Source organism: Struthio camelus, chromosome 3 (assembly GCF_040807025.1).
Source record: "Struthio camelus isolate bStrCam1 chromosome 3, bStrCam1.hap1, whole genome shotgun sequence".
Taxonomy (NCBI): domain Eukaryota; kingdom Metazoa; phylum Chordata; class Aves; order Struthioniformes; family Struthionidae; genus Struthio; species Struthio camelus.
In genome coordinates this window covers 58802308-59034570 of record NC_090944.1, presented here as the reverse complement: position 1 = coordinate 59034570, position 232263 = coordinate 58802308, and the positions used below count along the sequence as shown (strand labels likewise).

At 40.7% G+C, this 232263-nt stretch overlaps 3 protein-coding genes and 1 long non-coding RNA gene across 18 annotated transcripts; 2 read left to right on the top strand and 2 right to left on the bottom strand.

Moving 5' to 3' along the window:
- Positions 1–18357: 18357 nt before the first annotated feature.
- Positions 18358–142810, top strand: PDSS2 (decaprenyl diphosphate synthase subunit 2). 4 transcript variants are annotated; one of them, XM_068937956.1, is made up of 9 exons: positions 18358–18593; positions 71314–71445; positions 98316–98514; positions 114661–114735; positions 122945–123118; positions 124793–124924; positions 130460–130495; positions 140512–140645; positions 141548–142810. In XM_068937956.1, exons 1-9 carry the CDS (start codon positions 18358–18360, stop codon positions 141741–141743), a joined length of 1314 nt encoding a protein of 437 aa, XP_068794057.1. In that variant the 3' UTR covers positions 141744–142810. The 4 variants fall into 4 exon arrangements, with proteins under 4 accessions (XP_068794057.1, XP_068794058.1, XP_068794059.1 ...); XM_068937959.1 differs by having other exon boundaries at positions 18410–18546; XM_068937957.1 differs by lacking the exon at positions 124793–124924.
- A 10789-nt stretch (positions 142811–153599) lies between these two features.
- BEND3 (BEN domain containing 3) lies at positions 153600–174292 on the top strand. 10 transcript variants are annotated; one of them, XM_068937947.1, is made up of 7 exons: positions 153673–153872; positions 156593–156741; positions 159387–159450; positions 163911–163959; positions 165069–165113; positions 165574–165797; positions 170763–174292. In XM_068937947.1, the coding sequence occupies exons 5-7, from the start codon at positions 165080–165082 to the stop codon at positions 173013–173015; spliced, it is 2511 nt and encodes an 836-aa protein (XP_068794048.1). In that variant the 5' UTR covers positions 153673–153872; positions 156593–156741; positions 159387–159450; positions 163911–163959; positions 165069–165079; the 3' UTR covers positions 173016–174292. The 10 variants fall into 10 exon arrangements, with proteins under 10 accessions (XP_068794053.1, XP_068794046.1, XP_068794051.1 ...); XM_068937945.1 differs by lacking the exon at positions 163911–163959 and having other exon boundaries at positions 153606–153872; XM_068937948.1 differs by lacking the exon at positions 156593–156741 and having other exon boundaries at positions 153736–153872.
- An 8270-nt stretch (positions 174293–182562) lies between these two features.
- On the bottom strand, positions 182563–187677 carry MTRES1 (mitochondrial transcription rescue factor 1). Of its 3 annotated transcripts, none has more exons than XM_068937953.1 (4): positions 187593–187677; positions 185127–185565; positions 184213–184285; positions 182563–183033 (listed from the first exon to the last, which is right to left on the bottom strand). In XM_068937953.1, exons 2-4 carry the CDS (start codon positions 185555–185557, stop codon positions 182857–182859), a joined length of 681 nt encoding a protein of 226 aa, XP_068794054.1. In that variant the 5' UTR covers positions 185558–185565; positions 187593–187677; the 3' UTR covers positions 182563–182856. The 3 variants fall into 3 exon arrangements, with proteins under 3 accessions (XP_068794054.1, XP_068794056.1, XP_009675222.1); XM_068937955.1 differs by lacking the exon at positions 187593–187677 and adding an exon at positions 186930–187309; XM_009676927.2 differs by lacking the exon at positions 187593–187677 and adding an exon at positions 186855–187307.
- Positions 187678–191480: 3803 nt separating this feature from the next.
- LOC138066727 (uncharacterized) lies at positions 191481–197654 on the bottom strand. Its single transcript, XR_011140157.1, has 3 exons — positions 197465–197654; positions 197160–197227; positions 191481–195488 (listed from the first exon to the last, which is right to left on the bottom strand). It is a non-coding gene; the product is annotated as an uncharacterized lncRNA (long non-coding RNA).
- Between the last annotated feature and the right edge of the window lie 34609 nt (positions 197655–232263).

Here is a 232263-nt window from a genome sequence, read left to right as displayed (position 1 = left end):
TCTGTCTGGGAAGTGAGAATGAATGGTCTGATAGGACGTACTGGAGAAACGTGGTGCTGAATTACAGTACGCGCTGTGGGGGGTACGTGGATTATTCCTGGGTTGTGCTTTCCTGCTCCCCGGCAGTTCATAATTACCTGATACAACACAATATGGGGGTGTCCATTGTTCCATTAGTCAAAATTGTGATTGTGCCGGATTTTTCATTATGACTGCGGCAAGGCTTAAAATTATACCGTTTTAAGAAATATATACTTGAAAGATAAAATGTGTTCCGTGTGGGTATGAGTAGGATCTCCATAAAATCTCTGTTTAGCCTGTCAAAGATAAGTTGGTTTTGCATGCAACAATGTCTAATTTACATTCTGTGTTTCTTAAGCTTAAATCACTGACATTTCTGAGCATAAAAAGTTGAGCAGAACCCCTTTGCTCATTTTGTGACTAAAATGAGCCTTGCTTGCTTTCTTCAGATGGCAGAGTGATTAGCGACATGGAGCACATTTTCCCCCTGTGGCACTGAAAATAGGAAGAAATTGGGATTTTGCATAGTTTTAGCTTGTTAGAAAGAGCAGTGAGCATCAGAAGGTGAGAAAGGAAACAGATCTCTGGCTGAAAAATCCTGGAGCACATCTGCAGCAGTAAGGTCGCCACTATTGTGAAACAAAGGTGCTCTCACTTTCCTGACAGCCCAGAAGAAAAAGACAGAAGTTGGAAAAACACAGAACTGATGATACTTTTTAGCAGAACAACAGGACCTTGCAGGGACCCCTGAGAAGTCTTTGCCAGCAGCAAGAAGAGCAGCAGGAGTCAAACTGCACAGAAGGGATGTGCTGTGGGCTCAGTCTGCGCTTCAGAGGAGATCTGCATGCCCCAGGAATGCAAGGTCTGACCACAGACTCACCAGCAGTAACCATAATAAGACCCCAAATCTTTTGGGATTTTTTGCCTGCAGTATTTTAAAACACAGTGAATTCTAAAGCTTTTGAAACTAACTTCTGACTCCACAGGTAACCTCCAAAGCATGGTGCTTGATAGGGAGGTTTCCCTCCTGTGTTCCTCACCTTCATCTTCTATTCACAAGTATTCTATTGCAGATGAATCCGTATGGTTTAACTCTTACCCAGTACAAGAGAGATTCCCAGAATCTCAATATATTCTCTCGTACAGTAGGGATAAGACAGGCAGCACAAGGGAAAGTTTTCTATAAACACAGTCTCCTGTAGCATCAGAGCTTTTGCTTTAAAAAAGAAAGCCAGCCTCGGAAAACTCTTCTGCTTTGAATCTCCACTGCCTTTCTGATGCATGAAGTTGTCCTAATGAAGAAGACAAAATGAATTGTTATGTAGGGGACCTATCACTGACTTCTCCAAAGAGCTGATGATGCAGCTTTAATGGAAACGTTAGAACTTTTCCCAAACAGAGTAATCATGTAAAAGTTATGCTTAAATTGGAGACATGTATAAATACTTAAACAGATATTATAGTGTAAATTTCAAAGGGACCTTTCCTACTACACTTTTGCCTTAAATGGTTATTCTGTTTTGAAAACATATAACAGAATACTTCTCAACACTTACTATGCATATTATAACAAAGCAGTACTTCTCTGGACAAATTTCACAAATTGAGTTGATAATCTGACAAGAAGATTAATCCTGAACTCCTGATATTTTAGGATCAAATCCTTCCAGTTTTCCTGACTAACAATTGAAGGTTTAGTTGTAAACTGAGCACCTCTCGCACCTCTCGCTTCTAATTCTGAATCCTGATCCTCAGTTCTTGATCACTGAACAGTGGCTTTCACCTTCTTTTTCTACTTGCAGACTCCAAAGACCTTTAGAATGGAGTTTATGCCTCCTGACAATAGGCTGTTTTCTCAGCTACTTCTGACAAGCTCCTTAAAAACAGCCTACAGTCCCCCAGTACCTCATCAACCACGGGCTGAAAAGCATGGTCTTAGAGCATATCCTATTTTCTTGGTATTTAGGATAGACTTTGGATGGATCTGGAAATTCTCCTTCTCTATATCTTAATAATAAGGTCTCTTCATGTGACAGCAGATTATCTCTGCAATTGTCACGACTCCTACCATTTTAGAACTGTTATTGTTACCTTTTCCATATGATTTCATGTTATTATAATATATTTTCTTGGGAAATTGTTAGCGATAGCATATGGAAGACTATCAAAACTGTTCACATAGAAGTTAATGTATTTAAAATGCTCAGGCACTATCTGACACACATCTTAGATACGGAAATAAGTTCTGAAAACCATTTAATTGTTCCATTTGTTATTTGGGAGGCAAAGATTAACAAAAAGGAATGCGTTCAGGTTTTTAATGGCAGCTCATGAACTCGTAAGGAAAGACAGAATATCAGAACCTAGGGAAGCCGTAAATTTGTCAGTCACATAACGGCATTGATCTGAACATCTCCATCAAGTTATGAGAAAATAAATCTAGTATTGACATTACAGAGACCCTAATGTTAAACACATTTACTGAAATGTGACAGCACATATTTCTTGTGTGAAAACCTGCATTTTTGGTAAAGAAACCTGGCTGAGCAGTGCTCAACATGGATTCTGCAAAATAAACAGGTGAATGACTTTGGCAGATCAGATCAATAGGATTACTCACATTTGTTTTACCAAGACAGAAGTACAGAGTCCATAATATCAATAAATAGTTATCAGCCAAAGACGAAATCCTGATCCTACTGAAATCAGTGAGGATTTTGCCCCTGAGTTTAATGTGGTCAAATTCCATGGGAAATTTTGAAGAGGATTTTAAATCAGTCTGTTATATAGTGTGGATTGGAAGACAAGAATCGCAGTCCTTGGGTTTTCAGAATACATCTTCATTCTAATTCAAAGGAAAAATAATATTATTCAATGTGACAAAAAGAGGTTCATACTCCCTGTTATAACTCATTTGGAGGGGAAGCAGAGACTTCTTATGGGCTTCCATGATGAGTACCCACACTCATCATTAATAGTGAGAATAGAGTTTCTCACTATCTTGCCTCCTGAAGGCTGGTTTTTGGTGGGTTTTTTTTTTTTGTTAGATATCTAGCTGTTTGCAAAACTGGGACGAGAAAAGCCGTGTGATTCTGTCTTTCGTGGTTACTAAGTCACATGCAAGACTCAGGTTTAGGTCACTGCTGTATCTGAGTCACAGCAAGAACCTGGATTTTTTTCTTCTGTTCCATAAGGGAATGCTTCATGCACAAGGCAGTTTGCTAAGCTCAGTATTTTTGTTGTAACCAGGCTTTGCATTTCCAGCTTTAAATTTGTAGTTGAATTTTTGCAAGCACAGTAATTTGGACTTCTGAAAAACAAATATTGTGCATAAAATGACAGGTGCAAATGAATTGCCTAAAATAAATTGCTCCAGGTTTAATTTATATTCTATTATTCATATTCCTATTTAATACTTTTTACGTGTTTTAAAAGGGCCCCTATCCATTTACTGGAGTTGATTTTTAGATAACACAGAAGCAACACTTCTCTATAAATTCTTCAATTTGTTCTTTATTAATGCATAACGCTCTTTAGGATTATTATTGAGATATTTCTTCTCATTATTGGCTGCCACAGAGGATAAGATAAACAAGCAGGCGTGATTTTCCAGTTGGTAAATATGTAAGCAGCAGGACAGCTTAAAAGAGAAAGACAACAGCATCAAACAAATGGCACAAATGGCAGTCTCCGGGCAAACTAGGAATGATACGATAGTTTGCTCAGGCCCTGTTGTAAAACTGGGAAAATTAGAGTAATTACTGTAGCAATTCTGCTGTCACATGAAAAGACTGAGAGTAAGAAGGGAAGGAGTACAGCTTCTCGCCTGCTAATGGCAGACCGAGTTCCCCCACATCTCCCTAGCTTGGGTGAATAGCACTCCCCAACGGATCGCTTTCTGCCGTGGCTGGTGCAGTGAGAGCTCCCCCTCCTGTTTTTGTCTTTTTAAACACTGTAGAAAATGCATCATGGAACCTCGCATGTGTAAATATATGTGAGCAAATGTGTGTGTGTATTTATACATATAAATATACACGCACACAAATAGGGACATGCTAGGGAGAAAGCAGAAGGAATAAAGGTAGAGCTGCTGTATTTTTCCAAGTAATAACCACAGACTTTGCACTCCAAAATAAACATGTGGTTCTTGCTATTTTTTCACTTAAAATTACTGTTAATTTACCTTATTGTTCCCTACCTGCCAAGAAGTTTTCAGCCCTCCATCATGTTGCTTAGTAATGCCAATCATTGTGGCAAACAAATGTTATGCAATCTTTCGTAAGCTAATCTGTTCTTATTTCACCTGTATTTCAGGTGAAGCCATACTAAATAGCTATTTAAAATCAGGTATTCTGTTTGCTGAAGTGTTTAATTAAACAAAGAAATTCATTATATGTAGTCATAGAAGAATACCTTTATGTTGGGTTTTTTCTTCAATTGATTTGAAGTGGAAATGTTTTCAGTTCTGACTGTTCATAAGACATGCTAAGGTGATAGATTATTTATGCCATTAGAAGCAAATAAATGCACTAATTAATTAAAATATCTGCTCCCAATCTTTTTTTAATGCAGTCAGCCATTTTCATACACATGGAAAACACACATGGGAACTTCTCCCTTGCTTCAGTTCCATCAGATCTCCACTTCCACTTCAGTAATGTTATTTCACCCATACCTTTTAGAACTAGTACATTCCATTCATTCCTGTACTTGGATGAATGCCCATAGCATTACTCACACAGTAGTGTCTGTAGATTCCTTTCTGCTGTGTGGATACTAATCTCAATCCAGAGTTTCCTTAGACAATTAGAGGCTGTTCTGCAAAATGTCAAAATGTAGCCTCTCCAAAGCAGACACAGTAAGGCAGTTGAAGTGAGAGTAGTGGCGGCTTTCCAAATATGAATGTCTGGAAATGTTTGGAGATGTTTTACTCTTGATGAACATTTCAGTTTTTATGTTGCTTTAGAGTATCAGTGTCGAATCTGTGCAGATTAATGGCAAGAGAGAGTCCTAATACTGTTAATGTTTTTAAAGGTCTGGCAAACACAGAGAAACTCTATTTAACTTGTTGCCATTAATGATTGCTCTTCTTACCTGAAACTTCATATAATTTGATAAATGGAAAGAAATGTTAATTTGTTTCTTTGGTGCTCTGTTAAATACTTCTGAGTCTTCTATTAAAATGCCTTGTTTGTTTGTTTAATTTCTAATGTTTCCTACAGCAAAAGTAGGAGAAGTCTTTTCCATCTTCAATATTAGGGAACACCAATGTAGACCAATGTCTTTAAAAGCCAGTTGAGATTAGACCTTTAAAAAGGTATCAGCAATGCATGTAAAACCAAATTAGTAAAAGCTACCCTGGCCACCAGAATTGCCTTGAGGCAAAAATCTCTACCATCTGTGTACTGTGGTTATTCAGTAACTCTGGATGTAATGCCAAAGATCAGGTATAGGAATAGGAAGAACCTATGGCTGAGCAAAAAAATTAGACACATCATACTAGTCTTGAACTTGGATGTTCTACACATTTAAAACCTCCAGACTTCATTATTGCTAAGGTCTATACCTCAGAATGAAACTTGTGAGTCTTTTTAAAAAGCTTTGCTTGGTTCAAAACAGTGGTCTACTTGCTCAGTAATGCAGGTTGTTAAGAGTACATACCAAAGCCCTCCTCTCCTGAGGGTCTCTTTTTTCCTAATAGTTGAAACCTAAAATTTTGACATCTATTTTAAAAGGCCACTTCAGGGCAGGTCTGAGATACCTCAGAGACCCTCCTACTCCTTATCCTTCCATCTCCTGTTTCTTACATACCTTGAAACCAGGGAACTGTCCAACTCAGAAGTGACACTAGTGAGGGGTGAAGATACACTCTTTCTGCAGCTGGCCTGCAGCTGTAAAGCTCCCTCCTAGATGAACTGAGAGTATATGCAGCCGAGTCAAACTCATTCATTCACCTGTTATTTCTCAACAATAACATATTTCACCCCTCCCCATTCTTTCCCTTCTCCATGCAGAAGAAGGCAAGATAGAGAAGTCTTCTTTTTTTCACTTTAATATATGGGTGAGTCTCCCAGATGCTACTATGATATATGTACCTCAAGAACTTAAGCAGACAGGTGGACAATGCAGAAAAGATGTGCAGGACAGAAAGGAGGAGAAGAGGAGAGGCTGCATGGGTTTGGGAGACAGCAGAAAGTTCTCCCTTCCTTTTAACTTGATTCTTCTTTTTAATAGATCAGTTGTGCTAATATTCTCCTTAAAACGTTATTACAGTAATCTACATCAAGCTCTTCCTAAAAGGAATCACTCCTCTCCTTGTCTTTCTGAGACAAATAAAAGAAATCTTTACAATACAGATAGTGGCTTATACATTTTCTAATAATCCTGTATTTCCCCAGTGAGCTTTGTTGCATGATATAGTATGTCAGTTTAAGTAACATCTGTCAAGGGATGGAAAACAATTATAGGTTCTTTTCATTCATAAAAGTCATTCTGGAGTTTTTTATCCTTAATTTTCTTGTCAGGCTTTCAAAAACATTACATCATTTTGTCCAAATTACCCCCTGCATTGCATATACAAGATACAGTAGGTTATTCATTTCTTTCCTGGACCTAAAGAAACATGCCAAGATATTTAAAGTGACACATGCTAAATGATTTAGACTTTGGTAAAGTTGGGCTTTGACATGTCATTATCTGACAATTACTCTTCTACTGCAATGCTTGCTTTCCTGGCAGCATCTCACCAGAATCTTACATGACATGTGATTCAATCTCTTGATCTTCTCAGTTATATTTACATGAATTTTACACATCCTAATATATAATGGCAATGCGTTCACGTCACTGTGCCTAAAGGTCTGTCAAAAAAACCCCAAACATATTTTGGGAATACGTAACAGAATTATATTCAGGACTAGGATGTATCACATATTTCCAGTGTAGGAAAATGTTTATTCATAGAATCACTGAGGTTGGAAGGGAGCTCTGGAGCTCATCTAGTCTAACCTGCCTGCTCCGAGCACAGTCAAATAGAGTAGGTTGCTCAGGGCTGTGTCCAGTTGGTTTTGACTGTGTCCAAGGAAGCAGACTCCACAACCTCTCAGGGCAACCTATCCCACTGTTTGACCAACCTCACAGTAAAAATGTTTTTTCTTTTTTCTTATGTTTAAATTGAATTTCCTGTATTTCAATTTGTGCCCCTTGCCTGTCCGGTCACTGGGCACCACTGAGAAGAGTCTGGATCCCACTATCAGATATTTATACACATTGATCAGATCCCCGCTGAGCCTTCTCTTCTCCAGGCGAAACAGTCACAGCTCAGCCTTTCCTCATATGAGACATGCTCCAGTCTGTTAATTATCTTAGTAGCCCTTTGCTGGACTCGCTCCAGCAGCTCTGTGTCTCTCTTGTATTGGGAAGCACAGACCTGGATCCAGCACTCCAGATGCGGCCTCATCAGCGCTAAGCAAAGGGGAAGGATTGCCTCCCTCGACCTACTGGCAACGTTCGTCCTGATGCTACTCAGAAGGCTGTTGGCCTTCTTTGCTGCAAGGGTACCTTGCTGGCTCATAGTCAACTTGTTGTCCACCAGGTCCCCCAGGTCCTTTTCTGCAACACTGCTTTCCAGTCAGTTGGTCGCCCTCCTGTCCTGGTGCATGGGCTTATTCTTCACCAGAGAGAGGACTTTGCATTTTCCTTTGTTGAATTTAATGAGATTCTTGTCAATACATTTCTTCAGTAATTTATTCAATTTGTTCAATAATTCTTTTTTAAAAAATAGTATAACTATTATCAGAAAGATTTTATTTTCCTAAACTGTATTGCTTTTCCTAATTAAATCAGTTCTGTAACATTAATGATAGCAATCTATATCTCTTACTGCCATAGGCGAAAGTAGCATTTTGCTCAAAGAGAATCCTTCTCTACACAGATAGATTTTTTTCCTTTGAACAGGACCCATATATGTATCCATCTCCATCTTCTTGAAGTCACATGTGCTCACAATACAATTACGTAAAGCAGAATTAACTTGTCCTCACTACTCCCTTTCAGATCACAGGAGAATGCTAATGGGAAATGGTTACAACATACAAATTCCATCCCCTGCTAGCCTGGAGAGTGACTTCAGCTTTGGTGAATTCCTGGGAGTAAAGGGTCAGGAACTCCATGTATATCTTGATTAGCATGGATCAAAATCCTGCTTCTACCACAGCTGTTCATGCCAACCCCCCTGCCATGCTGTGGTTTGAACTTTGTTTAGAACATCACTAGAGGTCCCCAGATGCACCATCATTCCGGAAAGCTCAAGCAGTAAGTCAACTGCCAAGAATCTGTATGACTGCCTCCCACCTCTCAGGCAACCTGAGAAATTGCCTCTTGCATATCACAATTGTGTGACAGTTAAAGGGGGGCAACCCCTTTAGCCCCGGTGCGAGAAGCTGGAGACTGAGGCTTGTTGGCTTAACCTGTAGTGCCAACACCAAAACCAGATCCAAGACCAACTTCAAAACTTAGCTGCCCACATGATTAATTGGAGCCTCCATGTTTGGACCTGTGTTGTTAACTAATAGTGCAACTATCAGCTCATTTTGCAGGTAACGAATTACAGGCCCAGAGAGATAAAGTGCAAAAAGCTCATGTACTTGAAAGGTCTCACAGCTTGAACTAGAACCCAGCTCTGGTACTTTACGGAATAGTGCTATCACTATTAGAACATACACTGTGACCTTCTTGGAAGAAAGTGGCATGTGAGCCTCCCTTTGAATCAGCTTGACTTTGAGCTCACCCATGAAACACCAGTGACCTTTAAAAGCATATAGGGATGGCACCACTGATAGATTTTGCCTCAGCTGGCTGCAAATAAGGTTATCTGAAATAACTGCCAAAGCTGTAATTTATCAGATTTTTTCACAGATTCCACAACGGCAAGGAAATTCAAAGTTGAAAGACTTTCTCCAGGCAGCACATGCCTGGCATTTGTGCATGAATTGCAGGAGGGGAAATGATATGTTTCTTTTAGAGCTGTTGTTGCCATCATGGAAAGTGAGCAAGCATCTGTGCTTCGGGAATAAGTGGAAGGAAGGTGTTCCGTGAAAGGGAGCATGTGGGAAAGCGGCTTAAAATGTTGAGAGTGTATGAAAGTGGCAGGAGTTCTGAATGCCATTGGGGAGAAGAAATGGAACAAGGCTGACACATAGAAAGGTGGTGAGAAAGCAAAAAGACATATAAAGTGGAGTATATTGAAAGAAAAAAAAGAAATTTGGCTAGAGAATAGGTCTGAGCAAATTCCAAAAGTGAGAGAGGAACAAAGAAAGAAAGAAAAATTATAGGGCAGATGAAAAGTTTATTGGATGATTGTGGAGGTGAAAGTGTAAGTAAAAGTTTTAGGTGTGTTTTGTTGTGAAAACAGATATAAAATGAGGTGTCCAAGAAGGACTCCTGATGCAGCATACATTTATGCTACCCAAAGTCTGTAAGATGATTTTCCTCGCTAGCATTTACCATTGATCCTGAAGAAATAACGAGAAGACTGATCTTTACTCACATTTTGACACTGGCTTTTGACAGTGTCTCCCATCACATCCTCGTAGGTAAACTCAGGAAGTGTGGGTTGGATGAGTGGACGGTGAGGAGGATTGAGAACTAGCTGGATGGCCGAGCTCAGAGGGTTGTGGTCAGTGGTGCAGTCTAGTTGGAGGCCTGTGGCTAGCGGTGTCCCCCAGGGGTCAGTCCTGGGTCCAGTCTTGTTCAATGTATTCATCGATGACCTGGAGGAAGGGACAGAGTGCGCCCTCAGCAAGTTTGCGGATGATACTAAACTGGGGGGAGTGGCTGACGCACCAGAAGACTGTGCTGCCATTCAGAGGGACCTGGACAGGCTGGAGAGTTGGGCGGAGAGGAACCTCTTGAAGTTCACCAAAGGCAAGGGCAGGGTCCCGCACCTAGGGAGGAATAACCCCATGCACCATGCCAGGCTGGGGGTGGACCTGCTGGAAAGCAGTTCTGCAGAGAAGGGCCTGGGTGTCGTGGTGAACAGCCAGTTAAGCATGAGGCAGCAGTGTGCCCTTGCGGCCAAGAAGGCCAATGGGATCCTGGGCTGCGTTAGGCAGAACGTTACCAGCAGGTGGAGGGAGGTGATCCTCTGCCTCTCCTCAGCCCTGATGAGGCCACCTCTGGAGTACTGTGTCCAGTTCTGGGCTCCCCAGGACAAGAGAGACACGGCACTCCTGGAGAGAGTCCAGCGGAGGGCTACCAAGATGATGAGGGGACTGGAGCATCTCTGCTGTGAAGAAAGGCTGCGAGAGCTGGGCCTGTTCAGTCTGGAGAAGAGAAGACTGAGAGGGGATCTCATCAACGTGTACAAGTATCTGGGAGGGGGGGGTGTCGAGAGGATGGGGCCAGACTCTTCTCCGTGGTGCCCAGCAACAGGACGAGAGGCAACAGGCACAAACTGCAACACAGGCAGTTCCATCTGAACATGAGGAAAAACTTCTTTCCTGTGAGGGTGACAGAGCACTGGCACAGGTTGCCCAGAGAGGTGGTGGAGTCTCCTTCCCTGGAGATATTCAAAACCCACCTGGACGCGATCCTGGGAAATATGCTGTAGAGGACCCTGCTTGAGCAGGGAGGTTGGACTAGATGATCTCTAGAGGTCCCTTCCAACCTCAACCATTCTGTGATTCTGTGATTTAGTAATATTTAATTCAAGAGCACTACCTACCTTAAATCACTGCAAGTAAAGGTTGCACAGCCAGTCTTAAGGTCCTTAATTTCGGTCCAGGGCTGACTATTTCCTGTGTTGCTACTCTGTAAAGTTGATTCCAGAATAACAATTTAATACTTCAGTGCTCAGAGTCAGGCACACTTTGTATAAAAGCGATCTCTTGTGTGTGCTGAGTGCCTGCAGCTCCTCCCAGGGAAGTGCTGCTAAGCACCTCGGAAAACCAGGTCACTATCATTCAGGAACTCAGAAAAAAACAAAGTTTAAGATTAAGCTTACAAATTGGTGGCATCATTCTACAACAGTGCTTCTCTGTTGAAGGATTGCCACATGTTCAGTTGTTTAAATTTTGGAATGTAACAGGTATACGTTTTTAATTTGGGTGTAATTATAAAGCCCTCCAGAGCTAATATGAGGGTATAAGAAGAGGGAATGAGAGATAGAAAAAGTGAGCAAGAAAGATGGGCACAGCGGCGGGGGGATTAAAAAAGAAAGAGATGGAAAGAGATATTGTTCAAACCTTCTTTTAGACTAGCTTGGGCATGTCTCATTGACTTTGAATGAAAACTATTAGTCAGCAGGCTTAAATAAACATAATGAAGTATTTTCTTCCACATAATGCATAATAAAACTATGGAACGCATGTCCGCAGGATGTTTGGGGGACCAAAAGTGTAAACAGATTCGAAGAAGAACTTACAAAAAGCTCTGGAAACTACATCCAGTTTGGTTTATTAAACACAGTAGACTTGATGGAACATCTGGCTCAACAAGTCTCTAAAGTGCCGTCAGCTGGAATCTGGGAGGGCATGCCATAGGAAATACTTCTCTGCACTTGCTTGATTTCTCATTTTCTTCCCTTAAATATTTCATTCCGGGTGTTATCACAGACAGGAGATACTGTCTTAGACGCTCCTCTCATCTGATCCAATATTATTTTATTCTATTTTGCATTAGTAGCTTATGATTTATTTCCCTTCTATAGCTTACTTAACTGTTCTGGCCTAGATCAATTGTTCTTTCTCTTGTACAGCAGGAATAGCAATGGTTGCTACATGGTTATTATTCTAATCATTTTAGAGCATGTACTGAAGTGGCAACCAGGCATTTCAGTTACAGGGGTTAAAACAAGAATGGATGCAGTGAATCAAGCCTAAGTAAAGATAAATGTGTCTCCCATTGTTAGCTGAGGGTCATCATTCTTTGTCTCTGATGCCACTTGACAAAGGGGCGAATTCAAAAGCAGAGGGAATCCTACTGAAAAACACCTATTATTGAACAGAAGGGTTGCCCTGTATCAGGGGAAAAATGTATAGGTCATACAGTATGGATGAGTATAGTATAGATAAATGTTATCTTAATTTATGTTGTTTTAATTCCTGAAAGCCATTCAGTTTGTGCTGTTAAAATATATTACTTTGTTCAGACACAGAATTACAAGGACTGATTCAAATGATTTTGTTTAACTTGGGTTATCTAACTCGATTTTTAAAACCATCTTCTTTATCATCTAGGCTGACTTTCATATATGCAGGCTTGGTTCCCTGAAAGACATTACTATACAGCTGATTTTATGCAGTGAGTGGGCACAGTGTGAGAGGATCCTCTTAGAGAACCATTTCCTTGAGCATTCAGGGCTTTAAAGTTCATAAGTAAACAGACAGCTAGTGCCGTGTCTCTGTTGAGTGTTCATGCTGTTCTGCACTGTTCAGGAAGTGGACAGTGGGTTTTTCAAGAACTGGATCTTTCAGGCAGACTTCAAGGAGGAGTCATAAATAGTAAGGCACAGACACCAAGGTGGAGATAACAAAAGCACCAGTGACTTCTGCAAAGTTTACTGCAGAGGAAATGTCCAGCCAAGCCTTAGTGGAGCATATATAGCTTCCCCTGTAATTTTAAAAATTGAGAAAGACAGAAGAAGGTGTACAGATTTCCCCCCCTCAAACTGATCATTACTAGTAAAAAGAACATTTAATATTCTATTTATGATTTGGTTATGCATGTGAATAGCAAGGAGCAAAATGTAAATAACACTTCATAAATTACATGTTTAGTCCATGAGAAATAAGCATTTTAAGTGAGAAATGCTTACATTAACTTAAATCCATAGAAAATTCGTATGTTCTGTATGTTTTCCTTTTTTCCTACTGTACTAGGACCTTAATTATTCAGTTGTATCGCATCCTAATAATTGTGGGATGATTTAGGGAGAGTTTTTCAATCTATTTTTAACCTAAGATCAAAAATCCTATTTTTTCTGCTGGACTCTCACAAATCTCTCTGTCGTCTGTGATTTTAAAGGATGCTGGGATGGAACTCACTGAAAAAAAATCTATATAAAATCTACAGATTTGTGGGAAAAGAGGTAAATAGAGGGCATGTGAGTAAGCCTCTGTTCAGTTTGGCCATCATTTATTGTTTGCTGCATTTCACCCTTGTCTAGACCATGAACTGTTTAAGGGATCATCTCCTTTGTCACAGTTTTGAAATGTGTCTGAATGGAGCTTCCAACTACTACTAGAACGCAACTAAATACAAGTAGCTAATAGTTTGCTAAGTTGCAGCGGTGGGGCTAAGCAGCTGAGGCCTCATGAGGAGGTTAATGAGGGAGTAGGTATGGGGGAAACTGGAAAAGTAGAATGTTTAAAGGCTGGTATTTTACTGGATGATGGATCCCATGTCAGCTTTGATTGCCTATGACCACAACCAGCACAGCACTTGTCTTCCTCCTCCTCCTTCTGTAGATTACTCAGCTCTACAACATTGCTGTTTTAAGGGACCCTCGAAACCTCTCCAAATTCACCCAGGGGAATCACTGCCAGTCAGAGGAGACAGCCTAAGAAGCTGTCTTACAATTGAAATTGGGTTGGGAGGTGAAAAAATAGTGACTCTAGGAGGGAGGGGAGTTATCCGCTGCACATTCATCTGTTTCTGTTCCTACTCAGCTTGCTGAAATTGAGGGATTTCAATTGATTTTGTTTTCTTGGAAGCGCTATCCGGTAAGCTGGTGAGAATGGAGCTGCATTCTGTGAGCATGCAGCGCAGGAGGGGCACGTCCCAATGCCTGAGCAGTGCTGGGGTGAGCTACCAGCAGCTCCAGCTTCTGATCTGTGCTATGCACTGGTTAGATATTATAGCACCATGTTCTGTGTGCAAGGTAAAAATGATAATATACACCTATCCAGGATCTTAATATCTCTGCTTTATTTATGTATTTGTTGAATACAATTGAAATAATTATGAAATGATTATGAATTATGAATTGAAACGATTATCATCATTTATTAACCAGGAACAAATCATGTTTTGATATTGGTATCTCCATACATACATTTAGGCTTAAAAGTTAATACCTTTTAGTGCTAAGTTCTGTCCAGGGGACATGACTCGCAGTACAATCAACTGAAGATTAATGAGCACCATCTAAACAGAATCTGATCCAAAGCTGATAATAACGGAACTTCACTACTGCTGTGATGCTGTTGTTTCAGCATCCAGCTCTAGAATCAATACGGCCTTCATCCCATGCTGTTGTCTGTAGGCTAGTAGGAAGACAGGCAGCCTTGTAGACAAGGAACGGAACTGGAGGTCAAGAGAAGTGAATTGTTTCCTCAGTTTGCCTTAGGGGTTTTGCGAAACCTTGGACAAATCACATAACCTCTGTTAAACCTCCTGACTTGCAAAATGGAAATGATCACAACTGTGTACTTCCCCAGGATGTTACAAACTTAATCAATTCTCTGCACGTATGTGTGCATGTGAACTACGTGGATAGCTCCAGAAGGAATATATTTCTATATTTCTTTCATCTTTCATTGTTGTAAGCAGCCTTAGCATACAGCCAAAGATTTAATTTATTTAAAAAGCAATATCTAGGTAAGGCTATATTAACTATGAACGATTGAAAGGTCAAACGTTCCTCAGTCAAATGAAAGTGCCTTGCAAAAGTTTTATTTGAGGTGGAAGTCAGTAAAATATTTCCGCATTCCATTTGTTAGAAAAGATACGCAGACCTGGCATTAGTGGTGGCTTTGATGTATTCTCTGGTATATTAGTCCAGAGCATGCTGCTGTAAACAGAAGTGTCTCTTCACCTTTCATCTTTGTTCTTCAACTTTGATACTGGCCCCCCGCGGTGTCTTCTTTCTCCTCCTGGGAGGCTTAACAAAGTCAATTGATAGAGAAAAAAAAGCTTCGTTTTTCTTCTCTACTTAAGACTCAAAAGAAATAGACACATCCATTGTATCGTCACTGGAGCTCCTGAAATAGTGTGGGTTTTTCTGTTGAATCTGAGGGGAAATGAGCCAAGAAGAAAAAAAAATGCAGGCTGTTTTGTCCACAACTTAAAATACAGTGAGCACATCACGCTTTTGCTCCTGATGTTTTTTTGGAGAGAAGTAGTGAGTAACTCTAAATTATAGGCAGTGCAAGTAGCAAAAAGCAGTAAGTTTGTCCATCATTACCCGGGATAATACTCTGGTTTTTGATGCTTATGACCTTGTCAAATTTTAACTAATTTGTGGTTTATTTTTATGATTGGTATCTCAGCCTGAAGATGATTTTTAAAATAGTCGAGTCAATTTGCAGAATGCAACTGGGAAAAAATACATTATCTTGCTTGTGTTAAAAAATATTGTTGGACAGCATGACTGAGAAACCCTAGTATCTCCATATTCTAAAATTCAAATTTGGCCAAGAATTTGCACTGAGAGCAGGGAGCCGTGGTGAATGTCTCAGACTTGTTTCCTTTAAAAAATGTAAACACCCGCCTCTGGCCAGAATGGTGTTTTCATATTCTACTGTCTGAAAAATACAACTGTAATGAGCATCTGCTGTAAGTTTACTGGGGATGGGCCAGACTTTCCTGCAATGACTTTTCGTAGCAGCAGTGGCCTTTATGGAATTGAGCACAAGAACTGAGAGAGGGTGCTTCTGCTGCTCCCCACAGTCCCGCCCATAAATGTGTATAAAAAGAAGAGTCCATGATTAGGAGGCGGAGTGTAAGGACAGGAAGTTTGCAGGAACTTAAAAGGATGAGAGGATTCTGTCTAGAATGAAAAAAAGCAATAGCTTGTAGGGAGGGTGTGTGGGACTGGAGCAAAGAAGTGAAGAGGCTAGGGGAGAGAAACTATGAAGCTAGATCAGTAGTAAAAATAGCCTAGACACTTAGGTTGTTAAGCCAAGGGGAAGGGAAAAAAGAGTTGGGGTAAGACTGAGAGACAGAGGGTCCTTAAGCATTACAGTGTAATCTTCTCAAAACCCAGAGTCTCCACATTATTCTGCTGTCTAAAAAGAAGAAAAAAAAAAGAAATTAGCTATTAAACTCACTGACAAAAAATGTTTTATTTCTCTCATGATTGCCGTTTTTAAAGGATGCCAGCCTACTGCTGCTACTGGTGAATCCTGAGAAAGCTCTAGCGGCAGATTGTGCTGCATGTGGCGACCGAGGTTCTTGCCCTACTTCTAAACCATTTGGACTGACTTAGTAGAATTCTGCATAAAGGAATTTTGAAAGGAGGCAGAGGTGTTCAGCTTCTTAGAAAACAACAAGAACTTAAAAAGAACAGTGGTTTTTGAAAAGCTGAAGTTTCACACATTAGGAAATGGTAGGTTTGCTGACCATAGAACCTTGATCCTCCTCACTCTGCTTATATGTCTTATTATTTTAAGCAGATTTTAATCGCATAATCGCGTTAGTTTTTCTCACAGAACACTTACCACATTAAGTGCAAGAATGGATATGGCTCAAGAAATGAATCATGGAACTTGTCACCATTGCAGGAAGAGGTACCTTGGTAATTTCTCTTAAGCGCATCCCTCCAGCAATTTTCATTAACTTAGTTTCTCTTCACAGAAATATGCCATCGCATTCTATCATTGTTAGACTGCGTTTCTAAGCTGAAACTCCCTGTTTACCAACAGTTTGTTCTGTGACAGTAGCTGACTAAAATGATTCAGTGGCAGCTCCCTCAAAGCAAAACTTTACTTATACTCTGTGCCATAGATACATGGCACAGAAAGCAAAGCGATCACAGCAGGACCTTAACTGTTTTATAATCTTTTCAGTTTTTTGCAGATTCCCTTCATCCTAGTTTTTTCCCTCTCTAGTTTGGGAAAGGCTGCTGACTAGATGCCACTGGCACGTTGAGCTGTTGACTGCACACTCAAACCGCCTTGCTTAGGACAACAACTTTTATGGTTTTGGTGTCCATTTTGAGTCTTACTTCATGTTCAGGAACAATAAACACCTTCTTATTTTCACTAGAGACAGGTAGGCTCCAGCTTCCCTCCATATTTTCTTCTTCCTCCATAATCCCTTGCGCTGCATTTCATCTTTTTGATTGAACTGCTTTCTGTTTGCACCTTCTTTGACAGTATCCTTCAGTGTAACTCTTTTTAATCAGGTGGAATAATGCAAACAAAATAAAGTGAGATATGTCTTGTATTTATAAAGATAAGAAACGCAATGCCCTCATTTTTCATGTCAATGTAGTCACTGAGACTGTTTTTTTATTAGAACCCTGCCTCATTTGTTGCAGCGAAGCTTGGAAGTTTTAGGGGGAATAAGTGATTGTAAAGACGGAATGACCATAGTCTTGCTAAGGTAGTTGAACAAAATTCTGATGGGAAATTGAGCGAATCACTTAAATCAAATTTCTGAAGATGGCCAGTGAAAGTTCCTGTTCTACTGGGTACAGAAAATCTGTTCTCTGAATTCACAAAAGCTTTGGGCACATGCAACTGCAGAGAGGAGACAGCGATGGCTGTGCTCAAAGTAAGTAAGAGACTACATGAAATACAGTAGACTGCACTATGGAGTGGCAGGATACTGACAGATTGGGCACTCAGAATGAGCTGTCACTTTTAACATCATTATTCCGCTGGAAGTACCTCTTCAGCTCGCAGGCAGGCCGTTCTTAAAGCCTGTAGGTGCGTGGCGGAGGAGCGCCGCAGGACAAGCCTGCAAGGAAAGGAGAGCCGGCAGCAAACGGGGCCTGGTGGCCCCATATCCCAAACGACTATGGTAGAAGAAAAAAACTGCCCACAGCACCGTGACTCGGCAAACAGACGACGTGCCTGCGCAGAGCAAGACTACGCGCGCCCTGTACCTGACGGGGGAACCCCACCTCCCGGGCCGGTGGGCGCCTCCGGCAGCCGGGGGCGGCCGGCTCCCCTTCCCGCCGGCGCCCCCTCCCTCCAGCTGGCCGCCGACGGCCGGAGCAAGCCGGGCGGACTGGCCCTGCAGATGCGAGCCTCCCCTAGCAGAGCGGGGGCCCCTTCCCCGAGGCCGAGCTCCGCCGCCCCGGGGCTGACAACCGCCGCAGCCGCCCGGCGACCGGGGGAGGGGGGAGAGGGAAAACCCTGCCGCCCTCGCTTTACGGCTCGCCGTGGTTTTACGGCAGCCTAAGATGGCTGCCCCCAGGGCACAATGAGCCCGTCCCGCCCGCCGCCGCGCCGCTCGGGGGCACCGGCACGGGCAGCGCGGCCGCCGCGCGCATCCGCCGCCCGCTGACGGCGGCCGGGGCGGGGGAAGGCGGGGGGGGGCGGCTCGGCAGGCCCCAGCCGCTGCGAGGGGCGGGGGGCTCGTCCGCAGCCGCGGGGGCCGGGCGGGAGCATGTGGGGCGCCGTGTGGCGGCGCGTGGGGCGCGGCGGCCGGCGGGGGCTGGCGGCGGGCCGCCCCCCGGCGGCGGCGGCGGCCTGGAGCCAGGTGGTGTCGGAGGCCGAGAAGATCGTGGGGTACCCGACGTCCTTCATGAGCCTGCGGTGCCTGCTGAGCGACGAGCTGAGCAACATCGCCATGCAGGTGCGCAAGCTGGTGGGCACCAAGCACCCGCTGCTCGACACCGCCCGGTAAGCGCCGCGGGCGGCGGCCGGGGCGTTGGGCGTGTGCGGGGTTGGCGGCAGCCGCGGCCCGGCCCGGCCGGGCTGGCGGCGGGGAGGCCAGGGAGGCGGCCTCCTCCCTGGAGACGCCGGCGGCGGGGGAGGCCCGGGGGTTTCCACGCGCGACCTGGCTCCTGCCGGCGTGGACGGTTGGGGCCCTCTCACCGACGGGCCTGGCTCGTCTTCTAACGCCGAGGGCCGCGTTGCGAGCAAACCGCGCCGTGGAGGAAACGGGCGAGGAAACGGGCGCTCCTCGAAACGCTCCTGCCGCAAAACGGGCGTTTTTCTCAGGAAGAGCTTCAGAGCACCACTTCCTGTTCTGGAGCATGCGGCTGGGTAGCTGCGAGTGAGTTGTTGTGTACTGTCGAGGTTTTTTTTTAGGTTGGTAAGCAGACGGATAACCCGCCCTCTTCCTTTCCAAGGCAAACCGATGGACAATTTGCCTTCCTGCCAACAAGCAGAAGTTGGGATTCTCAGTCAGTGTTTTCCTTGATTGTAAAACAAGAACTCATTGGCAGCATTTTTTTTTTAACAATACAGTGCTAAAGGCTTAACCGAAATTTAAAACAAAAAAAAGGTGAGAATTTCCAAAGGCGTTAGGTTGTGTATTTGGGGTTTTTTGATAGCGCAGTATTTGCTATAACTGAAAATATAAGAGAACGAATAGAACTCAAGTGTAATATGCACAGTGTTTCTGGACAGGTGTAAAACAAAACCTAACGTTTGTTCAAAACAAATGCTGTGCTTTTTTTTTTTTAAAGGAATAGAATTGTCGCTGTGTAGTGCTCCTTGGCAACTCTACAGTGGTATCAAAGTAAGATTTGTTTTTCAAGCTCTATGTAAATCTGGTAGGCTTGATTTGAACAAATGGAGACAACTATAGCTTTTTAAAGAAATGTTCTTTTGAGGAGGAGGAGCGGTTAAAATGTTGGATTTTGGTAGACTTTTCTGGAAGAAACAAGTCAGTGTGTTAAGAAAAGTGGGAAATAACTGACTTTAAAAAAGGCTGGTGGAGGGGGTTTTTTGAATTGTTTATAAATATAGGTTGCAGTATTTTGATAAGCTTAAAGAAGTTTTTAAAAACAACTGTTTCTGACTTTGGATCCATTTTTAGGATTGGTAGATGGAACACAGTGAGAAGGAGAACTCAAGTGCAATATATTGAGGCTCTTAAGCTTCCATTACAGTTATAGAAGTTTTATGATGGAGACCCACAACGTTAGCACTGGACTTCACTGTTAGTTTTAAGGAGCCTGTTAAAGGTATAGCAGTTGCGAGTTTATTTGTGAATTAGGTTTAAAAACGTATTTTGGGTGACGGATGGAGGTTCCAGGATACAGCTGTGATGCTCTTCTGAAAGTGATGCACATGGGCTGCTTTGAGACTTAATTCCATAAGCATGCTGCTTGTGGAGCACCAGTAGGAGTGGAAAGGTGCACAGGAGCAGCGGGATTGAGTCTTTTTTTTTTTTTTATTTTTTTCTTCATATAAATTTCAAAGCATTGTACTAACCTGATATATCATGGTGGAAACAAAAGTATTTACTCAGATAGAAACTGAATCCTGTGCCTTTGTTTCTAATATTCTTGTTTGGCTTCACTGCTACTTCCAAAGGCTTTGCTGCAGATGCGTTTCCGATGGCCTTGGCCTTTTTATTATATGAAGAGTTCGTTTCCTGTAGACAGGTTTCCGTAAACCTGTATCAATGCACAAATTGTACCTTAGCATGTTTCATGCTATGATTTTTACAATGATGTCAATTTTGGGTCTGTTGTTTCTTAATTTCCTGAAATTTGACTGCTGCATGTTTGACTGTAAGTGTGATTAATCTTTAGTTGTGGTCTTGAGATCTATGTTCTGAGTTAGCATAGCTGTTTAGGAAACAGTCTTGCTTCTTCAGTACTAGATACGTGTTTTAAATCTCTGTATTTTTACCCATGCTAATAAACTAACATACGTTTTCTATTATGTGTTCAGGCAAAGGTTTTAAAGCAAGGGTGATTGATCAATTAAGTATTGCAACTCTTAGATTTTGCTGTTTGGGGGAGCATTTGAAAACTTTCTGCTGTAAAATTGGTTAATTGCATGTGTTACATTTCTCAGGTTTCTACTCATTTATTTTTGAGGTTGTACTTTGTAAGTGCTCACAATCAAGTTATGATTGCTTGCTGTCATGTCCAGTCTATGTCTGTTTTCCTTAACCTTTTTGACTGGTGGCACTTTGTCGCCAGTGTTGTCCTTTGATTCCGGTCTACCTACTTTGCTAGCCCTTGAAATCTTCTTTAGGTCGTTAAAGAGTTTCTTCAAAGTAGAGATTTTTCTATCAATGTTTATCTGTGCAAAATAGATTTTTGAGTTGAGACAGCACAGGGCATAGTTGCCGCCATACTGAAAGCCTTTAGCGTTACAGAAATCCTGATCTGCGTTTTTAACCTTTTGCCGAGTTTTGGGTCAGTAGGCTGTTTCAGCTCCTAGCCTGTGTGGAGAGCCTTAGAGAAGGCTTAAAGATGAATGCCTGTGTGAGACAGGACGTGTGGAGGAACAGCTGCTGGGGCAGTATACATTTCTGTAATCCTGCTTTGGGATGGTGTGCTACCCTAATACGTCCTACCTCGTCTGTATCTGGCCAGCAGCTTTAAATCTGTGAGCTATTGCTGTCTTTGCGCAGCTCCTGGGAAGGCTGAGGCTAGTAGCTGACCCTTAAAGCTACAGCTTTTTTTTTTTTTTTAGGTATGTATTTATTTTTTTTTTTTTTAGTTTTTGTTTTCTCCAGAGAGTCAGCCACATGAGGTGAACATCCTCAGTACTAGCTTTGCCAGACTTCTTTAGAAAGAGGGTGACATGTGAGAAAAGGTTAAATCTCACTTTAGGAAGGCTAATGTGTAGTGGTAAAGAGTTCACTGGAAGCTGGGGTGTCTGGATTGTGTTCACAGCTGTGCTTTTGGCTCTGTGACCAGGGGCAAGTCACTTGAATTTTTCACATTTGCATTTACTTATCTGTAAAATGAATAAAGTAGCATTTCTAGAGGTATTGCACTTGGTTCGTTACGGCCTGTATTGCTCATTGTGATCTTTGATTAGAAAGTGCTTTATAAGCAATAATAATAAAGAATACTTTAAAACAAACACTACCATTAAATATTCGTCTTTAATGCATGCTCAGGAAACAAAACTGTGATCTGACCACTGCTGGATCTGTCTATTTGTAGTCCTATGAGTCACTGTGTGATTCTTCAGAGCTTTCCTTTTTCTTTCTCTGAAGTGGAGTGTTTTCAGCACATGCTCAAAGCAAACATTTACATTTTCTTCCACTCCTCAGGCTTTGGACTAAAGGAAATGTCTTCAACAAATGAACATATAACCTTCTCTTCAGTTGGGAAGAAAATAAATCTCCAATCTTTTCTCTTCTCTTTTCCTCTCCTTTCTAGGCTAATGACCATCCTTTATAACATAGGAAAGAATCAGTAATTGGCACACCAGTCTACTTTTTCAAATACGTAGTGTGAATAACATTTTTTTGATTATTTAATATCCCTTGAGAAGGGTATAGCTACTGCAGATCGTAAACAGTAAATGTTATGGCCAATGCATCACTTTTATAATACCACTAAAAAAAAAACAGAACACTTCATATAGGTAAAATTATTATGGGATACCGTTTATTTCTAGTCATTTTATCATTAGTATGTAGGGGGAATTATTGTGTTTTCATTCCATCAGAATTGTTTGTTTGGTGATAAATCCTTAAATAGGCATAGGTACAGTTTTCCTGGATTATTACAGAAATAAAAAAGCCTCATAGACCAGAGTTATGTGGTTTTTTTTTTTCCTGTTGCAGCCTGCTGCATAGATCTTTTGCCTTTTTAAGCACTGAACGTAAAGTGGAATGTAGAGTAGCTTGAAAATTTGTATGCTTTTTGGTTAAAATTTTTTAAAGAGTAAAAAGAAGGAATTAGCAAGGCCAAATTGCCTCAAAATTAATGGTCTACTTTGAAGAATTTGTCATCCCAAAGTTTATGGGACAGTAAACAAAGTTTATATTCAGTAAAAAAACAAACCACCTCCCCCCCCCCCAACCTAGTTGTGTCCCAATTTCTGTCCCATAACGTGAGAAATTTTTTTCCAGTCTCTCAATATGTATGAATGTAGACTGGCTCACAAGCCAGTATAATCTGTTTACTTAGTCAAAATAGTGAAAAGTGATTTATATTTTGGAGTAGTGTTGAATTTTTGCATTGTACCCAAGGCAGATTTGTAAACCATGTTACAAGTACTTGTTTATTGCACTAATTGAGGCGAGAAAACTCTTTAGGCTTTTTAAGAGTGTTGTGCAGATTTCAGTAAAGGTAACACAACTGTGTTTACATGTACAATCTTAAACTTTACTGCTAAGAGAATACATGAAATGGAAGGGGTTGGTTTGCCTCTAAGCCAAGTGTGAGCAGTTGTTGATTGTGAATCAGTTAAAACTTACAGGAAAAGTAGTAGTGCTATGCATGCAACTTTTTCATAATTTCTTAAAAAAAAAAGAAAATTTCTTAAAATAATTAAATAAAAAGAAAATTTCTTAAAATAATTTCTTAAAAAAAAGTCACTTTTCAGATTTTTCATGTCTTTGTTTCTGACTTTAGGCTGCTTCTTTTTTTTGTTGTTGTAATTTTGGTTTGCCATACTCCTTGAGTTTTTTGTTTGTGTTAGAAAATCACTAGGCAACTAAACTTGTGAAGCTGTCGGTGGTCTAGCTGAACTCGTAGGGTGAAACTAGCTGTATTCGCAGCTGACTAGGTGCTGCTCTGTTCCCTTTCAACTGTATGTTCTCACTAAACGTATCTTCCAGTTCTTCCCTTTGCATGTAAGATCAGATCAGCATTGAATCGCTTGCCCTGGTGGGTGTGAGGATTTAAATAAAGACCAGGTTTTTAGTGTTTCTGAAGCATTTATCCTGCTCTTCCAGACTGTGGGTTAAATGTAATACGAATAGTAGTACTGCTAACTCCTTTTAATGCTTCTGGAGGGGAGGGGTGGTATTCACAAAGGCTGTGTGCGGTCTGGTGAGATGGCTTTCCTTAGGGTAAGGGCTGCTTGGGGAGAGGGGGAGCAGAGCTGGCCAGCGCATCATCTGTTTGGGAAATTCAGAGTTGCTTCTGACAAAGTTTCATGCTCAGATTAAGGGGACTTAAAGCAGTGTTACTGCTTTAAAAGGGGTGTTCCATTCTCTGTACAGTGACAGTAACGCTGTAAAACTTTGATGGTGGTTCGATCAGGGACTTGATCTGGCTGGAGTCTGAGACTACCACTTAGAGATCAGCCTTATTTTATGCCTGCTGAAAAGCAACGTGAAACTGCCACCTTTTAAGTGCATTTCCATGGCAGCTTAAGTCTAATTGCAGAGACATCCACGTTCTCACTTTCTCCCCTCCTCCTCTCTGCCCAAGGCATTCATTGAACCCTTATTTGAAAGCACTTCAACACACTGAATTGGTAGAAAAATATTTCCCTTCTTTGGTGTGTTAATTTGTATGACTTTTGTTTTTAACATAGCTGGGGCTGTTCTTGTTTTCCTTGTGGAAGGATGAGGTGACATAACAGAAATTCTGAATTTTTTTATCACTGCCTTCTAGCTCATCTAGCTCATCTTGTGTCCTACAGTCATGTGGGTTTGCAGAGCAAATAATTAATGCTGTTTTGGGCTCTTCCCCCCACTCCCAAGTTCACGTTGTTTTATATAGTAGGTAGAAAAAAATTACAGTGCTGCTTTGTACTAAAAAAAAGATAATTACTTGGGATATAGGAAAGCTAACGGCAACCTAGAAAACAATTGTAGGGCAAGGGGTAACTTCTGCAAGGAACTAGTTATGTAATGTACTTATTTTAAGTTTATAAATATTATATTAGGGGCTGATACTGAGACTGAATTGCACCCAATTAGACTTTTATTAAAGAGTTTTAGGGAGTATTGAGCAAGATGATGGTTTCAGGATTTAAAGATGCTTGTTAAGGCAAATGGACACTATGCATTTAAATCAGATTAATTAAAAGTGCGTGTTCCATCTATCTGTGTTCCTCAAGGAGAAATAGAAAACGCGTCATTTATATTGAAGAATACTGCTGTCTGCAGGGTAGTATATTCTTGTGTAATAAACTTCAGTTATGTATTATTTTATGATCATGTTGTCCTAGTATCTGGAAATACCTCAGATAATTTGATATCCTTCTGATGACATTGGATTCCTGATAGTTCTGTCTTTCTGTCAATTTGAAACAGCTTGGTTTGGTAACAGGTATCTCTGAGACACAGCAGTTGTGTGTCCCCCCCGACTGGCTGACTTAGTGTAGATGTGGGGATTTGTTCAATCCCTGTGTTGGTAGAATTGCTATGGCCAATTTATATTTTATGTTAATAGGAAGATGACCTTAACGCTGCCTTTTTTATAATTGAAATTGCTATGATTGGCTATGAGTAGCTTTTTAGCAACTTATTTTATAGGTTAATTTATCATTTTCTGGGCTACAAGAATGAAGGTGTCCGTTTACTTGACAGTGGCTAATGAGGTAACTTATCTGAAAATAGCCAGCAGCTGGATCCTACAAGTGACAAGCAAAGTGTCTGGTCAGTTTATAGCTTCTCCCTGTAGCCTTCTCACTAGCAGTAAAACTGATTTTAATCTTGTATGCTTTACTGAATTGCTGAATCTGTAAGCGACCTTGGAGGCCTGGAGTCAGTTTCCTGCTGTTGCTGGATCAGAAGTTAAAACGAGTTTGTGTTCACTGTGTTTTATTATTTTGCAACCTGTTGTAACACTTTCTAGAAATATTTTTATAGTATGAGGATGCCTGTGATGTTAGCTATGAGGTAACAGTTGTGCAATTTCCTGTGCTTATTGATGAGATCTGTTGGAGTTCCTGGAAGTACTTTCTCCAAGGTTAATGTGCAGGACTCCTATGTGGAAAGTCTTAGTGATTGCAATACCACAGAAAAAAATTTCCTGCTTGATATGTTTGATACTAATTGCAAAATTACTGAAATACTGATGATAGTAACTAGGTTAACTTTAGCCTGGGAAGGCTAATTTCCCCAAGCACTCTATAGCTGATGGAAACAGGCTCCCAGGAGAGCTCAAGTTGAAACACTGGAGTTAGATTCTTGCTCTGACTCACGCCATCAAGAAGCTTCTGTCTTTCAGGAGAGGCCAGTCTCTCTAAGCTAGATTATTTTTTTGTGAATATCTTTCAGTCTGTTTTGATAGACTTGAGTAGCATCTTCAAAACTTTTCATTATTTTAGGTATCTTCTAATGCTAGTACTCCTGGGGGTGGGGGGTTATTGCAGTCACTGTCAAAGGAACAGTTTTAAGACACCAAAAAACTAGTTTCTTATGTATTTTGGCTGAGTGAACTATCAAAGAGGTTTCATGCAAAAACTAATCTTGACTGGTTGGTGATGTGGAAGAAATAAAACCATTTTTAGGATTACATAGAAAGAAGCTTCAGTCCATATATCTGGTTTCTTCCGTGTTTTTCCTCATATCTGTGGTCTTCACTATGCTGTTCAGTTAGCCGTTTAGTATTGTGTTGTAGAGTTAAGGGCAAGAGAATCGCTTTCTGTACGTAACACTCATCCCTTGTACTCTAGTAAGGCGGAATGGGCTGTTTGTTCTGTCCCCCAGATTCCAGTTTTTGTTTCTCTTTCCACAAAGGTTTTACCAATGTATGCTTTCATTAGTTCTCTCTAATAGCAACCTGAAATTCATGCAATTCTTGAGTATGAGCATCTGTGTATTTCTGCTCTTTGGAAGAGCTGTCACTAGACTCGTGTATTGTCATGCATGAGTTTATAATTCACATTTAGGGGGTCTTTGCACAATAACAGTAGAAACATTTTGTTTTAATAAAACATTAAATTTGTGCTGGGGCTGGTAATGGGAATCTCGCTTGTTGAAGGTAAAGGGCAAACAAAATCCAACACATCTACAATTGTATTCTGAGCAAGACTGAGTTAAGAGTTGAAGCTGTATTGGCCACATCTAGCATATGCGAATGCTGAGCGTGTTGGAGTATTGTGTTTTAGCATAAGAATGCTATTGCTTGCATCTTCTGATACTTGTATTTTGGTTTCATCTGTGAAGGTATGTGGATGATGAAGACATCCCCAAAGGAATAAGTAAGTAGGACTGACTCTTACGTTTGGTACATTCACTCTCAAAGATTCGCTCCTTATTTTGTATTGTATTAGTAAACCAGAGCTCCGGAAACAAAGGCAATCATCATGATGATCATGAGCTTACTACAAATGTTGAAAGAGGTTGAACTGATGAATAAACAGCTAGTTTTCAGCTGCACCGGTACTGTATTCTCGTCTTGTCATTCACTGATAGTATTTGTGTGGAAGAATTTATGCAAAGTGTGTTTAATTGTATGGTACAATACCCAATTTTGCTGGATATTTTGCCACCGTAAGCAAAGTATGATAGAGTAGCAAGTCTGCAACATAGAAGTACAAAAGCTAGACTGTAAATTAAATGCTCTTACATTTGAATAACTTTTCTTTTTTGCTATGGTTTTCATTTAAATGTTATGTTGAATCCAGGTTTTTGAGCTTATGGGGAATGTGTCATTTCAGCATGCAGGGTAGTTTTGGTAAGTGAAATGTATTCAGCAGATGATGCTGCTGTTTGGGATAGTCTAGTAGAATTACTTACAAAGAAAACTGATATGCTGTCCTGATACTGACAATCTCTAAATTTTTTTGTGGAGAACGTGGGTTTTTGTGAGTGTCTTCCTTGTGCTGATTTATCACGCGGTAATTCATTTCTTGCAAGTCTGAAGATTTCAGCAGCATTTCATGTACAACTCATTCTGATGATATGAAGAACCTTGGAATTTCTTAAGCTTGGGTTGCATGTGTGTGAAAAAAACTGCATATATAATGAACAGATCCAAGTGCCAATTGTTTTTTTTAAAATACATCGTATAAGTAATAGCCAGTTTCTTTGGTTGCAATTAATATTTTCCTAAAATTAAAAAAAAAAAAAAAAGAATATCTGAGAAATCAGTGTGGACTGACTGTGATCTTGTGAACACACCTACAGCTTACTCAGTTTTACTTTATGTACACAGTAGCTTAAGCTTCTTTTTGAAATGAAGATAATTATTTGAGTTCACATCTGTTCTTTTCTGTTTTCATGTGCAACTGATTTGTAACGCATGTGAATATTGAATAACAAGTTTAATGTACCAGTGGATGTTTGCTCTGAGTGGGAAAAGAGTACTGAATAAATGGAAGTAGTTTCAAAATAATTCTTTCTGTAACCCAGAAGAGAACAAGTTACCTTTATATAAAAGCGGAAATGAGAACTGGTGTCAGAGAGTAAGCAGAATGCACGTTTGGATCACTGAAATTGTTTTTGCACTCAGTGAATCTTTTTGCTGGCTATGATAACTTCACTTCCTGGTCTTACATGGATAATGGGAAAAGTAATTTTTCCCAGGGTTTTCATTGTTTCTGAGGTCTCTTACCTTGTAGCTTGCACTAAGTGTTCTCTCCTATCTGAGATATTCCCTCCCCCCTTTTTTCGTTCAGGCCGCCTGCATCAAATTGACTTTTCTCCTTGTTTCGGAGGCACTTAACAGCGACCGGAGGCCCTGTTGACAAATACTGGGGATCATTTTCAGAACTCTCTTGAGAGCTATATATAGTGCTGTATCCTCCACAGTAATTTGTATTTTCATGAATAGTTTTACAAAGTTCACAAAGGACAAATATAAGCTAGGGAGTTAGATGTCTCTATACTTAAACTACTGCTTTCTCCTAGAGGTGGCAGACCATTGTCTTAAATTATTGATACCTTTTCTTTACTCCCACTTCTGAGTGTCTTAGTTTCCCTCAGGGTAGGCAGACTGTCTACAGTGCTTGCCCTAAAGGAACTACTGCTAGAGACAAACCTGACAGACTTTAAAGGAATACCATGAATTTAAAAATCGGGTCAATTTCAGAAATTAAGTTTAAAAGTTGTAGCAGAGGCTTTGCTGTCCTTGAATTGTCCCTGCCAATTCTTCTGGCGCTGACCATTACTTTAGCTTAATTTTTTTTCCCCCCTCCCCTCCTGCTGTGTGAAACTTTTATCAGATACATGTGATGAACTAGCTAGATTTTACTTCTATAGATAGATAGGGCTTAGAAATTTGCCTCGATACCTGACTTGGCTGAGAAACTCTGGAACCTGTTCAGGCTGCTGGAAGCTCTTCAGGTGAGCTACTGTTGTCTTTTTCTTAAATCAAGCATCAGGGGCTCAAGCCTTCATATTCATCTTTCTCACTTCTTTTCCACTTAAATTACAAGTGGCCATTGTTCTTTTTTTTTGTTTTCCTGCTCCTGTATTTCCTTTCTTCAGAATAGCGGTAGTTGATTCTTCTCCGTGGCTCTTCTCTGTCTTGGAAGGAGGGATGGGGGGTGGGGGGGGGGGGGGGGGGAGAAGGCTCAGAGATAATCCTGTGCTTACTACCTACTTTCATTCTATCAAGAAACAATCTAGTTCTGCTCTCCGTTTTGCCTTTGTATCCAGAGAAAGAGGTCATGCCTACAGATTCAGCTTTATTTTCATAATTAAAAAAAAAACAAACAAACAACCGCTGCAGCTTCCCTGCCTAATTCCTGTCAAAAAATACTTCCTTTAAAGGAGGTGTCTTTAAAATCAAGTAGAAATTATTTTCCTTATTTGCTAATTAATCTTTTTTTATAAACATAGTTTGACTGGTTTGATAGCTGTCACTAAACTTACTCAAAATCCATTCGTCTCATAAATTTTGAACATAAATTTTTGAACATAAATTTTGAAGATAATTCCCTCTAACAACTTTCATTATGCTCGTCTAGGTCCTGACACTCATACCACAAACTTGATGGGGTGACAGCTATCTTTTCCATTAACTATTGGTGCGGGACACAGTGCAAAATAATTGTTATCAAAGGATTAATACATCTATATACTATCACTGGTCCCTTTAATCTCTTACATATTGCACCTTTTTATTAAAAAAAAAAAAAAAAAGGCCATATTTAAATCACCAGATAACATAGGTCTGGGTCTGTAACAGGGTGCGCTTGTGTAGACCCATCCTGCAAATGCATCTTCCTGATTAAGGCAATTTGAGGGTAATGGTCCATGGCAAAAAGCTTTCTGTCTAGTATCTGACTGATGAGCCAGCAGCTAGTTGATTTGCTAAGACTGCTCTTAATCAAACTTAGCTTTTAACAACTTGAACTTTCTCTTAAATGGAACCTAATAGTTGTTAGGTCAAGCACATAAGGGAAAACCTTTGTGATGACAAGTGGACAGTCATCTCTTCTATATGTTTTAAATGTGATGGTGATAAAGTGTGTGTTTGTGGTTGCCAGGGGTTGGTTGGTTTGTTTTCCAAATTGCAGGTGAGCATGATAAGTTAGTGTTGAGCTTTGAGACTGAATTTGACACAACTACCATGTTTTCATATTTTAGCCATAGGTTACAAAATAGCAGTTCCCTGGATATACCAGTGCAGGTTGGATGCTTGTTTGGTATTCAGGAAGAAATTTTGAACCCAGTAACTTTCCTGCCTCTGATTCTGAACTGCTTTTGGTTTAGTGTGGTTTGCGTATACGAAGGTGCGCTCTGTGTTTATTTTAAAAGCAATTTCAGTAATTTTAATGCTATATCATGAAGTTCATATCTGAATCATTCTTTTAAATTCAAATTTAGAAGTCTACTTCTATGTGATATGACATATTTCCATTATGAAAAATCAACTTACAGAAAAACACATCTTTCCCCAAACCTGTGTCGTATTATAAAGGTGAAGCTGAAACCTATAGGGATGAGAGCTCAATTCATAATTTGTTCTCGGTCCCCAGCTACTGGAGACAGAAGTGCTGGGGAGGATATGTACTCCATGTTTTATCGTCTGCGGAAAGATTTTGATGCTTTCTGGTTCTTTGTAAGCTTAGATGGGAAGTCGGTGACGGGATCTGCAGGAAATCGTGTTCGTATATATTCATATATCACCTGACAGCAGGAGAACAATGTGAAAAAAACCCCAAACATTTTCAGAAATAAGGCTCAGAGGAATCCAGGAGGCTGCAAGTATAGAGGCATTTAAGGTAATGGTGGGGGAAGCCCTTGTTCCAGTATGCATATATTCAAGGAATGGAACGTATTAAAGGAGTTTCTAGTATTGGAATTTACAGTATATTTTATGTATCTTTTGTCCATAATATGAACTTCATAAAACAGAAACAAATAGTCTTGCCAGTAGGAAAGAAAGAAATGAATCCATATAATGGCTATAATGTGTCATAGCAACCAAGTTTTAAAATAGTTGAATTCCAAAGTAATGTTATAAAAAATGACATCAGAGGAAAAAAGGATATTAGGTGCTACGTTACAGTAACAGAAACAGACTTGGTTTTTGTTTGTGAATCAGTGGGGATCATATTGCTGCCTGTGGATTTATTTATGTGTGTGTTTGTTTATTAGACAAGGTTTATGACCTAACAGAACGTATGCTCCCAGGTGGGGGAGGAAGGGGGATGTTTTGTGGCCTTCCTTGTTCCTTTTGACTCTCTGGAAGAATTGACGTTCTGTTGGGTTTTTTTGTTTTGAATTTGCCTTCCAATATTAACTGAATATTCACCTTCTCATTTGCGTTCTACTACTTAGACTTCAGGAGTTCACTTCAGTGTTTTGCTTCTTTTGCCAGGGCTTGTCAGAGAAGATGATTAAGCTTTAGTAGCAGAATGTTATGAATGAAACTTCAAGAGGTATTTCTTTTACTGACGCGAGCATGGCATTATTGACAGATACCAGCCTGCAGTGTGAAGCTTCAGGACTTCACAGGACAGCTGTGGGATTCACAGCGGACGTACACAAGTCCGTGCGCTCCCTAGTCCGTGCACCGAATCCTGGCTTTGAGGAGTTACGTTGGTGGATGAAGCAGGCTCACTGTCTGCACCTTCTTACTCTAGTATCAGCTAAGGCCGCTAAAGAGCATTGTAAAAAGTCCGGTTGAGACCATAAGGTATGTTTAATAACTGGGTGAATGTGAACTGTTGGCAACATAGCTTTAGGTCAGGTTCAAAATGTGGACCTAGAAATGAGAGCTCTGTCTTGCTTTGCTTGCACAAATCTCCTGCTTTGTAAGGTTAGTGTGTGCAGGCAGCTCCTCTGAATATGTTTTCATTTAAGGTCTTTCTGATTTTGACAGGTCTTGTTCTCACTCCAATATTCTTTCAGATATACTGTCTTCCTGATCGTGAATTAATCCAAGATTTTTTTTCAGATAAGTGCTAAGAATTTAACGTGAATTGCAGCCAGAAGGTGAGACAGTCTTCACACTTAGAATCATCCCTTGGTTTTGTTGTTTTTTTTTGTTGTTTTGTTGTTTTTTTTTTTTCTTCACTGCTGTAATTGCTAGGTGATTTACTTCCTAGAAATACCAATTCTGGACCAATATATTGTCCCTGGCTGGTAGCAGAGCTTCAGACTGTGTTGGTGTGCTTGCAGGTATTAAATATTGAAAGCTGTTTTTGTGTTCTTATATGGTGGAATGGTGTGTAACTAAATGCTTTAAGAAGCATGTAGGTGCTAGTATGTCTTTGGAAATTTGCTATTAAAACCTTTGTGGTCCTGATTTTCTCTGGCCACAATAAATGAAGAGGTAGGCAAGGAACCACACGGGGCATCTTGTGAGCTGACTTGAAGGGGACAGAAAATTGAGAGTGATACTGAGAGGAAGAAAAGCTGTCTTGTGAATGTGAAGAAATTCTTCGTGAGCTCACAAATAATTTAAAACTTAAATGCTTACCAACTACTGTCACTAAAGCTTATGAAACATTTTTCAAGCTGTTTTCCCCAAGGAATTTGAAAGCAAAAGTTTATGGAATGTTGTATAAAATAGTATCTTTGTACTTTAAGGATTTGTAAGCAGCATATATTACGGTCTTTTATTTGTTTGTCTCCAGACTTCTTATGAATATATTTATTAGGAAAGCAAGAAAATACATTGAAGAAAATTGAAGACATCTCTTAGTACTTTAAACCTACGTGGAATGACTGTTGCCATATTATAGAAGATAATGCAAACATGAAACCTGTGAATGGTGGTGCTAATTGTTGAAAGAATGGACTTTTTATCTTTTTTTTTAGTGTAAAAACCACACACTTTGGGAAGTGCTAATGTGCAAGTTAATTTTCTTAGTTTTCTGCTTCTGAAATTGTATCATTAAACAAAGCAGATGATAAAATGTTACACACTTTTTAACCCTTGCCTTGATTATTGTAAGTAAATTGGAGATATTTTTGCAGCTTGTATCAAGAATAGGAAAACCTTTCCTTTATTGAGGGCTAAATAAACTAATAAACTGAATTTGGACTTTGAACTTTATTATTGAGAAGCGAAGGGCAGAAACCTGCAGGCTGGTTATGGTAAGTAGAAGAGTTGCTGTTGCGAGCCTGTTGTGTTTCCATCCCTGATGTGGTGATGTTTCTTTCAAAACGGACTTTTGCAGTCGGTTACCTCAAAGTGTTTATCAGAATAACTTTAAATTCTCCCCTCCCCTGTGAATGATAAATGATCACTTCATGAGAGATCTAGATTATTTGAATTCATTACTTGGGGTTTAAATCTTTAAATTTTAAAGTAAGTTACAGGTGAGCTCAGCTCTCCCCTGAGGAGCGTTTTACTATGTTAGCAGTAGAGGAAGGTATTTGCCGTAAAAATCGCGAATGGGCTGTTGTATGCTGCTCTATTGAGCAAGACTGCTGTTTTGCTTTGATATCTGGTTTGTGTCCAGCAATTCAGGTAGCAGCTTGGACAATTAGTTACTGTCGCCAGAAACATCTTTTCCTGTCAGCTGTGGAAGAAAAAGGTTAAGACCCATTGACACAAATTACTTTGGGAAGTTGTTGAGGATTGCAGAAATGTAAAGTAAAAGTAAATGAGGCACTGATAATCACATATGAAATTTTTATAGAAGGTGGGCAAAATATAGGGAGAGTATTTGTGTTGATTTCATATCCTTATTTCAACATATATTCCCCTTGTTTAAATATTTCTCATATATGGATGTAATTACATACGATTATCAAATGGTAACTTTATCAGTTCCTTATGACTGTGAGGATTGAATCTACGGTTATTTCCCTATTCTTGACTATGATTACTTGTGGAAGATAAGACAAATTTAGATCATATTTGACATGCATTTAAACTGAGCTTGGGACTGATTTGTGAAAAAGAGGCAGTGACAAATCTAAATGGTGATTTCCCTTGTGTGGATGTTGCAGCCAAACTGTAATTTATTTTGTAGTGTGTTATTTTATGAATGCATCTTTTATCATAACTTAAAGTAGGGTAAAGAACTTAGTCAATAAACCTTTTAAAGAAAAAAAAGTCAGCTTTCATCTTTATACCTTTAATTGGGTTGATTACTTCAAAAACTGATCTCAAACAGTAGCTGAACAGCAAAATCAAGGGAGAGGGCAAATTGCCTTAAGAAAAGACTTTTAACAGTGATTTGTGAGGAAAGGCTTCACTAAAACAGTCACTTTCAAAATCTTCCTTCCCGCATACTTTTTTTTTCCCTAATCTTTCTGTTTCTGGTTTCCTGATAATCTTCCAGAATACCATATTTCAATGCCTCTGCAGCCCGTGGTGGGGAAGAAAGTACTCATCCTGTAGTTCTAATCTTCTGCATTTACTCCTTGTTGGTAACTATCGAGGACAGGCTGCTAAGCTAGATGAATATTGCTCTGGTACGCTCTGTGCAGGTTTTTTGTTTGTTTTTCATGTTCCATAATCAATGTTATGATGCTAGCCTCCCACTCAAGAGGCCTGGGTTGGGTTCCTTGTTCTGCCTGCGTGACTGTCAGCAAGTCTCTTTTTCTGGGCAAATTAGGACAACTTTCCATGTGCAGCACCCTTTAAACATACAGGCTCAGAAACCGTGGAGGTAGTATGTCTGCATCAGTACAGTGTCTCTCCCAGTCTACAAACCCTGTGTTAGCTCTTTCTTGTCCAGAGTTAACTTGGTTATCCCTGCAGGCAGAGCTCCAGAAAGACAGTGTGAGCTGTCGTTCCATTGCCCTGTGTAGGCACACCCCTACGGGGCCAAAAAAGCGTCCTAGTCTGTGGCCGCTGGATCCCGTGATGCAAGAGCTAGAATGCTAATGTAGATTTTCATGAAAAATTTCAGTATGGGTAGTTGCATTTCGTGAAGGCCAGTTCTTGTGTGGTTGGTTGCCTTCGGAATCGGGTGGTTGGCACTAACTCATGAGGTAGAGTAACAGATTTCTCCAACAATTCTTTTACGTTTTTGTCATAAAGTATTGTGAAGTTCTCCATTCAAACGTTACTTGCAGTTAATCTGGAAAATACACCATCTGTAGCAAAAAATAAGTAGGATTGCTTTGGTTGCTGTAAACTTGCTATCAACTGTAAATTATTACTCTTGAAATGTAGTAATGTTTGGGATGTCAAATAGCTAAATCTTTGTTTACAGAAAATGTTGGAATTCATAATGCTAAATAAATTGAAACTTTTTATTGACATCCAGTGTTATTTGAGAGTTGTTCTTCTGGTGGTTATTTCATATCTAAAGAAGGCTGCTACCAACCTGATTGATTTACTTTTTTGCTTTGTGCACAAACGGTCCTAACACATTTTTGGACTGAGGCAGAAAGTAATCTCCAGGTAATAATATTCTATGCTATTTTAAGGGTGTATGCCCTAGTGATGATTTTTAAAGCACAAAATAATGATGACATACCATGCAGAGGTCTTACTTGCCTGGGGCTAGTGGTCTGAATGCTCTGGATGCAGACTTCTCTTTGCTGATTAAAGTGTTGAAAAGGAGCTGAGTTTCCTTGCCTTTTTTTTTTTTTTTAATGACATTTGTCTTTTTTATTTGTTTCTAATTATATTGCACAATTAGCAGCTGAAACAGAAGGTAAGAGAAGAAGTATAAGGGCTCCTGGGAATTAAGTTTGAAGCTCAGTTTTGGCAAAAACTAAGGTTTGGTTGATTGCTTGATAATGGGGGGAAAAAAAATCCAGTTTGGATGAAGTGTGGCAAGCCAGAGGCAAGGTAGTTTTTCAGGCAAAGAGTAAGGATCCTGACAGATTCCCCAGCAAGTGAGGAAGAGGAGTGTGACCAATAAATCACTAGAGAAACATCTAATGAGAGAAAAGATTCAAAAAGGCTAAGAAATCCACAGCTTTCAAGAAGGAAAAGTGGAAGTTAGCAGTATGATGATACACCCTTCCAGTTAAAGAGGAGGCAGGTGGAGCGTGTGTGTGTGCTGAAGTCTGATCACAGTGAGGTTGTTACGGACAAGCCAGTCAGTGGTTTCAAGAAGTTTTTTGACTGTGTAGTACTTTTTAAAAAAAAAAAAAACCCTATATATAGCCTTTTCATCACTTTAAATTGAAAACAATAGAACGATATGGTTCACTGGACTAGCAGCTCCATATAGACCTCATATTGCTTATGGACTGCACTGCATGAACTACTGATCTACTCGAAGGTCTTTTGCAATGGAAGCCCTTACTGCAAAGGGAAAATTGTTTCTCTTGCTGTGCATGTCTATGTGGTACAGTCTTGACAGCCTTTTTCACACTTAGTGAATATGAATTGGAAATACTTAGCATTTTTCATATTAATCTTCTGAGAACATTTGATACTTAAAAGAATATTGTGTGACTTTTGTGGGCAATACAGTAGAAGAACTGTAAGGAAGGAGTACTCTTACTAATTAAAATTTTGGCACAATGCAGAAGTGATAGTGATGTCTGGACATGCAAATGACTGGGCGCTAGTTTACTGCAAATGTATTTGGACACTGAGGGATAGGAAGTTCTTTCCTATTCTGTTGAGCCTTACAAATATGAAATGTAATAGCTTTCTATTAGATAGTGAAGTAACTTTAATTTTAGTTTCATCATTTGTTGAAGGACTAATAATCCCTCAAAAATCTTTTATTGACTATTGTAACAACTCTTTACTGTTTTGAATCTATTGCATGATTGGGGCAGAGGTATTGCAACTCTGCTAAGCTTCCTCTTTGTTAAGGGAAATCTTCAGGTACAGTGGATTGTGAAAAGCTTTAATCCTGTTGTTGTTGTTGCATTCTTGCTTCTCAGTCTTTGGAAAGTGCTAGAAAGGAAGTAGAATTGGCCAGAGAGACCTCCGGCTGTGGGTTTCACAAGCTGAGTAGGTCTGGTGGCTACTGCTGCGGGAGGGGAGGGATCATGCCCTTCTCTGCCCCTCCGTTGTGCAGGTCCACCCCTCCCTCGCATTGGGTTTGGTGCTGGCCTGCTTTCTAGGAGCTGATTTAATTTGCTGATCCAGGAAGAAAGAACAGGTAGGTTTTTTTCATTTTAGGTTAGTTTTCTCTAGGGCTGATCTGATTTGCTGATGGAAGTGGTTTAATGTTCACTCCCAAGGGTGGGAGCATCAGAGGCAGCACAGGGTAAGCAGTGGGAGCAAGTGTCTGGAGAGGAGGATGATGTGCAGTGCTTCCCTCTTGGGTAGCTGCATTCTCATGAGGTTTGCTGGAGGAAGTGATGTACGGGATTTTTTTAATGCACAGTGACCTCAACTCTGAGGTATTCTTGCCGGCAGAAGCTACTTTGTGAAGTAACACATGGGAGCGTGTGATTGTTGACGTAGGATTTAGTTTGCTGTGTTGGGAGGTAGATCAAGGACTTGAACTAAAACAGAACGGATAAAGGATATGAAGCTGAAGCAGAGGAAAAGATTGAGCTGCAGTTTGTGTGGCAAGGATAGTGTTTAAAATGTCTGATATTTAGGTTCCTTGGTGAAGCTTTTTTGTTATGGAGAAGATACCACTTCTCTTTTTGTATCGGCACTCTTTAAGGACGCTCTCTTGCCCCTTGTGTCTGAAGTTTTTTTTTTTTTTTTAAACTGGATAGGATAAAACATAGCAAATACGTTTTGAATTCTTCTTGGATTGTAAGTAGCAGCTGAACTTCTGAACACTTTGGCATCTCATGCTCCTCTAAACCTATACCAGTTTCTCCTTTAGTTCAAATGAAAGAAAGCTTTAACAGTTCTCCGTTTCTCTTCTTGATTCCAAAATACAGATGAGCGGCCTTGAATACTGTAGTTGTCCTCCTCTGCTGTTATCGTGTGGTAGTTTCATTTACTAATTTAGTTCATCTACAGGTTGGCAGCAAAGGCTGGTATCAGGCCACTAGTTCAGGAATCTTTCTAGATTTTCTATGTTTACCCCTGGCAGTTATGGATCTAGTTAGTAGGGAAGCATATCTGTTGGTAATCTTATACGTGTCTGGCAGAAGTGATCCTTCCCTCTTTCTTGATGATTTCATCTTATCTTAACACGGAGCTCAGTGTGGGAAAGGATATATTTGTCTTTCAGAAACTCTCTAGCCTTGCAAGGTGGACAGATGTCAAATACGCTTTGAATATCTTAACAACTAGTTTTATCTGGGCTGTAAAAATAAAAGATTACGGGTCTGTTTTCCTCTTAAGGATAGCCAGGGTTGTGCCCAGTTGCCTCAACGTGTTTTCTGAGATTTAATTTGCCTGAGGAACAAAACATATTTCAACACTATTTTTTAAAAACTCTATCTGAAGAATCCCAGATAAGCTGAGATCAGAATGGCTGCCCTCCTAGGCACAGAAAGTGGGACGCTTAAAATCTTCCAGCTGTTTTTGTCAGATACTTAACTCTCTGCTCTGAAACTGCTGTACCATCTGTCTAGCTAAAAAAGGTGCACTGAGCAAGAAGAAAAGCATGTTTCCAATTCTGATGAGTCTATTCCATCCTGTGAGATAATAAAGTCACAGATGATTATGGGAACAGTGAATTTTAAATAGCGTAAGAATAGCTTCATAAAAGACTTGGAAAGATGAAGTCTGAATGAATTCAGCTTCTGGGTATCTCAAAGGAGCGACATCATTCCATCCTAAGTTTAAAAACTACACTTTTGTCAGCCATGTGAGTTTGTTATTCAGCCTTGCATGTGGGTAATCCATTTTATTTTCATCTGTAAAATGTCTCATTTTATTTGACTTAACAATTCTTCCTATTATCTATTACAAAGGCCTTAAATTTGACAAATAAAGATTATTTTAGTTCAGAAATTTCTGAAGGGATATGAAAAAGGTGTGGCAGGAGGACATAGCTGTCGTTGAAAGGAGTAAGAGCATAAATTTTTGTAAATTTGAAATAACCAAGTTGCTTAAAAGGTGAGTTCAGCTACAGTGTGATTCAGTGAATGTGGAATGAATAAAATGTAAAAGGCCTCCGACAAGAAAAACATTAAAGAAAATTGTTATCCATCAGTGCCATCTGCAGGATACCATTGGAACAGGCAGAGAAAACTGGGGAGCAGAAATTTGGATGGCAGTTTGCAGTGTCCAGTAAGGAAACAAAGTGCCAACAAAACCTGATGAAACAAGATTTTGTCATGCTGAGCTTTATAACGCTATGTATGTAAATTAGTTTTCAGCTTGTGCACGTTTGGTTTGTTAGTTAGGGAATACAGTACCTCATAAAGTTTCTCCAGACTTTTTTTTTTCATAATTCTACAATAGCCAGTGGCTTAACCCAAGCCTGCCTTCCTTTTGGCTTCTTGAGAGAAGTATCAGGTACTTAAAAATATAAAATGAACATAGCTCCAGCATGAGTTTTATTGGAGATGCCTGGCCCTTTGGCTCTGCTTCCTTTTTGAAAGGTGTTTCCTCTGAGAGAAGTAATGGATCATAAATATTGTCCTAATATTATTTCTGTCAGCAGTCCTGCAAAGGTGCATCTCAGAAATAATGATGTGAAAACTGCGACTCTCCCCTGCTAGGTCTATTCTTTGTGGTATTACAAAGGAATTACATGTCTCTACAGACCCTAGGCAGCCAGTTGGCAAACCGAGGGTGGATGCAAGTGGGAACAGTAGGCGGTTGACGTATACATAATAAGAGATAAATAATAACCAGGTACAACCAAAGCTGGGATTTTGAAAAGGAGGGAGTGTAAACTGAAATCAAATGTGAGTAAGGTGGAGGTGATAATGATGACAGTCTGTTGAATTTGTTAATTTGTTTTTTTTTTTTTTTTTTTAAGCCCTTATGAAGTGCCATTGGTCAAAAGTACATAGACACTGCTTGGCGGGTAGCTTCAGCAAGAAGTCTAGGAGTATTCTCATCTGCTCTGCCAGAGCTTAGCATTTGCAAAGAACATTTTCTCTTGCATATCACTGACAAGCAACTCTCCCATGTCAGAAGCTGACCTGACTTCAATTTTTTACCTATCCATCATTTTTATTCTGACTGTTGTAATGTGATACTCCTGGGCATGATGCCTACGGTATTTCGGAAGCTCCAGCTGGTTTAGGGTTTGTTGTGTGTCATCTTGGTGGTACAGGCTACCACAAGTTGAATCTGACCTTCCTTTCTATGTTGACATTCCGCAGAATAGCAAGTCAGGGTGTTGGCGCTTAATCTTCATGGCACTCTTTAGCTGGTGTATAGGATGCATAAAAAGTTGCTGGAAGTTCTGAGATGAAAGCTGCAGCTGTTCATTGCGTCTTTCTGAGGAGATGCAGAAGGGCGGTGAACAATCCATGCTGAAGTGTTTCAGGTCTGCAGATACCACTACTTCAACTAAAACTTCTTTAAATCTCTAAAACGAATTGCTTTATTTGAAGGAATCCTCGGATCGGTGTAGGGAAATGCATATGGGAGGGACAGATTACTGAGTAAGATCAAAGATCCCCTGAGGGCTTTCGAAGGTTACTGCAGAGGCAGAGATTAGACATATAACGGTTGTAAGTCAGGCATACAGGATTGATCCTGTACTTCTGTCTTGTGAAATGCTGAATCAGGGGAGATGCTCTTAATCACGGCAAAGCAAATTGTTTCCCCTGGATGCATGCACTACCCGTAGAAGGAGCATCAAGAGTTGCATAGCAGAAGCTGGATGAGTAAAGTGGCTTCAGTGCCCAAGACTTCACTCATGAAGCCGTTGTTACGATCTTAACATATGAAAGTGATAACAAAGCACTCCAGTGTTCCTCCCTGTTACAGGAGCACGAATAGGAAGAGGCAAAGCTCTTTGTAGAGACTTCTGCTTGTAAGTAAGCCTTTGCTTGTAAACATAGTAACTATATAGAAAAAAGAGCTGTAGTAAAACTATTTGTGCATATGATTGAAAAGATTGTGGCTTTCTGGCCTGATTAACCTGGCATTATGTTTCAGAATTTTAAGCTGGCAGTTTCAAGAGCAAGCAGTCCTTCATTTGGACCAGACCAGTTTTTAAAACTTTGTATGAGGTAATACTTGTATGAAGTGAATTATATTGCTCTTACAGGTCCCCCAAGGAAAGACAGCAAATAGAAAAACTTAGTTGCACTGTTAAGTGCCTAGTGCGCGTTAAATCATGCATTAAACAAGTAGACTCCTGGCTTTGAGTTCTCCTAGGAATGCTTAAGTGAGAGTGTTTAAGACTAGGTGCAATTTGAATGCTCAGTATTCTCCATGCTGGAAGGTGGGCTTAACCAATGTATGATTCTGACTTCACTTTTAAGTTCATCAGTTCTGTAATATTTCAGAAGGACTTGAAAAGCTGGCTTTGAATCACGTTACAGAGGGCCTCACATTTTATGTTTGCCCCCTTTTTTAAGTGAAAAACAGAATATGAAAGTGAACCTCTGATGTAGATCAGGCATTATCAAAAGCAAGGTTGTATGGAAGTGCTGCTGGTGGCAAATGAACAAATTATTGGAAAATTGCCATTGGGCATTTACTCATTCTTGTTTTTCCTTAGGTCTACCCATTAGAGAGACAAGTATCTGCTTTTAAGAGAGCATCTGGAACGAGATGTTTGCACCCAGAAGCATCAGTCCATTTCTTGTGACAGTAATATTTTTATCTGCAGGATAACACTAAGCTTTTCACTGTAGACTATTTCTTTTGGTTGCATATTGGGCTATAATACTATTTGTGTTTAGAAAGCATGCAGGGATAAAGAGAACTCTCAAACAGTAGTTTGTAGTATGTGACATCAGTTCTGCTTCATTACAAAAATTTTGTCCCTTATGATCTTTTTAAGGTCTTACATAAATCAGTACTTAAATTCTGTTGCTTATTAAGAACTAAGTAGGAAGCATGAGCAGTTTGAGATCAGTGGAGCAGTTTGGGCAGAGCAGATGATGTTTCATTGTTTCAAGGTGGATGCTAAAACAGGTGTTGTGTACCCTGCATAGCTGAATGTATTTTCATATAAGCTATCTCTGTAAGTGATTTCCAGGGGCCTGTGGGTAAGTGAATAATTCCATTAGGCAATTTCTTGAAAGGAAAATGTACTTACTTTTTGGCCCAAATTCTGCTCTAATTTGGGATTTGAATGATTTTCTTCAAAAAGAATTTGCCTATGAATGCATGCGCACTCAAAAGCAAAGGTTAGCATTAGCATGAAAGAGTAAAAGCAGATGCCAAAAGTTGATCCTTGATTAGAAGAGATTTCCTCTTGGTTTTAGGTGACATGATTAGTCCTTCACAATGACACAGTAGGGAAGGCTTTCTGAGCTGCGAGCAAGAATGTAACAATGAGTTCCTGTTAACAATGGGAATTGCATAGTTAAATCCTCATGCATTGGGCTGAATGTCTGTCACATCATGTCAGTTATTAAGATATGAGCCTACTGGGCAAACCAAAGAGCGAAACTTAATACTTTTCAGCGTAGTATTTTTACAGCTATTGCAAACTTTTATGTTATCAAGGCACCAAATTTATGCTGAAGTATTTGTATGAATATGTTTTTCTTTCTATGTCCCTTTGTATGAAAGAACCTCAGAGGGTCACTGTAGAGGTTATTAGGACTAATAATTAATTTTGTATGTTAATTATGCATGTACAGTGATTTTTTTTTTTTTGTTCTGCACTGTGCCTTGATTGCAATGAATAAAGTGACATTTAAAAAAATCCATGAAGTAAGGTGCTTATCTCCTTGCAGCTTGAGTAGTGAACATTTCGATATTTCTATTCAAAAGGAAGAGCACAGGGGGAAGGAAACAGAAGATTTTTCTCTCTAACACTTGTGACATTATTGCACGAAAACAATTGTTCTTCTGCTTTTCATGACGGCCTGTCTGGACCATGAAAACTTTGGGTTCCAAGTTCTGTCTTCCTCCCCCAGCTTCTTTGAGGCTTTTCTCCCTCTCTTTATCCTTTCTTGTTCAAGAAAGAAGTAACTAGCTGAAGCTTTTATTTCCTTATTTTACTTTTGACTCATGACCTCAGGAATCCTGGCAGTGCTGAATGTGCTCAAAGTGAGTTCAATTTTCCGGTGTAGAGCTGCTCTCTTGACATAAGGTTAACACTCAGCTAAAGACCGAGCATGAGCAGGTGAGAAGTGGAAGATTGCTCTGTGACTGGGCGTGAGGAAAAGCCCTGGAGCCAGAGGGGAACAGTGAGGTTTCACTCTGTGGATTCTCTGTTAAAATGTAAATAAAGGCACTCCTGTTCCTTTTCACTTTTTCTGGAGAGGCTACGCTTTGGAGCTGTAGCCTGATGGGAGGATGTTTTGCTGTGCTTTTGAGAAAAGTGAAGAGAGTTTCCATCTGATACCGTAAGTGCCTTCTGGAGAGGAAAGAATGATCCTGTTCAGAGACCACCTCTTCTTCCTCTTCTCCCCACCTTTGGTTCACCTTCCTTTTTTTTTTTTTCTTTTTCTTTTTCTTTTTCTTTTTTTTTTTTGGCGCAGCATCTTCCACCATCCGACAGGCAGGTGTTGCTCAAAGGATTTGTGCAGCAGCTTTCCAGAAGGAAAAAAGGGAGAGCTCTGACCAGGAGCAGAGGAGATTTTCCTGATTACAGACTACTGTTTCTCCTGAGAATTCAGAAGATATGATCTGATCCATACAGTACTGATCCATATAAATGAAAATGCTAAAAACATTTGGATCTTGTAGAATTAAAGTATGCTTTTATGGAAAAAAATTCTGCTCTCTGTAAGTAACGGGGATCTTTCTGAGCTTTGATGAAAGAAATGTGGGTATTCATTTGGGTGCAGGTTGTAAGAATATCTCACTTTAAGTGGTAATTAGCACTTACAAAAATGGTGTAATGTTTATATACCACCTTAAAAAAATACGTTTTCAAAATCTCATGCAAGGAGAGGTGAGTAGTACATGCAAACCTTCAGTGGCCCTTACAAGAAAAATTGTGAAAAAATCCTTCTGTTGGTTTGTCTTGTATTCAGCTGCACAATAGTGTTGTTTGGGTTTGGGGGTTTTTAATTGGGTTTTTTTTTTTTACTTTGTTTTGTTTTTGTGAGACCAAAAAAGCAAAACCATCTACTAAATTTTCAGGATCTGTCTTTTGTGTTGCTAGCGGTAGCAGAGTGTACGTTTTCTCAGCACATATGATTGAGTCTTTTCAAGAGAATTGTTTGTAATGGGTATGCAGTCAGGTGACTGCTTCTAAGATGAGCTGTGAGAACTGAATAGTTTGCACTCAGCCCAAAGCAGATGCAAAATAATGCGATGTAGCTTGACCTTTTTTCATTGCAGGTTAACCTGAGTCTAATTATCTTGGATTTGCCTCAGGCTAAGAGTGAACAGGAATCACAGCTTGGCTGAGTAGTAACTTGTTAACTCTTAGCAACTTGCTTTTGTGTTTACATCCTGTGCTACTAGGAAGGAGCAAAGGAATTGGGAGTGGAACAAAGGACAAACCAAAATGCTGGTAGCAGCAATTGTGGTAGTTCCTCAGAGATCTTAATTGAAATTTGGGCCCTGCCTAGTGGGCATTGTGCCAAGTTATAGCTGCTTCAGTAACTTACAGTCCAAAAGGCATTATGACTAGTTCCCAAAACAAAAAAAGGTGTCACTGGTTTTATATCAGCAGCACCATTATTTTTTTCGTTACATCCTTCTTTTCCTTTTTGACACTGCAGAAAATGAAACTGAATTGTAAATTTGCGATATTGAAACTAATATATATGTCTCTAAAACAGCGTTCTTAGATTTTAATTTTTGTTCAGCTTTGTAGTGCTGGAGGAGCTGCATCTTAAGTACCATCTTTATATAATTAAAATTGTGTATTTTTTAACAGTTATGAGGATAATTTCGTTTCATAGAAGTCTGTTTCCTTCGCAGACTCCAAATGTAGCCACTGATTTGGGGTGAGTTAGTCATCTCTTGTGCTTCAGGTTTAACTTTAAAGCTAGTTATTTCTTTGCTCTAAGGAGAGGCTTGTTTTTTTTTTTCCTGTATTTTGACTAATCAAATGCCCAGTGAATTCATGCGTTTGTTACTTTGCTGTGAAAGTATCCTAGATAGGGATAACCAAGTAAGCTCTTAGTTGTGTGCCGAGTTTGCGGTATTGCCATAACAAGTATCAGAATTTTCACTTAAAAAATGTCAGTAGCAACCTCTTTCTTTCTTTCTTTCTTTCTTTCTTTTGTTTTTGAATGGTAAGTGCTTTTGTTGCTTTGTGTTCTCCAGTAAGCTCTTGATCATCATCGCTTGAGATACAGCTTGAAAATTTCGTAGCTTATACCATCAAGTCACTTGCAAAAGTGTGCATACATTTTGAAAGTTCACATTGATGCCAGTATATCGGAAAAGCAGGAAATCCTCTGCCTCATTACAATTAATGAATACAGTTATGAACCTGAGAGTGTAGAGCTGTATTCTAAACTTGCTCAGTGCCGTATAGCTCAGCATAAAGCTCCATTCCACAAGGTACTGAAAAAAGAATTCCACTGTGCAAAGTTTAAAGAAAACACACTTACAATAACTTAGTTAAGCTAATATTGGTATGTGCTAGATATTTTCAGTATATTTATGCCTTTATTTTGAGTGTAGTTCAAACTCTGCAACACTTCAGTCTGTTTTTTATAACTAGGAATAAATTTACCAAATAAGCAGCTTCCAAATAGGAATGGATTTATGCTATAGCTTTTAATGTAGCGATAGCAAAATGAGAAGTGAGTCTTGACTGATGGATTTCAAAACTACATAAGCAAGTGTGCCACAAATCATTTGAAAACTGCTGTGCATCTCTGGACATATGAGATTCTTCCTAATATTATGCAAACAATTTAATGCTATACTTGATACGCAGGCAGCAACTATACTATCCCTTGAGGAACTGTTGAGAAGATACAGAAAAACATTCTGACTTTATTTTGAAGAAACAGTGGTCTTTTTTTCTTGTTAAGATTATGGCTAGCATGGACGTTATCCTGTTTCTTGACTTTCTTTTGAAAAAGCAGTTTTGGTGTGGAAGATGACGTTTTACCCTGAAGAAAAAAAGTTTCTGTAAAACTGTACGAAAACGATGAAGTCTGAATGATGGCTGCAATTTGGTTGCATTTTTTATGTTTTTTTTAACTCAAAAACCCAGCCCTTTGTGTTCATCTGAAACAGTTTTTTTTGACATCACTAAAAATTGATATTTTTCAATTGACCTAGCAATGTACAGTACATCTAGTAATGTACAATATTTTTCTATTGAGCTATGAGAAAGAAGGGTCAGCCAGCTATTGGTCACTTAAACTAATGAGTAACCTCTGCCTAACCACCTGCCCCCCACTTGCTTTTAAAAAAGAAATATCTGTGTTGAGCGGGAAAGGAAAGTTTCTTTTTAGGCCATAAATCTAACATGTTAGACCAAGCTCTGCACGTGTTTTATTAGCAGTGGGGTTTTTGTTTTCAATAGCAACCTACATACAATTGATGCTTTGTCTATGCAAAGAAACTGCCTGGCACAACTGTAGTACAGCAAGCTATTCTGGAACAGCTCCCCATGTAGACTCTTCTGCAGAACAGAAGTGGCTTTATTCCAGAACAATTATGGCACTTTCTGAACAATATAATTATTTAAAACCACTTAATAAAGTGATGTTCAGCTGTAGTTACTGACAACAGTAGTTTAAAGAACTGTAAGAGTGGTCCCCAAGCAGTGTCTTGTGAACAACGTATTGCTTGTGTGACTCTCTTGCCCTAGGAAAGAAAAAGATAAAAGTGAGGCTGCTGCTGCCATTTTGACATGGAGCGATTTCCTAAGACATTGCAGGCCAGCTTGCTGAACGTTGTCTCTGGGTCAGCATTGCTTTGTGTCACTGCTCTATGACTACTACTGACAAATTTCCTTCTTAAATTTGCGTTATTTTATCTGTAAGAGAGGAAACAGTTGTCATCTTTCCAGCTGATACTCAGTGATGTTCACGATGTGTCGTATAGATCCCCGCACCTGACTCAATTTATCCCTATTGCATATGCTAGAGTATAAGAAGCCTCGGTCGATGTTAGAAGCACAGCCTATGAAAAAGGTTCAGGCCTGTTCTTGAGGAGGGAAGCAAGGAAAGCCAGTGAGCGTCAGCAGTGTCCTCTGGTAATGGATGTCTAGTTTGCTCCTCAAAGAAATCCGTTTGCCTGATTCCGTGAACAGTGCAGAAGATCACCTTGTTCCACATGTCATCAGTGGAGCTTAAAGACATATTTAGCTGCTGCCTAGTCTCTAAAATTGTAATTATTTTGCACAGAAGTGGGGCTGCTGATCACGAACGTACAGTAGCATGTAACATTAGCCAGCATCACTGGATACTTCATAACCGCCAGGTTTAGACCAGAACACGTTTCTGGAAGCATTCAAAATGATTAAACGGCTATGAAAGCACGAGAGAGCTTAATGCCTGTAGTACTTGTATCTGTCCATAACTGAATGATTATTCAGCTTGACTGTGCGATATAGCAGGAGTGAGTGACCCAGCACTGCAATGGCTTGAATCCGCCTCCTTCAGCAGGACACAGCATGAGGAAATAAGAATTGTTAATGGGCACATTAAGAGTGGATTCTGAGCTCTTCTAGGATGATGCTTGGAGAAAGAGAGAGAGAGATGAAAATGGAAACCAAATATTGGTAGCTGAAGTGCTTTTGCTTTGGGTCTTTTGGGTCTTTAATTCCAAAAGAGATTTAGACAAATTTTAAAGTACTGTTGTCTTAGGTAGTAGAGAATACCTTCTTTGAAAGGTCCTTCTGCTGAAGGTATATTAATAACCATCATCTTTCACTAACTTTCACAGCCAAAGGGAAAAAACTTGCCCCTAAACCAGGTGAAAGCGAAGTATATTAAAGGGAAAATGAAAATAAAGCTTTGTTCAAGCTGAGTTTTACCCTAAAGTAAAACAGAAGCCAGAGACCAAAGGTACTCTGGTATGGAATATTCTGCTGATTTCATGTGACAGGTACAAGAAGTAGTGATGGACAGCAGTAGACTCAGGGTTACTTATAAAACAGAACCAAAATCAAAGGACCGTTTTAAGACTTAACGGAGTATTTTTCCCTTTCAATTTTTTCCATTGTCCATTGTTTTTTCTTTCCCTACGTGCTTGTGGGAATCACTTAGACCTTAAAGCTTCATTGGATTAGTGCAGTTTGGTGTGACTGCCACCTTTTCCTAGGTGAGATGGGAGACTAGTTCTTCAGTGCTGCTTTAAAAGCCAGCCGCCTTCTCCTCCTCCGTTCCCAGTTCATGCAGGGTCAGACTTTTCTAGGGCAGGAGTTGGTTGTCGTTAATCCACCTACCTGTCTCCTCTGCCACAGCAGGAGCCGCTTGGCTCGGTGCTCTGACCTGGGGCTCGGCAGCCAGCCTCTACTCTGTGCTCTCCGTCCCTTCTTTTTGCTTTCCTATCCCCGTTCCTTGGGCAGTAAGAGCAAGGGCAGGGGCTTTAGTAGTGTGTGTGTGGCAGTTACTGCAGCAGTAAGGAGGAGTAAAGCTAATACTAGCATGGGGTGCAGGGGCAAAAAAGGGGAGGTAGGGAGCCGGCGTTGGTGCAAGATGTGGAGGAGAAAGGCCGAGCAGGGAGTAGCCCAGGGCTCTTGTCCAGCCAGGGAAACGACCAAGATTGGGCCCCGACAAGCTGCGGTTTTGCAAGGGCCTCTTCTAGCTAGGATTAACCAGTTGTTAACTGTAAACTTTATTATATTCTTTCTGAGAATAGTGGATAGACTGAGGATAGTGATGATTCAAATTTCCTTTAAAAAACAAAAAATGCAGTTAGACACCGACTTGCATTTCCCAGAACAGTACCTTTGTGGTATCAATGACGTGTGCTGGTCCTCCGTCCTTCTTTATCTTTTATCACATAGAGACTTATGTGTTTCACAACCTCTTTTCAGTAATGCTGCTTTATATATACACAGTTTTGTTAATTATGTTTTCTTAAAAAAAAATCTGATTTGGGGTGCTGTGCTTTACTGCACAGCACTTAAGGGGACAATATCCTGGGGGTGTCTAGTTTAATAGCAATTTCTTCTCTCTCCCTTCCACCTGTCCCTTTAAGAAAGCTCCCTAAGAAAATTATTTGTTTAAAAAAAACGCACAAAAACTAAAACCGTGTAAATAATAAGATGCATTCTTAAGGACATTCAAAATTCAAGAAAGAGTGATATTAAAGTTGTGTTTACAGTTGTGTATATATATACTTGAATTAGTTATAATGCACAAGATGAAAGAATAAAAATAGCAGATATGGGGTTTATTTGTTTATTTTTTTAACCTCTAATCTGATAGTAGGTTTGTAGCATGTCCGAAGAATGAGAGTGTACCAAACAGTATGCTAAGGCCATACTATTTGAGATAAAAGCCTGCTTTTTATATATGTTACTTCAACTGTTAGTTAAATCAATCCTGCAGAGAAGTACAATCGTGTAAGCTTCATCATCACACCGTTAGTTACACAATGCAGCTACTCTGCCCGCAAAACTGGAAGCGAGAGAATGTTTGTTCCAGTCTCTACTCATCTCGTAAGTTGCATTGAAGAAAGGCTTCCCTAAAAAGAGAGGATAATCTAACCTTTGGATTATATCAGAAGAACTTTAAGAGCACAGTCTTGAAACTGAGAAGTGAGTATTCACTGCAAACCATTTTTTTCACATGAAACCTTTGGAAGATCATGACTCTAAGGAGGGATTAATGCCCCAAGACAAGATCTTTTTGCATTGGCACGTTAGGTATTTCCTACAAGGAGTTTAAGAAGCGAATATAATGCAAGGGTAAAACTCTGAGCGTTCATGTTCATAGTTACTATTACATCTGATTGTAACAAGCATAATCTATGTGATGAAAAAATCTGTATAATGAGAAAAGTGAAATTATTTGACAAGAAATGCTTTGTGCAGTTTTATAAATTGTTGGCTGAAGTAATTTAACTCATTTTAATAACTTTGGATAACCTGGAATTATACATAATGTATGTTTCATGTCATTTATGGTAGCTGACTTGGGTTTCCCTGCTTCATATAGTGTCTCAAATGCTCTTCTACTTCAGAGCTAGGTTAAAATGTTTATCAATTCTTCAGTTCCAGTTTTTGTGGATTTTGAATCAGGAAGAGGATTTTGTAGCAATTGTAGCAAACGTGTTTGGTAAATTTGATGCAGCATTGTTGACTAACAAAGAAAAAGTTGGATATTCTGTGGTTTTAGGTGTTATATTGTATAAATACTGGCATACGATTCTAATACGTTGTTTTACAGAAAGAGGCTTTAAAAGTCTATATTTTAATTTTTTGGCAATCATAATGGGTCTAATAAGACTAGAACTAGAACATCAGTACTACAAAATCGTTGGCACACATGGCAGTAGAAACTTGTAAATATAAGCTGAAGTCAGTAGGAGAGTGGGATTATTCCAGTACAGAAGTTTTAAGAGTTCAAAGATGATGGTCTTTGGGAGAGGGATTGTCCTAATATATTAATATGCAGTGGCTAACACAGTGGAACCCCGATCAAGGATCGTATATTCTAATAACTTTAATATTAAAGTTATTAAGTTAGCAGATGAGGCACGCCAAGAATTAGCATGTCTGTTATCCCTTTCATTACCTGAAGGAAACACTTGCATTAAATCGTGACGTTGTCATTCAAATCTCTAGATGATATTGCCAATGTCCTCTGACAAACAATCACCAAATTTCTCTCTAATAAGAAGACTGAATACACTGTTTTTATTCTTTTATCAAAATAGGCTCCGTGGAATCTTTTCTAAAAAGGTCAATAAGGGGAGCTAATTAAACTGTACTTGTTGAGAGTTTGCACCAGGATTGACATTTTCTATATACAGTCTATTAACATTTACAAGTTGTTATTTTTAGATTTCTGACTTATCTATAACTTTCACATGCACCCTTGACAATTGAATTATTATTTTCAGTCATTAAATGTAGAGAACAAGAATCTGATTATTTAAAGACTAAGAACTTTGATTAGGTTTCAAGTTCTGTTCAGTGAGTATAACTAATAATTACTGCTGTTTTTAAATTTAGTTAGCATATATAATTCTAGATCATCCTACAGGCTAGAAGTGCCTTCAGAAGTTGCTGTGTTTTCAAAGTGATTTCAACTGGATGAGGAGAAATGACTTCTGTCATTTCAGATGAATAACTGTTTGCATAGGTTGTTGAGGATTTGCTGAGGATGTGACATATTTCTGTTAATAAGCATTGTTCTCTATTTGCTCTGTTTGATGAGTTCATGAAATTATGTAATTTTTCCTGCTAGATGATAGGCTCTCAGTAATTTGAAGTTCATTCTCTGTCCAAGTCGGGCAAAACTTTGGCTGTATCCACAGATGTCATCTTTGGGAGTTGTCCTATTTGCTGAGAACTGTCTGTCATTGTGACACAACTATTCTGTTTTGTAGGATTAGTCAGTAGAACTGGTATTTCTGCCAAGGGGACAGCGATCTTCCAAAAGCATTCAAATCCCAAACTGGATCTGAAGGATCACATTTAACTTTTCATCTGCTTCACTCTTTTGCTTCTAATCCTGAAGTATTAGGAATTACGACTCATAACTGATTTTTTTTTTAATTTTTTTTTTTTTCCCCCCCTGCCTCCTTGTGGCTTACTGAAAAGAGCCTGCTCCTCCCTGGTTTATAACATGGTGAAAGAGGAAGCAAGTTGAGGAGGTTGTCATGGCCCAAGAAGTACGCTGCCTGGTGAACCAACATGGCAGAGATCTTGCAAGTTGGCTTTTGGAATGGAACCCCTCTTGTAAGCATGTGTGCTTATTACTTGAATTTCTAAAATTTGGAAGAGCTAGGAAGGATAGTCAGCATAAAATCTAGAAGAAAGTTTGGTGATTGTGTAGAGTTATAAGTCTGTAATTGAAGTTGTATTTCAGTACTTTTTAGTATTGTTGAGCTTGAGCTGGAAGCTTGGCCAGTAGATTGGACAGAAAAGTCAGGCTGAGTCTCAGCGGATATTGATGGCCTTTTTTCATTACTGGCTTTTTCAGGTTTATCCGGAAAAGTATCCAAGTTATGAAATAGCGATCTCCTCTTTGCTCCCTCTTGCCCCCCTCTAGCTCCTTCTCTCCCAAGAGACTGAAGGTTTGTAGCAGGAGGAGGTGGAGCCAGAAATCTGTGTCCTTATGTACACACCTCCCTGAGGTTTGACTGTTAATGAAAAGTGTAGATGTACAGGAGTGCATATACAGACATTTTTTCTATTCTAATTATCTATTATATCTTGCCTCCGAGTCAGACTGTTGCATTCGAGTTTATTGTACAGTTTCTACTTTCTCTTTTCTGGTAGAGTAGCTATTTTCAGTTCGCTCACAGCAGGGTTGCGTGCCTCTTCAGAAATTTGTCATGGGAGGGAAGACCTTTATGATTTTTTTCATCTTAAGTAGTGAGTAGCGAAAATAGAATAAAACACAGAAACAGATACGGGCGTTTAGGAGGGGGAGCCAAGTTCTTTGTTTTATGCCATTTCTTTGTTTCTGATCACTGATGCTTCACCACGAAATGCTAATCACATTTCATTTTAAAAAAAACTCAGGATCCACTGTGGCTGATCTTGCAGACCAAAGAGAGACATCTGAGCCCAAACCCGGAGGCACCAACAAGTTCTAGCACTCTAACTGGCCACTTTGTAGTTACCAAAGAGAGAAAATGAAATTGCTGAAGTCTTGGAACGGCATCTAACAACTCAAAAAGCAATGTTTGCCAACTGGCAAGAGCAAACTTGATAGGTAAAGAAGATTGTTGAGAACACTGTGTATTATAATCTTAGTGGCACGATTTTTTAAAAAGCTCTAATATATAATTCCAGTGACATGCTTTTTAGATATATGTACATTTTTCATTTACATTTTGACATTTAAAACTTACATCATTTTATGATCCTGTAATTTTACAGCTCATCTTACATACACTTTTTTCAATGGCAAATTGAAATCGCAGATGAAGTGAGCTTAACTTCAGTAAAGGAGAAAAATGTTTAGTGGGATGGAAAAAAAAATTCATCGCACACAAACATATTCCTTGGCTGCGAGCTTGTATGTGCAAATTAGGCCCGCTTATGAGAGCGACCTTTTTCTTTTTTCTTGTGCTAACAAATCCTAAGGAAAGTGCATATGGTTCCTCAAAGTATTAAAACGTGTCCCGCTGTTGGCATTGTAGGGAGCACAGTTTGTAATACTCAAGAACTTGCCGGTACACTGCAGTAAAAATATAACTGGACTACTGGATTTTTGGTGAAACTATAGCAAGTTTGCCAAAAGTACCTTGACTGTGATCCAAAGTTAGGTTCTGTCCTTCAGGTGTAAGATAATATAGGAAGGGGAAAAAAATTCTTTAAACTGTCTATTTCTTTGTATTGCTGTATCTCTCTTTTAATTTGTTAGCTTATTTTTTTAATAAGTCATATATCTTAAAGCATTTTTGCTAGAGGGTTTGCCCTACTAATTTGTCTTCTGGAAGAAGCTGAATTACACATCTCAATATTAGAGGTAATAAATAGCACCATTATGCAGTGTAATAATATGAAAATTTTATTTGAAAGCGCGGTACTATTTAACCAATGATAGCAGTATGGAAGAAAGACGAGCGCTGATCCCAAATTTCTAATCTTGAGCATTCCATCTTTATTTTTTCCCGCTTGACATGAAATTGCATAGAGAACAAGTTTCGTTAATGGTTCCAAGTGCAAAATTCTCATTTCATTAAATGATTTTATATACGGGCAGTACAAAACAATATAAAATCTTAGTACAATTCTAAAATTTTACAGAATGATCAACCAACTGTAGTGAGAGTTTTGAAGCTGCTATTCAATTCTATTTAGATGGTACATGTCTGCTCGCATTCATTCAGTTTTACTTGCAGAAAAGTTTGTGTAGGCATTTAGTTGTAAGCCATAAGCCGAATGTGCTTAGCGTAGTTGCAATTAATGAAGTCGTGTCACATCGAGCAATGCGTATGCTGGATTTTGTCTTTTTCTCTTTTCCATTGTCTCTCATGGAATAAGTTTGGTCAGACTTAGTTGCTGTTTAGCTGAAGTAACTTCTGGAGAATGGTTGCAGGGGAACCAATGGTAACAGTTGAGTAGAACTTTACCCTCTGCAAGTTGGTGCTCTACTAATGTTGACAAGGTAGCATTTGTGGACAGCTGTTTCATAGAAGCTGCTAAATTTTGGATGAAAGTTTAAAAAGATCCTGAAATCGAGGAATTGATTTCCATATAACTATTTGTACAAGCAAAGATGTAGCACTGCCAGTTCTGTGAGATAGTTATTACAGGTTTTCTGGAGCGTTTTGGGTTTTTTTTTTTGTTTGTTTTTGTTTTTAAAGAAGGTTCTATCTGGTGATTTATAGATAGGTGATCTATCAGGTGATTTGTTTGAATGATGATTTGTTTTAATTCTTATCTTAACCTTTTGAGTATATATTGCTAGAGGTCATCCTGAAATGGTGTTTGTATTTCATTCCAGAAGTGACTTGAAAACTGTTAAACTGTAAGATAATACAGTATCAGAATACTTGAAATCATTCTTTTTCTATAATTGTATTTACTGATTTATTTTTTTCTTAATATGTATTGACAGTCAAGAGACTACAAAGCCTGGAAGTTGTAGTAGTTTTCAGTGAGCTATAGTTCTACATGGATCCCTTTTGCTATTACAACAATAACAATTTGCGGTTGATAATAGTAAAGAATATTTGATATTAATATAGACTTTGAGAAACATTTGCCATCGTTTGTCAGTTTGGTGTTGCTGGTTTGGATAATGTTACTTGTATGGTATGGCTATAAGCACTGTTTTGCTGATCTTCATTGCAGACAAATTGGAAGTCATGTTTTCTAGATAAGAGTTCAGATATTTTTGCCATAAAATTTAAATTGCAGTTTGTGTAAATAAAACCGTTAAGCAGAAACATTCTCTCAGACCTTTTAAAACTAGGTGATCTTCAAAATAAGCTGAACTTCCCCTAACATCTGAGTTCATGTTTTTTTCCTGTATCTCAAAAATGCTCTCATAATTTGTCCAAGATAGGCTATTGTTGAAAAATGTAGATTTTAACCAGAGTTGAAACTTTTAGTGTAGTTGTGATCTAGACTGCAAACTAGCAGTCTAGTTAGATTAAAATAGTTAGATGCACAAAACAAGTATTTAAATCTAGATAATCTACATGTAAATAATCTATATATAAATCTACATTTATAAATCATGTAAAAATGTCAGTCATCTTCCAGCCTATCCCAGCCACGTTTTCTCTCTTCTCATTGCTACCCCATCTTTTGCCTCAGCAAGGGTTTAATATCAGTGCTGTATTCCTTTGTCAGGATCCGGCTTGTCATTTTTATTTGCCTCTGCAGCTCTTGGAGGCAGGATCAAATCAGTGACTTCAGTTTCCTCCCTTGTGACTGTTACTCCGGGGTTATTTTTCTTTTGGCAACCTCAGCTTGAACTCGCTCGATCTTCTGTTTCCCCAAGTGGTGGACCTTGGAAAATCTTTGTTCTCGGATTGACTGAAGATTCTTCTGTTTTAGCCTTTCCTGTTATGACATTTGTCTTGGAAGTGTCATCGTGTACTTCCTCCCCCACCCCGGTCCTGGTTGCCTGACTCTGTGGTGAACTACAATTTTGCTTGTACTGTAGGCATCTGAAGTGGCTTTTTTAAAATAAAGTGGCAAGTCTTGCATATAGCATTCATTTTTCTTCTTCTTCTTGCTTCTACTCCAAGAATGACGTTTTAGTGAAGTGCCCTTCTTTTAGGCAGTTTTGGAGTAGCTCTTTTTTCACTCTTGTTTGCAGTGCTCTTTTCCGCCTGTTTGCCATGCAGTCAAAGCCACTGCAGTGGGGAGAAGGGACGTTCCCGCTTCACTTGCTGGTCTTGCTTCCTCTTGCCAGGTTTTTCTTGTGGATTCCAGTCGTTTCTCCAGACTAAGTTCCATAACTTAGTCCTCCAGACTCTGTCACCAGGCATCTCTGCTACAAGCAACTCCAGGAAAAACGGAGTTGGTCAGTACCACCAATCCCTTTCCTGAATAACTATGCAGCTTTACTACTAGAATCTCCATCTCTTCTTTATTCCCGTTGGTATATTGTTCTGAAATTGTGGTTCATCTTTTCATATTACTTTGTATGTAAATAAAGCAGTTGGTGTGAAGGCCAGGTTTGTTCTGTTCCATGTGAAACCCAGAATCCTTCTGAATGACATAAAATACATACCACCCTTCACTCCTTACATTATGCCAAATTTGACGCTGCTCTGTATAATCATCAAACTGAAGTTCAGGTCTTTCACAAAATGATTGTTCTGATCTGCCACCTCTTTTAAAAGGAGGACTCTGTTAAATTGAAGTCTAATCAGTTTGGCCTGGTAGGTAAATAAATAGATTTGGCTTTACCCCTGCCCTTGTATCTCCAGCAGTCTTTGTAGCTTCTCGTACATTTTCTGATTTTTTGTTTTTTTTAAACGTAGTTTGTTTTCCTGCTGTCATTTGAAACACCTGTGCAAAAAAGAGACTATACTTAATGTAGCCTTGTGAATATTAAAGTCAAAATAATTTTTTTCTTTTTAAGTCTCCTTCAGCTGTGGGAATTCTAGATTTTTCAGAAATAAGCTTTTAAACAAATATAAAAAAATTTTATGTTTAATTTAATGACTTTGCAGTACTCTTTCTCAAGGTGAACAAAAGGGGGTGAAATAGAGGATGAAAGAAACTCGAGGAAACTTAATTCTTGAACTTAATAGTCCTTCCATTCAGGATCTGTTTCCTGATTCACCACGAAACTGCTGTTCACTTTCAGTTTAATGCAAATGCCTCTATGTGTTCATTCAAGGAAGAGTGAGATGAAAAATTCCTTATTTTAGTTATTTCTTCATAAAATAGCACTAATTTAAAAAACAAAAAAGGAAAGACGGCTACTGGGATGAAAGTTAGAAAGTAGTGAAGCATTAATCTCATATTTCCTAGTCACACCGTTTAAAAATTTCATCTTATTCCCTTACAATGCTTCCATGCTTACTTCTGCACTCCCACTAGAGTTTCAAAGCATATATTCCCTTATTTTTTACCTTTGTCATACGTGCACATAAGTGAGTCAAATGTTAAATGCTTTAATTTAACAGTATAAATAGAACCACAGAATCACTGATGTAGGAAGGGACCTCTGGAGATCATCTAGTCCATTCTCCTGCATAAGCAGGGTCACCTAGAGCAGGTTACCCAGGACTATGTCCGGTAGTCTTTTGAATATCCCCAAGCTTGGAGACTCCACAACCTCTCTGGGCAGCCTGTTCCAGTGATCGATTACCCTCACACTAAAATATTTTTTTCTTTTATTTAAATGGAATTTACTGTATTTCAATTTGTGCCCATTGCTTCTTGTCCTTTCACTGGATACTACTGAGAAAAGTCTAACCGTGTCTTCTTTACACCCTCCCAGCAGATATCTATAAACATAGATCAAATCCCCCGAGCCCTCTCTTCTCCAGGCTGAGCAGTCCCAGCTCTCTCAGCCTCTCCTCGTATAAGAGAAGCTTCAGTTCCTTCATCGTTTTTGTGGCCCTTTGTTGCGCTTGCTGTAGTATGTTCCTGTCTCTCTTGTTCTGGAGAGCCTAGAGCTGGACCTGGCACCCCGGATGTGGCCTCACCAGGGCTGAACAGAGGGAAAGGATCACCTCCCTTGACCTGTGGCAACACTCTTCCTGATGCAGCACAGGAAGCTGTTGGCCCCCTTTACCATAAGGATGAACTGCTGGCTCATGCTCAACTTGTTGTCCACCAGGACACCCTGAACTTTTTCTGCAAAGCTAGTTTCCAGCCAGTTGGTCCCCCTCCTGTCCTGGTACGTGGGCTTTTTCCTTCCCATGCGCAGGACTCTGCGTTTCCCTTTGCTGAACTTTGTGATGTCCCTGTTAGCCCATTTCTCCAGCCTGTTGAGGTGCCTCTGAATGGCAGCACAACCATCTGGTGTATCAGCCACTTCTTCCAGTTTTACATCATCTGCAAAAGTGTTAAGAGTGAAGGGTGCACTCTGTGCCATTGTCCAGGTCATTAATGAAGAGCTTATGCAGTATTGGCTTCAGTATTTGCCATTGGGGTATGTTTGAGGCCACGTGACTGGCCTCCGGCTGAGCTTTGTGCCACTGATAACAACTGTCCAGCAGTTGAGCCAGTTTTCAGTCCACCTCACTGTCCACTTACCTAGTGCATACTACATCAGTTTGCCTTTGAGGATATTATGGGAGACAGCTTTGAAAGTTTTACTGAAGTCAAGATGTTTTTAAAAAAAAAAAAAATCCACTGTTTTCCACTCATCCACCAAGCAAGTCATTTCATTGCAGAAGGCTATCAGGTTGGTCAGGCGTGATTTCCCCTTCATAAATACACGCTGTGTACCCCCAATCACCTTATCCTTCGTATATTTCAAAATCCTTTCCAGGATTTTCTCCATCACCTTCCCAGGGACTGAGGTGGGGCTGTCCAGCTGACCAATCTCCCAGATCCTCCTCCTTGCCCTTTTTGAAGATAGGGGTGACATTTGCTTTCTTCCAGTCCTCGGGAACCTCCCCTGATCACCATGACCTTTCCAAGATAATAAAGAGTGGCCTTGCAATGACACGGGTCAGGTCCCTCAGCACTCTCAGGTGTGTCCAGTCAGGGTCTCGTCATGGACTTGTGGATGTCTAGTTTGTTTAAATGTTCCCTAGCCTTATCCTCTCCACCAAGAGTAAGTCTTCCTTGCTCCAGACTTTCCCATTGGTCTAAAGTCAGTCCTTTACTAATCTGTTCCCTTTGCTGTCAAACTTGGCAGAAATCACTGGCCAGGTTCTGCACCAACTCTTTCCAATGGCTGTTAGCCTCTTTATTTAAGTCATGGCAGAATTTTCAGATAATATGATTTTAGGAAAATCTGTCCCTGTCACAACAGGATTGTGAAAACTGACATATCTAGATGATCTCTTGACATTACTAAAATTATTTAAATCTTGAATTATCTAAAATCTGAGAAATTGCTTTTAGCTTAGAGGCTCCTGTAATTATTTGGATATATTCAAAAGCTTTGTCTCCTTAGTCTTCATTTTCCAAAGAAATCCAAAGATCGCATCTGGCTTGCTGTTACAGCGTTTAAACTAAATCTGAATCACTTGAGATGCTTAATTTACTGAAGTTTTAGATCCGTAGTGCAGGGAGGATGGCACAGTCTTCTCAACACGACACCCTGTGCAATCAGCGAGAGAGGTGCCTTTGGAAATCTGCAGAAAGAAATCAAGCTGTGTAACTTAGATGCTTCCCTTCCTTTCTTCCTCTGAACGTGTAGGAAACCTAAGTAAATTGGATTATCCTCTGAGGATGTGAGATAGCTATCTGCCGTGAGAAATTTTAGGTATCTCATCCTGTTGTGATCCAGTCTGCCAATGTTTTATCGCCGAATAGAAGCCACTAAAGCAGAGACTGGTTCATCTTTTGTATAGTATGCAGCTGGGAAACCATTTCTCTTGGGAAATGGTTTCTTTGCACTTTGAATTTTTCAAATACAATTTCGAATTTGGAGGTTTGTAACCGTTGGAATAAAACCAGGCGCTGAATTGTGGTGGAAGACGCTTCCCGTTCTTCAGGTTGAATCCGAGGCTCTCTGCACCTAAGAACCAGGCAGAGAGCCGGCATGCTTTGCTCAGAGTTATAGCGCTCGGTTGAAAACGCGATGGCATGGAAGTCTCCCACCGTTGCTACGTCAGAAGGTAGTTGTCAGTCTCATCATATTCAAACTTTGGCTTTTTCTGAACTTAGAGTGCAGAACCTGCTAGCCTAGCTCTGCATTGCAGTGGAGCTTTGATAGGAGATAATACAGACCTAAGCAGTGATGGAACATGCTGGGATTTTGTTGGAATGGACCCTGCAGTTAAATTGTACTTAGTTGCCTAGTATAAAATGGATAAATACAAAACTACCAACACACAGATTTTGTGCAAGTATGTATTTGTAGAACCTACTAATAGTTTTTGTCGCTTAATGTAGTCCCATTTGATGCACAGGAAGACTTCTTATCCATACTGTAACATGTTTCTGGCTTCTTTGTGCATGTTGAATGCTTGTTATCCTCTTGATATCTGCTGAACATAATCATATCTGTAGTAGTTTATACTTTTTCAAAATGTATGATTCATTGTGCAGTGGTCACTGAGAGGTTTGGGTTGAGTGGGGTTGTCGTTATTGTTGAATCTCAAGTTTATCAGTAGTAACTGCTGTGACATCGGCAGCAGATTGGGTAGGAGTGGTCCTGGAAACTTGTATTTCGAGTAAAGAAAAGACAACTTTTAGGTATTATATCTGTGTGAGATGCTAGTGCTCAGTGGAAAAAATACCAGACTTCACAAAATTTCTACTGTTTTATTCATTTTTATTTATGGGCATTTCTTGGTTAAGCATTTTTTGACACTGAAAATGGCATGAATGTGGATAATTCCAGTGGGAGTTGGATCAGATTTCTTAGTACTGTTATATTTTTGTAATAATTTGATAAAATAACTTGTAATGTGGTTAAAATACAGGTAATGCTTTCCTCTAAACTGTGTAAGTTGACCTCCTATAATGCTGGCAGTCAACCTAGTGTGAGTTCTGCTTCTGCTTTTCCTCCGCTTTTTTTTTTTTGTTTTACTGTGTTTCTGGTTTATGGCATGAGACATATTAGAGATGTAAATGCTGGAGAAGTAAGCTGAATGCAGTGGCAAGAATCTGTGTTAGCATGAACTGCTACTTGTTACTGCTGCAAACTTTTCCAGAGAGATGCCAGAGCAAATGCTGTACTAGAGCAAATTTTTCAGCTAGTTCCAGACATCTGTAAAACAAGAACACTTGTATATCTTGTAATGTAACTACAACTGAAATATTAAGATGAAAAGAGTTTTTTAATATATTTTACAAATCAGCTGCAAGAATAGCTACTGCTTATTATGACACGATGAAAGTGAATTTACACCTCACTATGCCTTCTTTGAATGATTTGAGATGTAATATAACAAAAATGTAGTTCTAAAGCACGCTTTAATGCCAGTGGGTGTAAATATAGTTACATTTTTATTTCCTATTCAAATTCATTACTTTAATCCCTGTCAGAGTCATATTTGTGGTAGTAATGTGCCCTGCATGGCAAGTGCTGAGAAAACATTTATAAAACGCTTTGCCAAAGGAGGCTGTTGACTGTATAGACTACAGTGACTTCACTGTTGAGAATCTTCATGTGTTTATGGGAAAAAAGTAGACACTAGTTAAGCATGTCTGATTTGTAGATTTTGTTACTCAAATGCCCGAGTTACCTAATAACGCTAAAGCATTAGATACAGTAGTATAGCGGTTTTATTGATATGCTGGCAAAGAAGCAAACATGACCACTCTGTACCATCTGTTTATAATGCTATATAAAGAAGACCTTACTGGTTGCCATGGAAACCAACATTTCCAAAACCACGAGTGTTTGCTTAAATTCTCAAGCCTTCTAAAGTCTTATTTTTTCTTGGTGAAAAAGAATAGAAAATCTCTGAAGTTTTCCCGTAATTTTTTTTTCTAACAGTTGCTTTGCTGTAAAATGCTTTCAGCATTTTTTTTTTGCTATATTTTCGTTCATGACTTCGTAAATTTAAAGCGTGCCATTCATAACTCAATGAGCTTATTTGATGCTTAGCAATGATCCAGGAAAAGAGGGTAGATAGTTGCTGTGTTTTGTGTTTGTCTTTGTAAAAGGAGGATTTTCTGTTCAAACTAGCCTAATTATGACGCTGACACAGTGAAGTGGAAACTATGGAATTTGGGTGGAAGCCAAAAATGGTAACTATTTCTTACCTGAGTAAAAGAGCAGATGCCTCTCAGTTAACATAGGCAGGCGACTGGGTCTGACTGAGAAGAGACCCTCTTTAATAATCTGGAGAAAAACATCAAACGGGGATAATACTAGTCAGTGTGGTGATGGTATAGGCTTGTTATTGGCAGTTGGCTTAAAACTGATTTTTTTAAAAAAAAATATATTAATTAATTATTTATTTGTTTACATAAAATAAGGACCTGTGAAAGGCCCTTGATATATAGCGTTTGGAAGTATTTATGTTTGTCATAGGTTCTCAGAGTATTTCTGCTTCTTCCCGTTTGTGACCGTATGGTACATATAGCTGCCTTGCCTCATGTCCTAATTGTGCACTGTGTTTTAGGACTTTTTTTTCCACCTGTTTCTGAAAGGCTTCTACTGTGTATAACCAGGTAACTTCAGTAGGCACTGACAAATCTAAAGTTTTTAGAAGAGGTGCTGCAGTTTGACAAACGGCACAGGTTGGTTATCATCCGTGGTATTTAAAAGAAAGATTTGTGTTTACAGGATTCTTAGTGTGTGTTTGGACTTAAATGACGTACGTTAACTGGTAACAACTCGCTAAAGTCCTGAACTTTGAACCTCTAGGTTTTTCACTGCTAGTAAAGAGACTTCAATGTTTTTAGAGAATAAAGATTTATAATACATTCATCCGAATAATGCTGAATATCAGTTAAGTTGTTATATAGCGGTATGGTTGAATAGGGAAGGCTAAAAGAACTTTTTAGTTTGTTCTATAATGACAATGCATACCGTAACATTTTTGCCTTCTTATGTTTCGTTCATTTGTAAAACATGCTGTGAGCATTTTCATCATGAGATAATGGCCAGGAGTTGACCTATTTCATTTTACATTTCCCCTGGTAGAGTTTATTTAATGCAAAATACATTTTTATGACAGGCTTTACAATTACAATATTGCTCAAGTGACACTGGACTTCTAGAGGTGTCTGAATTCATTAGCCTTGTGAAGCTAATCATATTTCTGTCATTCACAGAACTCCCCTTAAATATTTCTATTCTTTTCACTGCTTGTTCCCACATCTGAGAGAGCCTGTTTTCAAAAGGGTAGTCTTGTGCTTGAGTAGTCCTGTTGATGTTGGTTGACAGTGGGGTGCTAGACCTCCCACAGAGTTTAAATGAAGTAAATATTGATGGAGAAATCAGACGCACCAAAATTAGTCTTCTGTCTATCTATGGTTAGAAAAATAAGGGTGCCAGACCTGCAAGCTCCTGCTGCTCAGAGTAATTGCACTCAGACACTAACTGTATTTTTTGGTGTTAGGCAATTGCCAGCCTGCTGTCCACATCGTATTCCAAGATCAAGTCAAACACTGACCAGGAAAAACAGCAGAGACTGGCAGTTGATTAAAAAAATTTTTTTTCCTATATGATGTCTTTAGTATCACCCTTGTAGGTAGTCCTTTTTGCCCTGGGCTCATCACTCATCAGATCTGTTAAAAAAAAAAAAAAAAGCAGAGAAAATCCACTCATTTCTGGGCTATTGACGGCTATAAACGTGATATCGGTGTCTCTAAGTGTTTTTATTTGTTTCTTTGCTTGTTTTTAGTAAGTATATTAAAAATGCACAGCATAAAACTAGTTTGTGCATTTTAGCTTGCATTTAAGTTATTGATCAGCTGTCCATGGTGGAAAGCTACAAAACCTAGCTACAGCCAAAATTCATTTTCACTTTTTTTCTAAACAATTAGGCTTTGAGATCACATCTGATTGTAGCTGCCCTTATTTTTATAGTCTTTTTTTTAGTGTCTGTGATAGGCTGCCTTCAGATCCTAAATGACCATACAACCTAAAACTAACTCTGCTGAAACTTTAGTTAATCTATTGCTGTGTGTTTTCACCCAGGTGAAAAAATTGGATATCCTCTTTCTCCTTCCAAGCAAAAGTCTTTCCCCTTGGTCCTCAGTTGCTCATAAATTTTGCAGAAAATTGGGCTTTAGAGGTTTTTTGTTTGGTTTTTGAAGGCGACTCTTCTGATCCATCTTTCTCTGGGATGTCCTGTCATAAAGGAAATAAGTAGTAAGTCAGAAGCTCAGTAAAGTAATATGCAAATATACAGTTGCTCTTCATGTTAATGATTCAAATAACCCTGTGTTTAGGAAACAGTAAATCTAGTAGCAATGAATGGCAGACTGATATGGGATGCCTAAGTGAGATTCTAGGGTTTCTAGGGAAAACTTTTTGCTTTCAGGAATTCTAAGGTTGTATGAGTTTCTAGAAGCTGTAAGTACTAAGATACGTTAAACTGCTAAGAAACCAAAGCCAAACATCAGTATTTGCTTTCTACCTGCCCAAATACCCATAGTTTCTTAAGCTTGGTCTGTATGACCCCATTCAGTTTTCTTAAATCTCCACCACTTTTTTTTTTTTTTTTTTTAACTTTCTAAGTCTTTCAGTCTCCTAAAAGATAACGTCTTTTGTAATCATAGCTGAGCTCAAAAGGTTGTTGGAATTTTCTTTTTGAAAGTAGTACTTTATATGGGATATATACAAAAGCCTGAAGAAATGAGTATGTGTACCAGCTCCAAGAAGACTCTGCTCTCTTTTCTGATTTTGAAGGGTACTTTTGACTTCCAGGAAAAATCCTTCAAAATTTTACATTGTAAGATTTTTTTTCTTTTTTTCTCCCGATAACTTTGTTTTGAGAATGATGCAACTTCAAGTTCTGCGCTCTTCTGTCATTCTAAGCATAGCTTTTGAAACACAGCATCTCTGTGAAGGTCACATTTAATAAGTGATGTAGTGATGAACTCTGTATGGAATTTTTCACTTTTAAGAAATGTTTTTTCTTCTCAGCAAAATCGTGTGAAAACTGAACGGCTTTTTTTTTTTTTTTTTATTCTCATGGAACCATTCAGGTGGGAAGGAACCTCAGGAGGTTTCCAGTCCAAGATCCTGCTCAAAGCAGGGTCCACGCTGAATTCAGACCAGGTTGTTAAGGGCTTTGTCCAGCCTGGTCTTGAAAACCTCTAAGAATAGAGCTTCTGCATCCTTTGGATAACTTGTTCCAATGCATGCAATGCATGCTTACTCTATGGTGAATTTTTTTTTCTTCCCTGTTTCAGTTCATGGCCTTTGTCTCTCATCTTTCTGTCATACATTGCAGTAAAGACCCTGGCTCCATCTTCATAGTAGTCCCCTCATAGGTACTGAAGGGCTGTTGCTGTGTGCCCTGAAGCCTTCTCCAGACTGAGCAAGCCCAGGTCCCTCAGCCTTTCCTCACAGGGCAATTACTCCAACCTTGACTGTTTTGGAGGCACTCCGCTGAACTCACTCCAGATTATCAAGATTTCTGTTGTACTGGATGCAGTATTACAGATGTGGTCTAACGAGTGCTGAATGAAGGCAAATAATCACCTTTCTCAGTCTACTGGCTATGTTTCCGTTGATGCAGCCCAGCACGCAGTTTGTCTTCCTTGCTGCTGGGGCTTGCTGTCCGTTGGGATGCCCAGGACCTTTTCAGCAGAGCCAGTCAGTCCACAGAGGGTTAGTCCATCCCAAGTACAGGATTTTGCATTTGTCCTTGTTAAATTTCGTGAGTTTCTTATGAAACTGAGCGTTTTGTGGCCTTGTTAGTGATTCACCAAGTATTCTTAAGACTTCTAGCCAGACTGAAACACACAAATACAACATTTACTTGTATAACTTATTCAGTGAGTCCTTATCGCACAGTATATAGCTATAGAAGTAGAGATGAGAACCCCAGAGTCTTCAGGCAAGTTTCTCAGCAGGACTACAACCTCTTGCACTTGATCAGGTTACCATTTTGGCTTAGTCTTAGCTGTCCGAGTATCCCATCTCATGGTCAGAGTTATTCAGAAGTTGCATTATATAATAAGTGAACAGGCTATGCTACTTCTGAATTGCTGTGTTTTTGCTTTGGATGAAGAGTCAGTACAGAGACAGGCGTCTGTAACTTCTTTGTGCCGTTACATTGTATGGGAAATACTCTGTTTGCATCCTGTCTTTACATTCATGCTCTAACTGCTTTGTGCCTTTATGTTACACTGTGCCTTTTGTGTCCTTTGTATTCTTTGTCTGTGAAATCTTGTATTTCTTCTTGAGCAGTGACAGGCTGAACAGAAATGCTGGTTAGAAAGGCATCTCTTGTAACCTGCTATCTGCCTCGCTAGTAAGGACACCTTCCTGCAAAGTGAGAGGTGTGAATTGCAGTTCCCCTGAGCCTGACCTGACCCAGGACGCAGGTTGGCTCTTACTGGATAGATATTTTTGTTGTTAAACTGTTATACAAAAAATGAGCCTCATCACTATCACAACGCTTTTTCACTTTTTCATGTTTTAAAAAAAAAAAAAAAAAAACCTACCCTGAACCCAAAACTGAATTTCTGTATCGAAAGAGAGATTTAGTTGTCCAAGCCAGGAGTAAGTTGCTGAAACTCACAGGTACTCTTCTGCAGCCTCCAGTATGCGTTGAAGTCCAGACAGCTCATGGGCTCATGGGCTTCAGCTCATGGTCCTTCTTTGGATCGTTTCCTGTGGCTGGGTGATTGTTTTGAATCCCATTCTTAATTTCCCTTCTCCTCATATGAAGCAAGTTTATTTTCTCTCCCTTACTCAGCTGTGTTCAAAGTACTTGCCATGGCAAGGCTGATCCCTTTATAGGTCTGGATCTTTGTCATCACAACAAACCAATGTTAGTATTTTTAATGCATTTTGAAGATACGCTCTGTGGAGCGTGGGATTTTATACATCCTTGAAACTTCAATAGCAGATGAAAGTAAGTGACTATAGACTGTTTTTAGCATACACCAAATATGTAATTGAATGCTCTGACTATTTAAATGTGTGCATATTTGAATGTGATTATATGGTCTTAGGGTGAATCGTGAGATTCAAATTTAAGTGTATATATAATACAGTGGTTTAACATCTGCTTAAAAAATGGGTGTGTCGGAGAGTATTTCTTATTTACTTCTGGTACGTCATTAATAAAGCAAATTGGATAAAAGGCCGGAGGCTAGCAGAACTCTTGCATTTCTAATAAAGGAACTGACGGTCTTGCTGAGTAGCTCAATGGCTTACCTCTAGCACTGGATTTAAAATTCTCGATTGCAATTAATTTTGAAAAAAAAAAAATTTTTTTTGAAATGTACCCTGCACCTGCAACCGTAACTATATCCTGCTAACCTATCTGACTGCTAAGCAAAATAGATGTTACTTTCCCTGGATGTAATAGATTTAAAACTGTGTTTACATGATCACATCTGGGATTGTCGGTTTGAATCGAGCTGGGTTTTTTTTCCTTAACAGTTTTTATTTCAGCCAAAAACTAGCCTGTGTTTTCATTGACATGATCGAAGGCTTATAAATTTTCTCCATCAGCATAACTGATTTTGGTTGTGTGTTACGGACTTTTTCCCAGTTGTTTTTTATTAAACTGTGTGAACAGGTGACTTCTCCCCCTGCTTCTGCCCAACATCCAGCGCAGGGAAGGGAGGGGAATGGCTGAGGAGCACCCAGGATCTCCGCTCTGTCTCCTCCTCTTTCCCCTTTGGAGTGAAACGAAGCTTTTGTGACATCCCAACCAAATGATTGCTGTTCTTGGCGGGACGCCTTCGATAAAACCCGTGGAAAGGAAGGGCCAGCTTTACCAAATCCCCAGAGGAGGCAGAAAGGACGGTGACTTGTTCCCTTCGACCACTACCCGGCAGGCCAGCGGTTAGAGCTTATCATTTTTGTGTTGGCTGGAAGTTTGTTCTGTATTTTTAGTAGTTAAATTTGAACTAGCACTGCTCTACATAGATGTATCTCTGTTCTACTACCCCCACTTTCAGAGTCGGTTTATTTTGCAGTTGCCAGTGCCTTTTTTCGGCTGTTTGGTACCATGCTGTTTTATACATGTCCACTCACTTCCCTACAGTAACTGTTGTATTTGTTGCGTTTCTCGTCTTTGTTTAATTTCACAGAGTTTAATGCAAAAAGCGGCGAGAACATGAGCTGTTTTTTCACCTCGTGATCTGCTCTAGCACAAACCATTTTCAATCTTTGTGGTATTTGATCGAGACTGCTCAGTCAGAGGAATGGTGCGTGCAATGAATACTGTGGGGGGAGTGTTTTTGATTAAAAATTTGAATTACTGCTGGAGTTAAACCGCTGAAAATTACTGGAGGTTAATCTCTCAACTGCAAAGTCTGCTGAAATGGCTCTGCCCGTTGCGGAGTACACAGAGCGTCGAGGGGGATGCTCGTGTTTGCTTGATTTATGCTCGGCAGCAGATGGACTCTGGTAGGAGGAGGTGTAATTTGCAGCGCATTAGCTATTAGCCAGTGTCATTGCCGGAGTGGGTGGTGTGAGTCTCTTGCGGCTGTACCGCATCGCACTGCGCGTGTTTCGGAGCGAGGCTCCTCTCCGCTGTGCTGGAGGATGCGTTTTATTTTATTTTTTTTTCCCCTCGGACGGTGTTGTGTATATAAAGCTGTGAACCTGCCAGTTTCCCAATAGGTTATTTTGTCACGTGGCTAAAACCTAGAGTAGATGCTTTTTGCCAAATTCTTAATGTTTTGCAAGACTGGGTTGGTTGTAGCGTGTTTGACTTACCTACCTTTTTTGGTATGCATTCCCCCGAGGATGAAGTGTGTAATTTTCGAGATGCAGCAAGCAAAATTACACTAATGTATCTTTTTGGATACCCTATGCATTTACTTGTGTGCAGCAGAGGTTTTCTGTGTCTCAGCTTGATGCATACATTTTTTTCTGTGTGCGCGATTCCCCTTGGGTTGCTCTCGGTTCACTTTTTTCCCTAGAGGCACCTGTCTTCTGCCACATACCCATCAAGACTAATTGCACCATCTGGAAGACTTTTGTGTCGCTGTTACTTGTGCAGAATCTCCCTTGGGAGCTTCCTGCCGAATGTGAATGTGACCCCTGAAGCCATGTCAAGTAGCTGCAGGAGTTTCTAGTGTCTAAAGGATGATCCCCGTAGGCTTTATTCGCTTCAAGTCGAATGCGGTATGCTTTAGTGTGGGTACGTTACATGTCAGTAGCACAACTTCAGTGATGTTTTTGAGTAGAACTAGACTTTGACTCCTGGTTTGGTGACACATCTATAGAGAAACTCCTAGCTGAATTTACACCCACGCGATATGTAACAAATAGGTTATAGGAACAAATTAGGTGTTGTTTCAACAGGCATCTTGTTCCTTATTTTTGCACCTCTAAGTGCTGTGCTTGCCCCACCCCACCTCTCTGCACTTCTCATTAATAATTTTCTGCGAACAAGGCGTTCTTGCTAACATAGTTTCAAGCCCCTGACCGGCTCTGAAACAATTATTTTTGTTACTCTTTATGAATCTGCTGAAGTATTTTTATCACAACTATTTCTTTTCCCTACCGCTGTTCATCCCCTAGCTTGAATCAGGTCAAAGCGCTGTACGTAGTGGTTCGTTTCTAGTAGTACCTTTCCAGACGGTGGCTCATTTGAAGGCAGGTGCTTTATGATCCTCTGGTGGGTAGCTTTCTCCTCTACTCCCTGTAAAATCGTGTGCCTTGGCAAGCACTGGGCATTAAAACCAAAATATTCTGATATTATAAAAATATCACCACACTTTGTTACGCATTTAAAAAAAAAAAAAAAAAGGTATTTGTGTATCATGGGATCCAGTACATAGTAAGGCACTCTGGTTTTACCAGCACACGCACATGGAAAAAGAGAGTACCAGTAACTTTTTCCTAAAACCCCTTTTCCTTTAAAATGATGACATCTTCTCTAACACCACGGCTTGCGATGAACGTGGTGTAGAGCCAGCCAGGCTGGTGGTGCAGCCCAGCTAACCTGTCCTGGCTGGGCCGCCCCCTGAGCCTGGGGCTGAAGAAACGAATGGGAAGTGGACAGATTAGAAAGGTAAGAACAAAAAATAAAAATAAAAAAGGCAGCTTCGTTTGGCTGATTGGGCCCCAGCAGAGCTAACCATGGTGTGAGTTGGGGTGGAGGGTCATACCGCCGCCCTCACAGGTCAGTCGCCAGCGACCAGCGTTTCTAGGGACGCAGCTGCGTCCGGGGAGCCTTTGGGAGCTCAGGGCTTCTTTGAAGAGAAAATATTAGCCTGGAATAAATGCAGAGGTGTGTGAATTTCAGGTGCAGGAGCTGCTCAGCACTAGGACTAGCTACCCGTGCAGATACTCCTTATTCTGCGTTGAGAGCTTTTCCAGGCGCTTAAGTTAGTCCGTTGCTCCAGCACTGTGGAAATAGTTGTAAAGACTCGGCAAAAGAAGTCAAAGTTTTGTCTGCAGTAGTGCAAGACCTTCCACATGGAAGTATGCTATTTGAATGATGCTTTTCTAACAACATTTGTATGTCTGTGAAAATGAAATAGTATACTCAAGAGATGTCTACGTATAAAGAATAAAAACGCAAACTAAACTTTCAGCTGCATCCATTGTTTTCTTTATTCAAGTGTGTTTCTACAACAATTTCTGAATGAGACAACTTCTTATTCAGCTTTTTAAGGGCAATTCTGTTTCACACTAATCACTGAAAGAAAAGGTTGTAATCTGGAATAAGATGGATTGAAATGCTTAGTAATCTGTGGTGTAGTTTTTATGATTTGTTTAGCAAATGTTCAGGTGATATCAGAGAAATGGGCTCTCGTGTTTGTTGGAAATTAGTTTACAAATTTAATAGCATCTGGAGTGTATTATCCTTTTTTCTGAATATTTGGCCTTATTAATGATTATGGGAAGTAGAAGGTGACTTTGACAAGGACAGAAGGGAAGAAAACGTGAGACACTGCAGTCCAAAAGGAAAACAAAGCTCGCTTTAAAATAAGTTAATTTCTGACATGGTGCATCTTAATGGTCATTCAGGATTTCTTTCGACGGAAGTGGTTTTGGAGAGGAGCTTCTGACTCTAAATTTAAAGATAAAGCATTTGAAACAGTTTGCTTGTTTAAAACAAACTGTTAGCCTATCTGTACTTCGTTTAACTTCTTAAATCCTTTTTTTAATCAGTTTTTGCATATTCTGTTCCTAAAATTCTTAGCCGCATAGTGTTTATTGTGCAGTCTCATAACTACTCTGATCTGTGCACTTGCATTTCAGAAGATTATAGACCGCGGTTGTACTTTTTCTCTATTGTTTTCTTGAAGTATATGGGTTCTTTTGGCTTATTCGTATGTCAAAAAACAAACTGAAGTTTCTTATGTTCCTGTTACAGTGTATCACATTGAATTATTCTGAAATACTGCTTTTGTGACATCTTGACAGAAATACAGGACATAGGCTACTCCTTGGAAATGTTCAAGATTTAATCCTGTATACTCATTTTCTTCTGTAGTAGTAATATTTCATTATAAGTTATGGGTAAAGGATGACAAAAGATCGTGATTAATAACTGCAGCTTATTTCCACAGAGATGTGAATATTAGAGACTCTATGAAATGATGGCACCCTGAGGACTGAGTATTTCTATTCCACTTCTATATAACCAGTGAAAATGAATTGTGAAAAACCTACTTTTTTTTTCTTTCCTTTTTGCAGGGGGTTTGTCTACGATAGCCGGAATAATTTACAGATGCGGGGTTTGGTCGTATTGCTTATTTCCAAAGCTGCAGGACCCAGCACAGCAGAGCTCTCTTTCCAGCACAACATGGTCAGTGGAATTTATTCCAGGTATGTAGCAGTTTCCTTTAGGGACATACACCAAGTTAAATTTGTTAACCAACTTTAAGATGCTCTGAAATCACCATGATGTGACCTGCGTAGCTGCTAAGGAAAGTTGGTACTTACAAAAGTTGAAAAACAAGAAAAAACAAACCAACTTAAAATAGCAGGAATGTGAATACATGTATGAAATGCCTGCTGTAATTATTCTGGCTTTGTCCCTCAGGATCGTTACAGGCTTTCCACAGTGAAAACCATTTTCCTACTCTTTGTATAGCCCTTATAATAACCGTGCCCAAATCCTAATTGAGCTTCTGGACACAATCACAATAAAAACATTTGAACGAAGATAGTTATTTGAAAGTTTTTGTAAAAAGGTACTCAGAATCAAAAAAGATAAAGATGCTAGGAACTCTTTTTTTTTAATTAAGTATTTTTGTTTTAAAATATTCAGGTGTTACTCAGGTACACATTTACTAGAAATTTCAGAGTCAGATTGCCAGTCTTGTGGAATACCAAATAGTTTCACTGAGCACATAATTTTTGCTCTAGTTCCCTTAAAGAATATTTTCCCTAAAGCAGTAGTGTAGAATAAAGCTTTTACCTCTCAGGTCTCGCATCAGAATTACTGAACCTACCATTAAGTTTTCTCAGGTTCTCCCTGGGATGATTTAGGATCATCCAGTCCAAACCTAATTTTTTTTCTTATTCATTTTTGTTTTTTTTTTTTTTTTTTAAGTATTTAAGGTAAAATTATTTAATGCTTGTAATGTTATTAATCAAAAAATAGTGGTTGCTCTTTTGTATGTTTGACAATTAACTGTTCCGGTGAAATAATAAGTACTGTTAATGGGATCTAGTTGAAAAATTGTAAAATCTCAATTTTTGAAGTCCTTTTGAAAAACTGAGTGTTACTGGTTGAGGAAACAGACTGTTGCTGTGTTTTCCGTTAATTATTTTTGATCACTGTGATATATTAAATGAAGATGTACAGATTTAGTGGCCTGTTTTTATCCTGATCTGTTGCTGAAGCGTGTGGAGGTACATTGTAAAATTGAAAAGACGAAAACAAATAAAGCCTTTTATTATATATGATATCTTAAGATGAGGGGTAGGGGGGAAAATGCAGAAGTGGCAATAGGGAGGGGTGAATGAAGAGAGAGAGAGAAAGAGGGAGGAAGAAAATGTACATGAATTGGGAAGGACGGAAATGGCAGTAAGAAAGGAAGAAGACAAAAATACAGTGAAGGTTTGTTCACCTTCACTGAGAGGGGCTGTGTTGTGTTATTCTTCTAGCTGTTTAATTCCATTCTTGTTTGGTTTTATCCTTAATGTCCCTGTAGGGTTGTAACATTTTTATATTTATATGCAAATGATGCTGTATGAAAGCATAATTCTAGTTAGTTAATTATAGTACAGGAGGTGTTGTAGTTTGTATGGTAAATGATGAAAGAAGCTCATCTTAAATATATTCCATAAAAGGAGAGAAAAAGCATTATTTCTGATGACTAGGTTTTTGAGTATGATGATTCTGAGCGTGGAGATAACTTCTGAGCACTTAAAATTGCCATTAGAAAGGTGACTAGTGGAAGTATTTAATAGGAGCAACTAAAACCTTGCATTAGTAATGAGCCAGTTGGTATAAACGGAGCTATGCCGGTTAAACCAACTGAAAATCTAAGTTTAAGCACAAGTCGATAACCATTATAATATTTATGTTAGAGTTACCAAGGCACTCCAGAAAGTTTTGAGCACTCCAAAACAGAATATTTAATGTTCAGTACTCTCGGCAGAAGTGGTGACAATGGAGTTAAATAAATTTTCAGTGAAACTTTAACTCGGTAGCATGGTGTAAATGTGGACAAAGTGTAGGATTTGCCTTTGATTTTGGACTACTTTCTTTTTAATGAGTTTGTGACTTTGTGCTTTTCCAAATACACAGTGGGTCCTGTATCTGATTTTGATTACTGTGGCAGTCTAAAATCATGATCTTAAAGGGCCTTTGTGATTGCTTTATGTATTACAAGTAATGTTTTACAAACTTCCTTCTCCTGAATAGGAACCAAAAGACGTTTTCCATTAGTGCATTTTTGTCTGCTGTCTTAGTTACAGTGTAATTATATATGGTGTATATATTAGGGATATCTATCAAAGGCATAGTATATCTGTCAGTGATCTGAAGAAACGCACTTACTCCTTTATTGTTCATATGCTTCTCCAGCTTTGGAAAGTATTTTTTGGAAATAGATTCTTACAGACTTTCAGCTCAGCTGTAAACTATACAGCCCTTTTTGTTGCCATGCCATATAATTACTTCATCTTTACATATAATGTTTTGCTGGAAATATTGTTTCTGGCACTATAATGAGCATCTTCATTGCCTGATATGTATATGCTGTGAACTTTATATTGTGGACTGTTAGCTATTGGATATGGCTCACTTGATCTTAGAGTAGTTAGTAGTGATTAATTAATTGCGTTCCTGAAATCCTAGCATGAGCTAAGTTGTTCCAGTACTCGTCAGTGATTACACCAGCCCAGTTCTTTCTTCCACTGTTTGTGTTGGAGTCGGCTCCTGTGCTCTCCCTAAATCTTCAGTGCTGCAGTGGATAGCCCGTTTACATCAATCCGTTCTATCTGGTACTACAGTAAAAATATAATCTGTGAACAGGAAGATGTAGGAGATAAGTAGCAGCGCCATAATTTTTTAACTCAGGAAAAAAAAACAGGAAAAAATGTAATGGACTTTTTCCATCTTGGAATGAGGCATGTTTTGCATAACCTTTTCTTCCTCATTTCATATTCTTGAATCAAAGTATAAACAAGCAGTACAATAAGCGTAATTAAAATAGAAAGCCATTGAAAGCTGAATTGGGAATAATCTAAAACTTTGCATTTTTTTTCTTCTGTTCTCCTGATCTCTAGTTGTGTCAGTGCTTTGGGCAATTGACCCAAATGTATAAAAATAGAATAGCTAGCACATCTGCTCTTTACTAGTGCACAATAGAGCAAAACTGATGCATGCTACTGGAGAAGGATCCTTGCCAGAGTAATGGGGATTACAGTGTAGGTAGTCATAGGAACCAGGGCCAGCGTAGCGCTATGACGCTGCCTGTGGCTAGCATTGCCTTCCACTATATAGCACCTCATAATTTGCAGGAGACATGATTTGCCCACATTAAGCTGGGATTGGGGGCATTATATGCAAGGTTAGTAACTGTTGGTTGCCTTATGAGCCATGCTGCAGATAAGGAGGGAAGCGTGGCAGAAGTCTGCTTGGTGAGCTCAACTCTGTACTGCCATCTCCCTGTCAGGTTGCCAGAAACCTGACTCTTTATTCCTATTGGCAGGGGCAAGAACTTGGCTTTACTTCCAGCTCAGCACCTGTGATCCCCAAAGAGGATGAAGAGGAGAAATAGAAGCATGATAAACAGCCCTGTTTCAGCTGCTGAACAGGTTTCCTAAAATTTGAACTTTCTGCTGGTGTCCTACACTTTAGGAAACTATTTCCTTGGCTGCAAAACCACAGCAAACGTAGTGAGGAAGTACAGTGCTCGCTACAGACTCTGCAAGCAGTATCATGTAAGGGTTGATGTCACTGCCTGTACTCAGCCAAAGCGTGCATCCTGTATTCCCTTGGAGCTGCTATTCTTTCCCTGCTGAAGAGAGAATAGAACGCACATTTGGGTTTATGCTGAATCTAAATAATTATAATTAATCCCGCTAAAAGCTTATAGTATCAGAGGACACCTTAGACGTGGCACTGGTGCCCAGAGCTCCATAAGAGCTTTGAGACCCATTTCCTATCTTGTGATTATGCTAGAGTCTGACGCTTTCTCCATTGCCCTCTTTAAGAGTAAAACTCATTTGGACAGTCAAGTATGCAGTTTTGCTGTTCCTTTACTCTGCTGCTGGAAGTAAGGTTTTTGTTTTTTGTTTTTTAAATTGAAGCTCCACAGCCGTGTTGTTTCTGAACAGCTTGGTGCTTTATAGCTGAAGCCTGATTCTTACAGTTGAAGATACAAAGACTGGGTTGGGTCTACTCACTAAAGACCCAGAGACGTTTCGTTCGCTGTTCCTCTCCGGCGCTGCTGTTCGCTACTGTCTGGAGACTGGGGAATCTCCTTGGCTCTATATATTGAGTAATAAATTCCTCATGTAGCCTCTATATTGCAGCTTAAAATGCAAGTGATGCTAAAAAACAGACTTGTACCATGTCTTCAAGCTTCAGTATCCTTAGCTCTAATACAGCAAGGTACTTTCTTCCCTCCCTCATTTTGCCTCTGTTTTGCCACCAGTGCCAATTTAATAATAACCAAAATGTGGTTTAAACATGAGTGAACTCCCCTTCCCCTACCTTTAACCCCATGCTCTATGTTTAATGCTGTAGTTCGCATGCTTAAAATCAATAAATATTCTGTAGCACTGACACCATTGCTTCAGCACTGCAGCTTTCTTTGGATACTTGTCAGAGGTTTTTTAAAAAAAAAAAAAAAAAGTAAATCCTCTGCCTGTGTATTCACACTGTAGATCCTATGGTCATTCACAAAGAAAAAGCCTTTCCTTTCTCTCAAACTCGGCGCACATGTGTCTGTGCAGAGTAGAGTATAGAAAGTACCATTTCAGATCTGCACTAAACATTGGTAAATGGACTTTACTACAGATTGCTGGATTGGTGCCATCAATACTAGACTCTGCTCTTGCCTGTTCTCCCTCAGAATTATGCAGATGGCCTTTAAAGCTCCAGGAATTTGTCTCGCGCAAGATGAACATGCATTCTTACAAGAAGAGGGTGCTCACTGCATAAACTTCTCTCTGAATCTCTCTACTGCTTGAAAGCACCGTGGTAATATTATGGAGGCAGTGGTCATACAGTTATATTCCTGTTCTCTAGTGTTTCATCATTGACTTTGGAAACAGTGCTGATACTGCTTCCAAGAAAAGCCCATTTGAACGCCTGCGTACCTGAGCCATCTGAAACTACAGCTAGCACCAGATGCTATCTCCTTGTTATGGTGATGAGTCCTTCACTCACAAGGTTCCAGGAGAGATTCTTACCAACTGTCTTGGCTTGGAACACTTTTTTTTTTTTTTTTTTTTTTTTTTTGGACCTCCCCTCTGGATACACAATCTGATATTGCATGGTCTTTGCCATCGTGGGTGTGTCGAAGTCATTTGGTTCTCACCAGTTCAGTTGTGAAGAAACACTGATTTGCAGCTTAAAGGTCACCAGGAAATACCAGGTCTTAAACAGAGGCTTCATTCATTCATTGGTTGCTTTTTCTTTGGATGTTGCTGCAGTTTCAGGAGCAGGATGGGGTAGGTGGTGTTCTGAGGATGCTGAGACAGAATGAATGAGAGGACATACTGCTTTGTCTCTTTGCGGTTCCATGTAGTTTGCTTGCAGCTTTTCTTTGCTATATATGAAAACAGAGCTTTGCCTTTACTCAGTTTCCTTCCCCTAGATTCCAACGAGCTTTACATCATCTTCAGATAATGCCTCTAGATCTTCCCTCCAGGCTAAACCACATGCTGCTAATAGTACTTCTAGGTTCATAGGATAACTCAAGTTGGAAGGGTTCTCAGGAGGTGTGTAGGCCAAACTCCTGCTCAAAGCAGAGTCAACTGTGAGGTCAGACTCCATCTAGTTCTCTTTGTGAAGGTCAGGTGTTTCCAGGAAATAGTCTTTTTCCCAAGGGGGTAATCACCAAAATGTGGTTGTAAACATGGGTGAACTCCCCTTCCCCTGCCTTTAGCCTTATGCTCAGTATTTAATGCTGTAGTTCACATGCTTAAAATCAATCGGCCACACTGATGCCGTTGGAACCTAGCGTGTTAGGTGTCCATTAGGTTGTTTACTGAGAGTTGAAATATCCAAAGAAAAACTTTACGTACCCGTATTTTGAAAATTAGCAGTATGAGCTGTTTGAAGGCCTACTATGAGAGCAGAAGTGTAGAGGTCTTGTCTGTCTTGGGGGTATTCCACCAAAAGTCATTGTGTATTGTTGGGGATGCTAGGAGTCTTTTCCATTGCTTGTAGCTGACAGCTAGCCATCGGGGAGCTCTACCTGTTCTTTTACCAAGACCTATACCTTAGCATAGCGTTGCAGAGGTGATGCTCTGCTTTTTAGAGCAGTTTTTAATTGCTGTGTAAGTATGAAAGACAATCAGGCTGTCTCCATGAATCCTTCAGACCATAAAAGTAGATAGGGACTAGTTTAATCATAGGTGCAGAGATGATGATATTAGAGTGCTTTTGAGATCTGCAGTCTGCACAGATTTACACAAATGGACATTGATTTGTTGGCTTGCCGTCTGCATCTGTCCTTGACTGCTGTTGGGCTGGGATTTTATGGGTGAAATGGCAACACTCTGCTTCTGTGCAATTAGTGTAATAGCATGTGACGCATGAGTGCACCTTCTCTGGAGACTGAGAGAATACAAAGGTGTCCCACTTCAAATGGTAAACAGCATCAGTACTCCATGTGGATGTGCACCTTGGGCTCTGCCTTCCAGAGAGCTCCAGCCATTGGTAAGTAACCTCTGTCCTGTCCCTGTGAATGAGGCTGAACAGTTGAGAGATGATACTTCTGTTCTTGACTCATAAGACTCTTGTCACATCTCCGTTTGGAGTAGAAAATTACAACAGCAAAGGGCTTCCTTCTGGTTTAGGACCAGGTAACAGTTATCCTGGCAGAGGAGGTCTTTTAATATATAACGTGTACCTTCCTTTGCTCTGCTCACCAATAAAGTTTTCCAGCAAATTCTTTATACTGTAGATTATATTAAAGATATTTGTATTTTTCCTAAGTGATTGTTTAAATGCTTTCAAATGGAAATGTGAGTGCCTCTATGTAAATCTGTATTCATTTAATTAATGGGCCTATTCAAGGAAACCAGATAGTCTCCCTGTAAAAGGGAGAAAAGAAAATACAAATCCATTGCAAAGCCTGTAGGTTAACTGGCCGTGGCAAACATTAGTAAATTTTAGTGTAGCTAAGATTAATTGTATTGTTAATGCAGTGACACTTAGAAGTTCCATTGACCTGTGAGCTACTAAATTTTATAAAAGCTGCCTTTGTACCTCGCATAGACAAGCTTTCGGCTTTTTATTAAAACTAGTATAGGTTCATCTGTGGACAAATTCTGTTTGAGGATTATTGTAAAAGACAGAGCTCAGATTAAATAAAATGAAAGAATCCCCATACAAACGATGATTTTTGGTACCTACAAAAATGCAAACATGAGCACGTGACTTTTCATCTCATCTTCTGGCCTCACCCTTTTTTCAGTTCTGTGCTCTGAACTATAGTATTTGGAAAATTGGACTTGACTGTTTCTTGCCTCCATATTTTGCAGTAAATAAATGATGCCCTACTTTACAATGGACTCCTGTACTGTCCTGTGAAGAGTGCATCTGTATTTGCAAGAAACTTTTTTCATTATTCCTTCCCTGAATTTACTGGTAAAGGAAAACAAAATTAGATTTTTCCCTGACTTGTTGCAGTGCAGAGGAAGAGGCTGTGAGAGTCTGGGAGACTTCCTGCTGCGTTTCACTTATCCCCCATCAGTGGTATAACAAAATAAAAAGCATGAAATGAGAAAGATGTAGTAAGACCAGTAGTAAATGTAGGAACTCGAACAAAACTCTGAGAAGGCAGAGCTTTTTTCTTTTGTATGATGTAAGCATTCAAATTGGGAGTTCTAGTACAGAATAGCTGTTACACTTTAAATTCACACTAGTTTATTCCACACAAGCCCTGGGTCTCAGCTGCAGATATTGCAGAGATTAATCTCATTAATGGAAGTGCTAATTGGTGTTTGACTTCTAATTATAGTAACAATAGGCTATAACAATCAATCCTCACCTTTACTGAGGCACATTAGGACTCTTTATCATAAAAATGATTTCCTTTGGGACTCGCTGTTCTTATTCCTATCTTCTGGAAGGCTGGTTTTCAGCAAAGGTGCAGTATCCCAACTCGCATGTGCTTCTGAAGCTTCGCTAATTAACTGGTAGCGAAAATAGTTCCAAATATTCGATATCCATTTACATTAAGTAATATGATGTTCTTGACAAAATTCTTTGAAAGGTAATGGGAGAAGTATCTCAAAATATGAGCAGTGATGCCCTTTATAATCTTCAAGGAATGTGGTTTTGTTTCCCAAACCTTGGTAGATTTTCCTTAGATTTTTATTAAGAGAAAATCTAAGCGATTATTTTAAATTATTCTCTTTAGTTTTTGCTGCCCAGGATAAATCCTTTGAGATACTTCGTCTCATTTACAAGATGAGTCCCAGCAGATGAAAAGCACATACAGCTTGATTGCATATTCCTATTGATCATCTTCCACCCACAAGAAAAAAATCGAGTCCAAATACAAATCTGGCAATATTACTAATTTATTATAACCAGTACTTTTCTTCATTAACTTTTTATTGTTTTCAACATACACAATTACACGTTGAATAAGAGAGCAATTACATGTTGAATAAGAAAAGGAAGGCCTGTCTTCATACAGCGCAGAATAAATCTGAAGGCACTATAGTAAAGCTTATCAAAGCCTCTGGAGAAATATGGGCTAAAATCTTGTTCAAAATAAGTCTGTTTAGCACCAGGTAACTGAGCAGGATAAACTCAGTATGTACATTGCAGAGGTTTGGGGTTTTTTTTATTTTATTTTGAGGCAGGGAAAGTTGTTTGGGGAGGTGTGTGGGTGTGGATTTTTTTTTTTTTTGTAAGGCAATAATATTCAGTGTCTTAGAATTCACAGCAGGGATGGCTTACCTTGGAGAAACCATAGCGCTGTCTGTCTGGCCCACCCTTCTCCTGAAGCTTCCCGCTGTTTGCGAAAGGACTGCTGGACTGCTACAGTTTGCAGCGTAATATATGAATTTAGAGCAGCACTGATGACATTCTGCAGCAGGTCAGTGGCGCCTATGTGAGCAATGCACTCGTGCCATCACCCTAGCGGGAACTTTTCAGGGAGCCACCAGGTGAACTAGTGGCAGCAGGACCTGGGGCAGCCTTCCTATGGCAGGGCATCCCCACGCACCAGAGCACTTAGCCAGAGCTGTTCCTCAGTGTTTTGCTGTAGAATCATGCAACTGAAACAAAATTCTGCTCCAGAACTTTTAAAGTTTTCTTTAAAATACTAAAATTTAAAATAATACTTGTGAAGAGAAACTTTCAGCCGTCAGCGAAGTGCAAACCAGTGCTGCGATGAAAGAGCGCAACAGCTCTGAGATATGGGAACAGTTTCTCCCTTAGAACTACGATTTCAGTATGACCGACTGTTTCACGGCAAAGTTTCTAAGTAACTGTATGTAGTTTACTTGCTCTGCAAGCCCAAAATCTCTCCCATACTTTCCCATATGCTAAAAGTACCAGCTGTCCCCTACCCAGGCACAACCTCTTACCTTGTCTCTTGACAAATTTTACAATGCAATTATGCAGTCTCAATACAAATTTCTTTGATACGAGGAAAATTATAGCAATATGAAGCTAAATACTACAAGACTTACTCTTCCAATTTATTTATGTTCTTATTTAATTCAATCAATACTCCAGTACAGTATAATTGATGATATTGCAGATTTTTCCATCTGCTGCAGTGGAGTGAGGACAAGGTCCTCGATGTATTGCACAGGTTTGATCTAAAATGCATACTGATCTTTGGCATATTTGGGCATGTATGAGGAATATGTTATTTCTCTGGTGGTAACGTTGTTTTGTGGTTCAGTAAAGATAAGCAGAGGTCTGGCTACTAATGGAAGATGCCCTCCCGTCTCAGAATGTATCCTTTACTACTTACTTTGTAAGTCTGCATGAAGATTATACAGTCTTGGTTCCCTTCCACTAGAAATAATGGGGATATTCTAGCCCTGATCACATTATACATTACCTGACTGAGTCTTTCTGATCACTTCACTGGAATCTGGCCTTCATCCTTCAGTAGATTGTTTTTTTTTTGTTGTTGTTTTTTTAAGAATCTGACAGCTCTGAGATGCTTTTAAAGTAAAGAAAAAAGGAGGTGTATTATTGGAGGTGACTTTTCTTTTAGAGGAAAATATGTCCGCATTTTCTTCCTTTTGACTGGAAACTCACAAATCCCTTTAAAAAATTGTTGATTTATTGAAAACTTTCAAAAAAGAAAGTTGCTTTCCTGATGAGTGTTAATTTATCCGAAGACTAGCTACAAGCAGCGTACTCAGGGGCATTGCTTTGCTGGACTGAGAAGCTTGGTTATTTGTACAGTTATTCCAGTGTAAAGGCAAGTATGTAAGTACAACAGATAAGTAGACAAGGAAAGCATAACAAAAGGGAGAAAAGTTACCACTGCTTAAAGGGCTAGGATTTTCTAAGGTAGTAAGAGAATTTTTTGGCATGAAAAACAGCAAGCGTGGCAAGAACAAATTGCCTATCAGCCTTTAGGATTTTTTTCTTTTTGGTATGCAGGAAAAAGGTTCTAAGTTGGATTCTGGTAAAGAATGTCAATTGAAGTTTCTCATTTCAGAACCTTTATGAGTTTTCTTCTGCAAGCCACAGCTGGATTGGGAGAAACAAATTATTGGACTGACTACCTTTTAAATAGGCATTGACTGTGGAATGAAGGTGCATGCTGACATCTTTGTATGGTAGATGCGTATCTTCACAAGCAAAGTATTTTTTATTTGATGCAATACTGGAAGGGAAATTACTAAGAAGCCACAGCAAGGGTTAACCTGAGGAAAATGACTCATCAGTAGAATGAATTTTTCTTGCGAAAGCATTTTTTATAGGCACGAGTTGGTATTTCAGTAGACTGGAGTGGAGAACGTTAAGATCCTTGTTATGTGGCACCTTGGCTTTTAGAATAAGAGGAAAGGTAAGTTGTTACTTAAAGTGAATTTAAAAGGTTTTAGGTGTGAATGGGTTGCAAGACTCTAGAGAAAATCCAGATTTGAAGATAATGGTTGCATTCTGGGTTTAGATTACTAGAAATAAGACGACAGTGTTCGGTGATATGAGAACAGAAAAAAGGAGGTAGAAAATTGGGGATAATCACTTCAGGAATGTACTCCAACCATGCTGTATTTGAGAAGGTGGTTGGGCAGCCACAAAGAGAAATCTGAAAGATGATGTTTTTTTCTAAGGCTTGCAACAACTGGAAAAAGTTCTGATCAGCGCTGGCAGCATGATTATGGAACTTGTTCAGTGCACATGAGATTTTGGGGAAGGTTGACTGTCAGACTTTTAAAGTCCATTGAAATGTTTGCAGTTGTTTTCCAAAGACGTAAGGCTAAATACAAGTAAATTCGTGTGGAAAGAGAAGATGCAGCCAAAGAAGTGCATCTAATATTTCCAAAAAGGGAGGAAACATAACGATTTCCGATATTGCACAATATTTCTGATTCCTTTCTCATAATTATTATGTTTCATCCAAACAGTATTTAGTATAAATTCTTCTATGGTTGAGATTCCGTTCTGGCTCCTGATAACTACACAGCAAGACCAGTATAGAAAGTTCGGCTAAAAACACGTGTTATTCCATGATGGTCGAAGAAGTCAGCGAACTGAGTTTAAGTAAAACTACAATAGCAGTCCTATTTTATGGACTCAGATAGGAATTCTGCAGAAATTAAGTTTGTTCTTGTAGGTGGTTTATTAGCATACAGTCGTCTCTCCACCATTGCTTACTTGGGGTTAATGTTCCGTCAACTAGTTGATATCATCTTACTCCTTATTAAAATGTGTAGATTGAATCATTCTGGAATGAGAGAACCAAAGAATGAAAAGGATGAGATTTTCAGATATCTTACAGAACTCATGTAAACAAGGTTGAAAAAAGGATGGAAATTGGGCCACTTGTCTTTCTCTGAAAAAAACCTACCTACTTCATACATATTTTCTCAGTCTTTCAAGATACTCCATTTGCAGAAAATCTATACTGCTAATAATGATAAAACTGTGCTGACAGCAGCCCCAAACGCTTGTTGTTGTGCTGATAAGGTTCCAGAGGCAGCAGTAGCAGCCTTGCTCCAAAAGGATTGTTAGCGTTTCCCTGCCGGTGGTTCCACCAGCGCACCTGGGGTACGGGGCAAGGTCTTGGAGGAGCCTGCCGTCTCCCTTTAACTGTTAGTCTCGCAGGCAATATCCATCTGCTGCGTTTTTCCATTTTGTGAAAAGTAAAATCACTCCTATAAAATAACATTTAAATGCGTGGTATTAATGTCCCAATCTGACTTTGAATATTGAAAGTTCGGGAGGGGGAGAGGAGAGCAGGTGTGATAACCACCGTATTAATTGCCAAGTTATGAAACTGTGGTTACAACTGCTCAGGATAGCAGTCAGCATACATGTTTGGATTGTTTCCTATGTCCTCTGCGAGTTGGTATGTATTGGTACTTTAAAATATACGTTATGTTTTTGTATAAGCATGATAAAAGACATGTTACTGCTACGCTCACATTCTATTGATTCACATAACTTTTTTCTGAATGCCTTTTTCCTGTGCAATTAGACATAGGAACAATTCAGTAACAGCACTGCTCATTTATCGGATGTTCTTTCTTCACTACATAAAAAAGGTTAACCTTCTTTTCTCTTGCATAAAAAGGTTCAATGTATTTCAAGTGTCATTAGTAGCAGAGCTTTAATGTCAAGGTTACTGCACCTTAACTTTCAGCTACATTGAATACAATTATAGACAAACTCTTCAGAGGTAATATTTCAGAGAAACGCTTCGACTGATAAGTCATGCTGCCTTTCGCTGGTGTCTCTGCGTAATTAACAGGACACAGTGATGGGAATTTCTGTTATGTTGGTTCAGACAGCCTCCTGTAGTCACTGCAAATAAAATCATAGCTATATTTCAAAGTCTTGAGGGCTAAGAAGCTAATAATATACGGTAAGAGAAAGTATGGTCGTAAAACTGATTGTTAGTAGCCTGTTTCTTCCACATACCTGCAACTGATACCTTGTTATTTCCCCTGTATATCCAGAAGCAATTGGTTTTAGCACAAGTATTTAAATATTTACAGTTAAAACACAGAACAGTCAAAATAACTGTCCCCCATGATATAAAATTTGCCATGGAATAGAAGTTGCCTGGGATGTGATTGGAGGATACTTGTCGTTGTGAGACTGGAGAGGAAATGTGGGTTAATCCTAGATGGATGGGTATCTTAACTGGTGGAAGTCATTCCGTAAGCAGTCTGGCTGACACATGCTGCTCCCATAAGAGAAGGAATCTTGATAATTTCCATAACCAAATTCCTGACTTTTCTCTGTCACCGTGTTCCGTTTTATTTCTGCTTTGGTGACAGCTCCATCATCATCCAATCTTCAAGTTAATCCCTTAGATTTTATTTCCTCTTTTGAGTTTTTTGATCAACATATCCTTTTCAGTCTGAATCTTACTGTTTTTTCTTGCATCTTATATCCTAACATCTTATTTTTCTGAGGCTACACTGCTGCAACTGTTGTCAGAGCTTTTAATCGCCTCCTATCTTACCTGTTTTGGACTCCTTTCAGTTTACAGTACCTGCAACTCATTTGGTAGGCCAGTGAGAAGACCTTCATGCTGGGCTGGCACCCTCTTCTCCCCTTTAAATCCTTCCCCTGGTTTCTCAGTAGTTTGCATAAAATGCTTCTCTCATAAAAGAGGGGTGATTGTGTCCAAGGAGAAAAAAATAATCACTGGGGCCGTTAGCAAATGTGAAGGTGTATCCAGTGCATCTGTATAGCATACATAAACTGGGACCTGTGCACAAAACAGGGAAATTTCCTCCTCGGAATCGGTGGCAAGTCCTTCGGTTCATGATGAAATTCAGTTCTTGGCTTCACCTAGGTCATGATCTAGAACGATCTCAGTAGCAGGAGTTGACTTCCCTTTGGCAAGAACATCGTGAATTAATTGGCAGGAGGGGACTAGTTCTCATGCTGTAAAGATTAAGGGTTGAGATGCAAAATAGAGCTTCAGTCCCCTTAGTCCAGAGAATGTTTAAAAAGAACAAAAATCAATAACCAAAAAGGCATGCGTTCATCTTGTGCTCCGTGGTTGTCTGAAGAAGTAATCTGCGTAGGTCTTTAGCCCTGGTTAGGTGCTGGCTGGTTGACAGGCATTGGATTGGAAGGCAGGTGTGAGTGAGAAAAAGAAGAAAGATAAAAACAGTTTTGTTTGGTTGTTAGGTTAACGTATAACCCTTAGAGTGAGCTTTCTTGGCATTGGCCACTGGTCTTCCGCTTTCTGAATTAAGACTACAGAATTTAAAACTACCCTGAATTGTCTGGAAATTTAATATGAAAATATCTGTATTAGACTTCTGCATAATGTTTTTTATGTTCTGCTTATAGCTTTAAATTAGCCTAATTCTCTATGTATTTTGTAATGAATCGGAGGCCTGCACTTGTTTCATATTATGCAGGTTTCATATCTGTTTCACATTTGCAGATGTCTGCCTGCAAAGATGCCACGTTGTCAGGGGGAAGTAGGTCTGCTGGTTGTAACGTGTACTGTACTGATGGAAAACAATTTACTGCATTTAGTTATCAGAAACCATAGGCTTGAATTGCCTGGAATTAGGTAGGTAGACACTTCTTTTTCTTCATTTGTGAGCTCTTTTTTTTTTTTTTTTTTTTTTTTAGTCGGAAGATCCTGTTAAGCAAAATGTGATTTTTATCCTCCAACCAATTGCAAAACATGGATAAGATTTGTTGGATAATCTAACTGAATGATGTAGACGGGATTCCCAAATGAGAAATGTGCTGTTGGTATTTCCTTGTATTCTCTAGCCATTGATTAGGGTATTCACTTAGGATTTGGAAAGCCCCGGTTTCTTTTCCCCTAACATATGAAAGGATTCAGATCCTCACTCCTCCTATCTCTCAATTTTCGAAATAGCCCTCTACCCACATGGGAATAGGGTGACTTTGGTTGGGAATGCCCAAATATATAATGTTGCGCTCGAAGTAGCTCCCCAAAGCAGAGACTGGAGTGCAGGTGTGCCACCTCTGTCTCCTGTCATCTCCTGGAGACTTGAGTTTTTTCCACTTCTTTTGCCATCTGGCTGAATGAATAATTCAGCATTTTGTGTAACAGCAGAATAGCTCAGCGGGAGTGACTGAGGAAGGAGGCGTAAGGATACTCTGGTCTTGCGAGCAGCTTGGTTGCCTGGTGTGGGACTAGATTTCGGAGTCGTACTCTGCCTGCTTCAAAAGAAGGGTTTGAGTTGAAAAGCCCGTTTGCTTTGCAATCATAGTGTTGTCTTGAGGCGTGTAGCACTCAAGTCCTCGCTCTCCTTCTGAGTGGGGGGGGAGCTCTTTCGTTCTTTGAGTTAGTCGACTTGTGTGTGGGATTATCAAGATGTTAAAATTTGACTTCCGAATGCTGGCTGTCAGGGATTGAGATTTGGGAGTCATCTGCACATTTTTCATCACGAAGACATAACCTTGTTTGTGCTGGCAAATACTCACGTTTGCCCTGATGCGTATTTTTACCCACGTGCTTTCTATAAACACAGAAAGGAAGGAAAGTAAAATTCTCCAGCAGTCATTTTCTAGCTGGAAGTCAATGAATGCAATGGGGTATAAAGTTAGTTTAAATCATTTCTTACAGTTGTTTTTTTTTTTTTCTTGGAGATGATGCTCTGGTTATTTAAGACAGCTGTTCTAACCTACTGTGAAAGCTGAAAGCTGAGTTGCCTTTTGGACATTTTAAAGTATTTCCATACTGTTAAAGCAGAAAGCTGAAACACGAACGGGAAGTTCATGGCCAAAAGTTCAGGGTCGGCTTTTAGTTTTATGACTTTTGTCACTTTGTGTCACAACCAAACTGTTGTTTTCAGTTAGTTGTATTAATTAAATAATGTAGTGCTTGCTCATTAAAAATTATCTATCTTTGTTCATGTCAAAGCTATGCTTACAGTGAGTTTCCTCCTCCTTTTTAGTATCTTGTGTTAGATAATAGTTGAGAGAATAATAGATTCCAGGGACTTTTGATCCATCATTACTATAAAATAAAAATACGACTTAATTTTTTTTTCCCCTCTGACCATAATGGTTTTAACCTTGTGTACTAATTTGAATGGACTGATGGGGGCAGAGTCTTAAATGAGACGCAAATGAAGGAAAAATTGCTAATGCTGCCACTGTATATCTAATGAGCACTGTGTAATAAACCATAACCTCTTCAACGTTTCTGTGGAAAATGGTGTGATTATTTTGGATGGCTGGCCCTTTGTGTATGGCTCGTTACCATCTGGTATAATGTGTATTGATATAGCCTGTAATTGTCAACTCTTATTTGACACGCTGCCTTTAATAAATGTGACTTGCATGGCTGGACCCCCCTAATGGTTATATGGAAAACTGTAATGAAAGAAAACATGTATAGTTAGGTAAAGTACACACCCTTATATACATAAAAATAATTTTATAGATGGTCTCTGTTTTTCTTTATCTCCTCCTCTTTGTGAGAATACTTGTATACGTTCCTGGGCTAGTACAGTGCCAAATACATTGCATTACCAATGCAGATACCTAAATGTGTGAAGACATACATGAATCCTGAATGAAGGTTGTTTCCTTTTGCAGAGGTTGCTTAAAATGAATTTCTGAGATATTTGTTCTCGGTGTGCAGTAAGATCGAACGAAACCTGATATTACCTGTGATAATAAAATGGGTTCCTGGCCTGCCTGTTGGCTTTGGATGCTCCTGCGCTGTGAACGCATCGTAACCGTAATGTGAAAGGCAGTTCTGATTCTGATGGTTCTTCTGAATAAGGTGGCTGAAATAAATGAATTCAGAATGAATTGGAGAAAAAATAGGCTAATGGAAAGTAGTAAGTTTTCAGGGTCAGGGACCCACACTAACCGCTGCCAATTCTAAGTTGTCTTCTGTTCATTTTTTGAATGGTTTCCTGCTCTCGGTGTTACAGTTCACAAATGCATGAATTTGTGAACTGTAAGAGGCATCATTTTGATGGTCAGATTGGCTCGCAGTGTAAAACAGACCATAGGATTTCCCTGACTTTAATCCAGTGAAACAGTTGTGCTTAAGTGGGATATCATCATGTCTTCCCTTCAGTTTTGCTAGTGTTGGAGAGTCCATCATTGCTCTTTGTAAATGAGTTTTAGAAAGTGCCTCCACCTTATTCCTCCTCTGAATTTATTTAGCTTCCAGCTACTGGATCTTGCTATTATCTTTGCCTGATAATCTGACTGTTTTCTCTCTCTGAATTTTTCCTGTAGGGTAGATACTTGAACCTTCTTTAAACCACGGTGACCAAGTCAATCTGCAGATTCACTATCAGCCTTATCTTTAAGTAAAATAGATTGTGTTTTTCGCTTTAAATACATGTGTTCGGATTTTCTAATCGTTACTGTGACTCTTCTCTAAATCTTTTCCTGCTATCCTGCATTCTTCCTGAGTAATGATCGTACTGCCATGAGAAACAAAGGTGGCAGGAACACTGCTTTTGCTGGTATTCTTGACTTAATTCATCAGTGGATCGTATTAGCCCTTTCTGACCACAGTGGCACCCTGGGTGATGCAGTTATGTCTAGCTGCTTGTCTAGGTTGATCTGTTCCTCCACCCTTCTTGCATCTTTTCCATACTTTGAGTGTGGTCTTCCTTCCCCAAGAGAGCCAATCCCTTGTCCTGTGTGTATATGTATGGTCTGCACAGGGGCCAGAGCATCTCTTGCAGGGGCGAGAGCATGAGACAAGGTAAAGGGATTGGTTCTTTACAAACATAACTGATTTGTGATGATTTCCCATTTATAAGTCTGTTGTGAGACTTTTTCTGAGAAAAAGGGAAAAATCTATTTCATACATGCTGAATTTATTAGTTAACTGGAAATCAGTACCAACTCAAATACCTTGTAGAAGCCAAAGTGTAAAAGGCTGGCAGTGTTCTTTCATCAACCAGTCCTGTGGGATACGGGTGGAAAAAAATCACCTTTGTTTAGTAAGACGAAGATGATAACATCAATTAATATGAGTTTATGAAAAGCTTCCTATAATTCTTCTGAAGAGTATCATCCCAGTCATTTCAATATTTTTCTTGAGATCAGCATCAGTCTGACAGTCTAGTCGTATAATTTCATGCTGCTGTCAGGGTTTTAGAGAAAATGCACAATTTTAGTTTGCTTCTGGCTCTCTAACCTCTCTAATTTTTCAAGATTTTCAAAAGTAAGTCAATCAATTTTTTTTTTTTTTTTTTTTGGCCAAATCTTTTAAGACTCATGAATGCAAGTTCTCTGGACCTACTGACTCCGAATATTCGCAGCAGCTGTTTACCAGCATACTTAATCACTATTGCGCAAGAAGATACTTTTGTCTGATCATGTAAATATATTGCCTAAAAATGTAATAAGCTTTCTGAAATCCTTTGACCTGGTGGTGTTAGGTTTCTTCCCTGCACTATCTAATGGACCAGTGGAGTTCTTAAAATTCTTTTTAGCTGTAAGGGATTTTTAGTATATCCTTTTAAAATTGCATTTGTTTTACTTCTTGTACATCTTTGCATCTTTTGATTTCTTTACCAGTTTTCTTGCTTTCCGAGCTGCTATGACACGCATTCATTGTTACCAGTTTTCAGTTGGTCTGAGCTGTTGAGAGAGGGAATGATAGGTGTTTTTTGTTTTGTCTCTAAGCTGCATTTTTTCGCTCTCTTGTTTTGTTTTTAACCAGCTTAGTTTTTCTAACTGTGGAATTGCAACTTTTTGGTGATATTCTTGAACGGTTTCCGAATACTATTCACTTTTTTCTATTTAACTTATCTGATTAATTCAGCTCATTTTAACTCTGAAAGTACAATGCATGTATAATACGATATATTTTTGTAAATTATACATTATATGTATAGTCATACATGTTTGTGTATTGTTATGATTTGAATTGTATTTGATTTTTAATATAGCAGTCTATTGAGTTCATGATCAATTGTGCATGAATAACAACTAATTTTTAATTTGGATATGAACTTTTTGTTACAAAATGAAGTTTTAATAGAGAATTCAAGTTGAATGTAACGTTTCTTGAGGTAAGAAATTTCCTTTTAGAAACTCCAGGTGGTGGCAATATAATATGCTGCCGATACACGTTGTTCAGAGTAACTTCTCATATCTACATCTTATTAGTGAAGTTCAAGAAGTAGATCTTTAAGGAGGTAAGCATCTTAGCTCTTGATAAGACTTGATGTTTTACAGCAGATACCAACTAGCATTTCACCTTGTCTTTTGCCATATTAGAAGTTTGATAATTGCCTTTGGAAGGAGATAATACTGTATTTGACAGCTTTACTTCAGTTTGGAAATGTGAATCTTCCGACACGCTTTATAACTGGTCATTTTTAAATGAAAATCACAGTATTGATTTTAATAATACTAAATTTTGAATTTGATAATAAGCTTTATAAACGAGTAGCTCTCATTTTATTAACTGACTACTTAGCATCAACGTTGAGGTAGTTCAAGAAATCTTTTTCCAGATCTCATATTCATTTGTTTGTTTCTGCATCTTAAAATGAATATTTTGGTTTTTCTTTTTGTTAAAAGGTTAAGCTAGCAAATCCCCTTAAAGGGGGGGAGACTGGGGGGGGGGGTGGAGTGTCCTGCTTTCCAAATCTGACTTTTTTTTTTTTCTTTTTTTTACACTCAGGATACAGAAAGAGTTCTAATAAAGTATTTGACAACTCTTTTTAGCATTCTCTAGTACTTCTCAGATCTATAGTAACTGAAATAGGATGTGAAGCTATTTAGCTTTCTGACCATATAACATATAGTCTGTCCTTACCTATGGGGCTTTAAAAACATATCTGGACTTGGCACCATATCTTGTGTTCTGGTTTGAGCAATGCAAATGTTTAGTACCTGCCCCTTGCAGAATGTCCTTTGCATTCTTCTCACCACTCAAATCCTAACATGACTTGAACTGTCTTTGAGTGAGTGTATTTGGATTTGTACCTTGTCAGCTCAACTTGCCTGTCCTGATCTTGCCTTGTTCAGTCAGTTGGATTGTCACTGATTTTCTCTGGTTTCTAGATAGTACAACAATTAGGTACTTCCTACTGTGCGGACTGCATTTGATGCTCTTTCCTCTCGTGGACCCAGCCTGTTATTTCTGCCTCCAAGCACTGTAAAACATCAGTTTGATACACTGATTCTGGTGGATTCCTCTTCTGATTTCTCTAGTCATCACTTTTTCTTATTGAGCTTGAGATAGTGGTGCTCGTCAGATCTTGGTCCAGATTCTTTCACATGCTTCCCAGAGTTGATGCTTTTACTTCCAGGCTTAAGAATCTTTTTTCTTTTAGATTATTCTCTTTGAAAATGATACGTGCTTGATGCTGCCAGTCAATAGAAGAAAACACGATGTGTTGTAGGTTGCAATCACTATTAATGTGCTGGACGCCGATAACAAATATAGGAGTAAGGTAAAGTCTTCAGTCTCTATAATTTACCAGTTGCAGCTTGGTTTTGCCTGAAAACGAACTTGCATATGTGGATTGCTTGCAATTTGGTGCAGGCAGCTAGCTCCAAGGCCTGATGGCTCCTACCTTGTAATGCAAGCAAGTAGAGTGGTGGAGGTCTTTGCTGCACGTACCTGGCAGCAGTTTCAAAGGTGATACAGATTGGTTAAGTTTCATGTTGCTGTTTGCAGTACCAAGGAGTACAAATTGGTTATTCTATGGTAGGCCTAAATTAATTGTCAATGCAGTAATAGACTGCCAAAAACCTTCATTGCTACTGCCTTTAAAAAAGGAACATGAGCCTGACTTCAGGTGCCCTTCTCCTCCCCTGCTGACCATGTACAGTGCTTAGGGAAACTGGCTTACTAAATTCAATTTACCAGCTGCCCACTAAAAATCTGAAAATGTTTTCAAATCCTGTAGAGGGCTGAGGGAAGATATTGATAAGGCAAATTAGGGGGAAAAGAAATTCAGTGACATTTCAGTAGTGGGGGAAATGCAGAACAAAAATATAAGATCATTTAAAGAGCAGAGAAGAAAAAATATATGAAAGACTATATCTAAAGTTTTACCTGAAAAATTGTGTGCGATGCTAGGCAGGGAAGGAAATTTAAAAGGTAAGATGTGTAGTAAGTTTAAATATAAATTGATTGACACAAGTGCAAATAAACAGAATATGCATTAAATGCCATAGAACTGATCTATTTCTTTCCATTTCGTACATCTTCAGGTGGAAGATGACACCTACAGTTAAATAGCTTCGTGTTGAAGGAGGAACCAGAGAAGTCTTAGGCAGTCTTAGGAAGTCTCCGCCCCTGTTAAAAAATAACAGTGGAAAGATATTTTCTGCTGGATAATTGGTACATGCGTCATGGTAATGTAAAGAAAATTTGGGGCTGCTGTTTTATCCTGAGCTTTTTCCTGTTATACTAAAATCACAAGCCCTGATACACGTTGCCCAATTTAAACACCTTTCCCCCTCCACCCTTTACATCTCTTAAAAGAGACTATATGCAGATGATGAGAAACAGACTTTCCTCCACTGCGATTCTAATTGTTAAATACTGGTCCTTTAATCGTGTGTGTACTAAATATGGAGTGGACTGATGGATGGAAAAGAGAGCTGTAAAAAAGCCTACCCTTTTCTGCCACATAACTAAGTATATTATCTTGGTGCAGCATGTTGACTGCAGCATACAGGATCAGTTTCAATTTAGTGTATACTCCTTCTTGTCTTTACAGAAATTTTTCCTCCTGTTCATTGATCACAAAATAAAATCTGCCCAAATACAGTTTCAGCGCTTAAGATTATCTGTAATTTCTAGTTAATGCTTTCTTGTATGCAATTTTCCACTAAAGAACTATTTCGTTTTTCAAATTCGTAGGTCAATACAGAATAGCATATTTGTCACTAAACTGGGAAAGCTACTGCGATCTTTCTTATGTATTTACTCATTTTTTAAAGATCCTGAATGTAAGGCTATTCGTCCGTGTTAGTCCTTTGTGTATCGAAAGGGAGCTGCTGGGTTAAAAATCACCAGCCAAACGTTCAAAGCTTGGGTGTATAGCGTTAGTCACTTTTATTAAGAGGTTCAATGATCAGAGGTTTTAAAGAGTTTTTTTTAATCTATCAGTTCTGTTGTCGTCTTCATTCATAGCAGTTGCTTTCATTGCTGGAGGTTTTAGAATATTGATTTTTGTGCCTAGTGTAAGTCTTTGGCTATTTGGTCCGTCTCTGTGAAACATTCTGCCTACTATTAGCATCAGTTTAAATTATTAACCCAGTCTTTCTTTTTAGAGTAGGACTTGTAATTAGGGGCTGAAATCACTCGTAGGAACTCCTAAGAGGTCATTCTGGCTAATGTTTCATAGCTGCAAATCTTTAAAGATAACATGGGTTATAAAAGGTTATTCAGGATATCGGGAGAAATACAGCAAAATTCATTTTTAAAAGTTACATCAGATATTTACTTTCCAAAGCTGTTTTGTTTCCACATAAATTTATTTCAGTATTTTGGCAATCCCGTTGCCATGTCATACAGTTTTCGGTAGGCTTTAAAACTTGTGCTGACATCTGCATATTAGGTTCATCTTTGGAATAAGGTGATTTCTAACAACGATACTGCGATGAGGCATACTCCTGGACATGTATACAGGAAGACCTTTCATCCAAAACAAAATGGTAAAATGCATTTTTTCTGAGATAGAGACATAGTTACAAAGTTCTCTACGTCAAAGTTTGATTAATTCTGTATTCTTCTGTATAGGTCTGGTGCCTGCATGAGTGTGGGCTTTATACAAAAACTGTGTTGCCTTACTTGTATTGATGGCTTCATAGCAGCAGGGTGCTGCTGGACTAGTTTAAGAGCAGATAAAAAATGGATTTCTTTAAGTATGCTCAGCAGTTCATCAAAGTTCACCAAAACATGCTTGAATATGAAGGACCTTGTATGAGTTTGCTGGGGGAGGGAGACAAAGAGGAAGAAGAGAAATTGCAAGTTGTTTTTCTTATTGCAGGATGCAGTAGTCCATATAACTTAATTTTGTGTTTTTCAAGTATTTGGCTGCAAACTGGCGTTCCAGAGTCCCAGAGTCGCCATAGTTTCAACTGACCTTGCTAAAAAGTGTTTTAATTGGTCTTAATGTTTCCAGTGTACTTTTTAGGATGATGGCTCCAGCTTTGAGGAGCTTATAACCCAGGGGGTACTTTATAGCACATTTTACACAGATGTAGATTAGTTACGTGGGTACCAAACTGGTCAAAATTAACAGATGTCAAGAGAGGAAAAACAACAGGAGGCGACTCCCATACTGCTTCCCTTTACTCACCACAGGTGAGGAAAGTCTGTGAATTAAGATTTGCCTGAAGTCAAGAGTAGAGTGAGGTAAGTAAAGAGGCAGGAACAAATCTGAGGATCTTATCAAAGACTGGGAGAGCGGAAAAAAGTATTCACTCAAACAGATTGTAGATAGAGGCATATTTACAAAGTTGGCTTTGAAGCGTGCATGAGAATAATGTCTTGTTGTTTCTTTTAGTAAAAAAAAAAAAAAAAAAAAAAGATTTTTTCCCCCCCACATTCAACTCTGCTTGAATAATAAAACTGACAGCAGAACCTGTGCCTTTTTGGCTGTAAACTCATCAATAGCTACTGTCCGTGCATTGTTACCATCCTCTTTGGGATGGTGTGACTGCCTGTGGGTTGGCGTTTTGGGGGGGTGGTTCTGTTTTGTTTTGTTTTTTCTGGAAGGGGAGGAAGAAAGTGAGCTTCACGGGTGTGTGGAACTCAAAATAGCATCATCTCTCAGTATGCAATGCCTGTAAGTGGAGTCTCGGGATCAGTCGGTGGTGGCTTGCAGAGAGTTCTTGCTTCCAATGACAACGGTCATTCAAGGCAGGTGAAAGTATGCTGAAAATCAGTGAAGAGGCATTTCCCGTTCTTAGTCTGCTTCCATTTAGAAACTTCAGGTGTTGACTGTTAATTTCTCTGTACTACCTTGCTATGTAAGTAATTCCCGTGGTGACCACTCTTTCAGTGTGTGAAGTGGGCTCGGGAGCGGGAGCGGAAGCGGTAGCTTTCACCGTGGAGAGTTGCCCTGGCATTTCTGCCGTTGTGTCCTATCCTGCGTTACTCTCCTAAGTCCAGTATTGCATAACCATTAGCTTGTTTGAGTTTGGAATTGACTACTCTCATATGCAGAATTATTTAATTACTGAATTGTACATCCGATGAGTAAAACATGCACTCTTCAACTGTATATAGTATTACTTTTACCATCTAATGCCATCTTTGTAACAGTTATTTCAGGGATGCTTTTGAGGGTCAACAACTCTCCCGTATCTGCAGTAGCACTTGTGAAGCTCGTAGTTGTAGCTGGGTATCATGGGTGTTATCCCAGAAAACAGTAAGATATATCTGGCCTAGGGTTTCACTGTAACTTTGGTTCTTCGTATTTTTGTTCCGCTAGAGAGCGAGGTTGGAAGAGCAGCGCATACGATGAGGATTAGACACAGATTATCTGTCTCACGTGGTTCTCCCGTTAGCACAAGTAATGTGAATACCATTTGGAGAACAAACGGATTATAAAAAATGAAATGAAAGCATCCAGATCCTGAGCATTTGGAAAGCATGACACTGATGTATTTGTGTAACCTTTTCATGAAGAGCTATGCTGAAGTCAAAGAGGGGATTTTGATTTCCTTCATTAAAAGCTTATTAAACGAAGAAATAGGACAGTCGTCGCTGTGCTTCAATAGCTGGGGGTCGCAGAGGCGGGCCTGATCTCCTCAGGATATTAATGTCTGCCTTCAGCTGGGGGAAATGAGCCGTCACTTGAGTTCGCTGCAGCTTTATGTGCTCGTCACTAGGGATCCCCATATGTCCCGGGATCTGCGGCAGGCAGCCGTGGCAGCACGCGGCTGCAGGGCGCAGAGGGCTCTCATTGCTATTCAGGGCAGGTAGCTCAGCTCAGTCTGCCCAGAGCAAGTCTGTTTAATGTTGATCAGCTGTCCATCTGATAAACGGGATTGATACGGACATTTCCTCCAAGGGCTGCCCTGACAATGACAGCAGGAGCATCAGGATGTCTCGTTAGGCTTTTTCTCCGAGCTGGAAATTTTTGTTAACCCTTTGTTAGGTCCAAGCCAAGGAAGAGTACAATACCGTGCTGCAGCCGTACATTGTAGCAGTTTCTCCCTTGTCTCTGAAAAACAGCATCAACCTTCAGTTTTGTTGTCTAAGCGGAGAATGCCTGGCTGCTTTTGTTTTCGGATTGTTTTTCTGTGCATGTAGCAAAAATTGTGAATTAGGAAGTCAGCTTTTAAAACAACTTAATTGGGTGTGTGCGCACGCACATGTGTGACACAATATTGGGAACCCCTGTCTCTCCTCTTCCCCCCCCCCCCCCCCCCCGATTTGTCTGCCTTTTGAGTGCTTTCCTAGGCTGTGTGGCTCTGCCAGCTCTTTGGAGCGGGTCGCTGACCTGAAACAGTTGCTGCTGGGGCTCTTTACATCTCAGATATATTTGGGGCAGAAGGTTAGTTTAGATTAATATCATCCGGGCCTGGTACAACACATCTGCGCTATTGAGAGGAAACACTGTTAAATAATCAATGCGATGCAGACACTGAGGCAAAATCTAACCTGAGCAAGTATCAGCAGGTATATGTGTATGTGAATTGATGGAGCAGTCCATTTACTCAATAAATCAGTGCTTGGCCACTTTTGAATAAGTGCAGGGAGCATAACATGCCTCTCTGCTAGGTTGTGATTTAATTTGAGCTTTAAGGCCTTAAGTCATCTGACTAGTTGAGGGCATACATTGCATTTTTGCTCATGTGTGAAGTCTCCGTGACAAAGAGAACTGCATGAATGAGGAAAAAATGTGAATGTGCCTACGTATATCAAGCTTTGTGGCATGAACAAGATGCTTCAGTATGTTGCTGTTTTCTCCCTCCCCTTTGCCTCTGGTTGGTTATTTTCTACTTGTTTATCACAGTGTTGTGGTTTTGGGCTAAGGTGAGATGTCTGGGCTGCTTGGAGTGACAATCACCAACTATCTGGGGCCACAGCATTGAACTGGGGGAAAGGGAGACGAGGGGGCTATGTTACATCACTGTTTTCATATCTTTTCCAAAAATAAAGGGCAAGTTTCATCTCAGAGGATAGAAATACTTTTTTTTTTTTTTTAATCATAAGCATTTGAAACGCCTGAATTCAGTGTGCTGAACACAGCACGCTGTGTGTTGGGCCAAGAAATTGATTTGTAAAGCTGTGCCAATTAAAATTTCATTCGCTAGCGTGTGGGGCAATCACCATTGTGTCTACCGACAAAAACAACTTAGTGAAATATCACTAGTGTACGGTTCAAAAACGGTGAACTGCCTCTCCTCTCCCGCTCCCAACCCCCGAAATTATTGAACGGCGAGGTATCCCGTTATTAATTTAACTCTGATTTGAGCCGTCGCTTCCTGCAGCGTTCTTAGGGTGTTGAGGTGAGCTGGGCTCCTGAATCCCCTGCTGATCTCCCCGTTGTTCATTCCCGCCGATATTTTTTGCTTGGCGTTTTCTTCGTGTCAGTGTCCCTCCAGCTTCTAAAAGAAGAAACAAACAAACAAGAATAAGCTACCATGAGGACCGTATTGATTAGTTAGCTTTTTTTTGCTAAAGAAATCAAACAAAAGGGCAGATATTTTTTTCCCTGTGGTGCAAGTAACTTGCCTGGAAACACTAGTGGCATGAAGTGGTTGTTCCCTGTGCTTAACACTTCTGTGTCGTGGCTTCTAGAAGTACCTAGAAGAGCTACGCAATAACTCGTTAAATATCTGTTTAGCACCTAGCATGACTTGTGCTTTTTTCCTAAGAATCTGTGTTTTTTTCCATAGCTTCAAAAGTAAATGACTTTTTTTTTTAATTTGCTTTCAGTCAAAGAAGTCTGGCAGAGATTACAGAATTGATCCACACGGCCTTTCTGGTGCATCGTGGCATAGTAAATATTGGTGAGCTGAAGTCCTGTGATGGCCCGCTGAAGGATATGCAGTTTGGAAACAAAATGGCTGTTTTGAGTGGAGATTTTCTTCTGGCAAATGCTTGCACAAGTCTTGCGCAGCTGAAGAATACCAAGGTAAAAAAAAAAAAAAACCTGCTAACAAAGCAAGTAACTATTAGTGAATCATCAAAAAGAGAGATCCTTCAGAAAAAAAATACAAAGCATGGTTATGGTGTGTATGTGTGCATGTAACAACATATATGTATGGAACGTCCTTTAAAAGTTAGTATAGTTATGTTATAGCTATATATGGATTGGCAGGACGCTGCTGCGGTGGACAGGGTTACGATTATATTACAGAATTACTGTGCTGAGGCTTTTGGTGTATATTCTGAAGGAGCGCAGGCATGGATGAACGGGCAGGTTGGTGGATTTAAATATGTATGCTGCGGCATCCTTATGACACGTTGGAGTACACCACCTCTGGCAGACTGCCACCTGAAGACATGTTTGCTTTATTATTTTGTCTTCCCTTGCACCTTGTGAAAGGAAAAACGATTTAGAAAATTCGTGGGGGGAAGAAGCTTCACTTTTTGATCTACACAGTTCTCAGGTGACTTACTACTCTTAATGAAATTATTTTGTTAGGCACCTGGACACCTCTGAGTTTTGGCTTGTGCTCTAAACGAGAATGTACTGGCTTTTAAAGGACAGCTACAATCCAAGTGCTCAGCCAAACTGTTTGAAACTTTACAGGGAACGTTTTTCATGACAAATGAGTTGCTGTGTATGTATGTAACGTTAGAAAATGAGACTAACTGAGACCTTGAGGGATCATCTCTCTAGTCCGTTCCTCTGTCCCCAGACAGGGTCAACTATAGCAAATCATTCCTGACGTGTTTGTCTAACTTGTTCTTAAAACCTCCCATGGTGGAGATCCCCCGACATCCCTGTGCAGTCTACTCTAAAGCTTAACTACACGTATGGCTAGAAAACTTTGTGTAGTATATCTAAGGGAAACAGATTACAGTTCTTCTTTGCAGGGCTATTTTTATGTTTGAAGACTCCTGCCTTGTCTTAATACAAAATTTGTCATAATACAAAATAAATACATAGCACGTGTACAACAGTCAATAATCAACATGGTTTTAATTCTGAGCTGGAGTCTATTGTTTTTAGATTGTTAGGCTAAGTGTCTCATGATGGTACTTGAGTATTTGTATAATGCTTCTGTCATCAATGTGACAGTTTTTCTCAAAAAGTGGTGTCATTTTGTTACGTTGGTAGAGCTGAGATTCTCTGAGGAAAAGAGACAGAAAATTAGATGTTAATCTGCTGGAACAGTGGGTTAAGCCATTAGAACTGGTAGTAACTGTGAAAAGTGAAATATTTTAATTTTTTATACCATAACCACCATATGTTGTGATTTATTTTACTAACAATTGTTGACTTCTATCCGTTAATATTTAATTTTTTTGTACTTCATAAGATCCTCAAGACAGACCAAAGGATTTAACACTCTGTAATTTTTTATTTCAACTTAGAGAAAACTTTCATAAAATGTAGCCGCTATTACTTTGAATTTAGTACATCGTTAAGTATTGCAGCAGTATTCCCTTTAGACTTGCCAGGAAACAAGCCTGCAGTGAAATGAAGCACAAGCCTAAAGAAATTCTTTTTTTTTTTTTTTTCCCCCCTTTTCTTTCTTTTTTCCTAAGCAATCATTATACTGCATGTCGGAAATTCTGCCAAAACATTTTAGCACTTTTTTCATTTTTCTGACATCTAAATACTTTCATAGCTTCTACATACGATAAGTGGGATGCCATTATGGAAACTGATTGACTTAGTAAATTATTCTTTTTCATACGTCTACCCCTACTAGCAAAGTTAGAAAATTTGAAATACAGGCTATAGAAAATCTCTTGACAGGTGCAGTGATTTAAACATGCTGTATTTATTCTTTTGTAAATGATGAATTTTCAAATCTGGCATCTGTTTTTCAGCAGTGTGAAATAACTGTGACTTTTTTCCTTCATAATGTTTTGTTTTCTTTGGACTAAAAAGTAAAAATCATGGTGGTACTTTTGCTGGCGTTTGGTAGCTCAACAAATTGGCTAATGAAATACGCAGCATTATATTGTGAATGGTACTGACCGTGGTAAACTATAGCATCTATATAGACACGCGTAGCTGTTGCATATGCAGGAATTTAAACTAAAGAGATTTTTAACATTAATCGAAACCACTGCTACCAAGCTAATTTTATTGCACTGTTAAACTCTTGTTTAAGCTTGCGCATGATGCATTTATCTCTGTGCTTCTCTCGGGGCTGACAATTAGATGTGAAATTCTGCAGTCATAATGAAATGCAGAGCTATTTTATAATTGCCAAGGGTAAAATTAGCAAAGTCAATTATTTTCCCTTAGGCTTTTCCCTGTAGATATTAAAAAGCTGCAAGGTAATTGCCTTAGGTAACTCTTTGATTTTTAAATAACATTAAATATAGGAATTGCTGTTGTTAATTCATAGTAATTTTCCTCTTCTTGCTGCTGTTGTAGAATGTGACTGTAATGATGTTAACAAGACTCAAAGCTCAGGGTTTTTGTTTGTTTTAAACTAACGCTCATAGTTCTCATTCACATGTTTGCTAGTGTCATTTTGCAAAAGAAGAAATTTCTTTTCTTCTCACGATTTCTTGAAATATCCGTTAGGAACCCACAAATGGGACTTTATCTCCTGGAAGATAAATTCTCTTGTGGTACTGTAAAGTCATCTAAATTTTTATTCTTTGAATAGGGACAGTAATTCTGAAGAAAGCGCATTCTCATTTTCTATTTTGTTAAATTTCGAGACATTAATTATGATTACAGAGTAGGTATTGACTATGAAGCTTAAGATCAAGTACTGCAGAACAGATGCAACTACGTACTATGTTTTTATATTTGTGGTACAGTTCTACATTGATTCAGATAATAAAAACTGTAAATGAAGTGATTTCTTTAATAAACATTTACAACTAGACGGTAGTATGTTGATCAGATGAGATATTTACAGCTCTTCTGTACGTTCATCTTCACTTTTTGGTCACCTTATTTAAGCTCTTATCACTTTGTTGTCCGCTTAGTTTGCTTACGTTTTTAGCTGGTGACTTTTCTTGGCCTGCTGACTACAATGATAAATTATGTTGTTGCTTGAAGATAATATGGATATAACCTTATTTCAAAACTGTATCCTGCAATAGATTGGACATTGTTAATGCAGAGATATTTTTTTAGAACAGAAATGGGCCCAAAAAGGGATTTGTTTTTTATTTGTTTGGGATCTTTTATTAGTTGGTATGTTGGCAGTGCATTTAGGAATGAGTAGCCTTTGACCAGGACGGGCATCTTTGTTTTCTTCAAGTTAAATAATAAAACAGTAGTGCCTGGTAATGTGCTAATTTATTGGGTTGGAATGTGTTTATATTGGATGAGGAGGTTGTTTTGATAGGACTTCTCTTTTTTGAGGTTGCAGTGTTTTGATAAGATATTTGTAAAAGTCATTGTAAACATGTAGGTGTAGACGAGATGGAAAAGTGAATGAATTATTGTTTGACAAAGAAAATAAGGTACCTCCAAATATCTTCTAGGATATGTGGCCATATATAGTTTTCAATAAATATGTAAATAAATTATTTCAAAGTGTAAAAGGACATATTTAAGAGTTGGTTCTTCGTTGCCCTCCCCAGAGTGATATATCTTTAACATACACTGTCTTGTTCTGTCTGGACAAGGATGTGAGGATGAAGCTGCTGACGGGCACTTAGCGAAATTTGGTGCGTGAAAGTGCTGCTTGGAGTCTGGTAGCAACAAGTTACTTTTGTCTCTGAGTTCTGCTTAAGTAAAACTTTGACTTCCTATAATAATTTTAGGGTGGCATGTGAACGCAGATGTGAACATAGCAAAAGTAATGAGCATTAATTGGGTTTTTTCTCATTTCAAGTCTCTTTTTGTGAGCCAGAGATGCGATGCAGAAGTTTTAACACAAGTGAGGTGTGGATGGTGACCAGGGTGCTGTCTTCTGCAAGTAATGGGCTTTTTCTGCGTATGTCACAGATGTAAAACTGTCGAGAGGGTGCGTTAAAGATGTGATTGCGAGCGGTGTTGATGCTCCCACCGTTTGGAGACAGTGATACGTAAAACTTCAGAGGATGAAAAGATGTGTTTTAGAGCGAAGCATGCTGTAATATGTTGAAAACTAAAGAATATGCTAAAATAATATGTAAGACATTGCTCGTAACTGCATAAACTGATAAAAAGGCATATCCATTAGTAGCGTTAAAAAAAAAAAAAAACCCATAAAGTAAAAATAAACCCAAAAAACTGGGGGGGGGGGGGACGGGGGGGGACACCCTAACCTAAAAACCAGAAAATGCATCTAATGGTAGCGTTGTTCATAGCTTTTACTGAAATGTTAAGAATGGCTCTGTTTTTTCCACTATAGTTCAGTGATCTCTTATTTGAATGATTAAACTGAGCACTGAAGCACTTTAAAATCTGCTTGGAATTGAACTGAAGAATCCTGTCTGTCAAAGCAGAGCTCTGCCAGAAGACCACGTTATAGAGCATTGTTTTATTAGGCGTTATTTGTTTATAAATAGACAGTAGCACAGATGCAATACTTATATAGTGGATGCATTTCCTTATGTTAACTTTATGTATTCCTAAAGGCATAAATATGTTGTTTACAAAATAGGCCTTGTGTTTGCATAAACGTTAACAAGTTATGCATGTAAATCTTCCCATTGCAATGATCTGAATGTGCGTTTTGCTTCATAAAAGAACCGCTTTGAACTGCGCTTTCTACTTATGTGACGTCAGTTGTGGTCCTGTAGAGAAGGCTCAGTTTTGCACCTGAGGGGTTTGGTCCTTTCCTGACAAGTGAAGGATACAGAGTATCCCCTTTCCAAAAGTGCGCCCATTACTTTGTTGATGTAAAGTGACGTTTCTGAGAATTGACAAACTTAACAGTTTTAATTTTAAAATGCCCTTTAAGAAATGTCGTGCCTGTATGAGACCTGTTTCTTTGTCTGAATGACAACCGCAGAGGAACATAAATTTTTTTCAAAGATTTTTTTAAAAAGGTTAAGAATCATGCATTGGCGAAAGAAGTTATTTTTGGGATCAGTGTCAGTGTTTTGGTCCTCTGTTCAAAAGTGAAAACTTATCTAAAGAGCCTGAAGAATGCACGCTATCAAGAATCCTGTAAGGAACACCCTTTCCAAAAGGAAATATCTTATTGTTATCTATGACTTGTAGTAGGGCCAGATTATTGTTCTTCAGAATGGCTGTCTTCATTTTCTGATGTGAGTTGAAGGTGCTTCTTGATAAAAGTAGTTGTGACATCAGTTATTTTCTGAGCAATGATATTTTGAAAGAGATTTTCTTCATTAATTTATCTGCTGGGAAATATTATCCATCAATATCTGCTGAGGTATTTTTACATGATATTTTAAGTAAAATGAATAAAGATCTTTGATCTAAATTTTTCTTCTGAAACTCACCAACTATATTGTTCAGAGAAGGCAGGGTGAAAAAATCAAGAGGAAAAGGTGAGACTAAAAAGTGATGCATTTGCCCCCAGTTACTGAGTTAATGTAGAAAAGCAAAGTTCATGATCGAAAACATTTTCAAATCGTGTCCGCTTGTTAATTTTTTTTTAAATATCTTTATCTGCTCACACATCTACTTCCTTTTTGTTCCCTAATACAGCCTACTATTTGAGATAAGTACCTTTTAAAATCATCGGCTCTATCAACTAGATGACACTGAGGCAACAGTTTGGTAAGAAACAGAGATCAGGTTGGGTTAAGAGGTCCAGGATATCAAGTTTGATAGTAGAGTTGAGTTCTAGAGAGAAAGAACAAACAAACAAAAACAACCCTCCAAGAATTTTATTAGGGAGCAGGGCAAAGAGCTTTTCTGAAAGTGAAGTTAGTTATCGTGTCCGTCTTGCTGTAGATCTTAGGTGCCTTCCTCTGAGGCACTGCTTGGCAACATACTGGACTTCACAGGGAGTAGGATATTTTCTACATTGCTGAATATTTTTATTCTAATTTAGTATTTGAAAAAGCCTAGAGGTGTGTCTCAAATGCAGGCAATACTGAAAGCTACAGATAAGGTTGAAGAGCTCTGAACTTACTTGTGGAAAATATGTTTAAGGAACACAAACAGTTTCATCTGGGAATTGGGGGAGAACAAAACCAACGAAGAAGCGTAGTGGTTTTTGAACCTTTAATCTAATTTGAGGTGATGTAAGACGATACAGTTGTTGTGATTACGTGTCGTTACAGAATGAAGGTCTTGTTTGGGCAACCCTAAATAAGCAGTTCTGTATCTTAAAATATTTGGATTTTTTCCTGCCGAAGCCTCATCTCTTTACGTTTGAATTTTGTGTATTTGTAAGCCTACTATTGGAGAAGACTGGAGTATTCCTGACCTACAGGACGTTATTGTTCAGTTACTGATCAGTACTTAGTATTAGCATCCAGACAATTCTTCTTATTGAAGAATGCAAACGTGTATTTTCATTGTTGAGATCATCATCAATGTGCGATCATGAACGTCTTCATTATTATAAATCAACTAGTAAATTGTTATTGGTTTAAATAATTGTGCTTAGGGTGCACCAAAATTTGCTAGGTACCATCCACTTCTGAAAGATGAATTTGATGTTTTAATCTACCTCCAAGAAAAACAAAAACAGATTATAAAAGAAACTTCATATCCACTCAAGAGAGAAAAAAAAATCTTTTTTTCTTCCCAATATTCTCAAAGATTTAATTTTTAATTAAGCTAATTCTTTAGTGACGTTTTGTTTACAGTGATATGAAGTTGTTTCAGTAGCCAAAGGACACACTGTTTATAATAGTTGATAAAAGTAGTTAAGCATTTGAGGGGAAAAAATCCTGTGTATTAGAGGTAAAAGACAGAACCTGTCTGTTGGAAACAGTACTTGTTAATCTGTCCAATTTTTTCCCATACTGCCGCCTTAAAATTTCTTTGTCTAGCATTTCTGCTATCATTAAAGGTGACAGTGCCCGTGATGATAAAATTGTAGAATGATGCTAGTGAATCTCCTCGGTGCTGGGTTGTGCCTTTCCAAGCCTGTATCAGTAGAACAGTTCCGTAGCGGGTTTATCAGTTGCCCTTGTTTTCGAGTAGCAAATTTCTAGCCCTTAAAGTAATCCCATAACCAGTAAAGTATTTTTTTAATCTTTTACAGAATTTCGTCCTGTTGCACTTTTATTGTCTATAACTATATATTGTATATGGAGCTATTAAATACTTGTATAATTTCATTACCTTAATAGCTTTGGTTATATGTTTGGAAAGTAATCTTTTGGAGAAATGAAACAGGAAGTTTAGGTGACACAGCTTGTTCTTTCTCTTAACTGAAATTTTAAAAATTAGAATTAATCTGTAACTGTGGTAAGAGGTTAGAAACAGTCTTGGTTTTAACTACCAGTAAAAGGTTTCTGTTGTTTTGCAGTGAACATGGTTTTCCAGATTGCAGCTTTGCAGCCTTTGGTTCCTAATTGGTACATGCCACATATAGATCTTTTCTTTACCTTACTGTCCTTTTGCACCTCTTCTGGTTTTTAAAGCTGATACTTATGTTAAACTTTCCTAAAGCTAGGCTCCACTGGGGTTAGTTTTGCTAGCTCTGTGTTGGAAGAATTGAGTTTTCTGTGGTTCTTCACCACAGCGCTTGCTGGAAAATTTTATATTTAGATTTCAGCCTTTGTTTGTTTGTTGTTTGGGGTTTTTTTTTTTTTTAACTCTCACTTCTAAATGAAAAATTAGGAGAAAGTTTCAAAAGTGGAAAGCTTTGTACCACTTCCCATGTGAGCACGTATGACTAAACCGAGTGCCTTGTAGCAGAACGACTGCTGCAGAACGTGGAAGGACCGAGATTGAGATTGGTGCGAAAATACCTAGTCAGAGATACCACTGTGAATCATCAAGTCTAAGATTGAAGCTCTTCCCTATTGCAAGGATATTTTGAGAGTGCTGAGGCATGGAGCTATCAAGAGCAGAATTGTGTTTGCGATTCTACCTCGCTAGTACGTTGACTGAGCAAGTGAGAGTCTCAGGAAAAAGCTATCCACCAAGTTCTGATGTGTTTTTAACAGGCTGCACAGGATTTTCCTACTGGTGTGCACAGCGTCCCTTCAATGTTCTCATTTCTGAATTGTCTCTCTAACGGTATTGTCAACTTGCATCTAAATTTGCCTTCCTTGCAGTAGCAATCAGATGTATCTTTCTGCTTCTCTGGTCTGCCCAGTAGGCAAAAGTCAGTATTTACTGCTTGAGTTCCTGAACTGAATACCTGTCACTTTTTCAGATAAATATGGTCCTCCTCAAAGGCAAACCATCCAGCTACCTCTAACACATGGTTCAGTAGTTATTTTTCTGGTAGAACCGCAGTCTGCTTCATGTTAATTAACAGAAGGATCTGAAAAATATTAACATGCTATCAGTCATTATACCTGGGAAATTGGTTGTGGATGGTTGAGGTAGTAGTGTCTGTCACTCTGTTTGCTACAGTATGTATGTATGTATGTATGTATGATACTGAATTGGCAATAAGTAATCTAATACTGAAGACAGGTAATCTAGGAGTCTTGAATGTTTGGAGATATATATGTATTTCTTGGATATTAAGGTCAAATTATGGAAGAAGGGTTCTTATTTAAAAAAAAAAAAAAGAAAAGAAAAGAAAATCACTTTCCAAGGAGAAATTGCCTTTTGAAGATTTGAAGGAAACATGAAAAAGTAGTGCCATTTGATGTTTCCTTAAATGTTAACAGGAAACACTGTCTAGGATGTTGATCTCTGCCAGAGTATGTGGGAAATGGATATTCAAAAGAAACTAATGTTTCTTCCAAGAGATTAAAGTATTAAAAACTCGTGGGTGTGTGATGCTTTCTTTTGTATGAGAGACGCTGTTAGAAAGGATTCTAAAAAAGCCAGCGGTTCTACTGCTTCATTCACCACCTTCTCAAAACAAATGTTGCCACTATCGATATTTCTTAAAGCATGGATGTGCACTACAGCCCTTTCTATTACAGCCACGAATAATCATCAAGGGGAATTTCTTTGCTAAATAGCATTAGCTCATACACAAATTATGAAATCAAAATGGATTTTCATAAAGTTGCTGAAGGTAACATCCTCAGTGAGAAATTGTCTGCATGTCAACTTCATTTTTTCTGATAGCTCAAGCAGCGTAAGATCACAAGTTCTGTTTCCTTGGCTTTGTTTAAAGACTTGCTTAAATAGAATAAAAGATTGACATTGAGAGTGAAAAACAGAGTAAAAAGCAATCAGATCTGTTTGTAAGGAAGCCTTGTCGTATGATCTCAAAACAGCCTTTTTTGAGCAGGGACTCGCTACAACACTCAGGTCTATGGGATTTTGGTCCCAGGTGGGGACTTCCTTGCTTGTTTGGCAACACACACGATAACTTGGCAGTAGAACTTGAGGTGAGTGTGATTAGTCAGCTCTCCACCTGGAGTACAACTTTAGCAGAGAATACGGTTTTTAAAAGTGCAATTTGATTTTTGTGATGACTCAGTTGCAATTCAAAACTGTTAGCAACACTGATAAGAATCTAAAATTTGTCTCAGTGGCCTTTTTTTGTCTCCCAAGAACTTAGCTATTCATAGAAGGGAAATCTGTTTCCAGTGCCTACGCTAAAATTTATCCTTCCCTGAGAGAATATTTGGCAACCGCTTTGAGACACTGATTTTATTATTTCAAAGAGAAAAACCTTAGTATTACTAGTGCTGCAGATGTGTTTATGCAAAGTCAGCTGTGGTCCTCCTAAAACATCTGCTGGTACTACTAGGAAAGGTTAAAATACATGTGTCTTGTAAACAGTGTGATAGATTATGTATCATATTCTCTTTTTGCACTGCAGTAAAGCTAATCTTTAAAACTAAACTTCCCAGGGTCAAATTTTAATGAAAGTCTCTTTACACCTGGAATGACTTCAATGTGATAATATAGTATGGTGCATAAAAAGATAAATGATCTGATTTTGTAGCTGAGCTAATTGTATTTTAAACAGAGCAGTGAGGTATTTGGCATCCTGTTGGCTCTCAAGGAGACTGAATCTTTGGATTGACTAGAACTGGCGTTGACTATTCGCAGTTTGAGATTCAGCAGCGTGTTGGTTCGAGTCTGGAGTCCGACCGCTGCTACCCGTGGTACATTAGAGTGGGCTGTTGGTTTGCTAGTTGAGCAAACATCTGCAGCTTGCTTTAGTTGATTCCATCTGTCAGATGCTAAATGACATTGCTTCTAATCCACGTTTGTTCAGACATAGTCTATGCAAAATAGCTAATAACACATATACATATCATTTCTGTCAACCCAGGGCTCATCAGGGATTTTTTAGTCAGTTTAATCTACAATTTATTTGTGAACATGGAGTTTAATGGTTGTCTACACCAGCATGGATGGAAATAGTGTTTTTGCGATGCTCTCTTGCATTGTTTAGTGATGGAGAGAGTCTTGTAGCTGCAGAGCCCCATAGTTACGAAACCTTTTTTGTTTGCTCTTTTGCATCTCAGATGAGCAATGAAATAGTTAACCCTTTCCCAAAGGGTCAAGCTGAAGAAATGGTATGCTTCTCCAACCGGAGTCATTCATCAACAGTTAGTTGAGTGCTTCAGTGCAAGGATCTGTTGTATTAGGTCTGCAAAGATATTAATGCACTGTGTATGGAACCATGTGGCGGTAGACAAGAGAAAACTGTTTCTTCTGTTGCTTATCATTAAGAAAAATGGCTGAATTATGCAATGAAGGTCTTTCTGGTAGTGAAAACCCCTTCTGTGGATAATATGGCGTCAGCATAAAAGGGTAAAAATCCCTAAGGTAGACTGACCTTAAGATATTTGAAAATATTAAGAATATTCCAATTGACTTCTAATGATTATTTTCAATGTTTCTTACAGCTGGAAAGAGTTTTTTAATCAAATCATGGATTTGGGTGATGTGTTTGCATTGCACCTTGTATTTTACTGTGTTCATCGTTAACAGAGTGAAGAAAACCATAAATTTATTTTCCAAGAGCATTAAAAACTTGCTAGAAAGCAAATCACTTGTCTTTTTGTGTGTTTCAACATGAGAGGGACAGCTTTAAAAAAAATAGCAAAGATCTGGATAATTTAAAATAGTAAATCCAATAGGACGCAATCAACATAATGTTTTTAAAAAATGGTTTTTTAGTAGGCTGGTGTATTTCTTCACCTGTGTGACTAATTAGGTTTCAGGAGAATACCAGAAAAGAAATTTAATTCCAGTGTTCTTGGCACTCTTTAGTGTTTTTGCTCACTTTCTTTGGATGGTATTGGAAAATCAAAATCCAATTTCATCTGCTTAATGAATTTTGTCTTTAGCTTCCTAGTTGTGCAGTGGTTTTGGGTCATAGATACAGGAGAATATTTGCTCTTAAGAGCTTTTATGAAATTTTCCAGTGTCGAAATGTTTCTAAAAGTTAACAGTTTTGGGCGGAGGAGAAAAGAGTCAAATATAAGTTGAACCCACTTTTATTTGTGTATTTAATGTTTCCTGACCATGTAATTTTCTTTTTCGCTTGTATGTGGAAGTCTTGCTACGTTTTCAAGCCTACGCGTTAGCAGCAAGGGGTAGTCTGCCGCCAGAGATGTCCGAGGAAAGAATGTTGTTTGAAGACCAGCACCCCAAAGAGAGAAAAAAGAGAGAAACTATGAAAGGGGATTATTTGTGATCCTTCCTGAAAGGAATTTGGCAAAGCCGAGGAAGTTTATCAAATACAAATCATGAAGGATGAGGAATTAGATATATCTATGGCCTCGTTCTTCCTATTGCTGTTTCCTGTATCCCCACAAACGCTCCGTCCTTTCCCTACCATTCCGCTTGACAACATCCAATAGAGATACTGTATTGGTAGTCCTAAGTAGGCAGTCTGTGTAATCAATGCCAATTCAGTTGCTGGATTTAAAAAAAAAAAAAAAAAAGGAAAAACAGGAAAAATGTATTTGGAGTTATGTTCCAGTGAACTTAAAAAAATATACATTTTTCAAAGACAAGTATATATAAAAATATTTCAAAGACAAAGTGCTTGAGTTGCTAAACTGATGGTAGTAATGTCTCCCTTTTTTCCAGTACCCTGAGGTTTGTGATTCTTAGGAAGGATGAAAGAGCTCCAGAGTCAATTTTTTACTATTCTTGAAGTAACAGGCATCATATCTTCTAACTTGGAAGAAAATGTCCTGCTCCTACCTATCGTACAGTCCGTGAATTCCATTCAGTCTTTCTAGTTAAAAATTTTCACTTTTAGTAAAATACACAGCTATTTTTTGCAGGCAGAGCTAGATTTCCCAGGACAATCATCTGAAAGCAAGAAGTGGACTGCTGCACTGGTAACAATGAACACTTGTCGTATTCTGTTTCATTTTGTATACGGAATTTTTTTTGAGACCTCTGAATCCTGAAATATCTTAGAGATTGGCCTTGAGTGAAAGGGTTAGTCTGAGTTCAGGAAAGGGAAGGAGGAAATTCAATTCAATGTGTGCTTGTTTCAACATCCTGAGTGATTTTCTGAATCACTGAGAAAGTTACTACCACTTCTATTTTATTTTTTCAATCAATATTTGGAAATTTTAACTTTGAGAAACATGACCCAAACTAATTTAAAGAACCTTGAAGGGTGAAGGGCTAAAGCTGTGCATTTTTGACAAAGAAGTTAGTATACCAAAAAGGGAGAAGCAACTTTTGCCAGACTTCTAATCGTCAACCCTGCAGAGCTCTTCCCAATTTTATGAGGGACAAGTGCTGAAAGAATCTAGCATTGAAACGTGCATGAACTTACAGATTATTTCCACATATGCATAAATCAAAGAGGTCGGAGAGTGAGCCCTATCTTTCTATGGAATCAAGCATCGCACGCTTGTATCCAGAGTTGTACATCGTGTTATACACTAAGTCTGTCTAGATGGTAGGAGATATTCTAGCCTTAATGATCCATTTATTTTTCCCATTATTCGTGCTAAATTTGTGGCCTTTGTGTTGACCTTTTAAAAACAGAAGAGATCACATCTATACGAAATGCATTGAAGTAATAAGTGGAAGGAAAAAAAAAAAAAAAAAGAGGAGGAAGGGAAAAAGCTAGCAGAACATGTGTTTAAAGAGCATGAAATTATGTGCACTTTTCCTTGTCACCTGCAAGGAGTAGGAGCCCCTAAGATGCTGCTAGGTCTGCTGACCTTTCCGGGATCCACAATGCTTTGGAAGATCCTGATACGGAGTGAAGAATGAAATACAGAACGGAAATTTGTTTTCTTTCAATGGGAAGTTACTCCTGCTCATCCCTAGTACCCAAGGGGGGACCAGGGTTCTCAAAAAATGTGTTGAGGAGCGGAAAAGAATGGAGCGAGGTGATATTGCAAAGAGGCGGCCTTTGGTCTCTTTAGAGATGCTGCTGTTCTGCAGCACCAACTGATTCTGGCTGTTCTTAGTTCCCTTTACTGGGAACTTGAACTTGTTTAAAACAAAACTCCTCCTTCAAATGAGAAGAAAAGAGAATCAGTTTGGCGCATATGATTTTTATCTGTCTTTCCTACTTTTCAAACTCGCGTCTCAGAAATGTCAGTGAGCAGAGCAGGGCCATGGTGAGGCAGAAGGCGTTGAAGAGAACAGAGGAGGCTTGGACGCTGTTCCTGCTCCTTTATTGGCATGCTGCGTGGTCTTGGGGAAACCAGTCCCCTGTCTCTATTTTCTTCCTATACAAAACAGGAAGAAATAAATTTTACACTGGATGTGGATTGCGGACAGGTTTACTGATGGAAAGTACTGCATAAGAACTAGTTAGCACATCAGTGACTGCATGAATGCTACTGAATCTGTAATGCTTTTTCTTCGTCTCAGAGTCAGTTTGGGACACAGAGGAAAAATAACTGATTTCTTCATTTTTCATGGCTTTCCCTAGCATCCAGAACCCCAGGCCACTGATGGTATGCTGCAGATGCTTTTCACAGATCCAATTAAGGGTTAACGAAGTAACGGGGCCTCTTGCAAACGTCCCACTGTGCTCCTGAAACTGAAATTTCATTCCTTGTAGTGATCTGTATAGCCTTGCACTTTGCCTTAGGAAAATAATTTAAAAAGGAGAGCTTTAAGAACTTTGGAAAGAAGAGAGGTAATATTAACATTAAATTCTTACTAACATACAGTGCTCAATATATAGCTAAAGGCCTAATGGTATTTAATGTGCGGCTTCTAAGGAGTATGTGTAATTCTCCTAAGATGTATTGTGAACTGTAAGAAGAAGAGGTATGACTTTTCACAAATATTTTCACTGAGATTGTTTCAAGTCAGTTAAAATTGCCTTTGAGAGTAGAGTTGCACTAAGAAGAGAGAGGAGAGAAGAAAAAAAGAAACCCCAAAACAGGGTCCTGCTCGGTCTAGAGTTTCAGGAAAGAGAGGAAAAGGTCTAGTTATCCACAGCCAGATGCATTGTTAAAAGTTCATACTATCACTTTGACATTTAGAGTAGGACTCAGTGTCTTTGTAAATTCCTCTTCGTATTACCAGTGTAGGTCTCTGAGCTCAGACCATTTCACAAACCATAACATTTTTTAGTGAGTGATTGATCTGTATTATGTGTCCTCGCCATCAGAAGAATCTTGGGATGTTGCTTGTATAAACTGTAATACAATCTGATCCTGGGCGTTTAGTTACAGACTTTCATAGACCTATTGGCGATACTCAATCCTCCTGGATTTGGGAATAGGGCTTATCTGACACCGTTTGAAGAAGAAGAAAAAAAAAAAAAAAAAAAAAAGCCCCTCATTTTCTCTGTTCCCCACTTAAATAACTCAACACATCTGGTAACACTGTAGGATCATTGTCCTTTCAGTTCCTCTGCAGCTCATGTTGCTACAATATTTCTTAGGTATCTAGTTTCCTAAAGGGCAACATGATTTTTTTTAGGCTGTTTTTATAGGTCTTGCAAATTAACCCATATGCATTGCAAGAAAAAACATGACTTTTAATCAGCACCATTTCTAAAGTTAGTGCTTGTTCTGTGTATATGAATATGTATATGAACCAGTATTTAAAAAAAAAAAAAAACTTTCTGCCAGCACTTAAAACTAGCATACAAATGTGTTTTTATTATCAAATAAAATATGCTTAAAATGTTAAGATATCTTTCTGTTAGGGGTTTTATCATTTCACTTTGGTCTTCAGCTACAAGAATGATGAAAAGTGAAACTAAATCTTTTAATTCAATAAGAACTAGGCTGAATTTTTAGGAAGCAAAAAGGGGAATCAGATATAGAATCATATGCATAGGAAATTAAACATTCAAGAAATTAAAACTTTCTGAGCAACTGAAGGGGTAGCCTTAAGGAGTGCTTATTTGAAATGGCTGCATTTAATTTCACAATAGATCTGAGTATTTTGTTCCAATTAAGGCGGTTCATGTGCGTGGCTCTAAATTGTGCAGTAGTTCCAGGGAGACCATGGAATGCTTGTTTTACATTCTGGATCAAGTTCAGCTTTTCAGGCTTCACTTGAATAAAATAAAAAGTCTGAACCCTGAAGATAATACAGATTGATAAATCTGATTTAAACATTCCCGTGTTGCAGACTTCCAGTGTATGTGGTACAGCTGAGCCTCAGGCCATGCGCTAAATACATCCACAGTGCATTCCCAGAACACGCGAATACCAAATGATCACATTTGAAAGGTTGCCTTTCTATGGATTTTGACTTTTCCATATTAGCCGCAAAGATTAGAACGTTAACAGCTCCCAGTGAGAGGTATTGTGAAGTATTTACTTGGCAGGAAAAAAACAAAACAAAACAGAAAACCCAGAAGAGCTGCTGTCTCATATTCATGGAGTGGGATTTATTAGCTCTGTGAATATCCTTCTGGGAATACACTCCAAAGTTCACACTTTAATAAAAAAAAAAAAAAAAAAAATCTTGTTTTTCATTTATATTAACTTAAAACTTTGATAGAAAGAAGCAATACTTTAGTGGAGGCTCTAGCAGGGAGACAGATCCGCTAGTGCTAGAGAATATCCCCGTGACTCCTGCAGCCTTTGACAGTTCGCCTTCCACAACGAAAGTCAGCGAACCACCTATGCTCCCTGCAAAACTGGCAGTAGCTTTGTTGGTAGATTTGGTGGTAATTAAACATGTAAGGTTCTTTTCTTTTTTTCTTTGTTTTTTCTTTTACAGGTTGTGGAACTCATATCGAGTGCTATTGGTGACTTAGTGCAAGGTATATACTATGAAAACTCAAAATTGTCTGAGGTAAGAATTTCAGTTATTTAAGTTAATGTGTGATTGCAATATACATAATGACTTCCTCATTTGTTTGAAAGGCAAAGGGAGAGGGAGGAAGAGCGTTAACTGCAGTCCTAGTGAGTCTCAGCGGTAACATCTTGCACACCTGTGAGCTCGGGCAGTCTCTAGAAATGCTCAAAGAGGCACTGTTTTGTTTCTGTGAGTGCTTAATAATATAATGTGTCATTACTAAGGGCGCTAAACGTATTTTTGCTAAGGGCTTTCTGAACGCTTCTAGAGGTTCCTAGTCAAGGGTCCGTTAAAGCAATTTATTATAATGTTGTCAGCATCATTAATTATCTACATGTGAAATGTCTCCTTTCTAAGCTGTAACTGCCCAAAGATACTTACAAAATGTTTCAGCTCAAACTTGGATCAGGTTCCTCCTTCTTCTGGGCATCACACCTTTTCATGGTTGAAAGGGCGGTTTTGTTCAGAAGGGGCAGCAGTGCGGTACTGCGTTCGTCTCCGCATCGATCAGACTAGAATTAAGTATTTTTGTCTCTAATGGGACTTTTGAGGAGGCTTTTGGAGATGCTTCTCCAGTTGAGTTTGCTTGGGCAGGATGTTAAAGCGAAATGAAGATCTGTGTTTCATTGGCTATGCTTGTATCTTAATGTGTGCAAAAAAAAAAAATCCAAAATTTTGATTGAAAGTAGTCAGGGAGTGATCACGTCGATAGCTGAGCTCCTCGCTCTGCGGAAGTGCTAAGCTCCAGCGGGAGAGCGGTAATGGCTTGCCTGGGAAAAGCCGCTGGCAAGTGTGCTCCTCGGTCAGCACAGCTGCATGGAGAAGACGTCGCGGTCGGAGCCGTAGCTCGGCGCCTGCCGGGAAGGTCCTTCTGATGCAAGTGTGGGAGCACTGCCGTGCTGGGGATTTGCAGCGCTTCTGCACCTGCTGGCTTTACTCCGTGAATAAACAGCACTTCAGCCCTCGGGGTTGCACGCTAGTGCCGTGCGCAGGGTTATCTGTTAAAGTAAATGGCGGTTTTTTACATTTTTGCAAAGAACTTTTTACTATTGTATTTTCTGTAGCCAGGCAGGTTTCTGAAAACAAGCACATCTCAGATATGTTATATTCCAAACAGCAGCTGTTTTTTGTGTGTGGAAGTAAAGCTCTGCTAGTTTGTCTTAGCAATGAGACTGCCTCACCGTGACTCTGTAATCCTCTGTTAACCACGGCCCCTGTATAAATGAGAAACGTTGCGGACTCTTTTGGGTGCCTGCCATTGCAGAAGGTCTCGGTCGTCTTTTTCTTCGTTTGGCCGTGTGCTGAGCTGACGGCCCTGGCAAGGAACAATTATATCGTCTTAGAGCAGCTACAAAATTGTTCTGCTGCACTGAATGTGTGGGTAGCAGCGGAAGTGGGAGATACACTAAGCACAGCTGCACAGTGTTTACCCTACCCTGGCCCAATTGCAAATACAAAAGATTTATTTTATTTCATAATAGTCGGTGATCTTTTCTGTCTAACAAGAGCTGAAAGTATAGTAAGACCCTTCCTAAAAGGAACCCAGTTATTTCAACACAGTTAGTATGATGGCATAATAGATACTGAAAACTACGTGACAGTATCTGAAGTTTAGTTTTTATAACGGGTTGTATTTGGCTTCTGATGAGACCTGGAACAAACGAGTCTAGGATCTTTTGATCTTGTCCAATTCTTCTGATCTTGTCCTTTGAGAAATTTAAACATATCCCTGCTGCTTTCCTTACGCTATTCTGCTGAGGCAGTGTCCCATTTTGCATCTGTACATGTCCTGAACATCCCTTTAGTAAGGATTGCCAAATGGACTAAGTCAGTTATTAGTCTATGCTATTTGTGTCCTTTGTGCATCTTCCTTCCACGCCTAATTGCAAGTTGACCAAACCAAAATTTTGAACTAAATTTCTTAGACTTGAAACAAATGCTTTAATCTAGTCTGCAGCTAAGTCCCAATGTCAAACTTTCTTTTTACTTGCAACAGTAGGACACAGAGACGTAAGGGCATTTTCATTGCTGAGACCCTCTTAAATTTAGAAAAGCAGATGTATATCTCTTTTTTTTTTTTTCCCCCCCCAGGAAAATTGTATTTCATTAGTTAAATATGCCTTTAACACAGATCTTATAAAGTACTCAGTGCCATAAAATAGACTATTTTCTTATTTAGCACTGAGTTGCTTTCAGCTTTGCTAATTGTCTACCTAGATGATTTTGTCTTTTACTTTAGACAAAAATAACTCAGCAAAATTCACCTTTCTCCTCTGAGACCCAAAGTTCATGTTTACCCAAAGAATTTTTTTCAGTTTGCTGCTTTTAGATGACCCTGTAGGAAAATTAAAAGTGGTATTTGCCCTGACAAGACTGGCCTTATTTATTCCTGAAGACATATAGTGGATATAATTATCTGACAGCTCTCATTAACAATTTTTTTTCCCCCTCTGTAAAGCTACATACAGTCTTATAGCCATCCCATTTTAGTACTTTCTGTTTGGTAATTCTTTGTCTTGTTTGAGTAGTGAGTCATTATATCCATGTGAAACAGGGAAAATAAAGATAATATTTAACTTTTTATCATTATTTGAAATCATATTCCAAACTGCTAAGTATAGGCTTTGGTAGGAAAGACAGCCTGAAGGTAAGGTTCTTAATAGTGTTCAAAGTAGCAAATAGCTGTTGTTTAAGTCATTTCATCTGTGGCTTAAGCTAATATTCTGGACTGTAAACTGGAGCAGAAGGAGTGATACGATAAGTTTTTGCTGCTTTGTGTGCTCAAACCCCTCTGTCAGAGCCCGTGATTGTGTGAGCAAAGGACATTCTTCCCAGTTCCCTTCTGTCTTTCCTAAACCTAGGTCTAATTTGGAAATAAAAGATTATGCCTTTTGGGAATGTGAAGACGGAAGTTGTCTAATACGGCCTTCAGTCATGATCGTGGTATCCAGTTTTCACTGAAAAACGGTGTTGAGTCTCCAGTTTCTGCTTTTTGGAGACTGAAGGCTTCTAAAATGTTTACTAACTAGCAGAACACTTTTGTACTTATAGAAACATACTGTCTTAGTACCCATGGGCATTTAACACGTATTAATGAAGAATGCTTTAAAATTCCCGTCCATTAACAGAATGTGGAAGAGATATGTAGGGAAGTCCATGGTCAAGGAGCAGAATCGGGAGCAGAACTTAGGTGTGTTGGCTCTTGAGTTTTACCTGGCAGAGCATTCTGGTAATCTTAACAAATTATGGGTTTTCATGCAAAGTTGCACTGATTTTTTTTGGTTTTCCCCCCCCCCCCACCTCCAGCATATCCAGCTGATGCTAAACGTGCATTACTCAAGTTTCATTTTTAGTATCAGAATGGGACTGTTAAGTAAGACTGAATACAATTTTAAGCATCTTCGACTCATGGTCAGAAGAGCTGTTGGCTATTTTTGAAGTTTTTGATAGGATTATTTGGAAATTTGGCTGAGTTAGTACGTAGAGCGAGCAACCATGCAAAAGAAACATATTAGTGGCAAGCGCTCGTTGCACCAAATGGTGAACTGAAAGATAGTTTAGGCCAATATAATTTCTAGAATGAAAACAAGTCTGTTTCCCGGCAAAGCACAGACTACATGCAGTGAGTTGCACCAGTTCTTCTTTGATGTTTGGTCACCAGTCCTGCTTTGAGGAATAAAAATGTTAAGAAATAGTATGTGCATCCATCAACTCAACTGCTATGTGATAAATAACAGATCTGCTTTCAAATTTTACCTTAGGAGGTAAATTAGATGCATTTTGAGTAAACTAAACCACCTTACAGCAGGGCAGCAGAGTAGTGCTCGCACTATTCTTAACAAATGTTTTTTGTTGCAAGACAAAAGGGATTAATGAAATGTTGAATTTGAGTAAAAAACATCTGTGAAAGGAATGAGTAAATGTGTCAGAGGAAGAAAAAACATAGCTAGAAAGAGGGCCAATGTTATTTGCTTACTGCTTTTGTTCTTAAAGTACTAAACTTTTTGCCAGACGTACTTTAAAGTAACAGATGTTGAGAGATACTTAAAATGAATATAATTTGTCAAGCATTTTTTAAAATCACATGCTGTTATTTACAATGTCATGATAAACTTATTAGGTACTCAAGGGCAGGCTTTATTGACCGTTTGCAGTCACCCTTGTTCCTGCAAAAGCACCGAAGGCATGTGTTAATAGACCAATAAAGCATGCCCTGTCATGTTCAGCAAGCAGAGAAGCATCTGTTTAAGGCTTCCATCCAGCAAGTGCAAGATGCTTTGCAAGGTAACTGTCTTGCTACTGTTAAGAGAGATCCGTAATTTTACTGTTTGTTCTGCATGTAGAATAGAAGTTGTTGAGCTATCTAATTGAAAACTTTAAAAAGCTAGAACTGTTTCAGAATATTTTAGTGCGTTTCTGTGGATTATTTGTCTGTTGAGAATCAAACTAAAGTTTGGTACATAAGTAGTGCAGAGAGTTTGATCATTTTTTACAAGAGCAGATGGCTAAGAAAGAGCTGCCATGATATTGAATTAGAATAAAGTCTCCCTTCCAAACTATATCTGAAGTTTTACATTGAAAAGCCCTCTGACCTCTTCTCTTTCCTAGTTTTGCAGATGATTTTGTGCACTTCAAAAAAACCAAAAAACTTTATAACACCTGTTTTACTGAATACCTTTGTAGTCGAACTGTGCATATAAGCGTCTTCTCTAGTGCGGCAAATTAAATTACGTGCCACTCTTGTAATGGGCATCCTTGTTAATGTGACTAATAAGAGCTACCCTTCTTGATGGTTATGAATGTATATTTTGCCCCGTGATTTCATCTTCTAAAAGTTCTTTCCGTTTCCTATTGCCTGGGATGACTGTTGCAGACCAAATTTAAACTGCAGAAATAGCTTAACAGAAAAATCTCAACTAGCCAATTTTTTTCTCACAAAACAGTTACTGAACTTGACGTTAGTAAAATGAGAGCACCTGTTCTTAGTTTTCCATTTGCAATTACTGCCTTGAAAAACTCATTTTTAGAACACTGATTCTTGTTGAATTGGAAAGCAGCAACACAATTTACTGCTTGAAGTTTTCTAGTCATTAAAGTAAATGAATTGTCAGAACGTTAACACATGGAAAGCTAACATGTTATTAGACTCTCGAGGACGGTTTTAGTTGAACATAACTTGCATAGGAAATGGTGATTGGCTGAGCTGGATGCTGATGTCTTCCAGTGCTGGCCTCCCTGTGCTTCCATGCCAGCGTTCCCCAAACTGCATCCGGGATGGGCTTCTCTCGGGGTGAAGAGAGAGAGGTTCAATTCTGTTCATCCAGCTTCTCCTACGCAAACAACATCAGAGTTGTGATCTGGACCTGTTTCTTGGGAACAGGACTTCTTAATTAAACCACTCCATAGGCATTAGTTAATCAAACGTCTAAGCACTGTCAGCATAGTTTGAAACGGATTTGGGGATCTAACTTTCAAAGGCTTTTCTGTGAAAGGCCACTATGAGTCTTCTGGGCCAACTGATATCTACTTTCGTGTTTATCCTTTGAAATACCCACTGCTGACCAAAAAACATTTGCAAAAAAAAAAGTGAAGCTTCTCATAAAAATAACATGCATGGGCATGACTTCAGATGTGCAATCTAGAGCTAGTTTCATTTTTCCCTTGACGTTTTAAAATAGTTTTTAGATCTTTGCTGTAAAAAGCATAGCGTAGCTGATGGGCAGTTATATAATGTGGGAGTTGCACTTGGGGGGAAAAAATGGCATTTGGGTTGTTGGAAAATTTCCCTGAAGAAGGGTTGTCTCTGTCTTTTTAACTAGCGGAAGCTTTTGAGGTATGTGGTCAGAAGACTTTCTGTGGTTAGAATCAGCTATATTTTTGGCTTGCAAGCTCATATGCTAATGCAGACCTGTATGGGGATAATTCCTTCTTAGAACTTCCTTCTTACTGTAACACACAGTTTTGCAGTACCTGTGTTTATAAGAATTCAATACTGTACCTTTGAGTATGTCTCTCAAATGTCTTTCTCTTTTTGAAGTCTGGTTTAGATGCTTCAAGATCTTATATGATCTTCATGTGATATTGATGCTTGTTACTCTCTTTCTATAGAAAACTAGTGAATCTTTCTTCAAACAGCTCGTAAAAAAAAAAAAAAAAAAAAAAAGTCCTGTGGATGTTAAGTCTTTTTTCATAAAATGATGTACTTTTTCAAATTATTAAAAAAAAGATTCTTTTAATGTGAAGGGGGATCTCTAAAAGTCCAGCAAACCATACAGTTTAAGCAAACCTGGGTTTTTTGTAATTGACCTGAGTGCATCGTCAATTACTGGGTTTAAATAGTGGACGATAACTTGTCATGCCATTGCTTTTAATCATGTGATTAAATTTAAACTTGCTTAAGAAGAATAATTATATAAATTACTGCCAATTTTCAGTGTATCATCCAGCAAATTTTAGTAAATACCATCTTTTCTCTGAGCAGATTGGTTGTTAAGGAAAAGATTATGTTTCGTCTTCCAAGAGCTCCTGATTTTAATTTTAAAATAAATTGATCTATATCTGAGTGAAAAACGACTTGATGCGTAGGAAACTACTCGAATTAAATGCTCATTTTGACATTTTGCCAGTCATGGGAATTTGCACGTGCTCTGGGCTGAGTTAAGATATTAAAACAAAAATACTCCAGTAAAATGAAACATAAGGAAGTTCAGGCTTGACTTTGTAAGTTATCACATGCATAATAGCAAACATGTGGTTTTTCTGTTCTTCCTTTCCTTATATAAGTTAATAGTATGTCTGAAAGCAAAGGAATTTTGATACAACATTGTATTACTTGGCACTGCAGAATTCTCCTACTTTTTCCATTAGTCTCGCATTATCTTCTCCCTTGTAACGCAGCACTTCGGGGTGATATCCATAAGGGAGGAAGACTAGAGCTGAACGGATGGATTCTATTTCATTTGTTACCAATTTCATGATAGATAATACCTTGCCAGAAAACTACAGGGTCATACAGAATTAGTTCTTACTCATTTCTAAGCAATTTAATTGACATAACTTTGAGGGGAAAAGGCTAATTGTGTATGTTTTTTTTTTTTTTTAATATTACTCCTTTAAAGAACACCATTTTGGCTTAATACATGCTATAGATTTGAATGAGCTGAGAAATTACAAACTATTTTTATCATTTACGTGCCTGAAATTTCTCTGCAGCTTCTCATTACTGATTTTTTTTTTCTAAACAAAAGAAATTTTGTAGCCTTTTCCATTTTTGTTTCTTCTCTTTAGAGAGTACCTAAAGGCATGACAGTTGTGTGTGTGTGAGAAAAGATTACAAGTCATGTCTAGCCTTGAAGACTGACACCATGTGAGCTGAAGGAGCTGCAGTTGAATTTGGGGTTGGGGAAAGGGGTTAGCTTCCTGTTAATTAAAACACATTTCAGCTTTGTTCAAAGTGATTCAAACTAATGTTTTGTATACCAAAGGATTTTGAGAAGTATTGAGCATCTTTGACCCTACAGTCAAGGTGAAAAAGTTCACTAGAAGCATCACTGAGATCTCTTGTCAGCCCTCTGGGAAACTTAATACTTGATCTTTCTAAAGCATAGTTTTATTTTAAACACTTTCAGTCTTTCCTGGTCCTTAACAATGAAGTGAAAGAGGTACCAGTCTTCCATTACTGCCCTCCGTTTTCCCAGTACAGTTCCATAAGCATTTTTAAATCCTTTTGTGATTTTAATTTTTTTCTTTACTGCAAAGCAGAAGTTGTAGTAACCCGGCAATGTCATCCCCTATTTGTTTAGGATTAGGGTTTTTTTGTTTTTTTTTTTTTTACTGATAAGGATCTTAAGTGCTGATGTACTCTGCTTTATTTTTTTCCCTCTCTAAAAACCTCAGTAGGAATACAACTGGCATGTTAATAATGATACAGGCATTAAGAAAAGGGTCTGTGTGAAATCTGTTAAGAGCTCCATATATTTTTGTGGATTTTTTTGAGCAGAAAACTAAAATGTTATTTGTGCTGCTAGCACTCTTAGGGGAATGTTTTTCTGCACCCACCCTTGAAGCATGCCCTTCATCTGGCCTTGGCACCCAGAGTTTTGTTACCTGCCGTGTATTGCATTTTCCTGGGCAGCACTGTTAACTTCCGCTATCTGATACAGCTGCAGTTTTGCTGTTTTCATTTTAGCCTTTGTTTCATTTTCAGGAGAACTGTCTTACAGATGATATTGGAATAGCAACTTGGAAAGAACAGGTTTTCCTCTCCCACAGTGCCCTGCTGGCAAAGAGCTGCCAGGCTGCAATGGAATTAGCAAAGCATAACGCAGAGATTCAGGACATGGCATTTCAGTACGGAAAGCACATGTCTATGAGTCACAAGGTATGCCTTTTCTTTTTTTCTAGGATCTTAAAAACGGAAAGACTTGTAAGAACTTCTCTGATGTGTTGGCTCCTAAGCTCTGTCCTGTGCTACTGCTGTGCCATAGCGTTTTTCCAGCAGGTCACTTGAGTTAAGAGATTTGTCCACTGCCTGATATGACAATGTTAGCAGAAACTGCTGGTACGAGGAGCGTTCATGAACTGGCAAAATCACGCTTTGAGCAGCATAGTTTACTTCATTCAGGGCTCTGTTAAAGGCCTGCTGGTGCATCTTCCTGTAGCAGCTTAAAACTTTACCTTCTCTGCTCTATTTTCTTCCTGAAGCCGCTATCCCAGTAGCAGGAGTTGCAGGAAGAAGCAGGTGTTGGATGTCTCGCGCAGAGGTTGGTACCGAGAGGCCCAGCTGTCTGCTGCAGCAGCAGATGAGGTTGAGGCATGAGCTGCAGTGGCTGAAGTCCTGGCATATGTTCCCTGCTGACAGATCTGCTGTGGAGACAGCTTCCAGAGCAGGGAGCTGAGGGATAAGGAGGGAGGAAATCAGATAAGGGCAGTAGCATCCTAGCCTACTGCAGCAGTAGGATTTCCCCCAGAGGCCCCTGGGCTCCCTCACACTGAAGCAAGGCAGCTGCTGCAAAAGGGCTGTGCAGGTTTGAGATCCCTGCTTGCCCTCTCTGGGAGGCCACTGACCCTGCACAGAGGTGCATCTATATTAGCGTTTCAAGTCGGATCAGGAGTGCCCCACTTACTGCACTTAGTTCTCATTATAGAGTGTCTCAGAGCTAGATTTCTTTCCCAGAGACTGAACTTTGAAGATATTCTCCAGCCATTAGAAGTCATTCAGTCCGCAGAGAGAGCTAGTCCAAAGGAAAACACATAACCATGTGGATATAGGGTCCCCAGTAGTCTGGTTTGTCCTACAGATCCACTCCTGTTGGATTGCAGTGCTTGTTAGTTTAGACGTATCCTGAGACCTCCCCATCCACGTCAGCTGGGTTGGTTTAGATAGTTTCTTGTTCCTCTAGGACAAGGAGGTGGTTTTATAAAGCACAGATTTACTGGCATAGGAGTACTACTGTATGCTATACTAGGTACAGCTATGCCAATAAACAGTTTCTAGTGCAGCCTATAGCCTTAACACTTTGTGTATACTTTAATATTTATCCATTCATGGTTGACTAATGTTACTGTGTATAAAAGATTACATGATTTTCATAGAAAGCTACTAGGTATAAAACATTTGCTTTGTCAGAAGGAGAATCTTGTGTCATCAACTTCCTCAGGTACTGTAAAGTAGAATGCATTACCATTCACAGCTTTAAAATGGGTCATCTCCCAGTCAAAGAGTGGATCGTTCTTTCCTTTATAATTCTGTTCACTTCCTTCCACTCAGCAATTGCTTACCTGGCTGTCCCATCTCTTACCCGTCTCTGCCAGCTGTCCTTTACCTGTTCTTTGCAGATTGGCTATGTGCTTCTCTTCACCACAACTTTGGGCCACTGCAGTGCTTCCCCTTTCTTCCCTCCCTCCCTCAAAATTGTAGTGCAACCAATATACAACTGTCATTGCAGAAAGTGGCAGTTAGGTAGAGTGTCAGGGTGTGGACCTTGAATCGGTGGATGGATGGATACGTATGGGCTTTTTCTAGTATATGAAGAAAGATATTCTTTTCTTTCAGCTACATTCAGACCTTCAGCCATTTGTTAAAGAAAATCCTAGTGACAGTGTGGTCTTCAGTTTAAATTCTGCTCCTGCAGTCCTGCATCAGGAATTCCTTGGAAGAGAGGCGTGGATTAAACAGATTAGAGAGGTAAATTAAAACATTTTTTACAATTTCCTAGTTTTGCCATTTGAATCTCGCTTCCTGTCTATACTTTCAGTCTACAAAGAACTCGGAAGCTCACAACTGGGACAGGACAGTCTAGAGAGACTACCTGTGCTCTGCAGCGTTTACACATTTCTCTTTCATGCTTTCAAGAGAGGGGAAATGCCAGGCACAGACAAATGAGCTCTGTCAAACTTCAGTGTGGCAATGGAAGAGGTAACAAGCGGATTCATTGGCACAGAACATATGCCTGTTCCTCAGTACTCATGCAAAGTCCCATATATTAGCTTAAAACTGCTTTCACTGACAGCTTAAACCAAAGGTCTTTGCACCGCAGCGGTTGAACGAGAGACGCGTTTTCTTTTGCCAACTTTGATCGGGGAGCGGTAATTTTGGGCAAGGGGAAAAGAACTGGGGATCATGACTTCCTGGCCGCTACAGAAAGTTTTGTGAGATCTAGCTGGCCAGTGTCCTTGTTCTCAGTTCTTTGAATTCAGCTGTCTTTCCCTCTCTCTCCTAAATGAGAAAAGGGGTAAAAATTTGTGTAATGTAAAATATAAATAAAATATAAAAATTGTGTAATATAAATCTCTGTTTTACATAGCACAGTGGGGTTCAGAGTCAGGAGTAGTGCCCTGGGTGTTGCTGGAATTCAGATAGATAACTGTACAAGAGAGCAGGGGGAGAAAAGAGAAAAATCACCCCAAAATGCTACTCTGTCTTGTGGAGTTTCTGCTTCAGTTGGAGGTGTTTTGCCCGCCTAAAAGCTGTGATGAGTGCCCTTTGGAAATTCCTGCAATTTTTATACAGACTCTCCAGCAGAAAGACTGCAGCCTTCAATAGAAAGTTACTTCTGTGCAAGCATATTCATTCCAGAGCTGCTCCTTTCCTTTCTAGTTTGAATGCAGAGCTGGAGGGCAAAGGGTAGGGAAGGAGGGTTTCTGATGCCTTCTGCATTTCTGACTGCCACGTTGCAGGCTGCATTCACATACTGCAGAATGGAGGCGTAGTTCCTTCTGGAGCGAAGGTTGTGGGAAATGCATGCAACATCCTTAACCTCACAGTGATGCAGAGGAGGGGGGAAAAAAAAATCTATCAAACCAAACTGAACTTCTGTCATTTTGAAATTAGGGACTGGTAATTTAATATATGACTAGGAATTTTGGAATTCTGCAGTCTCAGTACAAGGCTGATATGCGAGTTGAATGTAAATAGATTTGGATGATTGCCGTTGGGGAATAATAATAGTATTACTACAGCACAGTTTATAAAAGCTTTGAAACAATTTCCCATCTGCGGAATCTAGAGGAGGCTGCAGAATTCCAGGAGTGCCGCCTGTCTGCCTCCTGATTCTTATGCCAAAAATGGGCATTACAGAAACAGTGAAGCAGTTCTCACTGAAAGAAAAAAAAAAAAATAGTTGCGTGCACTGTGCAAAAGTATCTACTGACCACTACTGTCGGTAAATACAAAGTGGAACGCGTAGTCAAAAAGCTTTTCTTGGCTTGTGTTGATTTAGAAAAGAAAGTTACCTTTCAGTAACTACAGGCTCTTTGAGATACTGTCTGCGGTCACATTCACTATGTGGCCTACAAAATAGTCCAAGCACTCAAGCCAGAGACTTCCTCATGTTGACAGTACTCGTAAGAGCACGCTCGTAAGCTGCCCTCTTCTGCAATGTTATTCATATGGTATAAATAGATAAAGCATGCAGCATACACTCGGTTTCTGTCAGCTGGAATTTTCTTGGTAGCTGAGTTATGACTAGACATGTGGAAATCGCATTATGAACCTCTAGTTACTGCTAAGTAATTTGGCTTCTGCTTTGAGTTTTTGCCCACATGAACATTCACACAGTGGGTTAAAGGCAGCATTTCCTCATGGCAGCTTGCTCCTCTTGGAGGAAGGTCTTGGAGTTCAAGAAAGCAAAAGGTGGAGAGCCCCGTTGCCCCAGCAGCCTTTGCCGTGGTATACTGGTCAGAAAGTATGTGGCTGGAACTTGGTGCCTGTCCTGCATATTTTACGGGCAGTCTCCAGAGACACCGTCAGGGATGCCTGAACTGTTGTGGAGTGCCCAGTGTTTGTGTGATTGTTTCACCAGAGCTCTCATGTCAGAGGTCCTGGTACTGTCGCTGTTCCCAAGGCAGCCTTTGAACGGAGGCAACTGTGTATGCACCTTTCTCCCGCTGAGATAAAGGCCTTTCAGAAAGGCTCCTTGTCTCTTCGTTTGGAAAGAGCAAAGCACATCGGCTATCCAGGCATAGGAAGTCACATCAACGCTGAATATATGTGTTTTAAAAAGAAAAGCTCCGAAAGACTAGCTTCTGATTTGGATGAAATTCAGAGATTGCCTTGAGAGGAACTTTAGTTGTGTACAGAAGACAGCCTTATCACAGGGGGAAAAAAGATACAGAGATAGATATGTTTTTGTGTGTGTGTGTACACATAAATATATACAAAGTATCAGCCACAAAAGCCTGAGTCTCTCATGTTCTCCTCAATGAGTTCACCACTAACCTTCCCCCCACCTTGTGCTTTTAAAACTAAAGTGAGCATTTGGCCAAGTGTCTTTTTTAAAAGGAATACGGGCTGGGGTAGGTTCCTGAAATAAATAAAAAGAGCTCCTAAACGGTTCCTAGGAAACACTGTAGTAGACAGGCAAGGAAATGCTGAATGCTGTTCTTGAGATAGAGTTGAAATAGATGTGGAATGCAGTCTCGCTGAGCTTTTGCAAAGCCTTATATTCTTAAAACCTCGCAGATAATCCAGGATTGCAGGAAGGAAGATTATAGAGGTCAGAAGACAGAAGAATTTAGCCACTTACGGATACCTCTCACTAGAGAAGAGCCAAAATTCCCCAGCTTCGACAGGCATCTGACATCTAAGCAATGAGGCACAAGGGATCAAAGTCTGAGTGAAGAAACTAAGCAGAATCCTGCAAGAATAGGTCTAGAATCCAACTTAGTCTTCAGCGTTTGAAATAAAATAAAGGAAGTTGGAAACTAGAACTGTTCTCATCTAGGCCAGGGTAATCCACGTGCCTTTTGTCGTATAGTTGTGAGACTTCTCAGAAGAAGCAGGGCTAGAGGAAAAGCGTTTATCAAATGCTTTACCAAGCATTTCTGAAGCGTAGGTTTTAAGAACGCATGTAAGAGGGACCCCCTCGTTTGAGAAAGAGGACTCAATCCTGGAAAATATCAGTCCTGAAAAACGGCTCCAAAAGGATTGTCTTAGGCCGTCCGCTTGTGGCCTGCTTATCTGATGCATTTTGAGTAATTTCCTGGGGGATTCATGGAGCCTTCTTCCTGGCAAGGTGAGTCGGTTTCACGCTACCTCACTTATTACTGAAGAATGTCACAGTAGTGGTCGTCTTCATTACTGGCACATGGCAATCTTTGGGGCTGAGGAGGAAGGCTGAGCTGAGCTGGCCGTTCACCTCTCTCGTATGCTGATAATCAGATGTTTTCCTTGAGGGCTAAGAGACCCGGCATTCTGAGGCTGAGCTCCCCAGCCAGGCAGTGAGGCATCTGCAGTAAGATCTGGGAAGTTATCTAAGTTGGAGAAGAGCGTGTACCTTTTTGCAAGGCAGGCTTAATGCCTTTGAGGAAGTTAAACTAGACACAAAAGTCTGATGTAAAAGGAAAAAATCCATGTGCCTGAAATCGGGGTCAGTAAAAGTCAAAGAACAAACTATGGTGAGGATATAAGAAAGAGAAAAAAACCAAAGGGGTTGATTGTAGTAAAGAAGGCTTAGTAAACGGATTAGTTAAGTCTGTTGCTTGGAGAACTGCAATTGCAGTTTTGCAATTGCAATTCAAATGGTTAAGGGGAACAGAGCAAGAGGAAATACTCTTGCCATTTGTAACGTTCATTGTACGCAAGAGGAGGCATGCTGAGCGCACCTTTTCAGGTATTGCTAAGACTAAAAAGCATCTTCCTCAAACATGTTGGCAATTCTCTCATGCAGTGTGAATCTGCATATAGGCAATCATCTGTTAGAGAATATATTCCTGGTATGTTCTGATACACACTATAAATACTAAATACATTTCAAAGCAGCCATAAGATCCAACCAGTATGAATAAAAGTTGGCAAATCAAGAGATAAGAATACACAAACAAGGAAGTAATTATTGGCAGTGGTTTTGCTACTCCCAAGTGCTGTCAGGCTGTTTTCCTAATAGGCATTCCAGAAAAGCTTTTTTTTTTTTTTTTTTTTTTTTTTTTTAGTTAAGGAGAGTTTTGAAGTGATTTTGCAGATCAGTCTCCTTTCTCCTTCAACAAAATCAATTTTGTTATCTACTGCTTTCCTTCCTGTTCTGCTTGCTTAATTTCTCCTCAGTTCTTTTCTCTATTTTATTCTACCGCCCTTACAAAAGGTAATTTATATTCCAAATCTGTGGAGTCTCAGCAACGTCTCTTCAAAGCTAGGCTTACCACATAGCGTTCCTCTTTGGTGCAGGCCTCAGCTCTTCTGCTTATGGCAGTTGGCCACCTCCTCTTCTCAGATGCTTTCCTGGGACGGCACTTGAAGTGCCTGCAGAGGACATGGTGGTCCTCACCTACATCATTTCAGAAGATGCAAAGATGCATTCAGGAAGAACTGAGGTTCCCTTGTGGAGGCTAGAGGGAAAGAAGTAGTGGTGATTTCTTTTCTTTTCTTTTTTTTTTTTTCCCCCCTTCCCCTACATGCCCAGAAAGGGAACAGCTTCATTTGGACAAGGTGATAATGATACAGCTGGATTTGGCCGTAGGAAAGGGCTTCAAATTGGCTAAGCAGGAATGCTCGGGGTCTGACATTTACTACCACTGGCTGAGAAAGACATAAACATGCTATTTTCTACGTAGCCTAGTGGCAAAACAGAGGAATTTGGACTGTGTACTTTTCTGCATCTGGGCAAGAACAACTTTTAGAAGTATTCATGCTTCTTTCTTAATATGTTAGGCGGTAAAGGTTGCATACAGTTACTGCTTAAGTAAAGGATGACACTGTATACTTAGATGCAATTGTAAACCCAAGGCGTAATTAGCATGTCTAATCTGGGTCTAATAGCTCTGATGTGGTCTTGACATCCTCTTGCAGAGGATTGGCTCTAGACATTTAACTGTGTGCGAATGACTGTAGACAAGGAGTAGTTCTCCTTTAAGAGGTGTCTTGATTTTTCTTAACTCCGTAATCCTGTTATTACTGATCTGAGGTATAGTTTATATTCAAAATCTCATGGGGGAGATTAATGCAAACAGTAAGATTTCCTATAATCAAAACATTTTGAATTGAACAAACTGTTTAACTAGAACTCATAATAAAAATCTTATGTTAGGTGTCTGGAGATCTCATCTGAAACAGAACTATGTTGTACAGGCTGGTAACGCTTTTGGTTGTGTTTTGGATTTTTTCCCATCAGATTTCTAAAGCAAATCAGTTATGTTTAAAATAATAGCTCTCTTAATGGCATTCTTTCTTTCTGTCTCTAGTTTTTAGTAGGTAACTTCTTACATAAAATCTCTCTTTCTCTTTAAGGCACAAGGAAAAGGAAGCATAATGGACTACAAGAAGGTTGGTTAATTACATTTAAATCTGCTTATTATTTTTAATGTTTCCTGTAATGCTTTCATGATTATTTTTGACAGTAGAAAGAAACTTCCGTATTAAAGTCAAATTATAATTTGTGCATGTGAATATGGAGGGAAGGAGAGTGACTTGTGCAATTTCTTGATTTTATTAAAGAGCCGGTAATGGTCAGCTATACCGTAAGTATCAGATAGAGCTGTTTTCTAATCATTTTTGCTGTTGTTCATCCCATTCACCTCCTCAAACTTTTAAGTTTTGAAACCAGGCTTTTGGTTGCTCTTGCTTTCTCTGTTGCTTCAGTCATTTGCAGGTTAGCTCTCCTCAGTGGTCTCCTTGTGTTGATAGAGTACACGGGTACTTTTCTGTCTTTCACATTAGTACCATGCCAGCTATTAAAAAAAAAAAAAACAAAAACAAAAAAACCAATTCTCTTCCTGCCATTTGGCTAATAATTTTTGTTTCTTCCAGTCCCCGTTACAGCTTTTAGCTAAGTCTCCACTGCTTTTGCTGCTGCGACTGCGGGAGGCTGTGGTATAGGTGTACCTGAGCTAACTAGCTCATGCGCTGAAAGCAGCTGAGGCAGCACAGAGCCCTGTGCGAGGTGCGGAGCGGGCTAGAGCCACTCGCTAGCGCTGGGCACGGCTTACCCCCCGAGATGGAGACGGACGATGTGAGGTTGTGTCCCCTCGTCTCTCACTGAGCAGGAGGCCGAGTTGTGCAAGAGCTTAACTACATCATGAGGGTCCAGTTAATTATCTCCAGCATCGATGGGAGAATAATATATAAATTATTGAGCACATGCATGGTTCAGAGTTTCCTCTTGAGGTGGAGCCCAAAGAGCTTTCTAGCTGTGATTGCTTCTAGTGTGCAGGCTTAGCACATAGATGCAGGACGGAATACCATTATAACTATTCCCTATTTATCAAAAAAAAAAAAAAAAAAGTAATTTGGATCATTATCAAAAATCTCTCTCTTTCCAGCCTATTTGACCATAAAAAGTCTCACAGACTTAGCTTGCTATTTAAAATCTTTGTCCTTATCGGAGAGCAATATGTGTTTGTTCTCTACGGTGGGGAAAAAATGGTGCGTCTATGGCTTTCTAAATTGCCACTGAGAGCACTGAATTGTCTTTTTCTTCAAATATGTCTCAGCGTGTGAGACGCTTGTGTGAATGCTTAGGCGAGGCTACTTGCTTTTGTGAGTCCAGAACGGATTTTCTCCTTCTTACAGTTGTGATCTGCCCAGTGTTAACTTCAATAGTGAAAAAATAAATAAAATCATCTAAATAAAATTACTGTACTGAATTATATGATTTGTCAGTGCATTCTGATATATTGACTTGAAAATGATTTCAAGCTTTGGATGCTTCAGATGAAATTGAAAAGCTTATAATGTGTCTAGGCAACTCAGGCATTTGCCTTTAAAGGGAAAAGTCTTGTATTTTTTTCAATTTGGAGGCTGCTTAAGAACTGTGAGTTGTACATTTGATGCATGTGATGTTAAAATGGTATCCCTAAGGTCTTTCAGTGGCCAAAAGGCAACTACCTAGACGGTGCGAGTAAATTTAGTGAAGGCTCTGACGTAGATATAGAAGGGAGATACTTTCCATTAATTTAATTGGGTCTGAGACTGTCATGTCAATAAGGTCGCTATTTTCTGCAAAATTTCTGGTACTTTTTTTCTCCCAACATATCAATCTTTTTATCAGAAGGACTTTGATATCACAAAAGGCTTGTTTTAAGGTCACTATTTCTGAATCCATTTTCTCACACTTGTCTCTGAATGTTCCACTCCGGTTTTTTTGCTACACCATCACCCCACATCCAGACAAATTATTGATCATCATCGTGCTATTTGCAAGTCTCTTCCAGAGATAAAAATAAGTAGTTCCAGCTCCGTTTTAGTGTTGTTTCTCGGATAACAAAGGAGAAGGTATCTATATATGGCAGAGGAAAACTCATGCATGTCATTGAAAGAGATGGCAACTTTCCCATTGCTCTCATTTGTAGGTCTGATCTTGGCAAAAAATCTATGATTTTTTTTCTTTAATTGCAAAGCTTTTATGCGTTTTAGTTCTACCTTGCTGCGCAAGATAAGCTGTGCAATTCTAAAACAACAAACTGTGATTCTCAATTGAATTATTTACTCTTTCATAATATTCCTTAAAAACCTCCACTGAAATCAAGGCCTCAGTGGTGGAAGGCTGTGTACAGACTTGTCAAGTGAGGGTTTCTGCCTGGAGAAACCTGGGCTAAATAGGTGAATGGAAAAGACTGAAGACATAACTAGTCACAGAAATGAGTAACCTGGGAACGATTCTTGTGCCTTCTGGCTGAGTCTGTAGAAGAGTCATAAGATAACACTTAAGTAAGTGAAGTCCTATGTTTTGTAACTGGTTAGTATATTACAGAAAGGATTTGTTATTTTTCTTAATGCAGTGTTTGAAAAAGATAAATTAAGTCAGGTGAAAGAAAACTTAGGAAAACCTTTTTTTTTTTTTTTTTTTTTTTTTTTTTAAGTGTAACCCTGTCCATTTGCTCTGCTGTCTGTTGCAGAGTCCTTTTATCCAAACTGGCATGGGAAGCGTGGTGTCAGCAGTGCTGTGGTATACTTTGAATTTACTGATTTGTACAGAAGACTGTGCGCATAACATAGGGAGCAGATTTTGTACTGTATTGGAAGTAATGGGAGTCAAAAAGTGGTAGATCCAGCCACTCATGCATGGCATGGCACTGGTGTCCCGGCTTCACATGTGGTAGGAAGGAACTGTAGAATAAAAATGGGAAAGGTAACATTTGGAAACAAGGAGATTTCACTTTGGTACCGTACTGTGCAGCTAATAAATAACAGTAACGCAGTGCCATCCACTTGCGTTGTCAAGAGCCCCATAGCTCACAGGTAGCTATCAGAGCTAATGCATTCCTCCCACTACAGTGCTGTCTGCAGACCAGTTTTACAGTCCCACAGCACAAATTACAGTAGTTCCCCAGTTCTGTTTAATTACATGCCAGAATCATCATGAGGTGTGTCATGGGACTACGGGACGTTCTCTTTACTCGCTTGTTCCTAGCATGCAATGAAGAGGAAAAATAGGATTTTTGTTTGCAGAAAATGTTCATGACCAACAGTAATTTTGCATTGAAGTTGTCTTGCTTGTTTTGGAGTGGACACTGCTATTAATTCTTTTTGTTAGTATGTATGTGGAAAAAAAAAAAAAAAACAGAAAAGGAAAAAAAAAAAAGCCTCCTCAGTGGATACAACTATTTCAGATCTGTTAGTAATATTGCAAAGGCAGCCAAGCAGCCAACACCATCAGAAGAAGCCGTTCTCTCCTTTGTTGGAATTAACCATATCTCCAGATAGATGAGCTTCTTATTAAATGAAGGATGTTGTTATGCTGCTAATTCTGAATAGCTTTTTTTTTTTTAATCTTTCTCCTTTTTAAATCAGACCTTGGCTAAATTGTAAAGAAAGATAAGACAGTTACCTGAATTATCAAGGGGTACATCAAACCCAGAAATCACTTGCATCTTTGTTTTTAATCAGTGGGTATTTTCCATGGCTTCTTTGCGATGATCCAGCACAACTTGTTTCATTAAAACAAACACTTACCACATATTTTAGCATAAATATGAAGTTAATTGTGTGTGCTTAGGTGTGCTAAGATGGCAATTAATGGCCATTTGCAATACTGTAATTTAAGTAAGTCAAGCTTCTTGGTAAAAAGGCACCTACCTTTGTTCTGCTTTGAGATTTACAAGCTAATAGGCCTGCAAGTTGATTGTCAAAGACCTGGAAAGGTGTAATGAGGAGAAACTGCTATCCTTTCTAAAACATATAGGGTCTGTACAATCGATCAGGTCTTCAGATGACTTAATTTTTAACACAGGTTAGCAAAGTGCATAACAGCTGGTGTAATATTAACTGCATGACAGCTGGAGTAGCAGTGTTCCCTGCATGTGAACTGTTTCTTTACTATTGGGTATGACTCTTTCCAGATGGGGTCTTTTCCTAGGGAGGGCTGTTTTGAGTTTGAAGGAAAAAGTTAATTTATCTGCAGACAAGCAAGAAAAATCTATCTTATTTGCAGATGTACAGTTATACTAATGCAAGCTTCTGCAGGGTGTTATGCCCTTTACAGCTGTATTTCTTTACCTCTCATATAGAAAAAGTATCTACAGAAAATACTGGATAAATATGTTCACTACCCCAATTTCAAGTTGCGTATCATTCTGCGTATATCCAGCAAAGATAAAGATAAAGCTTTGGGCAATAGTGTTTTATGACATTATGAAGTGATGCGCTTAAAATAAATACATGATTGTCCAGCCCCCCTTTTGAGGAGGAAGACCATAACCCTGTGGCCAGCCCCAAGAAAAGACTGAAAATATGAGAGCGAATGCTGACACGTTCCAAGGTGCTTGAAAAACAAAGGGAAAAGAAAAAGTTGATCTGCTAGCTGTGAAACAAGTCGGTGCCTTTTCAAGGTAACACTTCAGCGCTCTTTTAAATCGTCAGTGCTTACTGAGCATGATGTTCCCACAAAAGAGAAAACAAATTTAGAAAAGCTGGGGTAGAACATTGTAAACACTTAATGCATTAGTCAGGCGCTCGACCACAGATCAATTTAAATTTTGTCTTTTGGGATTTTTTTTTATTTCAGTTAGTACTGATCGTTTCAGAAGTTTAGAATATTTAAGCTTATTTCAAGATCATGATTTCTGAAGATTTCCATAAATAAGAAATATAACTATTTAGGGTCATTCTTCTAAAACAAAAAATACAAGTTTTTTCTGAACTTGCTTCGTGTCACTTAAAAAATAATCCTAAGTTTGACCATGGGGAAAACAAACAACAATTTTGGTGTTCTTATTCTCCCTGTGTACATAAAGTCTAGTACAGTACACATATTTACCACATGCTCAAGGGTTCCCCCCCCCCCATAGAATTCATTGTTCTTTATACATAGAGCTATCTAAAAGGAAATGTCTCTCCTTTGGCTAGAAAATAAGGTAGAAATACATCAGCAGAGAATATCTGGAATCTATTGTCTTTGTGCTTGCACACCTGCAGTTCTTTTGTCTTCATTGATTTTTCAGTCTGCAAAATCTAGCAGTCCCTAGATTTTTTTTCCTTTGAGTTCCTGCTCCCCTCAGACAAGCCATTCTGTCCAGCAGGAATCCAGAACAGTTGGTCTGGAAGGCAAATACTTACTATCTGTGTTACGGATGACAATATTTCTCTTTTGCCTTTTTGAAATACAAAGACAGGCAAACATAGCACTTTGAACTTTACTTACAGAGTCATGCCTTACTTTAAGTTGAAAGGGACCTTTTGGGGATGTCTGGTCCAACCTTGGCCCAAAGCAGAGCCAGTTTGGATTAGATTGCTCAGGGCCTTGTCCGGTTGAATTTTGACTGTCTGCAAGGACAGAGATTTCACAGCCTCCCTGGGCAACCTGCTCCAGGGCTTGACCCCCTTCTTGCTGAAAAAATTTCCTTGTGTCTGATCAGCATTTCCCATGCTGCCTATGCCTGTTGCCTCTCATCCTACCTGCATGCATCTCTTTTGAAAAGAGTCTCGTTCTGACTTCTCTGCACCCTCCCATTTGGTGGTTGGGGCGGCAATAACATCTTCCCTGAGCCTTCTCTTTCTAAGGCTGGAAAAAAGGCAATTCTTGGCCTTTCTTTGTATGCTGTGTGCTCCAGCCCCCTAATCTTGGTGGCCTTCTGCTGCACTCGCTGCCATATGGCAATGACTTTCTAGTACAGGGAAGCCCAAAACTGGACGCTCTGCTCCAAATGTGGTTTCACAGGTGCCAACCAGGGGGGAGTAATTGCTTCCCTTGACCTGCTGGCTATCCTTGCTAACAGTATGTGGTTGATCGTCTTTGCTGCAAGGGCAGACTGCTTCAAGAAAAAAATGGGCTACGGGGGAAGGGGATAGCTCAAATACCAGAAAAAAGGAAGTAGACCTCTTGGCCTGTACCTTATTGATTCGAATCTAGCTGAATCTTATCAAATCTGGTTAGCGGTAACCTCTGTTGGATGACTGTTTAGTACTATACATAAAATGAGCAGTCAGTTTGAGATTTCCTCCTCACACACCGTTTCATTACATTCATTATTTATGACGAGTCAGCAGAATATGAAAGCTGTGCAGATCCTATCGAGGTTGTTATCCTAAATGCAGAATATCCCTTACTTGTTAATATTAGTTAATATGCCCAAATGCGTTTTAAAAAAAAAAAAGAAAGAAAGAAAGAAAGAAAAAGGAAAGTGACTGCTACAAAGTAGGAGCAAGAATGTTAATTTATTGCCATTTTATGTAAGGTATGACCTAGATAACGTATTTTCCTTGTATCACTCATGTATGTTCCACTCCAGGAAATAACTTAGTTTTAAAGTCTTGCTAGCTCATAAGCAGTGAGACGGAAGACACAAACATACTGGTTTGATTTTTCAGTAGGCTTAGGAGTGTCAATGGCTTGTTACCATTTATTTGCAGGACATATCTAGGTTGTGTGGGTGCAGAGGGGAATGCTGGAACTAGCCTTAAATTTGGTGCCCTAACAAAGGTATTGGAAGGAGTTTCTTTCCCCTCCTCATCACTTGCTGGTGTGAGATGGCTGAAGCAGGAGCTGATGTGGAAGTGACGAGAAGGGAAGACAGACGGTGGAGAAACAGAGCCCAGTCTCACGCTCCTCAGCAGTTTGTCCTCCTGTGTGTATGCAAAGCATTCAGCATGGGAAACCCTCAGCGCTTCCCTAGTTTCCATATCTTTCTGTTCTTTCATTCCTTCTGAAACTCCTGATCAGAGCCACCACCGCCCCTTCCAGCCATTGCCTAGGAAATGAGAAGAAATGAAAATAGGTGAATTGCGGGTCAAACGGGTGAGGCTGAACTCACTGCAGGATGGAAGAGCAGGCTGAATGGAGTAAGACTTGATGTTCTCTGCTCTCGCTGTCCAGCCATCTTTTTCCCAGCTCATTAATATTTTTTTTTGTTGCTGTTGCTTTTTCCTTAGATTCAAGGAAGAACCTTCAGGCATGAAAATTTGGGGTTCTGAGCTTCATGTGTCCTAGGCAAAACTGTCAAGCCTGGACAACATCTGAATATATTGAGGGAAAATAGAAGATGCTGAGTAAAAGCAGTGTTGGTATGCTGGGGGGCAATCGCTTCCCATCTGAGTCTTATCTTGGCTATGCTATTGCAAGACTGTCCTCTAAGCTGAATTTAAATAATGAGATCCCCTCTGTGATCTCTCAGATTTTTGGTACCTTTAGGAGGAACAGCACCGGTGGTCTGAACAAGAGCTAAAAAGATAAAATGCAGTATTCCAGTATATCGAGTAGTTCAGCTGGAGAAAGTGTTTCTAAGCAATGTGTAATTTGTCTTGTATTCTGTTTAAATTATTGAACGCCACTTTGAAGAAGGTTGTGCTTTAATGATGGGTGAAACGTTTGGTGTGCAAAATGACGCCATATAAGTCAGGGCTAAAAGGCTAGATTTTTTTTTTTATGTAGAAGAAATTAATGAAGGAACATCATATAAGTGTATAGAGTAACAAACAGAAGCAGTCCATTTTCCTCTTCTATTTATCTTCTTCAAATTTCAGCTGCTTCTGTCCAAATGCAATTGAAAAATAATGCATCTAAACTGGACAAGTGGATTCCCCATGCCTCCATCTCCCCCCCACACACACACCTTTTACAACCCTGGCAGTGCTAGAAGTGGCATGGTTAGTCCCGACTGGCTTGCCTCAGTGTACACTCGTTTGACCTGACCAGCTGATTTTGCAGATAGAATATGGAACAGGTCAATTTTTAAGGACTGCAAGTTGTTCGTGACCTAAGATGACCTCTAACTAAAAAGTTGAGGAAGGAGCGTGCCTTATGAGCAGGTTATGGTGTTTTTCATGTTGAGGTTCCTTGCACTTTGCTTGGAAACATTCAGCAGTGCTTAAGTTTGATTTTCGTATAGCGATTCCTCTGCGAATACTTTTAAACGAGCTTTGCAATTGCTTTGGCTTCGAGGCACTTGTCTGTGTCGAAGTGCTGCCACACGGCAAGTTTGTCAATGGAGCGTGTCCTTGCATTAGTTTCTGAGTTCTCCTCCTTTCCGGATCTTGATGTACTCTTCGTACATATATGCAACCACGTGCACTTAAGCTAAGCTTCTCTGATCTTTGACCGGTCTCGAGATTTTTTTACAGGCCATTTTCTTTTTGTTTACATCTCAGTAGATACTTACATGAATATTACCACCAGGCATGCTGAATCTTGTTAATGACTTTCAGTGAATCAGCACAGTTCACTTCAAGATGTGTGGGTTCTACAATTTCACAACATCTTGACTCAAGGAGGAAGGGAAAAAAGACACCTTTTCATGCTGCTAGCATACCTCATCTCACCTATCTTCTTCACCTTTGGAGTACAGCTGTGCTTACATGGCTGATTCCCATTCGTCAGAAGATGTGTTGAATTAACTATGCAATGCATTTATGCCTCGGGATAAATTCTTTTCCAAAGCATAGCGCAGGAAGATTCCTACTGAAGTGGAGAATAAAATTTTTATGAATTGAGACTTGAACACTCAAGTACTGTAGTATGCTTTCAACTAATTTCATCTTTAAATACAGGTAATGAATCCACTTCAGCTTGTATTCAGATAAGAAACGTCAATCATTCTGTATAAATAGTGGAATCTGTGTGAAATGGATGACTTCTACAATTCGATTGTGGCTCAGATATTTTTGACATGATTTAAACTAGATAGTTAAGGTTATATTGATGTACTTGTAAATGAATTGGGACAAGTTGTGCTGTGTATTGCAGGAAAACACAATTTAAACACTCTATAGTTACTTACTGTAGATATCTGTGTTCAAAAAAAGCCCGTATTTTAAAAGCTGGCACGGTGATGAAACCCAAGTATGAAAGCCAGGTAGGACACGTTAAAGATCATGAAATGCTCTCAGGCTTTAGGCGTGATCAAATCCCCAAGGTAGACCTGGCCTTGGTTCCCAGGCTTAGCATGTGGTGTTGGACCAGTTGCTCTGGGGACACCTGTATTTTCGGGCAGACAAGAGATTACTGTGTTTCATGAGAGTATCCTGAGGCTGTTCCAGCGTAAAAACAAATAAATAAATACGATTACTCTTTGGAGCTTCGACTAAATTGAGGTATTGGAAAAAACGCACGTTTTGTTTGGCATGTTAGTTTATTCATATTGCTTCATAGGAAATTTAACCTCTTATTTACCCAAGTTTTTAATGTGCTAAGTCTTTCCAGTAACTTGCCATGAAATGTCTGTTATTCCATGGAAATATTTTCTTTCTCATATGATGTATCACTGAACCATTCCCCAATTCCCCGTCCTTACTGCAAGATGGAGTTTGCAGGGAGGTAGCTGAGCAGGATAAAGTTTTAACAGGTTCCATTTTACTGACAAAATTTGCTTTTGTCCACTGTAACAAATGTAATGACGCGGTATATGAATAGAAAAAAATCAGGCGGTACATGAATAGAAATCTATATTATAGGAAGACAGAGTTGAATGCATGTTAATGGGTGTTTAGAAAATCTAGTTGTTGACTGCAGAAAGCAAGAAAGCGAGCGAGCGAGCGGTTGGGGTGCCAGGTCTGTGTTCTGCCCAAAAGCTCTCAGGTAATGGCTAAGGTGAGAAATGCCCAGATGTTTAGACCCCCCCCCCTTTTTTTCTTTTTCTTTTTTGTCCCTCCTTACGTGGGTCCTGGGGAGGGCCAGCATCTCTCAGGTGCTGCGGTAACGGGTGACGCAGCTTAAATCGGCTGCAGTTCTGTGCCGTCGGGAGCCTAAATAGCCCCGCCACGTGTTGGCGAGTATCCTGAGAGCTTTCTCTGATTGCCCTGATTATCGCCTTTACCTCCGGAAAAGGTAACGCAAGGGTTGTAATCTCAGGAATAATTGCGTGCCCGGTACTGTCACAGCTGATTTTTGTTATCCCTGTGTTTTCCAACAGTTGCAAGACGCAATCAAGGCTGGCAAAGGTGTGACTTCTGCCATTGACCTCTGCCGTTACCATGGAAACCGAGCGCTGGCGGCCCTGGAGAGCTTCCCTCCCTCGGAGGCCAGATCTGCTCTCGCAAACATTGTGTATGCCGTGACCAGATTTCCCTGACGCGCGGTTCGCCGAGGAGCCGTTGTTCACTTGCGGGGATAACCGGCCGCGTGTCGGCCGGGCAAGACACCCCGATTCACTAAAGCGCGTAAAATTCGGTCTCCTGGCTCCCCCTCGCCCCCGCCGCCCCGGGGACGCGCACCTTGTGGAAGCGCTGCAGTCAAAAATTAGGTGGTTGGAGGGGGGTGCGGGGGGGGGGAAGGTCAAGCCGTTTTCACTTGTCATGCCAGAAGCACACTTGAGGCCGCACCGGTAGAAATAATTAATGAGACTCGCTTCTGTGCCCTCAGCAAATGGCCAGGAAATAAGCCCGTATCGATTGGGCGCAGGCAGGGATGGCGCCAGGGCGGAGGCCTGTGGTTTTCCTGCGCGAGCGCACCGAGGGGGCCGGGACGCGCCAGGTGTCCCGGGAAGCGCTCGCAACCCGCCCTGCCGCAGCGGCGCCCGAAAATTAGCGTCCCCCCCCCCCCCCGCCCTTCACCAAGCCGAAGGGCCGCTGGGGGAGTCGGGGCTGGGGGACAGTCCCGTGTCCTGTCACGTCTCCTCATCCCTGCTTTTTGTGTACCCCTGATGTCAAATTGCTCCGTGCCTCGTGCTTTCGGTACTTGAGAAACTCGCTGAGAAAAATGTGTCAAGCATGGTAAGTAGGAGCTTTGAAATATCTAATCAAATATTAATTTGGCTCTGCTAGGAGGGGCGGCTGCCTGGGTTTTTTGTACTGTGTGTGTAAAATGTACTTCGCTCTGGGTCGAAGAAGGAGATTTTTCTTCAGCTCTTTGGAGGGAGGGAATATCCTTCCCTCAGATCGAGCAGCGTGTATCAGCACAGCCTCACACGAAATAATTCCCTAGATCTGTGACACTTGTTTTCGTTTTAGCCAAATAAATGATCCTTTGAAAGGCTTGACCATCAGCCTTTGGCGGCGAGGACCGAGGCCTGTTCTTCTGTGGGCGCAGCCTTCCACCGCTCGGGATAAAACGCATAATCCTGGAGAAGTTGTTAACCGTAGCGTGTTGAATTTTAAGGCCCAATTACAGAGAGCGCATGAGGTGTATGAGCAGCCTGCAATTTGACACTGTCTCTGTTTTGCTCATAGGAGATGATTTTTGTGGTTTGCACGCGGGCAATCGGAGCCCATCGTTGACAAGACGGCTGAGTTTACATAAATGATCTAGATTGAGACTCAGCTACCTTTCTTCCTTCTGTGGTGTAATTACAGCCCAATCTGGAGACAGCTAGCACAGCAAACAGATTTCATTACAGCGTTCACTCAAACACTAAGTGGAGTTATTTCTGTTAAATTCTTTCCTTGCCTCCTCCTCCTCCTCCTCCTCCTCCTCCTCCTCCTCCTCCTCCCCCCGCGACTCCCTCCCCTTAGACCAGCGTGTTGCATTCCACTGAATGCAAAACATAAATAAAAACTGCGTCCTCTAAAAATATACTGTATAATATATACTGTATAATGTACATACCAGCCTTGTGTAATATATGTCTATATTATACAATATATTATATGTATAAGGAGTACACTTGAGGTGCAATCTTTGCATGGGAGCAGGGTCCAGCGCTCAGGTTTCGCTTTGTTTTGGAGAGCGTCTGCAACACCAGACTGCCGCTTGCTTGCACGCTCTTTTCCGTGCCTGCCCCTGGCATATTCTCTCTTCCCGAGAGCCTGGCGCTGCTGCCTGGGTTAGCGCCGTTGCTGCGGTAGGAGGCTGGAGACAGAGAAGCACTGAGAAGCGTGGGTTAGCCCGGAGGCAGCTGCGCTAGCCAAACTTCAGGGAACTTCCCAGGTGAAAACATATGGGGGTTTGGTAAAGTAAATAGCATGCTTGAATGTAAATATCTAAATTCAACCTAAGGCATGTTTTCAGACAGCTTTTTTGGATCTTGTTTTCACACGTTACGTTTACTAGGAGCCTTACCTCGTCTTTATCTTAGATCTACGCTTAAGTGCTTCGTAACGGTTTAGGACTGCAAGAAGCTTGGGTCTGCTGGAGATGTTCTGAGCCATCTCACCTCGGTTATGTGAAAGAAATAGCAAACATTGCAAAACTGTAGCCCTGGTTTATTATTTTCATGAAAGTACAATTTTTCTCTTTGTACTTTTTACTAATAAAGGCAAATCAGCAAAAATAAATAATGGTAATTCTTTGTTTTTATCAGCTGAAAGTTCTGATCTCTCTTTATAGTATTCTTCAACCTGGATCAAAAAAAATTTTTTTTTTCCAAAGGGAATTGTTCCTTACTGATAGTATCAAGTGACTTGATATTTAAGATATTTGCCAGAAATTCCTGAGAAATGAATTTGTCATCTTAGTTCTCCCACATAAAGTATAAACAAAGGATTATACTTCTCTGTCAAACTCCGGGCAAATTAACCACTGCTGGGTGGTAATATACTCCCCACACTGTATACATGTTCTGAGCAGTGGAAGGCTGTTCTGGTTTTGGGTTTTTTTTTTTTTTATGTCCTTGATTCCTTCTCTCCTCCCACCTCTGTAAGGCCTTTGGTCTGAGGAGTGGCTGAGGAAGGAATTCACACCATTAACTTTAGTCATCCAGATGGTGTGGGTTCTTCAAGAAGATGAGGGAGAGTGAGAGCCTGTCCCAGGTGCTCTGAGTTGGCCTGTGGAGGAACCTTCCGCTTTCCTGGACTCCTTGTCTAAGTGCCCAGAGTTGATGCTCTGAATGCTGACATTCCAGAGCCTCTGGTCCAAATCAAGCAAATGTATTATTATCAGTTAACTGAAGCAGTTTAATGTGTAGCAAAGAAAGTTACTGTATGTTTAGCGTAGACACTGTCTAATAAAGAATGAAATAATCATTCATGTGTTTGGATTCCAAAAAAAGAGAACACAACCATCTTCAAGGTCTTCTGCTTTTTTTCATTTGCTAAATGTTGTAATGGCCCAAAACTTTCAGAATATACAGTTTGTTGAATGGTTTTGTTTTTTAGCAAAGCTAAGGACACAAGCCCTTTCCATACCTTGCATTTTGGAGTGGCTTTGGCATGGAAAATCACACCTAATTTTTATGTCTGCTTTTCCCAATTGCTACCAATGCTCCAAACCAAAACACCAACATCTCTCGATGAAAGGTACCTTTCGAAGCTGCTGCTTTGAACTTCTTTACCCAGGTATTGTATTGGTGGACCATTTTAGAGAGGTGCAAAAGACACGACAGGGCCCCCATTTTCTCAGTAAACCAAAGTAAATTCATCTCCTGCAAAAAGGGTTAGAACGGCTGTTCCACAGGTGTGCTGATGGAAGTCAGGTAACTGCTAGACTTGTTTTTCCAGCTCCACAACTGTGATAATACTGCATGAGAAGGCTGCAAAGTTTAATTTTTAATGTTTGGAAAATAATACAAGGCACATAGAAGGATAGAAATGTTGGCTGGAAGGGACAGCTAAAGGTCATCTAGTCAAATCTCCCATTTGCACCGGGACTGTTGCCAGCCCTAAATCAGGTCTTGAAAACCTCCAAGGATGGCAGGCCCCTGGGCTCCCTGCACGGCCTGTCCCAGTGCCGCACCACCTTCCTTCTCAAGGTGTTTTCCTGACCATTGTCAACCTCTCTCGCCACAGCCAAAACGGCCCCAGATCGCTCGGCCTCTCCTAGTGGCTACACGTGCTGGACCCGGATGGCCTGGGCAGCCCTCTGCAGACCTGCTCCGCTTCCACAGCTCCTGTTCTGGGCTGGGAGCCCAAAAGGGGCCACTTCAGGAGCAGCCTTATGGTGCGGTATAGCAGAGAATGACTCACCCGGACCAGCCGGCCATTGCTTCTCCTCGTGTAGCCTAGAATATGGCTCGCCTTATTTTCAATTAAGCGTGCACGGTTGGTTCGCTCGTATGCAACTTGGCATCTGGCTTACTTGACAAAAATTGTTAAAAGATGGAAAAGTTCTTGTTAGCTTGATGAAAACATAAAAAAGCATTCTCTGGAGCAGCTGAGGAATGAATGCCTCTCACCTCCAGCTGGGTTAAAGTGGACAGACCGGACTCCTCAGGGGTACACCTTGCTGTGAAATCGCTCCACTTTTTTCTTTCTTCTGAGCAGACAGTGCTCATATTTTCACAGATGCAAAAGGTGAAGCCAAGCAACTCTGTCATTCTGCAAATTTATCAAGGAAGTGAGTGGCTTCTGGGTCAGATCACTAGCTGTCACTGCTCTCTCTCATCAGCTAGTATCATCTCACAGAGAAGTGAGGCATCAGCCTTGTTTTATTCTTTGTAGCCTTCAAGGTACTTTAACTGTGCAATGTCTAATAAAAAATAAAGAGCTAAAACTTTTCAGTCCCTCAAAGCAGTTCAAAGGAAAGAATATTTCCAGTTCTGAAAGTCACATGGTCTGACAGTCTGCACTAAACTCTCATGTTTTCCTTTCCTAAATCAATCTCTAAGATACCATTAATAAAGTCATCAGCATTCACGTGTTTCTCGTTTGGAGTAAACCTGTTTTTCTAAACTTACAAGAAAATAATCACGAGGCTAAAATTTTGACATCACGTTGGCAAGCGCCTTTAAAATAACCAACAAGGCAGAGCACAGCATTTGCTGCAAGTTGGGAAACGGAGAAGAGGGTGGCAAAAGACTTGGCCATCAATAGACCAGGGCTTCATGTGATCACCTTTGTCCATATCTGCAGGCACTCACAACTGTGTATGACTCTGCCCACGCTTCCCTCCCGTCGCTTCCAAATTCGCTCTCGCCTGCCCAAGCCACAGGAATGCTCGGGCTCCCCCGTGTGTAGAAGATCCGTCCTCCGAAATGCTTGAAGCTGACTTTTATTCCTTCCCCCGTTTCAAAATGCTTTTCGTCAGCGCTCAGCTCTTGAGGAAAGGGGAGCCTTCTCTCCAAAGCAGAAACAGCAACACCACGCCTTGCTTACTAAATTCTGAAGCAGTAGTATAAAGTAGGGGAGCGCTGGCTTCGCGTGATAAAATTGTTAGTCTGCCTGCAGTAGAAGAGAAGGATTATATCTCATGAAATTGTTTCTTTTAGCTAATAGCGACAGACAGACGGTAATAATTAAAAGTTTTTCTGATTTACCTGTTTTTAAGGACTTTTTTTTTTTTTTAAATTCAATTTGAGGGCGATTAATTTGATCATCTAATTTTTTTTTTTAGGACAACTGCAATTTTGCAACAATGGTATTATAACCAGTCTTGCTTAAACAATCCCTTCTTTACCCAGTTCTACTTTGCCTTCCTCCCCCTTCCCCCAAATAATCAAGGACTTAATAGTGCTAAAAATCAGTAGAACGGGTGTCAAAATTTTAGTTTAAAAAATTTACATTAAAATGAGTATTTTTACTTGCCTCGCATGCACTATCTTAAAGCAAGACTTTTTTATGCCTTTGATGTTTACAGCAAATGATTTGCATCAACTGCAATATTTAAATTTTAACAGTTATTAAATGTAAAATTATAGAAATGAAATGTTAGGTAGAAGTAATTAGGAAAAATCTAAAACGATTACGGATAGATTAGATTAGATAACTTTTTTCCCCCAGAAAAACATAAACACTCATTTTAAAGGGCTTTACTCTCTGGATATGAGGGTGAGGCTATATGTGATTGGCTTCTCCGAAGCAGAGCATGATTAGGAAATGAAGCATTTTTCCCTCTTGGCTAGTTTTGATGAAAGCTCTCCAACTTGCACATTGTGTTTGAACATTTCTTCATTCATAGCATGTGCCCATCACAAACTGTTTTGTGTTTGCAGCATTTCAGCTGTACTATTTATAACTTAGTTGGACAATGCTAACTAGAGGCAGTAAAAGGTGTGTGTTTCATATGCAAATCACTAGCAATAATTTTGTACAATTACACTTAGTTGCTTGCATCATTATGTTCAGCACCGACAAAAAATGGGTTTGGCAGGAGAACAGTACAGAAAAAATGTCTTTCTTAGCGAGACTTCCCTTTAATAAGGCAATTTTTGGTTGTTTTTGTCAGCTTATGGAAGTTAACGTATTAGCATTTTATATCGGTGTACAAAAATTAGGAATATCCCTACCTCTGCTCACGTGCTGTATCTTCACAAGTTGTAGATGGCTTGAATATGTACATATGCTATGATAAGATACCTTATCTTTGCAGGGAGATAAGCAGGGTTTTAAAATCTAGTATTTCTTGAAGACCGCTGCTACTGAAAATGATTACATTACTATGATTTCGAGTATTTTTAAATACACTTTTTATGAAGAGTAATTGTTTTCTATCACAGTCTATTGTAGTAATCACCATTAAGCAGGTGCTTTTTTCTGCCTTTGTTGTAAACTCATGTTTCCCCAGGCTATAATTTTTAGAAAAATCAGTCCAGATATTAAATTTTCCATTTCAAAGCTAAATTTGTTTTCTGTTGGATAAAATATATTCGCTCCTCTCAAACTCCTTACTGTAGTTTGGCTTAAAGTATCTAGCTCCTTCTTAGCGCAAAGTCAGAGGGAAGGGTTCGTGTCCCCCCACAGAGTAAGAACAGCTTTCCAGTAGTAGTAGCGAGGGTGAAGAAAGAAAAGGGAAAATCACTAGCTACTTCTAAGACAGCAACCTGTATGTGAAAGGAATTTAATAACATGATGTCTGTGATAGAAGCTGTTTGGACTCAAAAAAGCTAGAAAGACTATTTCAGGTTCTGAAACAAGAGGCTTCCTGACATAAAGGCTTCCACAGCCTGAATGCTGCTACTTCTATTTAAAAAACAAAAGTCTTTATTAGGGGGGAAAAAAAAAGAAAAAGAGTTTTCTACCTTGCTTACCAACATCAGTTTATTTTCATATTGTTGCAGATACTTGAACTTAGATATCTTTATGAGGTATGAAACAATGCAACAGTGGTAAAATATTTTTTCTCTCTATGGTGGGCACGATATGGGACAGTGTTCACGTCCACAAGGAAGTGTTGTGCACTGTTTGCACTTCACTGGGAGACATCTTTGCAAGAAAGGACTTTTCAGGCTATAGTTGCCTATTTTGTATGTAACACAGAGCTTTGAAAAGCAGACCTTTATGGGATAAATGTTGGGTCATTCACAGTTAGTTATAGTGTAGATAATACAATGACTGTGCGCTAAGTGAGCATTACTTCTTTTTTTTAATGCAAAGCTCTGAGATAGCATACAATGGCACAGATCTTGGCTGAACTAACATATAGTAAAGAGAACTCCAGATTTCATTGCCAAGAGATTAAGAGCGGCTTATGTTTCCAAGACTGAAATTGCTCAGATCTGTCAGTTTTTAACAGTTATGGATGCAACTGATGTATAAGTGAACTGCTGTGGCAGAGAAGGAGATTTGAGATCGCTCACTAGGTCACTTACTCCATTCTCAAAGCTCCTTTATAGTTCTATTCTACTCCATCTTCCATTGCAACTTTGATCTGATTTTTATTTTAAGCTTTTATATCAAGTTCTCTTTCCTCTAGTGCTGAACTCTTACAAATCTGCTGTCTTGCCAGTAAGCTCTGGTGGTACTTCAGGCTAGAAAAGCTATTTTTTAATATAATGAATGTTCAAATCTCATCAAAACTTTTTTTTTTCTGTGAGCTAAACTCTAAGCGCAAGATTTGCAACCTACAAACACTTGGAGATGAAGTGGCTTGTTTTTCAAACCCAAAGATGCCTTATCCGTTCTCTATTTCGATATTCTTCATGCAGCAAGCAAGACAATTAAGATATTTCTTGCCTCTCTTTGTGAAGTCTAGCTAAAGAGCAATTCTGAAAAGTTTCCAACAGCAGCTATCATTGTACCGAAGAACAAGACGTGGTGTTGTTATAAAATAAAAAAAACAGAGTATCATACAACAATTTTGCTTCTGAGAAAAAAAAAAAAACTGCAGTTATATTAACTGGCCCTCTAAACAACTTGTCTCCCAACCAGTGTAACATGTTGCTGGCAGAACCCTCCAACGCTGCTTGCAGCCGCAGGAAGTTACAGAAAATAAATGAAGCTCAGGTGTCTGCCACTGTTCTCTTCAGCCAGGGTTATAGCAATGTATGGATATTGCCCGCAGTGTGTTACTTGTTCAGTATTGCTGCCTTTGGGCCAACAAAGGTTCTAAATAGTACTGTGCAATGTGTCCATACGTGTCCTTTCCATCCGACTTGTAATGAAAAGTATTTAAGGTATGCGGACTGGGTTATCATGTGATACAGGGTTGCCTTATTTGCCATAAAATATTTCGAATTTATATAAACTTTCCGTTACAGAACACACTTTTTACTGCTGATCAGATGTGAGTTAATTAGATTAATTTTTTTGTTTATGGTGTCTTTCAGATTTTCTGAAAGTCCTAAAAATCACGCTGGTTTAAATTTCAAAACCTGTGTACTTTCTTTTTTGACAAACCTGTTCAATCTCTTTGAAGCTTATTTATATCAAATATATGCCTAAATAATTTCTGATGAAATCCGAGCTGCCTAATTTAGGTACCTGCCCGATTTTGGTCAGTGCCTGACTCCCAGCTTGTCACATGGAGTTAGTGGGAAGACTTCAGCAGGACACCTGCTGTGGGGAGCCAGCCTACCTGGCTTGCCTCTAGAGGGCAATCCAGTCCATTTAAATTAGGTGCTTGTCCCTCCCCAGCGCTGGCACTGGGAGCCAGCAGTAGACGTTAGCCTCCGTCCCCTAGGCAAGGCCAGTGGCAAAGCACTCCTCCAGCCTCAGCTTTCAAACCGTGATCACATAAAGAAGATTGTACCCGTATTTCAGAAGATTGCTGCTGGGCTGCCACGCAGGAGGGGACGCCCACCTGCACCCATTGCACACACAGTGTGCGGCCAGCAAGGCAGGAATCATCAAGACATCCCACAAGCAGGCAGAAGAAAGCCTGGTTATCAGTGAGGCTTGTCCCTAAAGGACATGGGACTTGTTTTCCCATGAGGGTCCTAATATAAAATGCCCATAAGTTGCAAGGAACTGGGTCTGGACGCAAGGGCGTCCTAACCGCTACGATGCTTCTTGGCTTTCCTTCCAGACACCATGACTCTTGCATCTGGTGTCGGGTGCAAGGTGGCCTGGTTTCAAGATGTGTGGTGGAGAATGGTGAAAGATGTTATACTGGTAGCATAGCAATGTTTTTTACGGAATCAAACTGCCAGAATGAGTTGGTGCTGATAGTGCTTTCGATGTCCGTGTTGGTGTGTCACATGCTCCGCCTCTGCCTACTGAGTGAGCGCTGCAGGGTATTGCAAGAATCTAGAAGAAAGAAGGCCAGCTGAAAGTTTTAGGTTGGATTCTTGCTTATGCCAAATGCATGTGGCACTGGAAGCAGAGAGGCCTCTACCTTTAGACTCATTCTCCCGGTCCATGTTGTCGTGCCGTGCCATAACCCTCAGCGTCCTGCACTGGTGTGGCTTCCAGCTGGGGGCCCACTGCAGCAGGGAGCGTGGAGGAGCTCCCTGCCAGCTCTGCGGTTCCTCGGCACCGCGAGGGGACTCCCTGCCTGACTGCATCCTTTGAACTAACACAGAGAGGGTATTCTGCAGGGCGGGAGGGGGAGGAGGCAGCCTGGCACCTTACGGTTTCTACAGGTAAACTTTTAAGGAACCATCATAGTCCACCCTTATTAAACTCCAACTGCAAATGGTGCTTTCAGCTTGCAAGCAGCTCTGAACACAGTTTTGCCAGTGTCGATGGCTGCAAATCTATAGTTTCGGTTTGGTCAAGTGAGAAATGGCCCATTGTTTGCACTCAAGAGCAATCATGATTTTCTTCCTGAAGAGTTTTCTTGTTGAAGCACCAGAGCCTTCCCTCCCCCTTCCCTCCCTGGTGACCTGGAATTTTCCAGAGATTGCGGTAGGGTCACAGAGTGGCTTTTGAGCCAAAGGCACGAAGGGAAAAAATGAACACTTGAATAAATGACTTGTGTAGCACAGGTTCAAATAGTGAAAAAATTGGGACTTGTCTGGCTAGGAAGCCAATCTAAGCTTGCTACCTGCATTGCCTGGAGACAACTTGGCTTGCTCCCTTTTCAGTGAATGTTGTTATTGCAACAATATGCTCATGCTTCTTTATGCTTAGCTGAGGCCCTTCAGGTCACCTCCTGGGCTTGGGTCCCTAGTAGCTAGACTGCCTCAGGCCAGCGCTATAGAGCAGAACCGAGGTGGAGTTCAAACTGGCAAGTATTTTCTCAAGGGCTCTGAAACTGAGTTTGGGATTCCACCGTCTTGCTCTTGCCTTATGGTCGCCTTTGCTTAATCCCACTCAGTAAAGCATTCAAGTAAAATCCAGCTGAGATATAGCACTACTTAACAGCTGGGCCAGGTGTTAAGCCATTATACCCTGTACTCCTTCAATTAGCTTTACAATAAAGGGAGAGGGATCATCATACTATAAACTTAAGTCTTTTTTATAGTGCTAACAGGCTCAGAAAAGTTATCTGGAAGTGCTCTTTATCTCTAAAGGCTGAATGAATTGCTAACTGCAGAGCGCTTGTCTTGTTAATAAAATGCATCCTTCATTCAAGTGATTCATCAGAGTAGTTATAGTGCGGGTAGTTCCTGCTTTTAAAAGCGCCTTTAAACAGTTGTCTATAATTAAAAAAAAAGAGCAGTTAAGGTTAAGATCAACAAACTATTATCTGTTAGGATTATTCATGGAATATGACCCTGTAAATATGCCAGCAGCCCTAAATTCCAAATTTAGAAGAGCCGCGTAACTGGAAGAATGAAATTACAGAGAACTGTTTCTAAAGGAAGCACTGAAAATCTGAAATGGTGGCTTTTTTTTTAAGACCCACTGTTTATGTTGTTCAAGTCTGAGGAAATAGGAAATATCTAGGAAAGAGTTATTTATGGGGCATTTGATTTTGTTTCCCATGGTGTTATTTCTCAATTGTTTGACTTGCATGTTTTTGTATTTGCTTTTCCTAAAAAAAGAAAAGGTAGGTTTATTATAGCGAAATGCAGTTTCAGTAGGTAACAGACATTAAAGATTCATCTGTTGAATCCACAGCAATGCTCAAAGCCGAGGTGTTCTACTTACACGTTTGGTTGTTGCTAAATTGCTTCTACTACTTGTCATTTCCGTTTAACAGTCCCTTATGCTGAAATTCTGTGAGTTCCATCACCCTTCATGGCAGGATCCATCCTTATCTATTTATTTTTAATAACGTAACACCTTTGGACTTATTCCTTTCACTCTGGAAAAATTGAAACTTCATTACAATGTAATTAGAAAGGGAATTTCCTGTGCATGTGTTTTTATTAAAAGGCAAGAGGCATCTATTTAATCGGAATAGCAGCGCCAGCTGAGTTCATTGTACAAATAAAACATTTCACAAAAAGTTGTCGAGTTTGATACGTTGCTAATTTCAGGGTCATTAAATATAGTTAAAGCGTACAATTGCCATAACAGGCCAAAGCTTACAATATTGGACTTCCCTGTCCCATATTTTCTTTTCTTTTTTTTTTTTAAATCTTTGGGAAATGTTTTTCTACAAGCTTTTAGTAGCAAGAGCAAGTAAGAACTGCCAAACTAATGTAATGCCTGTGTCAAACTCAGAAAAAAAAAAAAAGATAAGATCTACAAGGATACTTAATTAAAAAAGAATGTGATCTCTGTTTTATAAATCATTGCAGCCATCAGCCCCACAAATGTGAAGCAAGAAAAAATTCTCTCGTGAAAGTGATGAAGGAAAGAACATAAAATCCTCAAGCCTGGAAGTGAATTAAACAGAGCCTACTGAATTTCTGTTTTTACAAGTACAGGCTGCAGCCTAAAACAGCACCAAATGCCAGCTTTCCTTACCTGGCAATAAGAAACACGAAAGAAGGCTTTCGCATTGCATAAAGGCAGGCAGTGTGCGGAGCAGCACCACTTCCAACCATGCCGCGAGCCTGCCACGGTGTGTCCAGAAGCGCCAGCTCATCAGAAAAATCGCCTTCTGGGTCAAGTCAGCGAGCGCGCGCGTACGGCGAACAAGTGTCATAACTAATGAGCGATTCTTCACACTTTCATCACGCGCTGCCCAAATAACGACATGAGGGATTCCTGGCAGGCGTTACGACATGGGGATTTATTTGAAGGCTTTACAGCCAGCTCCCAGCGCCAGGCCCGGTACGGCCCCTCCGAAAGGCCGCGGCCAGCGAGGGCCGGGACTCCGGGAGCCGCAGGGGCGGCCGCTCTGCCCGCGCCGGCACACACGGCGCCCGTGGGGACTCGCGGCAGGACCCGCGTGGGGCGGCGGGCGGCCGTTTCCCTCAGGTCTCCGCCGGCCGTGGGGGGTGGGGGGGGAGGAGGCGACCGTTGGCCGCGGGGCGGGAGCGGCCGTTGGCCTCACGCGCGCCGCCCCCGGCGGGGCCGCGCGGCCACGTGCTCGCCGCTTCCCGTCGCCGGCCATGGCCACGCGGTGGTGGCCGCCCGCCCGGCGGGGACACCGCCCCCCTTGCCCCCCCACGCCGTCCCCCATCTCCCGCCCGCCCGGTCGCCGCTCGGCCCCCAGCTCGGCGAGCGCAAGCTCACAGCCGCCGCCGCCGCCTGCACGTGCGCGGCCCGCCGCCGCCGCGCGACCGGCGCGGGCTGCCGGGGTGGCGGCCGTGCCGTGCGTGGCTCCCCCACCACCACCACCCCCGGGGGCGGCGGCGGCGGTGCCGGCCTTGCCACTCGCTTCCACGCGGCGGCTGCCGAGGCAGAGCGCGCCGCGTGTCCTTCGGCGTCCCCGGGCCGGGCCCACGTGCGGCAGGGGCGGCGCGGGGGGCCGGGGCCGTGCCCGCCGGCGCTGCTCGCGGCCATGGCGCGCGGCGCGGCGCGGCGCGGCTCGCTCGCGCCCGGCCGTTGGGCTGCCCCCGCGCCGCCGAGTGGGCAGCGCGCGCGCGCGCGCGCGTGCTCGCTCGCGAGGAGCGCGGCGGGGGCGGGCGCGCGCGGGGTCTCCAGTGGGAACCGCGTTCCCTGTGGCAGCGCCGGGGAGGGCGGGGGGTGGGGAAGGAGGGGGGAAGAGGAGGGGGGAGAGCGGCCTGCTCCTCCCCCCTCCCCTCCCGCCTCTGCCCCTGCCCCGGGGCGGCGGGTGGCGCTGGCCGCGGCGGCTTGGGGCTCAGTGTCCTTGTGCGGAAATGACACACGGTCCCGTCACGTCACGCGAGAGCGCAGCGCGCGGACCCTCGCACACAAAGAGCGGGGGGGAAGCGCGGGCACCAGCGGCGGCCGCTCCAGCCGCCCCCGCAGTCCCGGGGCTCCCGTGCCCCCACAGGCAGCCTAGGTAAGTCCCGCCGCCGCTCCCCGGCGCAGTGGCGGGAGGGGCGCCGCTCCGCGCAGCCCTCGGTGGGGAGCGCCGCCCCGGCGACCAGGGGAGGAACGGGGTGGGGGGGGGGGAAGAGCGAGCGGCAGGCCCGGGCCGGCCCCTCCCCCGGCCGCGGCGCGGGGCCCCCGGCGCCGCCGCCCCTCCCCCTGCCCGTGGGGCGCGGGGCGGGCGGCGGGGGAGGCAGGGGGGGCGGGGGGGGACTCTTTGTTCGTTGCTTGGAACGTTGCTATAGCGCTGCGGCTCGGGGCGCGCGGGGGCGCGCGCGCGCTCCCTCCGGGTGCCTCCATCTCCGCGGCGGCGGCGGGGGCGGGGGGGAGGAGTGGAACGGTCACGCCGCCGTCACCTCCAGCCTCACCTTAACCCTCCCTCCTCTGCCCGCGGGCCCCCCTCCCCCCCCCCGCCCGCCACATAGATCCGCCCGGGCAGGGTTCGGACCGGAAGCAGCGGCCGCCACCGCCGCCGCCGCGTCGGGCTCGTGGGTCTGACCGCGGAAGCGGCCCCGGCCGCCGCGTGCGGGGCGCGCGGGGCCGGCGTTACCGCAGCCCCCGCCTCGGGGCGGGGCCGCGGCGCCGCGCGGCGCCGCGGGTGGCTCCCACGTGGCAGGCGCTGGAGCCCGTGGGGCGCCGCCGCGCTTCCCGCTCGGGGCCCGCCGCCCCTCTGTCCCCGCGTGTGCGTGCGTGCGTGCGTGTGTGTGGGGGGGTGGAGGTGGCGGGGCCGGAGCACGTGTCCTCCGCGGGGGTGGGGGTGGGGGGTCCCGCCGGGGCGGAGTGCGACGCTGCGCAGCGCCGGCCCCCGGGAGCCCCAGAGCGGAGCGGGAAGTTGCCTTCGTCCCCCGTAGAGGGCCCGGTGCCGTCCCGGTGCCTGCAAAAGGGGGCGACTCGATGGCATGGGCGGGGATCGCGTCTGACTCGGCGTGAGTGGGTTGTGAGTGCTAGGCAAGTAACAGGGCAGAGGTGATCTCCCTCTGCCGGCGCCCGTCCTCCCCGCGGCAGGGCCGGTTGGCAGCATGCTAGTCGGTATCACAAGTTTCTAGCGTAGCTGACTGCGTGGTTCATCCCCGAGGGACCTTGCGGTGTGTATTTCCCATGATAACAGCTCTGTTCAGAAGCTAAATGGTCTTACATGTGGGCTTCATGGGAACCTTTGGAGCAGCATGTAAGCACGTGCCTTGTGAGAAGTGAGGACTTGGGTCAGACCCTTAGCTGATAAAAACCCTTAGTAACATCGAGCTGATGATTCTGTCATAATTCATCTTGGTTCTTGACCTGCAAAGAGTTGAGGGGACGCGAGAAGGCTGATGCGGAGGAATGGTCTACCTCCACCCAGCTCACCCTGTGCTTTACCCTGCTCTCTCCTGTGGTATGTCTACGCAGTCTTTTGTAAATAGAAGGGAACAAACTCTGAACCAGCAGAATGTGAGCCGGCTGCAGTCCAAGAGCCATGTGACTGCTTCCACATAGCGTTGACGCAGTCCCAGAGCCTTTGGGTTGGAGCGCAGATAGAGCTTGTCACTGGCACCTATAAGAGCAGTATAGGCCTGACGCTTGGGGCAGAGGCATTCAGATCCTTTCCCTACTTTTGCCTAATATCTGGCTGTCAGATTCTCCGTTTACTTTGATGCTTTCAGCTGGTAAAACAATTAGAAATCTATGGTAGTCGATTTTTTCTGTCTCATTAAATCAAGCTCAGCATTTGACTGACAGTACTTTTTTATCTTTGCTAAGTATTTCCATAGCTTGTTACCCAGTGAGTGAAAAATAAAGGAAAGTGTAGTGGAGTTTGAAGGGGATTTTAAATTGTCTGTAGGAAGTTCAAATGGAGCAGTATTTTAAAATAAAGTTGAAGATGAGGAGGGAGAGAACAAAGCATTGAGAAAAACAATGTTCCTAATAGACCGGGGGAAAACACTTAATTGAACAAATTGTAGTTAATGCATTACCTTACATACAGTTTATACATATAGTAGTTAATACATTGCTGAAAATAAACAAATTGCACTGATCATTCACTGCAAGATGAAATTGGTGTTTGGGAAAGTAAGGGGGACAGGTAGGGAAAATTTCAGCTATATGCAGCTTCTGGGAAAACTGAGAAGCGTGATTTTATTTTTTTAAGTGCATCTGCAGATGTAACTAAAAATAAAATAAAAAAAAAAAACAAATTGAGAACATGCCCTGCAAGTCCTGTTGGCAAAATGCCATTGTTAGAGGCAGGCTTCGGTCGTGAGGCTTCCTGTCCTCCACAAAGCAGCAAAGGACGTTTTCAAACAGTTAAGTATAGAGATTTTTCTATCCATGGGGGTAATGCTTCCAACAACATCTGCTGGTTCTTACAAGAAATATTTTTTCACGGATTAAAAGCTTCTGTTACACATGTGCTTATAGTTGTATTTGATTGTGATGGAATAGCATTTTCTAAGTTATTTAGTCTTTTGAGTATCAATACTGGATATCAAGAATAAATTTTATTCAAAAACTCCATTGCTGGGTCACTAGCAGCACCCTGCTATATTAAAATTGATTGCTAGAATAGAAAACACACTTTTAGTATTCTTTATGCTGTCTTTTTGCATTTTGCTCTTTGTTCAGATAACTGAAGCGACATTCTTAATTCAGAGTTTCTTAAGATATGTAGTCAATTTGAAATCAGATAATGTTTTATCTTCTCTTTTAATTAAGGTGTGGTTTCGGGTACCAGATTTAACTTCCTCAATGTGCTACCTCAACCTGTGAAGTTCAAGTAACTTCACAACCCCTTCAAAAATGTTTCTCCAGAAGAAAATCTGAATTTGTAAGGAAGCCTGACTGAATATATACAAAGTGGTCAGGTGTGTAAAGCGAATAATACATTTTTTTTTCCTAATTTCTATATGTTATAATAGTTTTAAGTGTTACTTTGTAGCATTAGTAAGTGAAGATGTCTCAGGCAGAAGTGTAGTATACTGACAGTGACCCTTTCTGGTTATTTGCTCATTCTGAACATCATGCCAATGAGTATGGTGATGAGGTTTTCAACAACAGAAGGTATACTTAAACAGACAATAAAGATGTTAACAACAATGCCAAAAACTCCAGAAAAATTATTTGCATTGTTTTGTTTTTTTGAGGAGGTCTTCTGCAATGATTCCAGTCAAGTCACTGTCCCATTGAACTGAGCAGAAAGCAAACATTGGCTCTGTTAAATTCATTTCGAGGCTCAGTTTTGGAGAAGTGTAGATGTCGTAGTTCTATTGAGTTGAATTTGGGTTGCGGTGTTTTTTTTACATATTGAGGGAATCTAATACATCCTAAGAATAACTGTAATACTGAAGTTTTTGGAGCCAGTACTAAAGCTAGGAAGTAAAAGACCTAAATGAGTTGTCTTCCAAAGGAGAACCCAGATTTCTTGGTTCTCTAGATTCTCTTCTACTGTCCAGACAGCCAGACACCCTGGAAAGCAACATGCAGCCTGAGCAGTTCCTGGACAGGCTGAAAACAGGGATGCGCCTAAAGTCCTCTCTCCTTCTGGGCCTCAAAGGGCTGGTGGGATCCTCTTGAGAATGAGTGTTTGCAGTCATTATTTCAATGCGTTATGTGGGGGTCATTCTTGTAAATATCACAAGGGACACTGTTTCCTGCTGGCTAGAGGTGTCCCCCACCCGCCCTCAGTGGGACTCCTCCCAGCTACCCACAGCTACTTGCGAGACCCCGGGTGCCCTTGGGAAGGGCAGGGGCCTGAGGTGCAAGCTCTCCTCTCGGAGCTGTGCTCTTGCGAGGCGAAGAAATGGAATTTCAGAAAACCAGAGGGACTCAGCTAAGACTGGGGAGGGGAAAGGATCAGGCGCTTTGTGTTTGACCCAGGGCACGTTCACATGAAATAAGACCGGGACCCATAGCCAGGGGGGCAGAACCCCAGACACTTTCCTATCTAGTGAGCGTCCTATCTGCTAGATTAGTTAATCGTGGTCCTCTGCTAAAGATTAATAAACAGACAATAATTTCGGCTGGCTGAGGGCAGACCACAGTTTAGCGTAATACTATTGTCATTTTGTTCGATAAAATTGTGTTACAGGAAGGCACGTGCAAGACAAGGAGCAACTTTTTCATGTTATTCTTAAGTATGAAGTAAAATAACGGCAGTTTGATATACAGATGTTGTGAAAAATAGCCAATATTATCTCCTTAGAATATCAGCTTTTTTTGATGCTCTCATCATTTACTTAGCCTGACTAGGTTACCTATACTTTAAAGAAATTGCTGCGTGTCTCTCACTGCGTGCTGCAAGTGAAGAGATGGAACTATTTTTCCACATGTTTTAGGGAATATTTAATGTTAATAGCAAACACACGTATATCTTTTTGACTAAAAGGTAGAGAACAGTTCAACTCATCAGACACAAATGAAAATCAAGTAGAATACTTTTCATTGAGGCCTGTGAATTTTATATATGAAGCAACGTACCACCATGAGGCTATAAAAGGAATAAACATCTCATAATGCGTAATGTTTAAAAACATGTATTTTTAATAGCAGGTTCTTACAGTTGATAATGAAGAATTGGCGACATGCCTTCCAGTCTACATGAACATATTCATATGACAGTTTTTAGTAGATGATCTGCATTCAAGAAGCAGCAGCTGCACACTTAACTGTGCGTTAATGAACTGAACAATACTGTCTTGTGCAAGCATTTAAATTACTAAATAGCAAACCCTTCTATAAAACTGGTAACAGTCATTCTCATTCTATTACAGTATATTAGTTAAGATAACGATTCATTTTAATTAGCAGTTATAATTCACTTCTGTTGTGAAAATGGACTTGTGTTCTGCCTGTGGCAGGAATGCACTTTTCTACTTTAAAAGTCTATAAATGTATGTATACTTTTATATAATAGTCATATGTAAGAGGGTATATGTGTATATAAATAGTCATGAATTGAAGATGAGCAATCAAACTTTCTTCAAGTATGATTGCGGGGGCAGAGGCTTGCCTCGATCACAAGATTATTTTTATATGTTATCAGCAAGACCTTTCCTCCTTGTATTGTGTTTTTTGCAATGATTGCAAGCGTAAGACAGGTAGAAAAACATACTGCTTTGAACAGCTCCAAAGTCAGCAAATGAGCAATTGTTAGGTAGTAAACACGAGGAGATGCACATCACGGGATGATTCAAGTTAGGCTTATGATTTAATTCATTTATATACATCAATTAACTAGATACATTTTTGAATAGCTGCTTGTCTATTATTATAACGTAGTTGATGGTATGAGGCTGAAACACATGTAGAATAAGCTTAGTAATTTGCTCCCTTATTCATAATATCTTTGCACCTAATTGTTTTAAATATTTCTGTGCATATTCCAGGCATGCTTTTGATAAATGGATTTTACTTTACAGGCAAAAGTAGCACTGTGTAGCACTAAATGCACAGAAGAACGTAAGCATTCCACAACTACTCTTTTATTAAGGTATCTCTTTTTTTTTTTAAGGTATTCTTCCACGCTGTGGAACCTGCAGGTTTGAGCTGTGTGTCCAACTTCCCTGTTAGCTATGGTAATACCATTTTAATATTTGATATTAATACTAAAATGGTATAAAGATAACATTAAGTATCATATCCTGGTAAATTTGTTGACTAAAGGCATGCATCAAAGTGATACGAATGAAAGGGAATATTCTTTCTCTTTGTTGAACCTTCTCTTTCCCCTGTTTGATCTGATGAGGAGAAGGGAGGGCAGGATCTGTGGGAGGGGATTCATCGGATAGTGAAGGCCAGGGTGTGCTGGAGCACTGGGACATCCCCTGCCCCAGCAGACTGCTCTGCTCGCCCAGGTGACTCCCTCCACGACACTTACAATCTGGTGATGATTAGGTCACTCTGCTAGGTTTTGGGGATCTTGGCTCTGCTACAAAATCAGGAGCAGGGAAGTGGAAAAACAGGTTGTCTAGCTCCCAAATACCTCTTTAACCATTGTGCCATTCCAAGTGAAATATGCTACCCTTATATATAACTGTTTTCTATGAGTCCTGAAGTACGGAGCATGCTCTGAGAACGTTCAGTCTTAGACAGTAGGCCAGGTGCAGGGTGTTCCTAGTGCAAGAATCTCAGCAGGACTCACGTGGTTTTATGTATACGGTCCGCCAGAAACTTGTCATCTGGAAGCTATAACTGCCTGCAAGTGTAGGTGGCAGCTGAGTGGCATTTCTGGATCTTGCTGCAATTCACAAACTGAAAGTAGTCTATTTCTTGAGTTAAACTTTGGTGTTTATTTAACTTATTGGAAATAGCTTCGCATAAAATGGAATGACACAGTGCCGTATGTCTGATCAGTCCTCTGCAAATAAGCTCATTATATGTTACTTTGAAAAGAATCATCATCATTTTACGTGTCTCTGATTGCAAATCTGGGTAATTTCATTCACTTCGCTTAGAATAACAAAACTTTAATCATCTTAAGAAATCTGTTCTCTTTTTGTTCATCTTTTTTAACTTTTTCAAAAGTCTAAGGATATTTGGTTGAGTCTAGAGGACTGAACCAAAAGGAATGTTTGTGTCTTTACAGGGGAGTGCTGGTATCACACTGGCCCTGTTTCATGGCTCCTAGCAATTGCTCAGTACCTGAATCTGTACAATACCGGTCTCGGCACTGGTAGCTATCAAGGCAGTTTAAATGTACAGAGGAGCACATGCTGATACGTGAGGAAAGTGTTTATCTTTGAGACATTGATTACGCAGAAGTTATAAACTACAGATTGTTTTCTGGAAGACGGCTCTCAATAGATAAAACATAGGCAATAGAATTCAATGATTTATTGTTTCCACCGATGGGGTCCCTTTTCAAGTAGAGCAGCTGCTTTACCTCTTCTTCCTTCTCGTCTGTTGAATCGGTCCAAGTGCTACACATCTTCCTGTTTGCCCTACATTAGAGGGGTCTAGCTAATGCCTGTACTAGAAACAGACTGCTCTTAATCTAAGTCGCAGTCTCTTTTGAAGAAATGTGAGTATTAGATATGCACTTTGTTTTCAACGTTCAAAGCTTTAGGATCCAGTCAGGTTTATTCTTTCTGAATATTTTTCTCTAAGCTTATGCTAAAGCATGGGTGAGACTGTATTACATCACTTATCGTGGGCCTGTTTGGTTAGACGTTTCTAAACGGTTCACGTATTCTTCGGAATGGAGCTTTGTGCCCAAGATAGAAACCAAAACTTAACCTAGAGAAAGTGCTTCTGAAATAGCTTGCTTCACAAATAAACATTTACAAGCAAAGCCCTAAAACTTGAAGTTTCAGGAAAGCACCATTTTTTATGTTGATAATTTGTAAAACGAAGATTTCTTAGTCAGTCGAGGTGGAAATACAAGAAATTTCAGCTAAAATTTAGACTTACTGGTGTTAGGGCTGCAGCTCCAATGAACTGCGTTCGAATTCTGATTTGGCTGTTAGTGGAGCTGTTGTAGGTATTTGGTATGCTTGCGAATCCTACTCCCAAGACCTGTTTTCACAAGCAACAAATATGTGCTGCAGCATCCACCTGTATCCCAGCAAGGTGCAGTTGCCAAGGCTGGTTGTTCCGGAGCCCCAAACCGGCAGTCGGGGTGGCAGACCCCAGTTCCCATCTTCAGTACGAAACATTCACCCTCGCCTAGAACTAGCTAACCGCTGTGGTATAGGTATCATTGAGTCAGTGCCTGGCTGAGGGAGATAAATGTATTTATCTTCTATATTGGAAAAAGACATGGAACATAACAATGAAATGTGTTTGTACACTCAAAATGACAAGAAACAACTATCAAGTGTTGGCTTTATTGGCTGGATTTCTTACTTGATTGCTTTTTGTACTCTTCTCCTCCCAAGTTCTTCTAGATCTTTTTTCTCTAACTTAATTTATTTTCACTGTCTGGGCCAGAATGCTACCTCAAAAGAGGCTTTGATACTACTACTTCTATTACTGAGGAAATAGATATTTTTCACAATATTCACCCCAAACAGCATTTTATATAAGCTCAAATGCTTTGTCTTTAGCAAAGTTGAAATAACCAACAAATATCAATGTTAACCTTACAGGGGCAGGTGTACATACGTGCATGCATGCATGTGCTCACATACACGCACACCTTACCTGCTCTCATAGGCTCCTAGTTTCCTATGGGAGTGATGGTACAATCACTCTGTTGGTATCCCTGAGTTCTCTTACTACTCACCTGTGAGCTAGTTGTAACCCAAATTTGAAGTGAGGTGCTGTTGTAAAGGAGATCACAGATGAAGTTTCATGCAGTGGTTGAACCAAGCCAGTAGCTTGCTTGCTGGTAGCAAAAAGAGAGGTTTTAATTCCTCCTTGACATCCCAAACCTGGCATATGTTCCTGAATTAGACGCTTCTTTGCCTTACTTTTTACCTCTCTGAGCTAGAAGAAAACTAACCCAGCTACAAGGTAGTGAATTATTTTCTGCTGGTTTAGCAAGCTGAAACAGCTCACTGAAGATGAAGGTGAGCGCCCACGCTTGACACAGGGAGCAGATGGGACTACGTGGCCGGAAATTAGAGGGGCAGTAGACACTCCTGTCTCTCATCAGAAGCTGTTATTTGTGCTTAATTTTCTCGTAGTACTGAAGTTCTTACAAATCTCACAAAGCACATAGGCAACCAGCTAAGGAGAGATATTAGTAGGCACCCAAAGGGGAAAAGGCTGGAGCTTGTGCTTTACTTGACAGCAAATATAAAATCTCATATTTCGAAGCTTCATTAGTTCTGATGGTCATTGGACTGTTTGCTTGCAAATTGTATTCTGGCAGTTTTCAAAACGAAAACATAATTTCAAAATAATAACTCTTTGTTTCAAAAGTGTGAAACCAAATGTTTTAATTTCATCTTACTTGACCTGAGTTTGGAATGGCTTTGGTTTTCCTGATGTTGCATCTGTTTGCAAGTTAGCTGTTAACCAAGATATCTGCTGAGCTTTAGTTTTCACTTTTCTCCAGTTTTTATTAAGGAGTGATTATTCAGATCTTCATTTATCTTTTCCTTCTAGCTTCCATGTCTTCCCTTAGAGGAACTCTCCTAATGCATTCTTCCAATTTGAGTAGCAGTAATAGCGCTAAGTAGTGAGAAGGAAAAAAAAAAATTCTGTGGTATAACCCCACCTAGATATTTTCTGTTACCCCCTGCTCCTCCTCAATTTTTTCCCTTCTGGTTCTTTGTACCAGTTTACCAACTTTTGGTGGTTTGCTCCAATACTGCCATCGAAGAATTGGCTTGAAAATCTAACCTAAAGTTATATACTTTTCTTAAAGTTTGACATAGCTTTCTGATGATGCGGTAGGAAATATGCTGTCTTCTTGGGATGATTCATAAAAGAACTGTAGAGGCTTAATCTAAATTCATAAATAGGACTGAGTTAGTAAGACTGGGTTTTGACCTTCCCTGGTGCTTGTGAGGTGATTTACAGGTTGGTGTGGGCCATTTATGTTTCACGCTAATATGTCTTTACAGTAGAGTTTGCACAAGTGTAAGTGAGGTGATTTTCGGACTGTTAAGCTGGCATAATTTGCATATAGATCAGTTCATAAATGCAGATCCTGAAGGAAGGAGTGATGTTGGGTGAAAGGAGTAGATATCTAAGGGGTTTATAGTAGCTTTACGTCCAGCTGAAGGAGATTTTTCTGGTGGCAAAATGGTGAAGGCAGTCTCGTGTTGTCCTCTTAAGGATGCTGTTTACAAGGCTATATATAGGGACCATATTGAAGATGAGCATGTCAGAGGATGCTTTGGCTCCTCGGCTGGTCTGCTATGAGCCGATTTTATAACTCCATGCATGTTTTGTTTGAATGTGTGTGCTACCCATCGTAGTGCTATAGTACAAAATCCTATCCTGAATGTGAAAGAAAAAGTCACAGCTACTCAGTATTCAAGTGTTTGCAGAATTTTTTAACAGTATTTTGAGATTATTTAAAATAATTTTCTATACTGCACTATTGGAAGGTAAGATTAAGACTAAATTTTTTATTTTTTTCCAGTCCGGATTCTCTCTCTCTTTTATTTCATTAGAATTCCCATGCGTGCACTGTAAGTACAGTTTTGATAGATTAGTTGCTTTATTCTCTAGCTCCAGACAGAACCAGGTAGATTAGTTGCTCTATTCTCTGGCTTCAGCCGGAAACAGGCCTGTCTTTTTTAGTAACATGGACAAATTCAGACCTTGGCTAAAGAATAATCACAAGTAGTTGAATGAAAGCTATTTGAAAAAGGAATGTAACTGTGGAAAATGTAAAGTAAAATATTCTGGGGCCAAGTAAGCATAATGCTAGGTGTAGATGAACGTAATCAATGTGTGACAGTTTACCAACTGTGAGAGTCAGTTTGCAGCTGTGTACTCATGATGGCCAGTGAGATCTGATTAGGCTGTTTGCTTTGCAGATCCCCACAAGATTTAAAATATCTTTTTACGGACCTGTCCACAGATATTTATCTCAAGTAATTTGCAAAATCAGTTTTCAAGGAAACAGAAATACAATTTAGTCTTTTATATGAGAAGTAAGGCTAACATCATGCCGTACTAAAACAAATGCTTTCTTCCATAGAAAAGGCATTTTTACATTGTTTAGAGGCTATTGGCTGCCAGTAAGAAAAAAAAAAAAGAGTATTATTGCAAATCTACAAATTCCTCTGTTTTAAATTAATGCAATGCATATCAGAAGACAAGATTTTTAGCTGAAGTTTTTTTCTAGCACGTATATTGCACTTTACAGTGAGTTTTCATTCTGTGATGACTTTAGGTTTTGACCCACAATGACGATATAAAAGCATTTGACTGTAATAAGAAGTAGGCACTTAGCACAGGATGGAGAATTTAATGCAGATAACTTTCATCTATATACTGCCAAGGTAGTTTATTATTGCAGAGAAGGTTAAAATGACTTTTACTTTTCCTCATATCAGAAAAAGACATACAGCTTTAAACAAGTTCCTGGCTATCTTGTTTGGAGTATAGTTTACATGCTGGATAGGTCTACAGATGACCAAGACATTCGTTAAAATAGCTGGTTAGTACAAAAGTACAGACTGGGAATTACCCATGGGCTCTTAAAGGCCAGTGGCTGTAGATTAAGAATAGTAATATATGTCCTGATTCCAGAAGATGCTGATACCACTTTATTTTTATTTTTGTTCTTTAGTGAGATAGAAGATGAACTCAGCTGAAATCACTGATGATGATGAAGGTAAAATGTTATACTTTTTGTATTTTATAATCAGGAAAAAATACAAATTGAATGAAAACTTTTGTAACCTGATGAAGAATGCAGCTGGATCAAGGAAAATTTGATTTTTAAAAATCAATCTAAAGCATCTTGCTATTTTTTTGTTCATGGTATTTTCTCCTCTGTTTCCTTCCTCCCACTCCAAAAAACCCTTCTCCCTACTGTAACTTTATTTGTTTGTACTTTCAACTCTTCTTCGGGGAAGAAAATGGCATTTACTAGATGTTTGTATGGTTCCTTGCGTAATAAAAACCTGACTTTGGGGTGGCCTTAACGTACACTTATATGAGTGATAAAAAATAGTTACGTTGTTCAAAATACATTTTTCATAAAAAAACAACAAAGCACAAAAGATTGTTTTAAGGGTATCGTGGTTTTCTGGAGAGAGTGCTTTATCATTCTAAACCTTCTCTTTTTCCAGTAAAAATTCCTAAAAAAGATATTGTGAAAGTAGAAACAGAAAATGAAGATGAAGCTCTAGACTGCTCGGTAACATCCAGATCTTCTGAGAAACACTCACTGGATGGCGCAGTTACTTGCCTACAGGAATCCAACAAACGGAAACAGACCTCACTTGGTTGTGATGGTTCAGGGAGCCAGCAAGATGTCTTACCCAGTGTGAAGAAAAGACGCTTTACACAAGAGGTGACTTCTCTATACACAGCTCTGATTTTTCTGTTCACATCTTGTAGGCTAAATTTATTGCTGTTCTAGGCAAAATGCAAGTCACTTAACTAGATTTGCATTAGGAATGAATTTGAGTCAAGTACGGCTGATCTTGACCCAATTTGCACACATTACTTGTCTGGATATTTCTTTAAATGATGTGGGAGCTATCATATTTATGAAACACATTTATAGGTTAATTTACTCATTTGAAGGTTTTTTTCTGTCGTTTTTCAGAGATCGTAGGAACAGGTAGGTAGTGGTTTGGATTAGCTAAGTGTGACTCTGATTGCAGTCCATCTCATGTTGCACAGTCCTTGGATATCCAGTGGTAGAAACAGGGCTGTAACTTTGCCACCTATGAAACGTATTTTGATGTCAGTGAGACAGGTAGAAATTTACGTATTGATTGAAAGATTAAAAAAAAATGCAGGGTTGCAGAAGTCTTCAGCATATAAAGAATGGAAGTATTACAACTTCTGAACCGGTGCAGCATCCCGGTTGTGACAAACTAGACGTTTGTCTAGGCAGTGAAGGAGATGCCATAATCTTTTAGTTATCCTAGTCTAGTGTTTGACCTCTCTAGCAATTGGGGATGATTTCATTAATCTTTATTGAGACTCAGAAGATTTCTCTTTGTCCTTGTTCCTTTCAGTAGGGAAAGCAATGATCATCTTTTCTTAAAAAACAATCTTCTGCATATGGGAAAAGTGCTGTGATGTTATCTACCCTCAGGCCTTCCTTTTCTGGACTAAAATTTCATTTCTTCAGCTTTTATGCAGGAGTCGCCATGAACCTTATATTTTTGTTGTTCTCTTTAAGATTCCTGAAAGGGTAATGTCCAGTCTTCAATAGTCACATCTCTTCTAACACTCTGTAGAGAGGTATAAACCTTATATTTCGTTGTTCTCTTTGCATCTCCTGAAAGGGTAGAGTCCAGTCTTCAGTAGTGACGTCTCCTTCTAACACCCTGTAGAAGAGTATAATGACCTCCTGTTGTTCGGGCTCAGCACTTTATTAAAATAACCTAGATTCAAATTCATCCTCTTTTGAATAACTTCATCCTCGTGAGTTATATTTAGTTTATGACCTACTCTAATGCACATATCCTTTTCTGCTGTTCTGCTGCCTAGCCAGTTATTCCGTGTTGTATTTGCGCATTTCATTTCTCCTTTCTAGCCATAGCTCTTCATACTTGTTTTTCTTGACTTCCATGTCTCTGACTTCTGGGGGCTCTAGCTTTTATCCCTGAATGCACGTGGTATGTAGGCTTTAACCTTTTAATCCTGCTTCTTTATTTTTTTCCTTTACCTTTTTATTTTTATAATTGTTTTCCTTTATTCAAATTCTTAGAAAAGCTATTTATTGTTCCCTTAGCTGTGATTCCTTAGGGTTTTCCTGTTTGCCTGCAATACGTTTTTAAATTTATTTGAAATTAGTTGTAACCCTAGATTTATAATAAGATCAGAAGGTGAACTAATAACAGTGATGAAAATTCATTCTTGACTGACTCCAGTGAATCAACATCTTTAAATAATGTTTAAATAACCAACCAGACAATAATATAAATTATTTTTGCCAGTGTTGTGCTTGTAGTATGTTTTTACTGCACACAGGTGTCTGTGTAGGATACCATAAGCACAGCTGTACCGTTTATTGTATGGTTATGCTATTAGGCTGGTGATTATATTGCTAAGTGATTTCCTATCAGAAGACATCTCACAATTCTTTGTCATTCTGATTGTCACGCAATAACCAGAAATTCGTTTTTCACTGAATTTCTAAAAACATTTTCCCATTTAGAAGATGGTAAGTTCTGAAAATTTTTATGCAAAAGTCCCTTGAATTGTCATATGTTTGACTGAAATCTTTTTAATGTTTCTTGCTCATATATTTATTCTACTTTATTTGTATGCTAGAATATTATGTTCTGCATTCTTACAGATATTTGAGTTTTTTTATAATACATTTAAAAACGCATAACATACCTGGACTTTCACACACAGCAGAGCAATGACTAAACAACTTTTTAAAACTTGGCTTAGGACTCGAAGAGATAACATCAGAGATTATTTCACAATGAATTATATTGGGCAATGTTTACCAAATACTGCATTTTGTAAATATTCAAAAACATATGTATAGTATAAAAACTTGCTGTGAAAATGTAATGTAAAAAGCAGCACTATCTTACGTACGTTGAGTCTTATACAACAATCTCCTAATTTTTTGATGGTACGTTAAGACTGACTCATCCATTTAAGATGATATTATCTGAAATATATCTTTGTGTAAAGACAATGTCTTTACAAGTTACTGAAAACGAATGACAAAATTTAAATACAGTTTCATCTTAGGATTTCTCAAAAGCCTTTTATTTATGCTGTGGATAGTGCTGTTCCCAGCTGGAAACTGTACAGTGACAAGATGATTAGAAGCAAAAGGGAAAGAAAAGGAGAATGTTTCTGAAATAGAAAATGCTTAAATATAGGCCCAGATGTGTTATCATCTGTTAGTCGAACATTTAGTATGTGTTTCTGAAATGCAGATACCCAGATCCCTCCTACAACGAGATGCAAACATTGTGAACTGCATTATTAAAGGGGCAGAAGTGTTGCTGCCCTTGCAGCAGGGGTTTGTCGTAATTCTTAGCCTAAGCACTTACTTTCTTTCAGAGAGCCACATCCAAATCTGAGAACGTAAACTTCCAGAATATTCACTTTTAAAGTGCAATAGCCTGCTTAAGATGATGAATTCATGCTGATTAATGCACATTCTAATATTACTTTGTCCTCGTCGTTTGTCTGAGCTGTGCGTTAATAGAAGTTACCCTCAAATTGCCATGTTTTGTTATATAATTAAATAGCAAAAAAATTTTGACAAAGCCTGAAGAGGACTAAGGTGACCTATAGCAAGCTACTTAATAAGGAATGAACTGAAAACATACCGATATTCCTTTCCTGATTGGCAGTGGAGATTGTCATGATCTGCTGTCAGATGATGACTATTTGGGAAAGCTAAATTTTCACCTGGATGTACCTCTCATTTTTCACTGAGAGATATAGATGGTCTGCGGCAACTGCAGTTCCAGCGTAGGAGCCTACAATTAAGTGCGAGAAATTAGGATCACGGTCTGTTTACAGTTCAGTCCCTTGTCTTTCGGTATTTTACAAGTCACGAACAGGTGATTTAGTTAGGGTATATCGTAGCGCTTGCTGTGGTAAGGGTCACTCTGTAATAGTTGGTGGTGGTCCAGAATTCAGATTTCTCGCTGTTGTTGTATCAATTGGGCGTTAATGTGAGCGCGACTGGAGAGACCACCTCCTAAATGGGACCTGAACCTCGAGTATCTTAAGCACCACTGTTAGTAAGGATTCTGCAGGCTCTGTGAGCTATGTTGCCTTTGCATTGTGCTCATTTATCGTCTGTCCATCCACACAGCTTTGAGCGTAGCACACAGGTTTTCATATGTGGGGTTGTACTGATGTGAATGAGAGCAAAACTCGGAAACGCAGCTTCAATTTAATTGAGCGTGTTGATCCCTAAACTTGGAGTAGAATCCAGCTTCTGCTGTTTCAGTCTCTTTTGGATCTGTATTGCTTTAGGAATTGAAAAGCACTTAGACTCAATTTGTCACTGGGGTAAGCGGATGCCAAGTGTAGTTGACTACATAAAGGGACGAGATTAATTTCATGTGTTACGGTTTTGTTTTTCAGAGAGGAACCTTCTGAAAGGAGCCTTTCAGGAAGTTCCTCATTTGGAGGATGTATTGGGGTCTTCACTGGAATTTCAAATTGCTTACGCCTCTGTGCTGAGACCTTCAGTCTGTGTTTTATTTGTTTTAGTACTTGAGTGCAAATCCTGTATTTTTTTCTTAATCTAATTAATGTTGTGTGGAACAAGCCAAGATAAATGTTTCAGTATGGTCTCAAAAATCTGTGAATGTTTTCTCATGTTTGAATTCTGTATGTTGGATTTTGATTTTGTGGTATCTACTTAACTTCCTAAGAATTATTTACAATATCCATGTGTTTGCAAAAAAAAAAAAAAAATTCCAAACCCTAAATATTTACTGTGAGTTGATAAAATGCTTGTTTCAGATTTCAAACAATGAGGAAGAGTTAGAAAATGATTGAGAATATGAGTTTCTTAAGAGCATAGTGCTGTTTTTTATGGAAACCGTTTAGAAAATGAGAAATCCAGTGACTCTAAATTTCCTTGCCTTTCAGAAATAAGGAAATCTTAGGCTCTCCTTTTTAAAAAGACAATGTCAAGATACTTTGCTTTTAGGTTTTTATTGTTTGAATGGAATAATCTATTGATTTCACTCATTCTCAGAAACCTGTTCAGGAATTGTACAACATTGTATAACTACATAAACCTTTCACATCAGAAAGAAGAGAACAAGCATAATGTTGGTGTCTGATAGCCTTGGTAGTGTTTTCAAAAGCTAACCTAAAGAGATTGCTGAAACATTCAATGCAGTTGGTGGAAGCAGTGGCAAGGTCACAGGACTAGGAGTCAGAAAATCTAGATTCTATTCTTGGCTCTGTTGCTGACTTGTTGCCACTCAAGTTCTCTGCAGCCCAAGATCCTCATACGCAAGGTGGAGGATAATGATACTTAATTTGGGAAAGTACTTAGAGCTCTGTAGGGTAAAAGTATTTAGGGTTATAATTGCATTTCTGTACTATGGGGAAAGCCGTGAACCGAAACAAAAAGCAATGAAATGAAACAAAAACCCTAAATAATACTTTATTGTAATTTTTATTGATTTTTTTTTTTCCCTAATGCTTTTATTAATTTAATATATGTAACATAATTAAGTCCTCTGGAGAAAATTTAGCAGTGCATATTTATGTAATGATACCTGCTTAAGAGGCACACATTTGTAGCTAATATTATTAAGGCAGTCTTACTAATACAGTATTTATTCATTCAAAGGGCCCCCATTCAAACATGAAGAACAGAGACACTGGCTCACCCACTCAGGTAAATACAGAGCAGCCAAACAAGAACAAGAATCCTAATATAACATGGCTCTGTGAAGAAGAACCTTTCAGTGACATAACCACTCCATCTTATAAAAAACCTCTCTATGGCATCTCACACAAGATTACAGAGAAGAAGAACCCACCAGGAGCAGAGCAGTTTACTTCTTACGATTTGTTTGAAAAAATCAATCCTAGCAGTCCCTCGCATCTTCGGACTTTGAATGATCAGCGCAAAAGGGACTCTGCTGCAACCATTGCTGTAACAGCTGCCACTGCAGATTCTGATCCAAATATATATTCTTTGATACAGAAAATGTTTTACACGCTTAACACCCTCAATTCCAATATGACTCAGCTTCACAGCAAAGTTGACCTGTTGTCTCTGGAGGTTAGCAGAATTAAGAAGCAAGTCAGTCCAACAGAGTCTGTTGCGGAGTTCAAGCCTCCTCCTGAGTACCAGCTGACTTCTGCAGAGCTCAAACAAATCATGGATCAAAGCACGTCAGGTGGAGACTTAGCCTGCCGGTTACTGGTGCAGCTCTTCCCAGAGCTCTTCAACGATGATGAGTTCAACAGAAACTGCAGCGCGTGCGGCTTTCTCAACAAAAGGAAACTTGAGTCTCTTCATCTGCAGCTTATCCGTAACTATGTGGAAGTTTGTTACCCTTCTGTGAAGAACACAGCTGTGTGGCAGGTAGAGTGTTTGCCTCAAGTCAATGATTTTTTCAATAGATTTTGGGCCCAAAGGGAAATGGAAAATAGTCAACAGAATGTGCAGTCATCCAGTTTTTATGACACTGAACAGGTAGAATCCTCTCATTTTATTGAGGATAAAGAACAGGAAGAAGCTTTGTCCTTGGACAGGAGTAGTGCCATTGCCTCAGATTATGTTTTGGATGCTCAGGATCTCAATGAATTTTTAGATGAAGCTTCTTCTCCTGGGGAATTTTCTGTTTTTCTGTTACACAGATTGTTTCCAGAGCTCTTCGACCACAGAAAATTAGCCGAAAGGTACAGCTGCTATGGGGACTCTGGTAAGCAACTTCTGGATCCTCATCGGCTTCAGATAATCCGTAGGTACACTGAAATTTACTTTCCAGATGTGCAAGAAGAAGAAGCCTGGTTGCAGCAATGTGTCCAGCGAATAAACGATGAGCTTGAAAATATGTATATGGATGGAAGTGAATGTGATCAGATGAGAGATGACTGTTACGATTCCTCTAGCTTACCAGATGATGTATCAATCATAAAAGTGGAAGACAGTTTTGAATACGAAAAACCTGGTAGACGCTCAAAAAAAATCTGGCTTGTACCCATAGACTTTGACAAACTTGACTTTCCCCCTCCAGATTTTGATGTTCCTGTCCCAGATTACCTGTTGAACAAAGAACAGATTAAAAACATATATGAAAGCAGTCTTTCCATAGGCAACTTTGCCTCTCGATTGCTTGTTCTCCTGTTCCCTGAACTGTTTACTCATGAAAACTTACGGAAGCAATACAACTGTAGTGGATCTTTAGGCAAGAAACAGCTTGATCCCACTAGAATTAAATTAATTCGACATTACGTGCAGATACTGTACCCAAGAGCGAAGAACGACAGAGTGTGGACGTTGGAATTTGTTGGGAAACTTGACGAGAGGTGTCGGCGAAGAGACACTGAACAAAGACGCACGTACCAACAGCAACGGAAAGTCCATGTGCCAGGGCCTGAGCGGAGAGAATTTCTTAGCTATGCAATAAACCCAGAAAGATTCAGAGAGGAGTTTGAAGGGCCACCACTGCCCCCCGAAAGAAGCAGCAAGGATTTTTGCAAGATACCACTTGATGAACTCGTCGTTCCTAATCCAGACTTCCATGTGCCTTCTCTGTATTTGCTGTCTGATAAGGAGGTAAGAGAGATAGTACAGCAGAGCCTTTCAGTTGGGAACTTCGCTGCCAGGCTCCTAGTAAGACTCTTTCCAGAACTCTTTACTCCAGAGAATCTCAGACTGCAATATAACCATTCAGGTGCTTGTAACAAAAAACAGCTTGATCCCATCAGACTGAGACTGATCCGTCATTATGTGGAAGCAGTTTACCCCGTAGAGAAAATGGAGGAAGTGTGGCATTATGAATGTATACCGAGCATTGATGAAAGATGCCGGCGTCCTAACAGAAAAAAGTGTGATATACTGAAAAAAGCAAAGAAAGCAAAAAAGTGACAGGCTCTTTAAATTCCTAAGACTTTGACCACTAAATTATTTGTCAGGATTATGCTTTGTTTTAGACTGAGGGGCCTGTCAGGAGCTGAGGGTGCTCAGCATCTAGGACAGTTAGGCACTAAGATTGTTGCTTTTTAATGTGTGTGTTGCATATACATGGGCACTGCAGCAGTGGGAAGTGGCTTACTACATTTGTACATGGGTAGAGCTCATAAGTCATCGGTGATAGAGCTATCTTAATGACTCATTAAGAACATGAATTTCACTGGTGCAGATACATGTATTAAAACTGTATTATTCCACTCCCCATTTCTGCATCTTCCTTTTTTATCACTTTCTGATAATAAAGTTTTTTTTTAAATAAATTGTTGTGCTCTTCAGGGGCAGTTTTTCATTATACCCTTATAAACAGTGGTGTTAGTTAATTGAGAGTTTGAAAGTTAAACTTCATTTAAATTTACAAGTTTCACAGTTTTTGAAAGTGCCATGCTCGTTGAAAATCATTGCGATATCAGACTTTGCTTCTACAGGAATTGCAGCTGTACGTTTGTTTTGTTCTTGATGATACCGAGATACTGAAAATAATAATACTGTGTCAAAAATGGGTCAAAATGGTGTAATTTCCATTTCTAACTGTTAGCCGTGTTTTATTTCTACAAATAAGACGTGAACAGTAAGAACTGAGACTTGAGGATAGACACAATATAAGTGTTTTTCTACATTGACACCACCAGCTTAATCCTGCCCCTGCGATTTTTATTTTGTTGTGTTCAGCATCACTGCTGGCGTGATTAAGGATGGCTTGTCTGAGTAAAGCTAGCAGAGCACACCCAAGCCTCTAGCCGTGGAGCGTAGTGCCATTGCCTGCTGGCCGCTCTGTTTGTAAAATGACAGAGACAGCAAAAAACCCGAAAGACTTGAAACAAGAACTTAGAAAAATTTTAGACCTTACTCTCTATCAAAATCATGATTCCAAAGGTTTCCAGTATTAATATTTAGTTGAATACGTAAGAAGTATATGCAAAGGTTGTTTTTGTGATGGAATGAAGTGTTGCAGGGTCCCCACTTAAGAGTTGTGGTAATGTTACTCATTCTTTGCGTAAATGCAGCACTGTCTGGCTTTTTCGAGTGCAGGGATATGTGAACTCCTTCCCTTATCCAAATTGGTTTAGTGTAATTGATAGGTATTTGGAGGCATAATTGCATAACTAAGGTTCACGTGATCAAGTTTGCATCATTAATATGTTTGCGCATAACTAAGACCACCAGGAACCCAATGTGACTTTGCTATGTGATTTATTCACTGGAGAGTACTGCTTGAAAATTAGTTCTCCTCTTCTTTTTATGCTGATGTATACGGTGAGAGAGAGTCAGGCCTTCACTTTTAGGTCAGTAAAGACCGTGATTGCTTAACGCTGAGTGTGTCTGGAAAGCCTTGGAGGAGTTGTTGATGTTCTCTGTGGTCCTATTTTTGTTGTTTGCTTAGATGGTTCATAATACCAAATTTTAAGTCAGCTCCAGTTTAATTTTCTATTTTAGCGTTTGTAAGAAAGTACAAAATACTTGATATTTTTACTTCAGAGTTTTAGAATTTATTGTTCTTAGAACCATATTGATCCCTTCTTTTAAAAAACAAAAACAAACCGTTTTTTCCTAATGACAAGAATCGGCAAAAGTGTATTATGTTAAACCAGGAGTAAATCATTATAGACAGTGGCATTTGCTCTTTTTCCCCATGTGCTAGCAACTTTCTCAAAGAATGTGTGAAGAAAGTCATGAATGTACTAAATAATACGCTGTTCCTGTCCAAATCCAATTAAATGTTTCGTGTTGGCTAAAGTAATAGCAGACCATGCACAAACATGGATATCAGAGCAAATACGGCTATAATAAAATGAAAACATTTTACCAAAGATAAAGAACTGATACCACGTCTGCATCTTATCTTTCATTTTAACGCATAAATTTAGCAACTTGAATGTATCAGAAACACAGACTTTTTTTGTAATTGTATGCTACCTAGCAGCTCTGTGAACTAGTTACGTGCACTTTTAGGGGAGATAGAAAATGGCAGAGAACAATAACAGCCTCTTAATTTGGTGCTGCAAATGGCTGACCAGAAGGTAAGAAATGTGAAGTGCAGATTTTCTTTATAATTTATTTTTACTTATCTTAATGTCAAACGTGTTTTACAGCTAAGTGATGTTGAAGCTCCCTAAAGAATTGAGTATATATTAAACTCTGTACAACTGGCAGATGTTACTAGCTAGCATGCAAATTTGAGACCTACTGGCTTTTACTGTAGATGTTGACATTTTGCGATCTTTGGAATCACCCTCTCTTGATAGGTCAAAAAAATCAGTCCCTTCGTAATACTAGGTAGTAAAAAAAATGATTTTCACCTTTTAAATGACATTTTCAAAACTAGGTATAGAAAGATCCTCATTGTTTTTTCTCTTAACTTCTAATAACTGTGTACATTCCTTTTATCTCACTCTCCACAATCCTTTCATGAGTCTTTTTTGATTGTATGTTTTGTGACTGATATAAAGAAAATACAGACATATGAATAGCGACATACTTCATAAAGAAAGCTCTTGCAGTGCATCTGAAGTACAGCCACTTCATTCAGTTTGTCGGTCTTGTAAATAAATTAAAGGTATATTATTTTCGTACAAGAGGAATGTTGTCTGGTGATTGCTTGAGCAGCGTTACACAAGCAGTAGTTTTTTCCTATAAAGTCTGTTACTGGGATCTGAGATAACCTTAGCCAGTCAGACTGAGTACATAAATGAAAATACCCTGGTTTGCTGCAACCATTTAGAAAAAAATTTCTGTCTTTCTGACTATTCTTTTTCAAAGAACAAACTTGCTGTTCTGAAAGTGAGGCTAAAATAGGAAGATTGCTAGATACTAACTGGAAACGTTTGGAGCCTGCGTAAGCATGCACACACCAACTTCCTGCTAGATGAACATTACTTTCTACTTACCAGGTCAATAAACCCTGCTAAGGTGAATATCAAGTGTCTATATCTGCTTATTATAATTTAAATAGATCACCTTTTGATAAGCGTTGAATGACTCACTTCTAACAGCATCCTGAAAAGAAGCAGTGTAATATATCATAGCTTCGTATTTTTGTCTTACTCATTTTACACAAATGAAAAACTTACTTAGAAGCTCTGTGAAACGTGTATAATGACCCTTCAAAAGGGAGATGAAGTGTGCAGCATTAGAGGTTATTGCTTGCTAACTGTATTTAGCACACATGAATTCAACAACAAGTTTTCAAACGAGAAAAATCTGGATTTGAGGTCAACTACTTTGTTATGCTAATGCATTACAGCTACCAAACTGTTTCATGTTCCTGGAAATGTTTGTCTTCTTTTTCCCCCTCATCTTCAGAATGCATACAATTTATTAGTAGATAGATATTTTTTGAATCTGTCATTTGTCTCTTTTCCGTCATTGTTTGATATTTATATTATGTTAAAGCAGTGAGAATCAGAGAATTGTGCACTCGGCACTCTGCAAAGGTACACCAGGTCTAATTTCGTACAGAAAGTGGCTAACGTTAATTCTACAGCCGAAAGAGGCGTGGAAAATAATATGCAGATTTTATTGATAATTTATTTGTATTTAGTTTTTGTTTCACTGATTAATTTAATGTGAAGCAGCTGAAAAATTCAGTATGCCTTAAGCGTCCCTGTAATGAGGACGTGGTATAAATTGACAGGTGCTTTTACTTACCGTGCACAGTTCAGGTGACTGCACTTAAAATCTGTGGAAAAACAAGTGGGACGGGTTCAAGCCTGTTCCCCCCTTCTCCCTGCCCCGGATAAATCAAAGAAACTCCATGACTGGCCTGGACGCAATTTCTTTACCTCCTTGGTTTGCTTTTCTGATTTTTTTTTCTATTGTTATTGCTACTCGGTGCCAATGTAGTTCATGTTCTTCCTCATGAACAGTCTGGAAAAAAAGGTTTTAAATGTGCTGTTTCAAATGTGCTGTTTCAAATGCAAAGCTGAAATCATGGTTTTTTTCCCTTTCTTAATTCTCCCTGAGCATCACAGAAATCCTCACCCGTATGTCTTCATTCTTTCCTACCTAATTCCTTGTCCTAGTAAATACGCAGGTAAAATTCTAACTTTCACAGTGCTTTTGAACCCCTCATTTTACCCCCTCATAAAAGCCATTCATATGAACTTCTTACCAGTAGTGATAGTCTTAGTTTCTTACAAAATAAATTATTTTAATAGCGATATACTTGTATTTATCTTTGTCACAGCTCATATAAATCCTGTTCTGAGAAGTCAATGAGTAGAGAATTCATCTCTTCTCTCCTGCTGCAGAAAGTTGGCTCAAGGTGGCGATCCTGAAAGTTCCAATGCTGGAAGCAAATAATTCCTAACAAAACCAAAGTCTTGCTGTATTCACAACGTTTTCTTTTCCACCTCATCTGATTGGCAGGAGATTGGCCCCTATGCTGTGTTGTTTTTTTTTTTATCCAGTGTGTTCTTTTTCATTTTTGTCATTTTCTACGAGCACTAACTAGAAAAGAGAGGATCTATAAAGAAAAGTCTGTAGCAGGACAGACCACCTACTTACTCTCGTTCCTGAGCATTTTGCTATGACTTTCATTCACAACAGTTGTGAAGACAATGTTAGGTCTTACAAGGCGAGGAAGAGCTGTAAGAGAAGTGAGATAGTATGTCGTCTTTTCCCCATCCTCCCCTTTCTCCCCCACACACAAAGACAAATGTCAATAGAACAAACCTGTTTTTTTTTACTAGATTTTTGTTATTTTCTTTCAAAAAACCTAAATGTCACTTCCCCGTTTAAAAAGTTGGCAAAATCCACATTTGCCCAATCACCCTAAAATTGTTGTTAACAGCTGAAAAGAAAAATTGTGATGGCCAAAAGCTGGGGGGAAAACAGTTGATTAGTATCTCCCCCTCCTCCCCCCAACAAATGTCAAATAATCATTCCCAGTTTCTTTCACAAATTTCCCTGTGACAAAACAACTATTTTCCCATTGTTTCCAGAGGCACTTTGTAGTATTGTATGTTAGTGCTTTGGTGACTAAACTCACTTCTCTGGAAAACAAAATGCTCCTTTAATCCTTACACTTTCAGGAACGTATCACTTCAGGTAACTCATATAAGGTAGTATGTTCGCAAGCTCCACAAACATGTGCTAGGGAAGGAAAATCCCAAGGTACCTGTCAGCAGCAGGAATGAGTCACTCGGTAAAGTCCCATCCTACATTTGAGATTTGATCCTTTGTATGAAATCTAGAAGCATGTTTTCATGTCATGCAGTGCTGTCCCTGTCTCTCTGGCTCACTCTCTGGCTCTGCCTACCTCTCTCTGTCCTTGGACCCAAAATTTTTATACCCAATGTCTCCTTAAAGTGCTTGTCTAAATGTACCTTCAATGCACAAGCACTGAAAACTGAAGAATTTTTTAGCTTCGGCAGTACTCAGATTTGTACCGCTGCCTCCGCCACACACCTGCAAACATGCTTTTCCCACCCTTCTCGTGCATGGCGCCGCTGTAGGCTGCCTCTTACAATTGGCCTGCACAGACTGTTGAGCGCTCTGTAATTCGGCAAGAGCTGAAGGTAAGCTGTCCTGCTCACATTTCCATCATTATAACCGAACAGCCAAATACACAAACAACAAAATGAGAAATCAGGAACATTTTGGTGCCACTCTGTTCAATGGAAAAAGGAACTGCATATTCTTCCAGAGAGGTGGGAGGAGAAGGAATAAAATCCCTCTCTGTATTGATTTCTGGACCGCAGAACTCAGAACCTATTTGGTGGTGTAGGCAGGCATCTGCTTTGGGACAAATGCAGAAACAGGCAGACGATGTTCCTGGATTCATGAAGAGCGTGGCTGGAGTGTGCATGCTCCCCGACCGCAGCTGAGAAGAGCCCCGGCATGATGTCCTGTGCGACTGCTCAGCTAACCAAGTTCTTCTGGACTTGGAAGGTCCGGGAAAATCTTACTTTTTGTAAAAACTGGTGTCACAAGCGGGCAGGAATTGCGAACAGGCCAAGGAAAGGAGCTCATTCTTTATTCACACACTCCATCCTTCGTTGCTAACAGTAGCATCAGCACCAGTGTTAATCAGGAAGCTATTCTAGTGTCAGAAAATGTCTGAGTAATCTGGGAAAAACAATGTAGTTGTCTGTAGCAGTTCAACAGGCAGGCAGGTATTTCTGAAAAAGTACAATCATTTTTAGTTGACCAGACCGCCTCTTTTGCCAGACCTTAAGCCTAATCTTCTGTGAGGATTTCCCCACTATTGTTTCACGGGATCATTGTGTGTTCTGCTCCGTAGTGCAAGCTGGCCTCCGTGCAGGAGGTACTGCAGCATGTAACATTGCTGCTGCAGTGAGTTAAACGTGCAGTAAGGCTGGATTCACCTGCTTAATGCAGAGTTAGCTTTGGACAGCGCAGTCGTCTGGACATCACCCAACAAACTTGTCAGTTATTTCTCCAGCAACCCAAACTTCCCTGAACGATGCCCTCAACATCCGAGAGGCCGAGAGGAAGGCCTTTCAAATGCTTCCTCTGCCATCTGGGTCGAGGATGGCAGATGGGCATGTGCTGGAGCAGGAAATCCACTCCAGCGATCTCAGCACGTGGAAGTGCTCATCCCTTACGGAAACCCGCTTTGCTGCCTGTAGCCTGGACCTTGGAGCAAGGAGAAAAGCATACCTGTGTCTCCCACCCGCTGCATGCTCTGTGGCACTAGTGACTCCAGATTTGAGTAGTGACAGCCTCTCTGTGGTGGGAAGCAATCGATCATTAGAATTTTTGTTTAGCTACTTCATATAATGCTGCCAGGTTTTCTGAGCAAATACTTGAACGTGGTAGCAGATGGACTCCACCATCATTCATGGCTAATGAAGGGAAGACGTGTGTTTGATTACCAGGTAAGTTTGTGTATGTGTTGCGTGTGAGCCTATCTATCTCATTTAAAGCCCATCTAACGGTCAAGCAAAAATGTGGCTGTGATGTGCTTTGTTCCTGCACGTCGCAGGACTCACGCGTGGTTCCTGGAGCTCCTCGCGTGGCACGCACGTCAGTCGTTACCCCAGCTTCGGCCTTCCTCAGCTCACAGGCCAAATGCTCAAGGCTCTAGAGACCAGAGCCACTTGCCCAACAGTGTGAGGCCCCGAGAAAGCTGCATGATCAATAGTAGAGAGGCTTAGCCGGGACAGAGCGATATGGTCACGTGGAACAGCTGCTCGCCCTCCTGCTGCCGGTGTTTTCCTGAGAGCATCCTGCCTGTGCTTGTCGGTCTTCCATTTTTTTCCTGAAGCAAACTGGTGCAGGTCTCCCTTCAACCCTTTCAATCCTGAATCTGCAGAGGGTATTCTCACCTGCCATCATAAGATTTCTTAGGATGTTTTCCTTTCTTTTCCCTTACTGTGCTGACCTCACTGGTGGATCAGCGCTTAAAACCTACGGCAGCCTGCTCCCACCTTTGTCTTTCAGTGAAGTCATTTTTGGTGGCTGTTATGACTAGGAGAGAGAGGTAGGTCCTTATTGGAAGTGCTTGTCTACTTCACTTCCTAAAAGCTTTTCTGTAAGTTCAGATCTAAGTTTTTGGCCTAACGTTGCATTCATATTTCAGCCAAGAATGTCAAGAACCGAGCCCGCCTATGCTCTTTCCTACATCAACTGTTTTCAGGGATGAGCGTTCCTCGCACCTCCCGGATGTCAGGCAAGTGTTAGGATTTGTTGTTGTCATTCTTACCTTATCCAGAAGAGACCCTTTCAGAAGCTTAATTTCTTCAAATCTGTACCGTGGTTGTCCCCAAGCATTCCTGAGGTTTACAAGCGTAGTGCTCTGCTGGCACTGGAAGCGTAACGTGTATGGTTACTGCTGCCGGAGGGCACATGCAGTGTGACGGTGCATACTGATAAACACTTGACAGGTAAAGAATGGTTATTTACCGGCAACTGGAGCTCACTGATACATTACTCATGACACATCTTTCTACCTATTTATTTCCCTCAACATCCCTGGAGATTAATGGAGTAATTTAGAATAGCAACAGTGAGAGAAATTGGGGAACACAGGCTGCACCTCATCTATTTATTTCCACAGCACTCGGGGCATGTGTCAACAAATACAGCTGAAACAGAAATGTCCTCCAGAGCCTGGATGCGTGCAGGCCTGCAATGGATGAACCAAGTTCCTCTGATGCCTGGAGTGCTGAATAAGACTACTTTCTCTCACTTCTGCAATTTGAGGATCACCAAAATCCCCTAGGAAAGGTTTCCAGGATCATGTTCTCTTAGGAACAAAATTTTTAAAAGGTCTCATCATGCCTCTAGAACATTACCTAGGCATCTATCTGCATCTTTTGAACACCTTCACAATCTTAACAAAAAAAAAAAATCACAAAATGTAACAGCATAGATTTGCAACTATGTCTGAAACACAGTCAGCAGCAGCACTTTGGAGGCTGTGGGCAGCAGCAGGTATATAGCCTGGCTGAAGACAGTCATAGCATACCTATTGGTAATTGAAAACGATGGTTCCCATTAACTCTTTGCTAAGTGAGTGCCATTGCTTCCTCTCATGCCAGGGACTTTTATGCAGTGAAAGTCCAGTCATTATACGACCAGAGCTTTTATGTGTACCTGATAGTTCAATGCTTCACCAGAGTGTTAGGTTTTCTTTATGAGCAATGATTTCTTGCCTAGTTCGCTGCTCACTTAGATTTGAAGAACGTGTAAGAACAAGTGGTCTGGAATATGCTGCTGCTGCCGCCTCTTCCAGGCTGTCTGCTGCCCTCTGGGCTCTTCAGGCCAGGTAGGGAACAGCCCATGGACTGGATAAACAATAGTTACTGGCCAGCTTTCCTCTATACACACATCTCTGTGTGGCTGTTTAAACATACTCGAACAGAAAAAAATCCTCTCTATAACCACCACAATTCATCCCCAAAAGTTTTTTGTGTTGGAAGAAGCCTATGTTCAACACTGACCCACAAGTGTGGGTGATTAATCCTGAGATGCCTATTCCAAGTGACTGTTTTCTTGTAGTAATACAGACGTGAGCTTTTTATCGTAGTATTGCCTTTGCTCAGATCTCTATAGCCACCGAACGTAAGTATTAAATACTCTCTTAAATGCCACACTGAAACGAGTATATGATAGAAACTGAGATTTGATTTTGCTCTGCACACTTCAACAGTAAAAAACAGCAACACATCCTCACTGATGTGCCTTCTCCATGACAGGAGAGAGTCTCTCCACCTTCACTCTCTGTCACGGTTTCCTGCTTAGAAATGCATAGCTGCAACCAGTATCTTTTTGTATTTTTGTTATAGCAGCAGTGTCTATAAACACACAGTTGGTATTGTTAACCAAGATCAAATCAATAGTTAAAAAAAAATAATTTTACACAATCCTATTTTTTCAAAGTATTTCATGAGTCTAGAGATAAAGCTAAGAAATTTCTACTACGTGTTATGATGTCAACTTTAATGTAACCGTTCTGATTAACAAATTCAGACAGCAATTAAATGGTGATCAAATTAGTCTTTATTCATTCATTATATATAACTTCTGTAAGGAGAAACTGCCTGGGAATATGAGAGTTGGGTCTTTTATCCTGCAGTGCCGTGAAACAGAACTAACAGCAAAAAGTGACCGACTCAGCACAGGAATATTGATGCACACAGCAGAGGGAGATAACATTCTAGCAGAAGCCCTTAAAAAGGGTACTGTACTTTTGTTTAACCAAAATTCATATTTAACAACAAATGATATAGTTTTCTACAAAAAGTCTCATGCTGCCACATGCAAACTCCTGTTACTTAAGCACATCCTGTTTGGGCACTTTTAAGTTTTTCCAGCGCCTCAAAATTACTTTGTATTTTTCACTTTCAGTCTTGTCTGATACTTTTTTAAAGACAACACGCATAACTACAGCAGTTCCTGTTTCTTTGTCTTCCCCTACTATAAGGTCCAGCGTGTCACCAATTTTCACCTGGGAACAGAAAGAGAAGATGAACGATCATAAAAGTTCTCTGGGGAAGGCAAATTCCCAAGGTTTAGGTGCAATTTTAACTTTGCTCCTTTCTTTCCGTTTATTATTCTTATCTCACAGGAGAGGAGGAAGGAAGTCTAGTCTTGTTATGGATCTAGTCTATGGATCCACAGATCTATGGAACTAGTCCTGTCATGGATCCTCCAGCTATGATTTTCTAGGAAAGACCAGGCAATAAGCAATAAAATGTCTCAACATGACCCTCTCTGCCAAGGTCTTTACCCTTCCTCTCTAACACCTGATACCTAACTGAAATCAAAGGTATAATGTAGTATGTCTTTTTAATTACAACAGATAGTACGGACTGACGTTTCCTACCAACCTTTCTGTATCAGCACTGGCATAAAACAGCAAAATTCAAAATTGTCCCTCCTTCCTTAAGAACGGTTTAAAATATTTTAAAGAACAGAGCGCTGGTCAACTATTTATGCTCCTTTCAAAGTTCACAAAAGACATCACTATACCTCTCAAAAACTAGCCCTAACTTTAAGGGATCAGGAATTAAAACTTCTCTTCCTGCTGCCATCTGACCACAGTAACTGCCTCCTAGGATCATCCTCGCACAGAGGGTGCGTGGAACTGTGTTTGCCACCCTTCCGGGAAGCTCTGCCGTGAAAGAGTACGATCAGCTGGGTCTGTTACCCACTGCCACGTCTTCTAAATATATTCTTTCCAGCTCCATTACAGATACAATAACCTTTCCTGATCTAGCCCAGTTTCCTTCTCTATCATGAAACATTCTTTTTCTTTTAATCACGTGCCTGCTCCACCAATATCTTTCACAGATGTAATGGTTTCTGCTCCATCAACTGCAACCCATAATTCCTTCAGCAACTAAAACTTCTGTCCTTGCTGCCATCTCCCTTCTCTCCACTTTCAGCCTCAGTTTTTACTCTCATACCACACGCTTCCTATCTGTCTTAGGGATACTGTCTTTCCCGGGGAATTACTGTCACTCACACACAGAGCAAGACATAGTCTTAGCAATGCTATTCACCTTTGAAGAGCGATTTGGTGGCTAGCTCTTCTGAACCAAGTAAAAGGAACGAGAAGAAGAGGTCATGCCTTAGCTATTTTCTTGCACTGTATTAGAAGTATTAAAATTTTAAAAAGTCTTACAGTTCTACTTTTCTTCCATAGTTTTTCTCCATTCAGCCTGAGTTCATTATTGTAGAATGCATCTTCTACTTTACTGAAGGAAAACAAGGTTTTATTGCATTTACAGCGTGCAGCAAAACAAGTGCAATTGTTTCTTTACAGATACACAAGAACACTGCTCATGTGCAAGACACATTTCCCCAAGTCTGATTTGCGCATAAAGGATACATTTATTTTAGGACAGAAAAGACCTGAACTGGAAGTAAAGTCTTTCACAGGTATTAAATGAAACAACTTACTATAGTCCCTCCCTGCCACAGGTGCAAGCAATAAACAGCTGTTTCTGAAGACTTGTCCCCTAAATATCTAACACATAATGTTGCCTTTCCTGCACCAGTGAGTGTAATTGTTTTTGAGGGATCAAGCTGTACTAATCTTCTGTTACTATGTTGTAATATAAAGCTTCTGTAGGTTGCATTGGATTATACATTGTGATATATTTCTAGAGTGCACATGTACCTGACTGAGCTGGTATGTTAGGTTTATGCTTACTTACAACCATTTAATAGCATATTATTTTATTCCTTCACTCTCAGAGGAGATTTTTTTTGTACTACTTGCTGCAGTATTTTGCGTTTTTTTTTTCATTTTAAATAAATAGTAACTGACAGACAATGTCTCTACAGCAATGTTAGAAATACTGCAGACAGTGATGATAGTTGAAAGACAGGAAACAAGAAGCTTCGAGGAGAAAAGGTGAAACAAACAAAAACACCCCATACATGTAACTCCCGAACTATTTTTATGTAGTCAAAAAAGCTACCCCCCAAAAACAAGTACGGAGTTATTCCAGCAATAAGAATGGTATCAAACCCAGCTTTTAGCTACATTACATTTTTCTCATCCGCAGGTTAACACGTTTCTTCCATACTTACTTTCTTGCAATGTCTAGACCAGCTTTCATGATTACATCGTATCGAAGAGACTGCACTACTTTTTCAAGATCCTTGTAATCTTTTACTATGTTGGGGTCTTCATCAAATTCATCTTCCAAATCACTTTTCTCTCCCTCTTCATCCTCTTCTTCTTCCTCTTCTTGTAATGTTCGTTTATTCCTTCTAGAGCTTTTGCTACTTTTGCTCCGCAGAGAAAGTACTGAGATATACTCTGGAGAAAGTCTTAATGCACAGAGTTTTACCGGGGAAATGCCGAAATATCTTACGTAGTTTACTGTGCGTGCTTGACAGCTACAGTATATGCTTCTCCTCCAAGAGGGGTACAGCTTATAAGAGGGGCATTTCTCCCACAGTCCAAAACAGACATTTAGTTTTCTAACAGCAGTGATGGGGAGTCTGAAGCCAGTCATAGCATACCCTGAAATAAACAAACATCCAGATGTAAAAAAGAGCAACTGCTTTGAGTATGGGTAGTACTTCTCAAGGTATAGCATAATAGCAACTATAAAAGGGTGATTACCTCCTTCCCCAAATAGCAATAGGTTGTCTATAAGCACAGGGCTATACAGGCATTGTGATGTGCATTTCTCACGCATTGTCCACCCTTACAAGTAGCAAAAACGTCAGATGGAAAACGAAAGTGAGAAACCTAAATGGCATACTTTGTTCATAATTCCTTTTCTGTTGTCTACTACTAACTGCCCAAACATACTTGTGGTATTTTCCTCCCTGCGTTTGAAATACAGTACTCAAAAGGAAGAGAAAGGGCTAACTATTGGAAGCTAACTCTTTCATAAATTGCACAAGGAGACCTACCTTTATTATGACTCATTCTCAATAAAAGCAGCTTGCTCAATACTGCAAGCAAGTAAAACCAGAAAAGTCAAAAGTTTCTGGACTCCAGTCTCTGCTCAGACCAGAAGACCCCTGGACGGCAGAAAGCTGCAAAACATTCCCCCCCGTTTCTCCTAAGAGAGGATTAGCGTCATTGCAGACTTTGGGAGAAATATCCCTGCTCTCTGTCCTGCAACAGGACTGACACCAGCAACAAGTCCCATGCACAGGTTCCTCAGTACTATATTCCTTTTTGAACAGTGGGAGCGCAACATGGGAGAAGCGACTGGGAACACGTACAAAAAATAGTCATCTTTCAAGCCTCTTAGAAACACAATTTTATTTACAATCCCTCTTAAGCAGGATAAGGACTGACCTTAATTATGGCCCTGTATATGTGAAAACACTTGTTTATTTTGTGAGACAGAAGTTTGTTTTCCCCACACCTAAGTGAACGCCGCTGAAGTCTGAGCAAGGGGTGTGTGTGTGTGTGTGTGTATCTACGGCTGGAAAAAAGCCCTCATCAGTGAGTGCAATAACGGAAACAGAAAAATAATCACAGCCCCCATGGCTTTTCTTTTTTTTTTTAAACAGATGATCAACTATAGTTTAAAATCTAAGATGGTACAATCCTCACTGAACCCTTATGCCTCTCCTCGTTTTGGGGACAAGTTTCTAAAACAGTTGAGTATGTTAACAATTATTTTTTTTTAACTCGTGCTTTGTCTTAATTTGTTCTCTGCTGGTCAGTGGGGTACAACTGGCTGCTGAAATGGCCTCTGTGAGACAGGTCTCAGGTTTCAGTATGCCTGAAAAAGCAAGGCTCGTTTCTGCCAATTATTAAACTTCAGTGTCGAAGAGAGATTTACTCACCACCCGTACGCTTTGGACACAAAGCCGAAAGGCGCTGAATTACAAAGTCTGAAGGCGCATGCAAGGGCACATTACCAAGTAAAAGTGAACTTTACATCAGGGACCTGCAAGTTTTCAGGAAAGCGTACAGCCACCCGCGCGGCGCCCGGTGCAGCATTCACGCCGAGGAAGACAAGGGTACTTCTGTGTTACGGAAAATAAGCTAAACTCGCTCCAAACCAGAAAGGTGAGGGGAAACATAGCGCTTGCTCTGGCCAAAATAACCCAGAGAGCAGACAGAAGCTGCAAGACTCCTTTTATTACTTTCCCTCCGTGCCCTCCCCCGCCCGGAGGCAGGCTCTGCAGCAAGCCTTGCCCACGGGGCTCCGCGCCGGCCGTTACCGGCCGCCAGCCTCCCAGCTGCCGTTACCCCGGCGGGCCAACGGCCGCCGCGCCCCTGCCGCGGCGCGGGGGACGGGCCGCCGCGGGGGCCAAACTTCCTCTCGCCGCGGCACGCGTTGGAAAACGCGACCCGGACGCGCCCCCGCCTCCTCGCCGCCGCTCCCTTGGCGGCACGGCCTGAGCGCAACCCGCCGCGGCTGTCGCCCCCGGCCCGGCGGCCCCCGCGACCTTGGCGCCGCGGCCCGGCCCGCCGCTCCGCCGCCCGGCCCGGCCCGGCCCGGCTCCACCCGGCCCGGCCGCGCCGCGGGGAGGCTGCGGAGAGGGGGGGTGCCGCGGAGCCGGCCGAGGCGCGGTTACCTGCCGCCCGCCGCCGCCTCAGGCCCGCGCCCGCCGCCGCCGTCCCCGCGCCCGCCGCTGCTCGCAGGCCGGAGGCGGAGCCGCCTCAGCCGGGGCGCGGCGCCCCCTGCCGGGCCGGAGCCCGGCGCGGCGGCGGCGGGAGAGCGGCGGCTCCCTGGGCCGCGGCCCGGCCGGCCGCCTCGGCGAGGGCGAGGGGGAGCCGGGCACCGGGCGCCGGGCACCGGGCGGCCGCCGGGCGCGGGCCTGAGGCGGCCGGGACGTGCGGCCCGGGGGGAGCCTGCGGCGGGCAGGGCTGGCTGCAGCTCGCTCCTCCGCTGCCGCCGGGCAAGCGCCCAGAGATAGCTGGGCGCGTACTTTTCGTATGGTTTTGATTTTGCCTCTCTCCGGATTTCTCTCGCAATAAATCCTGGAGGTGGATAAATAAGTTAGGTGATTTAAGTACCAAGGCTCCTCCTATCCTGAGACGTCGCCGAAGATCAAGGATGCTGGCCTTGCCTCCTCTCCCTTCATTGCCAGAGCCACTCCTTGCAGCCATAAAGCCAAACCCCAGAGACCTCAGTGGCAACGGCAAGTCGGTGTTGTCAGCCCCTCAGGCTCTGCCCACATGCCTGAACCAGAAAACAGGGGAACTCCTTCAGCAGATGCCAAAGTCTCATGATCACTGATTAATTTGAAAGGCTTTGCCATAGTAAGGATCTTAGCCCAGCCCTGGTGTGGCCTGAGTTTTCCCTGTCTTTGTTACTTTGCTTCACGTTACATCTCGCCTTCCACTCCAGATCTCTCCTAATGCTGGTATTCCATAATCCCTTCATTTACCACCTCCAAAAATAGGAAGGCTCCATCCCTCCCTCGTCTTCTCTCAAGCGTCTGTCTGTCACACACCAACCACACCTCTCCCGGTGCTTCTGACTGTTCACACTGCTCCGCATTTGGGAAACTGTCTACAACCGTACAAAAAGTGCATGAAATGCAACCCCACCAGACCGGCAGCATTTTGTCCTGATGTAAACAGCTACACAAGGTGCATGTAATTGTAGTTTTGGCAGATGGAATAGCTCCTCAGCTTTAAGGCTCTTCTTCAAAATTCCCCTCAGCTCACCCGACAGGGCAGTGCCCTCTTGGAAAATTGCTAGCAAACGTGGCAGCTGATATAACTACCGAGCCACTGCTGCACAGCAGCTGTGCAATTAGCATGGGCATTAGATTTGGCTGCTTGATTTTACACCTGTATGAATTTTGTCACAAAACATAAGAATGAGAGGTTTTTATGCAGGGATATTTTCTAATAGAGCAATTCCTTTGCAAAGCTATTTTCTTTCCTTAGAAACCTCACTGGAAAGGAAGCTGCGGACATCTTTTTGTCTTTACACATTTGGAATGTTCTAGTTCCCAGTTCTGTTAGATTCTGACCAATTTCACTACAGAATATAGTTGCTAGTTTTTTAGTACTTTTCCTCCTTATGTCTTAAAATATACATACATCCCTAGCACAAGGAAAGTTGGTAAAAGGCACTCTCTTGCATTCTTACAGGCACATGAGTCAGAAGAATAAACTAAGATTTGGCAGCTTACTGTTGAGCTCTGCTGTGAAAATATTAAATATTAGTGCCTTTCTAGAGTAGTCTGCCATTATACATCTTTGTTGCTTCTTCATACTGAAAGGCAAGGTGGCCGAACCTGCCTAAAGTCTCTCTGTCTTTTATATTCTTAAAATATGGTGATCTAATGACACCTCAAAAAATAGAAAATAATCAATTCACCAGATAGATAGCATCCTTTTCTGTAGGCCTTACAGTTTGCAGAAGGTTAGGAGAGTCCAGCGTTGCGCTCAGACAAGTCCATCTCCAGTCACAGAAAAAAGTAACTTGGATGTCACGAAGTGGCGTTGTGCATCTGATCTCATCACTGCACAACTCCAAACAGAGATACCACCTCTGTCACAGTTGCTTCATTTCCTAATCCATGAGCTACAGTTTTAGATGTACTAGTTGGAAGATATACCACGTTACTCTTTTGTCTCTGTTACGATGCCAGATCCTCATCTGGGTTTCCACCAGGATTCATTCAGCTCTGGACTGTGGAGGAACTTCAGTCCCACGTAGGTCTCCTTGTCACCACAACTTCCTTCCATGCCACAGGGAAAGAAGGGCCATCAAAGTCCTCCTCTATAAGATTTGTATTCCAGCTGCATGAGCTTTTGGTAACTCCCAGCCTGGGTCATTCAGTGCTTTTTTAATAACTAAAAAAGGCAAAAATTAAAATAATGTTAATTACTCTTACTTTAATTACAGTCAAAATGTTCAGACTGCGTAAAGAGCAGAGTCCGTCTTAATTTCTCTTTTCTCCCGGTTTACCATTAGATGGCAGTGAATAGCTCCCTCTCAAAGCTGCCACGAGCGCAGGCTGCGCTCTCAGAAGCTTCCTCCAAAAACATGCCAGCTGGGGAACGGATGTACCTGACCAGTACATTCTTTAAGATGCTTTCAGGTGATCTGAAGTTTTTTGTTTGTTTGTTTGTTTGTTTGTTTTTTCAAATCATATGCAGCACAGCAACATACAGCAAAAGTGTTAGCTTTGCCAAGAAAGAGTAGTGCTCCGTGAATCCTTTTGAAGTTTGAGTGAGAAATTAGTCTGACCAAGATGTACTCTCCTTCTCATCGTTATGGTTATACAGTTGCTTCATGTTTTTTCAGTGGAGTCATCTCCTGTCTAGAGAGTGTAATTCTTCTCCTGTTTATGATTTTCATTTTGCCTATTTTAGTATATTCCCTATGACATTCACTCTCCTTGTGACTAGTCTCACAAGGAGACTACACTTTTTACTTTTATAGCTCAGAGAGAAAATTCTCAATAACATTTGACCTGTGTGTTGGACTCTTTGATCAGGATTTCCTTTCCCACTGCCTATGTTTTTTTGTCGCCTTTATTTTTCTGTAAGGTCAGTCGAGTGACAGGAGCAGATCTGCTGCTGCTCACTGCATCTGAAAATCAAGCCAAGAGCACCATATTGCCGTTCTAGCCCTGTTAGTAGCTATAACTCTAATACTGAATTCCACATCTCACCAGACTGCCTGCTGCTGGAATTCAGCTTCAGCATTACCTTTCTAGAACCACTTGCCTCTAAATTACACTGCTCATTTCGAGGTGCACTGATGAGGTGGCTCGACAATGTTCTATGTATGTTTTTAGAGTCTGGGAAAACAGTGTCCCTGTGTGAACACCTCCTTTAAGTTTGCCCATATTCACTAGAATAATGAGTTAAATCTCCCTGACTGCCCGTTCACCTCTTCCAGCATTACATGCCTATTTTTTACCTCTTATGTGTTTTCTTTTCTTAGTGTTAAGTCTGAAGGCAATTCCTTTGCTTACACCCACTCTGTGTCCAAATCCTACTCTCTCTCTAAAGCATATATCTAAAAAACTAATCTTTCCTGCAGCTGAAACTCTTTTTTTCTGTCCCTTCCATGGCTGCCTTTTCAGTTGGGAAACTGCTCTAAATTGTTTTCCCTTTCTCACATACCTACCCGTACCAGCTACTACTCCCCTGTTGCTATAAAACATTGGATTTATTCCCTTTAGGATTCCACTCCCTACAACTCCCAGGTACGTTGAAACTTGGCTTTGTCTCTCTCTACTTACCTTGTAGAAGGTGGTGCCGCTTCTTTTCTCTTCCAAGAGCAATGGCATTATGAACTTCTGTCTACTTTTTCCTGCAGTCAGTTTGGTGTCCTGCACACTGAATCCCTTTCCAGAAGTAAACGAGGTCTCACAGACCCCCTTTCCTCGCAACCTACGTATTCTGTAAAACCTCATCTTAGACATTACAGATAGGTAATCAAGTAATACAAAGGCAACGTGGATGACTTTCAGGTATTGTTTTTATTTGTTACTAATATTTATTTATTGTATTTATTTAAGTAATGGGGATATCGCCATTAAAGTAGGATATTTTATTTGTAAATCCTTTTCAGTATTTTACTAATTTGGCTTATGTCTGTCTATCCTCCTTTATAGTAGAAAGCCACATTGAGCCGTAACTAGAAAGAAGATGGGGATGGCCAGAGCAAGCTGCTCTGACCAGCACTCAGTAAGTTGATAGAGGCCACCTTAATAATTCAGAGCATACCAACCCACCTAAACCAAAAATTAATAGCTTTCTTGCCAGTGAAAATCAGTGCCACAGCAGGTATTAAACAAAAGGTAGCAAAATTGTGAGTAACTTCCTTCAGTCGGCCTGGGCCATATTCAGTCCAGCTACCTAGAGATGAAAGGCTCCACGCTTCCACCGCTACTTCTTTAACTCCTCCGTTTGCGGGAAGTTTGCAGTGAGATTTGTTATTTTTTCGTTCAGTTTCTTGTTTGCCAGTTATATCAAATACAATGACTTCTTTGTAGGAAAAAGTTAACGTGCTGTTTTCTAAGACAGACTAAAGACCTTCACTCATTCTGTACTGAACATGCTCTAGTCCTGCTGGCTTTGGTTGCTGCTCTAGGATTTATCTAGCTACTGCTAACAGCGGGTGGCAAATGCAATACAAAGGAAAAGCAATCAATTAAGCTTTTGTTATTTGAACTTTACTTATTAGCTGTAACAACTGCACATTCCATGGACAAATGTTAATTAGTGTGAATTATTTGTTTACTTCTGTGTTTCCTCTGTGTTTATTTCAAATTAATTGCTTTGCTACTTAGAATATAATGTCCTCTTCTCTAATTGATAGTAACTAATTCAAGATATATGCAAGCAAGATTAACATAATTAATATCCAATGAAGGAATATAGATTGTTCCTCCATCTGCATAGCACTAAAGTTTTCATTTATTTTTTGTTTTGTTTTTATGCTTTTAAGAGTAGAAAAAGCTGCTTAAAGTGGTGCAGCTTCCATTGTGGCTAAGGGACAAAGCCATCTTCATCAGCATTTATGAACACTGTTGCATGAGGAAGGAGAAAGCCGCTAGGCTTCTATACACCTTTGATACAATTAACAGTGTAATTGAGACGGATGGAATATCAGAATAATTATGTTGTTTGGCTCAAGGCCATCTCATGCTTCCACAGTGTCCAGAAGTACAAAAGAAAGTGTATGAATACATAATAGGAAGGTGGGGGATGATCTGTCTTCCGTGACAGTGTGTCTTTGCAGTACTTGCTCTTTAAACTCTAGATATTCTCATTGCTCAGTGACCAGTCCTTCTCTGCATGTTGCCTAATGATATCCTGTGGCAATGAGTTCACCATCAAAAAGATACATGAAGTCTTAGCAGTCTTTATGATACATGATACAAGTATTTTCGCAGTTCACCTTTTCAAATCCTTGACTGTTCCCTTTTTCTTCTAATATGAAATGGGAAGTAAAGAGCAGCTGACCTACCTTCTAGATCTTGTTCATCTATGCACCATTTAATCATATTTGTTCTCACTTTGTCTTCTCTAATAAACAGCTCCAATTTTTTCAGTTCCTGTTTATCAGAATTCTTCATGCTTCATATCATTCTCATTATCTCATTAGATCTGCCTCTCCCATAACCAAAACAGAATTTACCCAGAAAAGGTTACAAAAGAATAAGCCTTTCAGGATGCCAAGCAGCTAGACATTTCAGTCAAGAGCAGCAATGAATTTTGAAATGGCATATTCCTTATGGCGGCTCCCTTTTTATATAGAACACATTTTTGATAACTGTGGGTGAAAATCTGCCATGCTTAGCGGCAAAAAGAAGGCAGTAATTAAAGATAAAAAATAAGCAAACTATAACAAACAAAAAAGGAGAATAGAAGAATATCGGATGCAAATTGCAAGTTATGATTTTCTGTATGCCTTAAAAGAAGATAAAGGCATCCAATGTTATCAGAAAAAAAGTGCGTGGTAGGCATAGCTAAAGGAGAACAGAAGAACTTGAAATTGGCATGGATAAAAAAAAAATCCTAAAAGGTCACAAACAAATGATGATGGGTAAAATGATTAATAAGGATGCAGACATTTTCAGTGAAGATTTTTTCATCTATTTTGAAAGAAGCAGAATGAAACACTGGTATTATATCAGCATAACTACTTTTTCATGCACTGGTAAGTGAGGTAATGCAGAATATCATACTGAAGGCAGAAATCACAGATTTCAGAGCTAGCACTCAAGAGAAAAAATTTGCTTCACTAATTATAATTAGTAATAAATTATATAATACTAGGAAAATGCAAGGAAACTGTGAAAGTGCTAACATTGCACTCATGTTCAAGAAAAGCATCAAGATAATCTCAAAATTGCATCAGACCACAAATATTATGAGGCTGTTGCTGCTAAAAAGACACATTTATTTCCAAGCTGCATCAACAGAATTGTTGCATGCTGAATTCTCAGCTTGAGCAGAGTGTGGACAAAATGAACTTTGGACAAAACGATATAATGACGTTGAAGACAGACTGGAGAGATTATAAAGAAAAGGAACAAAAATGCAAAGAGGTTTGGAAATCCTATGAAGAAATGTTGAAAGAACTGGACCTGTTCCTCAAAATGAGAAAAAACGTAGCGGCAAATGTCTGAGCTAATCATCTAGACTCTATTGATAATCATTGAAGAGATGAAGGCAGCTCCAGGATGGGATTAATCTCTTTCAGACGTCTATGTTAGAATGAGAGGAATTGTAGAAGCACTCATTTCTCTCGATTGTCTGTTAAGGGACCCAGGAGACACTAGCTTGGCTGTAGGTGGCTACTGTAAGATGAACCTGCCTTCCTCCTCGCAATGCAATGGATGTGTTTTGATATATTTTCAAAAGGTAAACAGCCTGTTACAAATATGACTCTGATTATTACCCCTGTTTTTCACTATGCTGACGTAAGAAATCGTTAGTTTAAATCTGCAGCTGAGAAGACTTAGACTATGTATTAAGAAGAAGATGCTGGTAAAGACAGTTTAGCAAAGAAACAGGGGACCTCTGGACCATGGAATTACATTTAAACTTGCCTCAAATCAGAAGATGGAGAAAATGACTTCTTGATCCTTTTACCCCTTCCAGTCTATAGACTTGTTATCTGTCATTAAGCCTAATGAATTAAAGGAAAACTCTAGTGTGATTTTGGCCCATACCATGTTTGTTTCGCCAGTCCCAAACAACACCTGGTCATGACTCAGGGGTTGGCCCAGGCCACAGACAATTACCAATAGGCAGGTTAGATTCAGTCGTCCTTTTCTGGCGGCTAAGAGAGTTTAGTAGTATGGATCTGCCTAGACATACTAGTTGGCCTCAAGGCCAAAGAACAGGCTCTGCTACTGTTAAATATATTTGTACTGATGTAGCCATGAGTTTGAGTTAGAGCAAAAGGTATGCTTTCAAGCAGATCTGAAGCCATACCAAATTGTGTACACTGGCACCATCCCTTAAAGTCTACCAGGAAGTCAAAAGATCTATTGGTATTCGGGCAGCAATTCTTAGACATTTCTACTTGAGTGTCTGTTTCTGGAATCACAATCTTACTTCTGCTTAAACTTTCAGGCTCATAACCCCAGGACTGGAAATCATGGCTTTGTTTACTTCTATAAGTAAATACCCCTGATAAGCAGCCTGATGCTTTTTGTATCAGCTAGACCTAGGAAAGAAACCATTGCAGCACTGGAATTCCAGTGTAATGAGGGATTTGGCAGCAAGGTTCATGTCTGAAGACTTGTATAGCAAAATTTAGTCATTGTTTAACACCAAGGGGAGATTTACAGTTCTAACAATCCCATCTTCCGTAAAAAGCTCTAGTAACAAACATATAGTATAAAGCCTCCGCTAAAGGAGGGAATGCAAGCCTCAGTACATATTCCAAGTGTTTCCCCAAGATGTGCCAAAGAGCATTGTCCAGATGTCTGTCCAGTCAGTTTCAACCAGCCAGCTCCCATCAGTATTCCAGTCGTGTTCTGCAATGATAGCAAAGGTGCACACGTAAGGAAAGAAGCATTCAAAAAAGCTGTGAAGTTTTTATCGTATGGCTGGAGGTCTGATGCTCCTGCAGAACGGGTCCTTTTCTACCATGCGGATAGTCAGAAAAGTGCCAACGTAGCTTATGAAAAGATGGCGTCCTATATTTTAGACAATATTAATGTATAAGTTTCTCATGTGTAAGACACTTAAACGTATTAACGTATAAGTTTTCCCCACGGCAGAAATGGACTCTAAAGAAATTTATCACCAGATGATGTCAGCATAGATCAGCACATTCAGGCTAGTCAGCATATGCTGGAAAACTGCCTTTCTCTCTTCAGACTTCTCCTTTGAAAAAAGGATCAGGACCTAGCATTTAAATGCATACCAGGCTCACAGAGATTAACTCAAATAACTCATAATATAGGTACAACCCAGGTGAGTACGGAGAGCTGCGGGGCACTCTAGCATGTCCCTAAAGTGGATGAAGACTCTGGGATGAGCCACACTGTGGTGTGTAATAGGTTCCAGTCTATAAACAGCCAAGGAGGGTGAAGAGCTGGTGGAAATTTCACAAACCTGCCTAAGAGAATTAGGAGCACAGATCTCACTGACAATTGATGCTCCCAAAATATTTAAGCTCAGATGGAGCAAGTCTGGCAGCTGAAGGGCAAGAGTAAAATAATGGTTAAGTCAAGATTAGTTCTCAGGAATTCCCCTCAATGCTCTGGCTACGCTTATTTTACCAAAGCTTGTCCAAATTTAAATACATTACTTATTAGTCTCTGAGATGACTTCTGAGAAACGTGCTTCCTTTTATAGATGACTATTTTTATTGCTGGTCATTTAAGCTGAACCGGTTTGCTAATGCATTGTACAAAGCAGCACAAGTTTTGCTTCTGATCGCTGGATGGAAGGTTATGTCTACTGCAAACTTGAATCAACTTGAAAGTCACTATTGGAATATACAAATAAACCTACATTTAATCTAAAAGACTGAAGTAGTTTTAGCCGTTTTTCTTTTGTTAATTTTTTTCATCAAATGTTACGTATCTACCTGGGAAAATGGTGCTGAGTACTATTCCGACCTACAATAATAAAAGGACAATAGGGATTTAAGAGTAATATTCAACTATGCATCACAGCATTATGAAAGCTCATATAGCATGCTGGTAACAAAGGATGTTTACTTGTTTTGAGAGAGAATACTGCCCTTTTGACCGACAAAAAAAACAGAAGTGCTTTTTTGGCCACCAGATAGCAGTGCTTCACTATAGACAGCTCTGAGCTCAGTTACAGTATTTCTCACCTCTGTAGAAAACTCCATGTAGTGGGCCCTGGCCTCTTGCTCAGACATATCTTTTACCCACTTCATTCGTACGATACATCTAGTTTTTGAATCCGTTGATTACTCTGAGCTAAAGATAACATGGCGTCGTCCTCTTCTTTTTATATGGAAACAACCACTTTGTCACAATACGATCAACACATCGGTGTCACTTTTTGTACTTTATGAAGTGGACACAAACTATTGCTGTCAACCTGCCTGTTTCCTGAGATAGCCTGACTGATGTGGTGAGGCCCTGATAGCATCTGTTCAGCCGCTTACGTGAGGATACACAACAGAGCTACAGCATTTGCAGTGCTTTAAGCTAGAACCAAAATACCTTCCACCTGCGGGGACTGGAGCTGGAAGAACCTTCTGCCGCGCTTGTTACGACGCAGGTCTCCTGGTCTGTAAGAAACAAAGGAATAACAACGCATTCGGATCCCCAGAACTGCTGGGGCTTGGCGTCTGAGCGCTCGCGAAGGCTGCTCTGCACCAGGCACGATCTTCACGCCTCGGCCTTCGGCCCCTTGCTCCCATCGTTTGGAAATGCTCACAGCTCTCTTTACCCTTCCTGTCCTCCCCGGAGATTTGATTCCCCCCCTCCCTCTGCCCCCCAACAAAAAGCCTGATGTCTTTACAAACATTGCTCTAGAGTCACTCGCAGCTGCACCTCCGCAGCGCTGCGCTGGGGCCCCGAGGCCGGCCCAGGCAGCGGGCGCCAGGCGGGGACGGAGCCGCCCGCAGGGCAGCGCCGGAGCAGCGGCCGCACCAAGCCGCTCGTCGGTCCGTCGCCGAAACCCCCGGGCGGGCTCGGCGGCCGCCCGCGCCCCCCGCCGCTGCCCACAGCAGTCGCTTCCCCCCCCCCCCGGGCGCGGGGCAGAGGCCCCCTCGGGAGCGGGGGGCGGCGCCGGCGAGGGGAGCAGGGGGCCGCGCCGGGGGGCGGAGGAGGAGGAGGAGGAGGAGGTAGGAGGGGAAGGCGGCGGCGGCGGGGCGGCACGGCAGCCCGCGCTGCCATAAAAAGCCCGCGCGCGGTGGGGCGGCGTATCCCGCCCGCCCGCAGCCACAGCGGCAGCAGCAGCAGCGGCGGGACAGCAGCGGACGGGCTATGGGGACGGCGCTGGCGGCGCGGCTCGGCCTGGGGCTCCTGCTCCTGGCGCTCCTCCTACCCACGCAGGTGAGCCGCCGCGCGTCCCCAGCGCCGGCCGGGGGCGGCCGGAGAGGGGCGGCCGCGCCGAGACCCTCCTCAGCCTCCCCCTCGACCCCCCGGACACGGGACGGCGCCTCGCTGCCGTCGCCTCGGGGCGGGGGGAGGGGCGGAGTCCTGCTGAGGGGCCGGTGACCGTTGGGGGCCGTTGGGAGGGGGGCGGCTGCGGCCGCCATCCCGCGGCGCGGAGCCCATCTACCGGCGGCGCCCCTGCCGCCTCGCCGCCGCTTTTCCCCCGCTCGCCCGCCCGTCCGCCGCGGCGGTGAGGCGAAGGAGACGAGCCCGGGCAGCCCCGGCGGGGGAGGAGAGGCGGCGGCGGCTCCCGCGCGAGGGGCCGGCGGGGGCGGGGGGGGGGCTGCGGCCGGAGCCCTGCGGGGAGAGAGGGACCGGGAGCGGCGGGGAAAGCGTTAATTATTCCCCTGCTTGGGAGGGGGCCGGTCAGCAGCGAGAAGAAACGAGTTTGATAGCTGGCGGGCAGCGAGCCCCTGCTGTGAGGAGGGGGCTGGGGGCTTCGGGTCGGCCCCCAGGACTCGGGGCACGGCGCGGAGTGGGGGGGGCTGCAATTCGCTTTCTGAAGCAAAGGCGCCCAGCAGCCCGCCGCCGCCGGGCGGGCCGGGTGTCACCCTTGGCGCAGAGGTAATGCGGTAGCGATTTGCCTCTGTGTGAGCAGCCGAGCCAAGCTGCGCTCCGGGTACCCAATCTACGTGTTCCCGAGAGATCTCCCTTCGAAAAGTGTCAGCAGGGCACTATCATAAAAATAATAAACAGCAAGGAGCTTTCTAGCAGTTATTTTAAACATTCTCTCTTTATTTTTTTTAAATATTTTCATTTATAAGGAAGGGCGTTACGCCTTTTTGCATTGCATTCAATGGAGTCTCGCCAGTGGCCGTGACGAGAGCAGGATCAGGCCCTATGAGGGCACCAGTATTTGCAATATGCGCCTTAAGACAACTTGTCCGGAGTATCGTCTACCGTGGAACTTGTCTCTTTAAGTCTTGCCTTTTCCAAAACAAAACAAACAAACAAAAAAACCCACCCAGAGTCTAGGGTTTGTGTTCAAGACTAAGAAAAGTTTAAAAAAATAACTAACCGATTGTGAAGTAGTGCCGGAGACTGGCTATAGACACTGGCTTAAAAAAAAAATGTAGGGTTGTCTGTGACTTCTTCCCTATCCGTTTCATAGGATATTAACTCTGCAATCCAATATTGGTCATTTTCTTACTGATCTCCACAGAAACTTCCACACAGCGATCTTATGCTGCAGTCCTGAGTTGCTGCCAATATGTTCCCGGTTGCCAAAAATGCTAGCTACCAAAGGCTTCCATCCTGATGTTTTTCTAAGATAGGCTTTTTGCAGTAGAAAATGCACAAAGAAAACGTTCATGCAATATTTGAATAAATTTAATGTTGGCTTTAGGCTTCAGCATTGAGGGACTGTAATTTTTTTCTTTTTTTTTTTTTAAAAGCCTGTTCTAGGTAACATTAGAAAAATGATGCAATATGCACACTTTCGGTGGAGAGTATTTTTTTTATTAAATGAGTTGTTCTTTCTTTAAAAAAATGACATTTTTACTTCAGCTAGCTCTGCCACAGTGTATTTAGCTTACCAGAGCTTGTATAATGAAGTTTGTGCCACAGAGTTGAAAACAAGCTTGCTAAACTGTTCTGACTTCTGTGGAGCAGGTATACAATTCTTTCCTTTCTTTTTCATCCTCCCTGTCATCACCTACTCTTTTACTGGAGGAAAAGAACACATTAGCTTAGCTTTGAAAGTTTTCTTGTGTGCGCATAGGAAGTAACTTGATGCCGAAGTTGTGTAGGGATCAAATTGTTCTGGTCTGTTCCCATAGCCAGAATTACGGGAAAAATTGTATTTTTGATTTTACTTTCTGACAGCATCTATCTCTTATTTGCTAATACTGTATGGACTTTCTGTTGCTTTCTTTTCTTTTTTTAAATGTTCCAGCATGCCAAAAATAATAGGCTATGATTTGATCAGTATAATTACATTGTTTTCTTAAGTTCTACAGTTCAGTCTTACTGTAGTAAGATAGGAGGCTAGAGAGGCTGGAATATTGGGTCCACTTACACAAAGCCTGCTGGAGCTTTAAAGGAATCCCAAACCTAGCCCAAGAGACAGCCCATCAATAGACTGTTCCCTGTCACTTAATCATAATTTTTTTTGATTGATCTGCAAAGACAATTAATTTATGCAGTTATCTAAAATTTTCTATCTTTAAAGAATTGTCTTTGTATCATTTATATTTTGCCTTTTTGTGTGAGGTGTAGAGTTTTGGTAAACTCCCTGGTGTTACATGATTATCACTTTAGAAATTTTAGATTTATTTCTTAACAAGTTCTATCTGCGGAATTCAAAATGTCTTTATCTTTACCTGCACGATGATGGGCATGAGCGATTGCTTGGGTGTGTTGTATCTGAGTAGCGTGACTGAGTGGTGCTGCACATTGTTCATTGCTACTGTTACTGCTTCTGATAAATCCTATAACTCTTTTTCCATAATTTTTTCACACATTCTAGACTTACTGTGACCCCAATGGAACAAGTCCAACACCTTCAAACAGTTCTTCAGCAAGTTCCACCTCTCTGTCATCTGTCATAAATTCACTGAACAATACCACCCTTCAGGGACATGGAAATTCCCTTCATTCGACCACAAGTCTCCTTTTCGTGCTCTCAATTTCTCTCCTATATCTTTGCTGTTAAGAGACTCTGGCAGGGAAACAGCTACCACTCCCCACCCAGATTCCTGAACCATCTGAGATGGCTAAATCTTCAGCCCAGCATGAAAATGAGTCAGTCCAAACTCCGCATTGAATCATCTTGGTTCCACTCCATACTCTGATTAGTACTAGCCCGACCTAGAGAAGCACTCAGTATTCTGACTTTCCAAAGCTGGCCAGTGAGAAAAGGATTTGACCAACTTCAGCAAGGAGGTAAAATGATGAGCTCTTTCAGCAAAACAATTGGAATTGGAAATGCAACATGGAAGCAGAGAGACAGTATTGACAACCCCTGATTTAAAGCTGAGAAGAAATCCACTAAGGATGGATGATTTTAAAAAAAGGCTAGAGGGTTTACCTACCATTTAGAATGAGAACTTGAAGAGATTATATTTTCTGTTTAAATTCGTGAAAGTCAACAAGCTCATAGAAGCACTAGAAAATACAGAAAAGCTCATGCAGCTCCGTTTATCATATGGCCTGTATGGTTATAACTTATGGGTAGTAGGAATGTATGCAAAAGAAACAAAGTAATAGTGAAAAGGGTTTATTCCAGATTTCATTTGTATGACATTGTTACAAGGATAAAACACCAAATTTCTTTAAGAATCCTCTCATTTAACTTCTAAGTCCTAATCAAATACCTAGTCAGGTGAGTTTTGAATAGTAAGAAATCACCAGTTTCATAAGAGCTGAATTATTTACTGTGGAGATTTGGATTTGATGGTTTATTTAAATTGTTTATATATTAAACCATATGTGCCAGAGGAAGGAGGTGCGTAAATGTTGGGAAAAGTACCAGGAGCTTTTTGTAAATGAAGTTCAGACAAAATAAAGTCAAGGGGATAAACCTTTCTCCTTGCTGTTTCTCCTCTCAAATTCTACAAGTTGTGTAAGTCCTTTTTTTGCTCCTGGAACTCTCTGTAATTATGAAGGATTTGTGGAATCTCTCGAGTAACGTTCTAGTGCTGCTTTTTTTGGCAAAAAGTGAATAACTTACTGTTTATTTTGAAGAATTTTAATTGTGATGGTTTACTTTAAACACTGGCTAGTATTTGCAGTAGGGAGGAGGAATGGGGAGAGGAGAGAAACACCAAAAAAAAAAAGAAATTAAATGATTAAGTCTTTGGAAAGTAAAAACTAGAGTCTAATTTAAACATTCAATTTAAAAATTACCTTTGTAAATACTACTTTTTAAACATTATCTGAATCAAAATTGCTATACTTGCACAGATTGTTTCTGTATCATCCAGCAGTTAGGTAATAGCATCTGGTACTTGACCTAAGCAAGCTTAGTTGCAGAAGGTTCAACTACCTTGATGATAATACCTTGTCAGAAATGAAGAAAAAAAAAAAATTGATATGATCAAATGGGAGTATATATGATCATATCACTCTCTGTATAGATATACATCTCAGTCAAACATGAGTGGTAACTCTAAATTTTTTTTTAAATCTAATCTAAACCTGTCTTTCAGTGACATTACCACCAGCCCAGCGTATCATATGTTCATAGCAAACTAACACAAATTCATGTCAGTGAGTATGTGTGGACATTTCCTTATGCTTATCTTTTGTATCCAGTACAATGTTAATGATTGTATTTTTGTGTTTGTGTAATTATGCTTTGATTTATTAGCTACTGATTTTCTTTGGACAAAAACTATAAATAGTGGACAGGCAATGCATTCTAGATGCACTTCCAGAAACTTCTATGAAAACTTGTAACTTGCCTGCATAAAGTGAATGAACTGTTAAGCAAGACAGTATATGTGATTAAAAACCTCAAGGTCTAGAAATGCTGAAGTGTAATTAGTTTTATTTCTCTCTGTACGGCTTAGTGATACTGAAAGTCCGGATTCTATTCTGAAATCGATTAATGAGTGAGATTTGATTAACATCTCTAGTAACCGTGATGAGTTTTCTGTATTTATTATAGCCTCTTCCCTTTCTAAGTATTATGCTTTCACTTTAGACAAACAATGTTTAAACCGTTTTCCTTTGTTTCTTGCTGTGGCAAAGAGTTAGATCCCTTCTAACAGCTAAAGTTGTTTCTTAGCTGGTTATCAAGTAGGTGGATTAACTACTTGAGGTTTCTGACTCCCACACACTACATTAAGATAATAAGAGAGTCTTAATAAAACTAGTTTGATCATGCTTGATGAAGGACACAGGCTGGAAGAAGAAGGAATTCGTGAAATATTTTGCTGAAAAGCAAAAACCAATTGGTTCAAAATTCAAAAACATATATTTATATATGTTATATATAATATAGCTCATGGCATTCCGAAGCTGTGCACTCACCGGTTTTCAGGTATGCTCCTTTTTTGTAACCCTCACAGGCCCAACAGTGTTCTAGAGGAGTGATTATCTTTATTCTTTAGATGTAGAGAAATGCTTCTAAAAGTGCCCAGCCACTTAGACATGCTGTACAACAGTCTGCATTTCTCAGCTGGAGAGAGGCCCCTCGAGAGGCTCGGGGGAATGCAGATCGGCAAGGCCTTTGATTACGTTCCTCTACTTTTCCAGCAGACTGAACAAACCCAAGCAGTAGAGTGAGTTTATGAAAGCTTGCTATTTGCATACGTCTTGGAACCTGCTGGGAATACCTGCTGGGAATCCGCATTGCATAGTTGCCTTATTTAGCTTCTCTCTGAATGCCATAAATGAAACTATGAAGATAAAGTATTACATCGACTGCTACCTGGCTGTCTATCTCTTTAAAAAAAAAAAAAAAAAAAAATCAAACTGAAAATACAAGTGTTCCAAAGAGAACAACAAAGGCTGCAACAATGGTTTACACTGCACCAGTAAAATAAATGGAGTTTAGGAATATGCTTTGAAGTTAAGCATTTGCTAAATACCTAACTGAATTGGGATGGTTGACTTAATCAGTGGCATGCTTTTGTGAAGAAAAAAGACCAGATTGCTTTTTAATAGCATCTAAGCATTTTTAAACTCTCTTGAGTTTCTATCAGATTTAGGAAAAACGATCTGGTAACCTTTATTCTATCTTGTCCCATCACAGAACAATGGGATCACTGATGAAGCAATCTGCCTGGAGAAAGAACATGATGGATTTGTTTAATGAAATGGGAAGGCAGGAGGGAAGGGGGGAGAATGGAGCCTACGCACTTCATGACTACTTCATTTTCTCAAAAAAGTCACCTATAAGAGGTGGAACCAAACTCTTACCTATGCCTCTCGCTTTCAGGAATCTACCTAGCTGGAGTGTGTCTGGATAGTGTATATTGCAATGACTCTGGAACAATTCTGCTTCTGTTTGATGCATGGCACTGCTTTCGTTGTAAACGTATCCTAGCCACATACGTCCTGAATAAAGTATGGTGTTATTGTTCAAATGAAATAGCCTAAAATGAGCACTTAAAGTCTGTGTGCAGCCTACTGTTCCTTCCTTCACAACATCATACTCTGAATAGTAGCCACTCTGCTTGTTTGTTTGTTTTCCAAATGACAGTTTTTAACTGGTTTAGAAATCTACAGGGACTTTGAAAGAACATTCAACAGAAATCTCTGCAAGGTGAAGTATTCTGGACCAGATCCAATGTTGTTATACTGGTAGGTTTTTGCTGGTGGCTTCGTCGTCTTCGGTAAGGTGAAATCGTTTCCATGAAGCCTTTCTCCATGCGTGAAGGGGCAGCATCCGTGGTGCTGTTGCACAATGCTAAGGATACCCCTCTTTGTCCAAGGGGAGACGTGATGCTGTTATTGTCTTAAAAGACTTTTCAAATGAGAATTCAGTACTATTTTGACAAGCCGTTCCCAACTTTTAGCTTAATCCCTCGAACGCTTAGGGTATGCCTGTACAATACAAACACTCTCAAGCTAGCTCGGGGTAGTAGCAAGCTGTCTAATTTCATTGGTACAGCGACTCACATGGAGTAATTTCTGATGAGTAGTCCTTATGTAGCCTGCTGGCCTGTGGAAGGACTCATGAGAAGGAGTACTTGCAGGGCCAGGCTCTTTGTCACGCATTTTTCCAAGTTAGCCTCTCCCTGCACTCAGGTTACACCAGGCTCCACAGCAAAGCTTACACTGACACCTTGTATCTGAAAGCAAGGATACATATATAAACATGAGTATATTAGAGGTGTTTGGAGGTGATTTGCATTTTGTCTGCATTCAGGCTTCGTAGGGATTTGATTACCCACACATGAAACGATTTTGGTAACAGACGTTCTCATTCAGCAACTTTATTGCAATAGATACAGTTGGAAGCGTTTCTTATTTTTGCATTAAAGATAACTTTGAAATAGGATCTGTCAGCTCTGCCTGTTAGCAGCACAAAGCTCTGTGTTATGTAGCTGACGCTACATTTTATGCGTTGGAAGGGTCTGCTATCCCCCAAGAGATGAAGATGCTGGTTATTTTAAATCAATCATTTTGTCTGCAGTAGTTTAAAGAGCAGCACTAGGCTTTCTGCAATATATGCTTTAAGATGCATTGTTTTCACCATTTTGCTGTAGCCTTGGGAAAGATATTTGATCCTTACTTTAGTTATCAGCCTTCAGTTTTCCAAGCGAAGCCCTCAGCTTCCTGCTCATGAATGCATAATTGCTTTGGTTTTGTCTTCATCAAAATATCCCTAATGAATGACCTGGAGCTGAAGAAAAAAACATGATTAATTTTATACAGTTCAACCAAAATCCTAGACTAACAAAAATCTCCTCATCCAGGAAGGGCCATTCAAGTCTCTTTTGAATCTAGCAATACTCCCTGTGATATATATGCTATAAATACATGAATAAAACATTTTCGAGCTTTTCAGAAGTGAGCTGAGTCTCTTTCTTTATGCTTTCAGCTTAGCAGGAGCTGTGCTTTAACAACTGAGGGGGGTACAATATAAAAACTGAGCAAGCAGCAGAATTAAATCCCGGTAGCTTGGTTTTGCTGCATAAACTGAATGATCGCATTCCACTAAAGTCGCTCTTGAATGACCTAGTGTGAAAACTATTCTTTATGTGGCACAAATTATTAAAGGAAACAATGCCTTTGTAAAGCAATCGTTCTGCTTCCCTCTTTTCAATAACTGCCACTGAAAACATAGCTTGGACTTTCATCAGATCGCCTATTGTGCATAATTCGGACTCGAAGCCTGTGTTCATTATGCTGAAATGTGTAAACTTCACATGATAAAGCTTGCATATTTTTTCCATTGAATTATATAAAATGCAAATTGTTTTGGGGGGAACAAGATGAAACTTTGAGACTGGGAGGAATATGTATACCAGACTAAAACAAATACAGGTTATCTGATTATTAGACAAGTAGGAATCAAAAATGATTGACTATGTATAGATAATTATAGCATTCAGAGTCACAGTAGCAAGGATTAAAACCCAATTTTTAAATGGGTAGAAACATTCCTGTTTCAGGACCCTCATAATTACAGGGGGTCAAGAAGAATTTCCTCCACAAGCAGATTACCCACTACTGCTCTTTAGTGCATTTTCCCTTATGAAGACAATTTGGGGTGTGTCAATAACTTGAAAATGAACTTGATGGAATTACTGCTCTAACATAGCCGTTGCAGTGTTTCAATGTGTGTGTACAAAGCAGTTTTAAAATAATTGGTAAGAAGAGAGCTCTAGCCTTTGGCAAGACTGTGAAAGTAGCACAGAGACATAATGGCATAATTATCCTGAGACATGATAATGACATCTGTTGTCACGTGTCTAGTAGGAAAGTTATTGACCCGTACTCTCAAACTTGCCATGTTTTTTTCGTTTAGTGTCTTTCGTTAGGTTTTTAACAGTACCTTCAAATTCCTTTTTAGGACTATTCTTATTCCTCTAATTTTATTTTCCTTTCTGCTGCAGAAAGCTAATAGAAAACTACATGCAAAACAGCAGATTTTTGCCACTTGTAATCAGTCTTTGTCGTCTATCCTGAAATTTGGTAGGCTCCCATAAAGTGTGCACTCTTATAAAGCTCTAAGAGTAGATTAGCCAGTGCAAAGTATTATTGGGATGGCAGTTTTTTTTTTTTTTTTTTCTACCAGGCTATGTTTGTACTGAAATCAAAAGATCAAAACAACACCCAGTCATTTTCAGGACACATTAATCTAGCTCTCCTAATCTAGCATTGATCTCAACCCTCTGCCAGTTTCACAGTAAAACAAGAGACGTTGCTAACACGATGGAGGGGCTGAAGGAGAGGGAAAGCATCAGCATGAGCTTCTGTGATATGACCAAGATGTCAGGTTAGATCCCTAAAAGTGGGATCTAATGGGTTAAGGATTTGTGGTTATTACCAGTTAGCTGATATGGGTCCGTGACTTTAATTAGCGTTCCAGTGAGTTTATATTTAGTGTGTTTGTTCTTACTCAGCAGCACAAGCTGACATTGTTCAGCTTCTACTTTGCCCGTTTTTCCCTCCAGTCTCACAACATGTGTTTCTCAAAGCAGAGACAGTCACTGATAAGTGTCTGCAAAACTCCTATTGGGCATTATTTGTGTGTCAGGAGGTTTTTACACTGCTGTTCGTAACAGCAGTAATTAAAGTCCAAGTTTTCAAAGGCAATTTGATGCCTGACTTAGAAATTCAACAATTTCAACAATATTGAACTCAGTATTGTTGTGTGTTGTACTCTGAGTGCCTTCTACGTAAAATGAGTAGCAATACTGCAAGCTTTTATAGACCTTGTGGGGGGTCTCAGCTCATTTTTGAGGGAAACAACAACTAAACCCCTCTCTTTAATTTTCTTACCTCCTTATTTGTTTTATTATTATTGGACCTGCTACTGCTTTGGCAGATGGAGTATTTGGAAGTATCTTGGTGACTTTCCTTCTTGCTATGGAGGGATGGAAAGTTTTCCGGAGTTGAGCCCTGTCTGGTCTCCATACCACACCTGCACCCCTTCGACAGGGAAAAGCCAGGCTCAGGCTCTCGCACACTGCAGCCCGGGCCCTGGGATCAGTGCTGGTGCTTCGGCAGTTTGGGCTGGGGTTTGGGCTTGACCCAGTCGTTGCTCTGAAGAGCTGAACCACAGCTTTGTGCTATTTCCTAAAAAGGCTGTGAGACAAAAGAGGCACTTGAGTACGGGTCTGATGGACTCATGTTAGCCTCAGAAATGGGAATCTGGAAAGCTGTGTTCTGTTCCAGCTGGACCCTTCACATTTGATTTCAGATACACTGAAATTCTATATTTATTGCTACTTTTCATTTATATTATTGCACTGCACTAGAGCTCTTGCCAAGAACAAGGACTTATAGCCAAGTGCTATAAGATGACCTTGGCCCTGAAGAGTTTGTGGTCTTACTTTGAAAAAAAGACTCAACAGATGAATAGCTGGGGAAACACAAGGAAAAATGACATTCCTCATAATCTCAGCACACCTCCAGTGTATATAGGTATATATTTTGTACGCCTCACAGCCAAGTTAGTTCTAAAATGGGGCTTGAAGGAGAGGAACAGCATGACTTTGTGAATATCTACCAAACACTTCTTCTGAAAAAAGTAGTGGTAGAGAGCACCCAGCTGCTTGGTATATATTATATAACAGAAAATATAACAGTAACCCAGCCTGGCAGGGCAAAAACACATGTATCTCTGAAAATGGGCCCTTACTGGGAGGGAGAAACTGTGCTCCCTAGCAAGCGCTGGCTCTGGACAAACATAAAATAACAGCAAGAAGAGTAAATGACGACCACTATACTCTGCTGCAAACTCTGTTTCACCAGGAACAACCTGTCCCCTGCTTTGCTAATTCTGGATTCCTAACAGTCTGTATCTCAGAAGCATCCAGTAAAAGTCATTTCATATCTTTCAGTTTTCCTCCAGCCAACTTTTACTGTGTCGAGCTGAGGAAGGAGAGCCCACATTGACTCAGTCGCTATAGCAGGACCAAGCTGGTGAAACTAAGGGTCGATAAAAGAGAAGAGCGCCCAGTTTCTCAGGCCAGCAACAGGAGGGGTGCCAGACAGAAAAGTAGCTCACAGCAAAATGTGTCACTTTACCTGGGGATGATCCCTCCCACAGCAATCCTTGAAGAAGGTGGTTTTAAAGACTTCCCTCTGTACCCCGTCCACCTCCCTCAGGTGAAGGGACATGAGGGGCAGTGGGAGATGATTATTGCCTCTACTATTAAAAACACCTTGCTATAAATGCAAGTCTGCAAGAACTTGGTAAAGGATTGAGTTATTTGCTTAGGGGATTGAGATGGGAAGGTGAATCAGGGAGGAGGGAGTTGGGAAAATAAGAAGACCGGAGTTAGGATGACAAGGAGAAACAGAATAATGACAAGGGCAAAGGAGGCAGCGATAGCGCCAGAGGGGCTTTCCTGCGCTCCCCTTACCTATCTACGGGTGCCTTTAATCACATCATTTTTCTCTAAGGGCAGGTGAGCGCAGCGTGGCTGAGAACACCTGCCTTTCCCCATGGAGCAGAGCCTGGGTGCTTTTGGAGGAGCCACTGTCAGGCTGGGTCCTACCACGGCAGGACAAACAGAGACCTTGGGGGCGTGGGGGCAAGGGTGCACCTTCCCCTCCCACCTCCCGCTAGGAGCAGGGAAAGCTCCACTGCCCTGCAAACCAGCTCAAGGGGCAGAAAAGGAGCAGGGCAACCCCCGCCCCCCCCCACCCCCCCCCGGGGTGGGATCAGAGCAACAGTTTTCTCCTGGGAGGGGGGTGGGAAGTAGAAGCCAAGGGCAAGGGAGGGCTCCAGCTGGGTGCCCATGGGGAAGCTGGGCTGCACCGCCGTTTTGTGCACTCCTGAGCTCCTCGGCTCAAGAGCGTAGCTAGCAGGCCACGGGCAGGTCGAGGGAAGCATTTATTCCTCTCAGCTCGTCGCTAGCGTGATCATGTTTTCAGTTTGGGGTCCCTCCGGTGCAAGAGTGGCCTGGAGAGAGGCCAGAGGAAAGCTTTGGAGGTGGTCAAGGTGCTGGAGCACACAACGTAGGAGAGAGATGACCCACTAGTATTCGGAAGAGAGCAGTGAAAATCATGAGACATGTAGAAAGCATGACCTGTGGAAACAAATAGAGAATGGAGCTTGTTTGTGGAATAATGAAACCTGCAGATAAACAACACTTGTTAAGAAGCAGGGAATGGGCAATTCTTCCCGCATACTCTGACTACAACAAAAAGTCACATTTCGACTGCAGCAAGGAAGATTTCAGTTCAACAGCAAGATTAAAAAATAAAAACTTCTTAAGAAAGTAGGAGAGAGAAAAAAGCATTTAGATAGACTGCTGGGAGAGCTTGTGAATGTTTCTGAAAGTGGGTTAGATTAAACGTCATTCAGGAATAGTTTAGATCTAGCTGATCCTAGCCCTGGGCAAGGGCAGGACTCGACGGCCTCTCACAGGCCTTTGTTTTCTCTAAATCTAGGATAATAGTGTTGACGCAATCCTGCAGCACGAAGAGTAAGCGTAAGTGCCAAGCATCCCTCCACTCCCCTCAACAGAAGTTTTCTTCCATGAAAAATGTCCCTTTAAACCAAAAACTCTGAATGAGTAATGCTAAGTCAGTCTAGTTTTGTATTTTTATGAATGCTGCCTCTCTGAATCAACTGCTTGGATATTGAAAGTTCAGATTGATTCTCTGAGGTTTTTCAAGGCTTTTTTAGGTGGAGAAAACAAACCAGCTTGTGTTATGTGCCCGAGGAAGACTGTAGCTTTCTGTATGTTTGTTTAGTGTTCACCACAGACGTAGGTTCTTTGTGTCAACTGTACTAACGTACTGAACATGGCCAGATTTCTGCAGACTTGTCCATTTCTTATGTCATTTGACATAGCCTTTGGGGGCTAGTTGTGAGCATTCAAGGGAAGTTTAGGAGGGTTTCTCCCCACCCCCGCAGTTAGCAAGACTTGCAGATATCTCCAGCTCCTACCCATGCCTGCAATTAGTAAATCCTAATAGCCGGATTGTCCATTTAGGCACTTGGGATGCTGCTGTACTGGGCATATTTGAAAAAGGACTATCACAACTTCACCACAGCCCTAAGAAGGCTGTGAGCTTGCTGGAAGGTGTGAAACCATGACCCAGTGTCCCCCTTGGACAAGCAGGCATCATTCTCCTGAGGCAAACTTTAACCGTACAGCTCTCCTTAGAGCGGAAGATCAGCAAAGCATATGCCAAAGATACCGGTGTCTCAAGAGCACATGATGGTGGTTGTTGGTCCAATGAACAGCCACATGAGCACTGAAGCTAAGTGAATTCCTACGGATTTGTGTCTGGTGATTTCTGGTATCTAATGGACACCTTCCTTGCAAGTTGAACCTTTTGAAAGTCTCACTCTGTCTTGCATGAGACAGATGTAGGTTGTGTCCATTTTCTCAGTCAGGGTTTTTAGAAGATGTCTCTCTTTTCCCCAGCTCTCAGTTTTCATGGGGTGAGTAGGAACTTATTTCTCCTTAGGACTTTGGCCACCCTGTTAAATTTGTTTGAGATGGGCCAGTGGGTTCCAATATAGGAAAGAGAGAAATGTGGAGGTGTAGATACACAGCATGGTCACAAAAACGAAAAGTCAGTTAGCCAGGCTCAAAATGAGGTGAATTTTAAGTGAGAAAAAAACCTGTCACCCATTTGATGGCATGGGGGAGAGGGTAAGAAAGAGAAAAACTAGCTCAAAGGAGATGATTGTAGCTACATCTTCCCTCAAACTATGCTTCTGTATGTGCTAACTCTTAAATAAAATGGTGATAAGGCATTTGTCAAATAGCCCAGATTCACTGAGCCTGAAACTGAAAAAGGAGCCATTGAAGTTTCTGTGAATACATAGGAGACCTGGAGCTCATAATATACTGTGAAAGATTTGTTTGTTTAGTCTAACTTACATCTTCGAACCTTTCATTTTATGTAGAAGGAGATACAGTATGAATTACTTTTTTAACAGAGCAAAGATTCTTTAAAGGTTACTGTATTCCCTGCAGTCCCTTCAGCATACTGAGAATGCAGATGAGTTCTACATCAGAGTGCTTGTGTGAGGCTTTTCATTATAGGAGCACATGCAAAGCACTCAAAAAAAATCCTAATTTCCGATAAAGGTGGATCAAAAAGTGGATAGATCTCTTTATTTGAATTTTTAAGAGTCTTTTTTATACTTTTTCCTGTCAGACATGAATAGGAAAATACATCTATTTCTAGGTATTTGGGGACCCCTTTGAAGCAGTGAGCAAAGGAATGCTTAATCCTTTGAAAACATCTATTATTGAAACTATCAATTATTTTAACATCTTTTCAAAGGCAAAACAGGATCCTCGCCAGACCTGCTTTGTGTCCTGTTTTTCCTGTTCTGACAGATTGTCTCTCTGTACGATAATGAGAAGACATTCAGACTAGCTTAATACTTAGCACAGCATACTTTTCTTCTTCCACATGCCTTGTGAACATCAAGCAAGCTATCAGCTTATGTTTCTGAGGGGAATACGTGTGTAGCTGAATGCGAGCAACAGCTCATGTCTCTCTGTAAAATCTTGTGGGGGTCATTATAAAGTGCTGGTAAGATTAAAATCTTCAAATATTAAGCAGCCAAAGTTAGACTTTTTTGACAAATGAAACTCACACCCGTTGGACTCCTAGTGATTAGCAGCATTATCTGCTGGAGGTTTAGTGTTACTAAGGTCTGGTCTTGCAGTTCTAACCCTGATCTTTGTTGAAGTCGAAGACTGCAGCACTGAATTCTGAACAAGTAATTGTTTTATTATTTGCAATATAGAGAGGTTGACTAGAGCTTTTGAGTCTCCCCTAGTTTTTACTTCAGTTTTCCTATCACTTTCAGTGCATCAACCGAGTTGAAAATCTACCTAGAGCATATGCTTGGCCATGACAAGAGCCGGAGCGAATATGCTACGAAAACTTTGTATCTTAATGGTTTGCTGCGAGAAAATTGTGTCGGGCAAGGGCTTAATCTCTAAAAAGCTCAAGTTTATCAGGGAACATGTAAAAGCTGTGGTGCCGGAAAGGATGATGAAGAAGAAGAAATGGAGCAGTTAATTGTTCAGGTCTTGACATCAGTTACTGCTAGATGCTTATTTAATAGGATGTGAACGATGATGTGTCCTGTGGTCAGAAAAATGAAATCAAAGGAGCAAATAACTTGGAAAAGTTAAGGAGCTGTAGGATTTCTAAGGATGATTGACACTGCTACACATGTTCGTGTTGAAGAATGTTCAATATTTAGAAATACGCAATGAAGTGCAGAGGAATATAAAACTGGATGTAAAGTTCTCTGATCATCTGATTACCTGATATTTGGTTTAGATACCCCTTTCTACAGTCTTCTTATTTTCCATTGTAAACAATCCTGTTTTGCTTTTTCATCTACTTTCTTCTCCAGTGTTCTATTTCTAATGTCGATGAGAATTTTTTTTTAATATTCAGTGTATTAATCTGGATCCGGTTTTGAGCGTTCTTTAGAACTATTTATAATGCAAAAAAAAAAAAAAATCTTAAAATGTGACAACTCAGACCTTTTTTTTTGGTGGACATATTTTTGAAGATCTAGAAATTGGCAATGTATCTTAAAGACTGGTTCCTCTTCCTTTCTTGCCTGCTCCCAAGATTTGTTTTTTTTTTTTCTCAGAAAAAAATCTTTTAAAAAAAAAATTGTGTACGGTTGATCCCTTTTACTGATTTCAGTAAATATTCTGTTAGCTATCCTCCATTTAAAAATCAGAAATAGATTATAAAATGGTGAGAATATCCTGGGGTTGCTGAATCATCACATAAGCCCTGTAATTGCATTTATTATTAATGCTTTTCATTAGTAAATTCCTTGAGTTCACACTGGGCGTTTCATCCACAAGGCTTATGGTTCTATACAATAAAATATCCTTTACATCTGAAAGTATGGAAGACAAATGAGTCCTCAGACTTGTCTAGAGGAGTGGAAGAGGAACTGAGGCTGCTTACAAAACAGGAGCAGCGAGCCCGTGGTAGGAGCAATGGGAAGAATGATTCCCATGAGGCCTGGCTTCTCCCTTTATGTTTCAGCCATCTGAATTTGTTGTGCAGTTTTGAAAGAGCTGTACCTACATCTCATTGAGCCATGAGCATTGTTCATTACAGGACAGCTAATTTAATAGAAGGTTTTCTTGCGTATTATTGGCACTGTCTAAGCAATTTGCTTTTCTCAGATTAAGGGAGGAAAGAAAAGTGATTGAGCGAAACGTGAAAAGAAGATTAGGAAAAGAGCAAAGCAAGCACTGCATGCAAAGTGTACGGAGACGACAAGATTGAGAATACTGAATAAGCTGATCATCAATTAAACTGGTATAAAAGAAACAGAGTGAAATACAACTCATCATGTAACAAAACTTGGCACAAAGGTGAGAGGTATCCTGCTAAAATTTTCTGTTCCTCAGCTTATATTTCCCCGTTAAGTTACATCTAGAAGCAACCCAAATTCACTAATCTGCTTTACTTGTACACCCTATTCAAGGATTTCCTTCCCCAAATTTAAAACAGTGACCAAGATGAAGTACCGTTTAAGTTACAGTTTAACAAAAATGAATACAGAGTTATCAGAAATGACCGCAGAGCTCAACTCTTCTTTTGTGTGGACCATTAATTATGGTGCAAAAGCCTCCATTTCTAATGACCTCTGAATGAGCGCGTGCCTGGTGACTGGGCTACTATTGACCTCCCGAGGAACCAGACCAGATTTCTCCCCTCTCTCCTGCTTTTCCAGGGGCTTAAGGGTGAGCCTCCGACTCAAGCAAACGCAAGTGGTTCCTGCAGCGGTTGGTGGTGTCGTGTGTACTGACAGCGTGTCTGGCCGAGGGGTGGCAGCTCCCTCCGCCCTGCAGGGAACCTGAGTCCCCCGGAGAACAGGAAAATGGTGAATTTCTGTTCTCGTCAGACCCCTGACGATGGGGGGTCACAGAGGCTCACGCCCAACACGGTGCTCTGGCGTGAGCGGTAAAACGCTCCTGCTTCTGGTCAGCTCCTGGTAGACCTAATTGCCAGAAGATGGAGTGCTCCTGGCAGCTTTACATTTGGCAGCAGTACTGGAATAGGCACCTGAACTCTCTTCTCAGTTCAAGGCTGGGATACAGCTCTGCTTTGGCAGTGCTGCCTCACCCCTTTGGGTAGAGAAACACCCACCGTGGTACTGACGTCAAATACCACCAACCTATAACTAGAAGAAATAGCCAGAAATAAAGGCACTAGAACAAATTGTGCCAGCTATACTGGATGGTGCAGTGTCTTCATTTAGTGACAAAGAGAAAAGAAGTTCACAAGACCTAATTTTCACCCATCTTGGCACTGGAAAGCTGAATAGCTTCCAGTTAATCACTAATCTGCTGGAGCTAGAGCAAAAATCAGCATCTACTGTTCTGGTGAATTAAAGCACCTGAGCCGTTTGTAACAAATGGTTTCTGCTAATGGCATGATCTGTATTCTTACTAGTAAACAGGAGTTTGCATTGATCCAAGTAAGAGAGAAGGACAAGCTACTTGCTAGATACTGCACCTCATTGGTGGCTGAATTAAGTTTCCATAGCACTTCCTTGCAGTTCAAGGACCTTTTTTGAGTAATAACCTGGATGATAGCAAGCAGCCAAGTGTTGACACCCCTGAAGGGAGGATATAAAATACTTTGTTTGGTATGTAGTTGCTTTTGCTCCTTCCAGATCAGAGGCTTCAGTTTCTCTTTTCAGTGCAGCATGTCAGAGTAGCTTGCCTCTCATGCTGCAGTTCTAGTGCAGAAGGTAACTCAGCCTTTGACCTGCTTTCTGCCTGGGAATCTGGTTTTGCATCGACTCATGTAGCTAGTGCCATTGCCCCACTTCAGGTGGGGATAGAACCATTCGCCAGCTCTTTCCTCTTGGAAGCAAGGCCCTTTGGTCAGATGAAATAGTAACAGCAGTTCTCAAATATGCCTTGGTTCCTCTCGAGGGCTTGGAAGAAATGTTCTTCAGGAACAGGGCTATCTTTTACTGAACCTAACAGTTTCTTTCGCTTGCTGGACTTGCAGATATTAGACTGCACCCTACTTATCCAGTTCAGCTACTTGTTATATGGTCCAAGGGCACTGCACATGGACCAGCACCCTGCTGCGCTACACATTGCATGAGCATCAGACAAAAAGGCCTTGCTGCAAAGAGCTTACGCTTGCAGGAGCTTCCAGTTGTTCTTACTGCATTGAGACAGATACCTGCCCTTTTGGACCTTGCTGCCCATTTCAGTTTCTTTATTTTTAATCTCAGTCTCTGACATTTGATAGATTTTTTTTTCTAAAGAAAATGATCATTCTTGAAGGAATGGTCAGCCTCTTAAACTGAGCATATTCTACCAAAGAGGTGGGCTTGTGAATGGGAAGGGGTTATCCCCTTGCTTTGGAAACTATGACATGTTCAGGTAGCCATCCCAGCTGGGGGTAGCTTGAAAAATATCAGGAACTTTCAGCACCTTTTCAGTTGCCGCCTTCTTCCATGTCACGACTGGAAGCCGGTGCTTCAGTGACCTCCACCACCACTTATTTGATTTAATGCCCTGCAGACTGAGGGTACTAGAAAGGGTGAAGCCTTTGTCTGAGCACTCCGCGCAGATGTTTGCTGAGCATCATTCACAGCAGTCCCCTTTGGTCACATGCACATTCAAACTGCACGACAACACTCTGCAGATGGACGGACAGTCTTGGCTTGGCTACAGCGTTACTGAATTACAGGTGCTCTGCCTTTCCCTGCATGCATGCTAGAGTACATATACGTGTCTGGTACTGGAATTGAAAAGTCAGCAAATCTGAACAGTGGCAGAACAAAGGAAAAGCTTTATTTTTGCAAAAATGTTCTCCTACCTGTTCCCTGCCTGTCTGAGAGCTCACAGGACTTCACAGACAAGATCTCAAGGGGAAGAAAAAGGCCATCAGATTGTAGCAATCCATTTAAATGTGACCTTCCTTTTTGCTCAGTGAAAATTCTCTAGCATGAATTGTTTTAATAAAGCCATTTCTTATCACTTATTTCCCCTCAATTCCTTTCTCTGCCCTCACCCAATATGCAACTAACCTCCTTGCTTCAAATGGAAAATCTTTTTACAGTAAATCAGCAATGTATGAGGTACAAAATAATCTATATGGGCATCAACCTTGACTCAAAATTGTAAACATTTTTCTCTTGAAATCTAACTTCCTCCTTTCGGGCTGAAATAATCTGATATGTCATTCATTCCCATTGAAGGGTCCCTTGGATACAAGCAAGCATAAAACCATTGATGACTCAGTGGATGAATAAGATCAGGAGGCTTGAAATGAAACACTTTCATTATACTGACAGTAATTTCATATGACCTGGCTGAGGAATTGGGAGAGTAACACAGGATTTCACCTAGCAGGAGTGTAACATGAGATCTGTTTAAAAGGAAAAATTGCATCATCATTCTAAACTGTCCTTATTTCAAATGCAAATTAAACTCCCAAAATGCAAAAGGCCAAAAGGTAAAGAGAAAATGGAAATTCTGTATTTCTCAGAGTGCACATCATGCGAAGGCAAAGTTTTCTGAATCTTAATTGCATCTCATGTTATCATTTTCCAAGGCAAATAGTTTATTTTTCAGAATAGTCTGTAGTTCTTATGACTAATAAACCAGACACATAAAATGGTGGGAATCACCATGCAACAGAGGGAATGTGACATATTCTGGGTCTGAAAAGTTCCCGGCCAATAACAGATTTAATTGTGTGAGTTAGCTTGACCACTGGAAAAACTGAGTTTTGATAGTAAATATCCAGAAAAGACATATTAATGTACAGTAATGGAGCTAGAAAATAACCTCTTTTTTTTTCTTCTACTGCAGTTTGAATACTTACTTGCACAAAATATCTATTAAGTATCTTTTTAGAAGGTATAAACCGAGGCATATCATTCTTTACACAACAGCTTAGAGTAAACCGTCTAAAGATTAATTAGGCATGTGCCGGAAGAGAAGATGATACATAAGGTTCCCAGACATGTTGCAATAATGAAACGTATTTTAATACAGTGACTATTAATTTATTCTTTTGGCTTTTTAGGAGAGCTTGGGGAGACGTTGGTGAATTCTTACTTTCTTTTTTTGCATTTTATTGCGCTGTTGAAGCAAAACAAGGATGAGAACCTGCATCATGCTTCCAGCCACTCTTTCTTGGATCACCAAGACAAATGGCATGAAGGCACTTACTTACCTGATGCTTTCTCCTGTGAAGCATTAGAGCAGAAGTGAAGGAAGGACAGTCATTTCGTCAAATGGTAAGTCCTTGGCGTTTTTGAAGTTTATTTTTGTCTTTCGTGGGAAAAAACTACAAACCAGCCCCCTTCAAATGCCTTTGTGAAAGAGAGCTGTGCTGAAATGCCTGGTTTGAGATGAAAGGCATGCAACTGAGGAGTTTCATTCTGGTCACAGGGGAAACTGTTGAAATGTTCATGTTCCTCAGAGATGTTTCAGCTTTGGTGTAGGGGGGGCATTTGACTAAATATCACTTTGAAAATGTTCTGACCAGCTCAATGTGGTTTTGATGCCTTTGTGCTGGTCGGAGAGGAACTGAAGCAGGGAGAGCTTATGAGGAGTTATGAAAGCCCTAGAAAGGGAACACAAACACCTCATGAGGTGTTAGACCTGTACAGGATCCAGCCTGCTTAACTTGAGACTTAGGTGCCTAAAGCCTGGATCCAGACAACAATCCAGTCCGTCTGCTTAGTGCACTGTAAGGCGCCTCTACATGGGGCTTCAAAGTTTCCTGGGCACTTTCTGTAGTTACCTATTCATACTTAGAAACACCTGTTAGACAAGAGACAGGTCTCTCTTCCTCCTCAAAGCTGTGGCAGCTCAGGCAGGCCTCCGGGATGGCCTGAGGACCCGGATGCGGCTGGGGCTGGCTCCCTCTCTCCAACAAGCTGGAGTGGTGGAGAGACAGGACAACTCACTCCCACGTACGTGCCAGACTTCTTGGCTGTGCTGGAGTCCTCTTATTACATTCCTGTGTGCAGTGACCCACAGGAGGAAGTGTGAATGCTCGCCCCCAAATTTTCTTAGGTCCAGCATTAGAGAGCTGTCTTTGGTGTAGCAAGTTTGAATTTAATCTTCCTTGGGCTAAGAAGAGATTAGAAATCATGTTTCTTGCCTTGTTAAGTGCCCTAATCACGATGGAGACACCTAACACTTCCCATCAATTCTCTCCACTTGCAGTACAAAGGAGCACATGGGTGCGCAGGATGCCTCACTGCGCATCTCCAGAGACCATATCGGGAATTTATGCAGTTAGGGCAGGCAGACTGAGCAGTGCCCTGCTGAGGCATCTAAAGCACTTAAAATTTTGGCAAGGCAGCATATAAACCGAGTGCCAAAGACAAGTCGTGTTACAGCTCTGTTTCTATATTCTCCAGCTTCTAGTGTTAGTGGTGGAAAGATCAGTCTTTTAGTATGCCGTTGCCTTGCAAACATGCTGATGTATATTGGTAATTGTATGGGATATGATGTGCAGTGCAAGCGACGCTCAATCTCACTGCAGGTGGTGGATGCGGAAAGCAGTGACTGTTTGAAAAGGTATCTGTATTTATGCAGATTACATTATTTTTATGTTATACAGGTAAGCGGAATGGAGAAAGTACAGTCTCGCAGCAATGGAGGTAAAAATCGAATGACGTTCCCATCTGGAGAATTTTCATGATCTGGTCTAGTGCAATCACAACACCTGCTCGATGATAGTAAACAAAAATATGTGCCAAAGCTGGGAAAGTTTGGAAAGTTCTGGCTTTGTTCTCCCAGGTATAGCAACTTAGATCAAAAGCATCTCTCTGAATCACCTTTGCAGGGACTGACAAGATCAGAAAAGCAAGAACCCAGAAAGAAGCTTCAATTGTTGCACCACACACATGCCAAATGAGGCACATGGGTGTGTTTTCCAGCGTCTATGATGCATTCCCCTCCACAGAGTCCAGAAAATCTTCCTTTTTCATCACATGGACTAACAGGTATAAAAGTTCAAATACGCTTGGAGATTCACATGCAATAAACTGGGAAATGGTAAACTGTTCTTCAGAAAGAATTACACATAGGAACAGAATTTGTGGCTCCTGTAGAACATCACAAAATCATTCAGTTTTGCCCTAGAGCTTGTCTTAGAAAGATGGCTTTGTGCCAAAGCTACTGAACAAATATTTATGACAACTCAGTTCCAGTTCTACCTCCTCTAACACACTCTTTATTACATCTTTGGCGAAATTACTTACTTCTGTATCCCGTTCCTCATCTGTAGAATAGATATCATATATCTTTTCCCTCCTATAATGTGCCTCAGCTCTGGTACTGCCTTGTACGGTGAGTATGGAGGCGGCAATCTTGTTTAGTGCCTCTGAGCTTCCACAATATGCAATTATCAATGTTAATGTCTCCAAATTGAGGGAGTGATTGGATCCAGCAGCCTGCTTTGTTGTTTGCGTGTTGTATAATTATCAGCATTCATTCCAAACAGGTATGTCTAATTTTTCCAGCTCTCAGCAAGCTGACTGCAATGATGATATTACGGGTTGGGTTAAACTTACTGGAACTGCTGACTGAAATGGCTCCCTTTCTGTTATGGGTAAATGCAACAAACACAGAACTAGGCAGATTAGAAAAAAGGAAGAAAAAAAGACTCGCTCTTGAAAATGTGAGCTGTGAGTTTGAACAGCTCATTGATGAGTTGAAAATACAGAGCTTTAGATAGATTTCCCAGCGTATTGTTTAGCTATGTGCACACAATTCTCGCCTCAGCAGGCAAAAGGAAAACAGAAGGCAAGGGAGAGGTGCTGAAAAGAGCAAAATCAAAATTGTACTGGAAATGCATATGCAAGAGAGAAAGCTTTTAAGCAGATTTTTGCTAGAAACCGGCTTAGAGCAAGCAGCAGCGAAACACCTGCTGCACCCAGAGATCCTGGTGTTTGCTGCTCTGTCAAGTGTGCAGCGCTGTACCAAAGACTCCGTTCTCAGTTAAAGTGCCCTAGCAGCTGTATTTCAGCAGGAAAAGTGCTCTTGGTGCTTGCGCACACTGTCGGGTACTCTGCGGCGTATGGGAGGCTGACGCTGCACTGGCTGCTGGGCAGACTGTTGCAAGCAGGTTTATAATACCTAATAAGGAAACATTTAAAAAAAAAGATCACCCCCTTCACACACACCCAGAGGTGTATCTAGAGATGCTAATGTTTAGAAGAGAGGAATGTCCTTATTTGATAGGATACCTGGCCGTTGCTTCCCCCTTTCCTTTCTTTTTATGCCCTGCTTTGGGACAAACGTTATGAGTTACGAAAGCTAGATGACGTGTTTGCAAGGATAAAATCTCAGCCTGCGTTTTCGGACATGCAGGCAAATTACCCAGACCCATAAGAGCCTATCCACGGTCACAGGCTGCCAGTTTACGAAAAAGCCACAGTTAATGTTGCGGGGGGAGGAAGCAGCCCGGCAGATGCAGGAAGGGAAGTCGCTGGCATGTGTCGCGGGTGCCGGTGCACAGGCAGCCGCGAGGGACCGAGCGGGCCATAAGGGATGGAGCCGAACGCAGCTGGGGAAGGAGCCGGGCACAATCGCTCCTTTGTTGGCAGGGGGCTGGAAGGAGGGGAGCTCGGTGCGGAGTGGGCCACGGACAGGGCTGCCAGGTGGCAGGCAGGGCCTCCGCAACACCCTGCCCGGCACTGAGCCGCAGGCATTGTCAAGCGCAGGAAAAGGGGGGAACAAAACTGAAAAGCTCTATTGAAATAAATTCTCCGGGAAAGTGGGCGAAAACAGGAACTGGCACTTCTGGAACTGCCTAGCTGTAGGGGCACTTTTTTTTTTTTTTTTTGAAATCCAAGGAAATATTTCCCTTGATTTCAATTGTAACAGGAGAAAGCAGAAAGTGTTAATTCTTCGTTCGTTCATTGCGAGGGGTTCGGCCAGGGAGGAGGTAAATTCGTGCTCTGTGCAACTTTTATATGGGTTAGTGTGCCAAGAGAAAATTGCCAGGCATTGCACAAGGGTAGTTAGGAGAAATGTAATACTTACGTTACCAAAGGCACATGTTATTCTTGTGTTACTGGGGAGAATTCTTAGATGCTGCTAGTTTTGCAGCTCAGAGAAAAATAACATTCGGCCAGCTAACGTATAGTGGGAATATACAGAAAGGTAATCTTAGTTTGACGACTATTCATCCGAAATGTGTTAAAGCACTTTGAGGCGTAGGCACTAATCTTGACACTTGAACATGTTAAGTAAGCAGTTTCTTGTTCACACACTTCCTAAAATTGATATAAGAAAAATGATATCACGTAATAAGGACTGAGCTTCAGGAAACAGCGTAAAACTTTTGCTTGCCCACTGGTGACACCGAGTCACCACCCGAAAGCTAGAGAGTATGAATTTCAAAGTTTGCTTAGGTACAAACAGAATAAATAAATTGCGTGGGGTTTGAAGGAATATTTGGCTTGGGACTTAGTTTGCCTCACTAATGTGTTAGATCCCTGCAGCCGATTTTCAGAAAGTCTCTGCAGGCATGGGGCAGGTTACCTGGGGAAGAAAGACCCAGGTGACTGCTCTGCATTAATGCTAGTAAGGCCGTACCAAGGTTGTCAAGACAGGTGTTTGACCATGTCAGAACTGGCATTTCCCATGCGACTTCAATTCTGCCCTTTGTTTGTGTTTCCGCATGCCATTAATGCTAAAAAGCACTGCCCGCACCAGGGTGTTATAAACCCTTTCCCCTTAAAGCCAGTGACCATCTTTAAATCTGAGCAAGACTGGCTGGTTTACGCTCTGGAGCCAGCTTCTGGTCTCAGTTGCAATGAAGTAAACCCAGGAAGCATTTACCGCACTGTCCTGGATTTGTTCCTACATAAGTAGGAGTGCAAGGAAGAGGGGAGGTGGAGAGGGTCAAATAAACATTTACCGGGGGTGGTGCAATTTAAAAAAAAGAAAGAAAAAATATACAGCAATACTTTTCTTATGCTTAATGTTTTATTTAAATCTCTTTTTTTTTTTTTTTTGTTGGTGCATTCTTTGCTTCTTATTTTTTAGTGTGCTATAATAAGAGCCGGTTGTGTAAGGTTTTCAGGTCTGTCTGACAAAGATGACTGAATCGTTTACCCTGTGCTGCTGTAGATTTTGCTTCTCTGCATACACTTTGCTCTGTGGATGGCAGTTAAAATTTTAGTGGGCTGCCTTCCCATTAAAATACCTTTAATGTTTTATTGGGATACCTCCCAGTTGCAAATGATTCAGCGCATAAAGGTGCTTTGCTCATTTAAGAAAAAATTAAGCTATATTTCTGATGCAGAGGCGAGACAGTTTAGGCGACTCTCCCGTAGATTGCTCTTTATGCAAACAGTGCCTTGGGAACAGGCAGATGAAAGTGTTTCAAGGCGGGAGGGCGACGCAAGTATTCGTCTACCTGCCTGGGAGTGCTCTGCTGCAAAAAGGGAGAGGAGCTCTGTGGGGAAACAAGCTCCCCTGCACATTGCTGTCTTATCTCTGTCTATCTGAAAGTTCACTGTCTGCCCTAGAAAATAATTAGCCATTTAAAGTAAGGAAAGAGAGGCCACTTTGCATGTTTCTGAGCACTTTGGCTTAAGAAGATTGGTTCAAAAGTCTGAGTTGCTGCCTCAGGAAAGAAGGAGCGAGGAAGAGAAGAAATAAAACCGCAAAGGATGATGTGAACTAAAAAGCAGGAAAGAGAGCAGGAGAAATCTGAATGTCAAGAAAATATAGGTCTGGATGGGTTGGTTGTCTTGAATGCCCAGAGCAGCGCTTTCTGTCACTAGAAAAAATATATGACAGAGCTGCTCAATGAAAAGAGTATTTTCCAAGACAGTCTAAGTGAAGAGAAAGCTACAGTTTGGTGAAGGGGGGAGGAGAGAACAATTCATCCAAACTGGGAGCAGAGAGGAGGACAGAGCTCAGCTCCAAAGTTTCTGATTAAATGTTTTGCCCCAACAATCAATGTCATGTCAGCTGTTGCTGGCTGTCTGCAAAAATCTTTCCAGAAGTTTTCCTGATTGTTTTATTAAAGCACACTGCAAATAAATGCTGTATGTGTCCAAAGTGCTGCACATGCGTAATTCTGATACCAGTGCATAACCACTAACACCGTTGGACTCTTCCTACCACAGGCACCCCCAGCCTTAGGGGTCTTCCCCAGCTCCCTGGGCTCCTTCCAGGACTCAGAGCAGGGAGCTGTTATTCTTGGGAGGCAGCTTGGCGTGGGCATGTTTGTCCTCACCCCCGTCCTCTGCAGAGGGAGATGGAGCCGGTCCCGTTAACAGCAATTGCTGAAGAGCTCAGAGAAAAGACGAGCCGTTTAAAACCAAAGATCACCCGAAAAGTCCCTGAAGAAATGGGAAGACTTGTTGGGGGAAATGCAGTTAGGTCCAGCTCTGCTCCCTGCATTAGAGGACTCTGAGCAATGGCCTCATTCAGCACCAAGTTTCATGCCACAACTCAATGTTTTCTGTTTACGCTCCATGGAGACGCTCTCAAGGGGTTGACCGAGCAAGCTGGTGAACCAAACATTCAATTCAAGCTGGCCAAGGAGGGGATGGCATTTGGTGAGCTCTGTGGATAATTCAGTGCATGGACGCGCAGGAAAACCTTGCTGTAGCCAGCAGTACCACGGCGTGAACTCTCTGCGTGCCGTCGTTACGCAGAGTTTTCTTTGCCCTTGAGTTAGTCTTCAAGCAACTCACCGCTCTCCTGGTTACCAGCGTACCCCCAGTGTGCAGTGAGAGATTAACGGAGGCACTGCAAAACACCCACCACTTGAGACACAACAGGTATCGCAGAGAGCTAATGGGACGCCTTTCATTGGAAAGAAAATCCTTTCACTGCCCAATCGAAATGGCTAATTCCTTTTATTCAGCCTTTTCTGCAAGGAGCAGGGCGTTGACAGCACGGCTTCAGAATGGATTGTCTGAAATGGTGTCCGTAAACCAGACCCCTGCCACTACTATTTCGAAATGTCTGCAGCAATAAATATCTTGCCAGCTAAATAATTAAAATATTACTGCTACTTCTCTCAAGAGCTTAGTTAACAGCCTGCTGCAAAATGGAGTAAGCTTGCAATCCCAGTGCTATGACGCAGAACCTGCTATGTTTACCTAATTTAATCAAAGTGTCTGGAGTGTCCAGGCTGAAAACAGTCAGTGTCTGAAGGACAAAATGCGTTTTGCCATTGTGCAATGACTCTTACTGGAATCTCTTTAGACTACTACTGAAAGAGAGCAGATATTCACCACTCCCGATCCCCCTCCCTCCCCTCCAACCAGAGGAGGAGAGTCCATTTCCTCCATTGATTTAATTAAGGATTGAAAATGCAATTTGAAAAGGAAGAGTGGAACTGAAGATTCATTTTCATAGGCAAAAATCTGGGATTTTTGTCTGTTGTTTTTTTTTTTCTCATGTCTGGATGAGGAGGGTCCTCTGAAGGATAATGGCTGTCTGGGGCAAAATTTGTCAGATGTGCACTGTCCATTTCCTCCCAAGCTAAAGGACTGATAAAGGCTGACAGGGCCTTACTGCTGTGAAGGAGTAAAAGCAATTATACTTAGAATGAAAATGCCGGGAGTCCCAAACTGAGAGAGGTGTCCATATTTTCTTCAAAGTACTGTTCAGAAAAGTCTGTGGAAAAAATAAGAGGGAAGGCAATATTGCTTATACTTGCAATTGAATTCTACTCGTCAGCACCCATTTTCTCCCCAGATTCACTTTTAAGGGAAGAAAAGGGGGGTGGGTGACAAAAATTATCATGCTGTGGAAGTATAGCCTATTGTATTAATCATATAATAAATAATGCAGGGTCCGATCTGACCTGTTGAGAAAAGTAAAAGGAGAAAGTTATTAGCACAGCGCCAAGGGAAGCGTCTTCAAACAAAAATCTTTAGGCCTTGCTGGAAGGTATGTTTTAGCCAAATACAAGTTAATGTGCTCAATAGGGAAGTCTCAGGGTGTAAGCACTTGGGCTGGTAATACTCTATAGGCCAAATAAGATGACTGCATCATTCCTTCCCAGCCTTAACATGTCAAAGAGATCAATTCTTTCATAATTAGAACCAAAGACAACAAAATGGTGGTTGGTAAGCCAGTTGTAAGGAGGATGAAAGGAGATCCAGGTGTCTGGGGTGGGCCGCCTGCTGTTTTCGTGGCATATAAAGTTGCAGTTGTGACTTGCATGCTACTTTTCAAAAGCTGCCAGAACTGCTGCAGTCCTAGTTCAGCCTAGTGTCAGCGGTGCTTCACTTTCAGGTAGGGAAAAAAAAACCCCAAACACAAACGCTTTGGTGTCACCGGTGGACAGCTCATGTTTAAAATGACCTTCTTTCCCTGTGTTGTGTTTGGTTTTTAAGTCGTAGCAGCTCAGCAAATAAGCCATACTATTTTCTTACATGTTAATGACTTCTCCAAATAACAGTAGGTGAAGAGATGAGGCAGTACCTACAGGACCATCCTGCTAGCTGTAGGGGCACCAAGCATCACCTGCAGCACAGCTCAGGATCAGGGCTTCTGAACTGGAAATATACAATCACTCTTGACTGTCAATGTAAAACCGAACAAGGTTAAGCTTCTGCCTGTGAGAATGGCAAGAAGCTCATCTTGAAAGGCAGCAAGAAAAACCTATTATTAAGGATTTTTTGGGATTGTTTTGTTTTTTGCTAGTAGTGCACAGGAAAACAATTACAAGAGCAAATGTCTTTCTGATCTCCTTCTTAAAACTGTTTGTGTTGACAATGTTGTTTTCTTTTTCTCAATACCAGCATGCCCAGCCAGAATGAGGCTTCCCATAGAAGACGGTTACAAAAATGACTCTAAAGGTGTCATACCAAGACACTCCAGAGGTGTCATACTCCAAAAGTATCCTTTAGGCCGCAGGAAGAGAAGGTAATGCCTACACCTTCTTTGCACCTAGCTCACATGTCAGTGATCAAGCAAGCCTGGGACAGCGTTTCTTATTAGGTTTCTGTAATATGATGCACACCCAGATAAGCAGGCGACTCATTTTTGTGTCCATATCTGTTGTGAGAAAGTAAGTGGGGAACTCTGGGCAAGAACTGGTGGGGTTTCTATCCTCTGCTTTGCTAAGGCTAAAGGCTAACCAGAGAAGACTGTGATGGCTACAGGGAGGTAGCGACACAAGCCAGAGAGCAGTCAAAGATCTATTTGTAAGCAGTAGTCCTGCGATATGTGGCATCCTAGAGCAGGTATCTGAGAAGGGCTACTTATTTATGAAGTGTAGCCTTCTAAGTGTCTTGAAAGAGAAGATCAGAGGATTAGGGGCATTACTGAAGGCAGAGGTGGAGTTCAGCTGAGGATATGTAGATATTCTAAAGGAAAAGGAAGAGGCAGCTGCACAGACTGCTCAAAATTTGCCCAGTGAGAGTATCTAGAGCATAAACTCTTTAATTAGGAGAGTGACCATCCAAGAAAGAGGAAGATATCATCTAGTGCAGTAGACTGAACTTGAAATGTAGACAGTCACAAAAGCAAGAAGGGGGAGATGGTGGTGAAGGCGGGAAGAGATGATGAAGAGGTTTGGAGATCAAAGCTGAGGAGAGATTGGAGAAAACCTAGGGAGGACAGTCAGTAGTGCAGGAGATAGGGTGACCTGCACACAGGAGAAAGAAGAGACTGCAGGAGACAGAGGTTTCACACCTGTATGAAGGAAGGGTGGGTCTGAACAACTACTAACAAACCTCCTGTGCTCCCTATCACAAGACATGTGTAAAGCTTGCAGGACACAGATGCATAACACCTAGCACAAAGGTGCAGGCCTAAAAGAAAAGAAAGGAGATGGAAATTGGGGAGCAAAGGAATGACACGATTAGATTCTTACAACTCATGGATGGCTATGCCTTTTTGGAGAAGATGCTTAAAACAGCAGAGGCTTGGAATTCCCGTCAAAGGCCCAAAGTTACCTAGTGTTTGTGAAGAAAAAAAGGCTAAGCAGGAAGGGTTCCAGACTTAGCTGAGTATCTCTCAAAAAGGTACCCAAACCCACGGCAGAAGGTGCACAGCCTTCATAGATACAGCAGCGTCTGTTCAGCAAAAAGAATTTATATTTTGCAAGTTGAAAAGGGCAGTTATGAATTGAGAGTTGCTGAAAACCAAGCTAAAACTTGCGAATGATATTAAAAATAAACTATGAAGGATTCTATAGCTCATGCAAATAGAGAGGAAAGAAAAGAGGTAAAGCTTTCACCTTGGCATAAAATTAGGAATATACTAATGAAACTTTTTAATGTTGTCAACTGGGGAAGTTCTGATAATATGAAGGAGAATGAGCATATCATTCAGAAAGAATTGAATGACCTTAAAAATTAAAGAAATAATAGAAATGTAAAGAAAGTTAATTGAATGGAGTCAAATTCAAGAATGTTATGACCACTAATAACAATTTATGCTATAGGGTAGGGCTGCACAAGATGAGAGGAAAAGCAAGATGCCTATTGGTTGTCTCTGTAGTACAGTCATGAGCAAAAGAAGCTGGGCATCCCAAATTTTTCAGGGAAAATTTTTACCTTCCATGTTGAAAATATGAGTACTGTTGTAGAAAGTACTTGCAAAACCTCTTTTGTATAGTTTCTGAAGTTCTGGCTGCTCGGAAGCATGAATTCAAGAGGAAAAGTTACCAAAAAATGATAAGAGATCAGCTACAAGCTCTTGGCTAACGTGAAAGGAGATCAGAAGAGCCTAATGAAACGGTGGTGGAGACGACTATGAGTATATACTTTAAATCTTGGTGGGAAGGAGACCCAGGGCAATGCTGAAATAGGAATTGGAGGAGTAAACTAATCACAAATAAATTTGATTATTTATAATTAGTAAGTCATTTCTGATTATAAAAACAATAATATTTTTAACACTTCTTCAGTGAATAGAATAAGGAGGGGATTAAAAGTTCCCAGCAATCTGAGGAGGGAGATTCTGGGACGACTTTCCAACAGGAGCACTGGGGGCAGAAACTGGAATTAGTTCTGAGATGGAGTTTAAATATCTTACGAAAGGATATTACATGATATCATTCCCTGTGGCAGTTGGGAACTGTATTTAATAGAGATCTTCTCTTCCTAGGAAATAGCTACAAGAGAGGCAGAGGGAATAAAATGCAGAGGCTGAAGCACATCCAGGAACTAGTAATCCTGATGGTTAGATAGCGGACCAAGGTGTAAAAGATAGCTAGTCCTCCTCCTTTTCCCAAAGTGATGGTCCTGCCTAGGGCCCAGACTGAAATGCATGTCTACAGGCAGCAGAGAAAAACACAGAAAAAGAGAACACGCATTTGTTAGATGAGAATTTTTTCTGTTTTAACGCTTGAGAACCAGTCATGAATGGGCTGATGGAAGATTTTTCTCAGTACCTGATTTTCCTTTTTCATTGCACTGTGGCTACAGAAAGGCTTTCAGGTTGATGACTAGACCATGTTTCGGTAGCTTGTTATCTGTACAGAACAACAAATGTTGCATCTTGGAGTAGCCTCTGCAAGAGGTAGGCAAAAAGACCCCAAATGGTGATTCTCTTGAATACCAAACAGCTATTGGATTTAACCCTGTTTACTTAATAGCAATTGTTTTATTCACATGAGAGTGTGAGGAATGACTGCTCTTTTCTTGAATATATGTATTTTAATGCAAACAGAATTTGCAACTTGTAGTATTTGCCCCAGAGAAATGAGCAACAGCATGTGATTTACAGTGACTGGATACATCCGGTGAATGGTGGAAAGAGCTGGGAACACTTGAGCATTTTATGAGAATCTACTATATCAACACCCTCCAATTTCTGCTAATTTGCACAAACAGGGAAAAAGCCTAAACTCATCAGATGATAGATACATTATTTACAGTGGATTGGTTAAACTGGGTATGACACTAGTCTTTCTGTCTGCAGTCAGTCAGCCTATCCACTTCAAGCTGCACACATCCAAGTCCGTTTGAACTGATTTTATGTCAGATGTAAGTTGAGGTGATAGACTTTCCTCTTCTGGTGGATGGTTTTAGGAAAGCAAAACTACTGTTGCTGCCCTTCCATTTTATCATATTTACCTTTGGATGTAGATTGAGTTGGAGAGAGAACGCAATGGGGGTTGAGGTGAGTGTTACCTTGGGTTTTCCAGGATTGCCTTCATGATCCCCACATTTTTTCATCTGTGCTTTAGAGAGAAGTGTGTCACCTGCTGCTTTTTTTTTGTTACCATTGCTGGGCCAGCGAGGCCTAACCCTGTCCCAGCACTGCTCAGCGCCGCCTGCTCCAAAGCACAGAGCAGGGAAGTCTTAGATCTGTAGACCGGCAGGAATGGATAGGGAAGTACGAGGGCACCCATCAGTCAGCCTCACAGACGGTGGTTTCAGCACATCAGCAGTCAATGTGTGCGTTCAGCAGTCTCCAGGGGAAAGGATGGCTTGACAAAGAAGGAAGGGCTTTATAAGGAGCTGCCCTGATATGAAAGCCAGGAGGGTAGCAAAATCTAAGTCTTTGTTTGAAATTTTAAAGGTGTTTAAGGGTGGTATTGGAAATGTAAGCAAAAGTCTCAGTAAGTGGAACATGGGAGTCTTCATGGGCTACTTCAGCTGGGCTACTTCAATGACTCAAATGTTCATGGCTGACCTGAAAGAGAAAGGAGACCCTACTGAGAAAGTGGGAAGTGTGGGTAAGTGCGTGCAAGTGCGTGCAAGTGTGTGGAGGGGATTGTTTAAAGGGAAGAAGCCACAAATTGCTGAAAGCAACAGACAAGTCAAATGTTTTCAGAAGCATCTTGCGTGTTCAAAGGAATAGAACAAAATTGCTTTGGTCAGGACGAGGGATGAAGTCTTCCAGTATCTGAGATACAAGCGTGAGGGCCTGGACAAGCACGCTGGTGCACAGAAAGGGGGCTGTACCCTGGGGACGCTGGGAGAGGCAGCATGGTTCGATAAAGCTTGTGATGTGACATGCAGGTTTAAGGGGTGAGTGCTGGGCGGGAGGTGGGATGATCCATGCTGACTGGAGATGTAGCGACAAGGAGGGCCTGGAGGAGTTCAGGTCTGTATTTGGCAACATGCTGAGTTTCATTTCTGTGCTATACACAGAGGTGCTCTTGACCCTCTCTGTTTCCTGTAATTCTCTATCAGGAAAAGTCAGCAAACATTCTGGTTTTTACTCTAGCATATGAAAGGTCCATTTGTTACGGCAGTTATGGGATCACTTTTATTCTGGTTATTGGCTGAAAACGGTTCCCTGGATATGATCGCCTCTCTTGAAACTGCAGGCTCTTACCCTTTTAGAACCGGAGTACTGTCTCCTGCTTTATCGTAATCCTTCTGCCTCTTTAAAATGGTGTTTTGGTGCTCGCCAGAAAGGCTGTTGCAGTGCCGAAAACATCTACAAGAACTGCAAGTAATAATATGAGAAGAACTCATAAATAACAGATTTGTCAGTGTAATTTCTTTCTATTTTTCACTTGGAACATGAACGTGAACTCTTCACTGTGTTCATAACAACACTAATATCAAATTCAGGTTTGTTAGATTATAAGGCAGGCCCTGTTGACAACTGTGGCTCTTCTCAACTTATCTCAGCCTGTCCCTCTCTGTTATCCCAGGGAACAGGTGAATGAGGGAGAAGCGGAATAACTTGGGTAAAGCAAAATGAAGGATAATGCAAAAACCTACACACACTAAGTTACAAGAAAGTGTTTGCTTGGCTTCTACTGGCTATGTTCCTGCTCCTTATATTCATGCTTTGCTTATCTGAATTAGGTGAAATAAGGGCTAAAAATTGCTTCTCGTCTGGAACTGCTGCTTGAGACATCCTAGGAATGCTGCATCTCACCTTATGTTCATACTGCACTTTGCCGCAGCTCAGTTACGATCTGGTTAAAGCCTCTAGATGATAGTGTGATAGAGCCAACCGCTGCAGTGTGAGACTCCTGCGGTGCGCTTCTGTCCTAGAGAGGGAGGCTATATGGAAACAAAGGAAACTCTTCCCTCCCGTAATGTACCTTATGTCCCTCAGGTGTAAATGTAAAATATTTCCATTTAGAAAATGTAAGTTCTCAATTCAAGTGAGACGTCAGAGAAAAACACCAGTTTTCAAGCTGCCCATGGGTACCGCTTTGCATTTGCTTATAGACTGTGTGTGTGTGTGTGCGCGCTGGAGCGCCCTGTGCGGGGAGCTGCGCTCTCAGGACACTCCAGCCCCTCCACCCTGGATTGCTTTGGGACCTGGTGAGGGGAGGTTGGAGACTGGTGGGAGCTCACTGGTCACACAGGTACTGTCTCCTCCCGCCAGCTGGTGGCTGGCAATGCATCTGCACCCTAAAATGTTCAATTAGAAACTTCCTGCCTCGAGAGTGAGTACAGGTAGAGCTAAACTTGCTTCCTCCCTTCAGTGAGGTTTCGCTTACTTCTCTAATTATTTGTTATTTTCTTTCCTTCAAGCAGAGGCTAGATATGCTCCGTTTTCATGTGTCTAAATTGTCTCTGTTCAACATGGATTAGCTAGTTGCCGGTAAGGTGTAGTCCAGTGCTATGCTGCCTTTTCAGTGTGGTAATTGGACTGGAGAAAATTTGTGGGAGTAC

What these genes read in the sequence shown, in the direction of transcription:
- PDSS2 (XM_068937956.1), top strand. Translation starts at nt 18,358, where the DNA reads ATGTGGGGCGCCGTGTGGCGGCGCGTGGGGCGCGGCGGCCGGCGGGGG. An exon ending in CGCAGCTGAAGAATACCAAG is followed by an intron (nt 98,515 to 114,660) that starts GTAAAAAAAAAA and finishes TTTCTTTTACAG; the next exon opens with GTTGTGGAACTCATATCGAG. An exon ending in ACATGTCTATGAGTCACAAG is followed by an intron (nt 123,119 to 124,792) that starts GTATGCCTTTTC and finishes CTTTTCTTTCAG; the next exon opens with CTACATTCAGACCTTCAGCC.
- BEND3 (XM_068937945.1), top strand. Translation starts at nt 165,080, where the DNA reads ATGAACTCAGCTGAAATCACTGATGATGATGAAG. An exon ending in AATCACTGATGATGATGAAG is followed by an intron (nt 165,114 to 165,573) that starts GTAAAATGTTAT and finishes CTCTTTTTCCAG; the next exon opens with TAAAAATTCCTAAAAAAGAT. An exon ending in AAAGACGCTTTACACAAGAG is followed by an intron (nt 165,798 to 170,762) that starts GTGACTTCTCTA and finishes ATTCATTCAAAG; the next exon opens with GGCCCCCATTCAAACATGAA.
- MTRES1 (XM_068937953.1), bottom strand. Translation starts at nt 185,557, where the DNA reads ATGACTGGCTTCAGACTCCCCATCACTGCTGTTAGAAAACTAAATGTC. An exon ending in GGTCTAGACATTGCAAGAAA is followed by an intron (nt 184,286 to 185,126) that starts GTAAGTATGGAA and finishes GTTTTCCTTCAG; the next exon opens with TAAAGTAGAAGATGCATTCT. An exon ending in TATGGAAGAAAAGTAGAACT is followed by an intron (nt 183,034 to 184,212) that starts GTAAGACTTTTT and finishes TTCTGTTCCCAG; the next exon opens with GTGAAAATTGGTGACACGCT.